Source organism: Rhamphochromis sp. 'chilingali' (genome assembly GCF_963969265.1).
Source record: "Rhamphochromis sp. 'chilingali' genome assembly, chromosome: 20".
NCBI classification, from domain to species: domain Eukaryota; kingdom Metazoa; phylum Chordata; class Actinopteri; order Cichliformes; family Cichlidae; genus Rhamphochromis; species Rhamphochromis sp. 'chilingali'.
Genome location: NC_137947.1, coordinates 9,792,068 through 10,080,425, shown reverse-complemented (window position 1 = coordinate 10,080,425; position 288,358 = coordinate 9,792,068). Strand labels below are relative to the sequence as shown.

Sequence of the window (288,358 nt, the reverse complement as noted above, 5' to 3'; positions counted from 1 at the left end):
GCCTCCTCAGAATCTTTGATTGGCCTGCCCTCCACCACCAACACCGCCGCCGCCGCATCTCACCTTCGCCCCCTTTCACTACTAGTTAAATCCACTCGCTTCTCAGGTATTTGAATATGGATGCCATCTTTCACGGTGTTATTGGCCTGCTTCTCCCTTCCCCGTCCTTCATTTTACAAATGATCTCTCAGCAGTAATGAGTACACGTCTAAAAATACCCTCCTTGTCCAGAGAGCTGGATGTGTCGTCGTGCGTACTGGGCTTTAACAGATGTTAATGGTTATAGAACATCAGAGCGGTGTAATGAATAGAGGCGCAGCTACTGCGACTTCATTTAGAGCGAATATTTTAAGATTCAACACGCATCCTCACCCACCCATTGAAATTCCTCAACCATGGATTCAGTTTAGTCACCCCCTCCCTCACAACCCCTCCTGGCTACCTTTTTAACACACCGGTGGTGTTCCCCATTGCTATGGTAACACTGCGTGACCTTTACCGGGGAGGTCGAGCTCATGTCAGTGTGTTGCTGAAAGATTTCATTCCAGCTCTCCACTCATTTGTGGTCCTTGCAGTTGGAAATGTGGTGCGATTTGACGGATGAGGGAAGTTTTCTTATTGGACTTGATGTTCGGGGTGTAGGGGGGAAGGTAAGGTGATGGATGAAGCCATCACCTCCCTCTTCTAATTAACTGACAGGGTCCCCTCACTGTCCACATTAGGTTCAAATGGCTCAATTTGTGGAGAAATGTGGAGTTTGCTTGTGCAGCTTGTTTGCTTTACCCAACATTTGCCAAACAGGTAAAAAACAAAGCAAACTTAGATCAAGTTTATCTTTGCGACCTTCTTTGAGGCCACTCAGCAGTCAATATTGGAGAGGTGACCAGCTAGACTACTGTCAATGGCAAGCGGCTACTGTAAGCTATGGATTTGGCCATGAATTTGCAAATAAAAGTGCTATATACGTGTCTGAATAGGCTAGACTCTCCTCACAGTCTCAAAACCCGTCAGCTAGTGTGCTGGCTCTCTTTTGTTTGGACCTCTGGATATCTGAATAATGGATATGTGGTTCATGACTTCCTGCTCCATGTGGCAATCATCATTTATGAAAGCAGAACCTGAAGGTATAATTAATACAAGCTATAATCAAAAGCTAAACCTCTGTGAGGATGGCTGATGGCTGGGAGATATCAAACGTGATTGGTCAACAGAACTTAAACTACAAGAAAAGCTTGTGGAGCCAAAAAACCTGATCCTTAACTTATGGATTCTGCATTTTCATATGCAAATAATTGACATATTGCCATAACAATGTATTGGAATTTACTAATAATTTAAATAACTGTCTAATTAGTCTTTTTTGCAGTTCTTAATTTGCACCATGAACACTCCACAAACTCAGCTATAGATGAATTTTAATGACAGGATTATTGCTTTTTGCTGTTGTTTAATTTTTCTAAAGATAGCACCGTTATCATGAATGGTTTTTGACCACAAACACTAGGAAGTGAAAATCTAATCTCATGATAGTCCCAGCAGATATCTGCTTATAGAGAATACGCTTCTCAGCTGACCAGGCCTTTGCACATGATAACACACTGTACTGTGCTTAATATGTTTAAAGATAGCTGCTAGGTTACATAATAGTTGTAATACTTCCATCACATCATTGGAAATTCACCTTTTCATCCTTTTATTTGGTGACAGAATAAAAAAAATCACATTTCAGTACATCCTGCTGACGTAGCTAATCTATGAGTTTATGCTGAAATTTCCCAGTTCAGTGAAACAGAGCTTATAGTGACATTAAGAGTCGATTAGTTTGCCGCAGCTAAATAAAGGATGAAAAGAAAACAGGGGAAGTCAAAAGTTTAATTGGTGCTTGCAACAGCTACAAAAACTTTTCTCTAGGAAAGCAAACAGAACTACGTCAAGTGGTTAGCACAGTTGGATCACACCAAGAAGGTTTTGGCTTCACCCTAACCTGGATAAGTGGTTAAAAAGATGGATGGATGAATAAGAGTGGTGAGAAGCCTCTAAAAAAAATAGAAGGAAGGAAAAAGCCCCTTGCTTGGTTTTGATTTCTGGAGCAAATATCTGGAGCACTAACATTAACTCTAAGTCTCCTTTCATGATTTAAGTGGTAAAGGATGGTCCTTTTAAACTAGAAATACAAGGCAAAATAATAAGATTGGAACCACATGCCTGTTGGGAACAAACTAGTCATGCTTTCATCTGAATCAGGCTTAGTTGACGAGGCAGTCTGCAGTCAGATAGCAATAATTTGAGTTTACAAACCTGGACTTTACACGGTGATAAATGATGACTGTGTTACCACGTGGGGAAAACACTGGATGATTTCATCGGGCCTCTGAGTTCACTACGACCGGCTTATAAGTGCCAACCCGGCAAAATGTCTGCAGCAGTAGAGTCAGCTGTGAGTGGGACCCCACACCTACCCTTTCTTCTCTCTCTCTCTCTCTCTCTAGGATGGAGACATGGAGACCCCAACCCCCACCACTAGCACCACCTCCGTTTCCTTACCGAGGGTTAGAGTCTAATTCAGACAAGATGTTGAATGTTCAACAGCCTCCTTTTCTCATTTGTGGTACAGACCTAGATGAAAAAGCAGTGAGCAGTAGGAGCAGACCTCTCTGAAAGGGTTTCATTAGATATTACAGTCTAAGCTTCCTCCAAGGTCGAGGCCAAAGATGGCTCCTATTTGCACCTTATTTCATGGCCAGGAAGATAATCAACCCATGCAGAGTCCATCTGGTTCATATGGAGGTCTTCTTTCGGCGTGGCTATCGTAGCACGCAAAGCAAGAACAGCTTGCACACAACCTAAATGAAAGACAAACTATTAGAAGGGAAACAAAGAGAGATTTGTTTGTGATATCAGAAAGTAACTTTGCCGGCGTAACCGGACGACTCGTGGACTCATGCTCGTGTACTGCAGCATGTGACAATCTCACGAGTTTCCGGGCCCCGGCTATCAGTGAGTCTGTTATCTTTGCACAGTCTCGCCGAGCCTCATAATGCCAGTGTAACCTCCCCATGTGTCCTCATGGTCTGCTTAGTGTCCTTCACAGGCGGTAATCAGATACAGTGAACTGATTGTGGAACAAACAACCCGGGGCAGTCCAGCTGCACAGGAGTACCATTTCAACCCTTAAATGATGATGTCACTGCTCCCATGTGACAGAGCTCAGTTTCACTGTCAGATCAATTATTCACAGCGTTTAATTGGATCAGCTGAATCCAGATCGCCCCGGGGATCCATTTCCAGTAACAGCAGCTGCAAATAAATCCCGAGCAAGCACACAAGACATGAGGCTCCAGATCAATATCGCACTTCAGCACACCTCACTGACTTTATAACAACTACCTAAAAGACATGCAAGTTTGCCTCGCTGGAAGGGTTTAATCCATATGTCAAATCATACACTTCCTTTTTTCAAATGAATCTGGGCCACGACGGGAGAGACGGGAGGGGAGGTGATGATCTCAGTGCACTGGGTGAAGGCCAGTATGTGATGATGCTGCATTCATTAATCACACAGTTTGTACAGTGGTGTTCACAGCCCCTTAGTCATCAGATATTCCCCCGGCCTCTGCTCCACTTCTGCCTTCAACTCATTACGAGGCCTCCCAGTCAAAGATGGCCTTTGTGCTGGAGGTGGGGTCAGAGAAGACAGTCTTACTCCCCCCCTGCTAGTCTCAGGATACAGCGTACAGTGCAGGGAGCCTATTCTCAAAGCAGGGGTCAGACCATAAGGCCTGCGTCTCTGTGGAAAAGGGGGGGAAAGAGCAGCACATTCATCTACAGTTGCACATAGTAGGAGTTGGAAAAGTTCCTTTTCCAACTAAACACAGTGGCCTCTGTTTTACACGAAACCCAGTGTTTATCTTGTCTCTTTTTTCACGTGTTTCTCACTTTACAAGCCATGTATTCAGCTTGTGCTCCATTTTTTAAACCTGTCTCTGTCTTATCAATTAGTACACTTGAATGGAAGTACTCACATAGATCATGGAGTGGTCATGCTAGTCACTGAAAGCCCATTAAAAAAGCTTTATGGGGCCTCTGGTTCCCATCATGATGAAATTACCCTGAAAGCATGAATACGGCTCTTTCATGCCTTCTGTGTATGTTGTTATATAACGAATATAGAAGCGGAGCTCACATAGTCCCGGTGTCACTTGGCAGGTTTTCAGACATGTTCTTTGGTAACAAAAATTAGCCTGGCTCGGACTTTAGCGACATTCATGTCATATTTTCTGACTGAAATCATTGAATGACAGATAGAGCTGTTCGATATAACGCTATATATCGGATGACGATATGAAAACCTCTACCGTTTCATATTACGCTATTGTTTGTTTCGTGGTGTCGCAAAATAAACTGTTTACGGCAATATTTTTTTCATCGTTTTAATGGCCACTGTAGTATTAATTTCTTAAAGTTCTCTCTTTCTCTTATATTTAAAATAACCACACTACGGACGGACAAGCGACTGTTTTTATGCGCTGTCGTTAGCAACAACGGAGGTGAAGCCATCACGTGGCTCCACCGTCCGCTTGTTTATTTTCCACATAAACCTTCACAATAAAGCTGAAGATCCTGTTGAGATTTTTCAAAATAAACTCAATCACGTGAAAGAGTACGCAGAGCGTTTACGGATGAGAAGCAAAAAAGAGCCGTTAGGTGAAAAAAATCAACCCACACGTACCCGGGTATTTTTGAAAACGCAGATTTTTCTATGCGTTTGCACCTTTCGTCCACACGTAAACGGCGTTTTCGGTCACTGAAAACGGAGATTTTTAAAAACTCCGGCCAGGGTGGATATTTTTGAAAACTCCGTTTTTGCATTTACGTGTGGACGAGAAAAACGCAGAAAACGCAGCGTCAAAGGTGTGCGCCTTTTTTGACGTCACACTGTGCGCCACGTTATTGTTTCGGTGAAATGAATTTCTACAATACTATTACTGTTAATTGTACTCTCTGTAGTGTTTAAATGCTTACATATACACACACGGTTACTGTCCCTCCACACAGACGACTCGGTTCTGCTTCTATGCCCCATCCTTGTTTACTATTTCCCACCGAGGCTTCTAGACTTCTGGGGCCCGTTCTTCGTACCTCGCTAAGTAGGTTAGCCGGATTAGATTGTTGACGATTTCGCGTGATCCTGGATCAGTCGGTTCCCCGAAGCTCATCCGGGACTTGCTGTCATAGCAACAGAGCCGTAAGCGTAAACCTGCTCGGGAGCAGGTTTACTTTATGTAAACAGGATTAGATCGCGGCCACGCAGGTATGCCCGCGTCATTCATACGAAAGCAACAGCGATATTCCACCACTGTTTCACCATAAATAAATAACATCAATGTAACTAAAGACAATGCAGCACCTGATCCATTTATTGATTTCACACAGATACATACAGGTCATTTCCTAAAAAAGGGAAATGTACTATTAATATTCTATTACATGTATGTGATTATTACAGATGTAATTCATATTTTAGAGTAGTAATAGTAAATTACTTCGTGTAATCAAGATGAGAGACCACGGCTATAAAAGCGAAGGTGGATTTGGGAAGTCTGCCGCAGCCATGTCCTGTCCGTATACGCGACCAACCCATTGCGGAAGGTGCAAGATTGATAAGGAGAGTCCTCAGAATTCAGCGTATATTACGGGACAGACAGGATCCTTTAGCTCAGCGCGACAGTGTGCTCATAGAGAGATATCGATTTTCCCGTGAGGGTATTATTTACTTAACCAACTTGTTGACGAGGGGGTGCAGGACCACCACCTGTCTTTTTTTCCTCTGCCCTTTTCTTGGTTGCTGTTATAAACAAACAGATTATTCCAGGGTCTCTTTCCAAGAGACTAAAAGCAATATAAGTGATAAATATTACCATTCTGTAGGATATTCTTATATTTCACTTTTACCTGTTCCCATGTTCTAGTGGGTCCTGTCGTGGCTCTAATGTGAAAGAGGATAAAATATAACATATTATAATATAATGTAATATAATATTGGATAATATAGTGTAATATAATAAATCTACCCTACCGCCTACTGGTGTTGGCCAGAGGGGCCGATGGCGCGATATGGCAGCCTGGCTTCTGTCAGTCTGCCCCAGGGCAGCTGTGGCTACAACCGTAGCTGCCTCCACCAGTGTGTGAATGTGAGAGTGAATGAATAGTGGCATTGTAAAGCGCTTTGGGTGCCTTGAAAAGCGCTATATCAATCCACTCCATTATTATTGTTATTATTAAATTACTTACGAGTTTAATTTGTCAGCAACTTCCTGCCAGCCCTCGCTCCTTGCTTTTGCAGCCTTTGCAGTGTTCCCTTGCGTTCTGATTAAACTCTGAAACTCCTGAAATCCCTCACTCAAGAGTTCTTGCTCTGCTGCCGAAAAATACCGAGCCGAGCGCGCTCCGTCGACATTTTCGCCGACCAATCAGAGGGTTGCCGATCAATGTTTCTACTATCGATGCGTAGCCCCTTTTACGACACCCAGTGATGTCACATTACTGCGTCCAGCTGTACTAATCGTCAACAGCAGGTGTGTTCGGGGAACCGGATTAGCGAGCTCACGGTTAGCGCGATGATTTGATCTTGGATGTGTCATTTGATCTTGGATGTAGTAAGCGACGTACGAAGAACGGGCCCCTGATTGGCCAACATTTCTACACGGTTAGGAATCTAGCGCCACCTGTTGCTTTGGCATGTGCCTAGCAGCGTTTTCCTTCATTTCTGCGTTTACATGTGGACGGGATTATTTTTTAAAACGAAAACGGAAAATCTCAGTTTTCAAAAATACCCGTGTACGTGTGGACGTAGCCTTAGACTCGAACGTTAGAACAGGCTTTTCCCCACAGCACGCCGTGTAATAAATACTCACAAAGAAAATGTCTAAAAGTGTATAGTTTCATGCATCGGTCAAAAGAACTATCTCCAGGTACACGACCAGCAAAAAAGAAAAACTTCACGCAAATCGAGTTCCCCGAGATTCAGAGAATTTACAGAAAATGTAAAAAGAAATGTGATATATATCGTTGTCGGGACAATAAATGTCTTATATTTATTTTTATATGACTTTGGTCATATCGCACAGATGTGCAGTCAGTTCACACCTCGCCAGTCTCATTTTTTGCAAATATAACCAAAAAATAACAAAACACCTAGCTAGTTGTTAGCCTATCTTTAGGCCTATTTTTCTAATAACTTTTAGTATAGCTGTTTATATTAATACATTAGCATAAGCAGCAGGTAAAGTAGTGAGCCAAACATGATTAATAATCACTGGGGTTTGTGCTGATAAATGTCTCCCAGAGTCTAACTATATTAATCACCATATTAATCATAAGTGCTGAGAGGAGGGTGTTGGTCCACCTCAGTTTGTACACCAACCAGCTCCACAATGACCTTGTGACTGGTGACCCTTCTGTTTCTTTTCAACCTAAGGGGACAGGCTGTGGAGACTCAGCTAATCGGCTTTGTTCCCCACCCAACTGCAGCTCTAATAAGCCTATTGATGTGGATCTGCATTGATCCGATGTAGAGGCTGGAGCCAGGTTGGGTTAGCAGGTCGTATGTGTGTGTATGAATGGTGAGGCGAGATGGGTTTGTAATTGGCATTTGATAATCAATGTGCCTTTCTTTTTTTGGCAGTTGTGTGTGGGTTATTTTTAGGAAATAAAGCATTGTGTTCTGTGAAAATTAGCCTGACTTTAATCTCAGTTAGCTGCTTGAAACACTCTGAAGACTTGACAGTGCCTTTATATTTGTATGAGTTACTGTAGATGTCTCTCTGTACGCAAGAAAGTAGATCCCAGTGATTAACAGCTTACAGTGTAAAGCTTTCATGTTAGTGATGATGCTAGTGATGGTAGGTGTAAGATAGTTTACATATTCAATATGCTGCACGTATATGATGAAAGGGGCATTTTATCAGGTCAACAGAGACACCGCTGTGGAGTTTATTGCCTGGCTGTGCAATAATAATGCAGCATGTGAAGTGCTGCATTTCTCAGTTGCTGCTGTTTATTCATGTTTTGAAATATGTGAGTCAACTTGGTGGTTTAGTCGCTTCAGCATGCACTGTAATGTGAGTAATTCACACCAGGCACTGACTGAAGTTTCTTAAAAGCTACTAGACAGAAATCTGGGAGAGATTCATAGTCATAGAAGAATGAAGCCTACAGAATGTTGAGAAAAAACATATTTCTGTCTGACGCCACCGTGAGGCTGATATTTGTGTTTCAGAGTTAAATGTTTTGCCACAATAAGGATTAGTATTTTTAGTTAGTAGTTTCAGCTTTCAATTAGTTATTATTTTTAGTCCACTTCTTGTGTAATTTAGCTTACCTCAGCCTTTTCCGCTTAAGAAGCCACCCTTCCACTGAAGCCATTTCTGATGAGGCTTCAGTGAACAGGGCTTTTTAAGACAGGCTGCTAGTCACAAAGAGCCTAAAGATCCTATTTATAATTGCTCGTTCTTTGCTAAGTTGTCTGTTGACACAACACTGGTTCATCCTTTTGAGTTTGGAGCCTTTAATTTAACGATTCGTACGTCAGAGTTAGGTGGCTTTAAAAATCATTCTGGTGAAAATGATCGAGTATCAGTGTTGGACTGAAAAGCAGCCAATGTTTAAAAAAATCTTTAAAGAACTTCAGCAAGCCTGAAGAACACTCTTGTAAAACAACAACAACATAAGAAGGTCTGCCTCTTTGGAAGCAAGATAAAAAAGAAATAAGCGGCGTCTCGGGAAGAAATAAAAAAGGGGGCCACATTGAATGGCTGCTTGACGCTGCGCTGACAGAGTCGGTGAACTCATGACTAACGTTAAACATGACAAAATCCGCGGCCTATTTCCGACCTCTTACATAAACATTGTCTGTTGTGCCCTGAGACCTGACAAGTCTATTTCATAGCATCCTGCCAAAAAAGGGCTGTGAGACTGGGCTGCTGTCAGGACTGCACACAAATCCTGGGAGAATCCTCCAAAACAGAATGACTCAGACCGTGATTGGTTAGGAAAACGAGTTGTCTAAAAATCATCTGCACCGAGCCACACCTTGTTTACTCATGGCTCATGCTCTTGACCGGCATTCAAAGAGAATGATTGCTTCCTCACATACTGTAACCCAGCAATCATCATACGTCTGATGTTCACAGCGCTTCCTGGATAAAGGGGAAAAAAAGGAATAAAGTCAACTCTTTTGTAACAAACATAACTTGACAGGAGAAAAGGCTACGATAAGGGAGCGAGGGTAGTCGGAGCTGACACTGGGTTAAATACATTCGAGTTGCAGAAGTGAATTAGGGCAAAAAAAGGGAGCTCAAATGGAACAGACAAGCCTCGCTTCCTCCAGGGCGATTATGAAACTAGTCTTTACAGTGAAATGATTCTCCATTCTGATGTTTTCATGAAACATTTCTATTTCTGGACTGTCCTCCTATCACCCTCTCTAACCAAGCACACAAGCATCAAAACACGCTCGGCACACTGAGCATCACTCTGAGAGTTATTGCGGACGGCAGATGCAGTCATCCAAACATGGAAAGAGTGCAACGGTGAGTCTGCTCCTCCAATTCGAGACGCGCACTTCTATCAGTGGGGGAAAAAAGGGGGGAGAGTATAAAAACTGTACATGTATGCATGCATAGCCTTTTCCTGGTGTTCACAGAAAAAAACAAAAAAATGTAATCAGGGTTGAGTAACATTAGCGTTGCATAATTTGTCTTTGTTTCCTCTGGGACCGATGTGGAAACTGTACTGAACAAAAAGTCTTCTAACATCTATGTCTCGTTCCCTCCCATCTCCCCACAAAGCACAACAAGCTCTTCCCCCCAACCCCCTTTCTGCCGTCTTGGCCCTGTGGCGACAAATACTTCATGTTCGCCTTCCCTTACAGAGTGTAATCACCAGTCACTATGTGTGTGTATGCGTTGCAAATATTCTCAGATCACCCAGCCAAGTCTGCCCTGCCCCCGTCAGACAGCAAAACGCTTGCATGTGTAATTTTTGGCCCAGAGGGTTGATGAACGAAAAGAAACAGTTGGTGTGCATGTGTGTGTTGTCTACTTGTGCCAACATGTTTGTTTTTTTTCCTCTCTCTCTTATTCGTAGATGTGTGCGAGCCTGGAACGCTTTGTGTTTTTGGATCGCAAATCTCTGAGTGGTCTCCGGCCACCACCTCCGAGGAGGGTCAGAGGTCACGCCGCATATTGTCCCAATATGGAAGCCGCTCCTACAGCTCGGCAGCACAAAGGCTGGCCACACTGAGCCCTTTTGTCAGGCCTGCCAAAGACTCCAGTCGGGTCAACAACTCTGCCTTCAAACCAATTAACAAAGCATTTTTTGTTTGTGTCCCAAATACACACATTTAAAAGTGTGTTGCTCTAAAAAAAAGAAAAAGAAAAAACACGCAAAATAGCAGAATCCTTCCCTCTTTAGTCTGTGCATAATCTCTAAAATAGTATCAGAACCATCTGGCTCAGCCCCAGCTGTTATGAGAGGATGGAGAGGAAGAGATGTAGTTGCTAGGAAGAGGATGGGTTAGGGGTGGTGGTGGTGAGCAGTGCATAAAAGGATGGAAATGGAGGGAGAGCCATGAAGGAGGAGGAGGTATCTGCTGTAAAATCCGGTTATGCAACCCTTTTTGTGTGGCTGGCGTATTGCATCTGTTAAAAATGGAGGAGGGGGAGAGGGGAAAAAAAAGGAAAACGGCTTTGCAATTAGCGCTCTGTGTCCTGAGGGTCCCGGTCTCCCCCAATCACATCGCTCTGTCCTACTCTCCCCGGCGTGCATGTTGCTAAGCAGATGATGTGACTCAGGAACACATGTGCTGCCATTCTTATGGTGTCAGCGTGGAGCGGGCACGCTGATCGCAGTGATCTGACGGCGCCTGCGTGCACGGTGATGTTTACTGGAACAGACCGGTCGTGGAAATTAATCCAATCTGGGTCGTTGTTTTTCCTCTGCCCAGAAGTGCTGTGAGAATGGAAGATGTGGATGAAGCCCCATGGGCCCCCCTTTCTTTTCCTCATATTTAAAGGTTTACCGCGACGTTGGGTGTGGTCTCCGATACGCGGGTGCTTCCTCTGTGGTGAGTCGGGTGTTTATGGGTCTGGCCCTGTTTCCTGACTCTCAGATAAGGACCACCCACCGAGTTAGGCTTCATCACTCCAAATCCGTCAGCAGCTAATGATCCTGTGGGAGGCTCCAAGATTCTTATGGCAGAGGAGTGATGCAATTACTCAGCATTTATCAAAATCCCCAGTAACACGACTGCTAAGAAAATCATAAACAGTAATATGTAATAAAGGAAAAGTGTTTCCCTTTCTTTGCACGATGCCTTGTTAACATATCTTTATTTTTAAAAAAATCTGCTGTGGTAACTCCTTTCATAAATACAACATGGAGGCATGTGTCCCCTCAGGCTTCGTTGTTGAAAGGGGCAAAATATGTCAGGTTCAAACAACCTAGCTTCGCCGAGGCCTTTTATCTCCATTGTTGCGCTAATTGTTATAGAGTTCTTTTCAGAGATTAATCCAAGCTGAAACTAGGCGGGTGTGTAATCTGAGCCTGAAAAGATTGGATGTTGAGGTTGTTCAATTAGGTCAGACAGCACTAAAATGATGCCTCGCAGAAACACTCTAGAGGAGGAAAAGTGCTCGCTAGCTGCTTGCATTGTATAAAAAGGAAATAAGATGCTGTATTTCATTGTTGCACACGGCCATGGTTAATGGTCTCCTTCCAGAGTGTGAATGGAAGGTATTTGTGTGAGAGTGTGATGCATTATTTAAGAGTAAACACAGTGGAGACAGGGAGGCCCAGCAGTGCTGGGGTAGTATTGATTGTGACAGGCCAGAGGAGACATGCACACCTCTCTTAAGTGTCTGGGGCTTCTCACAATGCCCCCACAAATCAACTTTTATTGCTCCGGCTTTGGAGTCTCCACAGTCAGCAGCATATCGGGCAAAGCAGCTTAGCAGAGATGGCCTGCGGCAGTCCCACCGTGGGCCTTAACGCTATCAATCGATCATTCTTCACCAGTCCCTAAGAAACAAAAACAAGCAGCCAAAAGACAACCAGGGGAGGGAGGTGGCTGAACTGGACTGTGTCACGCTGCTCCTGGCTGAGTGGAAAAACCCTGTCAGGTTTTATTTGTGAACAGTCCACCGCCTGTTCTGTGCTGCAGAAATTGAAACATTTGAGGGAGGAGAGGGAGAAGAAAAGTAATGAGAAAAACTTTCTGAAAGAGGTCGAATGAAATGTGGCCCCCCGGTGCCCCCACCCACCCGCTCACCCTCGCCTCCCCGCTCTCATCCTCCCTCCTCCAGCCCTCCTGCACATTCCTCTCCCCTCAGCAGATCTGGCATGCCCCACAGGAGGCGGCGGCAGCAGCAGCACAGTAATCTTTTCAAAAGGGCGGATTTGAGCGGCCGCCAGGGCAGCCGGCCAACTATTTCTCATTTGGAGCTGGCCTGGAGATGACCCTCCTGTTGGAGCCCCACTCTCAGGAAAAACAAAAACGCCAGTACCGAGTAAGGGAGCGCCTTGGCAACGCTGGGGAGCCAGGAACAGACTAGCTAAAGGAAAACAGGGAAACCGCAGGCCTGCTCTCAGGAACATCTGCACCGCCTTCCTGTGTAAAAAGAAAAAAAATTAAACCTAATACTGTCTGCATGAGCCCAAGGGACTTAACAAAAACATGGGAGGGCTGTGTTTCATTCTTTGTTTCTTGGAACTCTGTCTGTATGTCTTTTTTTTTCTCCCCTTTTGTCCATTTCCCTCTCTAACAATTTCCCGAGCCCAATAACCCCCCCAGCTTCTCTTCCCTCTCCACAGTCCTCCTCAGAGCCCTGGAACCTTGCACTTTCAATGGAAGCCCACCCTTGGCTGGGGAGGAGTTGGTCTGGGTCCCTGTTATGCTTGCTCAATGATGGATGGACAGGAAAACTAAGAATCCAAGTCCTGCATTCCTGCTTTTACAGTGGGGTGTGCGGGTGGGGAGAATTCCTGCATGCAATCACTATGTTTGACAGCGACTGCCATGACCTCCATCCAAAGCTGCGGTCAACCCTCAGACAAGAGTGCCCAGTAATTATTTGGGTGTTTCTTGCAAAAGTATCTGAAAAATCCAGCTTCCAGAAAAAAAGTGAAAACCAAGAATAAGAAGGACAGGACACGAGGAATTTCTGGAGGCTTAAAGGCTTTGAGTCAGACCTAAGACATTAGATTCCACATGCTGGGTTCAGATATCGTGTCTGTATGCAATGTTTAGTGCCACAGTGAGCCCTTACTTGGCCACTTGGCCAATAAGACACCCCTGTGGCCAGCTTTAGGAGAGAGACGACAACAAAGAAAGCCCTTATGTTTTCCCTCTAAACCCCATCTCCCCTTCCACCCCCCTCGCGCACACATACTCGCCACTAAAAAAAAAAATGCTCCAGTAAAAACTCATCACACATCTGCCAGATCCGCTGAGGCCTGCCTCCAATTATCCGCCCACCACGCTGGAATCCCAGGAAGGCTCTGTCCGGCAGAGCGTTTGATGTTGCCACGCAACATTTGACAGAGAACAGGGCGGCTTTGAAAATCGGAGTGTAAACTTGCCTGCCAAGTTTGACGTGAAGAGAGAGGGGATGGTGATGGTAGCGGGGGGGGGGGGGGGGGGTGCAGCATTGAGGGGGTAGACAAGGAAAATGCCACTAGATGGAAAGCAGCTGCTGACGGCTGGGAAACATTGCTTTAAAAGGGCCCAAATGTTGTGCAGGCTTACCAAACCTCAGCCAAGTGGCCAGCATTTACCCTTCTGAGGCCCTCTGCTGATGTGTACAGAGTTGATTTGTGCCTACTAAAACTATTCACATTCTGGGCCTCAGACAGGCTTAAGCTGAACAGTCTTTGTGTTTAAGTGCAGAAAAACGAAGTGCAGGAAACTGGCGCAAAGGTATTGTTGACTTGCTGTTCTTCCAAATTAATGTTTATGTTATACTTTAGAGTTTTAGCAATGAGCTTCTAATAGTTCCTGTTAGAGCGAAGGTGGACCAGCACTACTTTGTCTATCTTTAGCACTAATTATAGTTTCAGAGCACTGTGACGGATGTAAAGTGAACCCATACCTGGATGCTGTGAACCTCCTGAGGCAAATGAGGTCACTCGAGCTTCAGTTTGTTTGGAGTCTTTCCCCATTACTGTATCAACATGATGATCTGGGAAGGTGACACCTAGGAGGCGTGCCTGTCATAAGAAGGGGTGGCAGCGCTTCACATAATGGCCAGGCCACGCCTCCAACACAAAGGAAAACAAGTACAGTGGAGGAACTGCATTTTTTCCCACGTTTACTGGTGCAACCAGGTAAGGTGAGCCAAATAAGGCGCTGTGCAAATAACCGTCACTGGGCGCACACAAGCTTACACCCACCTCAACTAGTTATCAAAGTTTTTCTTTTGACCGTAATTTTAGGTGTTCTTTAAAAAAAAAAAAAATGCAAAAACTCCCCCTTCGCCACCAAATTTGCATAGAAATACCATTCATTTCCATTTCAAGCTAAACCAAAGTCATACATGGGCACTCCTGTTCCCATGGCTGTTGAAAATGTGCCAGCGATCATGACAGATAATGTGTGAGATTTGAGTTTCACTGGCTTTAAGCCAATTTGTAAACTTCCCAGCTATCAAACAAGCTCAGCAAGATCTTCCTCCTTTGTTTACTGTAATCACCTGGAGTCATTATGTGAAACCATGGTATTCTGGCCGCGACTGACTAGCCCTGAAATAAAGCGCAAGTGAGCCGTGCGACTACGTAACGTTGCTCCCCTGTCAGTTGTAGCATGATATACCCTCATAATAAGCCCGAGTTGGCTCACATGGTGTAAGAATATCATTGATGACTTGCCCATAACAGCAAATGGAAACTGAGCGATGACCCACGCCCACTGTTGTCTCCTGCAGGAGAGCAGCAGAAGTGATACACGACTCTTTATCTCTCTCCGTTTAAGCTACAGATAGTGTTTCACACTCTCTTCCGCACCAGAAAAGATCACATTGTCCTCTTTGACGTGCTGGGCCACACTATCTGCACAAACAGGTCCAGCTCACCGCCGCTCACACAGACATCGGCTTGTTTGACCGACACATAACACACGGAACATGTGACTCACACGGTGACATGCTGAATGCATTAAGACAGAGTGTAACATAAGGAAGAAGGCTAAGAAACTGAGGGCCTCTCTTTTCCAGAGGCAATAAAAGTAGTAATGTTAGCTACAGCGTTCCACAGATAGGGAAATCTTCAAATACGCGGCTGCTTGGGGGAAACTTTGAAACGTCTTTTCACATATGCTTCCATTAAATACACAGAAATTGATTGGAAATGCTTTAATCATTAACAATAAATCACATGATTAACGGAACAGCTATGTAGGTGTTAAAAGGCCCATTTTTCACAAATGACACGGTGTGTGGGATTTGTGGCTTTTGTGGTTAGTATATTTTTAAGTGGTCCTAGTTTCACTATTACTGTAGAATGACAGTTTTCAGATGAACACTATTAGGATGAGTGTTTCCTGCATCATCTCCTCTGTCAAGTTTGTTCATGAATCTGTACTTCTGTATTCCTTTCCTGTTTTACTATGTTCGGTGGCCCCCTGCTGCCTCCCCTGTTTCATTGTTTTGATTGTATACACCTGTGTCTACTTTGCTCCAGCTGTCTCCACTTCCCTAATCATCCCATGTGTATAAATAGTCCTGCCTCGGTCGTCATTCTTGTATTTGTGTGCCTGTTTGAGAGTTTTTTTTCTTTTGTTTTTTGTTTGTCCTTCATGATGTGGACAGTGTTGGACAAATAATCATCTTTTGTTTATTCAGTCTTTCTGCATTGTCCTCACCCCCGCATTCAACACACTGTGACAATAAACCGCTGATTAAACTGAAGGGGGTCAGCTAAATGTCTGAAACAGTCGAATGAAACCTGCCAAAATGTGGAAAGTTTTAATAAAACGTGAGTTCGACCCAGTGCACAACCGAGCAAGCTCCTCTCTGTAGTTTGCGAAAATGTTTCATAGTACCTGACCTGGCTGCTTCGTGAAATGTTGCCTTTCACAATCAGATTATCACACAACAGAGCAAATATATATATATAGCACGGCATGGGAATGGTTGGCAGTTTAATTTTATTTGGGGCTATGGCTGGGAGGCCATGGTGGGACTTTGAGATGCTGCAGTGGGAGCAGGAGTCAGATACAATGTGCCGCAAGCAGACCTCAGACCTCTGGCTGACCTGTGAGTATTGACATAGTATAGCTAAATTTATTGCTTTTTTAACCATTGCAACAGCTTTTCAGCTGTGCCAACAACATGCAGCCTTTTCATCATTAAGCTGCGGTAGGTAGGCTGCTGAAAATGGGCCCACATAAAATGAGTCAGTCAGTATGATCATTGATTACAGTCATTGTCACTTACGTGTCAAGTCAGTTTCATGATATATTAGATAAAAACACCCAGAGTGCTTGTAACACCAAATATTTATATTTATTTTAGTTATATAAAATAAGACTCATATTTAAGAACATGAAAACTATTATATATATATATACATATACTCACTTGTAGAGTCATCTATTATAGCTAATTATATATCTGCATACATAAAAATAACAAATCAAGTAAAGTGTGATGCAAACAGCTGTCTGCCTGCACACGCTCGGTGGACACAAAATGGCGGAGGCAATTTGTGCACCCAGAGAAGGCTCTCTCTTCAGTCGAAAGTGAAAATAAATAAATAAGGAAGCAAATCGTGTTTGAATGGATTTACCCAAAGGGCATCAGCTGACTGTCTACAGCTGCTTTTGGCCCACTGGAGTGGTCTCCATGGCAACAGTCATTCCAAATCTGGCCGCTGCCTGCCTCGCTCCATCACAACAACAAATCCCATTGATGCGTCTCCGGAATGCGTCGGCCCGTTTCTATGGGAGACCCGAGGCCGTTTGTGCAGCTGCTCGGCGCTGAGTGAATGTACAGTTTCGGTGTTGACTTCGCCTCACTCTGCTGAAAGTAAACCACACAGAAAATACAAAAGTGGGCCTCTGGCAGTTTAACTCGCATATTTGCAAAGCTCAGAAAAGTGCATCTTCAAAGATTCTGCTCTGCCTGCTGCCCTTCGGTCCTTAGCTTGTAAATAGGGCCCTTCAAGTTCCTTATGAAAATTCACTGAATACAGACTTCAGTTCCCCCCCACCCCCAACATGAATCACACTCTACAGGATAATGTTTGAAGATGAAAATGTGTATTTAGCCCACACATGTTGTCATATCGGCCTTTTCTCTGGGCTTAAAAGCTATTTAGCACCAATCCAGCTGCATCTCAATCATTTGACACTAAGCTTTTCACTCATTAAGATGTAATTGCTGTTGTCAAGCAACTGGCACATCATTAGTCAAAAATTAATTGCTTCTCTGTGTAAAGCAGCCTCCCAATAATAAGTCGGTGTGTAAATAAAGACTGGAGGGGGCCTTGAAGTCAGACTAGTCAGGGCGAGGTACATACTGCACATCCAGTGAAGGATGAGTGACAAATTATGGAGCCTAATGAGAGAAAACTTACACCAAAGAGCTTCAAAGATGGTTTGTTTGACGACTGCTACACGCAGTAATTTCTGTGTGCAAGATTAATGAAACCTGCTTCAGATCTCTGGGGAAAGCACATTAAACTCCATTGCTCCCCTTTAGTCTAAGCTATGTGATTGCAGCATGAGGTTAAGGTAAATACGTGTCACCAGGATCCGCGTCAGGAGTGATGAAGTCAGCCCATCGTTTAACAGTTTATTCATGGTGTGTGGAGCTTGGCAACGATGAGAGATAGACGGGGAGGGACTGATATGGCTGTTCTAAAAGCATCTCTGGAAACCTAACTCGTAATATTGAGTTACTCTAATCAACTACTTCATGCTATTGATCCCGTTTCCTTCTGTGGCTGTCCAAGCAGTGAATGGATGTGAAGAGAACAGTGTGGTCTTTGTGCAAAGTCCCACCCCGCCCTGCTCAGTCCTCACTCCATCCACAGAGACTAGTAACCCAAGCTTCAAAGTCACGAGCTCCCCCCCCCCCCCCCCCTCCCTCTAAGCAGGTAACAAGACCAGCTGTCGCCATGGTTACAAGCCACAACCAGTCTCGAGACGAAGGGCGAAAGGACGGGAGGCGAGGTTCCAATCACAAGGACGACTCAATCACCCCTCTCCCAGCATCGGCTCTGCTGCACACAGGCAATTTCTTTCTTTGTGCAACATTTCTGCGCACACAAGATTCAATCTTCTTGTTGCCATCCGGCTAAATGACGTTCATCGGGGTGGGGGGAAAGGCAGGAACGCCTCAGAATAGCATGATTAACAGGCTGTAGTGGAGAGCAGAGCCTCAGCAACCAGTTACTGTGAGTCAGCTGTAGAGACACACACAGGCCATCTGCTGCTAACTCACAAATGATGCTTTCAGCCAAAAAGGGAAAATATGTAAAGGGCGTCATGACATGATGAATGCGTAGCAGTTCAACAGGATATTGGCTCATCAGTGTTTTCTGCATTTTTTTTTTCCAAGACTTGCCTCGGGAGTTTCAAATGGGCAGAACTTGAAATCCCCTTATGTAGCATAAATATGATTCATGCTGTTTCATGCAACTGTAAATATGTTTTGAATAGTATGATATAAAGCACTTCCCAGCTGTTTCAGTAACATGTAATGTTGTCCATGACGACACAAATAAGGCAAAACAATGGCCGGTAGACGCCACAGGAAGTCCTGATCCAGATATTTACTAGCTAGACTGGAAGAATTGGCCATTGGATTCCAGTGTATCTCAGTGGATTTCAAGGCCAGTATTGCAGATTCCGATTTTAATGACCACTAAATCACTTTGATTTTTACATTTCACAATAATTAACACAAAAAAACACACACAGTGCATGTTTGAGGTGTATTTTTTTCACTCTCCACACTTAAAAAAAGTTATTTAACACAATTCAGTGGGCTACACACTGAATTTAGAGGATAGGAAAAAAGCATAGATCCTACATTCTAGTACTGATCCATTCTAGTGTCAATATTTAGATTGATCTGACCACCTCTATCAGTAGCTAACCACAGTGATATCATCATACAGAATGTGACAGCCGATATTTCACCTTCATTTATTTTCCCAAAAGCTAGGACACCTGTCACAGGGATAATTCACACAGGGTGTAATTTAGCTCGGGATTATCATAATGTATAATCATACATCCACACCAGGCAAATAGATGAACTGTTCATAGATCTGTTTGCGCCTTTATCGTGTTTATTTATCATTAATTAAGTGTTTAAATGTAGCTCATGAATGCTAAGTGAAAGGGATTAAACTAAAGTGTAGCATCTGTAGTAAACGCTCTGTCTGTCCACCCATCCATTCATCCAACCCCCAGCTCTGTTAGACTGTTGCTATGGAAACTGAGAGAGGGAGCCAGCTTTGAAATGTGATTCTGCCATAAAATTACAATGAATCCTATTTATATGGATACCTCATCAGCACTACAGCGTGTGATGACAATGCTCATCTACCTGCAAGGGAGATCTCCATATATATATATACATATATACATATACATATATATATATATATATATATATATATATATATATATATATATATATATATATATATATATATATATATATATACACACACACACACACTGTAATATCAGAGGTGGGAATATGCGAACTCCTATCAGCTACAAATGCAGGTGGAGCATGTTCTACACATCAGCAGCAACCAGTTCGGCCCCAGATGTTAACAACATTTTGATTACAGAAAAAAAAAAATCACAGAGCAAAAACAGATGAGGCATTGTGAAATATTAATCAACTTTAAAAAGCTGCCCGTCTGATAATAATTTATTCAATCACACAATTAGCGCTGGTTAATTAGCATTGATAACATTCTTGCATCAATCCTAATAACAACAATGCCGCCAAGTCTCTTTGAAATGCAAAACCTCTGGAAATGCTTTGTCCCGAACATGAAAGACATTTAGACAGCGAAATAATAAATTCCCCACAATGCTTGTCTCATCAGCATTATCATTATTCTTGTGAATAAGGATCTCTTGCAGACGTCTGTGAGGGATGAATCACTTCCATTCCCAACCCACGTTTCCTCATGCAGAAATTCTCATTTGTTTCTGTATTAGGGTCATTCTGCAGTAATTGTTTGTTTTACTTCTGATGATTGAATAACAACCTCGCGGCAGTGCCATGCTGTGTTTACCACATGTTGCTATGGTTCATGTGCTCCTTTAATTGGATTTTGTTGTTTCCTGGGAAACAAGGTAACCCACTGTATTGCTCAGCAACCTCACCAATTTACCTCGCGTGTGTTTGAGATGCACGCTGACGGGTTCGAGTTTGGCGTTCATCTTAGTTGAGACTAAATATAACTAAATGAGGCACCGGAGTGCAAGACTCAGGGGGGAAATGGAGCACGCTATTTTACGGCAATGCTGAGATGCGAATACAACGCCACATCCTTGCATTTAAATTCAGCAGGGCTGCTGGTGAACTCACGCAGGAGCATGGAGAGAGCGCTTGTGCGCGGGGGAGACAGGAGAGTGCTGTGTTCATGTGAACTGATGGGTGAATCATTACGAAGATAGCACACAAGCTGTTGGCTTTTAACTGGTGATGGTCAGGGCAGAGAGAGAAAGCACTGTGACAAGTGGCTTGTAATTACCACGGCTCGCTGCCCGACTCGGCCCCCAGGAGCTGGGCACCTCTCATGCAGTCTTTCCCCATAAACAAGTGAAACAACAAAAAAAAGCAACAACAACACTAAAACGTCCTTGAGTTTGTCACTTGGGCTGCAAGCGGTCCTCTATCAGGAGCTTCCAGACTCTCGGTCCACTCAATGTCTGAGTGACTAATCGCTTAGTGGACAGGGAACAGGCTAAGCCCAGGGGCAGGGAGGAAAACTACTGCTTTTTTTCCATGTGTGTGGAGGGGAAAACTGCAGGAAAGTGTGGAGCATGAGTGACACAGAGGAGTGGTGGGAGGATGGTGGAGGATGAGTAGGATATGAAAGGAGGGACTGCCAGCAGCATATCAACACCCTTCAGTCTGCACAAAGTGATATCTGCCCATCTAGGTGCTCACAACCTCCATGTTTTTTTCCCCTAACAGTATTCTGAACAGGGTGATCCGAAGGGCCAGCTCTGTTCTAGGATGCCCTCTGGACCCAGTGGAGGTGGTGAGTGACAGGAGAACGGCGGCTAAGCTGTCATCCCTGTTGGACAACGTCTCCCACCCCATGCAGCAGACTGTGACAGCACTGAGCAGCTCCTTCAGTGGGAGACTGCGGCACCCACGGTGTGGGACGGAGAGATTTCGCAGGTCTTTCCTCCCCACTGCTGTCAGACTCCACAACAAAGACTTTAACTGAACAAACACACACATCCACACATGTGCAATAACACTAAGTGCAATAATCTTTTCTGGCATCGTTGTATTTTTACTCAGTTGTATATAGCATTCGTATTCTATTTTTATCTTATTGTATATTTTTATTCTATTTTATTCTACTGTATATAGTATATTATTTTATTCTATTCTGTACAGCTGTGTACTGTATTTATTCTTATTGTATTCTAATTTTTGCGTCATAACTTTTGCACTGTCCACTTCCTGCTGTGACAAAACAAATTTCCCACGTGTGGGACTAATAAAGGTTATCTTATCTTATCTTATCTTATCTTATCTTATCTTATCTTATCTTATCTTATTCAGGTGCCTTAGTTTTAGAGTGGTAAATTCTTTTAAGGAAAAAAGAGTATGTGCATTTGATAAATCATGCAGGATGAACGCTATGCAGTATTGATGTAGATGCCTGCAAACGCCACAATTATATAAGCTTGCCTGCATGTATGAATCTGTCTGCAGTGCTTTGTTTACAGCTCTATGTGTATGCGTGGATGTCTCACAGCCCTGCACAGCTGGTGTTTTGAGAGATGAAGAGGAGTCTGCCCCCCCTTTATCTGATATAGGAGATGATTGGAATATTAATGGAGTACGCAGAGCAAAGCACAAGCAATGCCCAGGCTGATTTATTCAGCAATCAGGAGAATGAATGCAAAATAAGACAAACACTGTCAAACATTCACCGTCACGTGGATGTTTTCTTCAGTGTCAAAACATTAGAAGTAAAGGACAAAATGAGAAATCCTACCTATGTTTTTGTTAGAGTGCTACCTTTTTTTTCCTCTTTGGCCTCAACACAAAAAAACGAAAAGTAAATAATGAAACACTGAGGTAAGAAACTGTTTCTCTTCAAAGGCCTCGTTTCATCACCCATTCGTTTATCATTCGCCACCTCTATCATCTCGCGGCGCCTCACGCTCGCTGTACCAGAGCCTCGAGCTCGCCGGCATCAATCAATCCACCTTCCCACACTCCGCTCATCCCTGTGAACCCACCCTGCACGGAAACTCGGGGACGGGAGCGCTGCTGTCATAACGGGCGAGATTAAAATTAAGGGGGGGGGGGAATAAAACCTTCAAAGGAAACGATGCGGACGAGCCGGGCAAATAACGCTCCCGACACAAATGTATTTCATTTGTTACCTCGAAACAGCACGGCGTGATGCTGCTGATGACTAAACACACAGCATATTGTTAAAATGTCACCTGCTATTTTTACCACTGGGTTCACCATGACAGCGATCTCCTCAGCCCCCAGATGCATCGGCGCATTCAGGTGGCCACAAATGACGAGAGCCAAAAAAAAACAAACCCCAGAATGTATTCGGGTCAATTTCTCCGGGGATTTTTTGGGGGGCGAAAATATTTTTCATGCCATGTCAGCCAGTTCCATATTCACAGTCCAGACTTTATCAAGTTAGCATTTGAAGTGTACTTGTCCAATTTCATAGCACCAATCTATGCAGCAATCAGCTCATATTACTTGACAAGTTCAGCTTCGCATTTGACACCAATTAGTGAGCTCTTGTCAGGGATATTTTTAGCAGTGACAGACAGTGACCGCTTTGGAACATTAACAGCTGTGAAATGATCCTGAATGGCAGCATTTAACCATAACGCAGCATTAAGCTGCAGACAGACTGCAGAGCGTTGCTCTTTGAGAGCAAGTGTGTGTATGCAAGTGGTGCAGAGGGAGCCGGCTTCGGAGATGGTAGCCACTGCTCTTTGCTGGAGCCAGGCCAATGTCATTTCACAGCGCTAAGCCTTGTAAGATAAGATGGGGGACATCAGACCCTGACCAGCTCAAATGAATGGGATGTCACTTCTGCTTAGGAGCACGAGCCTTGTCCTCTACACCGGTGAATGCGTGTGTGTGTAGACTCTAAACAGAGAGGACACATCCAATCCCAAGGAAAGGGTTCCACTGTCCCTACCCCGCGTGGTCAGGTGTAATAAGATTTCCCCACCGTGCTGGGAGAAAGAGGCAGGACATCTGCTCAATGATAGTTGATTTTTAATCTGGCCCGGGTAATTGCCCCGAAACGATGGTACTGCCTGAGTCCTGGAGGATTTTCACTGAAGCCTCAGGCAGGTTTGAACAGGTGGGTCTGCTCCTTTGCCTTCAGAAGCTGAACACTTCTAATTTTAATTTTACACAAACAGATATTTGCACATAAAAACAGGTACAACGTGAATCTGGCAGAGGTCTAATTAGTCATGTCGGTGGTGCCAGCGCAATCTCAGACTGGCCACAGATCATCTAAAGGTTACCCTCCTCAGATGAGGTTGAAAGGTTGTTTATTTCAGACTGTGGGCTGGGGGTGTTGCTGTGGCAACCCTTTTCATGGGTCTGGCACCAGCGAGCACCAGGGCGGAGCTTGGCGTCGGCCTGGGAGGCAGCAGGCACACAGGTGCCCCGGTCCGAGCAGCTGCCTCCCCCGTCAGATAAAGAGCGGCTTGTTGTTTTCTCCCTTTTCCCCCCAACGTACACATCAATCTCCCTCGCCCTTTTCACTTCTCCGTCTCTTCTCTCTTCTCTTCCCCTTTTTTCTTCTTGGCCTTTGATCAGGGATTGGATTTGCTGGTAGAATGACAGAGGCAGGAAGTGCTCGGAGGCACAGGAGGGGCTGGGGGGGCCCCAGGGCCGGGGCCAGTGCTGTCCACAGTGCTCTCTGTTTCCCAAGCCTGCGTCATTCCTGGCCTGGCCTGGCCTGGCCCTGTAGTCACAGAGCCTGGCTTTCAGCCTTGACTCTCATCACAGTCTATCTGTCAGAGTGGCCCAGTCACAACAGCTCAGGCCCACGGATCACAAAGAAAGGGGGGTAGGGGGGTGGATACTAAGGATAAAGCCAAAAGCACAAGAGCATCATGTATAAATCCACAAATAACAAAGGTAGCTCCTCTGTGTCCCCAGGCTGGATTATGGCCTCTGACCCACCCATTCTGTACAGCGTTTGGCTTTTCAAATACTCGGGTAACTTACAATTTAGCAGCTGCCACCTCAAAAGCAACAATAAAAAGGAGATGCCAAAAAAAAAGTCACAACACCAGCAATTAAAATCTATTACTAAAGCTTAGGGCAAAAAATTATCTTGAAATGAGTTCAACTGGAGCCCAGTGCCCTCGGTCCCCTTATTATTTCAGCTGAACTGTGTACAAGAATCTGAAAGTGGGCACATGATCATCACATGTTGCTGTTTTAAGCTATCTAAAGTGCACTGTATGTACAAGCAACAGCGAAAAGGAAAAATATAGTTACAGCATAACTCAAAGTGTGCAGTAGAGTGCTGTTAAAACAGCAGGAGACACTCAAGCTTTTGGTTTATCAGTAAAAAACCCGTTATGTATTTTACCAAGGATAATAAACTTTCTTATCTAGAGTTAGCATGCCTAGCTTAGCATAAAGACTGTAAACAACGAGCGACTGCTAGCCTGTAGCTCTCTCTAAAGTAAACGTAAAAATAAAATGCCTACCAGCAAATTTTAAGCTAATGACTCAACGTGTTAGAATTAATTTGGTTAAACAAAAAATGAACTCTGATGTACACCAAGTAGAAAAAAGCCTTTTTCCACACACATGTGATATCTACAGGAACCTTCATTACGTCAGTGCACTGTAAACTGCCCCCCACCCCTTTGCAGCTGTAACAGTGTGTGTGGATGTTTTTTTCGCTCATTCATCCAGAAGTGCATTTGCAAGCTCAGACACTGTCATTAGACGCTTGCAATCCCTGCTCTAGTTCATCCCAGAGGTGTTTGATGGGGTTGAGGTCAGGGCTCTGTGCGGACCACTCAAATTCTTCTACACCAAACTCATCCAACCACGTCTTTATGGACATGCTTTCTCTTCCAGAACAGTCATGCTGGAACAGAAAAAAGGCCTTCCCAAAACTGTTCCCACAAAGTTGGAAAAATAAAATTGTCCAGAATGTCTCGGTGAGTTGAAGCAATACGATTTCTCTTCACAGGCCAAAGCTGAGAAAAACAATAATTAAGAAGGTGCGGTCAAATACTTTTGTCTATATAGTGTATTTGTCAGTAGAGCTGGGCTGGAGGCTTTTCTCTTTTGTAGTTATTGGTTATAAGTTATGATAACTGCCCTCTGACTGCGTGATATCATTATGATGTACCAGTGACTTAAAGTTGCATTTTTTTCAAATGGCCAGCAGGAAGGACGACTCCCCTGTTTGCGAGACGGCATTCGGTCATATGAGAAGACGACCCTCTGCTCCCGTGTCGCTGACCTCAGTAAACACTTTCCTGATGCGTTTATGGGCTCAATTGTGAGGCTAAAGTCTCATTTTAAGCAAAAAAAACCAACCCAAAAACAATATATACAGGTATGCTTTATGGGGGCAAGCTTGCAGAATTCTTTGTTTTTGGGTTGTTGTTTTTTAGTTGGGTCCAAACCTCATTAACACCCAGTTTCAAATATAGAGCAAAAAAAGGATGAGGGTTAACTAACACGTGAAACTTCCTGAAAGCCTTCTACCGTCCTCAGTCTTATTCGTGCAATACAGTTTTAAGCAACATAATGTGATATAATGTGTGGTTTTGTCCATTTTGCGGGGGGCTCATGCGTAAGTGCGTGTGAAAGGCTAGCACCGTGCGTCTTCTTGACCTTGTGTACATTACAGTACATGTGCTGGAGCACTTGCTGACAGCAGGGCGGCAGACCTGCACAAACACTGCCGTCCACGAGAGATCTGCCCTCCCTCCACTGTTTACTGTCCGGCTTATCCCGTTTATTTTTTTCAGCTGCAAAACACTACTCTGTGAGCGATCTGTTTAACATCAGAATCAGAATCAGAATCAGAATACTTTATTGATCCCTGGGGGAAATTATTTATGGCCCGCAGCCAGGAAAAAAAGGAGGAAAAAAAGTGTTCCCAGTGATTTCAAGAAACCTGCCATAGTGGTCATGGAGGCCATGATGATGACATGTCAGCGCAAGGCTAACACAGCACAGACCCTACAGTCACAACTCAGCACAAACCGTAGCCTTGACAGTTTGCACAAGCTGTACCCGCGTGTGCTTTCATTGATTCAAGTCAATAAGAGATAAGTGGCAGAGCAGAGCTGCTGGATTAGGATGAAACACTTAAATAAATGAGTGACCCGCAGGATTGTAATGTATGACTGCATAGTTGCACTTTGTCTAATTCCAAATTTATTTGAGCCTCACAGATTTTGGCAGGAACAGTCTTTTTCTTTTTTTTCCTTGCCTTCCTCTGAGAGAGGGTAAAGTTCAGTTGATCTCCCTTCAAATCGCTGCAAATATCTTTTGGAGCCAATTCAAAATAAGCACGAAGCATTCCTGCTCCAACATTGTAAAAATCCAAGGCAGCTGTTTTTTGCTTTTAAAGCTTATCTTCCCCATGTAAAGACATCTCAGGGCTCCTAGCAAGCACAATAGCCAGCGGTGGCCAAGTTGAGATAAACAAAAAAAAAGAGAGAAAAAAAGCCACATTTTAAACTCACGAAATTATTTCCCTGTCCCCCTGAAAAAATTCTCTCAGACAGAGTGAGGAGTGAACACTTTAGTTTATACAAATGTAACACTATAACTGTGCAGTAATTTCTTTGGCAGCCGCCCGAGCTGGCGTGTTTTTGAGAGTCATCTAGCTGCTGAGGGATTACAAGCTGTTCAAAGGCTCCGAAGGTATGTGGGTTTGGACGGCTGATGTTTTTCCACAGCAGTAAATGGTATTGCAGTTAATTTTGTATTTTGGCATCGATCTGCAGCTGGGAAACAACCTCTCAGTGCCAGAAGCTGTTTATTATTGCAGAGAGCTTTTACCCAAAATGGCCATTCAGCTACTGTGGTGTCCGTGTTGTTCTGACCTGGTTGCATAGTAACCAAGCAAGAACGTGGCAGACTGGAAGATAAACATGAGCATGAGCGCAAGCTCACATATGCGCCCACATATGCGCGCAGTGTTGTTTGCACAGTGTACAAACACAGCAGGCCCTATGTATTTAAGAGAGTGTGAAAGTTCACAATAGAAATAAAGGAGGGAGAGTCTGGCTTTATCTTCAGCAAGACACTGATGCAGCACTTTTTCCAGAGTAGTCACACATGCATGAATATCCCAAGCTGCACATTAAGTAGTTATCATACTCAACCATGGTGAAATCCCCCCCCCCACCACCCCACCCGTCGTTCCCATATTGTATTTGGAGCAGCTGAGATTTGTCTGTATTTTTAGCTGAATCCTTTACGCAGGCTATTTTCCCCCCCACTCTGTGCTAGAACGGAACAAATGTATATCCGGATATAGTTACAAGCCATCATCAGAGCAGGAAAACGACACGGAGAGAAAAATAGCAGGAATTGCATGCGGCAAGCAGAGCAGGCATGGGTTAACAGCGGACTCTGAGCTTTCATTTCCTCTTCTGTTCCATCTGAACAAACAAGGCGGGTGACCTGACAGAGCGCGCAGGGGTGGGGCAGGGTGGGGTGGAGGGGGGGTGGTGGGTGGAGGTTGGGGTGGGGTGAGGGGTAGCGGGTGAGGGGGGGTGCACCGTGACTGGAATATAACCAAAGAGAGAGGAGAAGAAGAAGGGGAGGGAGAGGACAAGCGCACCACGTGACGGTGAAAAGCCTGCAGGCTGCTGTGCTGGGAAAGGCAGAGACATCCCCCCATATTGACGCGGCCGTTTCACCACAACAACAGTTCTGGGAAATGGCCGCCGTCTGTACTGTAGCTGCTATTTACATGGGACTGATTCAGCCCGGCTTATCGCTTTCATCACCAGCTACAGCGGCTGGCTGGTCTGACCTTTCCCTCCTCCCGCTTTTTTTTCTTAATGCCCTCTGTAAAGGTTTATGTTGCATGAATGAAAAATAGAAAAACAGGGGGAAAAAACCCAATGAAAATAAGAAAAACAAGACAAATATAAAGCAAGTTAGAGTTAGGGATGGTCAGAGATTAGATTGGGGTAGGGGAGGGGGAGGAGGAAGAGGACGGGGGGGTGGAGTGCTCAGTCTGAAACAGAAGCACTGGAGACATGAGTCATGGCAAGCAGTCTCCCAGGGGGCTTGTTGGTGCAGTCTATAAATGGAAATAGCAGAAAAACAGCGGCTTCCCTCGCCCACCCAGGACCAGGTTATGCCTTATTAGAATTTGATGGCTTATGACAGCAGCTGCTTAGTTTAGCCGCAGCTTGAACTTCACTTCTTTTTTAAACCAAGAAAAATGTATGTAAATAAACATATACGCATTAAGCTGCTTACTGTCAGAAACATCATCCTGGGATGCGAGAATTTGTTACCGAATTCAGCTCTGAAAAGCTCGTTGTTGTTTTTTCCTTTGCCACAGTAAGTGCAACCTATGTCTGTTAAAATAAGTTGATGAGTGACGTGAACTACTTAACTTGGCTCCTTGGTTTCCCCTTGGCTTACCAGGCTGTGGAGCTGGCCTACATCAAACATCGCAGGATATCTGGGACAACCTCTAAAAAAAATTTAAAAAGGCTGTCTCGTAAAAGTGACCGATGGGGAAGGACAGCCTTAGCAAAGGCTTCTAAATAAAAAACAAAATCATGTGATGTGATGACTATAGTGCTATATTTACATCCAGTTTTCAGCTGCTTTACTTAAACTTCTCTTCTGCTTTAATGCAAACATAACAGATAAACTAATGAATGCAATACATTAACAACTGAATCAATTCCAACACTATGACTTGTGTCTGTTGGGCCCTCCTAGCTGTATTTTCCTACCCTTTAGATTTATCTTATGACCTTCGGAAACTACCAGTATAAATAACTTACAGATGTAATATATATATATATATATATATATATATATATATATATATATATATATATATATATATATATATATATATATATATATATATAGATGGATATAGATATATATATATATATAGTAAAAGTAGCTTCAGGTTGGACAATAGTATGTCTAGGATAAGTAATCTTACTTAAGTACATCTTGCTGATTTACCTCTATACCTTCCCAGACGCAAGACTACTGATGAAAATTTAAAAATGAGGTATATATGCTCTGCCTTTGTCTCTCCTGGCCACACTACCTGCCAGCATGATGCTATCAGAGGCAGCGTCACGTCATGTCGTTGCTCGTGGCTGCTGGGCTGCCGCCAGTAGCGCCGCACCACCTGCTCCCACCCCTCCCTCTCCTTCCTTCCTACCTCTGGGTGCAATCTGCCCACCTGCTTCCATGGTAAGCAGACACACCCTGCCCCACAGTTCCTCCCTCCTAGCCTGCGGCTAAAGGGGAGCTAGTCTGCACAGGAGCGCAGATGCAAACAGAGCTCCAGCATGCCTGGCCACCATACCAGAGGAGGGAGGGATCACCGTAGCTGTGGGCCTTTTGTTTAGCTTTTAAAAAAGAAAAACTCCCTGCCAGGTCGTGTTTGCTCTTGTTTTGTTTTTTTCTTTTTTCACCTGTCGTCACACTGCTCTCTTTCATCTGCTGGGTTCATCCTCGAGATCATCCCCTCGAGGCAGTGAAGACATTATCTCAGTGGAGTAAAAAGCTAGAGGTAAAGTGACAGAGCTAGTTTTAAGTGCCTCTCTGAAAACACCACAGAAGCCCTTTGGCTGTTTCTGTCTCTGTCTCTTTTTAAAAAAAATTTAAGCACAGCAAAGCTTTCAGATTGGATTAAAATGAACAGAAGGTGTTTGCAAGTGAGGAGTCGTGGCTCCCTGCTGAAGGCTAGCCCCGTGTTTGTTGTTGGCGTTGTTGTTATAGTCATAATATTGTGCGTTTATCTGGAGATGATGCTGACGTTCCCGTGGTGACTGATACTAGACAGCTCTGCTGTTTCATCAGATGCCGGTGTAATCTTTTGGGCAGAAAATGAATAAATGTCTGGAACAATTTGCCAATTCAGTGTGTGGTTGTGTGCTTTTTTTTTTATCCCATTTTATTTCAGAGCATTTATAAGTGAAAGCATCTTCTCTCATGCATATATTCACATTTGCTATGGTGCTCTATGATTGGCCTTAAAGCTAACATATTACAGGATGTTATTATTAACAGCAAATGGTAATTTCATCTGAGAAACAACAAAACAGCTCCCTTGATTTCCATAAAAGCTTAAACAACAACGATTTCCAATACATGGCCTCATTCTCAATAGAAAGCTTCCACTTCACGGCCTATTTTGTCCTGTCAGACTGCAAACACCCTTGATGCAAAAAAGATCTGTAGTTTGTTTAGTATATGATGCAACCCAACAGCAACTCCGTAATAATACAGCAGAGCAGCAGTAATAATGTGTTTTTAGTTTCAGTTTATAGGCTTTATTTGTTTTTCCTCCAGCTAGATGAGAGCAATGCTGCTTCAGCATGGTGTAAACAGCCCACAGGGGCTCATTCTTAAACATAGTCCTCCTCCATAAACTGATTCCACCGCAGGGCTTTGGCTCTCCGTCCCAGCAGCCCTCTGGCCCACATGACAACAGGCGGCCTGTTTTTCACTGCAACATAGCAACACTGCCCTGAGCTAACGTTGACCCTTGACAGTCAAAACATATTATTGGGCCAGGTGACTGTCGCATTTCACTAAGCAACAGAAAATACTCAGGGGGGGGAGGGTTCTGTAGGTGTTCACACCGGGTGTTGAACTTCAAAGGTGAGATTTGAATAAACAAGGTGAGCAGACGCCACGTATTTGCTTTATTAAACAGCAATTTTCCAAAGAGGAATTGTAAACAAAATAGCTCAGAGTGTGAGCTCAGGGTCATGGGAAGAGCTGGAGAAGCCAGAATCGAGTCTGGAAGTTCAAAGCCGTTGAGGCAGCCTAGGCCTCTACTGTAAGTCTGATTCATCTTTGCAAGGTTAAAGACTCGGGAAGACAAATGCACGGCCCCTCACGGCCGAGCCTTATCCAGCCAATCTCTACCCGCAGGAAGACAGAGTTGATCTTTTCCATTATCACCACAGGGGCTTGAGTCATTGCAGAAGACTCGTCGCCCGCTGCGGCGCTGCAGCACCAGCATAAGTCTCAAAGAGACAGAAAGAAAGCAGGAGAGATAATTCACCAGCGCGTCCTTACGCCCCCTTCAACAGTCTGTTGTTTGTCCTCAAAGACGATGTGTGTGTGTTTATATGCCCTCATACATATCAATTACTTACAACTTGGACAGTGTCATTCTCAAGGTGCCTGAAAATTAGGTTTCAATGTCAGCTGGGAGGCGCGTTCCTGACAAAAATAAGGGAGCTTTCACCTCCAGGCTGTTGAGCCTCCCTGCCGGGACGCAGCGAGTGAGCCCAAAACCCTCCCACCTAAACAGCAGTGAAATCCAGGCTTACACAAGCAACGTATTCCTCTTGCATCAGCAAATGAGCGTCTTTCGACATAACCGTTGAGCTGTCAGCAACTATGTAGAGAGTTTTAAGGGGAAGTGAAACCTCTATGTGCCTTGTTGTTGCTAGAGCACATGGAGGATTGGATTCCTGAACACTCGGACAGCAAATATGGCGTCACCCTCTCTCTGAGTCAGAGACACAGTGTGCCCTGGATGAACTTCCTGTTTCAGACTGCCACAGATATAGGGTTTCTCCAGCCCAGCCACACACAGGAAGTGAGTCATACTTATTCACCAGTTGTCTACTGGCTGCAGACTCTTCAAGCCCCAGAGTGACAGGCCGTGGAGGGGACCAAATTAGCTTCTGAAACTTTAATCTCCTACAACTCAATTATTTAATATCTGAGCCACCCACTTCAAAGGAATACCTCGGCTCCCTCCTCTCCAACTGCCTTGATGGAGGCTTTCAATCCCGTCTCCTGGAGGACTCACCCATTTTATATCTCTACCCTGCGGTTTGAATGACGCTCGGCTGAAATCTTACAGTGCTCCCTGAAATCCGAGATATACTGCGCTAATAAACCACAGTGCATTAAGAGCTGTGGGAGCTGGAGGTGAAATTATAGTATAAAAGTTCACTTCTGTCACTATGTATTTACCCCATTCTAATTTTGGATTACCGGCCAATTGTAAAACAAAATCATTTGCAGCTGCCAAGCGTAATCTCTTCACACTCAAAACAGCAAGAGGAGGAAGCAATTACCGTGATTTGGAATGGAGCACAAATACAAAAGCCTAATGGAAATATGAAAAAAACTTATGTAATAAATAGGAGATTTAATGCCAGCAGCAGTGAGAAACTTAGAAATACACTGGATGACTGAATTTGTGAGTCAAAGTAAGAGTTTCCGTACAACTAAAAACATTTCCAAAGTGCAAACGAGGTCCCTGCTTGTGTTAATATTCATAATGGGGATGAGGTCAGTGAAATGAGTGGGCAGCAAAGGTAAAGATCAAAAATAACCTTGAGACCAGGGTCATAAATTATTTTGAAACTGACCTTGATTTTTGTCTCACGCAGCCACACAACACATTTCCAGACCTGCATAGCTATTGGCTCTGTGGAAAAGTGGATCAGAGAAGTGGAAAGTTAATCCCCAAGACCCTGAGACAAGAAGAGGAGGGGGGGGGGGGGGGGGGGGGGGGGGCTGGCAACTGCCAAAAAGGCATGGGGGCTTTCTGTCTCTGCAGATTCACATGCAGACACGCATGTCCTGCTGCAGTGACTACGAAAAAAAGCCACACAACTGAGATTAAAATGACCACGCTCGGTTGGACGTTTGAAACCCACTTTGTATTTTTATGAAAATATAAAATCTTTATCATGCATAAATGGCGCGCTCAAATAAACTGCCACATGTAGTTTGAATTTTACTTCATAATTTCATGATTTGCATGCTTTCGGCCATGTACCTGATATTACGTGATCCAGTGGTGGTGGTGTTCCTGTCGCAACATAGTAATGTTGGTCCGGGATCAACATTGCAACAACATTGTTGTTGTGATGTCATAGCCTTGCAATGTGGAGGAAAAGGGAAGAACACTGTCTTTGTTTATATAAAACTGTCTCCTGAAACAAATGGTAAGCATTTCAAGTGTTTTCTTTATCAACTTATGCAATATAACAAATCTATTATTACGTTAGGTTTGCTGTTAGCCAAATTTAGGTCACTCATGTTGGTTGGCTTGTGATAGCTTTTAAGTAACATTAGCCAATTTCTTGGCTAATGCTAATGTAATCGGTTAGTTGTAAAGTTTATCCTGGACCAACATTGTTCTGATGCTGTAGGAACACCACCAATATTGGGATATTAGATTGTTACAGACTTTTTAAATAACATTACAGTAAAGTTAGTAGAAAGAGAGAACCCACTTACCTCTTGGTCTTTCTCAGATGACGTCATGGATACACTGCTTAACGGTTTTCTGCAATATCGGACTTGATGCAGTACCATTCAATCAATTTCCAGTTTGTGGCGCACTTTTACAGTTTCATGAGAAACCACAGAGTGACTGGTGAGTGTTGGGAGACAAGTCACATGCAACTGAAGCAATCACAAGGAGTTTAGCGCCAACCAGCTCGGGATTACCCCTTTATTACCCAGTGACCAGTGGTCTCCTGGCCTGTCTGACTGTGGCCTTATGAACTTGTTCTTACGTTGTCATTCATCCAAAATGGTAGCCAAAACAAGGTCATGTGGTGACATGTGTGGTTGTTACAGTCATGTGACTGTAAAACTTCAAAAGGCTAACTTTCGCTAGCATCATAGACTGCATGTTCCTTTTTTTTACATTTCCAAAACAGCTGAAAATTAATTTAGTGATAAAGAAGAAAACTAACAACAAAGCCTACCATATGCTCCTTAGCTAACGTATTGCTAAGCTTTAAACATTCAGTTAGCAGTTTGAGTTTATTTTTTTGACTAGCTAAGCGCTATCCTTAACCTAATTAACTTTATATACCTGCTATGCCATGTTAGCCAGCAAGTTGAAGAAATATTTATCTTTTTTCCAAATTCTTTGCTATTTGTTGTGTTTGTTATGAAATTGTTTGAATTTTCTTAGTGAAAACACAAACAAACTTGAAGCAAGTAAACAGCTAATAAGTATTTCTTGTCTTGAATATTTATTGAGAACCAGTATGTCAATGCTAATACTTAGCCCAACATAAATCCCATAAAAAAAAGCAATATTTAGACTTTTGTTTTCTATATGCATTTAATAAAGTACTATTTATTGATTGATGAGATTTGACAGGTTATGTTAAGTGGGATTTTTTTTTTTATTTGGTCCCTTGGCAGAATAGCTGTTTCCAGTCTTTACCCTAAGCTAGCTAGCTAACAGGTATTTTGGGGGGAAATTGTCTTTGAAAATGCTAAACTATTCTAATGTAAAAGTTGCCTTTTCTGCATAAATATAATATTAAATCTTCATCTGGCAAAAAAAAAAGAAGAAGCTTTTTTTCAGAATAGGCATGAACCTTTTAAAGACTGGATTTTTAAGTCTATTGTCTAGCCTTACTACGCAGCCATCTTTCATAATAGTAAACAGGAACAACCAAGTCTGCCAGCATCGCATCATATCTGGCACCATCCGCCTGGAACAGATGGTTTTTCAGGCAGACTATATTAAATGTACCTAATGAGCCAGAGCACGCATGATCTCATGCTAGCCTACTTCCATTCTTAATCTCCCTATATTGTGTGCATGAGAATGGTCCCGCCAATATCTGTGCACTAATTCAGAGGGTGCGTGCATACAAATGCAGATGTGTCTGTATGGGTGCAGGATGCTAGATATTCTCCACTCTCTTAAAAGCCTTTTCAAAGTGGAATGACTCTATCAGGGGAACAATGAGCCCTGCAATGTGACAAAGGTTCACACTGACACGCTTTCCTAAATTAGGCTGTTCATGCGCAGGAGGGAAGTGAGCCCTGCTCCTATTCTTCTCCTCTTCTCGAGGGTCATTGTGTAGACAGGAAAGGCCACAGAGACATATGACTTGACATGCTCTCTAAAGTAGGTTGAGGGCACTCTAATTGCATATACGGGAAATGCAGAGGGACACTTTTTAAGCCGTGCATCATAGGAGAAATGACTTATAATAATAGTAATAGTAATAGCTAATAGTTTCTTTATTATCATAGGTGACATCATTCCCAAAGGAGTGTAGATGAAGCCCTTATTTACTGATGCACTAATGATTCTTCAGTTATCAACAACACAGTCACCTTAAAGTACACATCTCTCAGAGACAGCTGGAAAAGCAAACAGCCCCACCTCCACTTCACCTTTCGCCCCCAAACAACCCAGGGACCTTTAGCATGTGAAAATTATGACCTTAACTGATTGGTGTCATCATGAGATAACCGGCATTACATCAAATCCTGTTGCTCTGCACCGTGTGTTCTGCATTCACGTAAACACAGGCCGGTCGCAAAATGTTGCAACACTGTGGCAGGGAGCTGCAGATGTGAGCGGAGAGGCCTTTGAAGGATCACAGCCGGGCCCTTCTTGATTGCAGCGTCTTGCCCTCCCCCCCTCCAAAGCGCTAACTCACACCGCACAAGCCTGCTTCCAGGAAACCAGCTGTTGGACTGGGGAGAAGGGAGGAGGTGATATTCTATATCAGGGCTGTGAATCACAGTTCCATGCTCTGTGTTTTTCCTATGGCGGTTTGGCTGACTGGCTGGCTAAGTGGCTGGCAGGGCGTTTGAGGAGGAATGTGTTGTGGACCGGGGCCCCAGCACTGAGGGACAGACTAGGAGACTAGAACAGGGGGTAGCTGGGTTATTACATGGCCTCGGGGGTGCTTATTTAAACCAAAGTCCTGTCTGGACTATTGGAGTCAAACACTGTTATTGTACTGCAGCTGCATGAGACACAAAGACAGAGAGCTAGAAATACAGAGGAAAAATAAGAGAGAGAGACAGAAAGAGAGAGTTATTACAAGAGGGAGGGGGGCAGAAAGGAAAGAGGAGGCCTGGACAATGTCCTCCATCCTTCGCAGGAAATGGCACAAACAATATGGGAAAAAAAAGAAATGAGAGAGCTCAGCGGAGCAGAAAAGGGAACAGCGCAGGGACAAGCCATAATTAGACACCGGATAACACAGGGCCCAGTGTTGTGTAGAGTTAAAACTGGAACAAGAAGGCTATCTTCAAACTGTAGGTAAAACGCTCCACGTTTGAATATACACATTTAGGCGCAGATACTGATCTCGAGTGGAGCGTTTATCGTTCAGATGCGGTGCAAAGATCAGCAGCTCGGCACAAATTTTCAAGGTAGCAGATGAATCTGTTTCAGGGAAATTTGCACATCGTGCAAGACCGGGAGCTGCGAGCCTCGGAGGATATCTGATCCAGGAGGGTTCGTGAGAAGTGAGAGGAAAAGTCGAAGAGCCAGGCCTGTGATGTGGAATGGCGGAAATCCTGGTCTGATTGCGCAGCAGCGGTGTTTGCTTGTGCTCAGACAGCTCCTAGGAAAGGAATGTGTGGCCTACATTTTCTCCCCCCTCCCCTCCTTTCACACACACACACACCTCCTCGTCTCCCAACACCAACTCCAGCATACCAAAAATAATAATAATAAAGGACGGAAGTATTCAAAGCGCAGTGCTCTGATTTACTGCCATTTTTCAGAAGGTGACAGTGATTCAGAGGATTTTAAAAAAATCCAACAACAATAACACATGACACGGCTTCCTCTGAGGGTTTAAAAGCGCTCTCGTGCTACCATTTAAGTCAGACACAGGAGGCAGGAATGGGTTAAGTCTGGTGCGAAGGAGAGAGAAAGAGGAGTGGAGGTATGGGGAGACAGAAGGGGTAGGGATGGGGTTGGGGGGGTCGGCGCTGCATTCAGATGAAATTAAACGGAGGCTAAAGTGCTGACTCATTGTGTTCAGGCCCTTTATTACCTGCTCCGTCACACAGGCTTTATAGGGTGGACTGCCAGAGTAAAGCAGGCGGGCGGGTGGGCAGACAGCCCTCATTTACAGAAACCCTTCTGGAGGCAATAATGCTGCAGTCACCCAGCCAGCCAGCCCTGCAGCTCACCTGCACTCTGCAAAAGCACCCTTCAGGGCACTCCCACCCCCTACCCCAACAAAGAACACACACAACCCCCTACCCCTCACATTTTTTATTTATTTTTTGGGCCTGAACAGGAGGAAACCTGCTTGTGCTGCTAATGAGACATCAAGGGGAGTTGGGGACTCTGGGCCTGGTAGGCCGGCCTGTCGTGCTGTTTGTGTGCGAGTAAACAGCATGTGCTCTTGTTCCTTTTGTGACGGAGTATATTTATGGTTTTTTTACCCCAAAGCGCCACACGTTCATACATTCATCTGGCCTATCTAGAAAAACATGTTTCGAACAAGGAAAGTTGGCAGCGAGTGAAACTTGCTCGTGCCCCGAGCGTTCGAGAGGTGTCACGGCAAGGCTTGCGATGCAGCTGGCATTGACGTAGCGAGGTGACAGAGTTGGTAGCAGTGTGAAACCATAAGTGAAGTGAAGTGGGTGTGTGTTTTTGGGGGGGTTGGGACAAGCAGGCAACAATTACTTGTTTTGTGGTCTAAAAGGCCGTAACATTGACGTTTCAATATTAATATATCGCATTCGACTGTCAGCTTGTGTGTGTCTGCGTGCGATGGTTGCAGTCACAGTGGATCCCTGATGTTGATGCTAGACAAACAAACATAATTTGAGTGGTTACCCAATGCGTTTGATGAACGGGCTGCACCCAGCCCGGAGCGCTCGCTGGCTGTGGAAAGCGCTTATTGCTGCTGATCAGACGAAATGGACTCCGGCACTGTGTCAGGCTCCAGTTTGTCTCAAATGGTCTGGGCAATCAGAGCATACAGCCAATAAATGGATGCATTCTCTCTGTCCTGGCGCTGCTTCTCCATCTCCCTCATTACTCTCATTACTCTGCAGCTTGTGGGTTATCTAATGCTCTCCCCATGGCTTACGGTTTGGCTGGGGATTAGACTCATTTTTCCAAGGGCATTTTATAAACAACCCTGTGTGCCTCCCTTTCTCATGGCCTGAGCTGATGTAGCAGCAGAATTTATGACCTCGGAGGCCTTGTGGCCTCACTCCCGTTGCAATACATTATTCAAATTCATTCTCTCTAACACACAGCGCAGAGGGCAATTATTTGAATATCCACAGGAGTGCAGCTGGAGTGCCGCAGCTCATCTTCAGCAGCAAAGATGGTGAAATTGCCTCACTCCGGCAGATCAAGGTTGGAGGCAATGAAACACTATAATTTATGACACAGTTTGATATTTCGGTGAAGTCATTGATTCCCTTGTGTCAGACCTTGGCAAGGGCGGCTCCAGAATTCACAGAGTGTAATTCCAGTTCTGCCTCGATGAGGTTTTCCCCCCCTTCTTTTTAACAGCACTAATTGGACACTTGGCTGGGTGCATATGTTGTAAAACGGATTTTCCCCTGAATCAACAGAAACATCGTGCCACTGCCCCGCAAATTACTCGCGAGGCTTCTTGCACCGAGCTCGCCGAAGAGGAGGTTAGCTCAAAAACAAAATTTGTGTTCGCGGACCGACACCACATATGCATTAAGTTACTGAAACTGTCCCACTTTCAGCAGTGAACAGATGCAGTGTCCTCATTTCTAAGTGTAGCCAGGCTCCTCTCTGTCACACACCTACGTCATGATGCAAGTGTTGTTCACGCCACAACAACACATGCGTTTGTGTCATTCACAGATTCCTTTACAGTGTCTCACCAAGACAGACTAGATGTCACACTGGATTACGCACACCCCTCTCCTGAATGACTGTACTGTACTCTGAATGCAAGAAAAGTGAAAGGAAGTGCTGCAGCACTTTTCTGTGGAAAAACAGGGCTGGCCTTCCCAAACCTAGTTTCCTCCCAGAGGTTCTGTTGAGAGGCCATACTATAACCCTTTGCCCCCCACAATATTTATTCATCCTTATTCAGCATTTTCTCTTTATATCCATGTGTGAAGGGCGCAAAAAAAGAAAGCTGCAACAATACATGCTGTTGCAGAGATATGTCAAAAAGTCTCTAGTTGTGACATTAAAAGCGGCATCCACATTAATTATGGTCCAATCATTTCATGCATATGATCCCAAAAAGGTCTGTTTTGCTCTTACTTAAATAGAATTGTGAGTTTTTACATAAAAACTTGTTTCGCCACATTGCAAAAAAACAAAAACAAACAGTTTAGTGCCAGTCTTGACATAAATTCAGGGTTGCATCAGCATGGAAAGTTGTTATCAGCTGTTTGTTTATGCCTCTAGTATCCATGGAAAGGTCCAATGTATAGTTCTGCTTTAGCATCCGGTATCTTCTAATGGGGAAATTATTTGGCTCTGTATATTTGCTGATACCAACCTACCAGAAGTGAAGTGAAGCCAGGGAGGAGCTGCCATGAACCAGCTTTCTTTTGCAAAAACAGCTGTGGTTGCAAAAACACTTCCAGTGCTGTAGGATTCTATGGAAAAACAGCCTTTGGCCCTGACCTAAGAAAATACTTTCCTGATGAGCTTATGGACACAGTCACTCCTTTTGGGTTGTACTAAATAAAACTTTAAGTTCATTGTGTAAATTCTGGTCAATCCTATTGTCAACACAGAGAATTATTCTCTTTGGTTTCATCACTACAAGCAGCTGCTTTTAGCTGAAGTAAATAACACCTATTATCTCTTCACCTGTGGGGGGGATATATTAGGGAGCAAGTAAACATTTTGTCTGTAAGGATTTTAGCTAGTTTGACAAAGGCCAAATTGTAATGGCCAAGCCTCATAGATGCACGTGTGATTGAATCCAACAGCCCTGTATATCAATTTATCGAAAAATCTAATGCTGGTTCTGATGTCAAAAAGATGTCAGAATACACAGTGCAGTTTTATGCAATACACATTGCATAAAATTAGGCAGGCGGTCTTAATGTTATGCCTGATCCATGTATATATTTGAGCTATTATTTTTGCAAATACACCAGTAAAGCTCAGTAGTTTCCTGAAGTAAAGGAAGGACCTTCTGATCCCATAAAAGTCCAGAAAAGGAATTAATGTTGATAGAAATAAAATTGAGGTGACTCTTGCTTCTTATCTTACCAGTGCAAAGAAATGGTTTCATGAGAAATCTTTTATAACCTCAAGCGCTTACGCAGTATCTAATCTGCATTTGGCCTTTTTCCTTCCTCACCTGTCAGCGGTATCAAAACACATTAGGTTCAAAGGTCAAGTTTAACACAGGAAGTGATATACTGTCTCGCAGTTGAGTCTTTGTTCATTGAGCTCTGACATTCCTTTTCTTTGTTAGCCATGTGTGTGTGTGTGTGTGTGTGTGTGTGTGTGCGCGTCTTTGTATGTGTTAGGGAAGAGGGATAACGTTTCCAGTAGCACATCTGCCTCAGAAAAGCTCCTGTCGCTGTATCCATTTCCCGTCACTGATACCATGAAAGCAATCGCAGAGATAACAAAAACCTCATTCAAACACTAAAAGAGGGACAAGGACAGGTAAGGACCTGTTCGCTGTCTTTCCCACAAGTGCAGGTTTTTATAGCCCTTTGGGTGTGTCTTTGGTGTTAACTGATGAAAAACCACTGTGATGCAACTGGGGCTTTATCCATGACAGTACACACAGTGGGAGGGTTTAGCTGTGAGCGCCTCCGGCTTCGTAAATAAATCATCCAAAGTCACTGAAGAGAAAAAGCTCCAACAATAAAAGATTTTTCTTCCCCGACGGGTGAGTCACCGTTTAAAGGGAAAAGAGGCCCAGATTCTCGGCTGTCGAGCATTCAGGCATCAATTTCACTAGTGTGAAAAGCCAGCTGACAATGGAGCTAATTGATGAGGATTATCCAGCAGAAAAGGAGGAAGCCTTGTGACGTGACTCATCGTGGCCATCTGTGCGAGTATACTGTATTTTCACAACCCATGCTTTGAGAGCAGAATAACTTCCTCTTTGGCACAAAGCCCCAGCAAACATCATCCTACCCTGACTGGTTCTGCTACTGCCTGGATAATACTTTCACTTGCACCTGTGTTTTAAACCGCCCTCACTGTCTGACTAGCTGTTGCTGAGGGAAGGCAAGTACACCCACTGAGCGCAATATACTGAGGGAAATGTGAGTCATACTGAGCATCAAAACACTTACCACAAAATGCTGAGACCTGAAATCACACATTCACACACACACAGACGCACACATACACACTCTGTGAAATTCCCAGTGAGTCGACTGGCTAATGACATTTCTCCATTACCAGCTAATCCAGACACAAAGGCATAAAAGAGGGCTCACAGGAAGCTTCCTTTTTTTTAATCATTAGAAAGTGTCTCAGCCTCACTATTAAAACTTCACAACTTTATAATCATTTCAGCGCCGGAGAAGCCAGACATCTTAAATATCAGTGACATATCAGTGGAGAGGGCAGAGCCGTGTGCAGCCTTCCACCAGACGCCCTTAATGAAAGCCGGACTGAATAACGAGTGTGCGGTCAAGATCCGCAGCTGAGCTTTAATCACATCTTTTGCCTCAGCGGCTCGATGTCCTCGTTCTTACATCGTCGGCTTTGTTTTCGTGCATTTTCCCTTTCTTTTTTTTTTGCCTTCATTCTCTCTCCGGGCTGTACACACGATCCTCATCATGACACGTCACCACAAACTGGTAGTGTCTGTGTCACTGCGGTTAAATAATTTGCCTTGTGAGAGTGATGCATCTCAGTTTCACAAACATAAGGCCACTGGTGCTATTAGATATGCGTCTGAAGGGTGTATGTAGTTGCTGAATGTGCCACAGCTGGCTTTCCTCACAAGGGGAAATTACAGTCTTCAGTAGGTTATTTTCTGAGACAGTCAAAATGAAACTACCCTTTAACATCAAAGTCACCTTACAGGAAGCTCAAATTGAAACACTGGAGGCGGACCTTGTGCGTTTGAGCACATAGACGCGATGGGTATATGAGTGTTTGTGTTTATCTGTGTGAATAAGGGAGAGTGATGAAATAAAATGCAGAAAAAGCTGCCCTGGCCTTCCCCGTGCACACGCATATACACCGCCCTTCCCCCCTCAGCTGCTTCCCTTCTGACTCATGGGGGATTACTCGTCTGATCACTTTGATCTGCTTGTCGTTGCCAAAGCTATTTTCTCCATCCAGCCCACAGACAGGCGAGGCACATTCAGGTTAAATGTGCCTACCGACACCCAGACTGCACCTACTAAAACCCATGCTGCACAGCTAACAGGAGGCAGAGCCAATTTCAGTTAGGACTGGCAAGAACGGTATCTGGTTATTGGAGGATGTTGCACAACGCAGATGAATAATAGTTGCTTCTAACCACAAGACAGTTTGCTCCTGACGCAACAGGATCTTACACATGATACGGGCTCCGATATGAAAGGAGGGTCAAGAAGCTGACACACACGGGGCTTAAACTAAAACTAAAACTACAGGTCATGTCGCTGGCGCCACATGATTGCAGTGCATGAGTCCTGAATGCAAAGCAAAGGAGGGAAGTGTTCTGACTCTTTGACACTTATCTGTTTGAAGAAGTAGATAAAAGAGTGCAGCAGATAGGGGTGCATGAAGCTCTCTCTCACTTTAAAATTTCTCTCAGGCTACTTGTGCAGTCAAGGCACACAAAAAAATTCGATGACACTTTTTTCATGACACATGAATCAACGCGAGAGATGCGAAGCATGCCAGCCAGGCCGATGTGGCTGTGAGCCGTTTCTGCTACGCCTCATCTGGTTCACGATGTTCCTGTCACTGCCTGCTTTTGGTGCCAGGTAAACCACTCCAGCCGGGAAAAAAGATGCAGTTACATGATTCCGTTTCTGTGGGAAATGGCTGTCTTTCTCTTTGTCCGTAATATTTTTCTCTGCAACCTCCACCACCACCCGTCCACCCACCCACCCACCCATCCATCCTCCATCTCGGAGACTCGGAGGAGCCGGCGCTATCAGCGGGTGTCATTTCATGAGAGCCATCATCAAAGGCGGCTGCCTGGTTTCCATGGAAACAGCCCACTTCAGGGGAGAAGATCGGAGGAGGCATGTGTTATAATGCTGCGGGTTACCATGGAGACTGGAGCGACAGCTTACATAAGTATTCATTGTGCGTCTGTTGCGCCGAGCCACATTCCTCCATATAATTAATGCTCAGAGTGTTTGCTCGCTGCTGTCAAAAATTACAGCAATGTCATTTCAAGTGGCAGGCAGCGGCAGCTCATCGGCCGCCGCCGCCACAGTCAAGGTCAGGCTAATTTCCCCGCCAATTAAGCCCAGCTTGTGCATGGAACAGCTGTCAACTGCCATCTCCAAGGTGACACATCAAATTGTATTTTTTCCCTTCCAAAAAGCCTTTCAACGCTTTGCTCACAGTCCCAAATGCTCACTTTAAAGACCAAAAGCCTCACAGAAGACACCCGCGCTCGTGCGGAAATAGGAAGTGTTCCCCGAAATGTAATGGGGTGGTGGAGGCAAGAAAGCATGGTGTAAAGGTGGACGTCAGTGTGTTTTATCGGTCCTCAGCTATTCTGCCAATAACTAATGGAGCTCTTTTGAAGAGAAAAAACACTGCAGTCAAATTGCCTCGAGTGCTCGGACTCCAAATGAAAGCAGACAAATGACGTCCATTTTATCTGAACTATGCATAATGCATTTTCTCTATCTCTGATTTATGCACTCATCACATCATATATTCCACCATCTCCTCCGAGCTGCAGCCTTTTAAGTCCTGATTGCAATTAGGTGCTGTATATATGCTTCACTTTCATCTCGGCTGTATGGAGCTAACCAATATTCTGCTGCAGCAGTTGTAACACACCCAACAAAAAAAATTTATTTGCACGGTGAGGGATTGCACCATAAATAAAAATAACTCCATGCCTTTACAAGTGAAACGAAGTGAAGCCTACACTGGCCTCATGCAAACTGCAGTGCAGTTCCTTGGTAGTCTGCATGGCATAAAATGAACACTTGTCTATATCGGTTTCATTTTCATTTATCTATTATCATCAGAGCATGCTATATTCAGAAAATAATGATAGTGTGGTAATTGAATCTCACCTTTACCCACTTCCTGTGAGTCACATAACAGCAATCACATGAGCTTGCAAGCATCTGAAGATGCACGAGAACCACATTTGTGTGACCGCATTTTAAAACCCAGCGTAAAAATTTGCAGGATTTTCGTACTTTTCACCCTGTTTGTGCTCGTGATTTGGCCTTGAAGGCGCTGTGCAAACAGGCTCGGGGGTGGGGGAACTAGGATACAGCCTGTTGTAACCAAAACCATGTGCTGTGTGCAGCATACCATGTGGTGCCTTCTCGACATCTTCAGACTGTTGGAAGGCAGGAGGGTGGGGGTTGGGGAGGGGAGCTGGTTAGGAAACCACAACATGACAAATGTACTAATAACGCTGTCACACCGACCAGTGCCAGTTTGGGGAAGACTGTTGGGTAGTCGTTTGACACATAAACGACTATATAAGGAGTTCCTCTTTGTGCATTCTAGTACTTTAACTTGGGCAAGGAGGGCTGCAGCTTGTTACTGTCGCCTCAGTGTCAACAAGACCCATTAACCGTTTGAGAGTTGCAGAAGTGAACTCATGTGACCTGTGATGCGTTTTAAATGCGGAAGATTCCAGGTTACTTGCATTTTCCTGCGCAAATATTTAGTGCAGTAATGAAGCATGTTTTGGCCACACGAATTTGCCCTTAATTAGTCCCATACATCCAGCATTCAGACTTCAGCGTGACATAGTTAAGCACATAGCAGCACGTCTTATAAAAGCAAGGCAATCTGAATAACTACTGCATGCTACTATAATACCAGAGACAGATGGCAGGAGAGGAATGCCGTCTGACTACCGCAACCCGGAGTGTGACAGGGACATGCTCTACTAAGTGAGAAGAATGCATTGTGACACTCCTCCGGGGCACCTTGTGAACAGCGTGACAGTGGCATGAAAGCGTCAACATGCCAGTTTTCACAGCACACCCCTCTCTCTTTGCAGGACTGCCAAGACTAGCGACACTTCAGTTCAACTTCCACACCAAAGGAGAGACTTGCAGCCGACTGATCCCGCTGCTCTACCGTTTTGCCATCAGGAAGTTGATCCGTTTCGCCCAGCTTTGGAACAAAAAAATAAAAAAATATGACTCTGTGCGCAGCAGGATGGTAGATGAGCTCAACCGTTGCCCGAGGCTGCTATTGTCACTGATGGCTGCAAATAGATTTTATATAACTCAATCAACACCACCTTGGCTGCACAGTGAGCTCACTCTCCGCCTTTCATAAACAGCTGTTGCACCGGATCATATTCTGGCGTTACACAAAGACCTCGGCAACGCTGTGACTACCGTACAATGGTATTTTTATGTTGCGCACCAACAAAACAAAGATGACTCTGTTGGGTTTGCCCAAAAGCACAGATACACAGTAACTGGTGTCTTTCCAAGCCCAGCCCTCGGGAGTTTTGTGCTGCTTGTTTTGGCAGACAGAGAGTATTTTGGCAGACAATGACAAACCTCCTCAACTGTAATCAAACCAAAAGAACGCCAACACCCTCTTTCAAGTATCAGTATCTGTGTCCCTTTTTATCTATCACTGTATGTTTGTCTGTTCTTTACAGTAAGTGCACAAACCAGATCCAGCTTCACCCAGTAATCAGTCCAGCACCGTCTAATTTAAGTAGGGAAACAAAATTACCATTAATGTCTTTACCAAATAGGGAGACTAGTAATTTCCTTGTCTTTACGTCAAGGGAAATGGCTCAAAAAATAGGTTGCATTCTCTCAGGATGAATTATTACCATTCATTCTGATGCCCTGCGGGCAGCTAACGCATCATACGGACCCATATTTCTTGGCAGCAAACATATTAGAGTTTGAACCCCTGTCATGACTACTCTGCAACCTTGCTGATACCCTGTAACCACCTCCAGTCGTAATCAGAATGTCAGACTGGAGGAGGGAGGGTGAATAATTGATGCTGTGTCTTTTGGGTTTGCTCATTTCACCAAGCAAAAAAAAAAGAAGTTTCTTGCCTTCATGGCCTGCAGCAAAACACTTAGCTTGCCTGGCACAGCGTTCAGCTTCTAAAGGGATGATGCATTGCTCAGAGAGCGCTTTTTGTGCCAAACCATCACATAAGATTCGACACAGGAAAAACAAACTTGTAGAGGAATAAAACTCCGGATGAACTCCTATAGCGCTGAAAACGAGAGGGAGACATCAAAGCAATTTTTACGACACGCACAAACGCTCATATCCACGAGGCTAAATCATGTCATTAGTGCATGAGATGACATCTTCCTGTAAGTAGAACACATAGTTTAGTAGGTGGAGGTGGCTGTGAGGCTGAAGGGTGTTGGCAGAGTCTTCCACTTCTGCCGTGACAGCCAGACATCAGACAAACAGAGAGCCGACAGAGACTTAGAGCTGAGAATAGCAGAGGTGCCCTTTTGTTTCCGTGCAGCCAGGAAACATTGAACTGTCCTGCAGTCTATCACATCCCACTTTGGGGGGGAAAAAAGCAGGATTTGCACACAAACTAACTCTAACAACATTAAAACAGGACCTGAGTCAAGACCATGTCGTCCCTGATAATGGCTGTCTTTCAACTGGTCATTTGCTAAATCCTGGATTCTGTTGTTTGGTGTGCTTTCTGTTCACACGTGGTACCAATACAGTTTCAATTACTGCTACCTATTACACAATTACAGCATGATAAAAAAAAAAACACTGCTGGGTTTGAAAGATAAAACATAACACATTACAGTGAGGTGTAGAAGTCCACCCATAAAAATCAAAGATTTAAACTTCAGGGTAGTCTCCTTGGGCGGCGCTGCATTTCTTTTAGTGCACTTTTTGGAAGTCCTGTTTAGATTCAAGCTGGACTTTCACCGTGGACCCCAAACCTGAACAGAAAGCAAGCATCAGCCTCTGAAGACTTCTGAAACAGTCTAACTAACATTTGGTGATATGAACTGGGTCTCTGGCCATATCCTGGTGACTTACAAGCACTGTAGTAATCTCTAGTATCCAAGGCCAAAGGACACACAAGATGTGAGGATCAGTTTTGCACTGGAGAATTTGGGGTTTGTTTCAGAAGAAACAACCTGCTCTGGAGTGCTTGTGATTTTGCCATTGTGCCGCGCACAGTGAAAACGGAGAAACAGAGTTTCTGGTGATCCCAAGAAAGTCTTTGCTAACAACCCACCCAAAGATTTGGCTCCTAACAACTTCGCCCTCTTCATTAAAATGAATATTATCTGCAGGTAATAAAATTCCATAATGAAACATGTATGTCACTTGCATTGCACGTGTTCTTCAAATAAATGCACAGTTAAAATCGGGTTTTAGAAAGGTATCAACTACCTAACAAAAAATACCATGCATACAACTTCAACAAGTACAGTAATCCAAAGCTCAGCAGACCTCCTGACCCTAGTTACTAAGCCAGGATAAGCTATTACAATTGCTGTTTGGGGGAGGACTTGAGCAAATTGCCAAATATAAGTGTTTTTCCAACATTTTACCTCCAGTCTAAAGCTGACATAAATCCAGAAAGGATTTGTTTTAGAAATCACTCCCATCTCCACGGCCAATGTGCCAAAGCCACCTGCAATCACAGCTTTTCTCATCTCATGTCAGATGCTAAAGTTAGCTTCTATGGCCTTATCTACAAACAGCACTAAACCCAACTGTCTTTAGCTAGTGTTATCTCCCCGTCTAAGTGATATACAGCACCTGCTGCCTGTCACAGATAGACTTAGCCCACACTAAATCCAGCCAGGATGTCCACATTAACGCAAACACGCCACAAAGTTCACCTGCATTACATGTTTTGGCAGAGAAATCAATGATAAATCTCAGTCTTCATAATGAAAAATGTTCAGGGAAGTACTTATTGCCAAGCAATAATCCCAAGGATGGGTTATTGTATTTTCTCTATTGATCCTTCAGATTTATGCACCCACACTTGGATTTGTTGCCTGTTGCTGTAAAGAAATAAAATGTATCTAGCATAGTGAGAGACACATTTCCACACAAAAAAACCCTCTTTAGTTCTTGGCAGGCTCGATATTAGCTCTTAAAATCAACCATTAATCCAGAGACATCTTGTCACTGTCAATCAGACAGGCGGATCCATGTGTTTGTCTGTGTTTGTCTCACAGTCGCTAGTCAACATAAAAAAACAACCTTGGCATCAATTTGTCAGCTTGTCTGGATGGGTCTTAAAATCAGGTCATTATCGCAGCAGGCACAAATCCGCTCTTAGATTGCTTGAGGTAGCGATTCTTACATAAGGCCACCCAACAACTTCCAAAACCATAAACTTATGAGAAACATCCAACAGGTTCAGACTGCATATCGTTCAGGGTGAGCTCTTGTTTGTACTGACCAGTAATCTGAACCTTTTCCATGTCGAGGTTAACAAGTTGCTTCTAAATTGGCAGATGAAGCTCATGTGCAGATGCACCCACTGGGTTTCTGATGCAACATGTTAAATAATGAGAATCGGAGTGGTACTGCTTTCTGCAGCCAACAAATAACTGAAGGGAAGTCGGGTTTGAACCCCAGTGGGATTTTTAAAGCTGCAACTTAGCACAGACGGGAAAAAAATTACAAAAGTGATATGTTTTATGGGCTTTCTCTTGATTGGCTGTCACCGAGCTAAGAAAATACTGCTCGGCTGTATCCTCCAGAGTGTCACTGCTCCAGTAGCAACAGGAAATTTATGGCAGTCCAAGCTCTCATAAGGTCTCTGGAAAAAAAAAAGAAATAAGATGGAGTCACTGGAAACAGCACACACTGTACTTTATTCTGTAATTCCTCCTTTTACACAACTAATTACGATTCAGTCAGCTTGGTGTCACAAGACTTGTCATCTGTTTGGAGATGACGCCAGCTGCAAGTTGTTCAAAACACAAACTGAGTCATGAGCCCAAAGCATCCAAAATCAGAGTTTGGTTTTGATCCTCGACAGAGAGTTTCCTTTAAAAAATGTTCTGGCAAAATCAAACATTTTATTTACAGTCAACAAAGGATTTTCACTCTCATTTTCAAAGTGAAAGTTCACCTTTCTGAACCGCTCACCACAACGTATACCATTCATTAAGTATATTTTTGACTCATCCTCACCAGAGCGCGCCTGCTTTTCTGGAGGGCACTGCATGGTTCAAGACCAGGGTAGGGCGTGTACCTTCGAGTTTATGTGTGTGTGGGTGGCTGGTTTAGTGTCTGAATGAAACAGCATGGGAGAAGAGGGAGAGGAAGAGGGGGGGAATGAATAACGTGTCAGGCTTTTTAGTTGAGAGACTTCTTGTGTTGATGAATAATTGAGCTGTAGTCAGGCAGAGAGCTATTTCATGAGCTCCTCTGTCTCCTAGATAAAATTAGACCCTTCTCTCTGTGTAGACAGTCTCTTTGAACTGCTACTGTCTCAGAGCATCACTCGGCTCTCTCTACAGCCCGCTTGTGCCTTTTTGAGCAATAAGTCTCAGTAGATATGAGGAGTGAGACAAACATGCTCGGTGGACGAGGGGAAATCTGTGTTATACAAGCCAGGAAGCAGAAAAATTGTACTTTACCGGGCTCTGTTGTAGGTGAATTTCGTGTGTGTGTGTGTTAAACGTATTAGAATAAAAGCACTAGTATTATTCTTGTGTTGATTTGGGGCCCTAATTTGATATTCAGAGCTCCCCTCTGCAGAAGCTGTAATGAAGTTCTGTCTCTCCTCCGTCTACCTGTCATACCAAGATCCCCCAGGCTTTCCTGTCTTTGCCCGGCCTCTGAATACCCACAGCCCATCTCAATCTGTCACTCCTGTCAGACCCACAACGCCACCAAAGAACCCAGAAAGTAGGACACTGAGAACTCATAGCACACACACACACACACACACACACACACACACACTGAGAGAAATGTTTCATAAATTGTAGTGAAAAATACACATTTTGCGACAGAGGCCTCAGAGTCCGTCAACGTAATATCTGGTGTTATCTGTGGACAGCCAGCTCTAAATGGGGCATTCAGTGACTCTTCAAAGCCCCCGTTTCTGCGGGGCAACTCGGGCTGCATTGTTACTGTTTTAATTAGAACTGCTTCTCGCCTGCTCCCTGAGATCCACCCAGCCTCAACATCAAAGCGCTGCTCTGAATAATGATGTACCCCTCCATGCCTCAGGTACAGCCTGAATCCCCACCACCCCAACCCACCTCTTCTCCTTATATCCCTACACCCCTCCCTCCACACCTCTTTGTACCTCTCTGCTTCCCAATTTACTGCTGTTTCTCTGCGTGCTGACATAACACTATTTTGTCATGTTCAGGGCAGCGAGTTGACGGCGGGCTTTCCGTGCGTTCGTGTTCAATGAGGCTATGGTAGTCTGGCGCTTACAGTCTCGAGAGTCAATTTCTTTCCATCTGTCCTCTACGTACTGGGTTTAAATCTAACTTCGGTTCTTTCTATGTGGAATTTGCATGTTTTCTACAGGTACTCTAACCCCTTCCCAGAATCCTCAGCCTATGCAAGTGATCTTAACAGGAGATTCTAAATTGGCCGAAGCAGTAAATGTGAGTTTGCTTATCTGTCTCCATGTGTAACCCGTAGAGTGACTGATGACCTGATAAAGGTGTAAACCTCCCATCGCTCTAGATCCACCACCCAACCCCTGACCGTGCACTGGATAATCCAAAGAAAATTGATATAGATTTAATTTAGTCACATATCTAATTTTTCTGAACAAAAATCATTACAGTCCTTTATCAAAAGTCCAGAAAGCACAACATACAGTAAATGTATGACCTAATTTTACAGATCACATTTACAGAGAGAGATGAAGTCGATTTCATGGCGGAGGTCCCTTTATATCACAACAGAAGAAGAGAAAAAGGAAGTTTGATGTGTTACTTTCGCTCAGCAAACTAAAAGCCTCACAGTTCAGTCTTTGCAATGGAAATGCCAGCTGAACTCAAGGTCAAGCTTTTTGTTTTTTTCCAGCAGCTTTCGACTGTTCGAAATGATCTTCACCTGCATCAGTTACGAGCTGCCTCATCGAACACAGATTAAATTAATGTTGCGTAGCTCAAGATTAGCATTATAAGGGACAAACTCATTTATGGCTGCGTAATGAAATTCATCAGACTGCTAGTGAGGGCATTAACAGGCTCTTTAAATGCTTATTTGTACAAAAGCAATTATTTGTCACTGATTTACAATACATAAGAAGTAGACACACTTAAATGTTGCAAATAAAGAAAGCTACCCTCTTAACAATCAAACAAAGCTATAATAACAAGAGAAAGTAATCCATTGAGAATCTTTCTGCCCATGCTGGGCTCAAGCTTAGCTCTTTCCTTTAAAAACATCACCTCATATAATCCATCCTCTGTCTCATATTGGCTTTCACTGGCGTTCCTCTGTGCTGACTCAGAGCTGCATTCCTCATACACTCCTGTAAACACACACAAGAATGAGGCAACACCAACAAAGTCTCATGAAATATAAAGGTTATGCAATCTCTTGAATCACTGTGCACTCAGCTGATTATTCACTAGGCATGACACCCATTAAGGCAGATCATATTTTAATGAGTTTAAAACATAGTAGCATCTAGGAACCTAGGAAGCAATGCACAATTATGTAACTCTTAACCTTCTCTTGAATTGCATTGTGTATTGTATTCAAAGCAGGTCACGGATCATCCTCCAGTCAGATGGCGGCATAATTGTGGGGGCATAATTTAATAATCTGATTTACATAAAACTGGAAGGGGTGTTTAAAATTGCAAGGAAATCTTCACCATGTGTGACTTTTCAAAGTCGTACAATGTTTCGGCTGAAGTATCAAAACTTTGCTAAAGTAAAGGTTATTTTAGCTCATCTATTCCCCTTTCCTGTAAACGGAAACAAAACATTTTCATTATAAATATAAAATCACCAGAACTTCTTTTAGGAGTTTGTCATATAATATTTCAATATTTAGCAATAATGTAACACAACAAATATATACACTCTAGTGTTCTCTAGTACAAAGTTCATGTAATATAACCTTGTGAGAATAGTGCAACTAATTATTTCCTAAATTCACAGCTAGTTGGTGTCATTTTTAAACCAAACATATTTCCAGTATTTCCACTAGTGCTACATGCTAGGCTAATTATAGCTAAACATAATTCTTACAAGTAAAACTGCCTTAATATAGCAAATTTGTCTTAAGAGGCATAAATGAAAGAATAGTTTTGACATTTTTAGAAAAGACATTTGAAAAAATAGTTATTCAATAATGAAATAAACAGAACTACTGGTAAACATGGCGCAGTAGCCAGGAGACAGCTAACTCAGCTTAGCATAGCAAATGAAAACAGAAGGTATGGTTAGCTTTCTATGTCCAAAATAGAGATATACTTACAAAAGTCACAAGAAAGTCCCTCAAAAGACATGCAGAAAGCCCCCACTACAACTTTTTCCATTCCCTATTTGTGAAATGTTGTCAGTGACTAAGGATTTTTCTGAATAACTGTTGCTATTCTTAGTCTTTAAGCTAATCTAAACACTTCCTGACCTGCCTCTTTCAATGTATTCTTCAATGCATTAGCCAAATGTTTAACTAATCCTTTAAGAGCAGCAGTGCTAGTTTCAGGCTGTACATGTGATGTACAAACCATGTTTCAGCCCAGAAATGATGTAAATTAAGACTCCCTGCTACAGTAATAAGGTCAACTGAAGAAAAACACATGTTCTTGTATAAATCACATTAGCAAGCATTGCAGAAGGGATTGAAAATACATAATTTTTCCAACCTTTATATTCCACCCCTTCTTTTGTTACAGCAAGCTTAGCACAGTAATCCTACTTTGAGCGTGCTGCATTTGAATTTTTAATCTTAGGTAAAGGCGGTGTGCCGCTTTGCTTGTTAGGACGAGAATAGCAGTGCTACAGCAAAATTACCATGTGGCCTCCGACATCTTCATCAGGCAACAAAGTGCCTATTTTTGTTTGTTGTCTGGATAAAGGCCTGTCAGCTGGCTACAAGGCCGGGATTAATTGCCGTGGTTGAGGTGATGTAGTGTTTTCTTTGGTCATGTATTGATGGGGGTTGCTTTGGCCCGTTTAACCTGTGAGGCCTTTAGGGAGTAGAACATTGAGAGCAACCTAAGGCCAAAGTCTGACGCATCTATCATGAGGATTACATCACTTACACCATCAAAGGTCAGTCACATTAGGTGTTCACAGTTTCCTCTGTGAAAGAGTTGCAGCAGTTTAAAGTGTTGCAGTGCGTTAGCTGTAAAATGTCAACATGTTTCTTTGCAATTTAATCATTTTGTGTGGCGTCGGCTTCTCTTCTGCCTCAGTTAATGATGGTACTCAGACAAATAGATGGAGTTTTCTAGAGTAAGTCTTTCTACTGCAGCTTCCCGCTGGGAAAACGACCGTACTGAGAGAACAGTGAACTCACTGTACTCTATTTTTGTGTTATTGGATGAATACATGCATGTTTGTGTTTGTGCGATGGGGCGGGGTGGGAGCAGGGGGGTTGTGTTAGCGTGGGCGAGCCAGTGAAACAAAAATCAATGCTGTAATTGGCGCGCACCTCCTGATGAAGCTATTTGAGAATCGCAGCCCCAGAGGTCACGGAGAGGATGACCCATGACGATGACATCAGAGCCCAGAGCACAACAACAAACGCGGTCTTGTTGCAGCAAAAACAAAGGATGTTTGTTTGCCGGGTCCTTTTTTCTCTTTCAAGATCCATCCTGTGAGTTGAGAATGTGACGACGCAGTACACTGACCTTTGTTTCTCTGGTAACAGACTCTCTCTGTCGGTCTTCAAAGTACTGAAGGGGGCGAGGGGGTGGGGCTCAGAGTAGCCTTTGGTGTTGAGTGCTGATCACATGAGAAGCTGAAATAACAAAGCAGCCTGATCTACACACAGTCATGTGAGTCAGATCTCTAAATACCTGGACTAACACTGATTCCTGATCAAGTAAATAAGCATAAAGGAGAAAATGAGCCTAAGAAATGCATATTAAAATGGATCTATAAATCCTATACAGCCCTACTGTGGAAGTACATTGAAATAGTATCATGACTTTCATTTCCCAGCCTCCTCAATGTCCCAGACACTGAAGATAACAACACCAGTGCAATGAGTCAGCACAGTCATCCATCCTTCTAAGGTTATTGGCAAGCCCCTCTGAGGATAACATGACATGACAGTGGAGCTGCTAAAGTCTTCTGTCTCCTGCCTCTTCACAGAGGTGTACGCAGTTATGAGGGGAACAAGATGCAAATTGCAAATGTTAGACCAAGCATGAAAATGCGAGGGAAAGTGATTTATGGTGCAATCTGTGAGTATCCCTCTTAATTAATATCGTGTCATATTGTCCATGGACGAGGTTTCTCTGATGAAGCACGGGAACGAGAAGACACTGGAAATCCTGGACGGCTTTCAGTAAAGGGGCACCGAGATAAATCAAAGATAGTTTTTGAAGTACGAGCCATAAGGGACGTGTGATTAAGTAAATGACACGGCGTCTTTCTCGCACACGGCAGGCCAAACGTGGCTGTAATATTACTGCCACGTGTGAGATGAATGGAAATGGGAACGTTGTGTCATTTACAGCCAGCAGAGAGTGTTAATGGCAGTGTGATGGCTGACATTAACATTTCAGGCATGTAACAAGCTGCCGGCATGGAGCAGCTACCTGCGATTCGTGCACATTATCACCAACGTGATAAGCCAAAGTCTGTGTTACAGATTGCTGCACAATTGTGTTATGTGTTTATATACCACCTTGCATTTAATCGTGAAATATTATTACGCTTTATTAATCCTCAGGTTTCTTCCTGTTAAAAGGGGGTTTTTCTTTCCCGCTGTCACCAAGTGCTTGCTCAAAGAGGGTCATCTGATTGTTGGGCATTTCTCTCTATTTATGTAGGGTCTTTACTTTATTATATAAAGTGCCTTGAGGTAACTGCTGTTGTGATTTGGCGCTATATAAATAAAACTGACTTGAAATTGGTTCTCACATATTTGTATACCACTGAAAAATGCAAAGCACGGGATAATAATGAGAACTACTGTAAGGATGTTTTTAATTAAATGAAAGGAGTCTGCACAAGTGTAATAAAATAGCAGCTTCAATACTTACCCGATGAAAGAAATACAAATCACTTTTTTTCTTCAATTAAATTGTAGTTAAACTTAGCAGTTGTGGTTATTGAGTGAATGATAAATGATGCGTCTGGTATTTCTATATCATTTATGTTATGCAACAGGAATGCAATGTTTTTATGTGAGATGACAATAAAGCTCTTACAAAACTCTTGAATATGATAATCGTAATGATTGTGAAAGTAAAATCAGATATCATAGTATAAAATTATGCAAGGTTACATCAGGGTTTCTCTGATTCTGTTGCTCTTTCTATTCTGATGCCATATAGGGAAATATATAACAGATATACTGAATTGTTGGATTTGTCATTACAAATGACATTACTTACGTGGGACAAGTTGAATCATTTCATATAAGTCTCACAGGTAAAAAGTGCTTGATAAAATAATTTAACCTTAATTTCCATTTGGTAGCTGTTTAGAAGCGACCTGGATTTTTGGAGTTCAAACTCCATCTGCTGATGACAATTGTGTTGCTAATGGACAACCAAATGGGCTTTTACATTTGTTGTGGATGTCAGGAGTGAGCTCTGAAACTCTAGATGAAATGTAGTTTGGATCAAACGCTGCATAAAACTTTGATTGTGACAGGCTATCAGCAGCCCCTCCCTTCATGTATGAAAGGCAGCCAGAAATACTGCCAATCATCGGAGATAGAGAGCGCATCCAGTCTTTGTGCTCACGTCTGTGCCCGTCGCTCAGCCTGGTACTGTCAGCAGTTCCGCACCCCCTCAGGATTCCCGCAGCGCCATGTGGCAACGAGGGTCACATTGCATTCTGGGAGAAACTCTCCTATGATCCCCCTCTGGGCACAAACCCCCACCTCTCCGCTAACAATCTTGCCCGGTCTCCTCCAAAAATTCCTCTGCCCCCCAGGGCACTGCACAGCCCAAAATAACAGGACACATCAGCACTTTCATCTGCACCCCTGAGCAAGCTCAGACACTGCAGCAGCAGCTGTTAGACCACTCGCAGGCACGGATAGTTCTGAAAAGTACTAAGGCACTATAGTTGGCACACCCCTTTCCCCCTCTAGTGATACGAGCACAGACTGAGCCAGACTTGGATAAGAGTGCCAAGCTAGGTGGGGCTGACAGAGTTGTCCTTTAGCCGTCCTTCAGAGAAAGACACTGTAAGATGAACACACTGCATAAACACCAGTTTGCCGCTATGGTATCCTATTAAGGCTAAGTCGGGGTATTAGATGGTAAGGTAATCAGTGACATGTAAGGGCTTATTGTCAAAATTTATACCACGTATGGCCACAAGATACATTCTTAAACTCCTCTGGCCTTCCTAAATTTCCCTGGCTATTTGATGAAAGCCACAATACAGACAGAGCAGAGAGAGTACTGAGATAAAGGAGGATTTCTTCCTGGGATACAAACTATACACTTCAAACAAAGCACAATACAGGCTGTTCCACAGATAAATATATTTATCGCTGTAAAATAAAAAAAATAATGGTATCAGCAGAGTAGCAGAAAAAGTTACTTAGATAAAGGTCACAGAGGCCGGTTAGGTTACTGTGTCACTTTGTAGATCAACACAATAAAACACATGACCTCTGTTGAAAGTTGCGACTTTGCAACAGAGAAGCCTGATGTATCTGAAGAGATTGTTTCGCAACACCTGATGGAGGAGTATAGACCTGCCGGTAATAACTCACAGTCAAGCTGTTTGCTGCAGGGTACAAACATCAACCTTATGTGCAAAGGAGGAAACAGAAATATGTACTGTAGTGTAGGAAGGATACAAAAACCTCAGTACTTTGAAGATAAAATGATTTAGATATTAAAATATTTTTTTCAAAAGCATTATATTTTGTTGTAAAGGATTTCTTTACTTTTAAAGGAATGTGACACTCTAATTATCCATGAACATTAAGATTAACGTTGAGCTAACCAAGCTGCAAAACATGAAGACATGAAGCTGGCTCTCATAGACGGTATAAAACATTTTTCCAGGTTGGAAAAATAAAGACAGCATTGATCTGCATTGATCTGCATTCCGGCGGCTACCAGATGGCAATACCTGTGGTTGCTAAAAGACTTCCAATCCCATAGATGTCTGTTGGCTTCTGTCTCTACCTCTGTTAACGCATTCCTGCTGGACTTATAGCCTCATTCACTCATTTTGGGTCATATTAAATTAAAAAAGGTTGTGTTTTGTAAAGCTTGTTCATACCATGTTTCAAAATGAAGAATCTGTGATATCAAACCTCAAAAGACAGTCAGCTGTCAATAACAGGAAATTACCCAGTGAGCATGTAGTCTAATATTAAAACCCGCCCTTCTACTTTTGTGACATCAAGATGACAGAAAGGCTCAGCTCAACACTTCAAAACAAGATTTCACAAACCAACAAATTACGTAAAAGTAGGTCACAGTCATTATAGCTAAGTTGTCTTTTTTAATGTGTTATGGCTCCAAGAGGGACTCAGTCCTTATACACTTTTCATAAAGTTAAATAATAGATAGAAATACTTTTTTATACAACCTGCTAATTTAGCACTGACTGGAAAATGTTAATATCTAAACATTTCTTTACCAAGACTATTGCAACTTTGTGTGACTGGCTGCTTTCAATACATGTAGCGTTAGCTGCTAGCTTTTAACTTCACTTTAGCTCTGCTAATTGGCATCAGAGAGCTCGACTCAAATTGACTGTGGTTAACATACAAACCATCGAAGAAGGCTATACTCCAGCGCTGGTGAGTGATGCTCTCTTATTTTATAGGTATGCTACTTAATTAGCAGCTAGCTGTACGTTAGCCAAGCTAGCTAGTCGCTTTTATCATGTAATGCTAAAATCCAGGTGAAGGTAGCTTCACTTCTCATGTTTTATTCCCAGATGCCACATTTTATAAAAAAATATAAAAAAAACTTTCTTTTTTTGAGTTTTTCTAATTTAAGTTAAATTTAATTACAAATCCCATGAACTGTTTCTTCAAGGCACTTTATAAACGTTTAATGGTGTGTTGCTAAATAAGTCACAAGCCTGCATTTCCAAGTTCCTAGTTGGAATTTGATTCTGGAACTCCCCCTCAACTCACATTTACCACTCAGAAAGTTGAAGCAAAGTCGAACCAACCCAAACGTAACATTGCAAGATGGCAACACATAACGTAAACAGCAGTAAAACTGTAAACTTTTAATCCCTTGCACTGATCAGGCTCTACCCATGAATGTGTTTTTAAGGGCACAAACTAGTATTATGCTGTACTACTAGTGAAACCAACCAAAACGAATCCTGTTTTTCCTCAAATTTTCTGGGACATGCTAACTCAGAAGTGACATCACTCCCAAGTTACAACATCCGAGTTCTGAGGTATCTGGAGCGAAGCAAAAGATTAACCATGAGAAAACCCCAACAGCCATTTGCTGAGACTGGTTGGGGGTAAAGGTTGAATGACCCAAATGAAGTGCTGACACTTTTTAAACCAGACCAGCAAATTTTACTGCAGCAAAGATATTTGGTCCCTGATCACATTTACTTAATAAACACAACTGACCATGTTCAAGGGTGGGAAGCCAGTTAGGGATGATGCCCTTCCAGCAGCTCTTGGTGGTTGGCTAAGTCCATGGGGGTTCATCATAACCCCCCTTTAGTAATGCTCTTCCCTAGCCTGGAGAGTAATACAGCTTCATTGAGCATTTTTGAGCTGGAGTTTAAAAAGAGGAAGAAGAGTGTAAAGTGTAGCAATAAGGTTTTCTATGGACTGTGTGTGCTCTCGCTGTTTCCCTGGCAACGGACATATTGACATGCTGCAGTGCTGCTGCTGGAAGTTGGCGGGCAGCCAGGAAGTACCCTGCCTGCACACAATCTCACATTCAGTTCTTTGCCAGCACTATCACTCCAGCTTCACGCAATTCCCATCTCACTTTTGTTCCCCATGTTGGTGGGTTTCTGAGACCAGCTGAACGCCAGTCTGAAGACTAATGACTTGGGTGGATTGTGCAGCGTGTGTTTGTTGGGTGTTGTTAGGCAGAGAGAGGAAAAAGAAAGACAGCACGATGGGGGGAGGGAGAGCGAGTAAGAGCCAGAGAAAAACATGGAGGTAGGAGGGAGGGGTGAAGTCTGTGCCATGCGGTGCTTGCATGTTAAGATGAATAGAGGGAAAGGAGAGGCTTGTGTTATGTTACAGGAACATAGTAGAGGCTCGGGGGGTTGGGCTCTACATCAACAGATGGATAAACCCGAGAGAAGAATGCGTGCCAAGCGCCAAATGTATCAGCGGCTTGCTGGGGCATGAAAATGTCAGGTGTCAGCGGCGAGCCACGCGGTCGCTGCTATTTATACAATCCACCATGTGCTGAATGTACACATAAGGCCTTGTGAACGAGGATGACGGGGGCTAAGGGTAGGAGTATTGCCATGCAGAGGAGGAGGAGAACTGGATAGATGAGTGGCTGACTCACCTCTTTATCTGCCATGGATACAGACAGCCTGAGAGGAGCCTCTGTGGCCCTATGTGTTCACTTGGGTTGGGCACGGAAATGTCAACACTACAGAGGGTTGCACATATCTAACAACCTCATAGAGGGATAAGGGCTAGCATTATCTCATCACTGCTGGGAAAGCTGTACTTAGATCTGGGGCAAGTGTTGACTGGTCATGTTAGGAACACACAAAACACACACTAGCTACCACATTTCATGCTTTCTTTTTCTGCCACCGTCTTCGAGGGGCAACAAAATGACACATGCAGCTCGGAAAGGAAATTCGCCACAGCTCCATGCTGACTGAAAGCAATTTAGTGGGTTCTTACTCTCCAATTAGTGACCGGCTGGTGAACGAGTAACCCCATCAAAACACATCAGTTGGCATTTTGTTGCACGGCCTTTTTGCAAAGCCCTCGGGCTCTATGTCAACTGCGTCCTTGTCCAGACAAAGCCTCCTAAACCCGGGATTTCATTTCCACATTGTGCCCCGGTGTCCCCTTCATTGTTGATTTTTCCACTATGTGCAAGGCCAGGGCATTTGTACCAGTCTGTTAGGCCCACGTCAAAAGGAAAAGTATCTGCTGTTGATGGCTGGGCCATTCTTGTTATTCATGTCATGCCTGGTGGTTTAGTAGGGCAGGGTGCAGAATTTTCCAGAAGCAGCTGTGTGCTAGTGAAACTGACAGCGTGCCAGCCCGAAAGGGTTTCTATCTCTCTCCTCTCTCTCTCTCTCCAAAAGCCTCCCGCCCCTCCCTTCCCCTCCATCGGCATGCTTGGCTCGACGCCCGGACTTACTCAAACTCACACTCAACCAGAAATATCCGCTCTCTCCCCCCTCCTCCCTCCCTTGAACATATCCCTCTGGCTGAACAGAGAAGCTTCCATCACTGCGGATGACATTGGATCATTTTTCTCCCCCTGCACATTCCAGCCAAAGAGGAGGACAAGGGAGGGGAGCGGCTGCTGTTCCTGCTCTGTGATTATATCATTACAGAGCAGCAGACATGTATACAGTATATCAAGCGCAACCTGTCATTAGCATACTTTATTTCGTGATGGCTAAATACAAGTGCGCTTTTGTTGGATTCAAATAGATGGATGGATCGCCTTTGTGCCCGCACGGCAGAGTTAAATCTGCAAATGCTTTCCTCCGAGCACTCTGAATTTCACTCCATCAACCTTGAGCTATAAAAACCCTTCTGTTATTTACTGTACCATTATCCGCCACCCCCAACCCCAGACACCTGTTGTGACATAGCTCTGCCCGAGCTATCAGATACTCCAAAACGGCTCTGCTTGCGATCTAAATAAACCTGCCCGAGCGACGCAGGTTGTGTAACGCACTCGAAGTCACCGGCTCTAATAATAGACCACACCTGTCAAGCACAGGCCCTGCTTGTTCTCTGTGCTGACCTGACCTCCTCTCGCTCCTTAACGCCAACTCAAATGTTCCGCTGCTGGGAAGATAACCTAAACAGTTCCCGAGAAAATTAGTTCAAACAAACACAGAAAACAATAGGAGCAGAGGGGGAACGAGAGGTGGAGGTGAAATCAAGAGAATAGAGCACTTGATTGGCAAGGGAGACCAAACAAAGGCGATAAAAGCTTTATTCTGCCTCTGTAGAGATTGTGCTATGGCTGCCACTATAAGCCTTGATTGACAACAACATTAGCACTCGGTGAAGAAATGGCTCCCACTCACTGTTATGTAACATAAAAAAAATACAGCGAATTTGTGGACGGGTGTTCGTACGTGTGTGTGTTTGTGTGTGTGGGCATGTACGCATGACGTATTCCCAGATAAAAACAAAAGTGACAGGATATCTAAGAGTGTTGTTCTTATCTTCTGACAACTGTATGCCTTTAAGGAGATGAAAGGCGATGTACAACACACTGAAGATCTCTCAGGAATCCTGGATTTATGCAGCACATAAAAGTTGTCTCAGACATTTTGTGTGTGTGTGTGTGTGTGGTGCTTTGTTGTTTGGCAACACGACAGTGAAAGTTTAATTGCGTGTTTGCGGCGGAGGCAGCTGATCTCGTTGCACGCAGACACGGAGTGCTGTGTCCCGGCTTGAACTGGCCATAATTGCCCCCCTCCCTCTCTCGTCCCCTGGCCATAACCCTAGAGAGGAGCAGGCAAGGAGCAGAAAGGGACGGCAGGAAATGAGCAACCCGTAATACATCACCACAGATCTGCTGACACACCCCAGGGACCAAGCGATTCATCAGACCACCAGCCCGCCCTCTCATCAGGACATTCAGATACAGACCAGCAGTGCAAAGAAGGCTGCAATCAGAAGGACGGCTAAAACATTTTTTTTGCTGCATCATATCACTGCAGTGTTTCCTTTTTTTGTCTCAACATGAATCATGATTATTAGAAATGATCTGTTTAACCTCTGTACTGTGACCGGGGCACACTCGACTCTCCGTACATAGGCTTGGCATCATTATTCAAGCTTTAAAGGCAGATGGCCCTCAGAAGCCATCGCATCCATGAAATCCAGGCTCTCAGCTGACTAAACAAGCATCTTGGGGGTGCAGAGAGACAGACAGTCACCTGAACACCCCCCCCCCCCCCCCCCACACACACACACACACACACACCCCCACACACACCCACACACACACACACACAGACACGCAAACACAAGCTTGCACACTGTAACCACCACAAGCTGACAGCTCAACCAAAGCTTCATTCACCAAACACACAGGGGAAAAGACAGCACTTTTTTGAGCAACACTCCACCAGACAGTCAATCACTATGATTGCATCTGAGTTTCTGAAAAGGTCTGGCTCCCAGTCCTTCTGTATATATAGTGCATTTTCATGAACTCTAGTTCATTTTGGATCTTTCCCAAAAAAACCTCAAAGCACTGAAAATCCACAGCAGGGCGGCAGGCTGAGGATCCTTCTAGATCAAAGTGTTGCTCGCTGCTCCCGTATTTACTTTTAGCATGGCTCTTATTGCCAGCTAAATCTAACTTTAGTTTGGCATGTCAAAGGCAGCAGCAAGCATCTTACTACCCTGACTGGCACGCACCTCCCAAAGGCCCAAAATACTGTGTCCGGAAGGTAAAGAAGTCGTGGCTTCTATTAAACACGACTGCATTTCTGTCATTATTAAAACTCTGCAGGGGTGTGTTTATGTTACAAATGTCTCCAGTGGAGCAAATTTAGACCTCCTTGTGGCCTATTTTCTCCAGCCATGTTGTTATGTACCAAAAATTCTCGATTGCACGCGATAACAGTCCCCTCACACGCCTCCTGTTTTTCATTTGGCATAGTAGCACCACGCCATCTTATCAGCTGATCCTGAGCCAGAAGCTAGGAGTAGTTGCTCAGCAGAAAGAGGAGGGATTGTGCTGGGCTCGGCTATAATATGAGAGAAAGCCCAAATGCTCTTGGATCAGTCCCATGCTTTGTCCTCATCCCTCATGTTGCCTCTCTCCCTCGTTCATTTTTCATCCTCTCTCCTTTCATCTTTTTCTCCTACGCTTCTCTCCTTCCTCTGCATCCTGCTCACTCTCTTCTTCCACCTCTCTCTCTCTGCTCCACTTATAAGATTTGGCAGCACTCCAAGATCTGAGAAAAACATTGGAGGCATAGCCTCGTTCTGATGTCTGGAAAGAGGGGGAGACTGAGAGAGTGAGAGAGCGCCAGAGTCCTCATTTCCATTTCACAGACTCCATTCACTGCAACACCAGAGCAAAAAGGGAGAATACAGGAATACGGAGAGATTGAGTCAGAGAGAAATGGATGGATGGAAAGATAAGGCAGGAAGCGATCGCAAGGAAGAAAAATGGAAAATTAGGTTCCCAAACCGCAGCGATAAAGCTAATAAAGAAATCCAGAGACAAACATGAAGCATGAAGTGAGGGAAAGGTGTCCCCATACTATCTTTTAAACAAAAAAACAAACAAAAAAGCTGTGTGTGCCCTCTTAAAGACACTGTTTTTGTGTATGTTCAGTTCCACTGCCATCCAAAACTACATTTAAACACATGTAATTACAGCAGAGAAAACACTGAACAATTCATGGTGCTCTTGCAGTAAACAAGCCTCATACCAGTTTGAGGGGAAAAACACACATACACACACATTTGGCACTCAGCATTGTAATCATCTTAACTTTGCTGGCCTTCATGGTAAACAGGCCAGTCAGATGTAACACCCCCCGGCCCCTCTCCCCACTCTGCGGACCAAGCCAAGAATCAGAAGGGAAATTTTACACATCCTGCGGATCCTCCTAATTGCTGGTTGAAGCCCCAGCTTCTCCCCCGGTGCTGAGGAGAGAAACCGTCATTACCAGTCTCGCAGGAGCCCGAGCCCAGCACCAAAGGGAAACTTTGATTGATGAAGAGAAAAAGAAGCAGATCTGAGCGTGTCCTCGATACAACATTTGCTGTGACCTTGTTTTCCCTGACAGGTCTAAAATTAACCAAGCGGCTCAGTTATACTGGGAGTGGAGAAATGTAGACCAGATTCTCCTTTTGGCGCGTCCCCGTCTCTGCTTCGCTTTCAGGGGATTACAGCAGCACGAGCACGCCTTTTGATTTATTGTGCTAAACATGGATTCATTAGTGAAACAGCTGGCTACATTGAGTGCTTTAGTGTCTCCCACACAGGCCTTCGCTCCCTCCACCCACCCACTGGACCATATTCAACATTTTTTGATGTAAAATAAATGCCTAAGGATTAGAATTTGTAGTTGTGTTTTTCAATGAACACGCTGTCAGCATTGGCGTCACGCTTGGCTGATGTTTCGAACAAAACGAACGTCAACAAATACGATTATCTTTTTTAAAAACGGTGTCATTTTTTGAGTATTTTTCCATACGTGAAGGAGAAACGCTTATCTGTGCGGTCAAGTGCTAGAATAAACTCATCTAGTGCTGTAAAGACAACAAATATGAACTCTGAGTTTTACTATCGCGCCGACATCTTTGCGTAATGCCCGAGTTAATCATTACCAGGAGAGGCAGCCAAGCAGCACACACTGGCTGCGTCACCTGTCTGTTATTGCCTTTCACTTAGCTTGATTAACTGGATTGTGTCGAGTCAATATCGATCAAACAGTCAGTGAAGGATTTTATGACCATTGATTGGACCCGCGGCCGCCTGATGAAAGATCGCCGGATTTCAGGGATATTTCAAACACTTGACTGTAGCCCAGCAAAAGCCCCAAGTTGCTATCCGGAAGCAGTGGGAAGAGAAGGAATCGAATTAAACTTTACCCAAGGTTGGACTTGGATTTCACCCGGTCAGGTTTTCTATAAATCATTTGAGGGTAAAAACACATCAAAGTCAGGAGCGTTCGCCTCACAAGCAGGGCTTAGATATTAAAAATCCCTGAAGGTTCGTGTAAGTAAACATAATAAAAACGTGAGTCGTTAACCACAAATGGTTCCTGCGTGATCGTACCGAAAGCAGGAGAGATGATTCACTTTTTTTTTTTTCTAAAAAAGAAAAGATGTATAATCAGAAAAATTAAATCCGAACTTCATGCTATCAGCTCTGTGCGGCCCTGATCCTCACATGCAGGCTGTTTACAGAAAAGCTCCCTCCCTGCATATTAACCAACAGCCTGCACTAGAGCATCTGCCGTGCACCGATTTCACCGGTAACCACGCAACACCAGAGTGCTGTGTTATGACAGAGCCACTTCCAGGGACACAGTATCACTGTATTAGATATGGCGCAAGCTATTTCAGTCACCACTGGACAAACAGGTACTGCGTCTGCTGTCATATATCTTTACGAGCACAGAGGAAAGCGAGAGAAGGAGACGTGTTCATTTACGTCTCATTGCATCATCTTTCCAGGTTATAAAAACCTGGCTCTCAACTCTGATATTCTCAGATGTGGCAATTTTAATTTGGTTGGCAGTATAGTGTGATAAGGAACAAGTAGGTCAACGAGTCAACTGATTAACAAAAAAAATTTAATAAAATCTCTGAGAACACCACGTAAGGTGGAATAAGGGCGTGTTGTTGATGAGCACAGTAAAGTGCTGTCCTTTATCAATGTGGGCTGCATTTCTCGTTTTAAAGTCCAACTGATAAGATAGCTTTCCAAAGAACGGAAAAAGGGTGTATAAACAAACAGCTGCCTGGAAAACGCGCACTCATGAAAAACACGTTTCAAGCTTTAAATCATACTGTAAAAGCGTACGCGTGCTCTGAAGTTACCTTTAGAGTTTCCTTTATCCTTTGCAGCCCTTCCAGTCTTCTCGGTTAGGGGACAATAATTATACCTGCTATTCTTAGTCGGCTAAATGGGCGAGTGCAAAGGCTGTGTTTTCATTCAACATCATGAATCAATCAGTTAATCGGGGACACCATGCAGCCTGTTAAAGAAGCGGGTAATCACAGCTTTCAGGTGCCTTCCAAAAATACCATCTTAAACATGTCTGCCAGAGCAAGAAGGTCAGTAAATCCCCGGCTGAATAGCAGATTCATGGGCACCACGGTGAACAGTAAAGCAACAATGTCAGAGCAGTTTGTGGGCCTTTAATGAAGAAGAAGAAAAAAAACAATCTGCTTTTGGATTGTGTGCTCTGTTTGAAAAATCAGGGAGCTAGCAAGAAGCAGATTACGTCTGAAAATAATTACGCAACTGCCTGCTAACACCAAGCCCTCCTTTCTGCTAGATATCATCCTCCATGTCTGGGTCTGTGTGGTCAGCTACTCGGGAGCTCTTTGTCTGAGAGAGAGCAAAAATAGTCTCAGGATTGCTTTTCATCTAGACATACAGTAGCTGCAGTTTGTCACTTAATGGCCCACTGTAAGCTCCTCAATGCTTGTAGAGACCAGTAAGGGCTGCCATTAGCGATACAAGAGTTTGTAGGGGGTTTTGTGCACGTTTGTGTGTGACTCCACTGTCAAAGAAATTGCAGCAGCAGTTGCATTTACATTTGAAGGCATACAGAGCGAGGCTGGCATGTAAGGCAGCGTGGATGTTTACTCCGTTCTCAGCGTGGGGAAGGGTGCTGCATTATGAGTGCATGTTCAGTGTGACACAAAAGGCTAAAACCGAAAGCAAACAGTGTGTTGCTGCAGTGCTAATTGTACCTAACGTATGCTTGGAGTTGGTTTGTGAAGCTGATTTTATTCATTATCTGGAGTTTGTCAAATGCAGACTAAACCAAAAGTATGTTTTTTAATAAAAAAATTCTCTCTCCTTACACATATATATATATAGGGAGAGAGAGAGAGATAAGTTATATGTGTAATAAAACAAAAAAAGCCAAACACCTTTGTGACGTCAGACACAATCTGCATACAAGCTTGGAAAATACACGTCACCAGAAAAAAACCCCAAGGGTGGTTATTTTCAGGAAAAGTCCAAATTTGCGGTCACACGGCGTGGTTTGTACTATTGTATCATGTTGACATTCATGCACGTTTTCATTACTGACTCGACAGATTCCAGCTGACTGAACATGACTTGGCACCTAGTTCTGCAATCAGTTACAGCGATGCACAAAAGTCGAGGACAGTGTGTCTTGTAGTTTTTTTCTTTTTTCTTGTTTTTTTCCCAGCCAAGCTTCTCCATGAATCACATAAGACATGTGTGCATAAAGAGAGACAGAAAAAAAAAGGCTCTTCCGTCCTGCAGCTTGAAACAGTAGCCTGCTCATGTTGTGCTGTGTTGTGTTGTGTGCAGCGTAAATCAAGTCTCCTGAGCCGTCACAACAACAAGCCTGCATGTCAGAGCCGAGAGCGCTATCTCGTCATCTGTCCACAGCCCCTTGTGTCACTTATTCACTCAAAATGAAGCAAGCTCAGACAATATGTTCATACAAGATCAGAAATTGTATTTGGCAATTTTTAAACAAGTGCATACAAGTACAGCTAAAAGCATTTTTAGTTTTGCCAAGTGCTCGTAGAGTAGCATTAGTCACATTCTACGTTAAACAGGAACTGCCACCAGACCTAGAAGTACATCAAGAATTTTTTGTTAAACATCAACAAAGAGGAACGTAGTTCATTATAATGAGTACATACCTTTATCTTCAAAAATATAGAAACACAATGTATTCAAAAATCAAAAATTATACAACCATGTTTTACGAAGTATACTCTTCCCTTGGGTCCAATATGTACAAGTCCGTTAGTTTGTTTGAATGGTATGTATGTGATATTTATATATTTATACTCATATTTTTTTGCTTCCCCTCCCCAAAGAAGTGTTCAGACAAAAAAAAAGAAAAAAATCAAGGGTCCCTCTCCTTTTTTACTTTGACATCTCCTGCAAGGATGGTGGCGATTTCTCCTTGCATGAAAGCCCATGGTACGTTCGAGCCAACCAGGGGGCATTTCTCTCCACTTGGACAGTACACTTCACCCGTGGCGCCTTGCTGCTTTATGCTTTCCCTTGAGCATGGGAAGCAGAACTTGTGAGAGGGCACAGACGGGCACTGAACAAAGTGTGTGTCCTCCAAACGCTCGTGGCACAGCGTGCAGCACAGAGGTATGCTGCTGGGTACAGAGGAGTCCGGAATGCTTTGTGGGGGGTGCACTTGGTCCATGCCTGGCACATGGGGGGTGCCTGCACTCGGCGCCTCTCTCTGCGCCAGCCTCCTCTGATTAATGGAGGACGGCGACAGGGGACTGCTGCTGTTCCTCCGGGTGGTGGAGTGGACTTGGTTGGCGTCCTTGGGAGAGCTGTTCCCACCTGCGTTGTCTGCAGCCATGATGAGCGCCGCCATGGGGGACTGACCATTCTGAGCTGCCTCCGGTGGGGTGGTGCGGGAGTGAGGGGATATTGTGGAAGGGGGAGAGGCGAAGCTTGGCGGGGGAACTGGAGGCATTTTCAGTCCGTCAGTAGGTGGTGGTAACCACTGCTGTCCCTCTCCGTTGAGCTTGGCAGCTGTCGCCTCTCCCTCCGGTTCAGGTGATGCTTTTCTCTTGTTGCTCCCCCGGGGATGTTTTCCTCTGTCTGGAGGTAGGAAAGGGTTAAACAGAGCAGTTGAGTTGCACAGCTCATACAAGGATCAACAATTAGCCTGAAAGGGAGATGTGAATTTTGCCAATTCGTGCTGCACCACAGGCTACAAAACAATAACAAACACAGCAAAGGATTCAAAAAATTTATTTATAGCCCTTATAATATTAGGGCATGGCTTTATAAATACCATTTTTACCATCTTGACACATTCCTGGGTGGAAAATTAATAAATCGGTAATAAAAATTACAATTTTAAAAATGCACAGTATAGATAAAATATTCCTGCCTTTTAATGCTCACCTGACTTGGAAAGAGTGGGGCCGGGCTCATAGACCATAGCTCTTTGTGGCATGGGCACATGGTCCTTCTTGTACCTGGTCTCGAACGTGGTGTGCAGAGCCATCAGGTCCCTCACCGTTTTGCCTTTGCCCATCCAGTCCGGGTCTGCCCTGTTTTTGTGGCTCTCCGAGATCTCCGGCGTGAGACTGTCGGGTCTGTGCTTCTCCTTCAGCTCTCTGTCGTGCTCGGTGCTGGAGACCGAGGCGGGTCTCTTGCCCATGTCGGCGGGACTACCGCCCGCCAGAGTGGAGGAAAGCCCGATCGGGTTCCTGCCGTTGACGGCATGCCCCGGGGTCAAGCCCCCGTTAGGCAAAGGCACTAAATTCGGGGGCACCGTGTTATTCCTGCGCGGGTTGGGGCTCTGGCGGTTCAGCTCTGGTGGCTCGTCAGGCTTAGGAAATCCATTAGGGAGCTGGATGCCGTTTGTCTGCCCTCTAGGCTGATACTCTGGACCCAGCCTGGGCGGGCGGTCGGACAGAGGGTAGCGGTCCAGAGGCTGCGGCGGCCGGGAGCCCGGATCTCCCCCCGCAGCGTGGTTGATCGCCTGGATCTCCTTCCCGGAGAGCTGCGACTTCCCCGGCCCGGGAGACCTGCCCTCCTGAAAACCGTGAGCCCTTTTAAGCTGTCGGGCCGTCTCGATGACAAACTCAATGCGGTCTGCTCCTTCGTAGTTGACACATCCCCTGCAGACGGGCTCGGTAAAATCCCAGATCATGGCCCAAGGCATGCGGGGCAAGTCGCATAAATAACACGACTGCCTCCTGGAAGAAGCAGCGACCGCCGCGGACGACATAGCGCTCGTCGTCGACCCCCCGAAAAGAAACCCAAAATGTTGCCTTCTTCCCCCGCTCTCTCTTGTTTTTTTTCCTTCCTCCCGAACTCCCCCGCAAAAAGAAAGCGAATAAAGAGCAATTTCCGTTAGTCGAACAACAACAAAAAAATGTAATCTCGTCCTCTCTCCGACTTCTAGAGCAACAAGGTTGAAGTTTTAGAGGGAGAAGTTCATGACGGTGTGTACTTTACTACGGCGCTCCTCTATCTATCTCCACTGACTCTCCTCTACTACTGGCTCAATGTAGAAAGTGACGTCACAGCACTAAGCGCCTACATCCACTTCAGTTTCTATTGACTTGATTTCTTCGACAGACCCCTCCACCCCCCCTCCACCACCATCACTACCACCACCACCACCTCTCCCCCCACTTTACTGCAGCCTCTTGTCACTCACCACTTTTCTCTCTCTCTCCCTTTTTTAATATTTTAACTTAATCACCTGAGCTTCTGCCAACAAAAAAGGCACCCAGTTCAGCTTCAGACTCCGGAATAACCCACGCTACTGTTATTATTATCATCAAACCTGCAAAAAAAATAGGTCCACCGGTACCAGCCTGCACGCTGCTAAAAGAAATATGGCTGTAGGTTAGCAACAGACCGCCAGGGGATAATAAAAAAAAAAGCGACTTTCAAGCTCCTCCGGTTGCTGCTTTGTCCTAAATTCAGAGCATTATCCGGTTCAGGCTGCAGCTTGTTTTTCTCAATGCACCGCGCCTCGACGCAGTGAGCTGCTGCTACTACTACTGTGCACTGAATGAGGTGGGTCGACCCTGAGAAAAACAGCAATTGTAATCCAATGGCAGATCTTATATTTATACAGAGGGTCTCAAAAATGTGTTATTGTAGCACATGGGCACAATTTACAGGCTTATTGGAGCGACTTTACAGCCCGCATTTTCTCTCTTTTATTTGTGCCAGCTCACCAGGGTGAATTCAGGATGTACACTGTTAGCCTTTTAGTTATGATTAGATAATATTTTCCTGGCTTGTTAATGTTTAAAGAAAAGAATGAGAGAGGGAGAGGAGAAGAAGAAGAAAAAAAGGCGCCTCCACCAGCCAGTAACCAGGAAGCTCAGTCATGAGGTGGGGATTTCCAGCCAGTGTGTTGTGAACTTGAATGGATTGGGGTTACAGCATGAATATAGCCTGCTGTAGCTGTGCCCACATATATATATATATATATATATATTTTTTTTTAATATTCTTGTGCACGGAGCAGTCCAAATCTGCCACTGCTGAAATGAAATGAAATGGCACTGGAGTGAATTAGCGATTCAGACTCATTTCAAGCGACTTTAGCAGTCAAAGCAGCTCAACAGATATTAGTATGAAAGATTTAACAAGATTAATGACTCCACTCTAGTGTGGCATGTTTTACAGAAAGGCAAAAAGAAAGAAATGTTATTAGAAACAGGTCATGTGGCATAACCTCAGCCAAAATCCCCTGAAGTAAAAGTGGAGAGGCTTTTTGAAGTGGAGGAGTTGTCCCAGTAGTTCATTCCTCCCTCTCATCTGGTCTCATTCCAACTCATTGCAGCTTAGCCTCAGGCTTTGGGTGAGGCAATGCGTCTGAAACCTGCAGACACAAAGCAGGATATGTTTGTGCAAGTCCATGTGACGTTGGAAAAGAGGAAGCAAGATGTTTAGTCACGTACCCTCATCTGCCTCACCCTTCGACAGAACATCAGGCTATTCTGGCTCCCTGCCTGCCACCGTGATCCTGCGCTGTGGCGTTTTCTTCAAAGGATTACCAGAAACAAAACAAGACACGTATGCTCATGTGTTACCGCCAAGTACGTTGCCATATTGTTTTGTTATTCCCGTAAAGCTGCCGCTATGTGAATGGGGACATTTTGCAGTGAAAGAGGATATTTAAAGAAAGTTTAACCCCCCCCCCCCCCTCCACCCCACCTTCTCTGTTAACACTGCATTGTCCCACTGCTTCCCATCGCCGCTTTCTCTCAAAACTCAGTCCCATTTTGGATGGACAACACTAGGAAGTGTTGTTCGGCTTTATGACATAGTTAGGAAACGGCTGTTGTGAGGGACAAACTAAACAAATTCTTTCCTTTCTTCAGATTGGTGGGAAAATTGTTGCCTAATGCTTTGATCCTTTGGTTTCAACTCAGTCGATGTTTGTGCAAGCAAATAGCTGCACGGCCAAATAGCTATTATGCAAGACAGAGGCATGCTGTGATTCAATTAAATCCTAAATGACCTGATTCTATAATAAGTAGATCTACTGATTTGAAAAATAAAATGCTGCAGTGTGCTATGAAGCAAAGGCAGAGCTGTACTGAACAGAGGCAGCAAAGGTCTGAGAGGAAGCCAGACATGCACAGATTGTTCTGACTGGCCAATATGAATCGTGTACATACAGTGAAAATCACCACAGTGTCACCTGGGCAGTGGCAGGGTGTATAAAGCTGTATAAAGCAGTTTTGAACCTTTTTTTTTTTTCACGAGTATGTAAATTGAGACGTGAGGAGGCTAAATAAAGAGTGCGAGGTAGGTGACGGCCAGGGGAATACCCAGCATGTGACAGCATCGCGGGGCTGGTGAGATGATGATATTTGCGTCTCATCGCTCTCCGAGACTGTCAAATTTTATATTGGAGATCTTTTATTTATGCCAGCGAAACATTACAGATTCTCTGTGAAGTCTTCTGCCTAAGCAGAGCGCAAGCACTGGATTTTTTTTTCCTCTTGTGTCGTCCTCACTGCCAACATTTTATGTTATATAACCTTTTTAGAAGAACTGCTGAGGCGAGCATCAAACAAAACTGTAACATGTTGCACCGACACAAAGGGAGGTTACAACAGGATAGTGCGAGTTAAGCAGCTGTGGTCGTGACCCTGTCTTGAAGATTTAACTGGCAAAAGCTGCTAAGTATAAAGAGTCAATGTAAGGACTTTAACGTGCATGCTCTGCAGAGCTCCTGGAGCTTGGAAGAGGAAGAGGTAACCATAGAGATTATCACAGTAGGCTACCCCCAGCTACCATATATATCCTGTTTACGGTGCTATTTTTAGCCACACTTTTGCACAGCAAGGATTAAAGGGCTGATTATTTTAAAAAAAAGGAAAAAGATCTGCAGAGCTCTGAAAGCTAATGAGCATCCATCTGCCGCCTCACCTCCCTTATTAGCGTTAGTTTGAGTATGTTTTGATTTTTTTTTTTCCGTGCAGATTCGTTCCTCATCGTGTTCGCTTGTGTTTAGAGCGGAGAAGCCGTGTGTGCGGCACATGGCAATTACAAACAAACAAATTATGGGATTTTTAAAGTCAGGTATAAAATGGTGGAATTCAAATAAAATGGAGGGTCGAAAGGGGGAAAAAATGTGCTGGGCGGCTGGAATCTGGGGGCTGGAGGCTGCAGAGGTGATGTCATTGGGCCGGAGCAAGAAGCGAGTGAAAAACAAGTCTCTCTCTTTATTCTGATCCTCTTTGCAGTCCTAGCAAGGGGAGGGGAGGAGAGGGGAGGGGGGGCTGGCAGTCAGCCAAGGCAAGGGCTGCTGGGAAATGGCAGAGGATGCCAAGCAGGCCCCACCGCCAACATTAGAAGCTCACATCTTTGTTCTCAGAAACCTGGTGTGCTGCCAAAGGCCTCATTTCAGCTCCATGGCATGATTACACTGGATGTAGGCCAACTACTGAGAGCTACTCTCCCTCTCTCGCTCTATCTCTAGCTCTCCCTTTATGCTCCCTCTCTCTCTTTTTCCACTGCCTTCAAAAGCTTTCTGCCAAACATGCAGCAGTTGCCATGGCTGCAGAGAATGGGACATAAAAAAAAGTGAGTAATGAGTCAGGCTTGGACCCAGATGTGCCACATGTGTATCCATTTAGAAAAAAAACTCAAGATGGTAACATATCCTCTTAATCTGCCGGGCTTTTTGGGACTCAGACAGCTTGGTTAAAACAAAAAACAAAAAAAAAAAACCCCACTGTGCTGAGATGGGAAAGTGGAAGAATTAAAAAAAACAACAAAACAAGAAAAAATCCCCACAGAAAAATGTAAATGAACAGCATTGTTTTCACATCCATTTTTTTCAACAGAAGGTAGTTTCAGTGGCCTGCAGTACAGATTCGGTTTGGGCAACCAGGAACAGAAAGAGCTGAACTTTGCTTCTGTAATGCCGCGCTTAAGCGAGCTTGCATGCATGGCTGGCTGACGACATCATTTCCTGTCCAGTGGAAACCCCCGTGTATTTTCAGTCATAACCAGACGTTAATGTAAACAACCTTTCTCTTATTTTTTGTTTTGTTTTGTTTTGTTTTTGTAGCTAAATCAGCACATGGCGTGACCTCAATGAATCACAATGCAGCTTCAGCCTCTTTTCATTATCTGAGGTTCAATTCAAAAGCCACTATTAGCCGCATTCCTTGCACAAGTCAATGCTGTCTTATTTATTGGCCTTAAAAGGCAGTTTCAAACCTGACTCACGGTTGTTATGTTTAGCATACTGAAGTGATCTGCGGAGTCATTTCAGCTCTCTGTGGCTTACTCAGACAAAATGTTAAAAATGTCAACACAGACACATTTATAATTTCCAGAAGGACAACATCGCCCACGGCCACTCCTACAGCAGCAATGCAGTGGTTTCTGTGCACCTGGTTTGTTCTTGACAGATCACCCTGCAAACTCCAAAGACATCACTCTGTAGAGCTCTGTAGTGTGTCTGAGCACATGTGCCTGTGTTAGATGGAAGTATAAATTTGGACACATAGCTTCTTTTTTTAAAAATAGAGAAGCATGAAGAGTATTTCATGTGTTATGTAACCTCTTTCTCTGAGCATGAGTCAAAATATAACTTTTCCAAAGTAGGCTTATTTATTACTGCAGCTCCTGTCCATTTATTTGCTAGAAATGGACTCTGATGTTCCCGGAGAAAGCAGTTGGCACGGCACAGCTCAGGCTCGCAGATTCTTGCTGTCCTTTCCAGTTATTAGTTCGAAAACACAACTGATTTGTTTCATTCTTTCAACTGAAGTTGTGTGTAAATCCTTGGCAAATAATCCCTAAAAGAACGTATGCACATGCATATTTATAACTCCTTTATTTAGAAGCTGTTTCAGCGTGTCTATTGGAAGAAGATCAAAGCTGCTCCTTTTCTAGTAACGTTTGCCTTGAGAGCAAATGGATGTATTATCCCTCTGATGTACAGAATACAAATAACACGACTGTGAGCGTCACCAAGAATAGCAATCTGACCTAATTGGAAAACCTCAAGTCTTCTCATTTTGGAGGAAGTTCTTCATAAATAGCATGTGGCTTGTTCAGCTCAGGAAAGCAAGGAAGATCATGGATAATGCGACTGTGGTTTATCATTTACAGATGCCGTGGTTGCATTGGGAAAGTTGTATTTCTTCTTTGGTTACCTCTAAACACGTTCACTTGGAAACAAACCTTTTCCAGTAGTGCCCATAAATCAGCGGAGGTTCCCGTCACAGATTCCACAGATGCTTATCTGCCCTCGCTTTGATTGTCTGGTTTATGGGGGACGTCCCATCATACGCTGTGAGCACAAGTGTCCTTCCTCCCCTTTCCATAAAAGTGCAAGTTGTCACGATGGTGTGGCATTCATTATCCGCCTGTGGTTTCGCAGGCCTGGCCCCTGCGCAGCTGGGGTGCGCTGGTTGTCAAAATCACTCTTCTGCCGCGGTGAAAGATAGAAGGGCAAGAGCTGAGTGCTGTCCCCCTTGTCTGCGTGATAAAGACCCCTTAACCACAGCGGCTGGGCAGCTGGGCGCACGGTGTCTCACCTCCCTCATCCACTTCAAAGCCTTGTCTCAGGAAACGGCTCACTGTGAAGAGCTGAAATAGAAAATAGAGTCCTGATGACAAGGACAAGCGTGTGAATGTGTACTGAAGGACAGTTTTTATAGTGTGGAACATTGTAGTCACAAATGTAATTGCATGTTATGATAATACCATAGATAGATAGATAGATACCTTATTGATCCCAAAAGATAAATTGTTGTGTTACAGGAGCATGATAAAGACTGAAAAGTAGTACAAATGAAAAACAGACAGTGCCACAGATGCCTGGTAAGGGCCGTATACTATGAGCAGAAATCTGTAAACACAACAGTGATTTAAAAAGAGAAAGAAAGAAGAGTAAAAATGAGGTTAGGTAGAAAAAACCAGTATGTGCATATATATGCTCCCAGGAGGCACCTTTTAAGGCTTCCTGCAATTGTTTCACCAACTGCAAGCCGCTTTGTAACCCACCTCCACCAAAATCCTCCTCTTTTTTCTGTAAGCTAACATAATTAATGTAACAGTTGTTGTCACTGACTTTCCTGCTACACACTGTGGAGTCTTTGCTGCTCCCCCTGCCTTAGATAGAGACAATTTATTATTACACAGGAAAACCCAGATAAATAGATGTTGTCCAGACTTGGCTGTCTGACCTGCTTTGTGCCCTTTTGCCCTAAAAAATAAAGAAGGCTGTTGTTGGCTTTTCTGAGGCAAAATGGGGAAAACTAGTAAGCGTCGCAAAATCTGTAATTCTGAAGACAAACCATCTGAGCAAAAGTGTAATGAATGAGCTTATTTTCAACACCATAGATTTTCTGACTGTTTAAATAAAACTACTTGCACAGCTAATTATATTACTTATATACTCAAAACTAAATTAGTTCTTGCTGTTATTTTTCCCCAGAAAAGTGAAAACTCCAGTGAATAAATTGCTAAAGATACTGGTAGGAATTAAGCCCAACAGTGAAAATGTATTTGAGGCTTTATTGTTATTATTTAAACTGAAACAAAAGTGCTGATGGTCTTGGGAACTTATGATCACATTTCCCAGCATTGTAATTGTCTATGACAAACTAGTTTTGCAACACAGCCACTGGCAGACGCTGGCTTACATACAGTCAGTCCTTACTAAGACATAGTGGATGGTTTAGTCACCACAACGAGCTCAGCTGAAGAGGTACAGTAAGAGTGTGGGAAGCACATGGAATGACTGTTAAACTCTTATAGCAACAGTTGAGGTCCCAGAGGAACGCAGGCGGGACAGAGCAGAGCACTGTGGGAAAGTTTGGTGCCCTTGAAGGAGCCTGATAAGGCAAAGGTGATATTAACCCGCATGTTTGTGTTGTGCAAATTCGTAACGACTACAAGCACGCCGCTGATACTGAGCCGTCTTACGCCATGTGTTTGCAAAAACCTGCCTGCCTGTCCAAAGGGCATGTGGAGCTGGGTGTGGTGCAACCTTTGTGATATCAGTGTGTGTGATGTAGGCTAACCCTTGTTTTGAGTGTGTGCGTGGAGGGCGGGCTTGGAGTCGTCCTACAGGTTTGGGCAGAGGCTGTTTTCCGTATAAAAGGTTGTGATTACATCTCCCTGTTTTTCTGTTAAGTGCTGGGATTCTCATTGTGCAGTAGGTGCACAGTGTGCAACCTGATCCTGCTCCATGCAAATGACTTGAAAGCTGTGTCTCTCACCAAACAGGGATAAAGTTCACCCACCCTGCATTGCCACACAATAGGGAGGGGGGAGGAGGAGCCAGACAGCCTTGAAGAGGAAACGCTCTCACACCGACTGTCAAGTCTAGCTGCACCCAGGGTTGCCCTGAAGGACAACGCACCAACCACCTCCTCCCCCTCCCTCCTTTCTCCACTTTTATTTTCACATGCGCGTATCTGCTTTGTTCATCGAGAAAACATCTTTGCAGACAGCTCAATTCTGTCTTCCTTCCTGAGGCAGTGTGACGTGCTCCGCTCTCTCGCTTTCTCTCCTCACGATAAAATCGCTCTGATCAGAAATGTCATTGCCTAACAGCAAGGCGAGTAAAGTTCAACCCCCCACCCCTCCCCCATGCAATAAAAAAAAAAAAGCTTACTAGCGCTCACATGATTCTTGCCAAGTTAACCATTTACAGCCAGGAGGAAGTGAGAGAAAGAGGCTTTTGCTGGGTAAACAGAGTGCTGTTTGCTGTCTTGAACTAGTTAACCCAGCTATTCACAGCCTCACCTCTGCGCTCATTAACGCCCAACGTGCAGGAACACGAAACTCGTCATGCCACACGAGTCACTCTGCACCGGCACACAAAGCTTCTTCCAAAAGCCGCAAAACAATGAATGCGGGCGATCAGAGCACAGCTCCTGTTATGAAACCGCTCTGTCACAAGACAAGCGCCTCACAGGAATGCTGTTGTGACACATGTGTGGTGTTGACACAAGGGTTAAATATTTACCCGCTTGCTCACTCACTCACACACTCACACACACGCACACTTTGACTGCCAAAAAAGGGCGGGAGGTTTAACCGCTGCACCACCAGTTTGTATTTATCTTTCCCCTTTGGCTGGCTGCGTCCTCCGCCACCTCCCAACAGACGTCAAGTTTATCAAAATCCTCTCTGCTCTCTAAATGCAGCCAGGTGCAGCACAGCGTAATGATTCACCCAGCAGACGCAGCACTCCACAGCAGACTGCCTCGTATGTTTGGAGCTCTGCAGAGGTCACAGGGTGCGCATGTGTGTGTTGGATGTCATGTGGTGCAGCTCTCTGGCTTGGTGCTGGTGCAGAGAGTTCAGCAGGAGTTCAGCACTGATTCATAATTCGTGTGTTTCTGTGCACCAAACGATGGCACGGCGAAGAGGTTTCTCTCTGACAACGCTCAAATGCTGTTCCCCCTGTTTTCACTCAGTTAGTTGTTGTTTTTTTCTTTTTTTCCCTTTTGTGTCAGCTTTCTCGTGTTTAGACGTGACCACGTGCCAAGCGCGGGGAGCCAGTCGATGCCCTCGGTTTAATGTGTATTGGCTTTTCTTTGAAAAATCCCTGCTTAACAATTCGAGGAAAGCCGAGCCACCTGGAAATCTCATGACTTCCTGAATCTAATTCCAGGCTGAGCGATCAGACTGTCTGACTAGCAGCTTTCATTGAGGGGTGTAAACACTGAATGTCAGGCATGTTTCCCAGAGCCAGAGTTGAATCAGGCATTAGTGCTCATGTACTGCCTGTAGTGAACTCAAATGCCCCAGCAAAGCCCTGATTATATTTTCTCCCTGCCTAACAGATTTATTGTACACTGTGAACTCCCAAGAGAAAGCTGCGACTGGCTGGACTCGTGAACAGGTCCTTGCACACTCTTGCAAAAGTCTATTCTTGCTGTCTTCAAATGCAGTCTGCACTTTACTCCAACCATATAATAACAGAGGAGGCTGGCAGTTTTGATAACCAGCAATTGCAGTCTGAAACTGCAGCACTGAGGAAAAACAAGGCAGTAGAAGAAGACAAAGGGCAAAGGTATGACACCACCGAGGGAGAATCCAGGATAAAATCCCCTCTCATATCACGCCGTCCTGTGTTGGCGGACTGTGACCTCATGCGCAGTTAGCATGCAGCCGCCTCGGGCTGCTTTGTTATCTACAAACCAGCACATTCCAGCCCTCAACGGCAACAAAGAAAAAAAAATGTCATCACGTCGCTGTTCCTGCTGCTCTGTGACAAACTCAAGCAAATGTAGTGGAGCACATTTGATAAGGTAAAACTGTGCCGGCCCACGCATGCACAGTTTAAAGCAGAGGGGTTTACATGTATGTAGGTCAGCTGTGGAGTGATTTGAAGCTTTGCATGTGTGCTTACTCAGCAGCCTGCACCCAAGCTCAGCTCGCTTTCAGTCTTTCTCTTTTTTTTTTTACGCAGACCACAGGGTAGTAAATAGCTACGAGGAGGATCAGAGCCTTCACAGCTGATTGGCTTGATGCTCGCCTGACATAAACAGGAACCCGGTCGTGCAACTCAGAGAGAGGAACGAGCAAAGACGGAAGGACAAGAGACAAGCAGAATGTGGTGGCAAAACAAAGAGGGAATGTGTGGAAGCCTGAGGGATTTAGTTTTGAGTGAGAGAGAGAGAGTGGAAAAAAAAGTAACACGCTATGTGACTCATGGAGGAATTCAAGCCTGAGATTCTCTGCATTGTCAGCAGGCGGTTTGCAGCAATAATGATGATGTGTAAAGTATGGTTTGATTGTGTTGGCAACAGCAGAGCAGGAAACCAAAAAAAAGATGATACTGTCGCTCTATAAGTGCACCATGTGATTCATGAGGTCATTCTGGGCCTGCAGTATATTTAAATATAGAAGTGTGAATGAGATATGCGAGCAGTGCTGCAAATATGAGACTGCGTGCATTTACACCTTTTTTTTTTCTTTCGAAAGGAATTACACCTCCAGCACTGCACTTTGCATTTTGGAGCACATGTGTGAGTCTTCACCAAAAGTGATTTCAATTAATACCAGCTTGTATTTTTGTCAGGTTGCACAACTTGTGGGTTACGTAAGCGAGCCACACAGTGACTAAAATGATTTCACTTCCTTGTTATTAACCCTTCTGAGCAAGTTCCCTTTTGACATCAGCTCACAATCAAGGAAACTGACATTTGAGGGAATCATCATCAGCTGTTAGTTTCTTGTACTGATAAGAAACAGGAGGTAATAGTAGCTAATGTTGGTGACAGATCACGTTAAGATAGGTTATCTCTGTTGTTCAGCTATTGTGTTCCAGCCTCTGCTGGCTCTGCGTGCAAGGCGCCGGTTTGTTCCACGTCCCTCCGAGGGCTATGACGGAGCAAAAGCACTGAGTGGAAATAATGAGTGACATATCAGCCCTGCTACCCAGAGAGCTTTTAGAAAAACAGCCCTCCTCCCTTCCCTGTCAACCTACTGTCCTCGTGCATGGCTTTTGAAGGTCAGATGAGAAACAGGAGAAAGGACTGCCACCGCCACCTCCAACTGACTGGTTCAAACAGGCCCCGAGAGCAGAAGGAGGAGGAGGAGGAGGGTGTGTGGTGGTGTTGCGTGAGACGTGAGGCGTGGCCCCTCTGAGCATGCCCAGTGGAGGAGGAATGCTGTGTGATGGCAACACAGCGGGCTCTCCCATCTGCTGATGCACTGTGCACTTCTCGCCCCGGGCCCTTTTCCATCCAGTCTACTGAGCAGCCAGATCAATTTACTGTGGAATGAACACAAAGTCAGCGGCTGATGCACGCACACACATATTCACACATTCTTAATGTGCGACGCAGAGATCTGCACTGCGCCGCGCTGCACTGCAGCAGGCCATGAACAGATAAGCACGCACAGGAATTTACTCATGCATACAAAAAGAAGAAAAAAATGGTAGGGATCGAGCCGAACGGCTGATATATTATTCAAGAAAAGTCCTCCTGCTTCATTTTCTAACCTTGCTGCACACAACCCCCGGATAACAAGATGTTCTACTACTTTCCTCCTCTCCGAACTCAGGCAGATAGTGCTGACTCATCATCATGGCTGTCATGAGCGTTTTTAAGGATTCGGTGGCACTGCCTGACATTGCCATCACCCTGTTTGGCTAAAAATACCAGAACAAGAAGAAGAATTTCTGCAAAGTGCTATCATTGTTCTCCAGACACACACAAACACATGCAAAGTGAGCCCATATGTGTGTGCGCGTTCTTTTCTGTGAATAATTGAGGAGCCCTGCCTAGCGCAGCTGAGCAGCTGCTGACTAAGGCATCCAGGGTGATACGCTTAACTACTGTGACAAAAATGACGTGGCTTGAAAAGTGACGTTTAAGGCGGACTGATGCTGAGGCGTATTGTCAGCCTACTTTACCTGCCCGTGTGCTGCAGAGCAGGCAAACACCAGCGACTCAAGTGCTTCCAAAGTGGAAGCCCGGACGAGAGCTCGATAAATGTTAATTACCTTGGCTGAATGCAAATAGGGCTGTGACTCGGTTCTCTCCACTCACCCTCGTATTGTATGAATAATTGAAACATATTGCGGGGGGGATCTAATGTGTTCTTTTATTTGCAGAGTCACGCCTGTGCTTTCAGATATGCTAATGAGTGTATCCTTAAGTAATTGAGCCGTGCTTTAGAAAATCAGCCCGGGCCTAATGGGGTATTGTCTGGAGGATGATCAAAGGAGCAGCAGAGATGGGGAAGAGATGTTTTGCAATGATCCACAGATGACACTGGTAATGAGCCACTTGTGGAGGTGTGACGGACACTGCGGCCGTTTGAGTCACGAGCACGCCAAAAAAGGCAATCGAAATTCATTTTCAGAGTCGCCTCAAAAGGCGAGACGTCCTTCGGAGCTTCATCCTTCGTCTCCCTCCCCCTCCCCCGTCTCTTTGACCCTCAACCCCAAACCATTAAAGCCCACTCCAGACTGAGCACCGCAGCCTCTTTTCGCCACCCCACCTCTCTCCTCATCTCTGCTTCTTGCTTGAGGGTTTCTAAATTGGGAACATCTGACATGGCCGCCACCTACTCATGTGTCTCTCTGCAGCTCTATCTGACCTTGATCCACCCTCTCCACATGCGAATACTGTACGCACTAATCTTCCTATGATGTTTTATATCTGCCTCACATTCAAAACACAACCAGCGACCACATTTCCACACAAATAATGCCAAGAGCAGACAGACAGCTGCAGTTCAAAGCTTAGCAGCAGCTGTGTTCCATTGTCTAACCGGGAATTCGGTGACATTTGAAGCCAGCGATGGCTGCCTTTAAATGCATCTATTCTTTCCCTCTCCTCTCTGATTGGCTCCCTCCATCCGTCTCTGCCAGAAACAATTCTCATTCCTGTGATGTTTTGGGGATCGCTGTGGTCTGCCTAGATACCGCAGCAACTCGGATTGTCACATAGTAACCGGGGGAAGAACAGAATATGCTTCTCATTTGCTTCCTGCAGAAGGCAGACAGTCAATCCAACCTCTTCACTGTCAAAAAGGCGACGCAGATATACTTGGCGAGCGGTGTTCTGCACCCCTCCCTCGGTTTTTGCTTTCCCAGTTTGTGTGTAAATGTATGTATGTATCTTTTGAGCCCTTCATTTCCCAGAAAGGAGCCTGGGATTTGTGAGTGCATGAGCTGCCGCGAGCGACATCTCCAGAGAAGGGATGAGTGTTTCCTGCAAACAGTTGGGAGGGGAGGCGAGGAAGGTACTGCTGTGTGTGTGTGTGGGGGGTGGACAGCTCCCATAGAAACACTATCCAGTAACACTTGAAGAAAGTCATTAAGAGGAGGTGTGTGCGTGTGTGTTTGTAGGCAAGTAGGCGTCTTTCTGAGAAAAAGCCCATGAGGTTGGGGGATCTGTGATTGACAGTTAACTCTGCTGATTACTGCCCCTTGAGGACAGACTCCTGACAGCAGCTGCTGCCGCTGCTTCGAACCTGAACCCTGAACTATTGCTTCAGGTTCAACTTCAAGTTCACCAAATATGTCCAAACCTGAGGTGTCAGCTTAAACGTAGTATCTAAATCCATCTCTTTGTTTCCAGGAACGCTCTGCAGAAACCCGAGACGAGAGGATTGCACATTGCCCAACAATCCCGCTGAAGTGGCATGTATTTGCAAAGTAACCGAGCCCGTCATCATCACTCTCTCTTTATCCTCCGCCATTGGGTGCGGACGTGAGGAGTAACAGTGACTTCATGGTGAGTTGTGTAAGAGCGTGGGGCGAGGCTTGAAAGCCGAGCCATGTGAGACAAATGAAAGTGCTGATGTGCTGAAAAGAGAGCCAGTGTTTCTGGAGGCATGCAGATACAGAAACCCCCGGCAGAAGTCAGATGTCAGAGAGGACAGATCGAGGGGGGAGGGTCATCTATTCCAATGGAAAGAGAAAGGTCGCAGTGTAAACTGATAAAGGTAGGAGGCAGAGCTTGGGGCTGCTTCCAGGCCAGCTAGTCAGCTGACGCTTGCAGCTGTGTTTGGAACATCAATATGAGCCTTGTTCAGCCTCCCCCCTCCGCAACACCTCCCCTCCTTTCCTCTAAAACTCTTTTCCCTCCCTCCCCTCGCTAGCTCACTCGGCATCCCCTCTCACCACTCGCCCCTCCTCCTCCTCCACTCCCCATCACGCTGTTTCCTTTTTTTCCAGCTCTGATTTATGAAAGTAGGGCATGTGCCCATAACTGCTGCATCAAGGCACATGGCTGAGCCTCCAGAGGCACTGAGGCTCTGTTTACATCAGCCCAGACAACTGCACCGCATTGCACAATCGCCACAGGCGAGCTCTGTTATATAAAGTGCTGGACCATGTTGGCTCCATTGTTTTTGTTGTTCTGGCTTACCCTTTTTTCCACCTGCAATTTCTCCACCGCACAAATCTGCCTTCTGATCTCTAAGCGGCGAACTTAATGAACCCCTCAGCCAAGGACTAAATGTGTCAGTCAACCACACTTCAGCGTCAAATGTGGAAAATTAGTCAAGCATATTTGGATCAGTTGGCCAGGGAGCAGCTCCGGGAACCTGAATAGCTGCTTTGCTTTGCAGAGTTTGTTGTTTTTAGCTGTTTAACTCGCTCTTCCACAGGATTTTGCAGGGCTTGTTTCAGAGGTTTATTGTTGAGAAGTACTGGAGCACAAGGATATTACAACAAAGAGAGCGAGAAATGCTGTGATTTCAGTTGCTAATGTGAGTCTGAGAGCATGCATGTTTGTTTGGGGAGGACAATTAGTCTCAAATGAAGCACAGAGGCATTTCAGGATCAGTTTCCATGACAACAAATCAGACTGCTCAGCCAGTTTCTTCTTAATGACCATGAAGGGAAGCATTTGAGCCAGAAGCCTGCAACAAATACTGATATGACAGGGGAACTGCATAATCATGCCCTGAGCATGAGGACAGACTCTGAGTCTTTGAGGTCGGATGATTCATGTGTGTGAACGAGCAGGTCAGAGGAGTGGATGGAGAGTAAAAACATACCGTCATCCTTTGCTATTAATCATCTGACACACAGATGGAGTTTAATGGGTGTAACCCGTCTTTGAAACAATTTAATGGAAGCTGAAAAACTCGACCGGCTGTTGCTATCACAAACCATTACATATTCATGTAATTTGCTGAAGTGCAGACCACATTTTTGTTGTTGTTGGTGTTCACTAAACCAGTGCTGACCACACTGTATATTGAAAATGGACTTAGCCACAATGATGTCAGCCATTGGTTTGTGAAGTCCCATTTTTAAGCTTTAGTTTGAGTAATCAGCTAAAGCAAACTACTGAATCCATAGATAGTGTTGAGGCTTTGCAGTTATGTGACAGCTAACCACGTGAGGTTAACCTGTCTGTCATTTTGGAAGTGTGACAATGTAAAGACTGGTTCGCAAACATCTGGCAACAACCAGTCGCTAATGAAAAATGTGTTTTCCCCCAACCAGTTGGTGAAAACCTCCACGCAACTGCTTTGGATGCTAGGAGATGCCATGATTTGCCCGTAATTTTTTGGAACGTGCTGAAGTGTCTGCAGACACTTGCTAACTACTAGCCAAGCGGTACTGAAAGTGATAAAATTGCAACACAAACCAGAAACAGAGACCAAATGTCTTCAAGGTTGTGCCTTTTGAAACTTGATGATTTCAGCGGTGAGGCACAACTCTTACTTTGAAGAAGATGGATCTTTGTTTCCATTTTTAGCCAAGTTTTAGCACTACTTGGCTACTAGTTAGCGAGTGTTTACAGAAAGGTCGGCATCTTCTATTCAAACTGCAATCTGCTAGCAACAAAAGCAATCATGGCGAGGTTTTTGCTGCACCTAGCAACAACCAGCAACCACTTATGAACTAGTCAGGGAATAGACATTTTTTCCTAGCAACAGCTGTCAAGGGGTGTAGATGCTAATAAGTGCTACATAATAGACACATAAAATGCTAAGATTTACTAGCCTAAATTGAGCACAGCCCTTCTGGACAGTTAGTTAGAGCAGCTAAATACACAGGAAGCTATGTTGTTTGTTAGGTAATTATATAAAAAAAGGTCTGGACAGCACCAACACTACAAACACAATGAAATAGTCCAGTTTAGTGACTAAAACTAGCAGCAACGTTCCTAATAATAAAAATCTTTAAGACTTCATTTTAAGTTGTAAGATGCTAAAAAAGTTTTTTAAAAAGGTTGTGTATAGCAGCGGTCCCCAACCTTTTTTTGCGCCACGGACCAGTTTATGTCCGACACTATTTTCATGGACCAGCCTTTAAGGTTTTGCGGATAAATACAAGAAAATAAAACCAGTACCAGTACCAAAATAAGAAGATTTATTCATAACACAGGAAAAGACCCAAGGAAGCAGAGTTAACGATAAAAAAAATAATGCTAAAAACCAATAAAAACCCTGAATACCATAAATTTCACACCCAAGCCTCAACTCTCGTGACCAGTGTTGGTCAAGTTACTTGAAAAAAGTAACTTGACCAACACTTTAAAAACACGATTTACAACTTGAATAGGTAATAAAGTGATAGATCTTTCAGCCCAATTCTACTTTTTCTGCATAATCCATCATACAAAATGTAATCAAATGGAAAAGTCTCTTTTTTTTTAACTTGTTTTATCAGTTTTAATCTTTTAACTTTATGCATCAAGTAAAAATTTAATTATATGCACCATTCTCTGACTTGAAGAAATTAGTTTAATATTTAAACCTATTTTCTGCACATTCCAGCACATAAAATAAAATATTTTTTGTGTTTACACTCAGTCTTTCAAATAGATGCATGTAAAACACAGCAAAAAATAAATAACATCAAAGACTAGCGGTCCTGTTGCTCTATTTTCACCTGTAAAGCAGGACTGGGGGTAGGCGGATGTTTACCCTGGTGCAGGTGTGCCGCGGTCAGTTGAAGAATCCACGAGTTTCTCTGTGAATTTCACATTACGTCGTTGCGCACTCGGTGCTTGATTAGGGTTTTTTTTTTCGCTGTAAAAAGAAGTTTTCTTCCCACGCACAACGGACGCTAATGTTTTTGTCACTTTTTATGGAATCAAACTCAAAGTAAGGTCAGTACTTCCACGCTTTAAACGCTGCACGCTCATACTCTCTCCTGCACTCGATATATGATCCATTGTTGATCTGCACACAGCTGTTGTCACGAACGTCGCACTTGCTTACATCACTGTCATGAGACATTCTCGCAAAAAAATCACGGTTTTAGTAACGCAGTAACGCAGCGTTCCTACAGGAAAGTAACGGTAATCTAATTACCGTTTTTGCGATAGTAATCCCTTACTTTACTCGTTACTTTAAAAAGTAATCAGATTACAGTAACGCGTTACAAGTAATGCGTTACTGCCCATCTCTGCTCGTGACCCAGTACCAAACGACTCACAGACCGGTACCATTAGTTAGCCAGCTTTGAATGGCCACTGGAGAAACTGCAGTTTTGGCTCTTGAGTGGGTTCATTTTCCTAAAAGCTGCCATTCAGTGCTGACTCAACAACAGGCCTTGTACTGCAGCTCCGCACCTGAGCCTCCTGGACTACAAGGATGCACAGTCATCACCATTTGTAGCTAAAGGCTTGTGTCGGCCTACCTGGAAGTCATTGGAGGCTGGAGGCCATTTGTATTGTCATATTAGAGGCAGGGTCGCACACAGGATTATACTAATTACTTCAACTTTACATACATCAAAGAAATTCTAAAAGTTGCTTTGCTGCTATTTAGCATGGGGCACAACACTTTATGTTGCCAGCGATGAGATGTGTCAAGTATTAATATTCTCTGGCAGAAAGCCGCAGCGAGAGAGAGCGAGCGAGAGATGAAAACCATGTTATTTTTCAATCCATAGCACTACACTAAATAAATGCAAAAAGTTTTTTTTAACCCTCAGAGATATTTTTTCCCTTCATGCTTCCAGTCTTTGTTACTCGCTGCTGTCTTTACAGAAGTCCTCGTATCCTCTGCTCTACCTCCACCCTCTTCCCCCACCACCCCTCCCAACGCCCACGCTCCTCTCCTCCGCTCTCATAACTCAGCTGTTACTTGGCAACGTGGTCCCAGCTGGACCCGGCATCAGCCGCGTTGCCACAGCAACACAACGCACACACGCAGACACGGTAAACATGTTGGTTTTTCAAGAAGCCAGAGCTACACGCACAATAAAACCCACATGTGTATTCAGCTCTGGGTGCTACAGCATCCATCAAAGAGGAACGACGCCTCGATTAATCAAAGCGGAGGTGACCGCCAGTGTAATCCCTTATGCACCTGCAACATCTTTACATCTGTTTTTCACGGTAGAAATCGAGGAAAAAAAGGAAAGATCTGGAGTGATGTGATGGATTGCTGATTCTGTGCGGTAATTCCTCTTCAGAGAATCTGGCCGCATTAATTTACTGCTTAATATTTTCTGCTTTCGTCTTCTTTATGAATCGCATCCAGCGTCACCATACATTTAAAGCCACACACTCGCAGCCTGGAGTTTATGGTTCTGGGAAACCAGCTTCTCTCCTCCACGCTCTGGGTAACACTGCATCTGTCGTCATAGCAACCTGATCCATCATCTGCAGGAGGATCAATTGATTCATTATTGAGTGAGGCGCAGCCCCCTTCTCTGCTTCCAGTTCACGTCTACTCACTCTGCCTCCGAGCATCCATTATTGACGTGTAAGCCTGCCCACTCGCTGGGCTGAAGAACAGAGAGCTGTCAAGTCTCCCTCGTAGAAATATAATTCAGAGTCCACATTTTCAACAGCGTGACTGTTGACCGATGTGAAACGGCGCAGGGTCGCGACGTGAGGCAGGTAGCAAAATGCGGTCTGTACAAAATGTTCTCCTGGTTCTGTCACGCAAAACAAAACCAGGTCAGATCACACTTTGCAAAACAGGATAAACTCGGGTAGCTAACCTAAAATCATGCAGAGGTCATTTCCACAGGAGGGCGGGAATTAACAAGTACTAAAAAAAAGAGGTGGAGGTGAGAGAATTGTAGGGCGTGTGGTGTCTTTGTTGTGCAGACAAGATGAATTAGCATCTGCTGAAGCTTGGAAAAAGAAAAAAAAGAAGAAGAGCTAAATGTAACGTGACACACATACCCTGTTCAAAAATACTGCTTTCTGGAGCAGGGCATTTATAGCTGCAGGGGAATACATGCTTTGATTCCAGCCTGTCCTCCACTGTGTGGCTGCACACCTAAGTGGAGCCTGGAGGTACTGGGATGGGTGGGGAGCTCTGTTCCTAGGAAGAAAAAGCTGAGGGATGGGAGGGTGGAAATGGAAGACAAATGTATGCTATAGGAAAATCTGTGCTAAATGGATGATGTCAGCTGCAGCACTTTGACATTTTAATGTCATCTCTCAGGGAATTACATCATTAGCTCTCTTTCCTGGCCTGGCTCGGTGCTGGGAAACCTCCTAATGGATGTCAACAAGCCATCCCTCTGGAAGAATGGAGCAGCAGGGGTCGGGAGGGGAGATGGGGGTGTGGATGGTGAGGTGGCGGTGCCGGTGGGAGGGGGCTTTCACTAAGCTTTTCACTAGAGCTACATCCACACTAACATGTTTTCAGGACAGAGGCCTCTCACTGAGCGTCATCTGGACTAAAAGCCTTCCGTGCATTTCTCGCTACAAGATTAACTCAATCCGCGTTACCATCCTTATCAGACAAAGTGCAATCATCGGCGAGCTCCACTTTCCACCAACCCTTCCAGCTGACCCCGAATGACCCGGTGTGTAAGTGGAGTTGTTTGTTAATTATTTCATGCATTTATAATTATAGGAGCGCATTGAGCTGGCAGCTGGCAAGACTCCACAACGACTTTGCTCCTTTCAATTTGAAAAGCTGTCAGCTTTGCCTCTGCAGCCACCCAGAGATCAGATGATGTATCCAGTAATTGATTCATTAATCATCTACAAGTCCATTAAATTCAAATCAAGTCCAGGAATGTGGGCTTTCTGCGTGAAACAAAATAGTAAAGAGCTTATCTGGCTGATGGGCAGCCTCGTTTGTGGAATAATTTATGGGGAGAAGCACCTCAAATGAGATAAGGATATTTCCCCCCCAAAAACAAGCCTTTTATATGTTAATGAAACCAGGTTTGGAAACTAACAAGTTGCTAGGCAGCAATATCAAATCCTCACAGTAGCTGCCAAACAAACAAGAGGGGAAAACGAGGTTTTAGCTAAAATGGGTCAAATGGGGATATTCATGTGCTCTACGTGACATCATGCAAAAATAAATGAACCTTGTTTGCTGGAGAGGAACTAAATCTGAGAATCAGTCAAAAGGTGGAAAAGTAAGTGAACCGTCCAGTCATTTACGTGCCATGTGATGATTTGCAGGGTTGAAAGATGGGAAACAGCGGTGTGGCTCTGCGGCTCGGGTTCACCGAATAATTCTGAGGCTGACCGGGAAATAAGTCTTATTTCCAGATGGGTGAGAGAGCGAGCTTCGGTGGCACCGTGGGAATGAAATGTTACGTGTCTGTATTCTCCACAGCATCCTCTTGAGGACTTTCATTTGAGAGTCAAAGCCGTCATTATCTCACCGACTATGAGCCCGTAATCTCCCTCCCCAGTCCATTGAGAAAAGAAGATTCGATGTGACAAATCCGAGGCCCCAGATGACAAATAAGTCAGGAATTTGCTGTGATAAGTACCACTCACTTTACGGTGCGGCTCCGTTGACTGGAATTGGGCGGAAATCTGTTTTACTTTGCTTCCCTTTCCCTTGGGTTTAAATGTGAGTTGACTTCAAAGTGTGCCCTAAAAGTACCCACGACTGCGTCCTCTGTGACAGATTTCACGCTAAACTAAGTGGCATCCTTTTGGGCTAAAATTTTCATTTCATTTTCATTTCATTTTTATTTATTTCACACTTGGTACTACAAATCAAACAAAACAACCACATCTTCTATCAACAAAACACAACAACCATGTGTGAAAAGGAGCAGGAAGAAGAAAATATTCTTATTAAACCCTGCCCCCTATCTACCATCGAACTTATATCACCGATGGGCACCAAAAATCAGGAACAAACTAATATTGACATTTCTCTCCGGTCGAATCCCAAACCAACATCACATTCATTCGCATTCTTCATACTGAGTTATCGTTTTAAACATATAACACTTTTTAAAACATTGTAGATTTATACAATTCTTTAAATTATAATGAAGTGAATTCCACAGTCTTATACCCCTAACCGTTGTGCTCATTAATCTTTGTGTAGTCCTGGCTAACTGATGTTTAAAATAAAATTTCCTTCTATTCTCTTCTCCCCTTGAACACATCAAAAATACTCTTTGTAACTTAAAAGGCAAAATATTATTTTTAGCCTTAAACATAATTAATAATGTCCGTAATTTCACTAAATCTCCTAATTTTAATAATTTTGATTCTATAAATAATTTGTTTGTATGTTCTCTATATTTAACATTATGAATTATTCGTATAACTTTCTTCTGTAATAGGTTTAAAGGTTTTATGGTATTCTCATATGTATTCCCCCAAACTTCAACACAATAGTTGATATATGAAAAAAACAAAGAAAAATATAAAATACGCATTGTTTTATAATTTAATAAATCTCTTATACTACCCAAAATATAAATACTTTTGACCATTTTCTTTCTAATATGTTCAATATGAGATTTCCATGTCAAATTCTCATCCACTATTACACCCAAAAAACGAAATTCAGTAACTCTTTCAATCAATTCTTCCTCTATAAACATAATGACTTTATCCTCCTTTACACGATTGCCAAATATCATATATTTCGTTTTTGTCAGATTCAAAGATAATTTATTTACATCAAACCATTTTTTTATTCTTAACATCTCAGAAGTCATAATTTCAACCAAGTCTTTCAAATTCTCTCCAGAGCAATAAAAATTTGTGTCATCTGCAAATAAAATCGAATTTAACCTTTTAGATACGTCACAAATATCATTAATATATAAATTAAAGAGTTTAGGTCCCAAAATAGAACCTTGAGGAACACCACATACAATCTTCAGTCTTTCAGAAGTATTGCCAAAATAATAAACATATTGCAACCTATTCTCTAAATAACTCATTAACCAATTCAATGCTACTCCTCTCACTCCATGGTTATACAATTTAGAAATCAAAATAGAATGTTGTATCGTATCAAAAGCTTTTTTTAAATCAACAAATACTCCCACTGTGTATTTATTATTATGTGTTGCAGATGAAATATCTTCAATAAAAGTCAACAACGCTAATGCCGTTGACCTATTTTTACGAAATCCAAATTGGTTTTCATGTATTAGTTGATATTTTTCAATAAAACTATCAAGTCTTTGTGCAAAGAGTTTTTCTAGCAATTTTGAAAACTGTGATAAAAGAGACACTGGCCTATAATTGTTAAAACTATGCTTATCTCCTGATTTATATAATGGTATTACTTTTGCCACTTTCATTCTGTCAGGGAATACTCCTGACTGTAGCGAAAGATTAAAAATATAACAAAGAGGAGTACTTATACAATCTATTGTCTTTTTAATTATGACCATGTCTATACCTTCACAATCAGTAGATTTTTTATTTTTACAATTTTTTATCAAACTGCAGTTCCCCAAATGGCCACTGGAGCCTTCTTAAAAAAGTGAGTCAATGCCCATAAACTCCCATGTAAACAGCCAACCTGATAACATAACATGGTTTTTCATAATTCATATGTTAATTATTCCTTTCCTAGCTTGGTAGCATTAGCTGATGACGCCAACCTCTCATCTGAAGGTGGTTATTTCTGGTGCTGGAAAACAATATGACCGCCGCTAAGATGCTAACACCGAGACCTCAAAACAAGGCTTTACAAACCAACGTGTCAGCTTGTGTCGACTCTTTTGCATAAACTCTGTGAGCAAAACATTAGGACCTTTAATGTATGAAGTGCTCCTTTGTTTGATGCATTCAACAAAATGAAACCAGTTGTTTCCCTCATGCAAAGTTAATAAGTTGCCGTACCGCCACGTCTAAGCATTGGCCCTTCCACACACACGATGCTTACATAAATGTCGAAAAAATGTAAATTAGTTCTGCATGCACAGCATGTCATAAATATAGTGCGCATGAATGAATAATATTAAATGAGTGGGGCAGATAAGCTACCCCCTTATGCGCTTGCCTCAGATTCAGATTTAGCTTTGCGTAGGGAATTGATAAGACACAGAGCTCAAAGCCAAAGTCTTCAAAGACCGCGGTTACACAAGATGCAAGGCGTCAAACCCACTTTGTAGTTCTCGGGTGAACGAGTGGGTTGTATCTGCCGAGCTGCACAGGGTGATACAGCAACAGAGCTGTGTGAGCCCAAGAAAAGATAATAAAATACAAAAGTTACACCAAGGTTACATCGTGTGTAAAGGAGAGCAGAAGTGACTTGTAGTTTTTTTCTTCTTCTTTTGTTATTGTACTCGGAGTTGCTCTATCATCTTTCAAGGTTGAGGTCCCTTTTATTGTTGCCACCGAACATGGCAGGTGTGAGAGAGATACAGGGGAGAGGGAACGCCGAGGGAGAGTGAGGGAAGAATGAGAAGGAGAGAAATAAAGAGGCGCTGGTAGTGGAACAGAGGGGTTTTTTGTAAAATACATTCAATTGTGTTCATGCAAAGACCAACACTGCTCTCATGTACGCCATTTAAGCTGCTATAGCCTCCGGCTTATGCCAAAGTCCAACTAGGGTAAACAGTGGTTTGAGACTGCGGCACGACCAAAAGTAATGCCACTGTGTGCAATGAACTTGCAATCTCTTTGTCTTTGAAATGATAGCTTTGAAGAGAGTTTGCGGCTGCGCAGTCGGCTGTCATCTTCAAAGTAACGCTGCCGCATCAAGATGGCGACAAAACGGCAATGAATGGCATCAGTCTGCAATCCATTTGTGACTGAATGGGGTCAAGTTGGCAATTACATGCAACGATTTAGTTATGGTTGCCTGCTAACACGGAAAGATAGAGATAGATCTGAAAAAAAAAAGCTGAAATTTCTCCACAAATAGGAATGCGGGCAATTGAAGTGCGAAATAACACAGGCCCTCAGCAGCGTTTTTATATATAAATATAACCGGAAAACTGGAAAGACACACATCGCAATGCAGTCACCGTGCAACCTGTGATTTTTCGTAATCACAGGTAGCTTAGCTTAGCTTAGCACACGTTAGACCAAGGTGGAAAACACACAATACTAGAGACAGTCCAGCACACATCCCCCATAATAATGGTTATTCGTCATTTTTACACTTCTTTAAATAAGGTATGATGAGGCTAGCTAGCATGCAGGCTTTAAAAAATAAAAATGTATGTATGTAAACAATCACTCAGTGCCTGCATGAGTAGTTTAAAGCTAATGCCTGTGAAGTTGGTGTTATTTGGACGTAAACATGAATGATAAAAGGTTAGGGGAAAAAAAACAGCAACTGCCTTTAAGTCACTTTGCAGGTTTAGCTTATTTTTGGCTGTTGACGTGTTTGTGTATCTATTTTTGAAAAATGACACCACAGCTCAGTGCTCTGCAAAAATGTGTCAGACGTGGCTTGTGCCATTTAATGCAGTTTCTTGGAAGTGTAAAAGAAAACCTGCAAACTTGTCTGTTTTAACAGTTTAGAGATACTTGTGCATGCTTTGTACAGTTAGGCTGCATGATTCTGTGTTTTCTGTCTTTGTGGCGAGCTTGTAAGCATGAAATGCAAAATGTGTCCCTTGCCTCACCTTTCAAATCTTTTTTTAAATTTGAATTTTAGCATGCGTGCTTTGTAGAAGGTCGGCCGGTGTCATTTTGCAATCGTTGCTCTTAGTGAGAAAGTCCTACCAGCTGTAAGATTACGCCTACATTATTCTTAACTTTGCATCATTAGCGGCAGTCTGCAGCAGCAAACTGTTTGTCTTGCTAAAAGTGAGAAAGCAGAGCGGAAGTAGAGGATTGCCACATTCTTGCGGAGGCCCCATATTCCCCAGAGCACCACCACAGCAACATTGTTGTTGTAGCTCGTACAGTTCCTCCTCTGCTCCCCCCTCCACCTCCACCTCCCCTTCTTCCAACCCCCTTGCTTCCTGTGCAGCAGAATGGCCGCTCAACCCTTCCTTCCCTCCCCCTCCACCCGCTCTAAGCTCGGTCAAGCTCCATCTCCCTCTACCCCGCCGCTCCAAATACATTATTTACACTGTCCTCCCCTCCCTACAGCTCAGCTCCAAAAATCAGGGCAGAGGGAAATAACACCACTGTATAACCCCCTCCCCCCTCCTTCTCACACACACAAGCTGCACACACCCCACCACCACCACCTCCCCACCTGCTCACTCTTTTCTCACTCTGCGGGATGAAAATACAGTGCGGGCACAGCCACGACAATGGGAAACTCTGTGAGGCCCCGGCCCTCCCATTAATCCCCTCTGACGTGCCTCCCAAGGGCAAGGATTTGCTACAAGTCAATGCAGGAGACTTACAGTATGCAAAACAAGCCTGTCTGACTCTCATGATGTTCAAAGCCTCTGCATTGCACTGCTTGTGAGACAGGAAGGCAGATCACAGGGAGGAGGGGGAGGAGAGAAAAAACTGTGCACACAGTCTGCTTAGTTAACCCTTTCTTCACCCTCCAGTTCAGCTTGTGTGTGTGTATGTGCGTCTTTCCCCCCCTTGCAGCTTAACTGCATGCCTAGATTGTGCAGATAACGCCAATGACAGGGTGAGAACTGATGCTGAGTGACACGTTCTTTTGATATTCTCCCCTTTTGTTCCACTTCATCACAAAATTTCAGCCCTCGCGTTATCAGACCAGAAATATGAAAACCGCTCAGTGTAAACAGGAATTCACAGGTCATGTGACGCACTCACTTCTCTCAGGCAACAGCCGCGCTATTGAATTTCAGCCTTATCAGAGATTTAGTGATCGGGAGATAGGTTGGAGGCTGGAGGCAGGGTGGGGGCTGACATTAGCAAAGAGAGAGAGAGGGAGAGAGGCAGTCAGTATGGTTGAGTGGTTGGTAGTGGGGGAGAGAAAAGGGGGGCACCCACACCCTTTGGCTCCCACTCACGGGGAATGTAAACAACAGAGCTCAATAGGCAGGCCTACACATGGAGGACAAAACCTGCCTGGCAGCAGCTAGCAGCAACAGCAGCAGCACAAGTTCAGTTACTAGCAGCAGAGTAATGGAAAAACAGATGACAGCAAGGCATTACCCCACAGAGAAAGAGAAATCTGCCAGGATTTGTAGCCTCCTTTAGATTCACGTGATTGGCTCCACTCTTGCCTCCCCATCCCACCCTCCTCTTTTTCCTTTCCAACCATCCTCAGACCCTTTGAGATGGAAAAATGGGTCATCTGTGTGGAAGTTAATACTCTGAGCACAGACAGTGCTGCTTTATTTTTAGGACGTGCCTTGGAAATTTTTTTCTCCGTCTTCTTTTCCCCTCGCTGGTGACTGACAAAGAGAAGAAAAAAAGGTGGCGGGTATTTAATATACCGTGTTGGTGCTGCGCGCACAAAGTGAGGGCACTGGGCTTTGTAATAGCTGGGACATTTCTTATCTCCCCCCCCCCCCCAGCACCACAGCCATGGCTTCAGCAGCAGCAGGACACAGACACCGATCAGCAAGCTACAGGCAGCAAATACCCCCCTCGCTGCTCAGAAGCCAACACTCAGAGGGTCTCAAATGCAGACCGGTTCAACCGAGAGTCTACGTGAAGCTGCCATAGCAACCACACACAACCGAGTTATTTCTGGCTGCCTTAAAATCCCAAACACAGCTGCTCCTACATAACCAGACATCTCCACCGGTCAGATAGCACTTGGTACACAGAAGCAGTAATCAGGCTTTGACATTCAAACTCACACACTCCAATAACACACAGCAAAGGTCATTAGCGATGCGGATAATTTGTTGACAGGATTTCCACTAATGAGTTGCAGAGTTCAGATTATTGTACTGATTATAATATTCCCAGTTCAACACTTCCAGCAAATTACAATGGCAGTCAGGCTGCTTTGAGCATTCCCTGTGCCATGATCGTGGGGTTATTTTCTCTACCTGTGGTGGAGCGATGTTTATGTGTCACCGTGCACACATTAGTAAAGCAAAACAACAACAACAAAAGGATTTTTAAAAATTACAGGGTATCTGTGCTGCAGGCACAGACATTGTTATTGCTGTCAACTGGAACTGTTGTGCTCTCAGCTTCTGTCCATTCAGTCGTCCTCAAACTGTGAATCTGTCTGCGGCTCAGTGTAACGCCACAGAGGTGTCCAAATACAGCCTGGAGCAACAGTGCCCCCTACTGCAAAACAACAGGGAGTTTCTTCATTTTTCTTCTTCCCGCTGCCAGCTTCATCAGATACAAAGAGCTGACTCATAACCCATTCATACAGACTGAAAATAGAGCAGCAAGGCAATTAAAAGAATGATGTTATATTAAAAGTATTACAGTGAGCACTCCATTCATTAGATTATTATCCAACTCTTCACTCGGGTGTGGTTTCTGCCCTGAAACTGGATTTGCTGTGTCATCCTTAAATCAAACAGCGTCTGTCCTCGTGTCAGGGCCTGTTTCAATGGGTTTATTTTGTGCTGGCACGCTTTCAGAGAAGGAGGGGCCTATCTGGCATCCTTCAGTGACCCCTGAGCTCCTTCCAGTCTGCAGGGGACAGAGCACGAGGCCAGCAGCAGTGTTTATTTACAGGAGAGGCAGGCCAGTGTTACGCTCCGTGGAGAAGTCTGAACCTGCTTCTAGCCTCGATCTGCCAGCAGCAGACCACAGATTTCAGCTTGACCTCCAACACAGTCTGTTATTTTTCTTCTCCGCCTCCCCGAAGGATAGATTAACAACGAGTCACTTCTTCTGCACACACACACCTAGCGCCAGTGGACTCTGCAGGCCCCTGACAGGCTTCTCCATTTCCACCAAGTGGCTAAACACCAGGAGTGGTGGAGAAAAGACTGAAGAGTGATCACATGAGTTCATGGAAAATGGAACACTGTCTACCATTTAGTCTGCACTCGACATTTCTGGGCCGCTGTTCATTTTTTCATTCCTAATGTTGAAAAACTATTTTCCCCCCTACTCTTGTTTCCTGGCAAAACTTGAGGCCTGGGCTGCTCTGGCCAGAGCCCTTAAAAAGAAAGAAAAAAACAGCTGCAGAGAGGGATAAAAATAATTACAGCTCTATTTGTCTTCCAAGAGACACACATCCAAGCAGACCCACTCCCTTCCCCTACAAGCTGCTCCAGTTTTATATTCCTGCACACACAATAAAGACATTGTGGTTCATTGGACTCGTACAAGATGAGGTTTCAGCATTCTGGCTGGAAACAAATACTCTCACGATAGCAATTTAACCCCATTTCAGCAGCATGTTTTATTACTAATGTCAGCAATTCACAGATCTTTGTTTTGCACCTACATGGATGGGATAAGTACAATAGGTTGGCTCACTCCCCTCCATGTTCATTAATATTTATTGATACAAACATACTTGTCCCCAATTCCTGCACACCCTTTATTTGAGGGGAAAGTGAAAGTGCCCTTGCTCCATATTTCAGAACTAAATGCTTCAGGTTTTCCTGTGCATTGCTACTGCCATCTACTGGCAAGTGGACAATCAAAAAAGTCAACACATGTTATCATGTTTTATTGTAGTATTACACAGACACAAAAAACAAAAACCCAGGTGAAAGACTGGAATGCCTTTGTTTTTTGTTTTTTAAAAAAGTACATATTAATTAACCTGCAAAATCATTTATATAAACATTACACCACAAGCAAGTGTTCTGTAGACAGACTCACTTCAGTCCAAGTCACAAACAGAACAAACCATCTACATTCCTGTTTACATACTTAGGTTGCACTTTAAATACAAACAAATGGCTACATAATAACCGATATGTTGGAAAGGAGGAATGCATTTCGATAAATGTAACCTGGCAGACGTTCATCCACCTCAAAGTGCTGTGATGGAGGGAAATTCATCTCAACCGATGGCCAGTGAAGCTCAGAATTCGCAAGCAACTGAACCGTGCAGCAGTGATAGTGTCTAAAACCCCCCTTCCCTCATAGATTTCCATCTCATTCACACACATACGTTCATTCGACGTCATCTTCTGCTAAAGACTGAGTGCCGATGAGTCGCTGAAAGAGAGGAAGAAAATATCTTTCAGAGATTACCCATTACAGAAAGGCAAATCAGTTACACGGGCCGTTAAGTATTTTTGTCTTAGAGGTGAAATAACCGAGAGCTACTGACACACAGCTCTCAGCTTTGGATGATTCTAAGGTTTATTCTTGCACCCTTTCTTGTCCCAGAAATCACAAATAGCAACTGGGGGGTTTTCAAGGATGCTAAACAAAAAAACAAAACAAGGAGATGCAGGTAACTCTCACCTGGCTGATGCTGGGTAGTCTGGTGAGCAACATTTGGAAGACTGGAGCAGGCAGCGTCTGCTGAAGCACCTGAAGTAGCTGCTGAGGTTGACCACATACTGCAATGGCATTGGTCAGGTGGTCTACACCTTTGTCAAATTCACCTGGGTTAGGGAAGAAACAGGTTTACAGACCACATAAAAAACAAGCATTAAAAATGTATCAGGGCTTAAAACTTTGTAGAGAGTCACTACACCAGTGTAGCCACAGTTACAGTGATATGAGTGGTGTGCGTCTTGCGCATGCTGCAAGCTTCCATGTGTTTTCTGTGAATGAACATGTGGCTGACCTTGTGCTAGGAGCTCCTCTGCCAGCTGGATTTCCTCCAAGAAGAATTTCTGGACAGCTTCTTCGTCCTTCAAGTTCGGCAGCTTCAAAGTCAAGTTAATAAACAAAAAACAAATTTAAGCTCCAACTAAACAAAATGAGAGAAGAATCGATTATTTTCTACATGTCCTACCTTTGTAAGCCCAGTCTTCTCACTGGAAACCTTTTGCTTTCGTCGACCTGTGAGAGAGAAGTGGGTTTTTAAGACCATGCTGCATGTTTAGTTTGCTGTTGTACAACACGGAAAACACGAGGGAATAAGTTTGCTAGCTGTTGCTTGTAGCATGCTTTTTCTTCTTCTGCAGCTGAGGGAAATAATATTAGAGCAAATGTTACCATAGTCGGAGCTTACAAGGCTACAGAAAATACGCAGTCTTGATTAGTTTCCAGAAGCTTTAAGTGTTTTTTTTAACGTCCTCGTGGTCACATGGAGGCTAACGTGCTACGATGCTAAGTTTACGCCGTTGACATGCACACTTACGCTCACGTAACTTTTCCTTGAAACGGGGGTCACTCCGCCGCTTCCTGTCAAAGTAAACACAGTATGCGATGAAAAGAGCACCACACACCCCGGCGACCAGCGCGCTCGTCCTGCCGCTTAACATTTCTCAAACTACTTATGAACAGCCACGCTCGCCGCTGACTAGCAGCTAGCACGCTGCTGAGGAAGTGTGCCAGGAAGTACGTAAGTGATGACGTAGACCAAGGCGGGAAATGTGACCCAAATTACCCCAAAACATCTGAGTTAGCAACAAACAAGCTCAAACTAAGGAAATAAAACATCCACTAATAACCATAGACTGTATAGTATTTTATATACTGCCTGTGCTAATTAGCAAAGGCAAATATAAATAACGCACAAAGATTAGTTGCTTTTAACCATCATTAATCTGGTTAATAATCTGTACTTTACCAAAATTAATGTATAATGTAGTTAAATTACCAATAATAATCTGTCGAATAATTTGTTTGGCCACATTTCGCCCCTTAGCACTTTTACCCAGCCATGCTTTAAATTAAAATCAAAATGATGAAGAATAATATTTAAGATATAAATATTATAAATACATAATATAATAATAATATTAATATAAATTGATAAAAAGTTAAAATGCTGCATTTAAAAAAAATAATTATGTACAAACTAACAAAAACAAGTATTTAAATTTATGGTTTAAAATGTAGTCTTTCAGTTCTAAGGTTTTACGTCTTAGATAATAAAAAAAAAGTTTTTATTTCTTATTTATTTAACAAAAATTAGACCAAGAGGAAAAACTAAGCACACCCCTATAACAGAACCACCTCGCTGTGACCTTATCAGTTTCTCACATCTTTGTGGAGGAATTTCCACTTACTCTTTTTTATAAAGTTGCTTCAGATGGTTGAGGTTTGCCGGCATTGATTTATGCACAAATCTCTTATCTCACCGCAGCATTCCACTGCAGCACCTTCATCATTTTGTTTTTGTTTTTTTAAGCTATTCTGTTGTAGATTTGCTTCTGTGTTTGGGATCATTGTCCTGTTGCATGAACAAATTTTGGCCAAGCTTTAGCTGTCGGACAGATGGCCTCACATTTGGCTCTAGAATACTTTGGTATACAGAGGTCTTTGTGGTCGACTAACTGCAACATGCCCACGTCCTGTAGCTGCAAAACAAGCCCTAATCATCACCCCTCCACCAGCCACCATGCTTGACAATTAGTATGAGGGGGTTTGTGCTGATGTGTAGTTTGGTTTATAACAAACATGGTGCTGGGTATTATGGTCTGATGTATCTACTTTGGTCTTGTCTGCTCTGAGGGTATTGTTCCAGAAGTCTTGTGGTTTGTTCAGATGCACATTTTTAAACCAACACTGCTGCCATGTTCTTTTTGGGGAGGAAAGACTTTCTCTGGAGACAAAACACATGATACTTGTCCAGTCTTTTTCTAATTGTGCTGTCATAAACCTGGGGTGAATTTCCTGGGATGCCCACTCTAGTAGTTTTTGTCTTTCTCGCTGTAGAGCGATTGGCTTCATATTGTTTGGACGCTGCCTTAAAAGCCTTTCCAAATTGACGGGCAGGTTCCCCAAGATGATTGCTGGTGTCTTTCCTCGTTGCCGTTATGCTAACACACCGCTGAATGCTGCAGACTGGCAAACTGCCAAAACCTCTGCTTTGATAGAAGTGATTACAGTTGCTGGTCATCACTGAATTATATAATAACAGAGACGTGTCTGAGTAAAGTGCTTCAAAGACTTGACTAAAGTTACTTTCCACCACTGATGCAAGAGACACACCGAGTACTTCACAAACTATGGCATTTATTTCAAACAGAGGCTTCTGCTTTGCTTACATTTTTACAATAAATTACACAATGACCATCCTCAGATGAGCCTAATAAATACTATTGAGCATTTTTCAATAAGCTCCGTTACTTTCTGTTGATCTATGACACAGACTTTTTCCTGTATACAAGTTCATACAGCTTTAGCTTTAGGCCATGTACAGGTTGGAAAATAGTTCAGCCACATCCAAAAACCACCATTCTTCTCTCACAAGCACAAGCTATAGAAAAACAAAAGACACAAAGAAAAACTGGATAAAAACTAAAGCAAACATGAAATTAGATAAAGACTCAAAACTGATGAGAAAGGGAGAACAGAACAACATTAAATGAGCTCAAATAAACAGAACAAGAAAGAGGACAAAAAAACAAAAACGGAACATGCTGCAACCCTCAGTTATTTACACTCAAACTACAGTTAAAACCATAAAACTGTCTGTACAGAAAAGTACATGTTATTAACAGTGCAAGATATTAAATAGCTCGACTCAAAACACTTCTCAATATACAAATTTATAACAAAAGCATACAGTTACATACAAGTGCCGAACAAAATGTAACTTCCGGATATCATACAGTAGGGGGGTCTATACAAAGGAAACACTGGAGATGTCTTCAGAAATGTATACATGTACGTCACCTTATCATATAAATGCACATTTACAATATCTCTACCTTTATTCTGGTCATAGTACAAGAAACAGAGTCAAACTTCTTTTTTTTTCTTTTCTTTTGGTAGGGATGAGTGTGAGAAGCAGGCATGTCATGCCAATAAAGTGTGCATCATTTCGATGAAGTGAAAATGTACTTAATTAAATAAATTCATGTAGGTGGAAACACTGAAAACGTGGAGTTCGGCTTTGATTGTGTGTGTTCTGACTTTTGACTCGATCCGGTTGCAGATATGCAACATTAACATCAGTGAAGCTGATGCAACTGAAGTGGGGGGATTGAAAAAAAATGGAGGATGGAAACATAATGAAAAAAAGCAGATGGGCTTTTAAAAAGGCTGATGAACTGATTTAATGCATCCATTGCATTCGCCAACCTCCATCATTGCACATTTTAGACTGTTATCTCAACAGTAATCTGTGGATGAGTATTCAGTAGTACGTAGATTTGCAGGTGATCCAACACAGGAGCTCTGCTTTTACAATTACCGTAATAATCCTAATACACTGATAACATCCCGTCGTTACCTGCCAAGACTTAGCCCTTCACTGCCCGCTCACTCGCTCACTCACAGCGTTCTGCAGTCTTTTATATGGGACACGTTGTTCCAGCTAACGCTCTGATCTGAGAGGAGGATCAGGAAAAGAAAGTACTGTCCTTTTCTCAAAGTGCCCCCGCGGAGAACAACAACAACAAGAAAAAAGAAAAAAAAAGGCACTACAGTATCATTCCTTATGATCCACTGAGGCCATCAGCGGACATACGATGGTGCTGAAACCTTATCCATCACCACCTACTTGATTCAGACCATGTACAGGAGCGATTGCCTGTACATGGGGAGGGCAACCCCATCCACATGAAGGTCCTTTTTATTTTTCTTTGTGTTTTTTTTAATGAAACAGAGAGAAACATAGCAAAGTTACCTTTCCTATGCCCTTAATGCCAATGTGGCAGCGTCTCTCCTCCAGATTTCCAGAAATAACATGGCGAGCGCCATGTTGGGCTACGAGGACAGATGACAGATGGTCTTCACTGGAAATCATCCCTTTGCAATACAACTTTATCAAATGGAAACAATTATTGCTTGCAAAAACAATTCTTTTAAATGTTCAATTAAGTAAAGCACAAAAGTCAAATCTGTATATATGTTGGGTTTGGTTTTTTTGGACAAATTTCACCCGCCCCACCCCTACACAATCGTCATAAAAGTGCACTTAAGTGCCATTAGCTTGCCGAGAAAACAGTTGTCAGTAAAAAATAGTGCTTGTTTCTTCTCTTTTGTTTTGTTTTTTCGTGGTTTTTTTGTCTCTGGTCTGGTTTTTGTGCCCCGTAGTTACAGTATGTGGGTCGACTTTTTCATCCTGTTGAAAGGGAATCGGGGCGCTGACCCCAGGGTGCTGGTTAAGTGCTTCGTGCGGTGTGGCTCCTTGCTGGGTCGTCCTGTCACCTGCACTCCACTGAAACCCCAGAGTTCTGAGATGAGGACGATGAGGATGATACCGGAGGGTCTGCCAGCGTCAGCATGACTGCCGCTGTGAGCGAGCTGGAGGACGGTGAGGAGGAGGAGGATGATGAGGAGGAAGCGGCCACTGTGCCTGCAGAGCAGAAGCAGTGATTGGTTAAGCTGATTAAAAAAAGAAGAAGATGCGACAGTGACTTCCTGTTTTACTCCTCTTGCTTTAATGGTGAACCAAATTTAGTAAATAACATGCTAGTTATTATTCCAGGCAATAAAGAGCTGACTCACTTTCTCGTTCCTTCTTCTTCATGCGTTTTCGTCGTCTGTCGATAGAGGCGACCTCAGACTTGAGGGAGAGGTAGTGATTCCTGATGTCCTGAAGTTTCTCCTGAAGAAACGAGATCCTCTCCAGGCTGGTCATCTTCTCCAGATCAGCTGAGAGGACCCAAAATGAAAGGATAGGTTCACAAGAAGCACTAAAGAGCTGACAAGCATAAACCAAATGGGTTGGATACGCACACATCTGGAAACTCCACTTGTACACCCGCGGCGATCTTCCGTGGTTATCCCGGTGCTGTGCGTGGTCTGCATCACCCTGCTTGTGGTATTTATGGCTCGAAGGGGGAGATCGCCCGTGACATTTGGGCGAAGTGGCAGCCTTCAGCTCCGATGGGTTGTTTTTAGAGGCAGTTGATTTGGCAGTGCCCTCAACAACAGACTGGTCCTCGCTGTCACTGCTGTTGGCTGAAGAAAAAGAGGAAAAAGAAAGAAAATGCAGTGAACAGGAAACGCCTCAAATCCTCTCCTACCTGGCATCTGTTACATGATGCCTGCAAACGGGTTAATAAATGAAACGGAGACACATGAAAGCAGTGCTGGCGCTGAAAATGAGAACGTTAGCGGGTGTCATCATTTCTACCCACAGCTCTTCTTACCTGTTTTCCTATTCTTTTTGGGAGGCACACCGAGGCTCTTGCGGTTTGGCTTGTGTTTCTTTGTTGCGCCGCCAGTCTGTGATTCTTTCTGCCGCTTCTGACTCGCAGACGCTACAAAAGAAAAGAGTGAGAAGACGGTGAGGGAATAGGCGGACTGTGAAATGAGTAGTCAGCCTCTGTTTCTTTAGTATTCCATCCTGAAGAAAAATGAGTTGTGTCACTGAAAAATAAACCTGTTAAAATAGATTTTTGCTGCCACTCGTACCTTTGGACTTCTGTTCGCTCTCCTGCTGGCTGCTGTTGCTCAGCTCGAGGCTGCAGCTGCTGCTGCTGTTGCACGAGAGGCTGACGTCGAACACCTTCGAGGGGGAACTCGCCCCTTCGTCCTGCAGCTCTCCTCCTAGACTCTCCACCTCCACTGTGCTGCTATCTGTCTCGCTGCGCCCGCCCGTCACCTCCTCCTGTACTGGCCCTGTGGGAAGAGCGTCCGAAACCGGCTCTGAGGGCAAGGCAGCGGGTATGGATGGGGCCGGGGAGGAAGGCTGCGCTTGACCAGACTCTTCCACGGCGCTGCCTCCTCCTCCCGATGGGGACTCCGGCGTCGTCGGTGGCGTGTTGAGTACAGAGTTGCTCCCGCTGCTCGGGAACTCCCGGAGCTTCTCGGTCTCCATCTGCTCCTGCGAGGTGTCGTCCTCGCCTCTCGCGTCCTGCTCGACGCTCGGCTCTTCCATACACGAGGACACCGGTGGGGGAGGAGAGTTTGCGGCCTCCGTGTCCGAGTCAGAGAATAACTCCTTGAGAGTCTTCTTTGGCCACTGGGCCTGGATGCTGGACCACACGTCTTTTTGTCCTTTTGGGCGAACGGCGGGCCTTTCCTCTACATTCCCAGAAACTTTGGCTCTCTTTTCGGGAATCTCCCAGAAGCCTCCTTGTCGGCTGGTTTTGCTTTTCTCCTTCATTCCGTTGTACTTCTTGGTCGGTGACCCCTTGGTTTTGGGGCGGGTTCGCTCACTTTCCTCAGGCTGAGCCTCGGCCACAGCTGCACCCTCATCATCTGAACTGCTGCTAGATGAGGCCCCCCTCTCCTCTCCAGGAGCGGCTGCTCTCTCCTCCCCTCTCATCGGAGAACCCGCAGGTAGCCAGTCAGCACTCCTGGTGTTCCTGGTCTTAGCTTTGGATTGACCTTTTGGAGTCCTCTCTGCTGCGCTGTCAGCTTTCCTCTTCCTCGTACTTGCCTCTCCCTCCGACTCTGGTTGGCTTCTGCGCTTTCCGGCATCTGGGCTCTCCACACTGACGGTGTCCTGGGCCTTTCCCGTGACAGGACAGGGTTTGGACCCTTCGGACGGGGCTCCGCCCTCCCAGCGCTCTGGAATTTGCGGTGGCTCTGGTTGGCCTTTTCTGAGACGGCTCCCTGGCTGATCCTCTTCGTTATGCTCTCCCTCCTCAGCTTCATGCTCGCTTTCATCCGTGGACACCTCGGAGGCTGAAGCAAACAGAACAAAGCTTTATTAGGTTGTTAAAAAAACAAAACAACAACACACATCAGAGTGACGCGGTCCTAATCTGCTGCAAGTGTGCATGACCACTACAGGCTAATGAGTGTTGCTACCTTGCAGGCCATTGAGGATAGAAGTAATTTCTATAGCCTTGACTGGAGACTGCTGAGGCCCTTTGTCCTCACCCTCGTCCATCTTGGAAAAGACGTCCTGGCTCAGGCCACACTTGGAGCGCGGGACACGGTTAGCGTTGGACGAAGGGCCGAGGACCTCCCTGTCATCGAGCCTCTCCAAATTGTCTTGCATTTTCTGCCAGAAGTCAACATAAGTCAGTCAGCCTTTCACTTCACGACACCAAACCGGGATTTTAAGACTTAATAAAAGTCACCGGCTCTCCAAAGTCATACCTTAATTTTTTTACGGTGCTTTATTTTTGGTACATTCTTATTGGCGGGTCGCACAATCTTGTCTGCTTTGATCCACTCATCATATCTATAAAAAAAAAAAAAAGAAAAAAAGAAAGAAAGAAAGAAAGAAGAAAAAAAAGGAAAAAAAATCAAGTACAAAGACGAGAAAGAGTTTCATCATTTAGGACTTTGAAGAAGGAGCTGTGAAATATTCTCTCACACCACCCACCACCACACAGACGCTTCTACTGTCTGACCCCGACATATTGCTGTGACACAGTAAGCCTCAACAGCAAGAGAAGAAATCCCATGGTGTTATGTGGAAAAAAAGACACAACCTTTTTACGATGAAGAAAGAAACAAGATAGAACACCGACCACCACACAAATCATATTCAGTAGAATTCACACAATACCGAGGAAGTGGGTCGTATGAGGAGGAGGGGAGGGGGGGATGGAAGAAAAAAGTTTCACAACATCACACACAACAGACACAATGCAGAGAACATCCCACTGTCTTTTATAGAGTGCTAGAGGACCACACAACAACATTGAGACGATGAAATGCCGATTGCACTAGTTAACCTCTGTGTCATGGTACCCTAACACTCTACTCAACACTGCGTTTAACCCTGACCCGCTGGGGAGGGGGGAGAGGGTTGAGAGGTAGAGGTGAGTGTAGCAGCACTTAGGTTGGCCATTCAGTGTTAGCTCACATTCAAATATCACATTGTAGGATTGGAAGTTTTGTTTGATTGTTAAAAGACTTCAAATTGGTTAAAAAAAAGAAATAAATAAAAAAATCAGGCTGTCTGTAGATCTGTTTGAGAGACAGACAGCTGGGGGACAGACAGACAGGGGATTTTGGTCAAAACTGAGAGAGAGGAAGCTGAGGAGTGAATCCGCATCAACCCGATACTCAGTTGTGTTTCTGCCACTAGATGGCCCAGTGCTCTCCATAATCAGAGTGCTGACCATGGCACTGGTTCACACGAAGCAGAATTGCGAGGAAGGGTTACTGCTGCGGGGACACCCACGTAGGCGGTGATCCCATGAGTTAAGAGATGGATTTTTAAAAATTTGTTTTTTTGGTCTGTTTTCTTTTGAATTAGGGTGAAAATAGACGTTTAGGTGATTTCTCCCCAGGTCCTGTCTTACCTGACGTTCCAGCCACAGTAGTGCACCAGGTAGAGCACCTCTCCCCCCTCCACGTCTGCCTCTTTCACAGTGGCCTCGTACGTCTTCAGATTGCGGCCTCGCCCATACCTCACCTGCACCTTCATCCCCGGGGGGTAACACTCAAACTCCTCCCCTTCCTCCCCCTCCTGACTGCTGTCATCCCTGCAAGAAAAACAGTTCAGCACTTCCTGGCCCTAGGCTATAACACCACAAAAACCACCACCCTCACCCATCCACCCCCAACTCGCTGCCTGCTGCTATAACAAGCCTGTTTTCTAGTCTATTTGCTCCACCCTTGCCTTTCCCTGTCTCATTACAACACTACACCTTCACCTGCACAGAAACATAAGCTGCCTTAGCTCTAGTCCAGCTGCATCATTAATAGAAAAGCCAGTCAAAGAACAGTACATGAAGTGTTTCAGCAAAAAAACAAACAAAACACATCATTCTTTATTCTTTCATAGTAAAAATTAATGATAAGAAATCACACTACTGTTATGCTGTCTAACCCCACACACACACACACAGGGGATTCTCATTCACCCTCGTACGCACGCTGTAAAGAAACAAAGCAGCCACAAGAAGGAGCTAGAGGGAAACAATCAGGAGATATAGGGGTGGTGCAGGGGTGTCAGTAAGTGTTTTAGGCGCCAGGGGGCCTCGTGGGGTGGGTTAAGCATGGCAAAGCGCAACGGGACAGGCAACGCAGCAACTTAAAGCGAGGCTACAGCACTGAGAGGAAGCACGGCTGCGAGGTCCTAGTCGGCCCGCTGCGACGAACAACATCTACAGCACAACACGCCTCACAGTCCCTCCCAAACTTAGCTCCTCAGAACGTGCAGACGGGCTTATTTCCAGGAGCCGACTGATTTTTAAAAACATTTCCACCCCTGATTGAAAAATAAATAAAACACACAAATATCACGTAGATTAAGACTCGGCTTGCTCAAAATGAGCACAATTCAACTGCAGTGCTCATCATTATGAGTAAAAGCCAAAAGGTCAACAGTCCAAGTGAACTTTCCAGCAAAGCCGTTGAGAAGGCTTCATCGTAAAAATAAGCACCTGTCCAGCAAGAACTCAACAATAACTCATCGATGTCTCCTACTAATGCATCGCCTTCTCGTTTAAGCTCACAGTAAGCTAGTTTCAGTGGCTACACGCCGTCTGTGCTGATGCTGGAATGAAAACATGACCCTGACACAACACCCGTCTGTTCCAGTTTACAGCCTGTAAACATCAAACAGGTTTGATATGATCAGAAAAGCTCAGATCAGATCAGCCTGCGGCTTGTCCACTGAGTGCATCCGTAAACTCGTAATCTGCAAGGACGTTGATCCCGACAAAGCCGAAGGATCAAGGAGACTTCTGACTGTCATAGAGGTCACAAGTGGTCTTCTATCAGCAGGTATCTGTGGCCACGGTTGGTGTAAACTACAGATAACCTCCTCATAACGTGCAGGAATTTTGCAGTCCTTCAGTCAGACACAGAGACTCAGTAAACCAAGAACCTGTTTTCTAGCTTTCAGCAGTCCAAACAACACAACTGTACATCTGTCACTGTGGACGTTGAACAAACAGGTCTGAGCTGGACAGACGGCGCTAATCACAGGAGGCAACAGGGAAAATGCAACTGCTGAGGCCAAACTGTACAACAATCCATTTACCAACACTCAGAGTTTTCCTCTAAAAGCATCTCAAGCACTGTATATATAAATATATATACATATCTCACAACTGGAGGGTTAATGCATCTATGACAACATTCACACACATGGAACATTTAAATAAAGCGAACACTGAAAGCCAAAAAGATGAGAGAAAAGACAGGAAGAGGGTGGCAGAGAGAGAGATCAGGAAAGGGCAGGAATCAAGAAGAGCACAGCCATGTTGTGCACTGAGTGAGAGAGGCTCGGCATGGTCAAACAATCCCAGCGAGCGAGAGACAGCGAGAAAGCACAGCATGACATGCCAGGTGAAAGGTAGCAGTCAGGCTTTGGTGCTCTAAGATGTCTCTGCCAGCCGATGTCGACTAAGCAACAAGGAATAATAATAGCACAAAGGGCAGTGGATAAGAGCTTAGTTAGAGGAGAGAGAGGAGAGCGTGCCTCTCTCTGGTTAGCAGGTAAGAGTATACGGCGTATTAGTACTTTTAAGGTCAGAAGGATCACTGCTCCTCATCTGCTAATGGTGTTCTAGCATCGTGCTGCCACCAAGGAAAGCAAATACCTCGAGTCCTTTTGCATTCTTATTTTGCTTTCACATGGAATAGTTTTACCATGCAGGAGCTCATGTTTGTGCCCTGACCATACGTTTTGTTTTTTAAGCAACTGTGGAGGAGGGAGCATCCCCTTCAGTGAACCTACCCAGAGTTGTCCTTGCTCTCCTGCTCCTCATCGTGCTCCTCCTTCATGTTGTCGGCTCCGAGGCGAGCCGTCGACGAGCCCTCGTCGGCGTCGGCTTTGTGCGGACCGTCCTCTTCTTCGTCATCGCCATCGTTTCCGCCCTCTTTCCCCTCGCTTTTCGATGTTTCGGATTCCGTTTTACTCGGGGTCGAATCAGGTTTCTCGTCCTGTGAGAGAAGGACGCTTTATTATTGTGAAGGTTATAGACTGAGAACCTTCACAGACATGACGCTTTATTATGAGAAACATGGGAGGTGTGCAGAAATTCATCTAAAATAACAGACAGCACTCGGGATAATGCACCTTGCAGATAACGGGCTGTGTGCTACAAGGTTCTCCGTCCACTTGGGCTTTCGGCTCTTCGGCAACTGATGACGTAGGAGCCGTTTTCCCTGCCTCCCCCTCAGGTTTCCCCTCCCCCTTGGTCCCCTGCTTCAAAGGGAGGTCCATTTTGAATGTGATGGCAGTGGAGGTGCAGTATTCCTCAAATCCGTATAAGTACCTGCGTGATGAGACATTCAACACATCCAATAAGATTTTCCAAAGTTTAATCTTACTGCTCCAAAGCGTGCGCACGCCGACACACCTGCGTCGCTCAGAGTTAATCACACAAAGATGAAAAGCAAGTCGACTGGAGGATTTTGCATTTTGAAAGCTTTCGAGCTGTGGAGTGTCTGTACGTACTTGCGGTAAGCACATTTGACGTTGTAGCCAGCAGCTGAGTTGAGCACGGGGATTCCCAAATCCTGATAGACTTGCTTCCAAACAGAACCGCTCTCAATCTGCTCAACAAGGGAGACAAAATTCAGAGAGGGTCGACACCAAACGAAACGAGAGCGACATCAAACTGCTCTCAGGGGCGGGCAGTAGCACTCACATTGTCAAAACCTCCCAGTTTGTGCACCAGCCTGTAGAGCTTGAACAGGTTGAGGTTCCTGTAGCCCAGAACCGGCCGCTTGTTAATGGGAGTCCCTGAAGAGGAGAAGCAGAAGGCATAGGTGGATGTGGTAAGAAAAGCAGCACAACATGTTTGTCTGCTGGAGAAAATTATGATTTTTCTTTTTAATAGGGAAAAAAAAAAAGAAGACAAAATTCACAACCTGTCTCACAAATGAAAATAAACCTCAAACATCACACTGGTCCCTGCCCTGCTCTCACCTCTGTCTTCCATGAACTTGTAGAGTTGCTGCAGAAAGTTCTCCCTCTCCTCGGGGAACGGCTCCACCTCCTCCTGCAGACAGGAAACAAGACAGTTTGGCATCTCTCTTTTTTTCTTTTTTTAAATCTGGGAGGTTGTAGGATAAGAGGATAAGTGCGCTCTGCTGTCTCTACCTCCTCCTCTTCACCACTCGCATCCTCCTCCTGCTCCTCCTCTTCGTCGTCATCATCCTCTTCGCTGCTGGAACTTTCCTCCTTCACTTCTGTCTTCCAGATGCTGGGCACGACCAGCTGCCTCTGGAACTCCAGGGCTGCGTCCAGCGCTGAAAGAGCGGATTAATCGAACCTCCTAAACACTTCTTGGAGCTGTGCGTGCATCACTGCATGCTCAAACGACACACTTATACCTTTAAAAATGTGTTCTACACTATATACAACAATAACAATAATACGCCCACATAAAAGCTACAGTATAAAAAAGACCAGGAACTCTGGAAGCATGAAAACCTGCCAGTGTTTGCACAGTGACGCACAGCAGCTGAAGCATCCAGCCACAGTGTCACAGGTGGGTTTTAGCAGTATCTAACCACCTCGGCAGATGCTTGTTTTACACTTTTGTAACGTGGAAAATATCACAGTTGTGAGTCAACCACCTGTGAATATCAAGACGGGGACAATACAAAGCTGTTTGCTAAGTGCAATTACGAGAGTACGAGCTCAGCGGTGGAAAAAAATTTGAATAAAATGAAAAATAATGTAGCACTTTTATAAAAAAAAGTTTAGTGAGGACTTTAAAAATAGACTGCAGAGTGACAGGAGCTCTCCACCGCTGCGTTCTCTCCAGAACATAAACAAAACTTCTCTGGTCTTCCACTCTGCGAGTGTTTTCTGCCAAGTGTGTCAGCGTACAGAGCTGCCCGCAGACGGCTGATAAAAGGTATGCTCTGCTGCGCACCACTTCTGTAGCACCGACTTCAAACTCACCGGGTTTGAGGCTCGCGTCAGCTTTTGGAGGGCAGCTGCTGTCGAACTCACGGACGTCCTTCTGTAGCACCATGTAACTGCAAAAAATAAATAAAAATATAGCAACTCTGATTAGAAAGTGTGGAGTAGAAAAAAAAAAGTTTTCTTAAAACAACAAAGTCTAAACAGCTCAGAGCTCTACCGTATAGTCTTATTCATTAAAACAACCTTACAGCTGTGCGCCAATCAAAGCCTCCAAAAACCTGAGCGGTCACAGACTACTTTCTTACAGCACCCCTAAAGCGGCTGGGCACAGTCAGCTGCTGGCGATTTGGCAGACACACGGATCAGTGAAGCTTGTAAGCTGAAAGCAGTCAGAGGTTTGGCTGGTGAGCAATGTGAGGCGATTTGCTGTGGTATCTGTAGGCAGCTGAGCAGATCCAATGACTAGATTTGTCATGGAGTGAAATTTTAAAGAAACAAGTGTATAAAAGCTAAACGACCTCACACTGAGAGAACGGCTCGGTTTCCTGGCATTTCCTTAGATAATCACTACAAACACGGCACTGACAAGGACACCTGTCTGTAACTCGGAGAAACCACGTGCAGGTTTGTTTAGCTGAGGTTTAAAACCCACTCACGCTCATTACACTGTCTTTTTCCGTTGCAGGTTAAAAAACACAGACAAGTTTGCAAGCTGGCTAAATGGGAGAAAAAAAGTGGAAACAGGAAAGACTTGTCAGATCTGGTTACTGTAGTAACAGTGGAAACAGTAAGACCACTTCCTGACAACTCCTGCCTCACCCCTGGATCTGACCTTCCTTTCCCTCAAAATGTTTTCCAAGCCATTGTTTTTTTTTTTGAAAGACATATTCACTGGTTATTAGTAACAATATACAACTCTCCTGAGGAAAGCGAACACACTGACCCCGGGTGCTGTGCGGGAGAGGTCACGTGGCCTATGGATGTAAACCCCTTGTTCAAAAAACAAACCACACCAGCCTGATAATAGCTGAGAAGAGGTTGTCAGAAAAGATAAAAAGTGGAATAATAAACAGTGACAAGTGTGTGCAGAAGAATGGAAAGGCACTTGAAAGCAGTAAAAGGGCTAAAGGAAATCACACAGCACTGCAGCGACAGAGAGGATGCACACTCAGCAATCAAATGTGCTTAAAATGTGTTTTCTTATGTCTCGCTACTACACTCTAAAAATGCTATGCGTAACAATAATGATACACATGTTGGAAATTTTGCTTAATGCATATGAGAGCAAACCGATTGGAGACGGAAACAAACTGAAAACAATCATATAGATTTTTTCCTCCTCCTTTCATTTGCTGTTTTTTGCAATCTCACCTGGATGCACAGTAGCGCTTTCAGCGACTTAAATCAAATAGCTGCAGAGCAGAAAGAAAAAGTACTCCAATGCGATTCCACTTGCAAACAAGACAAAAAAAAACACCACACAGGTTTTTCACAGGGTGCCCTCGGTCAGAGAGGAAATACTTCACAGCCGTACAACTTCCAGCTGGTCTCCGATTTATCATTCTTTATCTTATCCCTTTCATCAGCTCTACCTTTAACCGAGTGATAAGACTTCCTGTGCTGCATATTTGTCTTCAGCCGCAGATTAAGGAGGTCACGCCGGCGACTCGCTCAAGATTCCTTTTAAAGCAAGTGTATTTAGTCATTGCGGGAATTCAAACAGACAGGAAAGTAGTCTTTGGAGCGGGCGAACAAGCGCCAGATTAATTTATGCTGAGTGTGGGCTATGTTTCTACCCACATGAAGAAAGGCTGCAGTAACACAACCGCCAGCTGAGCTCTTGACAGGACTTATTTCTTTCTTTACCACAGACAAAACAATCTGGCTGTGTGGTTCTATGCCGAGGGCAGGCTGCAGGGAAGCTACACTACCTCTCCACACCAGTAACTCACAGCCTCAGGACAAATAAAATAACAATAGGCGATGCTGCAGAGGAAGGCTGTGTGCTTGAGGCCTATATGAGCCTATATTCCTCTAATCAATGGAGATTTGAATTCATTCACCAAACACACGCACAATTACTTAGTCAAGAAATACAAATGTTATCTGACAGAGCCACAATGGCCGTACTTTACATTAGTATTAAATGGTTAGTGTGCAAATTGACTTACAAACAAAAATGAATCAAGAACAACTTATATAAATGATCAAGGGCCAGCGCAAAGCATCTGCACGCCACAGCTTTACTACCTCTTAGTTTTGTGGCCGACAAGCGGCCCAAGTTCCCTCTGTCTCACTTTTCATTGATTGCATCATAAATTATGCTGGATAAGCTACTAATAATGATTAGTGCAGAAGCAGCTTAACACAACAGAATGTAAATGTCGCTTTGGGCGAATTATTAATGACTCACAATTTTCCATCCTTGAACGAGCGCACAAAGACGTTGTCCTTCTTCACGGTCATGTCTTCGTGGCAGTCGGGGGAGATGACCTTGTTGCACAGAAACAAGAGAAAGTCAGAAAAAGGTCACGTGAGGTGGTGCTGAGGCAATAAAAAGAAGAAGAATAGGGGAGGGGTGGGGGTGTATCAGAGAATGACTTAATGACTAAAGCGGTTTCAGCAAAAGGGCACACTGATTGATTACAAAATGTGCTGCCTATGATACAAAATCAAACTAGCAGGAGAGATGAAGAGCGAGAGATGACGAGGGGTGGGCACCCGCCAGCATCATTAGCAGCTGGAGCTGAGGAGGAGAACTAACGTGAGGGCTGCTACTCCTGCCGGGGTCTAACCCAAAGGAAGCAGCGCATTTCCAGCAGACCTGCGTACACTCGGGCTCACGGGATTGGATGCTTTCACTTCAGGTCCATGACTCACGCCTGCTGTGTGATTTCGAGCTCTGTCACATACGCTCACACGTGCACGCTCGTGTCTTAGAACTTTTACATAACAAGGCCACCCAAAAGAGCCCCTGTCTATCACAGCCGCGCATCATCTGTTGCACGAGACAGCTGCCAGTGTACCTACTCCACCCCTCTGCCATATGGTTGCAGTGTAAACAATGACAGGCTACTGTGCAGTGCACTTCTCTCAACTGTCACAAGGAGGCAGCATGGAGCTCAGTCAGTAGCAAGCCAAGAACAACAAATCCTGGAGGCGGGGCCCCTGCTGACTACACAGTAAAAGGGACAGCTTTCCCCACCCTCTCCTATTCTCCCAGTTCTACTTGTAACACTTACACAAACAAACAAGGCCTGTCACTATTTCATTGTGCGCTAACGGTGACTGAGAGTTACAGCTGGGTGGATGGAAATGGATAGGCAAAGACTGAAGACATCAAACTGATGTCTGTCTGACATTTCGCACACATCATGGAAAACAAGACGGGGGTTTTTTCTTCTGCAAAATAAGACTCGAGCTCTTTTTCGTCCTTCAAGTCGGAACATGAAGTCTGTCTGGATATGAAATGTTATTACATGCATATTACAGCATTTGATGGAAGGCAAATTCTAGCACAATAACATAATCCTGCTGAGTGCTAAGGTTACATAAGCAGGCATTTTGATGAAACTGCATAATGCCGTGACTTCACTGGAAGCCCGGCAGCAGCAGCAGCCCCCGTTCCTCCACAGCGATGCTGCAGAGAGCAGCAAAGGAAGGAAAGCTTATCAGCTCACCAGAGCAGGATACCACGTAGTCTTCTTTTTGTCCCCGGTGGGAACCCCTTCCACGCAGACCACCTTGCCGAACAGGTCTTCATTCTGCCGCTGATCGCTCTCCTCCTCTTCACTGGAGGATGAGGACAACTCCTCCTCTTGACTGTGGGAGGAAGGGAGACTTTGCTCAATGGACAGAACGGCACAGCGAGCATTCATATATTACACCATTTACACCATTTTACCTTCATTACACGAATTCAAGTATACCACGTGAGAGCTGCTGTTGATTTTAAAAGCCACTTAGCAAAAATGCCAAACATTCCTAAGTAATGAATCTGATTCTGAGTATTTGCTGCTTTTCTCTGTGTTATGCAATATAATATAATAAAGAGGCGCCGTGAATGGTCGTATTCCATTTATATTTCAGTTACAGAAAACTGCGTGTCTCAATTTAAAAAAGGGAAAAAAGGGGGAGGCAGATGATTTCTGATAACCAAGTCATCATTTAACTGCTCCTCAGATTAAAAACAACACCTCCACCAGTCTCCACCTAACAATCCATCATTGTCTTATCATGTAGCACAGTGAGACATAAGGTTGCCTCTACTGATGAGCTCACTCATTAGGATCGGTGGGTAAAAAGGAGCCGGCTCGCTGTGTGCCGTCTGACAGTCTTCCTGATGCTCGGGCAGAGCCCTGACAGATAGCCTCGTCTCTGAGTGATCATGCAGGAAGCACCGAGAGGCAAACAGACCCTGCTTTTCTCTTTTTATGGCTCACGGGGCTCTGAGCACAGCTCTATGTACATATAAACACACGCAGCATTTGGCACCACTCAAGAGCTGTAAATCAGCCAGGCTGCTACTATTACAACAACAACAACAACTAAGCTGTGAATCAAAGTCACAAAGAAAACACTAACTCTTCAATGAGGCACAGACTATTATTCATTTAGGGGAAAAAAAAGAAACGTTTTCTCCACTTGTAAAGACTGATGTTGCAGGGATTGCTTTACAGTTGTCGTTGCTTTTAAAGGCAGCAATTTAAATAAACACATTCTGAGATACACTCGCTTTTTCTTGTTGGAGGAGACGATTGATGGCACTCTTACCACCAAACAACACGGGTAACAGCTCTCCTTATGCTCCTTAAAAAACAAAGTAAAATAAGCCTTAAAGCAACCTAAAAATATCATTAATTAACAGCTCGTCTATTTCTTGGCATGGTCAGTGACTCCTTCTCTGTCGTCTGGCAAACTCACAGCTACATAAACTTATTTCCTCTGTTTCCTGTGTTTATGTTAATGCATATTTCTCCTCTCATTTAACTCAGGAGGGCAAATTAGCATGTTTTCCAACAAGTCAAACTATACACCCCCCACCCCCCCTTTTTTAAACAACAACTTAAAAGCAGGCCTTGTGGCTGCTATCTTTACAGAGCAGCCAATCCCTGCAGTTCAAAAGCTGAAACACTATTAGTGCACGCTAAAGAAACAAAAGGTCCGAGGTGCTAATGTGCAGCTGGGACCGCTCCGAGTCAATATTGCATCAATGCTTAGAGTAATATTGGCTTCTCTGGGCCCCATTAGCAAGAGAATAAGATTATCTAGCCAAGTGTCCTCTTTATACCAGAGAGGAGCTACGAATATACCCAGCACCAAAAAAAAAAAAAAGAAGACCCTCAGCAGTTCTTATTCCCTCGATGAAAACTGTGCCGTCTCCCAGGAGCTAAAACACTCACTGCAACATTAGACTCAAAGCAGGGAAAATTAAATAAATAATTTAAAAAAAAAGAGATAACGTTCAGCAGGACTGTGCCACGCTCATTCTGCCTCTCCAGCATGCATGCGCACACACTCAGGGAGCCCGCTATGATTAAGGAGCTGGAGGAGGCGAGCAGGCTCTCTCTCCTTCCAGGCCTCGGGGGCTCTTTATGAGGGGATGGAGATGAGAGTAAATCTTTCATTTCAACTGCTGTCAGCACACTTAGAGCAGGGCGAGTCTGTTTCTGATGGCGGAGGATCGGAACAGAAAATACCTTCCCACTGGCATCACAGGCCTCTGATAAAATGAAGCTAAATATGAGCGCTGCGGGATTGAGCACAGAGACCAGTGGATGATACTCACATCGGGTTTGATCGCCGACCGCGGTTCCCCTTCTTGCCGATGACGGGTGTGCCGAAGTGCTCGGGGTTGGTGAGAGGGAGTCGGTCAAGTGTCTGCGGTGGAGAGAACACAACCGGACAAAAAGGTTTACCCTCTATTCGCACACTTATAAATGGATTTATACACAAAATGAGCTTCATTTCCCCAGAAAGCAGAGATGAGGCTGTTATGGGACTGAGGGGCAGTGAGATACTTGCCTCGCTCTCCGCAAAGTGACGCGCTCCTTTCAGGCAGAGGGAGGAACGCCTCAGGGTCTTCTCATCGCCGTCATCAAACACTGCGGAGATAAAAGACCAACTATCAGACTGCGAGCCCACCGGTACCCCCGCGCCCACACAAAAACAAACTCAAGCACAGACAGGCTCCTGCCTCAGTTGCAAAATGCCATCGCGCCTCAGATATACTGCAAACAAATGATGCTCGTCTTTTAAGGCTCATACGTTCTCCAGCAGGCAGCCACGGTTACTTTCAGCTCACAGATTTACTCGAGCTTCAAGGACCCTCTGCTACACAGAGCTGAGTAAACAGCAAAATAAAGACGTGAGGAGAAGCGTCTCAATTTAATTCATATCTCTCTGATATTTTATCCATAAATGAGCAGCCATTTGTAAAATGCGCTCACATGTGAAAGAGCACTAAATCTAACATTAAATTTAATAATAATGACCTCAAGGACTCTTAAAACAGTCTCTTGGATCGCAAAGACAAACCCTGGGTTGTTCATTGTTCAAACGTACTTGTAGACAACAATGAGGGGAACACTTGAGGTAACTTCAACAGTGAGTTATGTTTTTGTTTTCCCCACCAGCGAATGAAAAGAATGAAAATGTGCCGAGATGAGTGTTTTCAAGGCGCAGAAAACCCCCACGGGTGCTCTTAAGTGACGAGCAGCTGCCGAGAGACTGGAAAGCTTTGCAGCAAGTCTATATGCTGTGTACTCTGGATTATCCAACAATGTAACTGCGTGCTCTTGACAGACTCGCAATTACAAACTGTGGGCACAAAAAAAAACCAAAAACAAACCCCAACACCAAATCTGTTCAGTTAGAAGCTAAAACTTGGGGTTTTTGAGGTTCTCACCACCCTGTCATATTTATTTTGAACTTTTTATAGAGCAAATGATTGATATCACACTTCATCCCCCTACATGTAGCATCACCAGCATTTCTCACTTGCTATCTTGTGTTATATTACAGTGATTCCCGTCTTTTTGGCCCACAGTGTTCTTCTGGTTGTTCTTTCTGGTGTTAAGATTAGTTTAAACTTCATGTATTCATACATAGATACTCTAAATTATTCATTGTTTTAGCTAACTATATACTAATTGCTAATAAGACACTTTTGGTTTCCGCTATTTAGCCAAATACACCTACTGGCCACTTCATCATCTGTTAAAGTGCTCATTAATGCTAGTACGTAATCAGGCAATAACATGACAGCAGGTGATTTAAGTGACTGGTATTTTCCCATATAACCATCTCTAAGGCTTACAGAGAACGATCTGAAAAAGAGAAAAGATCCCAGGAGGCACAGTTCTCTGGGGGAAAGTGTCTTGTTGATGTCAGAGGTCAGAGGAGAATGGTCAGACTGCTTCAAGCTGATAGCAAGGCAACCAAGGGACATCAAACCCTGAAGCAGATTTGCTACAGCAGCAGAAGACCACACCGGGTGTCACTCCTGCCAACTAAGAACAGGAAACTAAGCCTACAGTTCACACAGGGTCACCAACCAGTGTAAACAACATGAAACCATGGGGAAATGGAGAATCATGGATGTGCAGCTGACGCCATCATTTAAATATGGACCAAAATCTCTAAGCGATGTTTCCAAAAACTTGTTGAATTAAGGCAGTTCAGAAAGCAAAAGTAGGTCCAGCCTAGTATTTGTCCTGTGGTTTCTTAGGCTGTGTTCACACTGCAGGCGAAAGCGCATCAAATCAGATTTTTTTGACCCTATGCGACCCATATCCGATCATGGTATGACAGTGTGAACGGCACAAATCCGATATTTTCAAATCCGATCTGGGTCACTTTCGTATGTGGTACTGAATCCGATACATATCCGATGTTTTAGAAAGCGACTGTTGTTTGAACAGTCATGTCGCATTAAATCCGTCTTTTACGTCACTGACACAAGACAGACACCAATTATCAGCGCCCGAGAAGACATCGCAAACGCTTCCTGGCCAATAAGTGTAGATGTTAGTGAAACTGTTGGGAAGACAACGTTGGGGAAACATGAACATTTTATTTTCACGTATATTTTATTTGTACTGTATAATCTGCAGATTCTGACAGAAATCTGCAACTATCCTTTGAAGCACCGCTCCTCTAAAACAGCAATAAGGATAATTATTAGGTTATCTACATTGTTATGTAAATAACAAAACTTAAAGCAAAAATTGGGAAACGTAAAGTCCGAAGTCTTTATATTAAGGCCCATCAGTCAAACAATATCGTTTGCTCTGGGTGTACAGAGCGCGTTGTGTGTGACGTCTTCTTTTGCGCATGCGGGCCGCTTTGAGCATTCACACTAGAGCGCGTTTGCTGTCGCATTTTATTTGTAGTGTGAACAAGCAGACAAAAAAAATCGGATTTGACCATTGAGACCTGCAGTGTGAACGTAGCCTTAGAGTAGTGGTTTACACACTGGCCTAATGGTCCCAGCAGGAGACTCAAATCCCACTGGGGATGAGTCAGGGAGGGCATAAGGTGTAAAATAAATAAATAGTTTTCAACTGAAATATGTGGAGCTACCTGCTGAGGTGAATAAGAGAGCAGCCAAAAGTATCAGCACAGTTAATCTTTCCATGCACTAGGGCTGCCACGATTAGTCGACTAGTCACGATTACGTCGACTATCAAAATCGTCGACGACTGATCTAATAGTCGACGCGTTGTTTGAAGCTTTGTAAGCTCACAAAAGCTGCAGGAATAACTAGCAGGATTTAAGAGTGTAATAACGGACTGAAACAGAAGATGGCAGCACTGCATGTACAAGGATGCCAGCTGCCGTTAAACCCCGAAGAAGAAGAAGTAGCTGTGTCCCAGAATTCATAGCGCAAGCCAGCTCAGTTTCCAACAATGGCGGCAGCTAGTTAGTTTTAATATTACTCTTATTATTCTTTCTGGGTCACAAAATAAACGTTTAACATATTTTCAGGCGAGAATGTAGCTGTGTAAACCTCAAATATCGGATCAGTTTATCAAGACACCACATATTTTCAAAAGCACTCCGACGTTTTCGGAGACGTCTGTTACCCACTAGCTCGATAGCTAGCCGGGGGCAAGGCTCACTAGAGCCGTGAGAACACCGGACTCCCAGCAAATCGTTTTCAAACCCACCGCCGTCTTTCGCTACTCAGGTTAAACATATATATAAGTCACTTAGATAACTTAAAAATGTTATTGTTTGGCTTTTTTTTGTAGTATTTTATTTGTTCCTGAGTAAATCAGTTTGGCTGAGATTAAAGTTATAGTTTTTACACAGCTGAATAAACGTCAAGCAGACAGCTGATTATCAGAAGTGTGAGATGCTCGAGAATTTACTCTGGTGTCCCGTTATGTTTTAGATAGCAAGGAGTTTATTCAACTTCAACGAAATTTAACAAACTATCATCTTGTCTTTATTTTTAGTTAGCACATACCTTAAACACTTAAAGCTGTAAGCTAATGATAGTTATATAAGAGCAGATGCTGCTGGTGCAATAAGCTGTACGCTTTACGTCAAATGGATGCATGATCTGATTAGTCGACTAATCGTAAAAATAATCGGTGACTAGTCGACTATCAAAATAATCATTTGTGGCAGCCCTACCATGCACACATTCAAAACTGCAGAGGCACCACTGGTTGACGTTCCCCTTATTTAATATGTTGACTAAAATTCTCAAAGTTGTAGCAACTTCGCAGTCCAAGAAACACAAATCAGCATGCAGGATTTTCTGTCAGTGCAAACATGTTTTTTATGAGGTAGTGGTAGAGTAAAGAAGAGTGTGAGAGGAAGGAGGCAAGGCAGACAGCTTGTTATTGACTTACCAACTGTATATATACTAGCATCGGTCAGCTTATTGATTGTGGCTTCTTGGTAAACTCCATCCTGATTCTTCACCTCCACAACAGCACCCACCTGTGGGACGGATACACTGCTGTTATTCTGCCAGTCAGTGCACTAATTATTATTATATTGTGGTGATAAATCTAAATGATGTATTTTCAAGTAATGAGAAGATGATACTGCTGCTACATAAACCCTTAATGTAATGAAATTAAATTGCAAAGCTAATGCTTTGCTGCCCCGTGCGCTTTTATGCAAAGGGAGGGTGAAGTGTAGCTTAGATACAAACAGGAGTGAAGCTAAAAATAAATAAATAAAATAAAATAAGGAGTCTTAAATTCAGACAGGAGGGATTCATGACTAATACTGAATAATAATAATAATAATAATAATAATAATAATAATAATAATAATAATAATAATAGGTCTCCATCTTTCCTGCCTTACCTTTAGAGGTCCTTTGATGTTTTCATCGTGAACCTCAGCTGTGGTCAGATCTGTTTTAAAGGTCACCTGGGGAAGGTGGGAGGCAACAGTAGAGTAGAATCAGTAACAGCATAAACAAAACAATTACCTAAAGATCTGACCGGATCACACCAATCATCCTGCTTACACAGGCAGCAAGTCTCTCCTAATACTGCAGGACTTTTACACAATGACTGAACCCTCAGTTGATGCCGAACATCTGACCATCCCCCGCTCTCTACATCTGCAACGTCCACCCCCTAAGTGAGCCACGGCAGATCATAATCTGATCACGCTGTGGTAATCTTGTATCTGCATGGCAACCTGGCATTACTGTGAGACAGAAAAGGCCACAAGGCAGGCACACACGCACTTAAGAGCCATCTACTGCCACGTCTTTTCCAGAGAGCATGTGCAAAAGTTTGAAAGCAGCCAGAAGTGCAGGATCTTTTTAGTAGATGTGGGCAGATGGATCCAAATATCAACAGTATCGATACCAACACTAGTATTGGTATCAGATCGATATTAATGTGATAGCATCAATACTTGAAAGTGATCTATTTAACAATGAATAGTTTTAAATGGATCACTTTTGGACAACTGGCATCACTTTTATTGAGAGCATATGCACACAAAAAAATTGTAACATAATTATAATGGAAAACTGGCATCACTTTTATTGACTGTGATTCAGTTTAGAATAAGGTGCTGTACAGAGGAGAGAACGGGGGCTAAAAAAAAAAAGTTAAGCACCTCATCCCAGAAAACAAGCCTGCGGGTAACAAATTCAGACAATGCTCGAGTCAGTTTCAAATATAACAACAGCAGAAGCAGCAATCAAGGTCTCGCTGTGAATGCACAATCAAGACAATGAATGAAAGAAATGCATACTGTAAGATTGTCAGGTAATAAAATAGGGGGGGAAATAAAAAGCTTCCTCGGGTAGCATTTCATCAGTTATGGAGATAATAACATTCCCGATTGGGGGAATAAAGGAATCCCTTTCTTCTCTGGGGATGGCAAGAAGCTCGACTCCCCCCAGACTTTAGGTAGGGTGACTCCCGCTGTCCGAGGCCTTGGCTTCAATAACGGCAGAGCGCTCTGACGACTTCCTAACTGCGAGCCGTACACACGGCACAGCCACTTAGGCTTGATAACAAATATTGGAATAAGATATGAAACCATATTTCTGATACAACAGAGCCTCGGCGCAGCAATTTTATGCTGTGAACAGATTTATGAGGAGCCAGTAGTCCTTCATGCTCCGTTTTCTCTCAGCAGGAAACGAGAGCTGTGAGAAGTGACTGCTTTATTCAAGCAAAGGTGGATTCTGTGGCCATAAACAGCTAAAAGGATTTGACACAGTAATAAAGCCCTCCACTGTTCTGATTTTTATATGTTGTTTTTTTCAACATTTATTATTTATGCTGAAAAAGATATGTTTCGGGAGTACACACCTTCACCATTTGTGCCTTTATAAATCTGCTTTTCTTCACCTCACATGTTCGCATCTATTTAATCGACTTTCCCTCCATTACAACTGCCTCGAAGTATCGCTTCGTGCCACACAGCAGGAGCACAGATTAACAGGACAATGACATCAATATTTACCTCCAAAAGTTAAACACCTGGCTGTTTAAATAAGGAAAACCCACATAAATATTTAATCTACAGTAACCTAATCTGAAGCCTAGAAATAGTGTCATTTAAAATGGGGGGGGGGGGGGGGGGGGGGGGGGGGGGGGGGATAAATAGATAAAAGAGCAATGGTGAAGCTTTCTGGTGCCTTTTTTGCTAAAGCGACATAACCACAAGGATAAAACTGCAGACTTTGTGAGGCACCTCAAATGCACAGAAGTGGAATTTTAATCAGTTTTAGGAAGGTTAGGTTACATCATGAGTGGCATTCACACGACTGAGTTAGTCAGCACTTGTTTGAGCGTGACATTTCTGAAACAGCACCATCCTAAAGAGGAGTGGGCTTTCTCTCAGTGTGGTCTGCAAGTGCTCAAAGAACCGGGAAATGTGTTTAAGAGAAGGAGCTGGTGTTCATCTGTTCTCCACGAGTACTTCAAAGCTGTTAGTACGTGCAGCTTCATCCATTTACTCTTTAAATGAGTCAGAAGAACCTCACAACGAGATTTCACAATTGCTTCATCTGAGACACTCTTTTGTTTGCATGCATATAAAAATACTACAAAGACTTATATATAAATACTCAGCATTAGTCCTAACTGCAGTGATTGATACTAACATGGTGTTAATCGGTGTCTTACGTGTTCTCTAGCGCAGCTCAATCTTAACCACGTGTTTGTTTTTTTCCTCCACTAAGCCTTAAAAATCACTCAAAAGACACCGGCGCTGTACGCTGCAAACATCGACTTTGATAAACAAGCAGACAGAGATTAATGAACCAAAGAGCTACGAAGAAATTCATTACAGCGGAATATTCAGACTCACAACGACCACGGAATAATTGCCATGTTTCAACATTTGTGTAACCGAGCTCCACATTCACATCGCAGCTACCCGGGAAAAAACAACAAACCCTACTCTCATCTAATTAGTATGGTAATTAATTCATGAGCTGAGACTGTCCTATTAGATTCATTTCAGCCGGCATCATTTAAACTAAGAACATTGCGTGGTCTACTTTGTCATGGTGTTTGTCCCCCGTCTATGAGACAAAAAGAGGACGTTATTTGATGAGTTCAGCTGGTGTGCTGGAATAGCAGAGCATCTCTGCTCTTTTGTCTCTACAGGGGGAACTACAGTGCACTGACACAGTGAAAAAGCCAGCATCCAGTCTTTGTTCCTCCCACACACTCCAGCAGAATGAGAGACAAGCGATCTGTCTCTATTGTATTATCCAGATGCTCCAGCCCCACTGGGAAATGAGATACCGTATTACGTGTATCATGCAAAACCTTCATCAGGAGGGCTGAAAACCAATGGGGAGGCGGCAATCGCTCTCGAGGCCGTGACAAAGCAGAGAAGCTCCGGGTGAGAGGTGCGCTCGAGGATGCAACGGGTACCGGGTGATCTCGCATCTGCCGCAGCTGGGCTCCTGATCGGCCTCTGACTGACGGCGTAAACCAGGTGGCGGGCCTCCAGCGTGTGAGCAGCACAGCTGGATTTCTGGCAACACTGGAAATAAGAAACTAATCCTGGTTTGACTGTGGCAGACTCTATTATCTAATAGAAGGATCTTTATCCAATTATCCCAGGCTAACCCGGGCTCTGAAGGAACGTTTTGGATAATGTGTCTGTGTCCAAACCAACAGCTCTGGATGCACAATAAAGCAGTGCTGTGTGATGTTGATTGTAGCCGCTTCACACAAAGACAAGAGCACCCCCCCGGCCCGGCTGCTATCCACTTCATACACAACACAGACAGATAATTAAATATTAATGTTGGATCATAAGCACTTTGAAATATGACTTACCTTGGCCTTGACTAGCCTCTTGGCAGTCTTAATCTTGGCTTCACAGAAAGCCCCTCGGTACTTGGCGCTCACATCCGTCCCTACTGTCAGGTAGGGGGGCTCCTCTAGAGTCTGAAGAAATAAAAAAATGACACAGAGTTCAAACCCTTTTTAATACAATACAACTTAATGACACAGGTGTATTCACAAAGCTAAAGCAGGAGGACGCACACATACAGGCATAACAGAGTCCAGGGCAACGACGCAAAAAACCCACCCGGCTCAGTGATTCATCCATGGAATACACATACCATCTGCTCTGGGTTTTGGAAAACAAGCCTCTGAGGGAGCAAACAAAAAGGCCACTTCACTACAGCTTTGATGCCTACAAAGAAGAAGCTATCCGAAACACACAGCACCATCTTGTGTCATCAATGGTTCAACACCCCCCTCCCCAGCTTCCTCCAAGAACAGATTTGCAGAGGGTAGAGTACACAGAGAAAGCAGACCTTCTGTCTATAGATGGGGGCAGATGATGTTTGTGCTTCATACAGTGTGAAGATGAATTTACTGAGGTTGTTTCAGTTAGACTGGAGGAAAAAAGCCCAGCCTAACAGCGGTATATTTAGACATCTTTCTAGAATAAGAACCAAAGTGGGCCACACTTCCTGCTACTCCTGAAAGCAAGGAAAGCAGCTCAAACACATGTAGCACTTCTGCAGTACACTGAAAAAGAAGAAGACCTCTCATCTTGTCTGAATGAAATCAGTGAATGAGCGCCAGATGGAATGGAGATGCTCAAAAAGTAACAAGAACAATCAATTTCAAATGAAGTTATTCACAGCAGGAAGTTGGTTCTGCTCATTACTCATTACCATATAAAACCATTTTCCCTTGCAAATTGTACCTGTTCAATTTCACACGACAAGATGATAACTTGTAAGACTTGGTGAGATGCACACCTCTCCTTTTTTTTTTCCCTTTTATTGCGACATTTTCATTTTCTACGCTTTAAGAGATTCAAACCACATAATTTGTGGGGGCTGTTCATAACAGTTGTTCATTGTTCCCACGAGGAGAGCAAAGAGTGCACAGGTTGTCATTCCAGCTAAAAACTACACCAGCGGTTAGCTGTACTTGAAGCAGTGAAGAGGAACTAATTGCTAACGCCAGCTGCATGCAGTCCACCATGGCACATACTTGTGTCATGACCGAACCACTTTTTCAGGCCTGATATGCTCCAAAGTCCTAATCCTGTCAGGATGCTTGGTAATTTGTGAGCTTTACAAATCTCAATCCTAATTAGAACCTTAGCTTATTGTAACCTATCGAGCTCAGAAATGCCTAAAATGACCTGCTTCCATGGAGTGACATGGAAATGGGGGAAAAAACTAAACTCAGAGGACTTCCGCATTGATGGAGTGCACAGAAGAAGCGAGCACAGCGGCTCTGGGAGAAGCAGCTGCTACTTCAACGTTCTGCAGGTGCACGGCGCCTTGTGCTGTTGGCTGCATCTCGCCTTTGAAACGTGTGTGATTTGTTTAAGCAAAAACAAGTGACAGACTGACAACTTCCTGCTACCATATCACACAAACTAGGCAGAACAGTGAAGACATTATAAACACAGAAAACACTCATACTGCTCTAACTATCAGTAATTAGTGGTCAAACATGTAACTGCCTGCACTTTAATGGGTTTTTATTGCTATTAGATGTAGGCCTGCATTAGAATTGCCTGTAGAGCTGTCTTCAGGACATGGTGTTAATTAGTTTGTCCCGTAGAGTTAAAATCCTCCTTCTTCTTCTTTTGGCTGCAGCCTTTAGGGGTCGTCACAGCGGATCATCTGCCCCCATCCCACACTAACCCTCTGCATGTCCTCATTCACTACATCTACTACGTATTTTTCTTGTGCCTGGGAGCTCCATCTTCCACATCTTTTGTCCAAAATATCCACTATCCTCCTCTGCACATTTCCAAAGCATCTCAACCATGCCTGCCTAACTTTGTCTTCAAACCACTCAAACTGAGTTAAACACTGAAAAGATTATTTTCACAATGGTTGATTATTTACAAATGGTTGGATATATGGCCCCCAAAATCCCTCCAGAATTCTCTAACCCAAATTACCATGAGGGGGTAGAAACAGTATATGTGAGCGGTGTCAAACATGCAGCCCGCAGGCCAGTGTGGGCCTGCCACAGGGTCTAATCTGGCCCACTTGTAGTGTAAAATTTACAGTCATAGCTTTAATATCTTAACTTTACTACACAGGCTCGCATTACAAATAATTTCTTGATTTCAGCCTGACAGATATGATTTTTTTTTTTAAATCCAATACCGATATTTGGAGATTTAAAAATCTGATATTCCAAGTGGATTATATTTATTTATTTTTCCTTTCAGAAACACAAAACATTAAACAGATTTCCCCGTTTATACTCTTGATTGTTGTGTCTGTGGCGTTCAAACCCCATGTGCTGCCTACAGGAAATCTGCAGGCTGCCCTCTAGTGGACAAGCTATGCAACATCAGTACTTGTAACATCGTAGAGTGTTTCTTCAGTCTCTTTAAAAAAAAAAGATTTACCAACCGCTATAAATGCAGAACGATCAACAAATAGCTAAATAATAAAGCTGATAATATCGGTCTGCCGATAAATCGGTCCTAATAAGACGTGTTGTTGAAACTGCACTTATTCTAATTATTCTAATTCTGAATGTTTATATCTTTACTTGAAAAGAAAGACAGGTTATTATACAATCATTTCACTCTTGCAGCTCATTTTAGCCATATGTGGCCTATTAGCTAAAGCGAGTCTGCCATCCCTTGTATACCGTATATAAATATTATGCTAATATGTAACAACAGAAGGTGATATTTCAAATAATCATCAGAAATAATCACTCTCCTGGAAACTTTACAAAAATAACTGAAGCTTGCAGCTTAGCAAATTTGCATCTTTTATGTGAAATGCTGGTAAGCTTTTCTAGTCAAACCAGAACAGGCGGCCTCGTCTCCACACTCTCTGGGATTCTGACAGATGGGATTCGGGGGCAGAGTCCAGCGCCCTCCAGCCTCTCTACCTCTCCGATAAACACCTCATAAGTCTGTAGCAGTCTGGCCTGAGCACCAGCGGCCCTAGCCAACTATGGGTTTACATGACGCAGCAGCCATTTCCACTGTCTCACCAACTCTCTTGTCAGTCACGGCTGTGCCACAAAGCTGTACCACTACAGTCTTCAGACCAGTGTTCAGCCTCCTCTTTCATACTATTACAGGTCTCCTTTTGTCCTCTACGCACTAACCCATTTCCTTTCTTTTTTCTTTTTTTTAAAAGGAGAAGTCATACTAGGGGACTCAGAAAGGGCAGTTTGGGTTATCTCAACAGCTGCGCTAGCCAAATATGCACAACCTAACCAGACAGGGCTAACAACACACTACTGAGGCCTGAATTACATTTGTCATGCTCACATTCCAACACAAACAGAGGAGAGTTTGTTGTTTCCACCGATAATGCCCTGCCGCCCTGCACTGAACCACAACTATGAAAAGAAAACTCCATTCCTCGGATTAGATTGCTATTTGGCCTACAGCTGTCTGGAGAAAAAACACTGACTACTTTTATTTATTTTATTTTCATTGCTTCTGCCAGTGCTGAATGATCTTGTGTTGTTTCCCCCGCTCAGAAGATCAACCAGTCAAGATGACTAAACTCAAAGAAGTGGAATTCCTATGCCTTTGGGATGTGAAACATCCTCTCGTCAACTCATAACAACATCATGCACCTAATGAGAACGGCTCTTTCCCAAGATTCTGTCATAAAAAAAAAGACAAAAAAAAGGACTGAACAGTATTTATGATAAGCCTTAAGCGCCACTTCAGCCACTACATGCAGAAAGTCAGCATGATGATAGCAGCAGCACTACAATCAAGACCAGCTCTCTGGCTATTCACCTAGCGCTACTGATGTGGAAAATACTCTCCAGGCACATGTGCTTGATTAAACACATACAAATGTGAGTTGGCATGGGGTGACAAAACGCACCTGCGGCTACCTTTCATAGAAATACGCACCAACTCCTCCAAAAGCTGCACTCTGGCTTCGAGAGGGAAAATAATGATGTCCAAGTTGTAATTATTAGTATGCTCTACTTGGCTATCAGTCAAACATGCACACCCAGGATAATAGCCTTATGTGTAATCATGCCTTAAAAGCTTTTTTTCCCTCCACAATGAGCCATCTAAAAGAAATACCAGAGGTGAAGGTGCACCACTGTTATTGGTCATAAAGTACTTCTGTCTCGGATAGAGTACGAGTGCTTCACTGATTACTGATCATCCAAAAACCTATTCGACGTTTAAGCTGTTCTGGTCGGAAAACAAAAGATATCGGTACATTAAGACAGAGCTTTGAAATCATCGCCGCTTTAACCAAAAATAAAGCAGTCTGGAGTGACACTGACAGCGGCAGAATGAGATCAGTTTCTACTCAATAAAGACTCGGGTCATGAAAAATTTAACAGCCGGCTCCATGGTTGAAAATAAGCTGCTGCTTATGGCGCATTTCTTAGACAGCCTTAGTGACTATAGCATTTTCGTTCTACAACTCAGTAAAAATAAAATAAAATTAAAATCCTGGCAGCTATCAAAAGGTTAAAGCTCCAGTGCTGATGGTATGGTGGGAGGTAATGCATACATAGGGCCTCACTTTATAGGGACACTGGTAAGTCTCCATGGATTTCTTAAAAGCCCACAGACTCTGGACACACGCAGTCTTCTGTATATCACTCTCTACTAGGGCTGCACGATTAATCGTTAGAAAATCGCAATCTCGATTCACACTTATGTGCGATCTCATTTCCAAATAACAATGATTTAAAAAAAGAAAAAGAAAAAGAAAAAAAAAGACAACGACGACTGTACCGCATTTTGATCCGGGACGTAATCTGCATGAAAACAAGCCTCACTCTTCCTGCTCAACAAATGACAAGGGCGGAGCCTTATACCACGTGATACAGAAGCTGTGCCGCGTGATGCTAAAATTAGCAGGGGAAAAAACAACGGAGAGCACGTCAGGGATGACGAGAAAGTGACAGGAGAAAATCCGTCCCGGTCAACCACCCAAACATCAACAACGGGAACCTTATACAGCGCTTCCCTATACACGTCGAACTCCCGCAGGCACAAAGAAATTACGGAGGCTATCACTTATCACCTGACCAAAGATATGGCTCCCATCAACACTGTGCAAAACGAGGGATTTAGGAAAATGATCAACACCCTAGACAAACGCTACACAGTGCCGTCCCACAACTATTTTTCTATTGTTGCACTACCTGCTCTATACATGCAGTGTCGAGCAACGGTGGAGACGGAATTTCAAGCAGTACAACGTTTTGCGGCAACAACAAAACGTGAGACATTTGTTGTTTTTATGTTTATTTATTGTTTTTATGTTCAGTCTCAACTGTTACGAAGTTGATGTGCAGTTAATAAGTGCAATAAATATTTATACTGGAAAAGAAAATCGTGAGAGAATCGTGATCTCAATTCTAAGCCAAAAAATCGTGATTCTCATTTTATGCAAAATCGTGCTCTCTACCATTGATTCTTCTCATGGAAAAGCAACCCAGAGATACGGAAAGGTGGGTCAGTGTAGCACTATACCAACCACACTGCATACTGTGCAGCACAGACTGAACAGCAGACCTGTGTAGGTACATTTAGTTCATCAGTGCAGACACTGCAGCAGATGAAAAAGAGGAAGAGGACCCAGGAAGTTTCCTTTCCACTTCCAACATGGAGAGCGTAAGGTAGCCTATAACAGCAGAAGCATGGTTAATCTTGCTCTCACAAAGCCATGAATGATTTATTTGTTTAAAAAAAATAATGCCCAAATACTGCCAGACAATAAAAGGTTATCTAGTATTTAGTTTAATAAGATATTATTCATCTACCAAGGGTGCACCAATGACTCCGTGTCATTTATTCTTCTTGACCACAAATTCAGTCACACAAATTCAAAATACAACAAGACACATCGCATGACAGATTATTTCTGCACCAAAAAAAGACTTTTTCAAAAAAAATAAAATAAATAAAAAATCACCAACTGTGAAATTCTGGGCTGATATTAATGTTTAAAAAACAATTTGGCCAAAAGATGATACCAGTGTTTTTGTTATGTAATTCCCTTTTGTGCCAAGACAACAGAGAAATTAAAAAATAAAATAAAATAAATTGACAAATAACAATGCTTTTTAAAGTCTTTCAGCTCTTTGTCTCACTGTCTTTGAACATTTAACTAGCCACAAATTGCAACAAAAGAAATAAAGACGGTGACAAAAAAAAGTTGCAAATGAAACACTACTACACACAGATATTTGCAATTATTTGAGCTGATTCAACTTGCAGTCGAATATATATATGTGATTAACTTATAATTGACGATGCAATATATTGCATTATCTTATTATGTGTAATCTAATTAAAAAAGATATACGAGTTAAAGTAGCATTAAAAATGTAAATTTAACTAAAGGAGCATTCTCCTGAACAATCATTGACATACAGGACACTTTCCTGACATGACTTCATGGTAAATGGTAAATGGCCTGTATTTATATAGCGCTTTTCTAGTCCCTAAGGACCCCAAAGCGCTTTACATATCCAGTCATCCACCCATTCACACACACATTCACACACTGGTGATGGCAAGCTACATTGTAGCCACAGCCACCCTGAGGCGCACTGACAGAGGCGAGGCTGCCGGACACTGGCGCCACCGGGCCCTCTGACCACCACCAGTAGGCAACGGGTGAAGTGTTTTGCCCAAGGACACAACGACCGAGACTGTCCAAGCCGGGGCTCGAACCGGCAACCTTCCGATTACAAGGCGAACGCCCAACTCTTGAGCCACGATCGCCCCTTCATTTCCAAGAGTCACATGATTTGTCTCTTGTCTTTCCTGTAGCTAACAAGGCCTTCTCCTCATCATCGCCACCTTTAGGTCAACGCATTGGGGCTTTTGTCATTTGAATACGTTTTTATTCCCTTTTAGGGTTGACCTGCAACTGTTAACTTAGCTAACGTAACAGCCTACTGTTACCAGTAACCATTCTAAACACATATAAAAATAACAGGTTGTTTTTTAAGGCATGGCCTGAACAATGCAGCTACACTGTGTGGTTGAGCGAACAGAAGAGCAGATACTGTCTGATGAAAATCTCACAGTGATGCGACTAAAAATCATTTAGGTCCCATCCAAAAAGAATTTAAGACAATTCATACCATTTGAAAAATATAATAGAGCGTATTGTCAATCAAACAGTTTATAGATGCCCACACTGTCCTCTAAGAAGAAGAGCTCTAATTAGGCACTTTAAGTGAAAACACCTGTGCCGGCTGTGCGTGCGTGTGGGCGACACTTTAAGACTTCAAATCCACAACAAATTCAAACTATGAAACAGTAATACTGATTAACCTGGCAAAGATATTGTGAATACTTTCTAATTTACTTACATACTTTTATATATTTAAAACATGACTTATGTAGAGCTGTTCTCATTGAAATACAGTATCAGAATATTAAAAACCACTGTTAATTAGCCGAACTCTGATGATGTGAACCCAGATCAGATTTAAAATTGAAACGACAGGAAGCTGCTTGCTGTTCAGATCTCAGAGTCTCTTTCTTTTTTCCACTTCACACCATCACAGAAACTCACACACTTTGTATTTGTGAGACATAAAAAATTAATAAATAAAGAAACTGTTGCCATTTCCCAGAGTACTGTGAATCAATACTGCGGATGTGTGAAATGTAAAATGACACACATGCTAGTTTGAATGTGGTTTGATTTAGTTTAGGTTTATTTTATTTTAGGCTGTATAGGATGACATAAAACACAAATGTCTCAGTCTATTAAGATTACTGGCACATCTAAATCTAAAATCTATTATATTTATCCAAGAGAATTACAATGCTTTAATGACTGTAGCATCTCTGAAATATTATAAACAATAGTTTTACACCCATTATACTGTACTGTGGTGCTCACAGGCCAAACAAAGGAACATGCAAGAGGCACGCAGGAAAGAATTAAGCACCCTCCCAGCCTAGCTCACACGTACAATAATCCTGCTGTGAATCACCTCTTTGTCCAAACCAGAGTCGCCACAATTCCAGTGACTGGTGCTTCAGCAGGAGCTGCCCTGGCAATGCCATGGCAGCTCTGAACTAGAAAAAAAAATTGCAATCTTAATACTTTTTGTTTACGCACTCACTCCCCCACATTTAGGGCATTCACCATATTCACGCTTCCTGTGCGATCAGCAGCAGTTTAATCTACTTCGAGAATTTCAGTGCTTCTGAATTTTTTTTTTATATTTAAAAAAAATTAAACAAGTCTTTATCAGACACCCTTTTTCTAATAAAGCATATGGACAGACCCTTGATGATAAAACACTGATCAACAGGTACAATTCAACATCAGATTAACAGACTGGAAAACTTTTCTTCTCGACTAAAACTGTACAGTTTACAGCTCTATGGGTAAACTTATCTACATACTAGGGCTGCACGATTTTGCATAAAATGAGAATCACGATTTTTTGGCTTAGAATTGAGATCACGATTCTCTCACGATTTTCTTTTCCAGTATAAATATTTATTGCACTTATTAACTGCACATCAACTTCGTAACAGTTGAGACTGAACATAAAAACAACAAATGTCTCACGTTTTGTTGTTGCCGCAAAATGTTGTACTGCTTGAAATTCCGTCTCCACCGTTGCTCGACACTGCATGTATAGAGCAGGTAGTGCAACAATAGAAAAATAGTTGCGGGACGGCACTGTGTAGCGTTTGTCTAGGGTGTTGATCATTTTCCTAAATCCCTCGTTTTGCACAGTGTTGATGGGAGCCATATCTTTGGTCAGGTGATAAGTGATAGCCTCTAATTTCTTTGTGCCTGCGGGAGTTCGAGGGGTATAGGGAAGCGCTGTATAAGGTTCCCGTTATTGATGTTTGGGTGGTTGTCCGGGACGGATTTTCTCCTGTCACTTTCTCGTCATCCCTGACGTGCTCTCCGTTGTTTTTTTTCTGCTAATTTTAGCATCACACCACGGCTTCTGTATCACGTGGTATAAGGCTCCGCCCTTGTCATTTGTTGAGCAGGAAGAGTGAGGCTTGTTTTCATGCAGATTACGTCCCGGATCAAAATGCGGTACAATCGTCGTTGTCTTTTTTTTTTTTTTTTTTTTTTTTTTTTTTTAAATCGTTGTCATTTGGAAATGAGATCGCACATAAGTATGAATCGAGATCGCGATTTTCTAACGATTAATCGTGCAGCCCTACTACATACTAGCAAGTATTCCTAACAGAGTATTAACTGAAAATCTCTCAGCAATGTTGAATGAAAGGTACACTGAAACTGAGTTACAAATCAAGCTAAGTGAGTGTAAATGTAAAAAAGTATAATCAGTATAATTGGTTACATTCACAGCTACTTGCGCTATTATTTTTTAAGTGTCGCTACTGAGACCAGGACCCAAGTGAAGTAATATAAACAGTTGAGTGAATGTCACTTAAAGATACAACGTTGAAATTTAAGTACAGCTAAAAATCATGAATGAACAGGCTGACTTTACTTTTACTTTATGCATTTTTTAAACATATAAAAATGTAAGTACTGTATTTTTACAAAGAATGACTATATTGTTTGTATCCAGATCTACGTAATACTAACCAAAAGTGAACCATAGCTTTTAAATGTGATCATGAGGTGTACTTTTCAAAGCACATTAGACAGCCTACTGTACCTGACCTCCTGAGTCCATCTTCTCAAATGCAAAAATAGGAACCAAATGACTGCACTGCATACAGTTTACGGCCACAGAAATAACTAATTTCACTGTAACAGCAAAATCTGCATACTCACTGCTTTGACACAACAGAGCAACTCTGGACTAGAACTGCAGTTCAAGTTTATAAAGGACAGATTTAAAAGGGGATGGTCAAACTTAAAAGCCGAGCTCTCCTGATATTCCTAAAATGTAACTCAAAAACATCTTTCATCAGACCTCCCCTGCCTCATTCTTACACACCCAGCACCTCCAGTTTGCAAGCCATGCTTTTTTTTATTATTGATTTTCCAGTTTTATGACCATGTAATAAAAACACTGACAAAGTTGTTTGGAAAAATATGGAAAACTTCCTCTTTATAAGATCAAACTGTGATGAAAATAAAGTCGGAAAAGTACTTTTCCTGTAGTGTTGTTTTGTCGTATAGAATATATAGAAAATCAACGTTTTCACTGTTGTGTGAGTTTAAGCTTTACACAATTACACTCACACACAATCAAACCCTTTTGTTGTTATTAACAAAAGCGACGAATGTCCTTAATATTACTGACTGTGGTTGAATTTAGAGTGGTCCGCTGCTATTGATACTACTACATAAAAGGAGAAGCTTAATGTATTCCACTTCTTTTATAACAAATTTATTAAGGATTTAAACAAACATCCAACACTTCTAACTTCTTATAATGGGTCTAATCTGTACAGCATTTCATCTTACACACTGTATTACAGCAGTGTGTGTGTGTGCGCGCGCAGCTGGTGAAGAAAGCCTGCAGACCATGAGCCTAAGTGACATATAACGCTAAGTGAACATAATGAAAAGTTGTCCTACTTACAGAGCAATTTACAGTTTAGGCATTGAGCAGATGCTCATACACACAGCGGTAAAATGAGTGAGCACTCCTCTAGCATCAATAGAGCCACACAAACTCAGAGCGCTGTGAAAACAACAAATGCTACAACATTAAACAGAAAATGTCAGTGTGGGAACATCACTGCTTTCAGCTGACGCGTGGATGTGAACATTTAAGCATAATAATCATCTACTAGAGGCCTACTGCAACCCATGTGGAAACAACAATAACTGCAAAATGGTCACAGTTACTAATAGCACCATGTTTCATGAGTTTTTATATGTTTAGCTTTATTCAAAGAGACGTCGGGGAAATTAAGCAGCAAAAGGCCAACATAACATGCGAGTCAGGCGGTATCTGCTAAAGTCACGTTTTTCCTCAGTGTGCATCTCGGCTTATTGAAGTGCATTTCCAGTATTGGCAATCAAAACTCCTCTCGCCACACAAATAGGTCATTATATAATCGCAGACCACCAAAAAATAAAATAAATAATCGCAGACCACCCAGTAGCTTAAGTTAGCGTTACCACTAGGACAACCAACAGAAAGAGTTTGGATGTAGACAAACATATCAAAGTGGCATCTATCTTTGTATCCCCCTGCTCTTTCTGCTTGCACTTTAATAACTGGATAATTTGGCTGAAGGTGACATGTTTATTAGTGGGTGGCGGTTTAGTCCGATTAACCACAACAAGCATAACAAAGTAGCTAATCATTACCAGAGCTGCTTGTAATGTGGCCACTATCAACTCTCCGATCACAAAGCCTGGCAACTTCTTGTTCTACTTGGTTTATGTTCCTCACACATCACTATTACCTTACATGAGTCAGGAAACAAAAACAAACAAACACAAAAAACTCATGTGCGTTATACTAATTGCTCTGCAGGTTACGAGGCAGCATAATGACTCATGTGGCAACAAATGATAAGTTAGGACACTGCCTGCAGTCATAACTGCAGCTATAACACGAGAATAAATAGCTCAAATCACTGAGAGAGACAGCTGTGTTTTTTCAGGCTAAATAAGGCTGAAGAAAACAATGTCATGACCAAGTTTTTCTTAAATCTCATCATGAAGTTCACAAGCCACACCTTTGGTATAAATTTAGAGCCACATACACATACATCACTTCACATCCACGCCCTCTCGTCTTATAATTCAATGCCAACACATAACAAAGCACAACATTAATATTACAATTTTCAATTTGCATTTGCAAAGCAAGCTGAAGACACTAGAAACTCAACATCGGGGACATCAAACAATTGTATTAGTCTGGCCTTTATCCAGGACGCTGTGTTTACATTTACATTTAATAGGAAGATCCAACCGTTTAATTCCTCTGGTTAAGTCGTGTTTACATAAGAGCTGAATGAAACTGAGCTGCAGAAGTAGTAGAGCTAATGGGAGCTTCCCCGTGCTACTGAGCACATGCAAGATAAAAAAAAAAAAATGAATGAACATACCTTCATCTCTCTATGAGTCCTCTAGGTGACCAGTTTAACGGATCCCAAGCTGGAAAAACAAAAAGGTAGGAGAAGCTGTTAGAAATTTCAGAGAGTGCCAACTTATGTCTGCCACAACAAGACACGATTATGTTATGATGACATCACTTCTTCTGCTACACTGCTGGATGCAATGAAGAAAAAGCTGGGCGGTAGATGCTCACTTTAAACGGCTTGGGGAAAAAACATCGACGACTGCACACGAAACATCTTTCTTTTCTTTACATCCTGCAACACATCTGCTCGAGAAAGAGACAGACAAGGGTGTGTGTATGTGTGTGTACGGGAGCTTTCCAGTCCAATAATATGTGTTGCAAAGTACACCGTGGCAGGCTGATCGCTCATTCGCAGAGCCTTTAAAGCCGTTTATGTAATGCCCAGCGCACACTGTTGTAAGTCAGTCAGTCAGCGCTAGTCAGCCAGACTTGGCTTGTGACTAAGAACGGCGAGCACAAACAAAGTAACTAGTCGCTACTCGAAGCAAAGGCTTCCTCTGTGTGTGTGTCTGTTTGTGTGCACAGATGGATAATATTGTAGCTGTTTAATGGAGTGATGGACAGTGTTAACAGCCGCACGGCGCTCGTTTCTCCGAGTACACGGCAGCGTGGTGTGCCTGCTGTCTGCACTGCACTGACTATACCAACGCTACAGCAGAGGATGACGCCATTTCTGTAGCTGACAGTAAGCTAGAAAAGGAGAACAGTTGAGCAGGCAAACACTGGGAAAATCCAGGGAACCGCGGTCGCAAGTCACCTGCCCGTGTCACGGCCATTTCTCTCATCGGAGACTGGGATAACGCTGTGTTTTTTGTTACAGGAAAACTGCACCGAGACCATCCATTTTCGTTTTCGCTTCTCTCTCTCCCTCGGTGTCGGTGCACTGCTCTCTGCGGAGAGTGCGCTCGACGGCAATAAATAAATAAATAAATAAAATATATATAAATGTAGAGCGAGGGAGCGAGATAATAACACAGTAGCTAGACCCCAAAAATCTTTACAGATATGTCATATCACCGCCCTGGTAGTACAAAACACGTCAAGTTGAGCCCCCCCGAAAAAAGAAAAAAAGTGAAGCTCGGCCGTGCAGACCGATTGGAAGTCACTTTCTGAACGGAATGCTCTACTGTGGCATTTCGCTGAACGTTCACGGAGCAGCGATGAGTGGAGATTTGCTCCCGACAAAGAAACAAGTCGACGAAACGGTTCGCAACAAGGTCAAGCTCGAAGACTTGCAACGCAGCAACATCGCGTTAACCCCCCCCCCCCCCCCCCAAAATCACCACCACCACACAATTTTATTGTTGTAACACAAGCCAAGGTCGCAGTCCTCCTTTGGTTTAGTTCACGGAGGATACAATGTCATCCGCCCCAGACAATTTGCTAGACCGAGCCGATGCGAGTGAGTGGACTGACCACCACTGCTAGCACCATTCCCAACAACGTTAACACACTCGTACAAGCTTCGAGACTCGGTAGTCTTTTCTCCTGTTCTAAAAGCTGCTACAGTGATTAACTAGAGCGTCGAGCTCATTTAAACCTCTCCACTAGTGATTCACGTCCAAGCAGTTTGTTACTTAACATACGTAACATAATAATAACCACAAAAAAAATACTGGTCAAGCACCCACAACACCGAGAATAACAAGTCATCACTAGCAGTAGGTGGGGAAATATGGATAACCTTTGAGCTGATTTTTATCCCCACAACTGATCAAATGGGCGAGTTCCTTGATACACGGTAGCTCCAACCTACATTGGACAAGTCAGTCGTGAGGAGCCAGACGTTACTGGTGGCACAAAAGGAAAGCCTGACAATGCATTTTACCTCCGTTTAACTATATCGTCCGCCCGCTGCTCGACAGATCTCGTCACGCTAATAAGAACTCACCGATTGTTTCGGGTAATATCACTTTTTTTGTTTAAATGGCTATTCGCGAGCACCGTGGCAGGCGCTACTCGACGACAGCGTCCCCGAGGATTCCTCCGCTCAACAACACAACACTCCGGAGCCTGTCCAGCACACTTGAAACTATTCAGCCACGGAGTAGCATAACCTTTCACTGCGCTCATCCGCCTAATTTGGCTGGCTACGGCTTAACTTTGTTATCGAACTGAACAAGTTTTTTTTTCCTTTTCTTTTTTTAATCTGCAGGTTTCTACTGCCCTGTCGCCAAATTCATTCATTCCTCTAAACCACCCTCCCTAAACACAACACAGCATTAGTTAACAAGTTAGCTAACGTCAAGGTTGGCTTGATAGCAGCAGGGAAGCAAGCTAGTAAAATGTTCTAAATAGCAACGGCTCTGCCGAACAAAAGCAGGCTCACCTATGCTGTCAAGTTGAAAAACACCTCTGGTTTTCGACGAAAGTGGATTAGTAATCCATAGGAACATTTATGAGAAAAATGCGACAGATTTAAACGTCGTCCACCGATTGATGTTGGATGCGGATGGGTAAAAGTCGTTTTCGCAGAGCTGCTGTTTGCCTTGTTGAGTAGCTCCTCTAGCCTAGCTCTTTCTGTGATCCTTCCCCCTCCTCCTGAGAATGATTGACGGGTATACTAATCCCGCCTTTTCAAAAATAAACCCCTCCAATTGGATGGCAGCGACAAAGAAAACGCCTTAGTAACACATGATTGGTCAACCGTGGAGAAAAAATAACCATGGTAAAGTGTCCGATGTAGCCTACTGGGTGGTTGTTGACACAATACCGGAGACAAAAATGTTGAAAAACTACAACACCCAGTCTTAGAGTACTGGTGTGTTAGGTATGTATGACAGAGTAGCCCGACAGTCGAAGTAAGGTTTTTCTTGGTAACTTACATGTAAGGGATATTGTACCGGGCAATGTAGAGATATAAATGCAACGGAGATTAATGCGCTGCACCTATCTGACGTTGCCTAGCTACTTCGCGCCTGCTCTGTAACGTAGACGAAACATATATATGTAGCTCATCAACACTAGCTGGAGAAGTACAAGGCTTGTAGCGTGCTCTATTGTAACGGCGCTAGCTTAGCATAGCACCAGATGAAGTAGCCGACAGCACACCGGTTTAAAATGATATGAAGGTCTGGATATAACAGTTATATTTTGTGCCTTACTCGACCAGCGTGGAAGTGGATGATTTTATCTTGAGAAAGAAAGACATACTGAATGGTGATACACCATTGTGTTAGCCTGCTAACGCTAGCCCAATAGCAGTGTGGCTAACCGGAATTCAGCACCGGCTAGTTAGCGGACTGAGTCTGCTAAGGTGGGTGGAGTTAAAGTTTCGGTATGTGTTAAGATTCCACGGTAGCATTGTATTTTAAAAGTGGTGTTTTCTGCTCTGCCGGGCATGTTTCATTTCAAATTAATCACTACTGTATGTTCTTAATTTAAAGGGAGCCAGCAAGACGCGAAAACATGGTGCAGAAATGTTTCGTAGTTTTTCAGTGTGAGCGTGAAGAAAAATGCAGCTGTACACTGGTTACAATGTGGCTGAAAGTGGCGTAAACGAGGCAAACTTCCTAAATTGCGATGAATTCAGTTAACCTTTCGGTGCATAAAAGTTCAAAACGACAAAAAATACTGCAAAACTAGTGATACATGCAGTTACAATGTACACACATCAAACATCTGATCAAATATAGTTCCATAGTTTTATTTTTGGTGTCTTTATCACAGACTTTTCTGATCTAGTAGTCACAAATCCAAAACAGCCGCACTTTTTTTTTTAAATTAAGCCGATCTTTGGGAGTTTTAAGTGCCTCACAGGTGAAGTAGTTGTTTTAAGTTATCCAGTGGCTCATGTGACAGTTTTGTCACCACTACAAGGGGAGTTTATAGTTCTGTTGCCCAGTTCTGCGTAAACAGGTCAAAGTGTAACCCATGGTTACACTTTGTTCGTATGAGTAAAATGTGCTATGTGTCTGATTTCAGCTACACTTAAATGGCCTTGAGTCTCACATTCTTCTTGTCATGTCAGCACTCTATTTCCTGTAAAAAGATTCTGTCTTCAGAAAACTTGTTGCCCAATCTGTTATTTAAGAGCTTGGTCGAAGTTTGACGGTGACAAATGACAGATACAAGTAACCTCACTAATAGTATACTTCTTTTTACTCCAGTGTTAGGTGTGTCAAATCTTCGTTTTCTAGAGCTCAGTAGTGTCAACATTAATTCCACCATATTACTTTAGGGTCATTCATCGATTAAATTTAACTGTTTTCTGTTGTGATGTGAGTTAATGTGCTTTTAGTTAATGTCTGCATTTAAAATGTTCCTTTTTAGCATTTGTTAGATTTAAAACTAAATCTGAAGAGCAACTTTTGGTATTTTCTTCTGGTGAGTAAAATTTTAAAGCAAGAGCAAGTGTTACCAGATCACCCCGGGAGTGAGTTGCTGCCCCAAGTGGAGTAGTTAAAGTATGTAGTACAGGGGTGGGGACCTCCAGGCCTCAAGGGCCAGTGTCCTGCAGGTTTTAGATATCACCCTGGGTCAACACATCTGAATCAAGCGATTAGTTCATTACCAGGCCTCTGGAGAATGTTGAGACATGTTGAGGAGGTAAATTAGCCATTTGAATCAGCTGTGTTGGATCAAGGACACATCTGAAACCTGGAGGACACCTGCCCTTGAGTCCTGGAGATCCCCCACCCCTGATATAGTAGTGAGGGATGACGGGAGCAGAAGATCATATTTGAGCATCATCTGCAGTGTGGTGCTTGTGGTACCAGTTGGTCGTAGTGACAAGAGTCCTGAGCATTAAAGTTAAACTGTCAGTTTAACAGTCTCTGTTCCTGTCCCCAGCTATGGTCATGCAAACAGCTTAAATGAGCTTTTCAGGCAATTCCAGTGTTTTGGGCACTTGACTAGGATTCTTCCTTGACACACCTTAGGTGTAGTGTTTCAGGCAGGTTTCACCAGGAGGACACCCGGAGTAGACCAGGATACACTGGAGAGATCTCTCTACTAGTTTGATAATGTCTTGGTGTACCCCTGGAAAGGGCTGATGCGGATGGTTAGTTATTCCACATTCCAGATATTTCGTAACTTGGATGTCAGAACTTGGGAGTGACGTTACTCTTATAATATTTTTTTCCCCTTAAAAACCTGCTGCAAATCATTCATGGATGGAGCCATGAATGTCTTAGACTTTACTAGTGTTTATGCTCAGTGCAGACATCTTGGATTGTTAGCTCTGGGATTGTGGGGCTGCGCTGATGTTCCAAGTAGAAAATCCAAGTTGAGGGGGCATTCCAGATTCAAATTTCAACCGGGAACTTGGAAATTCTGACTTATTTAGGAATACACTGTGTCTCTACTAGAATGCTGCCCCTGTAACCTGGACCAGGAGAAGCAGCAGAAAATCAGTCGACATTTAGAGTATATAAGTCTGTCATTGTACATTAGATGTATTTAACTATTCTGTTTAATGCAAAACGGTTCTAGCACTTAAAAATAAATAAATAAGGCTTTGAAAAATAATGAACCCTGAAAGAAGATGCAGACATTCACACTTTTAGGACATGACTGGGCTTGAAGGCATAATGTTCATTAATGAATTCAAAATTCACATTCCACACGTCAAGCAATAAAAATAACAAATCCAAACAGGAATTTATTTTGTATGTAATAGTTAAAATGGCGTTTTGAATTCATCAGAACTTCAGTGTTCAAAACAAAGTTGCACCCATAGTGGGGTATTTTTATTTTTATTATTATTATTTTTTATGGTTTGTTCTTTGTTCTAGTGACGTTGTTATGAGGCCAAATGACACAGTGCATGCATTCGCTCAAAAACCAAATTTTTCTTTTAATAAATTGCTTTTTGTGTTCTTTATTTTCCATTATAGATATATTGTATAAAGTTGAAGCAATGGACCATGGCACGGAGGCTGCTGCTGACCGAATCTTGCTGGAACCATATAAATACTTGTTACAACTGCCAGGTGAGTCTCTTTGTCTCTCAGTGACCACAGGGGCAGGAAGGAGATGTAGATAAACAAGCAGCTTTAATGTCTTAAGTTTTTAAGTCAGTGCCTACTCAAATCGACCTGGCATGGTTCTCCATGGTTTTCAGGGTTTTCCACTAGGCCATAGTACCTGGTACCAGGTACTTTTTTTTTTTTTAGTACCTGCTCGCCCCGGGTTCAAAGCGATCTGAGTAAAATACTAAAATGCCATCAATACTAAAATACTAAAATGCCATCGATTGGCTGGTCAGTAGTGTCACTCGATGAGTCATAAGAGCGTCTCATTCGGGAAAATTAAACCGCCATTTTTGAAACCCAGCAACGAGGGAGATGATTACAAAAATCAACGCTGTGATCCCCGAGTCTGACAAAAAGCCACAGACTCAGTAGCAGGTATATTCATGCGGCAACATCCACCTTTTTTGTAGCATTCGCGTCATATGTTAATTACGTCGCAGGATGCTTGGATGCGTTGCTATGACGACAACCATGCACATTATGTAGTACTGGATTGTAATTGAAAACCAGTCGAGTTGTGGTGATCCGTGGCGAGTCGATCCAAGTAGGTACTAATGGAAAAGGGGCTTTACATATAGCTGATGAGTACTTTAGCTACACTGACCTGAGCTGCTTGCTTCCTTTTTAGTATTTGTGGAACAGAGCATGAGGACAATATCTTGGATACTGAACACGATAAAAGGCTCCAGTTCAGACACAGTCGGCACAATAAAGATTGGCAGATGTTGGTCTTTTTATAAACACCGTATGATGCTGCAGTACTGGCATATTAGGTGTTAAACTAAAGAATGTCACACAAGCAGTATTTGTTTCTAGTAATCAGGTTTGAAAACGTGGGGTTTGTCTAATTTATGATAACTGGAATAGTCTCATGATGTCCTCACTGCAGGAGTAAACATCTGTCAGACAGTCAAGAACTGTGGGTTTCACAGACGATGAGCTCAGAAACACTCAAATGCTAACTGTGAGAGCAAATGATTCTGACTTCTTCGGGAGTCTGATAAGGGAGTGTGTGCGCAAGTCTGTGACTAATAGACAAGATACACAGATATGGGTTTGGATGTTAGCATATTTCATATTTTATGAGGGGAAAAGGTTCATTGAGGATTCCAGTCTTCTTAAATTATTGGTGTCTGAGGGGAAACTTTGCCAAAAGGATGAGTGTAAAAGAATTATGGTTATACATTGGAAAAGGGATTGTCTTATAATCAGTTGAGCATAATCATAAGTTATAGCTTACAGATTTCAGCTTTTAACAAAGTATTTCAAGTAATTTTGGTGTTTGGCGCATTCGCTCTAATGTCTTTGAAATAAAACCACACTAACTGACTGATATTTGCTATTACATTATAATATGTAGTTTTACAGCAGTATATTGCTTTCTTTTTGTTGAGGGTATTATTTTTTTTTCTAAGCTTTAAAGTTACATGCTTTTTATTTCAATGTTCACCACAGACTGGCTTGACAATAATTTGAGCATAAACCAATTTGCTGTATTTGTAATCTCTTTGATTCGAGTATGAGGCTGTAATTCACAGAATAATGACTTCTAATATTAATAAAATGGAACAGCTGTAGAAATGAGACAATGAAACCCTGAAATGAGCAAGCTGTGCACATCTCTGTGCATGTTTAAGTGTTTTCTTTAGTGTGGATTCTCATTCCTAGCAGCTGTTTTTGAGATTTAATTATTGCTTCAGTTTTGATTGGTCACTTCTCGTCAGTAGAGAAAAGCCTGACCTAACACCAGACGTTAATTTGGATAAATGAGACATGTGCCTGGTATTTGTTAGTAGGGTTGTTTCTCTGCTAGAAGTTGCACCCTTTTTCCTTCCTGGCTCTGTGTTTCACAAATTACATTTTAAATAGGGCTGAACGATATATCGCATTTGCGATAATATCGCGACATGATCAAGTGCAATTTTCTAACCGCAAAGGCTGCGATTATACTGCGATTATATTATACAATTCATGGGCTGCATCCTCCTGAGGCCGCATTTGTAGACCGATTACGTCACAGCGACGCGCCGAAGGCTGTCCAAATTACTACCATATCCCAGAATTCATAGCGCGGCCCAGCCAAACTCCAGTTTCCAGCAATGGCGGCCGCTACTAAGTTTTAAAATTACTCATACTAATCTTTCTGGGTCACAAAATAAACTTTTAACATATTTTCAGGCGAGAAAGTAGTTGTGTAAACATCAAATATCTGCTCGGTTTATCAAGATATCCCATATTTGCAAAAGTGCTTCGACGTTTTCAGAGGCGTCTGCTACCCACCAGCTCGACAGGTAGCCGGGAGCTCGAGGGTTACTGATGCGGCCGAGAACGGCACAACTCCCGGCACATCATTTTCAGATCACCGCGGAGTTTCGCTGCTCGGGTTAAACGTAATATATAAGTCACTTAGACAACCTAAAAATGTTATTGTTGGGCTTTTTTCAGTGTTTTGTTTGTTCGTGAGTAAATCGGTTTGGCTGAGATTAAAGTTATTAGATTAGATAAAATAAAACTTTATTAATCCCCCGGGTGGGTTCCTCCTTGGTTTTCACACAGCTGACTAAACGTCAAACAGAAAACTTATTAAACAGAAGTATGAGACAGTCGAGAATTTACACCAGTGTCTGGTTATATTTTAGATAGCAAGAAGCAGACGGCCGAGTTTATTAAACTCCACCGAGACAGCGGTGACGCTAATCAGAACTAGACCGTCCAATTTCACGCCTTTAAACTTTAAAGGCGTGTTTGTGTGTGTGTTTATACAATTGCTATTATGTTTGCACTTTATGTGTAATGTTACTGACTGCAGAGATCAGTAAGATGTGTGTATTTTTTATTTATTAGTTTTATTTATTTAATATTATTTTTTAATTGAATGACAGTCTAGTAGTTCACAGATGTCAAAAAACTGAGTGTGGTAAAGCCACTGATTTTTTTTTAATGTATATTTCTGCAATCTGCACATTGTACTGACTTTCATTTTAATGTTTACACCAGGGTTCCTTGTCAGCACTTTATGCTCAGATGTTTGTAAGCTAAAAATAAACTATTGTGTATGTTCAAATATACTGTTGTGATTGAAGAAGTTAAATAAAAATGTCAGTCATCAATTCATGCATCACCTCATGTCATCATAACAGAGGTCTGTCTTCCAGGAAAGAACAGTTTAAAATTAATGTAATATAGTATTGGCCATGCTATATGATGTATTGCTTGTCTTTGTTTAATAATACAGAAGACAAAGACCTTAAAAAATAATCGCATATCGCATCGCAATCGCAATATTGGGGCAAAAAATCGCAATTAGATTATTTTCCATAATCGTTCAGCCCTAATTTTAAATGGAACAAAGGATGGCGCCAGGTCTCTATTTTAAGTTGAGGCGATGTTGGTTAATATTGAAAGAACTGCATTTGGAATATACTCGAGACCTTTTAAGGCATAGTGTCTCAATTGTAAGATAGACATATCATTATACTCCTAATGGTTTAGACTATGGCTTTGAGCACTCGGTGAAAACTGCTTTACAGCACAGTTCAATAGGATGAAGGAGGAAAAGATGCCTTAAATGTTGTCTTTGAAGATAAAAATATCTGTTAATCCTGCCTGTGTTTCCAGCTTTTTAGTGTTTTAGTCAGGTAGGAGCTCAGCGGGAGCTGATCAACTAATGGTTTAAATGTTCACCCTCACTTAATCTTCAACTGTGTTTTGTATAAGTGGAGTTAAAATGTGTTTTATCTGTGTGAGACTGGTGTTTATTTAGCCTCATTGCACACTAAATGCAAAAGCCATTTCTTTGAGAACACTCTGTACCTGCAACTCTATAATTAAAGCTTTGGTCCATACGTTTTCGTAAAGTGACAAAATTTTTGTGATTTTTACCCCTGTGCAGCACAACAGTGGATTTTTCACTCCAACAATTAAGATGTGAACAGACTTCATGCTTAAATTCAAAGGGTTTAACAAAAGTATTGCATTAACTGTTTAGGAATTATAGCCATTTTTATACACAGTCCCCGATTTACAGAGGCTCAAAAGTAAATGGCCAAGTCAGTTACAAGCAGTCAGATCTGTTTTCCTTCATTATTTCATGACATATCAGAACTCTTAGTTGGTGGAGTAGTCATTTACTACGACTACTGGGGCCTCCACCAGAGCCCAGCATGTGATAAATGAAGATTATTTTAGATTGGAAATCAAGGAAATTGACTGTAATAGAGTGAAGGAATGAAAAAAGGAAGGTTTAAATGACCATAATGGGTCCATTTGGGGGTGGGACAACCCCGAAATTGTCCACATGAAGTCTTTGTGTGAAGTAATACCACTGTAGATGCCACGTCCTTTTAGGATAAAACAATTGATCTTTTACTTTTTTTTTTCTTTTTTTTTTTTGTTCTGCTCTTTCGGTAGGAAAACAAGTGAGAACAAAACTCGCCCAAGCATTTAACCACTGGCTCAATGTTCCCGAGGACAAACTGCAGGTGAGAAAAATCATCCGTTTTGCTGCCAGAGCTGTCTGGTGTTAATTGTTGCTGACAGATTTAGGAAGGTGAAATGAAACTGTGCTCGTTCAGAACAGGTAGTTTATTTTTGCAATGCGACCATTTTGCATTTTATCAGCAGAGTTGTTCCTAAGTGTAAAGCTTGTGAGAAGAGCTTAGAGCGCACATGATTTATTAAAGGAGATTGTTAATGCAGCTGAGGATTAAGTGGAACGAGATGGTGGGGAAAAAAACGATGCAAAGCTTTTAAAAACTGTTCAGTTTCTCTGCATTTTAAACCCTTGTTTCTCCAGTTTTAATGAATTTCTAAGATTGAATGCATTGTTTACCTTTGGTGTGTTATATTTGTTCATGTTGCTGGAGCATTAGAGATGCACACTTGGGTAACACAGTGACTTGCATATACTTTGTATGTCGCCATTGTGATTCAAACACTGGTTTTCAACTCCGCGGTGCAAGTTTTGTCCATGGCTGTGCTAGTTTGTGGTGCCAGAAGTTGCCTTATTTGGACTAGAGTGTAGTGCCAAGTTATCAGCTAAAGCTAGATATTTTGGTTAACAAAATTAATTCATGGTTCAACAGCGACAGATCTGCTAATTATTACAAAGTAACATACTAATAAACTACAGTTACACTCGCCAAGACTGAAGCACAAACATCTGTGATGAACTGTACCACACATGTACAGTCAATCGGCTTAAAACATGCACGCAGAATGAAGAGGTCCAGTTTAATAAGGTAAAGCCTAGTAGACTATGAAGTTGGGCATCTTTAACGAGTGTCTATGGGGATTGGTTCTGTTTTTGACGCTGGTCTCAAGTGGCCACCACAGGAATTTCCAGTTTTATCACTTCCTTGTTGGCTTCCTTTTTCAGCCTGCTGCTGGTTAAAGGTACACTGTGTAAAATGTCACTGCTAGATGTCGGTGGATTGCAGATTTCATTCAGCTGAACTTTGTTTTCTTACCCCTCCCAATTCAAGTGATGGTGGCTGCTGTAAGACAAACAACTCTGGCCAGCTGTAGTGAGTCAGTTTAGCTCAGCTGTCAATGCCTCCACATCGGTTTATTTTCGAGAAGGCTTTATAACTTTGTAAAAGGAGTTCAATATGAATTGATGAGTCAGTGAAGCTCATTTCTGTCTGATGACAGTGATACTGAAATTAGTTGTTGAGGACTTTTCTTTCTGTAAGTGCTGCCGTTTTTGCTGCTGTTAGCGGTTTTAGTGTGACTGATCTAACATTGTTGAACCTGTTTTTTTTTTGTTTTGTTTTGTTTTGTTTTGTTTTGTTTTTAAAGGACAGCCAAGCTTAACATTAACTGGCATAATGTTAGCTTTTAATCAGCTGTGGTTGATTAGCTGGCTCGTTGTCAGCAGTTTGGAGGCTAATTTCCTGATGATATGTAATTGTAACAATATTGGGAATAAATAAGTTTGTTTATGCATGTTTTTGTGTGTTAGAGCCCTGACTTCAGCTTAGGAGATGGAATTGGGTCGGCAACTGTATTCAAGATGGGAGGGCAACATGGTAGCTTCCAAAAACCAGTGCCCGTCTGTCTTTGTAATGGATTAATTCTAACTTGATAGGAATGCATCTCTGTGTGTTGGCGATGCCGTAATTGTTGCATTACGTAATTGCATACCAATCGCTGTGCGCTTAGAAGTAAATTCTCTTTTTTATAAAATAACCTCAAAATGACTGACTGTACCTTTTTAATGAATTGTCATTTTATAACTGCTAGTGACCTTGTTTACATTACATGTAGCCAGCTGACTGCTTTAAGAGAGGAGTGTGAGGTGTGACAGCTACAAGGCATGATTCCTTATCCCATCTGTACATCTCTAAATTGACGGCCACATTATTACACGTTTAGAGGGCCGATTCAAAAAGACCTCATGTTGCTCTGATGACTGGTCATTGAGCTAGTTAGAGGCACAAGGTTCATTCATCATCCAGCTTTGTGGCTTGAAGCTAAATTTGATGCAACTAACAACACCAAGCTGTGTCAGATCAGGGCATGTTGTGTAGACATTTTTATTTATTTATTTATTTATTTTTTAAATCTATTTTTATGACACTGATTTCCATCCCCTGAATGCCACAGAAGCTCCCAGTAAACTCCACTAAGGAATGGTCTACATAGAAATGCAGAGAAGAACAAATGAAATATGTCAAACAATCCCTTTTATTGGCTACACTATATAAAGACATTAAATGCAATACATCAGAAAAACAAGATAACTCCATGCCTAGAGGTATGCTAAACACTGTAAAAATGTATGTGGTGATACATGTTTTACTTCCAATAGTACGTGTTTGTGGCTTTACTCACTGAATTCAGTTCAGTGTATATTTGTTCATACAAGTTTCACTGCTTACACTCTTTTTTTATGAGTTTGTGTGCATGCTGGGCATCACATCACCCTTTCACTAGAAGACTGGGATGGAAATTTCATAATGATTGCAGAACTTCTCAATTGTCTTCTTTTGTTTCATTTTCTCTGAAGCTGGATGGACAAATGAAAGCAAATGTGGATTAACAGCAGTTTCAGTATGATGTGGCAGCTGCTGTTTATATTGGGATGTTTCAAGATGAAAAGCATTTAAAACTTGGATGATCTTTTAAAGAAAGTTATGCTTAGTTGTAGGTTTTTTTTTTGTTTAGTTTTTTATAAAAGTGGGTAGGCCATAGTCGCTATAGATTATTTTATACAATATATTCCAGATGTTAGTAAATCGTAAAGTAGGGCTGGGCCATATCATACCATTCACGGTAATACCGGTATAATGTTGGGCAACGATATGAGTAAAACGCGCATGCGCAGTGCCGTCGGTATTACCGTGGTTTGTTTGTTTGTTTTTTTTGTTTTTTGTTTTTTTGGGGTGGGGGGGAGGATACGGCAAAATCGACAGTGCCCTGTATAATCCCGTGGGCCTTATGTATGAATTCTGGTTGTGTTTACTGACCTTTATGTCGTACACGGCGCTCGAAAATCTGTCAAATGTTTTAGTACGACTTTGCAAAGCTACGAAGCCGCACCGCTTGATGGATTGTCGGAGCATTACGGCTATCGTAGGCAGGAGCCTCGCGGAGTGATACGTACTGTGCTTCAACATAATATTACCGTATTGTGTGTGTGTGTGTGTGTGTGTGTATAACCTCTTTTAAGTTTTGTGGATATTATACATGGTTATGCTGAGGATATGTCGGCCAATTTCCACTGGAAATGTTTATGTATTTAAGATGTACTGTACTTGCGTTAATCTCCAGTGAAAGGCTACTTCTTTTTCAGCTTCTTGTGCTCTGATCACCTTTGTGAGACGGGGATTAGTGGATTCAAGTCACGGACTGCTTCCAGAGTAAAAACCTACAGTTCCACTCATCCATTAGATTGTTGTAGCATGTTCTTGGCTGCCTGATTAGAGTGCTACAGACACATTGAAATACAGACCGCAGGCAGATTGAAATTTCTTGAATTCCTCCCTTTTTCTCTGTCAAATGAATTTCAGATTAGCCATTCTGGATTTATTGGTTTTATTGAGCAGGGCCCTTGCCTTTGTCTCCTTAGGGCGATCAGGCTATTGATCCTATTATACTGATAGCATTAGCATTGTACTGACTCAATACTGTTCTTGTTTGCATTGACAAAGCTACCTAATCTGTGTTTTCTGAATCTGCATGCCTTTTTATGGTGGAAAATGCAGAAGTGCTGAGCCTGTCGGGTCTCATTACAGTTGCTGTTCAACAGGTCTGTTTGTCCTGAATGTTTTATAAACCCCTCACAAATAGAGGAATCTTAGCTCTGCAGTAAAGTGAGGTCTCTCACGGTTGTCTCCTGTATAGTCTCCCGTAGTTTCCAAAGAGGAGTCCAGTCTTATTTTTGATGACCATTTTCAGGCATCTATTTAACAAAAACTAAGTACACGGATACAGTTTGTGGGGGAAAGTAATAAAGTTGTCATCAGTGCGGTCATGTCAGCGGTTCCCATGAGACACTGTTTACCTCAGTCTTTAATCACATTCTGCAGCTTTTACAGCAGATTGAAATAAACTCAGATTGCAAAAAGAATAACCTAAACAGTTTAGCCTGCAGTGTCATGTTTGATTATTTTCACACTGTATGTAGGTCAAATTTATTAAAGCTGAGAAAACACTTTATGAATCCTTAGTTTTGAGTTTGGTTGAGTCTGCGATGTTGTTGACAGGGTGTATGACGTGCATTCATAAGCAAGCTGTGTGAACATCTACTCGCGTTCTCCTGATAATTCCACTTTAGTGGATACTTCCCTGTTACGGTGCAGCAGTTGGTTTAAATCTACTTCAGATACAACAGCCCTGTCTCTTCCACGCATCTCCCTCCGTCTCTGTAGAAGCCCCATAAACTCCTGCTGAACCCACAATGCAGATTGAGAGCGCGCTCCTCGTCATCATCAGTGTACTGCCAAGAAGTCATCGTTGCCGCCGCCATGGAAACAACCATGGCTTCAGATAGATGGAGGCAGTGACAGCGGTACTCTCTCTCGTTCACTTGGCAGTGCATTTTTTATCAAGCCCCATATGTGCTTCTGTACTGCGTATGACAGCACAGGTGGTGGAGGCTTGGGGAAATTCCCCGTGTTCATCATTTTCCTTGTGACCTTTAGCTGATGGCTTTCCTTTTGTTTTCTCTGACACTGATGCTATATTTTTTTATATACAGTCTTTTACTTTAGATGATGTTCATGAGTGCTCGCAACCTCAGGCCAAGAGCTTCTCATGTTTTTGTGACAGAGTGGGACAACAGGGGAGGAAAAAAAAGACTTGGAATCAATGTCAGGTTCTCATGAAATGTGGATAAAAATGTAACTACTGGAATAATGAAGGCATGCTTAAAGTATTTCCGATGCACGGGCTGGCATTTGAACTTGTAATATCTGACGAGGTTATTATTACATGCAGCGGATGACCTGCAGACAATCACATCACAGTAAAAGCTGGACCAGGTTAGATAGTCAGCAGCATCAGTATCATACGTTATAACAGGAAATTTTCAAAACCATGCATTTTGGTAAAATAAGGTTAAAATACCGATACTTCTCTGTTTTGAAAACTGATATGAAGATGTCAAGCTCAGTAAGTTGTGCAGAATAGTGAAGAAAAGTCTTTGCCGTGTATGGGAGTATTTTAGCTTTAATCAAGGTGAATTAGTTTGTACGACTTGGTCTCAAAATGGCTTAAAATGGTAATTCTTTGAACCGCCTCTCTGTTCAGTCCATTAATGTGACGTTATCAGCCAAGACAACAAATGTCAACTGGTTCTTCAGCAATAATCTATGGAAGACGTTAGGTGAGTGTCTATTAACTAATTTGCTATGCATTTAAATGGAAATTTGGACAAACTAGTCTGAGATTTGGAAAGTTTTACTCTTAAAACATGGGCAGCACTGTGGCGCTGTGGTTCGCATTGCTACTGGGTTTGTTTGTGTGGGTTCTTGCTGGGTACTCTGGCTTCTTCCCACAATCCACAGGTCCCTGCAACCCTGAATTGGATACGTGGAAGAGAATGGATTGATATTCCCAAACGTTTCTAACTTTTTTTATTTTATTTTATTTTTTTATTTTTTTACAAAGAATCATTTAGGAGATGCGAAACACATCTGAGCCCATAGTGACCATTACTAATGAGTATAAAATAATATAAATTATTTTATGCCACATGTCTGCTCTGCAGTAGGTTATTACTGATTTATTTATTTAACTAACAGAACAGTTGTGAAACACGGAGGGGATTTTAGCATGTTGAGGCCTGCTTTGAAACAGTAGCTATAAAGCCTATGCAGGTCGCTTTGACTCAATCCTCAGATCCAGAATACCAGCAAGCCAGCAGCATTGACAGTGAAAGCAAACAAATCTGTTCACACACTGTTAAACCCTGTTTACCTCTGACTTTTTGTTTTGACTTGGATTCCATAGCTGAGGACTAGTCATTCATGTGTATGTGTTCATGCAAGCACCACTATTGATGTTCAGCAAAAGGGGGATGCGGTGCCAGGGGACAGATGTAGGACATGACCCACATAATAGCTAAAAATACAACATTAAAACGTAATTTTTTTTCTGTGTATAGGGTTCACATTTTCTAACGTCATAACTCTGATCTAGTTATTACCAGAGACACTGGTTGTAGTACAAACCATTTCTACCATCTTCACCTTCACTTCACGTATTGACCCCAACCAGTTAACCAGCATTGGTTTAAGCAGCTATTTATGGGCTCACTATTTGTTACCTAGTCCTCACATTTATTGCTACGGTGACTAACATCACTATCGCTGTGTGCCCAGAAGAGGTGTCAGGTTAGAAATGTGGATAACTATTTGTAATAAACCTGTATTACAGGATTTCTCTCACAGTAGTCAGTTATTTAATTAGTTCAGAGCTCACTTATCCACATAGTTGAAATTTCTCTGGCTTCACTGCACTGCTTAAAAATGATACGCTTCTGTTTGCTCTTATTAAAACAAGAGCATGTGAAGGCAAAATATGGGAACTCGGCATAAATACTAACATGATTATTTATTTTTAAATGAATCCCAGATAACAGCTGTGGATTTTTCAACATTGGCAGAATATCTATAAATCCATAAATCATTTGGACACTAAAACACTAAAATGGATGAATGAAGCTATTTTTTTGTGAATGACACAATCCAGTAGGCATGGTGTGAGTGACCAGTGCTGCAGCCTGCTTCAGGTATAAATGTGATCACCTGCTGTAATCTCGCCAAGTGTGACGGTTTTATGGCAGAACATAACTGGCTTGTTGTTTTCATTTACCTCCTGTCATCATGTCAGACTCGGTATGCTTGTTTTTTGTGAATGTGTCTCTGCATTTTTAATAGATTACTGATTATAGCTTTAGCAAACTGAGTTTCTGCGTCACTAACCTCTTGTGATAATCAATATAGACTTGCGGAGTAGTGGCACTCGGGGCTCAAACAGCATTATGCAGTGACAGCCTGACTCATTAAATTCCTTGGAGAATGGAGACACTTAAAAGTCCAAAACCTGAAAATTGTTTGTGCTTGTGTTCGGGTTTGATTGCTGCTGCTGTTATCTGAAGCGCTCTAGCTGAATTTCAAGTTGATTGAGCCATTGTTTCTTTTTTGTTTTTTCCCTGATGGTGCATTGTAATTTGCAGTGAACCTTTTTAAATACTTCAGGTTGTTGTTGTTGTTGTTGTTGTGGTGTTTGTTGTTTCCATCTAAATAATACATTTTCATGTTCATGCATGCATTTATTGTAGCTTTATCCACGTCCCCTGCTTTGTAAGTGGCTCACTGAGGTTTCAGGGTGAGCAAGTGTTTGGGACCCTGCCGAAGGAAAGGTTGTGTTTGGCTGATAAACTGCTCAACTGGCCTAGCCTTGGCCATCTGCCTGACCCACTGAGTCACTCTTTGTGCTCTCAGGCCTCATACAAACAGCTTTCATTACCAGGCCACCCCACTTGTCTTTTAAATCAGCAGGGCACTCGAGCAGGCTGTAAGGCCAGCTCAGGACAGCAGACACCTGATGGCCACTGTGACTGTTGTGAGTCGACGTGGGCCGTTTTTGGGTTAACGGGGTGTGTGTGTGTATGTGTGGGGCTCGGTTTTCCACTGATAAATGAATACTATTATTTGGCATTGGTTCGTGAAGCACAGCATAAACAGTATGTGGTACATGTGTGCTGCCACATAGTGGTGAAGATCAGGATAGAATATATCTACAGTGCCCTTGACTCACCACAGCAGTGCTCTGTATGTTGAGGCTGGTAGGTCATATTGTATTAAAAAGCTTGTCAGTACACTCATTGTAATGACTAAGGTTAAGCATTCAGCCTTCCTCATCGTCTCTGTGGAGGAGGTTAAAGTGCACCAAGCCCAGCAATGACGCCTCTAATTGCTCAACCATGCATTTCCTATAACCTCGTCAAAGCTCTGTGTCTCTCCTGACAGCTGCTCCGTCACAGTGTGAGTCTGCTCCGGGCCAGAGTGCATCTTTGCTGAGCTCTTCATGCTCAGACTGACTGCTTAGCTTGTTTCAGCACCAACTGTTTTGTTTACTGATGAAGACTTTGACTTGTGGAGCAGTGCAGACAAGAGTGTAGACATGGCACCCTCTGCTGTATACAAGTTGTAATGCATAATTTACACAGAGCCTCTGACAACCTGTTGGAGTCGGTTTGAGCTGGAGGAGAGACTGTTTGTTTCTTTAAAAATATTTCCTCTGCACTGGAAGCTCTCGTAAAGATAAAACATTAACAACTGTACAAGAAGGTATTTTACTTCCGGATACATTTTTATATGAATTAACACAAACACACTTGTTCTTATGTCCAGGTGATCATTGAGGTGACTGAGATGCTACACAATGCCAGCCTGCTGATAGATGACATTGAGGATAGCTCCAAGCTGCGTCGAGGCTTCCCTGTGGCACACAGCATCTATGGCGTTCCTTCTGTTATCAACTCGGCCAACTACGTGTACTTCCTGGGGTTGGAGAAGGTGCTGATCCTGGAGCACCCTGAGGCGGTGCGAGTGTTTACCCGTCAGCTTCTTGAGTTGCATCGCGGTCAGGGCCTCGACATCCACTGGAGAGACACCTACACCTGTCCCACCGAGCAGGAGTACCGCAAAATGGTGCTGCAGAAGACAGGAGGGCTGTTCGGCCTCGCTGTAGGCCTGATGCAGCTCTTCTCAGACTGGAAGCAGGACCTGAAACCCCTCTTGGACACATTGGGCCTTTTTTTCCAGATCCGTGACGATTACGCCAACTTGAGTTCCCGCGAGTACAGCGAGAACAAGAGTTTCTGCGAGGACCTGACCGAGGGCAAGTTCTCCTTCCCCACCATTCATGCCATATGGTCACGTCCGGAGAGCACTCAGGTGCAGAACATCCTGAGGCAGCGCACGGAGAACATGGACATCAAACGATACTGCGTGGACTACCTGGAAAAGGTGGGCTCATTTGCTTACACCCGCCAGACTCTGCGGGAACTGGAGATTGAGGCCTACCGGCTCATTAGGGAGTTTGGGGGAAACCCTCAGCTGGAAAGCCTGGTCAAACATCTTAGCCAGATGCATCACGAGGCCGAGGCCACAGCAGAGTCTAGCTGTGAGCCGCCCTCCAGCCAAAACCACTGACCGGATATTTACCTTAAATGCTGCGTGACTCCCATGCACTCCAGCACACAGATCCTTAGCTGATGCACTGATACAGACACGCACATTCCTGAAAACCTCAGTACATACCAGAACATCTCCTTCACACACTATGCTGAGTCTTCATCACTGAATTCAGAAAGCAGACCAGTCCCAAATGTTGCCTTTTGGTTTTGTGTTCATGAAGGCATCCTGCAAGAGTTGCTTTATTGTACACATAACTAACTTTTGTATCAAAGTGTAACAGTTCAATCAGCGGAAGACATGAATTGAAATTAACTTTGTTTGGTTTTTTTCCATTTTTTCTGAAAATGAAAACTACCAAGATGGCAAAAAAGCTTTTACGCCTTTTGATGTGCACAACAGTGCATAAATGTATTTCTCCCCTCCTTGTAAGCAAATGTAAATTGTTTATCTAAGAGCAAGTCTCTTCCCCCCCCCCTCTCATGTTTAAAAATAGGATGTGGATGTCTTGGGCTTATATGTGGTTTGGAGCTCCTTAATCATCAAACCACCAGAGTGCCAAGCTTATAGGAAAGACCTCCACCACTGTACTGTCTCCTTGTTACGTAACACACTGGTTTTACATGCAAAGTAGTGTTCCTGTTGCTCATGCTCTCAGTATTTGAATACTATGTTTTTGTTTCAACAGAGGTCTTTACACCTCGAACACTTCATTAGTGTCATACTGGTATTTATTAGGAAACAACTCTGTGCAGTAACACCTTGTTTGTACTTATTTAATAAAAAAAGTTCTTTAAAGATCACCTGTGGAAAGCAGTTCCTGGCATTAGTGCCAGTTTGATCTTTTGAATCTATTACAGTAACTAATCTGAGGACAGATGTGCAAATGACAGAAGCTGTTCATGGAGATTCTTCAGCACTGGAGTAGTGCTAGTAATAAAAATTACAATTGCAAAAATATATTATATAATGAATTGAGTCACTATAAAAGCAGGGGTTGTTATAATCTGGATGTATAAATTTAATTGACTAATTTTAATGAATTGCACTGATAACATTGATGTTACTGAAATTTCTTTTTTTTTAAATAAGCTTAATAAATGGAAAGCTGAAGTGAAACTGGAAAGTCTAAGTTATAAAAATGTGGGTTTTTTTTTTTGTTTTTTTTAGATAAAATCCATGAATGTTATGTCAATTTAAAAGATGAAATACTGATAACATTTTAAAATTTATGAAAGTCGCACTTCACAAAGAATCTGTTCTTTTTTGAAACTGAAATAGCTTTTTGCCACAAAACACACCTTTAAAAAATATATATATTTACAACATATCTTAAAGTTTTAAATATTTCAGATATTCTGATTCTTTTCATACAATGACATTTCTGCCCTTTAGTGTCACCTAATGTCCTCTGTGTGTGGTTAACCCCCCGAAACAGCTGTGTATTATGTCAGGAGATGCAGTTAATAATTTCCAACAATTTTGAAGGACAAAGTTTTGCTCACATATACAGTAGCAGTCCAACATAAGAAATGACAATTACAACTTTTTACAGGCCAACCTGACATGTAGCTACATTTCTCCAGAGCTACACATCAGGTTACGTATGTTTCCCGGTGAAGAAACAGTTTAATGTTGCTAATTCAATCTGTTTGCTGCTGCCCTCTTGGCCATGTCTCCTTTGTTTTTAAAGGGAAAAAAAAGATCTTGGCTCCTGGTGGGAGTAACCTGGTTAAATAAAGGTTAAAGAAATAAATAAAGTTTGAGCTTTTTGACGTGACTTCCTGGCGACAGTCATCAACAATACTCAGACTGTGCTGTTTAAACAGTGTTCAGTTGGTACTAAGGGGTCTGAATAGGAAACTGAAAGCGTTCGACCCCTTACATTTATCACGCTATATTTGTCACACTTACATGTTTCAGATCATCAAGCAAATTTTAACATTGGACAAAGCTAACCTGAGTAAATACTAAATGCAGCTTTCAAATGATAATTTCGGTGATTAAGGGAGAAAAGTTGTCCAAACCTACCAGTGTGTGTCTCTCATTTATCCTGCACGCACACAACCACAACACATGGGCCCATCATTACAGAACACAGAGGCACCATTATCTGTAGTGTATGTAATCATAAGCTGTCTCCTGTTACAGCAGATGTGTATTTAGTTTTCAAGGTTATCGGTGCTTTTACATCTGCATGCTGAACAGTACGGCCTCTGAGATTATTACAGAATTGCCTGCTTTGATTTGAGGAAGCTTGACTGAATACATGCATACAGAGCCTGGCTCCTCTGGATGCGGTTGGTGCTTGGTCTGAAAAAACAAGACAACAAAACCAAACTGGGCGCCGCTCATCTAAATCCTGCGTTAGCTTCTGTTAATACTGTGGTGAGTTTTTCCTGAGCTGCTGAAAGACGGGCAGAGCTGCGGAGGGCGGCTATCTGTTCTCAACAGCTCTGTTCACTCAGTGAAGCCCCAGATCTTGACAGCTGCAATTCAATTAATTACGTGTCCTTAAGATTGAATTATGGTTTCACTAAAAAAAAAAAAAAAAAAAAGCATCTATTAATCAAAATGTCCATTTTTTTATAAATCTGTGGGACCGGCGCCTCTGCTAATTTGCCTTCCAAGCAGCCGCAAGTGCAGGAAAATGTGATGCAAATGCATTTCTGATTTGATAAATAGTGGAGATGTATGAAGTGGCTTTCGCAGAGCTGACTTAAGTCCATCACAATAATCAAAGCCTCTCACGGTTCTCATTTCTTCTCCCCCTCGCTCTCTCGCGCTCTCTAGGTTGACTAGATTGATTTTCCTCACCCACGGTGTCTGAATTCTGTTTGAGAGCAAAACAGAATAGCTTTTGTGCTCGCTCACTGTCTCCTTCATCCTCTGCAAGCTTTGGATTATTTATCACTGGGCCGTGCTTTACACATCTGTGTTGCTTGGTAGCACTCTGATGGATATTTCATAAATATTCTTGTGACAACAAGAGAAAAAAAAATTGAAAACCTTGTTTCTGAAAATGTAAATATCGGGCACCGTGTGTACTCCACTGCCTTTCTGGTGATTCTGTTGAATTGAATCATACCATTAGCTTCTATATTCTTCTTGTTGCTCAACTATGTGGGTAAGTTTTCACGCGATCGCTGGAGGTTTCACCTTGCACACATTTGCACCTCTGAGCTGGCAGAACCACTGCAGTCCTTCACTGAAGCACCTGGCAGGATATTAAAATTTTCCACAGTAGACTCCGAAGAAAACCACCCACATGACCGCTCAGTGGCTTCTGTGACATGTCTGTGACATGGTGAACACAGTCATAAAATCCCCTGAAATGACCAAAAATCTACAATGTTCGCCCTCCCGAAACTACTACCACTGTGTTCAGCGTTTTTGTTTTGTTTTTGCTTTAACTTCTCACTGTGTGATAAATGTTCACGGCCCAGTGGCTACAGAATAATCAACCATCAGCATTTACCGTAGATTGGTTCTCTGTAAGCCTCTTTCATGCAGCTGTGTCTGCACTTGTAGAAAACTTCCCAGAAAAATGAAGCCTTGATTCTGCAACTACAAGTAGCTTTCCTCAGGTGCCTGAACTAGTGGTTACTAGAAGCTCTGTGATGGAATAAAAAAAACAAAAGACGAGAGCCATCCTGACAGAGGAAGTTAAAAACATGGAAAAGAAACCAAACATTAAACAGCAGTTAACCTCAGACAGGCGTTCATATGATTGTAGAGAGCTGAGACTTGGGAGGATCCAAATGAGATATTCGGTTTAATCAGTAAGTGGACAAACCTGCTTACTTAACAGTAAGCAGGTTTGCCCAAGAGAAAATGATCCAATCTTTGCAAAGCGAGCAGAGGGAGGGAAAAGTTGTCCGTTGACACTTTGAAAAACTGGTCTTTCATTCTCTGAAAAGCCTGAAAAACTATTAAAACTCCTGGCCAATTGTTGGGGACCACCATCGACTGCAGATTTGGTGTGCAGTCAATAGCTCCAGGCTGGGCTGACACAAAAGAAACCACAGTCTCAGACTTCATAGTAATGAAAAGAAAACATGTCACCCTGGTGGCACGCTGATATTTTGGCAATAACCTTTGGACAACAGTGGAAGAATAACCCACACTTGGTTTTAGTTTTACAGACACTTCCTGTTAGCAGGGTCAATTTGATGTGGATGTAAAGTTGGGCTTTCTTTGTAGATGTTTTTAAAACCACTTGATTCATGGATTTCATAAAAAGCTTCCTTCATTTTATAATATTCATGTCACCGATCCCAGAACAACATGTTCTTATGCATAATTCTGCCAGCACTCAGTCGCTTGCAAAAAAACCCCCAAAAAAAAACAACCCTCACTGCGTCTTGATGTCTTATCGGGGATAAAGAGGAGCAACAAAGTGCTCACTTGTTTCCGCATGCAATCACTGTAGCTTATATAAATCTGTCTTCTGAGCTCGACATGGCCATGTGCAGATACGGCGCTGTCTGAAGGGAACAGAGACACCGGGGTCATTTCTGCTTTGATTTGAAGATTACACATAACGACAGATATCCAGTCTTACAAACTGGGGCAAGAGGTGGGGTTTAAAAATAAATGTAGCGTTCATCAGGTAGGTGAAGTCTACAAACATGCTTTTGAGCTACATTACATGACTCGCAGGGAGCAAAAGTCATCCTCTAAAGCGCAGAGTTTCTTTTAGAAATCCATCAAGTGCAATCCTAAACAGAAGGAGAGCCCATTTAATGCTGAACTGAGGGGGAGAAACTATTCACTGAGCTGACATCGTGGCATTTCTTGCACACATGGCGTCACATCAGGTTACATTAAATGACTGAGTGGTTTCCAAGAATCTCATCATCATCAGACCAATGAGCTAATTCACGATCCTCTTAAGACAGAATGACTGTCAGTAATGGTTCAGTAATGGCTCTACTAATTATCTCTCACAAACACTATCACGGTAAATCTGCCGCGTTACTGCAGCAGGGGTCAAGTGGGCTTATGAAACTCGCGATTCACTCGGCATTTCCACGGCTTTATCAATGTAATGGATTAGCTGGACGACGCCCTCCACCCGATGTGTCACACACGTCTCACAGCTGCGCTCTGCAAATGTTTGGAAAAAGAAGAGAGAAAAAAAAAGGTGGGGGGGCAGTCATAACCTCGCCAGGCTGAGACGCTGTAGAAGCCATGGAAATCAGAGAGAGACGTGAGCGCGGTTTCAAATTGGGAATGAAACCGTTGCCCCATTAGGACATAGTTGTGCATCTAATAATATCTCCTCATTCCTGCGAATCAGAGTCGGGCAGAAATGCTGGTTTTGGAATGCCGGGTGTCATGAATAAATGATTTCCCCCTCGTTTTAGTGCACAGAGAGGAGGAAGAGGAGGCTGATTGACAGAAATGTGTAATGCTTTGCGAGGAAAGTCTAAGAATCTGGAGATGTTTGAATAAGTATGCAGATGCATGGCTCTCAGCACAGTGTAAGCTCCTGAGATCTGAGACAGCTGTGCCTCATCTGAATCCAGGCGAGTTCAGTTTAAAACAACAGGTAGGTTTTAATATAGTCTCTAATGTAGGTAAAATCAGATACACTGCTACATGATTCCAAATCTGTCTGCTTAAAGGGTCATTTTGTTATTTTGGATGTGACAAAGTGTAATTAGCTGTACTTGCAGGTTCTCAGTCATCCAGGTCAAGGTGGTCTAAAGAGCTTTAAAAAAAAAAAAAAAAAAAAAAAGAGACAACTGGACTTCTTGAAGTTTGTTTTATCCAACGGGCTCCTTTAACTCCAATAGCAAATGTTGAAGGGTCATGAATATTGAACCCACAGACCCACTGATCATGTGATGTGAGTAATCACACGAGCCAAGGTGTGAAAAACAAAAGGCACTGGTTATTACTGTCACCGGGGATTAATGTTGGAATGAATTGTAATTACTTACCATTTCAAATTCCATATCAACATCTTTTATTTTTGCCTTTTGTTCATGGCCTCACAGTTTGGAGTAAAATCTTTTTCAAATTAAAACACATTTGCTGATGATGAGATCAACCCAGATACCCACTGCACTCATGGTGTCACCAAATGTAGCATTTAAATGCTAATGTTACACCTCAATATTTCTGCTTTTGCAGGTGATACTCCACAAACTACTGCTGTTGCTGACCATGCCCAACCCTTTATGAGCACAGTGCACCCATCTTCTGATGGCTGCTTTCATCATGGATCACTCCATGTCACAAATATTCTCAGACTGGTTTCAGATGGCCTCCAGAGTAATAAGATCTCAATCCAATAGAGCACCTCTGGGATGTGGTGGAACAGGACAGGTGAAGCTGTCAAATATGCAGCAAATGGGTGATGTTATAAAGTCGATATGGACCAACATTTATTAGAATGTTTCCAGAACCTAGCTGGATCTGCCATGAAGAATTAAAGCAATTCCGAAAGCAGGGTGCAGCTTTGTACTCGTAAAGCTCCAATGATGTACATGGAGACTGTAGATAATAGAAACATGTATAGCTGAAATAAATTAAAATAGGCAGATACATTAAAAGGAAAATAATCAGCAGTTAGTTTGGATAAAAGTAATCAATGAAATGACTGAAAGTAGCAGGTCAAGAGTTGAAATAGCCAAAAATAATGAACCAACATTAAAATTCTGACCTGCTGAAGCATCAGTATCAAGAGTCCAAATATACCCAAAGCAACATAAAAACTTCTGTAACTGTGTGAAATTGTAGGTATAAACTCAGACTGGCCTGTGTGGGTTTCCTCAGAGGGGGAAAAAAAGAAATCTTTAAATTGCTCAAGCAAAAATTAAGTGTCTGCCAAACCCATCCCGAAAATGAGACTCAGATTTGTAATGTCAACACATTCTCGTATTCACTCTGCACCACGAGAAGATGAGTTTTTGGAAGAGGTGAGACTAACGATGAAAAGGATTTTATAAATACAATTAACTCCAGCGCCCAACTTCCTTCTATTTTCTCTGAGCAGCGCTTGTCACAGTCTAAACGGATGATTGCACTTTCATGGCAAAATATTAATAGAGTGAAAGAAGTCAGTAGTTCAGGGAATTGTACTCTTGTCGTCACTTAGAAAAGATTACATACACGCTTGAGGGCATAGAACAATTCAGAACGTGTGGGGTCTATTAATATCAAACGTATGAATGAATCACAGATTCTGGGTCAGTTAGATGAGCTGAGATCTTTTCGTTCCGCTCGTTTTACTGCTGTGGCACTTTTACACTTTGGCTTCTTTAGCCTTTAAGCGTCCAGCCTTGAGAGCGTATATGTTCACAAGTATTGATCGCTCAGAAAAACAAGGAATTCTTAAGTAGTGTTCCCCCTAGACGACATCACTTTGTACCTTCTATCTCTTGCTTAAGCCCAAACAGGAGCTCATCTTCCCTCCAAATATGAGGAAGTTCATAATTACACGTTATTCTGAAAACTAACAGTGGCAAACGTAACGGAAGAAAACACTCAGGAAATACGGCCGAGCTGTTAAATTATTATAATAATAGAAAAGCCTGAGGAGATTTAAAGTGTAATACATAACTGCAATCTGACAGTAAACACGGAACAATTTGTTTCACACGATGACAGATTCTGGTGAGGACAGGACTCGAATAAAAGGATTCAGAGGAGATGAAGAATATCTCTAGAGCTAATAATTTAAACATTTTGCATGAGTATCCCTCCAGCGCTCATCAAAGTTTAGACAAATTTAATAACTTCTTCCCCTAAAGAATCATCGGCACGGAAAGCAGAAGTGACCTTTTTTTCCCCTCCCGTCAGTGTGTCATTTCCACGCTTCTCCCAGTTCACAATGAAGGGCTTCGATGTGAATCAGCGAGAAAGGCTGATGGGGCGGAAAACGCCGCGCTTATCTATGCTGGAGAGTGGAACAGATGCGGATATGACTTTGTTATCATGCTGCTCAGTGAAAGAGAGGAGGCGAAAGGATACGATGGGAGGGAGGAGGAGGAGGGTGGTTAGGAGAAGAAGAGGAATGCCTGCTCGAATGTCAAGTTAAGTGCAGGAACAGATTTCTTGGCAGGTGGGACGGGCCTAAATAAAACAAACGACTCAAACTGTCCTCCATTAATAAAACATTCAGCATCATCTTTCATTATTTACCCCAAAAAATAAATTAATTTAAAAAAAAAAGAAAATATACAGGGAGGAAATCTAATTGTGGGGACTCAGCATCAATCACATGGCTAAACAAACAGATCCCCCTAAAAGAAGCATGTGTCCAAAGAAGCCTTGGTCTTATCGATTACATGAAAACACTGATCAGTTTGGTGCCAACACATCCTCTGCTTCAAAACTCCAGCGCTGTTACTCTCTTAGGAGAAGAATAGGATTCCTGTTCCTTTTTAAGTGGGGAAAAAAAGGACCTGTGTGGTCCGTATCCAGTGTGGACTGAGCACAGCAGCATCAGCAGCGCCCCCAAGTTTACTGCGTTCATCGTTCCCAAAATAAACAACAAGTGAGCCATTAATCTCTCTTAAATGTTCTTTATTACCTTTGAGGAGGCTTTCATAAAACCGTGTTAAACGAGTGAGTCTATTCCACAGTCGCTCCAACTGCTTTGTCAAGTTCCCCAAAAAAATCTGTTAATATCACAAGTGTTAACATAGGTACAGTATGACGCCTAACAAATACAGTAAGGCCACATCACTATCTGCACAATAACAATTACAGTACAAACTGTGTGTGCGTCTGTGAGAAAGCCCATCATAAACCTACAAACAGTAAAGAAGATGAAAAGCTTCAGACAATAAATTTACAAAACATAGCAATGCAGAGGAATCATCGTTAAAACGCCATCAAATATCTGCATTAAACCAAAAAAAGGTTCAGCTCTGTCTCCAGAGTACCAACAATTAGAATAAAGTACTCAGTCTCACAGCAATCACCCTGAACATGATGACCTTCACACGCTGGTATTGCACATGGTTCTTGTACCATCCCTGACAGTTACATTAATAAAGCATCTTTTCATCTGCAGTCTTCCCACATTTTGACATTTTCAAATTTAATAACCGACTTCATGATACAAATACCGGCAGGATGCTACAGCTAAAGGTGAGGTCTTTTTTTCTTTAAGCTGCAAATGGTTTATGTTGTTAATATTACGAACCTGCAAAGTTTGACATTATTTTCCCTACAGAGTGTCCCACATTTCCAAATCTAAGTGTTTTTTTTTTATAATATAATAATCATAATTCTAGTAACTGACAATGGCTCAGTTTAGTGTTTTAAGAAAAAAATATTACAGAAAATGACCTGACAGCTAGTGTCGAGTGCATTTTACCCACAGTGTCACGTAGTGAGTGTAGTGTGAACCACATTCAGTGGTCCCAGGGGCATCCACAGGGGTCTCCACAGGCTCTTTTCCTATCCCACAGAACATGCAGCTCCTTGGCCGTGTGCTGGGGGGACGACAGCATGTCCAGGTAGCACTCCTTCTCGCACAGCCAGCCGGGATCCTGGCAACAGGAAGGGGAATAAAATTTATTTAATTATGAGACGGACGCTGGGTCACATTTCTCTCGGGTTAAATTGGCAGTATTTTATTTTGATATGCTCCAGGTTACAAACATTAAACCAGTTAACACAATTACGCCTTTAAACTGCGACTCCACTAGCAAAGCTTTTTTGACGCATGCTCGTAATAAAAATGTTAAGCTGTAAAGCAAACCGCATATTGAATTACTGGTAAGAGAAAAACAATCATAAATGTTCATGCCTCTTTGCTGCACTTTTTTTCTCCACAGAAATCAAATTGTACGTGCTTAGCAGACTAAAAAACTCAAGGGTGAGAGGGGGTTTTATCATTTCAGTTCACATTTTTATTTCACGTTGTGTCTTTTGCTTGCAGAGCCTATTAGTGAGATGCTAAAGTTTGGCTAATGAAGCTCAGAGGACCAATAGTGAGTACAAAAGAGTGCAGTTTTCTTTTTGTTACGCAGTATGTAGCTTGCCTCCACCAGTGTGTGAATGTGAGAGTGAATGAATAGTGGCATTGTAAAGCGCTTTGGGTGCCTTGAAAAGCGCTATATAAATCCAATCCATTATTATTATTTGTTTTTCTCTTTGTCTGACATTGTTTAACAGCTCTAAGTCATATAAAAAAACAAAACAATGTGTTAATACACAGTATCTTATCAATATTGCTGTAAATTTAAGTACCATTTATATTTACAGCTTGAATTCAGCTGCCATTTATATTCTAAGAAAAATGTACACATTAAACACATTCATATCTGTACCTTTCTAACATTTCTTAATGCCAGACGCTGACCTTTATCAGTCTGACGTTGATAAGGGAAAGTGAAAGCACTGGGCTAAGTTGTATTTTATGCCAGTGTTAGACTGATAATAAAGCAAAACAAATCATTTATGTTTTACTAAAGCTGGCAGTTCATACCATTCAGCTTCTCACCTGATATTTCTGAGGCCCAACAGCTGCCATCCATATCCCCATGCTCACATCCTCTCCCTGCAACGAGACATCCAGGATGGGCTGCTCACGTTATGATCATGAACGTCGGACGCTCTTATTTAGCATTCGTACTCTACCTGGTAGGCCCTCAGTTTCTCTGCATTGTTGGCAAGCCACTGGACCAGGTCACGAGAGACCACATAGCCAGAGCCGCAGGCAAACGCCGGGTAGGCTGGACTCGCGTACTCCAGCTCCTGCCACTTCCCAATGCGATCCACTGCCCAGCTCTGCCTGAAACTGGGTCAGGATGGCAGAGACATCATCATCAAATACAGTCTCCATTTCAGGTGACCTATCAGCTTTTTAACCGTGCACAGCGTTCCCGTTTCTTCGCTCCAAAACTCAGCTGACAGCACACTGAAGTTAAACTGTAAGCACAAGTGGACACAAAGTATACGCTGTCAACAGTACCGGACGCCGAACTGTACTTACTTCCCCCACCAGAAATTGCTGCGTTTGAGACCCTTGTGGTCAATCTTCATTAATACAGAGTCCACGTCGATGTAACAATCATCATCCGTCTTCAGCAGTAGATTAAAGTCAGCGTTTCCCACAGACCTGCCGGAGAGGGAATATGCAGCCTTAATTAAAGCCCACCCTCTGATTTTATACAATATCCCAGAGTGGATTTACTTTCAAATACCAGCGAGCATGAAGGGCAGGAGGTCTGCAAATAAGTATAACACTTATCACATCACAGCTTAAGACCACTCTGTGTATTTTGCTTTATCTGATGACTCAGAACTCTACTTCTTGACTGAGCGACTGCAGTCGTGATTTTAACAGTGAGACATTTTGAGGCGTCGGCACACTTTCATTTCAGGTTGCTGATTTCCTCAGAGGGCCCAGGCAATTTGGAGACAGAGAATCGAGTCATTAGCACTTGGCATACCATTTATAGAACTGAAGCAGTTTGGAAGGCACGTTCCTGTAGGTGTCTAACACATCTACGAACACCATGTCGCCATGCCTGAGGCTTTCCTCCTGCAAAGTGGCATCCTCCTCCCTCAGCCTGGAGGCATGGCGCTCCATCCTGGCTGGGCGGCCCCGCAGGAGCTCTGACAGACCGTCTCCATCTGACGCAGAGTGAGGAAAACATTCGGGGTAATCAGAGAAAAAGTTGTAATAGTTTTTGTGCAAATATTATATTTATTCAGCCCAAATTTTTTAATAACCTAAGGTGCTTGAGGTATAATAACTTTAATTACCATCGAGTAAAACGATATGAAAAAATGATAACGTTTGGCACAATGGACCATTAGTTCGGTTCTTCAGAGATGCTGAATGATGGATTTAATTTTGTTTTGCACAGATTTACACCAAATCTGCTCTTAAGATTCAAAATGCAAACACATGTAGGTAAAATCAATACTGGAACAGCCGGGTGTTGAGGCTATGAAAATGCTATTTTCTATTTGGAACATATACAAAAAGCCTGCAGCACGGTGAGCGGTGTTTTTCGAGCTCTTACATCTGGTCTGTTTTTAAAAATGTGGCTTTGATCACACAATTATCATATAAAAAAAGTGCAAAGTTTATTCTGCTGCAGGACTAACCATAGATAGTAAATGTGAAGCCTCCAGCCAAACCAGGAAATCCAAGAGCACTTCTATGAGGCAATATCCCCTCTGCAATCTGCAACTCCAAGAAAAAGAGCAAAAAAAAAAAAGTTTTAAGTTATTGGAAACTTGAAAGAGGAATGAGAGTGCGTTATTCATATATCTCCTTCTAAATACTGTGTGCGAACACATACAGAAGAGATCTTTAGGACGCCTCCTCCATCACTGAGCTGCACGGAGGAGGAGTTGACTGTGGTCAGTGCGGCAGAGTCGAGACTCTCCCAGACGAGCGTCCCCTCAAACCCCTGGAATAAAGACAGATTTATGGGTGTGCTGTCCAACGCCATCTCATCTGAATGATGTAATTAGCTACCATCAAGGACACTGCAGACTTGGAAACTTTAGAGTGGATTACATTATGCTTCGCTACAATGTTAATGAAAGATTAATTTAACATCCCCTGAACCTAGCCTCTGCTGCAGCGATGTACCGGTGTACTCTTGTACCCCTGACATCACCGCCAGGCGTACGTGCAGACACGGGGACGGCTTTCGCTTGGCGGTGCGTGTTAAAGCCAGGACATCGTGAGCATCAAACATTTTTTTATGCACTGATGTGTTGCTTTTCTGCATCAGTTCAGGTTGGGGATGTTTACTTATTCAAAGGTAAACATCAAATTCAGCGCGAGGTCACCGTTATATAAATATAAGAGGACAAAATGAAGCGAGGCTCTCCAAAATTTGGCTCTCCAAACAGATACTTATTCTATTTAACATCAACCTCAGTGAGTGAGCTCATACACATGAATGCCTTCATGTGTCCTCCTCTGATTTGGGGGGTTAACCTCTTTAAATCTGCATGTGGCACCCATTCACATTAATGATAAATCCCTTCTGTTAAATAAATTTATAAACTCCTGAACTTCCATAAGTCTCGTGTGTTTCTCTCTTTTCGTCTCCTCCACAGTTATCAACCCGAGCAGAGCTAATGAAAACAACCCAAAGATCCCTAGTTTGATTCCAGGAGGAGACACAAATCCCTTTGTGGCTGCATCAAGAAAATCCAGGTTAAAAAATAAATTAAAACAAATCTGTCAAATCAAATATGCAGAGCTACCTGCTGTAGTGACCCGTTGTGAATAAGAGCAGCTGAAAGTAGCTTTCTAGTACTTAAAAAAAATAGAATAAACTAAAACAGCTTCTGAAGACTTATATTCCCGACTGGAGGACTTTTACTCCATTTTTCTTTAGTCGTGGCTACAGCTCAGAGGATCAGCGACAAACTGACCTTCGGCAGGATGAACTGCTCCACTGGTTTGTACCACATCCAGTTCACCAAGGTCCCCGTGCTAATGGAGCTGAAGCGAGCAGTAACCACAGCCTCCTGAAGAAGAAAGTGCAAAAAAAGAAATATTCAAACTTTTTATCCATAAAGAATTCACAGAGATGCCGTCCTCCATACTGAACACAGCCACACACTGCTCTGTCAACAGCAGGACTCTAAAATGAGCTGAAGTTTGTTCAACAAACAGCAGCAGCACAGAGTCCTCCAGCTCCACAGAAACGCAGCATACGCGATGCATTATGCTCACAGGCCAAAGCCACGTTACCTCCTGGTCCAGCTGGAGAAGCTTCACCGTCACGTTGCTCTGAAGCTCGGCTCGGGTCCCGCTGGGAAACACCCCTAGCCGGGTTATCACCACCGGGTGGAGCACCTTGAAGTCCAGGGCGATGGCAGACACGTCGGAGGGGGCGAGCAGCGAGGGATCAGACACCGTCACAATCTCCATCTCTCCGTCCCGGCCTGCCGCTGGGACACAGAGAGGGCAGCGAGTCACTGCACAAGCACACATGAAATTTATTACAATCCCAACATGCTGACTATCTTTCTTTTTTTCTCCTAGTGATGAAGAGACGAGAGAAAGCATTCGGAAAAAGCGGCGGACTCTGGGAAAGCTACACCATCAGCACTTTGAGGAGCCGCTTCTTCAGGACGGCTGTCTTCAAAGCGAGCCCCTGCTTGTGAGCGTGCTCTCTTAATTACAAAAGAGCAGTTTATTACCCGAGAGATCAATGAAAAGATCGAGGCTGTTAAAGCGAAGCTGCGAAGCCCCCCCCCACCCCTGCCCCGCTTTCACTTTATGTGCAGTCTACACAACTTCTACAGCTCCTTCCAAAATAAAGACAATTAGAGGCGAAGAGGAGCAGAGGTTTTATCACGCCAAACGCTTCTCACGTTAGCTGAATGGGACTGAGCCGCAGGATTGTGCTACCACTAAGAGACAATAGACAAATCATTTTGATCGATGCTTTATTCCCTGGAAACATGACAAAAATGTGATTATCAAACTATCATACATTTTTATCATTACATTTCTGTCGCTAAGGGTGTTTATGGGCAATTACTTCAATATCAAGCACCAACTATAGGCTGCATTGGGCATGGCTCATTAAATAGATCATAAATCAAACCATTATTTTTATTACTGGCTAGTGGATGAACATTCAGTCTAAAAAAAAGAATAAGTACATAAATAAATAACACACACAAAAAAAAGAACTCAGTGTCTTTAAAGTGCTTGTTTTCTGTAATAGTTCAGAATTCAAAGGCAAAGACAAAAATCTTTAATTACATGTCAATCAGTCCATTCATCTCATGCTGTAGTGTTTATATCAGCTCTGAAATCTCAAAACCTTCAAACATCATTAAATATCTCACTATTTCTCCTGGATTCAAAGCGCGCGTACACACACACACACACACACACACACACACACACACACACACACACACACCTTCTGCCGGCAGCAGGATTACTGCTCTGAGAAGCTAATTAGCATTCACCTTATTGTAGTCCAAAAAAAAAAAAATCGCTGTGATGAACGCAGAGCAAACAAACACATTTCAGCGCCACAATTAATTGTCCACTTAACGCGCGCTTTGACCTGAATCCTGCGTCAGGTACCCCGACTGTGCTTAAAAAGCTGCCACTGCCTCTTTCTCTTCCAATCACACGGAGCATCACGCGCACCCAAAGCCTGCCTGCCATTCTGAAGCAAATCACGTCAACAACCAACAGCCATTAACGCAGTGGAGGGCAAGAGAAAGGGCTGGGGAACAAAAAAAGAAATAAATAAATATATATGTAACGCATTGCCATGACCCCAAAGGCCACTGTGTGAAAAGCCCATTCTGATGAGCTGTAATTATGTTTCCATGAAGGCAGCTTAACGCCAGTAAAAGTGGAGAAAGCCGGCTCAAGTGGACGGGCTCGGCGAAGGCGACAGACGTTAACAATTACTGCCAATGTTCAAAACTGACTGCGAGGGAGTTAAATTATTTCATATAGTGTCTGCTCTTTGTGCAGCTCTACTTTTCTAAGTGTTAAGCAGTTCTAGTTACCCCACCTCCTCTTCCCTCAGCCCTGCAGCAGTGAGCATTTCTGCTTTGGCCTTAGATATACAAAAGGAAGAGAAAGTTGTCCTTGAGCTGTGGGAACACATGAATAAAAAGGTGTTTCACTCTTTTTCTCAACAGCCATTCTTCTCATTCTCTCGACTCCTCTGCTGTTATCCTGCCTCCGCTCCCCTTTGACGACCGTGCACGCAAGCAACAGATTGCCGAGAGAATTAGAGCTGCAGTCAGATGCCTCTCCCCTCTTTTGCTTTTCTATTTTCCCCCTCTTTTACCTGGCTCGGTGAAGTTCAGGAGGGAGCAGGAGTAAGGATCTTCTCGGTCATCCTCTGGTATAGGACACCCATGTTCCCCCACGATAAACTTCACCCCCACTCTGGATGAGAGAAAACAACAAAAAAATATGTAACAACACCACAAACACTGTGACATATCCCCCCGTTTGTGCAATATTCAGCTACAAGATTTCTAAAGCTTGTCCATCTATCCACCCTGCGTTGCCATGGTTACCGGGGGGTTGCTTAAAGGCCATCACACCTTATCTGTGCTCGGATCGCTCAATGAGAAGGAAATGGACAAAGAGGAAGAATGAAAGAGAACAATATTGGCCGCTGGTCAGGTAAAGATAAAAGGCTTGATGGGGCTGTCAGTTATTTGCTGCCAGCTGCTGCTGGCTTCACCCCCCCTCCCTTTCTCTCTACTATATGAATTTGACATGGTGAGAAAAAGAAAGGCAAGACAAATCAAAACAAACAGAAAAGCTGTGAAGTTGAAGGTCCAGCCTGCTGACCTGTGCTGGAAGTGGGGGTGGTGTCTGAGGTATCCCAGCCAGGTCTCTCTTATCGCCTGTCGCAGTTCATAATGATGTCTTGCTGACAGCACCCCCACCAAAACTTCATAGAAAGGTAATGGCTCATCTGCATTGGAGACAGACATTTCACTGAAGATGACCTCACACAACAGCAGAGTACTCAAAATGTAAGGGCAGATGTAACATGTGGATAAAAAAAAGAAATCTAACCAGACCTGTTTTCCTCTCATACTCAGTTTGCGGTGACTTACTGCGATGCACCCCGTGAAGATTAATGTCCTCGTGCATTAAAAGGTAGTTAGTCTACACTGATCTGATGGTGAAGCCGCTTCACACAGCCAGCGTGAGGGCTGATAATGAGTGATAACCCGCTTCAAGCAGCCACGGAGCACAGTAGTTGCACTGTAACACGGCGAGGGACTATCCCAGCAACGCCCCGCACTATTCAAATGTTACATTCACCTCTTTTTCCTCCGTAAAACACACATTAGAAAACACTCATTACAGTCACTGCCGTTAACTACCTGTCCACACACACACACTAACTAGCAAACTACCACACCGGGGCGGTAAAGGCAAAGTTAACCAGCCGCTCGAAAGGAAAAAAAGTTGCGAAGCTGAGGAGGTAAAAGCCCGGGGTAGTGGCTAAAAAAGTACCCGAGTATGTGTTGTTGTCCAGCGGGGCGGAGGAGGGTCGTTGTGCCAACCACAAGTGCACCAGGACGGCGACAGCACAGGGAAGCAGAAAGAGCGCTAGCCTCCGCATGGACGGAGCCCTTCATTCAGCCGGAGCAGCCTTCAGCTTTAGCGGCGCGGAGCCTGCCTACCTTCCTCGAGCCGCACGGTGCTGCGCGGTGTGAGCTGCTCCGTGTGTGCGCTTCATTTAAGCTCCGCAGCTCTCCGCCGGGCTTTCACCACTGCCTCATGTCTGCCTCCGCTGCTCGATGAGCGAGACCAATGGGAGACGAGGAGCCCTACCGCGGTGCACTCTGGGAGGTGAAGTTCAACCCTGTAGCCAATCGAACGAGCCTTAAACTTGATATAGCAGTTCTCTAGGTTAATAATAAAAATAATAAATCATACAAATGTATGTTCTGGTCCTTTCTCAGCTTAATAAAATTACTTTTATTCTTTTGACATAGCTTCATTATTATCAATATTATTATTTGTAGGATTAATAGTAATAGTATTTAAAAAATATTAAGTATTACATTACTTTTTAAAACTCTAGCTAGTGAAATAAAACTATAAAGTACATGTATCTAGTACATTTACTTAGCTAGACTAGCATGGAAAAAAAGATGCAAATTAGAGTGACAAATACTGGATATTTAGGGCCAAAAAAAAAAAAAAAAAAGTTTTTATGTGATACAGTGGTCCGGTTCCCTTTCCTCCATCATACTGTGTACAAAGATAAATGTGTTGACAACAGCAGGCAACACTTTCTAGCATTTAATGTGTCTCCATTAAAAATAAATCAGCCTCGTGCTGTTTTATTTTCCACTCAAATCATATTAAAGTCAAGAGTATGTTAATTTAAGTATGTTCACTAAATATTTTATCCCATGTCCCTAAAACAAATGAAACGCTAAAACACTAAAGGTGCGTCCCATCCCATGATTATCACATAAAGACATGTCAGTTTGGTAGGTTTGTTTTCCTTTACTCCACACAGTAAAGTGAGGAAAACACTGTAAGCAAAGACAAAAAGTAACATATGAATCATTTCATCCTCTCTAAACCCAGGTGATGTGTTCTAGCATTAAGAGCGCAACTTTATCAAAAGCTGTTCCCCTGTGCTGCACATAAATCATTTAAATGGAATCTTTTGTGCATGGAGACGAACGCTTGAGGAGGATTTCTTTTGACTCGGAGAGCACCAGTGTTTTCCCGGAGGAGGAGGAATGGATCACCCCACTAAAGAAAAAAAAACAAACAAGCCCTCTATAGTGCTTGTAAACATTTTATTTGTATTGATTTTAATGGAATTCCAGCATTTCACAAGTGCCATTTCAGAGACCTTACTGCCCCTCGGAGTGAAAAAATAATGTGACGGGGAAACACTGCAATGTGCTGCATGTCAGTGCCCTGAGCAGAATTCATTGAGAAGCTGCTGCAGAACACCATGCTGTGCCTGTAGATGAATAATCTTATCAGGAATTATTACTATTCTGGTAGACTTTGGGGGCCTCACTGCTCAATTTGGAAAATTGCTCCAGTGCAGATATCCAATATTAGATAACCCTCTGCCCCAGGGATAATTACTTTCCTGTGCATTATATAATTCTTTTTGGACTCTTATTCATAGATCTACTCATTAGGATGATTTAGTTCTCTCCCTGCAACACATTATTCATTTGAAAGGAAAAGGCTATTCATAGCATGTTCAGGGGTCCTTGAAACCCATCCAAACATCCCGCAATGCTGTGGCTTCTCCAGCCCTCGTCTATCAGAGTCTGCTTATTTATATGTGGAGTTCATACTCTATTTATACTATTCCAACTTGTGTTTCTCATCTTTTCCCACTCAGGAATCACTGTACTTTCCCTCCACATCTATAAAAGTTTCTTTTTATCCAGTCAGGTCCCACATGGGAACAATGTGCCTGCAATGATGCAGGGACCTAATTTTAGGGGTTTTTTTTTTTGGGTACACCATTTGTCTTCTCAATAGCGCATATCGTTTCCACAAGCAAAAGGATTTTTCTTAACTTTGATGTAGCCATGACCAACAACTAAATTTAAGCAATATAATTGCCAAGAGATTTAAGGTGTAGATTGACAGAGATCAAGATTATTCAGATTGTGGAAAAACAAAAGCGTTTCAACTTTAGAAACCAGAAGCGTATTCATGGAGGAGCCCATCATTCACTGTAAGATGCTGACTGAGAAACTTTGCCTCTCACTGGGGTTTAAATGTGAAATAAATGTAGATAATCCACAGCACAGCTGGTCCCAAGCCTTAAAAAAAAAAAAAAAAAAAAAAAAAAACAGAAAGAAAAGAAAAACTATAACACTGACTACTTCTTAATTACATCCTAGCCCTTTGGGATCAACCGGGCGAAGAAAAAAAAAAAAAAAAAAAAATCAATAAGAGATACCAGTATTCACCTTCTCAGTGTCATTCATCAAAACTGTCAGTGCTGTGCATTAAATCATAACTGCTGTCTCTCATAATATCAACACGCAAGAGTTGATTTCCTTGTTTGTCCAAAAAAAAAAAAAAAAAAAAAAAAAAAAAAACCAATTCTGCCTCTGACCCGATCATCAGACCATGAAGTGCAGTGAAAAGTGGCTAAAAATAAAATAACCACTATCAACTAAATTAGGTGGAAAGTTGTAATTTTGGCCTATTCCCCCAGTGAGGATGTAAATGGATGCATGGATGGAGACATGAAGGAGCAACAGCAGACAATGTGAATGCTGATGTCAGCCGCTGATACCTCGAATCATAAAAATCGAGGCCGTTCTTCGTGCAAACTGTGCTGTCACCCAGCACATGTAATGCCCTCCCGCTTTAGATTTGCAGAATAGAAGGCAAACTGGCCAAGGCTGAACTGAATCGTAATCCTTTTCTTTTTTTAAAAAACACAAGAGTGCATCCAGATGGCCCATGGTTCAGCTCAGCCACAGGAGGTCTCCAATACACACCGAAACACGATGTTCCTCTGCGAGACCCAGAACGATTTGCAGCATGTTGTCGGTGTGATCAGACAGATGCCAGAAAGAGAGAAAAATACTGAAGACACAGCACACTGTGGGTTGCCGTTTTCTTTTAATTAATTTGATCCGTCAAAGGATTTTTACAAAGTCTGCTATGTAAATGCTATTTATTCCCCCCCCCAAAAAAAACAATAATACCATTCATGAATACAGCTGCACGTTGTTGACATATCCGGACTCCAGGGAGATTATTATGTGCAGAGTAGCACCCAGAAAAGTCAATGAACAGGCAATATTTCATATCATAATAGTTCTGTTATAAATAGAAATAAATCCATGCAATATTCATCTCTAGCCGTCGTATTTCTTTTCAGATTTTGGCACCATCCTTGAGATGAGGTCAGCGAGAGTGTCCTGAGGTCAGCTCAGGTTTTCAGATAGGAAATAAAGTCGATAATTATCCTGAAGACAATTGAGTCTGCGTTTGTTACGGTCCAGTATCAGAGACTGATTCCTAATGCAATGGCTATTCAAGTACCAAAAAGGAAGTCCCCACTCACCCTCCCCTTCGATGATAGAAACCTTGATGCAAAAAGCCTGAACCTCCAAATAAAAGAAAGAAAAGAAGAAAAAAGGGACCCCATTATGTAAACGACCCTCAGCGCTGTTTTTAAAAAATACTCACGATAGTATCAATAATTGCATGATTTATAAACGTTCTTTTTCCTCTACGTATCATACAGGCTTAGGAGCACTGCACGTCATGTAGCTGTCAGTGCTGTGCAACAGATATTCGTTAATACTACTGATAACAATATTAATAACGATCAGAACAAGTCATCATAAAAATCAGCAAATGCTATTCAACTACCATGTAAAGGAAATGTTTCGACAGTGTGCTTTTTTTCTTCCAAAAGAGAAAAAACCCAGAACAGAAAAAGAAAAGGCTCCGGGAAGCACAGTGTGAAGATCACACCGCTCCCACAGAAGTTGGCACCGTAACATACTGTACACTCGAAGAGACTGACGGTCCCTCGGAAACAGAGGAGGCTGTCAAAAAGGAGCAGAGAAACATGCAGGCCTCCAGTTTGGTATTAATGTCAAAGGCCTCGCCATTCACTCTAGGACAGGCAAAAAGGAAGAAGAAAAGAAGGAAAAGAATCAGGCTCAGGAAACATGCCCAGAAATTAAGAGAGACTGCTGAAGGGAACAAGATGTCCTGCAAAAAAATAAAATAATAATGATATTTTATATCTATTCCTGCAGAGAGCTGCAGGATTAACTGATGCTTTTTCAGATTCGAAAGAAGAGCAAATCAAACCAAGAAGCAAAGTTAGAATGCATTAGAGTGGGCAGAAGGTGGCAGATTCATAAATAATTCTTGACTTAAGGGCTTGTTTGCACAGTGATAACCCCGAAGAACTCATCTGGCTGTTGAAACATTAGCTCTGCACCTTTCAAAAAAACAGTCCACTCATTTCTTTGCAGCAGAACGCGACGTGCGGCCGCCTCATTCTTACTGAGAGTGCAGCGGAAATTATTCACTGTGAGATACGGTTTCCGTTTCTGGGCTTTAATCTGAATCAGATTGTGCTAAAGCGAGTGGGTTAATTGTCGATGCTGAAACTGAAACCACTGCTGAGGAAAGTCGTCGAATTTTTAGTGGTGCTTTAAGTGTTGCTACTAATAGTTACATCTGTGCATTGAGAGCCATTTAAAAAAAACGAAAAAAAAAACCCACTAACACAAGTCATGATTGAGTTTATACAAAGACCTACACATTTTTATTCAGAAAGAAAAAGGGGAAATAAATGTTTTTTAAAAAAAGTCAAACACTGGGCAAAGTTGTTTCCTGAGGCAAGTTCAAATCTAGCACAGAAAAAGAAAAAACCAAAACATCTCTCATCTCTTTGAGCACTAAGCAAGGCTGTTTCTCTAATAACAAAGCAATAACAAACCTATTTAACAAGACATTATACGCCCACTGGGTTGCCAGTTTGGTAGCTGACTCCCCCAAAACCTTCAGCCACCAGGGGCAGAGCTGACCAACAACAGAGTGTCCCCGCCTTGGCAAAACTCAGCTCAATGCCTATGGCCAGTAGCTTCAGGTGTGGTGAAGACAGAGAAGCCAGGCAACGCCATGCCTGCACAGCTCTACCAGCAGCTCATCAGAGGATGGTGCAGAAGAACTTCTTCTCCCGGAAGGGGTTCTCGGAGGCGGGCACGGGCACGATGAGGGGGTCCTCGCGTATGTGCGCCTCGCAGTATGCCATCAGGTCTGCGGCGGCTTTGGATACCTGAAATATTCAGAAGAAATTTTTTGATCAGACATTTCAGATTTATTCTTTAAACTGTGTGATGATGTTTCCAAGGCCGTTTTTTGGGGGTGCTACCAGAAACACGCAGTCCTGCATTTCAGATTTTCAATCAATGTTCATGTTGTTAAAGTTGCTTCCAGTGTTCTCTTACTAAAGTTCAGTAGTCATGGCTTCAAAGTTCAAACTCATCCTGGGGCCATAGCTGCATCTCATTTCTGATCTCTGCACTTTAGCTGCAAAGCAGCATAAAGGACCCCCAGAAAATAGCGAATAACATCGTATTACACAATTTATACCAGATGATTAGTTTTTCCCCAGAATCAATTAAATGCTGGCTTTCTTTGTATCTTTGTTAAGAGATAAGACAAAGATCGGTTGTGAGAAGCTTCCCTAGTTGGTGCTTAAAAGCTAAAGAGGTTGAAACGGTCACTGCAGCTCATGAAATTCATGCAGTCACATGAAATCCAGTGTGAAGGAGCTCAGTGTTCAGAAGTTGCAGGGTAACCCTTCTCTGGGCATGAAGTGAAAAAACAGTCCTGTTATGAAATATCTTGGAAATCAACGACTCCTGAGCTGAAGAGGACCGAAACCTTTCACCTTGCTGTCAGCGCAGAGTGTGGAGACCCCATCAGTGCTCAAGTCCAGCTCAAGTACAGGTTTGAGTAACTCGCAGACGTCGGACCGTACGCACACATCAAAGTATTCATGGTAAAGTTTTCAAACTAGTGACCCATCAATATTTCAGTAACCGAATTAATTCGTATTGTACAATCAAATTCAGACTATGGGCACCAACTGATGAACTGTGTAAACATTTACCAATATTCCTCTCATCTATCAGTCCCGGGCATCATCGCTTGGAGATGATTTTTTTGCGACTATAATAGTAATGCTGGAGAATTATGTTTTTATTCATTTTTAATGGGAAACACTGGTTTGCTCTTCAGACCCCACTGCGTTAGTGTCTTCTGTCAGACTCCTCTTTCTCATCCCCCCACACAGAAACATGTTCCCTTACATAGGAAAATAAAGTTGTGGCAGTATGCAGATAGCACGTTTCATGTTGCCAACAGTAATGCTTCGCACAAACTTTTTTTGCGCAGGGTAAAAACATTTTAGTGCAAATATTAGTGGACGAGGCCCAAACGTCTTTTCTTGAGAGCAAGGTGAATAAGCTCACACATCTCTGCAGCTCACCATTTATTCATTCTCAGAGCAGATGTTTCTGAAGTTAAACTCACACCAGATGAGACCTGGGCAAATTGCTGTAAGGCTCTTTCAACTTGCATATTGCCGATGTTCCCGATTTGTCAGCGCCTGTAGCGACTGCACCGATGACCGTTACCCGACCCTCAGGAACCAGGGCGAGAAAGCTCGTCGAGGTAACTCACGGGTCTTAAGGTGGGACTTCAACAAGCATGTGACATCTTCCAAGGCAAATGAAAAGAAAAAAAAAAGTCGAACGGTGACCATAAATTTTATAGTACAGTCAGACTGTATGTGAATGCAGGTTTTCAACTGCGAATTGAGTGGGAGGTTACGGGAGGGGAGGCGGCAAATGGAGAGCAGAGGAGCAGCTGCATCAGAGGGCTGGCGAGGGCTCAGGGATCTATGTGGAGGACAGAGCCATCTGATCTCCTGCCTGCCACTTCACCTCACCCACTGCTGCTCTCACAAGAGAATAGCACAGCTTTGGTCCTCAGCATGGATTGTTACATTACCGTTTCGACCATCTTGCAGCCTGAAATGGAGCCGTTTCAACTCAAAATCCCACAAAAAGAGAAGAAATGGCAGAAAACCAGGATGTGTTATTCAGTTTCTTAATTTCAACATCCCTACCAAGCACTTAGCCACAAGGACACCCATATCTATTTAAAAAAAAAAAAAAAAAAAATCTATTAAACATGTTCTCTTCCCTCTCTCCCCACAAACAGCCTTTACTGCCTGCTTTGCTTTCACATCAGGCAACCACAACAATTTGACAATACGCTCACAGGTCACACAGTCTGGCAAACACTGAGGTACATCATGCTGTGCCAGTAAATCGGAAAACAAGAATAAAAGTCTGTAGCCATCTCAACAACTCAGTTTTGAGCCAAACGCCAATGTCAGCGAGCCGACTTTAAGAAGCTTTATCGTGTTTACAGTATCAACCATATTTACCATATTAGCATTATGCTGTTTGCTAAATGCCACAAAAACAAACAGTCCAGGCGATATTATCCATTAAATGAAATATTGGCCACATTAAAAAAAATGTGACATTATTAAAAGGTCAGGGATCACCAGTGTCCCCACAGACCATCCTGAAAGGAGCAGTGAAGCCTTTGATTTTGTTCCACATGGTTGGACTGCTGAGAGGAATGGCAGACTCTCTAATCGTAATTCATTCTCACTGGAAAGTTAGCTTTTGCCCAAATTTTTAAAACCCAAGAACAGTTTAGATATACTCATGGCCACTTTATTAGGTACATCTGCTCATTAATGCAAAAATAATTTCTAATCAGCCAAATGCATGATGGTAGCTCGGTGTAGCTTGACACGTCATCATGCTCAAACTGAGCAGAGTGAGGGAGAAAGGCGATTTAAAGGATTTTCAAGGTTGAGCATTTCAGAAACTGGTGATTTACTGAGATGGTCACCATTTGGGGTTTACAGAGAATGGTCTAAAGGACAAAATACTGAGTGAGCAGCAGTTCTGTGAGTGAAAATGCCTTGTTGATGTCAGAGGGGAATAACCAAACTTGATTTGAGATTATAGGAAGGCAACACGAAGTCAAATCACCACTTGTTGCAACCAAGCTGTGCAGAAGAGCATCTCTGAATGCACAACCCGTCACAACTTGGAGCAGATGGGCTACAGCAGCGGAAGACCACACCGAGGACAACAGAAGACTGGATGATGTTTGGTCTCATGAGTCGATTTTTGCTGCAACACTCACATGGAAGGGCAGCATATGGTTTAAACACGAGAGCATAGACAAATCCTACCTTGTATCAATGCTTCAGGGGTGCTGGCAGTGTAATGGTGCAGGGAATATTTTCTTGGCACACTTAGTACCAACTGTGTATCATTTTAAGACCCCATCATATCGTATTTTTACTGAATGTCCATCCTTTTATGACCATGGTGCACAGATCTCTTGATGACCGCTTACAGTACGGTGTTGTTGCACGTCAAGGTGCTCAAATCTGTCTCAGACTGATTTCTTAAACATGACGGTGACTTCACTGTACTCAAATGGCCTCCAGTGTCACCAAACCCGTTTTTGCATGCAACTGAACAGGAGATTGTTAGCAACTGTACTGCATTCATGTCAGCATCGACCAAAACATGAGGAATGTTTAAAGCACCTTCTTGATGCCATTAAAAAAGGCAAAACTGTGCTCTAACCCAGTACAAGCAAAGTGTAACTATAGAAGATGGACAGCGAGTGCATCTCTCATTTTGAACTACTTTTAAAAACGACCCCATGAAAGTACGACATCCTGTTCAAACTACAAATGCACAGCGGAGTCATTTTCCCCCCACTGCTGCTTTCATTTCCATCGAGCACCTCTTTCAGCAAAATCCAACCCAAAGTTAAGTTTAGTTATAAGCTGTGCAATGCATGAAACTTAAAAAGGAAAGCCAAGCATACTGACACAGCAGTGTTACCACGCATGGCTACCTCTCTGCATCATTCTGTCAGCTTTCTGCTCCAGCCACGGTACTGTCGCCACCTTCTTCCAGCTAATGCGTTTCTATTATTTATGTCTGCACCTACATCATGGATCCCCTTTTGCAGTTCCTCTGTTGCTGATAAAAGCTGTTAAGTCACCTAATACTCAATACACCACACGGTGATATTTCAGAACAGAGGTGTCTGTGCTGAAACTAAAAAAAAAAGACTCAACGCCACACTTTAGTTGGCAGAATTGTAACACTGCATTCATGAGAGGATCAATCGTCATCAGTGACTGTACGCTTACAGACCCACCAGTGATCTGAATATTTGGAATAATGTGACTAATGCGTTGATTAACAGAGAACTTTAATTAGCTGAAATAAAAATTAGTCGCTCAGACACAATGTACCCCAAATGGCTACCTAAAAACTAAAAAAAAGACCAAACTCAGGCACTAATTAGAGAATCCAAGCTCGCATGAAGTGTGAACACTAACAAAGCAAACAGTTTAATTATTTTCATAATCAAAGTAAATGCAGTCATTATATTATTATGCAACTGCAGCCAAATGCTCCTGCTCTGAACAGGAGGCTCACAGGACAGAGAGTGGTACTGCTCAGTGTGTGTCGTCAGGCCCAGACTGATTGTAATTACACCGCAGCCCCATGATGGAAGGAGAGTCCTCCTAATTAGCACAGATCACATTCCTTTGGCTGATTGAGCAATTAATGAGAGTGTGGTGATCCCTCAATCAGCAGCACAGAGACCGCTCTTGTCACACTCTCCCTCGTCAGATCCCTTAATTAAATTTAAGGGATCGCCAGGCGTGGCCAAGTCTCCTTTTCCCTCTGCTTTTATATCCATGCACATTCGAGTTCTTTTATGAAGTATTATTTGGATCGCCACATCTGATGCACTATGCGGTTATTAAATACTAGCAGCTGTCTCGCTTTCGTTGAGCAACCACCGAGAAAATGATACAGATGTGAATCATGCTGCAACTGAAGCTGCTGTTTTGCAGAGCAACAAGATCCCCCCCCTTAATTTGGAAATTTAAACAAAGCTTAAAATATGTTTCCTGAAAATGTCTGAACACCATTACAGCTAAGCTAACGCTTCATATAAAAAGAGGAAAAAAGCAGATGATCCTCAATACTTAACATCAGTGTAACACCTGCATGAAAACCAAAGTTAGGAGGATTTGGCTAAAGAATAGAGTTGTTATTAAAGCAGTTTTTTCTATAAAATCCTAAATTGACAGTAAAACTTTAATTCTCATCTTAAGACAAGAGACTCATTATATATTGCAATAAACCATTTATAACTCCATGCTGCTGAAATGCGTGTAGAGACGTGGGTCACAAGACAATAATTTATGAATCAAACAATATTTTTTCAGCTGCCTTGCTGTCGTTCTGGCACCATCCTGTGAATCCACTCGAGAACTGGCTGCAGGCCTGAACATAATGTGCAAAAAAAACAAGGAAACTGTCCATTTTTCTGATGCTGGGTTTTCTTTCTGCATAGACAGTCTGATAAGACTGCCATCCAAAACCTGAAAGTTCTTCTACGCGGTTGCATACGGGGGAGGAAACCTCGCGTTTTGATTCGGGAACACTGATGCTCTACGTCAGAATGGCTACTTACAGTCATGTGAGGGGACACACCTACCTACACTCATGATTCAGTAGCTTTAAAACCACCTTTGGCAGCAACAAATTGGACTATCAATCTCTCACATCTTGTGAAGAAATTTTGGACCACTCTTTCTAAATTTGTAGAGTTTGAACAAATTTAGAATGGTTTTAGAGCCTAAATCTCCCAAAAAACATTGATTTCTTGGCATTATCCTATAGATGCTGGAGAATTTGGATTTTTATTTTCCCATCCACTGCAGTGAGTTTCCCCATCTCAGGTTGGCAGATCACGTGCCGTTTTGTCCTTCCTCATTTCCTTCTAGTCTTAGTTTTTCAATCATCTCTGCTTCACTCTAAGGTAAAGACGTCTCCTTACATAGAGTACTTACTAGTCAGTGCGCCATTATTCTTACAAGTTTGCAAACTTAAGTTGTGCTGCATGATCTTCTGACAACTCTTCCAAAGAAGTCAGACTTGTTCAGTCATTTTCTAAATGTACTCATGAACTTTAACATGCTAACTGATGCCTGCAGAGAGGAAGCTCTTGGCTGTCAGAGCACTGCACCGTCTGACCTTTGGGGTGAAACTGCTGGGACGTCTGCTCCCGGGACAGATTGCGTTAACACACCTGAATGCTCCAGACACGCAAACTGCCAAAACGGCTGCGTTCATAGAGGTGCTCACACCTGCTGATGATCAGTTAATGAAGTGCATTTGATTGTCAGCATCCTGGCTGAGCGGCTCGGTGCCTGTGGAAGCAGTGCGAGGATACTGCATGGAGTCCTGTTAAAAACACTTTTCACAGACTCCACAATGATCTCACAAAAAGTAGCCAAAGTGCATCAGATTTATTAATATAATAAAGATATTGCTATTAACAGGCTTCAAAACCAGAGGAAGAATTGCTCTTTAATAATGGGTTTGAACTCAATCTGCTGGTTTGTGTTGAAAAATTAAAAAAAATTCAACATTTTCAGCAATTTTCCAATGAAAATTTGGCATTTTAGAGTTTGTATTGTCTACAAAAATGCTGCAGTCCCATTGCACACATGCTGTGTTAAAAACCAAGTAATGGTTTTGCTGTTCGGTACACTTAATATCTTTAAAACGCATGAGGTCTTATTTTGATGAGCTACCTGAAAGAAGCCCAAATTGATACCTAATCTTCTTAAAACTGATTGCAGTTTCGGGCGGATCACTTTACTTTTTAAGACTATGAGGTTTGCTTGTAAGCAGCCTTTGTGCTGTGCCGAGTAGGAATGAAGGTGTTTGGCCGGCTTCCATGCTTAGCTATATTGCTGAGTGAACAGCCTCTGATCTGCAGGGCAATCATTCCCCAAACACACGAGGAGCCTACTGAATGAGATGACATTAAGTTGCATAAGAAGTCATTCATAAAAGAAAGTGTTCAGAATTGCCCCAACATGCCAGATACATGAACAGAAAACAGGAAGTAAACATACCGAGAAAATGATGCCTGGAATGGACGGAAGCACCAAACTGATGTCTAATTGCAGCAACAGCCTCGAGGTGATCGACCACAAAGAGTGCACAGGGAGCAAAAGTCAATATTTAACCAGGTGTTGTTTAATGAGGAAACAATACTGTTTCACAATAATGTGTGTGGTGGAGAAGTAATCCTGCAGCCACACTGACCTAAATTGGTGGAAAGTTACTGTCAGAGCTGGTTAGCAGCCACCATAGCCCACCTTTCCTACGGGTTCATCCCTCACATTTAACACGCTGGTCTGCTTGGAATTCCAAGCTGTGCACAGCGGAGGCGATGATAAGGTGAACCGAGACTTTGTGCAATGCCTGTCAGAAGACATCGGACTAAAGTTATTTAAAAAAAAAAAAAAAAAGACCCACGTGCATTTTATTGGCATGTCACAGTCTGCTGTGGAAGTCAGTGGTGGGAAATGCAACGGTTGTAGTTTGAGGGTTTATGTGACAGGGAACTAGGCCAAATCTGATAATGTTGACTCAAGCGATATCACTAAGGCTCAGAAAAATGTGAGGATGCAGATTGGGGGAGTTAAAAAGAAGTGATCCCACTTAGCGGATCAGACAGCAGTGGTCGGAGACTACAGCACAACCAGAATTATTGTGCAATGAACTTGCAGTCTCTTTGCCTTTGAAATGGCCGCTTCAAAGATTGAGACCTGATTTTGAGAACTCATGTGATCAACTTTGGTCCTCAATTTGGCATTGAAACACCAATAAGGCAGAGTCCATCTGCCATCAGTTTACAGCTTAATGTAATCATGCTGGCTATTTAATCTAATTTAAATAGTACCATATCACAGCTGTCACTTCAAGGTGCTTTTAAGTAGATCCCCTAAAATAATACAGAAATCCCAACAGTCAGAGGAGCCCTAATGAGCAAGTTCTTGGCGACAGTGAGAAGGAAAAACTCTCTTTTAACAGGAAGAAACCTCGAGCAGAACCAGGCTCAGAGAGGTGCAGCCATCTGCTGTGACCGGCTGGGGGTGAAATTACAATAAGTTTGAAATTCTTCCACATAGTGTGACATGGTTGCTGCAGGAATGCAATTTAACTACAAAATGACAAAGTGGCTTGGCAACTTTGCTTTTCATGTGAGAGAAACAAGAATAGAACCAGTTGAGTCGAGTCTCCTGCTGCAAGAAGTCATCACAGATGAGTTGAGCCCATCAGCGTAAATCTCAGAGTGATTAAGATGTGCTGGAAATCTGTCCGCGCTTTTAAATTAGAGGGCAGTTACTTGTAGAACGTCGCTAATTTGAGTGATTGCAGTCAGAGCCATAAATCAAGAACTCAAACCTCACTAACAAACACCAAACATCATCAAACGTCAATTACTTGCCAACTAGCTAGCGCTGACGAACGTTCCCTCCCTTCTAATTGCTATAAATTGGTTGTTGATCCCTTCCACTACATAACCAAGATTGTGTTTAAAATGCATTTAACAGGTTAAAATAAAGAGGTAGTTTAGGGTCATTTATTTTTCCCCTCCCCACATATGCAACTGACACACGCAATCCACAACCATGTCCATGAACGTCAGAGTAGGGCTGCTCAATTAATCGAATTTTAATCACGATTACGATCTGGGCTTTCAACGATCATTAAAAATGACTGAGCCGATTATTAGCCCCTCCCTCATTTATCCGCGACACCTTAAAGGCCGGTCCGTGAAAATATTGTCGGGCATAAACCGTCCGTGGCGCAAAAAAGGGTGGAGACCGCTGATTAAGAGGACCCGAGGGAAGCTCGGAAAGCTAAGCAGAAGTTATTTGGAGAGGAGAGTGACTGCCGTTGGTTGAAAAGAGAGGTTAAAAAAAAAAAAAAAAAAAAAAAAAAAAAAAACTTCAGTGGTGTTGCACACTATTTTATATTATTTTTTAAAGTCATTATTCAATACATTGTTATTGTTAACCCTTTAAAGCCGGTCAGAGGTGCACGCTCAGTTTTGTGTAACTATTTTTAAATCCCTGAAGAACCCTGAGCCCTGTAAGCTAGCACAATAATTTTTTTTTGCATATGAAACCAGAGGAGTTGTACTTACATCTTATGACATCAGCTTGTCCTCGGTCACGGTTTCCTTCCACATAAAGCTTTGCAAAAATTGCATAAAAAGCGCTTGCAGGAACAAAAACATAATATTCCAGAAACAGGCTTTGCCGATCCGATCAGCTGTTCCTAACACTTCCCACAGTGAAACAGACCTCAGTGCGAATTATCGCGCATGTCCGCCATTTCCTGCCCAAAACCAGAAGTGACGTCATTTTCGCGGAAAATGTAGTTTTTTACTTGTAGGCCTTAAAAGCCTATACTGGTGTTTTATAAGTCATGTTTGACTTTTCTGAATAGTTGCTGGGATGCTTAGAACTCGAATTGCACTGCTGGAAATAGTTTATTTTGATGCACCTGCTGTTTTCTTTGCAAATTTGCATCATAGGATTGTTTTTTCGTTTTTCCTGCAGTATATAAAAATTGGTGTATCTCCAAAATAAAACTATAAAGACACTCAAAATAAATTTCGTGTGGTGGGAAACTATTTTTTGCAACTTTTTTGTATTTAAAGTTTTGAGGGATAAACCTCTTAAATTTCTCCAAGTAGAAATATATGTAAAAAAACAAAACAAAAATGATTTAATTTTTTTGTAGTTTATTGCACTTTTTTGCAATTAATGTAGTTACTATGGACTTAACGCATACATATTATTAAAATATGGGCTATAATAGTTGTATAGCAACTTGAAATGCTCCCACAAATGGCACTACAACATGTAAAAAATAATAATATAAGCTCTGGCGGACTTGGTTCTATAGTAGGTCGTAAGGGTTAAATAAATATCGTCAAATAATCAAGATCTCAATTTCAGTGAAAATAATCGTGATTATCATTTTTGCCATAATCGAGCAGCCCTACGTCAGAGGTACTCCTTCAGAACATCAAGAGGCCCTGCTGATGTCATAGTGACCACAGTTACCTTTTATATACACAATCTATAGAAGTGCCCAACATTCCTCATTCAACTTTACACAATCCAGGGACTCAAAATAACAAATATGCAAGTTTGTAATTACACTGAACTGTCACAGAGTCGAGTTGCAAGGTGGGAAAAAGTGCGCCAAGCATCCATCACGAGTCTGGCAAAAATGCCAGCACTGCAATACTCAAAACTGTGGCGCGCTTCTCTAAAGAAAAGAAATCCAAGAAAGACGAGGGAAGATAATAGCAGTGATTTACTCCAACTGGACCAGGCCATCTAATAATTGGGTTAAAGCTTTTATAATGGACTGAGACAAAGAGTGCACAGTAATAGCGGACCCAGGATTCAACACATGGATGTTATCTTGAATGTTTTATGAGTGCAGAGTTATTACACTGTGCTTCTAAATCAAGAAAACATAATAGGCTGGAGTAACAGAAAAGTGGACCATGTCACAGGGATGAAGGTTTAAACAGGACTAGTGATACATTGTTTCCATGCCTATGTACAGCGTGTGTCTTGGTCTCTAAATATACCTAAACCTGCCTAAAGAAATTTGTGGAAATACAGTCACACTGGCACCGCCTCCTCATGATGTGTCCCATTCTTCAACCAGCATTTGTCATAAGTCAGTGTAATTGAACAGCACGCTCAAGTTGATCAAACAAGTATTCAGTGGGGTTGATGTCATTACTGCCGGCATGCCACACCATCCACTCCACTCCCAAATTCTGGATGGAGTCTCTGATTTGCAGGGGCAAGCACAAGCAGGATCTGGACTCATGGTTGAACATGGTGTTCCTCCACATGTTCAGGTTTCAGTGCACGTATTGGTGACACCAGTGCAAACATGCCTGATGGTGAAGGGCTCGGGACAGGCCGCCACAAAACCGGAGATTGCATGGAGCCTGTTCTAGATCATCTGGGTAGAGAGCCGTTGTCATCCTGCAAATCTGTAGAAGACTGCTAACAGTTCTTAAGTGCTGACAAGGGAGGAAAACAGTCTTCTTGGGACGCCAACTTCACCGCCTTTCTCTGACATCCTCCATTATCGGAATCTTCGTCTTCAATTTGGAGATTGTACTAGAGCTCACTCCAAATAATGCTGCATCTTGGTTCTGCAGCTTGACGTTGTCCTACAGCGCAAGCACCAAATCAGTCAAACGTGGCATGTTTGGATTAGACACCAACTGACCGCTGCAGCAGGGTCCATTAGCTTGCCAAGTTGGCAAGTTTTTCATGGGCGGAACAAATGCACTTTCCTTACAAGTGGTACCATTTAAGGAAAAATAAACAAGATTTCCAACTGTATAATATTTATTCCCAAGAGGCTTTTTGTTACAACAAAAAGAAATTGACCAAAGACAAATTTCCTTACTTTTTGTGCCAGGTTTATTTTGATCTACCTCAATACGTCTGACAGCAAGCCAATTCAACCCCACTGTGGAAATGAGGATTCATTTAAAAATTAAATAAATAACGTTCAAACAGCTGGGCACTGTAGTGTTTACCAACGGTGATTCAAACAGGAGTAATTAGTGCATTAATAAAGGATGCAGATTTAGTGCACGAGTGAGTATTTTAAACACGAGGAAAAGCCAATGCAGTGTGGCTAATTGATGCATTTTTCCCAGTTTTTGGACGACGGCACCATCATCTCGGCCATTTCTTCTTTTAAACAGTGTTACTGTGTGCAAATATGAAGCCATGAGAGCCAAGCGTGATAATGTTGCCAATTGTAAGCCAGCAAAGTTAATTTTGTGCTTTATTCAGACAAAAATGAGCAAAAATGAAATGCTTGCTGAGAACTGTCACTCATCGAGACGCGCCTATTGAACTGCTCCAAAATCCCAGCCGATGTTAGAGGCACACAAAGCTTTCAGTTCCATGATAAGTGGAGGTACGGTTTTTGAGTAATTGCATACTTGGTAACAGAAGCGATGTGAAAATATTTGTTCACGTGCGCAGACAATAACAATAATAAAGCTTTGTACCTTTATCCTATCCATGCAGGCCTCCATCTTCAGTTGCTCCACAGCTTTCCTGGCTTGGGAGATGCTGGCCGTGCTGTTGTTGGCGATGCCGTCCTTCATGGTGCTCCTGTGACGCCAAACAGATGCAAGGGAGGGGGGGAGACTCAGTGAACGTCACATTAAATCAGCACCCCCCTGGCGACAGCTCTACCCTGATGGAGCAGCTACTCTACTACAACCTCACCCCCACCCGTTCCTTTTTACACAGTGAAACTTGGAAGGACCCATTTTGTTTGTCCATTTGTTATCTGAAGAAGCTGCTCTGTGGGCATCAGCTGGACAGCGGTTTGTCATTTTTCAGCCAGCGCTCATGCATGATTGCTTTTCTTCCTTTGTCACGTTATTATTTAGACCAACTGGCGGGGGGGGGGGGGGGGGGGAGGTTAGCAAGGAGTGGAGGGCTGGGAGGGATTAAGAGAGACACACACACACACACACACACACACCCCTAGTATTTTGCTCAAGTGCTCTTCAGCAGGAGTTTATGCTGGTACACCTAGAAAAGCAAAGCACCTGCAGCTTCTCCCCAGTTCCTCCCAGGATCTGCAGATCTTTCCACTGCTGGCCTTCCTCCTCTCAACTTTCACCTCAAGAGTACATCAGCTGCAGCTCTGCAGATCAATTCTCGCAATCACTACATCTTACTCCCATTTTAGCCTCCTTGAGCCACCCCCACCCACCCACTCACCACTGAAATGTCCCAGTTTGGCAGCCACGGCAAAGATGTGCCCACAGATGTGTTTTCTGGAGGTGAGGGGTTGCTGAATCAATCCCCCTTTCTATGATAATATGCATTATTATTATTGCGCATCTATTCTTTGTAAAAAAAAAAAAATCACACAAAAAATGTATTTATCTTAAAGCAGACTGTCGAAGACGACAAATTCTTCTGCCATCCCTCCAGCCTCCACAGCTCTACGGCCAATTTATAGCTTTTAAATCACACCCTCGTAGGAAGCCATCGGGCCTTCTCCGTTTAGGTTTGCTTTGGATGCATCCATCCTGAGGGTTGCTCGGCTGTATTCGCCCCTGTGCAGTTTTATCCAAATGCAACGATGCTGCTAATTGCTGATGCAGATCTGTGAAAACGCGTGCGACTATTTATTTCTAAGAGGAGATTAATCTGTGGACACACAGCGAGCTGCGGCCCTGGTTAGAGCAGAAAACAGCAAACCATGCATCATGTGGGGGGGAGGAAAGGAGCAGCAATGATTTTTGCACTGATGATAAACATTTTGAAATAAATCCCTGCATTGGTCGGATACGCGCTCATTAATGTAGCCTGCAGCCGCCGACCTACCTGAAATGTGCCAGTGGTTTTCCAATTTGGGAGAATTCCGGGTTGACTCCACCCAACACACACAGACACACACACGCGCGCACACACAAAGATCTGTCAAATATGAAACGATAAGAGGAAATCCCAGCCTCGCTTCGGTCTGGACTGAACCCGAGGAGCCAAAAATCTCGGCGTCTTTAAATGTCGCCTCGGCGGCTCGCTCAGTGCGTATTCCGTGTAGGAAGATGAGCTCCAAGCGGTGAGGTCTTGGTGAGCACCACGGCTGGACTTGGAGAGATGTTACGCAGCAGCAGCAGGGGGGGAAACCTCTGTATGACGATCAGATACAGGCTGTGGGGCGGGGAGCACTCGATCAGTGGACCAGGAGCAGCAGCAGCAGGGAGCCGGGATGAGCTTCAGCTGTCCAGAGTGGCCGTAAACGCACCGACGCTGCCTGTTAGTCAAATTAGGAGCGGCTGATTCTAATTAGCTTGATTGCTGCAAAAGGCAGCGCAGGTCTGCAGGCTTTCCCCGTATCGTTTATTATTTTATTTTCTATCAGCTTTGACATCACCGTGTCCCCCTGATGGCCTCACCCTTAACGACTGCACGCGCTCTTAAGCGTGGCTTGCATCCTGATAACTTTTAAAATTTTAATTTGTTTTTCCTGTTCGTGCTTCCGATCTGATTTGTGCAGTACGACACGAGTTTCTGCTTACATTATGTCCCTGAACGCAACCCCTCCCCCAACACACGCACACAAAGAAATGGACACAATCAACACGACGATAATATTTCTTCAAATATTTATAGATTTTTATATATTTATAATATGCTTATCACTTGGTTCATTCAAACACGTACACGCATACAAACAAAACTAAACATTAGGAACCTTCAAGATGCCAAAAATGCAAAGGAAAAAAACTGAAAACTAGCAGGAGGGGCCAAAATACAACTTAAGCAACCTAAAACGATGATCTTAAATTATGCATAGCTTTAAGTCATTAACAGAAATATAATATTTCCTTCCGTCAGAAAATCTGTCACATTTTCTACCTTTTACATTAAAAAAAAACAAAACAAAAAATACATACAAACACACATTTGGGTTGAGAGGTTGTGGTTCACATAAAGTTTTTCATACATTTCATAGAGAAAATCAGTAAACAAACACAGTAACATCATGTCCACGTAGGATCAGGAAGAAAAATAAATCAGGTCGAAGCGAAAAGGAATGAGTTAACAAGAAATAATCCCTTTCTCAAGTAAGTGTAAGACATTAGTCGTCACCGGGTGCTGCAGTCACCACAAAAGGGAATAAAAACTAATTGTTTCACAGCTGTCTTAGAAAAAGAAACGAAATGCACCCTGGTTTCTTCCCACATGAAACAAGGTACCAAAAACATGACCTATTGCATGTCTGTGTCTGATATTGCTTTCTGGATTTGATTTATTAGTGGAATTAAATCAAGCTCAGTTTGTGTTAAGGCCACAGATCATTGGCTCTACTTAAACTGAAGTAGCTGAGGGGGGGAAAAAAAGTGCTTCTGATTCTCGTTTAAGAAACCGTGAAGTGCAGTAACGTAAGTGGGAATGTAAAGAAAGGCTACATGGATCCTGGAGTGGGTTAAGAAAAAGAAACAGCTGCTCGGCCATTTCCCAGACCGATGTGTGTAGTGTATATGATATCAGCCGACGCGACGCTCTTTACTAAACCCTCCCACACCCACTGCACCCTTTTAGTAATGCTGCACAGGTGCTAAGTAAGTGTGGGAGATCAGTGAGGATCACGGAGCATTCAGGAAATCACTCTCTCCTCCGCCTTCTTCCTCCTCCGACTGCAAGCATCTAACAGTTTGTTAATTGCTTTCTCAAAAAAATAAATAAATCAGCCCTGTAAAGTAGTGAAAAGTGGTTCTTGTGCATTTAAGCGACGGGCAAGACAGAGATGAGCCTCCATGGTGTTTTTAAAGAGCAAATGGGCTGGTTTAACTAAGGGAAGCCTTAAAACAAGGAGCATTGCAGCAAATGTTACATCCACATTCACACAGTCAAGGGCAGCATCGTCCTAGCATGCAAAAGCAGGACAGAACAACAGGCACCCACAAGGTCCCCTCGGTCCGTCAACTGAGCTCAGACACAAAGTGAAGCAGGTCTGTGACTCTAGCGTTCAGATCTGAGTGGAGCAGACAGCGCGGCGGAGGGACGTCTCACTCCCGCAGAGCGGGACCTCTCCTGGCGACAGACGCGAGGAGGGGGCTCCCTTCCCTTGCAGTCACTGCAGCGTCAGCAGGACGCGTTCACTGAGCTGGGGCGGCGATCTGTCAGACCGCACGCTGCAGGAGACGTGAGCGATGTCGAGGTGAAACACGAGGGTCTTCACACTTTGAGTCTGGCTTTGTCCAGACCATAGCAGCTTACCAGGAAACGGCTAAATCAACACCAGCCAACAAAAACACATCAGCAGGAATTAAAGACTCGACAAATGAAACACTCTCAGAAATACATCTTGTATAAAGTGTCTGATGCAGCCTCAGCCAAATACTCAACCATTCCTGCAAGAGTCCATTTTAATGTATTTATAAATATATACTTATGTACATATAATACTATTTTCATAATCATTTCTTGATGCTGGGAGTGGCGGCGGTACAGTTTGCTCTGCTGGGGATGGCTTTATTTAAAAGTCAGGGAGGGTTCAGAGAGTTTGAGGACATGCTGACATGTCCTCCTCTCTGTCAGTGCAGACAAGAGGAGGAGGAGGAGGAGGGGAGGTCCTCTTGCTGAGAAGTGGACAGGCGCAAACATCACACAAACACTCATCCTGCAGCATAGCTGCTCAGGAAGGAGTAGAACATGGGCAGCTTCATGCGCTGCTGGTCCCGTCGACACCACGCCATCACCGTGCCCTCGCTGTTGGCCGTGTAGAGGTGGTGGCCATCACACGAGTACGTCAGGCTGAAGCAGACACGAGAGGAGACTGTTAGACTTAAAATGCTGACGAGCATACAGGCGTGGCATAAAAGTACAAAGAGAACAGCGCGCAGTAAACAAACCTGATGATGGGCTTGCTAGACTTGGGAAATGTGATCTCTCTCACTGGTTTCAAATCCCAGGTGCTCCATAACCTGAAAACATATCAGAGATTAAAAAAATAAAAAATAAACAGTACAGGGAGCGGGATGTCAAACTCATTTTACATCGTGGGCCACATGCAAGCCCAGTGGGCCGGACAAGTGAAGCTCCTGTCAATCCAAAGACATTTAACTACACATTTAATTCATGGGATCTCTTAATATGAGAAAACCAGCAGTGCAGTTTCAACAGGACATCTGGGATTTTCTACATGACAGAAATTCTGCTGCAGTAAAACAAATCTGTCAGCACGACTCCTTGGGCTTAAATTATAAGAAATAAATGTGTAAAATTACAATGTTCTGGTAGCTCTTTGCTCAGACTGCACTCCAAGTATAAACGTTTTTGGTCATTCACAGACAATTTCCTATTTTATTCTCCTTTTTTAAAAAACTTCTGAGCTATTGTAAAATAAATAAATTCTATAGCAGAGAGTGAAAAACAGGAACTTTCTGTCATGCAATATTTACTTATTTACAGTTAGATCCATAAATACTTGGACAGACAACTTTATTCTAATTTTGGTTTGTAACATCACCACAATGATTTTTAAATGAAACAACTCAGATGAAGTTGAAGTGCAGACTTTCAGCTTTAATTCAGCGGGTTGAACAAAAAAATTGGATAAAAATGTGAAGAACTAAAGTATTTTGAACACAATCCCTTCATTTCAGGATCTCAAAAGTAATTGGACAAATTAAATAACTGAAAATACAATGTTCGTTCTTATAACTATATAAACTTCTATGACTATATTTAAAATATGTTTGAGTAAACATGTAAAAAACCAAGCTTGTGTCAGTGTCCATATTTATATGGACCTAACTGTATTAATTACTTTGGTGAGTGGCCATGGAGTGGATCTATATGAGAAGGAAAAGCTGAAGTCGAAAAAGTATTCCCTCCTCCAAAATTTCCAAAGCCGTCTAGTGGAACAGGACACAAACGTAACGGCAAAAGAAAAGTTTTGCCTACCTGACGACGCCATTCTCCAGCCCACCAGCGATGACGTTGACAGACACGCCCTCCGGCTGGTTGGAGAAAGCCAGAGAACAGATGATCTCTCTGCAGTGGACATGCCCAATCAGGTCCCCGTTCACCGTCCACAGGCGAAGGTCGCTGCCTCCTCCCTCTGGAAACAAAAGAGGAGGAGCCATAACTCACACCAAGGACCAGAAGACACTTCAATAACCAGAAGATGAGACGCGATAAACACTCTGGTTATAAAAGAAGACGCCCGCCCCCTCATACCTGAGTCACACACTGTTGCGATGTCCCCTGTGGTCTCGCTGGCAGACACAGCCATCACCGGGCTTTTGTGGCCTGTGAGACTCTGTACATAACAGAGTCTGGAAAACACAGAAGTACTCAGAAACCACACAAACACTGCATAATGCAGTTTCTTCTTCTTTAAAAAAAACAAAACATAAAAACCTTTCACACACACTGACCTGTTCAGGTCCCAGAGGATGCAGGTGCCATCATTGCTCACACTGATGAGGATGCTGTAAGGTTTGCAGACAAACAGGCTGGTGACTTCGCCCGTGTGCCCGTACAGGTGAACCTGAGATTCCACCTCCATCTCTGATGGCTGTGGAGGGAAATACATGTTAGAGACCACACACAGAAGAAATACAGATCTAAATGTATCCGTGACTCTTATATATTGTGTCTTGCTTTTTCCTAAAAATCTCTATTAATTAAAGTCAAATTGCCTCTCGGTAGTTGCTGGAAGTCCAGAAAAATGGCAAATCCACATGTCTACTGGTGGGGACTGACGAGGTCTGAAAGCTTCTCTGATGACTGAACTCTGAGACCTCTAATCCCACTTATGGGCTCGGTGGAAATGTGTTTCAAGGGCAGCTGTGATGTGACTAATGAAGCTGAGCGTTTGAGCATGGTGAGGCTGCCTAAAGAAGAGGACGGGGGGGTGGGGGGGTGTAATCAGCGGTGGGTGGGCGGTTTGGGTGTTCGTGTGCAGGCGGAAGGTTAGAGGGGGACATTGCCATGGAAACGCACCGTGGTGCTGGTGAAGCGGTTGCTGTAGGCGGTGATGACTCCACACTTGCTACCCGTAAATAGCTGGCAGCCATCGGGCACCCAGGCGCAGCTGGTCACCTGGAGGAGAGGGAGACGGACGGTTGGATGGAGGAGCGCACACCAAAAGCCAGATAACTCTTATATAACAGGTGGTCAGGATTTGTCGAAGCATAAACTGATGCGTACCTGGTGAAGCTGTGAACACTGAATGAAGTTGATAGGTGGCTCGCTCTGCTTGCTCTTCAGCCTCAATATGTTGTCCGCGTAGCCCCAGCTTAAGATGGCTGACCACTGGATGTCTGTGCTGTGCATGCTCCGCACACCTGCAGAGCAGAGAAGAAAAATTTAATGCGAGTCAGCGGGGCACTTGTGCAATACTTTCTGGAATGAGTCTTTGGGCTTCCTACCCTGCTCCTTGCTGTAAATCATCATGAGGCAGAACTTGCTGGAGAGGCCGCAGATGGCTCGCGTCGGCAGAGCCAGCAGGGATCCGAACCTCTCCCCGTGCGGCTGACTGAAACACACCACTGGGTCCGGAGCGGAAGGTGAGCCCACATACTCGCCCCACTTCAGACCTTTGATCCACGGCAGCGGACTCTGGGGAGAGGAAGAGAAAATTGCTAGGTGAGGAGCAGATCATTTCACGGGTGGTGAATTAAGTCATGTCTTGCTCAGCGAACAGCAGGCTGCCAGAGTCACAAACACCACAGAGTTGATTACCGGGCAGACTATTTCCTTGGCTGGTTCTCTGCTTTCTCTGAAGGCCAGCTGGACCAGGAGGCCCATGGCTGCTGGCAGCTCCCCCTCCATGAGTTTGGTGCTTGTCCTGCTGATGTGAGAGGTGTTAAAGAGCTGCCTGGGCGTCTGTCCGTATGTCTTGATCATCGTCTCCAGGGCCCGTCGCTGAACAGGGTCTTCTACAGCCGAAACATCCATGCCAAAATAGGTCTGTAAAGAGTGACATGAAACTGGTGTCTGAGCGACAAAGGTTTATTATTTATTTTTTTACACTAACGTCGAGGAAATGCGAGAGTCAGCAGCTACGTACAGCTGGGTGGAAGACATTGATGGCCTGGACTGCTGCTTTGCCTTTCTGCTTGAGCCCGAACACCAGATCGATCCACTGACACAGCGTCTGGGAGACCTGATCAGACTCTAGTGCTTGTCGGTGGATGAGGATGAACAGACGTGGGTCGTTGCGAGCCCACGGCGGTAAATTCACATGATTCACCCTCTCGCCATTCTGACGAACCCCGAAATCAAAACCTATCCAGGCAAAGAAAAAACAAAAAAAAAAGAGGAAATTCTGAGAAGATGAAAGATGAACGCACAAAAGCTAAAAATAGGAAAGGAAAACTAATTACCTTCTCTGTTAACCAGGAATTCTGGGAGGTAGAAAAACTCTGGGATGAGCTCTTTGACGTCAGTCATTGACTCGTAAGAGGACAGACGCCACGTAGTGTTCATGGAGTGAAACGTCCGGTCCGGGATATCAAAGCTCTGGTCTGATTAAGGCCGGAGACAGTCTAATTACAAATTCGACTCACTGATTGAAAACATCTTTCATGACCTTAAACACCACGGTCGCTGAATACGTTTACAAATCACATAAAAAGATGCCTCGGAGGATCAGATGAATGCAAAATAAATTAAAGAGAAAGAAGCGAGGAAGGGGAAGGGTGAGGAGCTGATCAGAGAAGAGTGTAAAGATGAAGCAGGCTTTCATGAAGCAATAACACAGACACTGCAATCCTATGTTAGATCTGAGAGCACCGTGCCAGATTCAGGCTTCACATAAAAAAAACAAAACATACTGTTTGGTCAGTATAAGTATAGCATCATTCATTTATTAGAGGCCCAAAACAATTAACCATAACCATAAGATTTTCTTCTTGTATTCTGAAGGAGGCTTAATGTTGCGACTTACCCTGATAGGCGAGAAACATCTTTGTGAAAGGAGGCATTCGAACCAGGAAGTGCAGCACAGTGCCGCTGTTGGAGTAGTGGGAGCCGTAGTGGTAAGGCTGGACGGGAGGCATGGGGTCGTCCTCACGGATGCCCTTCTTGTACTCCTCCTCCAGGTACTGCACGAGGAACACGTCAGTGTGTTTTTATTTATGGAATACGCAAAATGCTCGAGTAGCACGTGTTGAAACAGACACGAGGACTTACCCTGTAATTATCCACGTAGCGATCCTCTTTCTCTTTGGACTGGACGGCGATGGGTTTGCTCAAGTTCCTGCGTTAAAATACGAAAGCAAAAAATTGTTGAGCGATGACATCATCAGCGACAGAAGCGTTGACTTCAAACAGACGCCAGTTCCCTTTCACTTTTTCTCAAAAAATATAACAACAGTTCAATGTTTGCCTGGATTCATAATACTTTAATAGAAAAGCTTTAAACGGGAGGCTTTAAATTAGCTTTTGTGTCAATGTCAACTCGGGAAAAGATTCGTCATCCAGCACGGACCTGTAGATGTTTGGGTCCTGCAGGTCGAGAGTCTCGTTGGTGTAATCTCGCAGGATAAAGGGGAACACCGGGTACTGCATGAGGTCGTTGAAGGAGCGGCCGGCGTGCTTGTTGAGATGCGTGAGGTACTCGAAGTTGGAGATCTGACCCGAGCCCCAAAGCTGCGTGAGCGCCGTGATGTTTCCGTGCTCCAGCAGGTTGGGAAGATCAGAGGTCAGTATGTTGTGGTAGACGTCATCTCGGAACTGAGGCCAGAGCAGAGACACCACGAGATCATTTCCAGAGGTAGTTTAGAGACTTGACTGAAACATGGTGCTAACTTGCAAATGTAACATGAAAGATGAACTTTAATTTAAAAATATTTAATGGCTAATCCACATAAAACAATTAAATTACTCTTTAGTTTTAGTTTCATTCATTCTAAAGCTTCTCCAGCAAACCGAGCCTCAGATTCTGCAACAACTATGATAGAACATAACGATCTTTACAATTAAAAAGCTTCAAACCATTAGTAGCTCTGTGAGGCTTATATTATCGTAATGATGTTGAATTACGATGATCTCCCGACTATAATCCCGATCCACTGACATCACATTAGGTCAAGCATGCAAACATTTACACTTTAAAAATTCCATATCCTTCTGAACTTGAAATAAATACAAAGGAGAAATGGAAAACTTTTCTTCCTGCCTTATTGACAGAAAGGTTTTCAGAAGTCTGCAAACATTATCTGTTTGGCTTTCGTGTGCTCAGTAGGTCGGCACGCCCTTTGATTTTTCTGAATTAAAAGCATGAGCAATAAGCCATCTGTCTGACCATATTGTAACTTTCTCTCAGTGTATCACTTTAAGCCACTGCAAAATAACGATATATTTTCACAGCAGAGTGCGATGCTACTGAATCTTATTATCATGGCTTATTGTCAAGATCGATTTCTCGCACGGAGCACTACAGAGCCAGAGGTTTCAAGAGCAGAATACCAAAAAGGCAATTCAACAATTAACTCCCACAGCATTTATTTTTTCTTCTTCTGAAACTGTGATTTTGTCCAATCTTTCTCTTTGACCATCACTATGCTTCTTTGTTTTATCATTTTTAATCACAGTCCATCCTGTGCGGTTACATTTTATACTCAGATAAAACACAGACTGGAATATTTCCTCCTGTAATCTGCTGGGTAGTCTAGTCCAGTCAGCGCTCTGCAATAGTTATGTTGAACAGCTAAAGTAAACAACTTACAAGATCTACTGTTTATTAATCATGAGCATTAACCAAACCTTCCACAAACGATCCGGTGTCTTTTATTTAAAAGCCCCTCTGACTCCACTCACCTTGGAGTTGTCAAAGGCCAACAGCAGCGTCCTGCCGTTGGTGAGGAATATCTCCACAGCGTTGTCTCTTAGCTGCCACCATCGCTTGTGCACCTCCTTGATCTCCTCGTACGTCCAGGAGAAAGAAGGTGCCTCGGTCTCCCCGTGCAGGCTCTGCTCAGACACACAAACATGTTCGGTGTTGAGTAGCCAGGCGGAAATTATTGCAGAAATTATTGTCATTCCTCTGGCAGGGAACACGCCTGAACGGTGCTCTGGCTTTACCTGGTTGTCATGAGCGTCAGCAGCGTTGTCCTCCACAAAGTACATCCCACACTTTCCTGTGAGACAGCACAGGGTGAGAGTGAGATTTGAACGCAAGACAAACAAACGCTTCCTTTACTGAATAAATAGCAAATGCTTGTGTGTGATGGAGGAGCAATACTCCGCGGTGCCTCAGAGAGAGCAGATTATGGAGCTCTGTGTAAACAGTGGCCGGTGTCTTACCCAGAAGAAGCTCCCCTGCTGTTTCTCTGGAAGGGGCAACGCTGATGCAACGTCTGGTGAACCTAAGGACAAAAGAATGACGTTTTTCTTACAACCTGACATGACATGTTCACTTAAAGGGTTACAGGAAGAAAGAAGCAGGATGTTATACCTGATGGATTCACTGGTGGCTTTGTCTTTAACAGTGGAGGAGAAGGAGGAGTGAGTCTTATCCTCAAACAGGAAGGACAGCGGTGGCTTCACAGTTTCTATTAAAAAAAAAAAAAAAAAAAAAAAAGAAATATGAGATTTGGGAGACACCAGTGCGACACAAAATTTAGCCAAAGAGCATTTTTTCCTCCCACCTTCAGGCTTGCGTCTGTCTTTGAGCAGGTATTTGTTTGGGATGGTGAGGTAGCATCTCTGTAGCCGCCGTCGCTCACGGTTCGGCCCTTCGGTGGGGTCCAGCTGCCAGGAAGTTGGGTAGGATGTGGGATCATACCAAACCGCACTGGAGGAAAAAAAATAAAGAAAAAGAAACTAAAAAAGCACACTCAAAACCTTACATCAGTACAAAAGAAAGCTTTGCAGGTCTGAAAGGGAAGTATTTGATTTGTTTTATTCGCACTTTAACCAAAACCAACAAACAAGCAGCCACAGCGAGGATGACATGAGCAGTAATGTAGATCATGAACAACTCCTACCGGTCGTGTGTGAGCTGCTGCACCAGCTCCTGCCAGTGGCGGCTGGCACTCAGGTCGGTCTTGTAGAGGCCCCTGATGTGCTGGATGACTTTCTTTCTCTCCATGCCTTGCCGGAGGGACACAGTCTGAGTGATATCGGCTGCAATCTTGGATATATCCTTTGACTTTCCATCCAGCCTCTGGATAAGACTGCAGAGGAAAAATAAAAAGAGTGAGCGAACGAAATAAAACAAACTAACATATGATTCTGTCTGTTAACAATAGAAAAAAGAAAGAAAAGAATTATACTCACTTCCTCTGAGCATTTGCCATTTTCTTTTCCCATGCCACTTTACTTGTTTTCTCTTCTGCTTCATACTTGAATTTTTCCTGTTGCAGGTAAACAAATTTATCTGAATAATAAGAAAAATGCTAAGCACAGCCTGTCAGGTTATCAAAGACAGACTTTTGCTTGCACTAAAGTTAATATATTTCATACAGCTGAAGGGAACAGGTGAATTAGGTCAGACTAAAGCAGCCTGGAAGCTGGTGCCCTTTCCTTTAACAATGACTCTTTGACAATGACCGTGTAGGACGTACCTCTTTTATGGCCTTGAGCAAGTCTTGTTTGTGTGGAGCATTGGGTGGGATGCAGCGATGACCGCAAAGCTTGAGAGAGGTCATGAATACACCCACGGCGCTCTGCTCTTCTTTGGTGAGGTTATCCTTGTGATCGTGCAGCATCTCGTACAGGTACAGCGACAACTTTGGTCCGTGCTGAGAGCGGCGAGAGAAAAGAAAGTGCAGACTTTAGTTTATTTGTGTCTGAAGTAAGTCACAGACACTGGCTATTGGAGCCGAGCTTCATCTAGCTTTCAGTAAAGTCTGGCAGGGGGATGAACAGGGAAAGACACCAATTTTTGAACTTTTAAAGCTAAAGAGTTTTTTTCTGTACCTAATCCGCAATTTCTCTCATTATATAGATTAAAATGAACATAAATATCTCACTTTAGGGTCTAATTCATGGGAGTTAACATGACAAATCACATTCACCTCTAGTCCAGGGCTGAGACTCTCCTTGAGGATATCCAAATGTTTGGGATCAAACACAAACTGAAGTGCCTCCTTCCTGTCTGATAGAGGAAGTGCAGGGCTGAGTGTGTGCACCAGCAAACGGCCAATTTGGACCCGAAAAGTGTCCCGACAGGACCACAGGATCCTTCGCCACTGCTGATGCGGGGCTCCGCCACGACCTGTGCTCCCCTACGGATACACAGTAGCAACACTAGGTTAGCCATCAAACGCTACAACGCTCAGAGTAGAGGTTTACAAATAAGAGCTTCTAAAGCATGAAAAAGCTTCAACTGGACTGCTGTCGTACCAGGCTGACTTTGATCCCGTCCATCATGAGCTGGAGGATGTCCTTCTGGAAGCTCTTCTTGCTCGCAGGAGGTAGAGTGAAGGGAGTTGGAGAGTGCGGGACAGAAGCGGAGCCACCATCTTCGTGCGGTTGATCAGCTGGATCTGGTGTGAAAAGCTGTTGGTCTGTGCACTCTGGGATATTCAGCAGATCAAATAAATCTTGACTCACATCTAAAATAAGGAAAACAAAAAAACAGAAGCAGGATTAGCGTGCAGTGTTCATAAAGGGTTTAGACCAGATCATTCAAAGAAACACCAGGCTGTGTACCGTGGTAAATGAGTCTGTTGACGGCAAGAACCACAAGCCTCTGCAGCCGCTGGACAAACTCGGTCTCACTGGCACGGATGGGGTTTTCCTGGCTCATCCTCCTCTGCATCATTTGGTTGAGCTCGTCACTGGCTACAGAGCGCATTCGCATCAGCAGAGAGTCAGTCTGGGCCAGAGAGAACCGGCGCCGACCTACAAGAACAATCTTGATAAGTGCTCGAATGTGGTTATAAAATTGGTAGTCTGGGATAATTAGCCAGTTTTCAGAAAGGATAAGCACACGTGTTTTTGGTAAAGAGAAAATTATTAGGATTCACTAATCAAATAGTCATCTGTGCTGGAATGCTTAACACTGACGAAGTTAAGCATTTGATCTCTCACACACTCACATGCACACAGAGAAGGCACCAGTAACACACTGGGGTACTGGGCAAATTAACCCCCAAGGTGAGGTCCTGGGGACAGGGTGAGTTCACTGCATGAGAGGGAAACATGCCCCTTGACAGGGAGGATGTTTTCCGCTGTGGACCGCAGTCCCAGCTACCTGCGTCACAGTGGAGCATGTACGATGGAGCTCCAGTGGGGGAAGGGAGGGGGGAGTCCTGGGACAGGAAGCTGAATGGAGGGGACAAGGGGATCTGGCCATAGGAGCAGTAGTGCTGCCTGGGGATGCGGGGGATAATGGAGTCTTTGATGGCAATGGAACCTTCAGATCGGGATGAAGAGACGATCAATAAACAGACACATTTCTACCTCCAGCAGCACAGAAGCAGACTGCAGCTTTCTACAGTGCCAGAGCCAGTTTGAGACACTCACCGGCGATGCTCTTGCGTTTCTGATAGATGGCGTGATGCGGAGAGCTTGGAGCGTTAACAGAAGTGCTCAGTTTCTGAGGTTCCTGGTTGGCGGTCGTTTTTATAAACTCAATCGCCGACTGAAGGACACGGAACTGCAAAGCCACAGCCATCTCTGGGAAAAGAAAGATTTGTGTCATGTTAGAGCCAACCTGCTTCTGATGAGTGACTCAAGGTCACGCTCTTCATGCTACAGTCAACTGACAGGTTAGTCAATTTTACAATTAATTACTGCTCTTTGATACTGACAACACTAAAATTAATGACAACAGGACTTGCAGACAGAGCAGCACAGGTAGCCTCATGCGGCATTTAATGGTGTTGATTACACTAGTGATGAACACACACGCCTCACTAACAAGGACACAGTCATTAAGTTGAAATAAGCAAACTGCAAAGTGCTGTACAATTAAGACTTAGAATAATTATGAGAAGTTGAGAACAACAATACAAAATGTTTTTTTGCACAGAGCCCCATAATGTTAATAATACATCTGAACATTTGAATATAATATCTGAAATGAAAAACAACCAAAAATAAAAAGATACACACTCATAATGCCATTCTAATGCTTCTGTGATCACAGAATGATAATATCAGATCATAAATATAGCGAGGAAATAAGTGCTAATGGGGAAGAGGAGGGAGAGATATTTTTCAGAGAGCAAATAAAAGGGAAAAATGAGAGAAAACCATTTGGTGGGAAGATGAAAATGGGAGATATTTCTCAAATGAGTTTCCACTCTGCAGATGGAGATAATAAAGTGACAGCCCTATTTGTTTCTGTAGCCAAGCTTGACAGCTTAATATCATCCACGATTGCAGAGCATGGGAGGTGACAAGACTGATGTGTTTTGCATGTGTATCGAAATACGGTTCTCACCTTGTGTGCGACGCATCTTGCTGGTCTGCATGAAACCCAGTAAGGTAATGAGGTCTTCGATGATGCGGAAGTACTGGGACCCAGAGGAGCTGCAGGAGTGAATAGTAACAGCTACAAGCATCTGCTGGATGTCACACACCAGGAGTTTGTAGTCATTCAGGGGAATACTACAGAGGGAGGACAAGGAAAACAAGAAAATATGAAGCACAGGAAGTCAGTCTACCACTCACATGTGCCAGATCAACCAACAATAAGAGGATTAATGATTTAATTCTTGGCTCAAAGGTTCAACACAAACGTGCTATGAACCCGTGGAGATGTCTGAATGAATCATTCCCTGTTCTGGCAGTCGTACCCGTTCTCCATGCCATTGAGGGTAGACAGGGTGTTAAAGAGCACGTAGAGCAGTCCGTGGTCTAGCAGGATGTCTGCCAGCTTGGGGCAGGCATTGATGAGCTGCAGGAGCATACACAGGATGTTGTGCACCAAAGAGTTCTCATACAGAGAGTTCTCAATAAGACCCAACACTGGGATGATACAGCGCTTTCTGAAGGGTGAGAGATTTTCCATTTCCTCCAGGTCCAGACTAAAGAGAAACACGAGAAAGAACAATGTGGCACAACATGAAGAATATGTTTGCATCCAACATTATTCATACGGCAGACAATTCTATACATATTAATGTGCAATCATGCGCCTGTGGTGCAGTGGATGTTATGTACTCACTCTTCCTCCAGGCCCACCGGCCGTCCAAACAGCATCTCCAAGAAGCATTCAAGGAGCCCCTGGCTGCCTTGGTGGATGTATAGTTGGTTGGCCAGCAGTGAGAAACCGTGATTCTTCAGAAACTTCTCCTTTTGCTCCTTAAGAGCTCTGGTGAAATAGGCGTCCAGCAGCTGGGTGGGAGAAGCAGAATAAATTACGCCTGTCAGTACAGAGGAGTACAGCGCCAGTGTTATCCCTCAGCCTCATAGAGGCATCCGTGGTATTACGACAATCCTCCTGTTTGTTTTATTAACAGCTGTTGCACCCTTTCACCTCTGACAATTGGGTTGTAGCACTGCCCCTATGCTCCACAGGAACCACATGTGTGTTGGCATTTAGGAGGGATATGCACAAAAAAATTTGGATTAATTGTTGGAAAATATAGTGGGCTGAATGCAAGGTTTTTCCCAAAGAGCCACTATTTACAAGTAATTTATGATTAACAAAAGAAAATGTGTAGTGAAGTTTCAGTGTGCAAACCTTTTAGCTGCAATAACCACCTAGTTTATAAAATTCTTAAAAATACACAAAAGTAAAACAAAAGGCTATTCAGTGACACATTTGTGATTTGGAGTTTTGATGGGATTTGAAAGCATTAAGGAAAAAAGTAGTGTTCAGCCTGTCCAAGCTGTTCCCAGCTTTCTAAAAGCTCAGTGTGAGGTATCTCGGGGGAAAAAGTGCTTGCTGCAAAGCATAAAATACAAAACTAATGTGTAACTACAGCTTGTTGGAATGGCAATGAGCTCACACATCCTACAGCCCGTAACAGTATTTTGCAGAAGATACTGGGATGAAAATGAACTCCTGGTGCAGAATCAGACCCCCCTCTGCTTTACAGTACATCAGACTCTCTAAGGAGAAACCAACCTTCATGACTCCTTGCTGGATGAGCGGTGATGAGTGATTGACCAGGACGATGAGGGCCTCTGTCTGGATGAGTTTGTCCATCACCTCCTCAAGCATGAGGTCAGGCAACAGCAGCAAGATGCCCCTCAGAAGATCATAGAGCCCACAGCAGATCAGCACCAGGCAATCCTCTGTGCTGGACCTAAGAAACACACCAAGACGAATGTTACTGCACATGAACGGCTACACCAACCAAATAACACTAAGTCAAGTACAGACAGAGTGTTGAATTTAATATAACAAGGAGGAATAAGCTGAATCTATCACGGAAGTACAAATCGTTGTCATAGTTGGCTGGGGATTATTACTCTGAGCACATGCTTTATGAAGATTATGCAAATCCCGACTCTGGTCATTATCAGATGCGAGACGTTTCTGGTGATACATTCAGAGCTAAACCCACGTGCACGTGGATTTAGATAAACTGTTGCTCACTGCAGCTTGGCCACAGTTTGTTATGGGCTGCATAATAGGGCTGCCACGATTAGTCGACTAGTCACGATTATGTCGACTATTAAAATCGTCGACGACTAATTTAATAGTCGACGCATCGTTTGAAGCTTTGTAAGAACACAAAGGACGCAGGAATGAGTAGTAGGATTTAAGGGTGTAATAACGGACTGAAACAGAAGATGGCAGCACTGCATGTACAAGGATGCCAGCTGCCGTTAAACCCCGAAGAAGAAGAAGCTGTGTCCCAGAATTCATAGCGCAGCCCAGCGCAGTTGTCAACAATGGCGGCAGCTAGTTAGTTTTAACTTTACTCCTATTATTCTTTCTGGGTCACAAAATAAACGTTTAACATATTTTCAGGCGAGAATGTAGCTGTGTAAACCTCAAATATCTGCTCAGTTTATCAAGACACCACATATTTTCAAAAGCTCTCCGACGTTTTCGGAGACGTCTGTTACCCACTAGCTCGTTAGCTAGGCGGGGGCAAGGCTAACTAGAGCCGTGAGAACACCGGACTCCCGGCAAATCGTTTTCAAACCCACCACTGTCTTTCGCTACTCAGGTTAAACATGATATATAAGTCACTTAGATAACTTAAAATGTTATTGTTTGGCTTTCTTTAGTATTTTATTTGTTCCTGAGTAAATCGGTTTGGCTAAGATTAAAGTTATAGTTTTTGCACAGCTAAATAAACTTCAAGCAGACAGCTGATCATCAGAAGTTTGAGACACTGGATAATATACTCCGGTGTCCTGTTATATTTTAGAAAGCAAGGAGTTTATTAAACTTCACCGAAACAATCTGCAAATTTCATTAAAAATTAATAAACTACCATCTTGTCTTTATTTTTAGTTAGCACAAACACTTCAAGCTGTAAGCTAATGATAGTTATATAAGACCAGATGCTGCTGGTGCAATAAGCTGTACGCTGTACGTCCAATGGATGATGATCTGATTAGTCGACTAATCACAAAAATAATCGGTGACTAGTCGACTATCAAAATAATCGTTTGTGGCAGCCCTACTGCATAAACATAATTACTTATGATAATGAGCGCTTAAAACATCCCGAGTGTTTTTTTATTTATTTATTCATTCACAGTATATCAAGCTGCCATGTTAAAGAGAACTACATACCTGTCATTGGACTCAGTCTTGCTGTGAGCCCTCTCATAGCCAGGAGAGTAGGTGTAACTTTCCCAGTCTTCAGGTATGGAGCTCCGGTCAGCAGCTGTGGGCCACCGGCTGATTGTCAGCGAGCCATTTGTAGCTGGGAAGGCCAGACCCAGACTAGCAAGATTGCTGTGGCTCCTCTGGAAGGATGGGATGCCTTTCAGGCTGTCAGGTCGGCGTGGCGCCTCGTCCATGACCCACTCGAACCTGTCCTCGGACTCTGCCACCCCAACGCTCCCGTCTGCCAGGCTGTCGACCTCTGCTGCCTCATCCCGCTCCTCCTCCACACTGATGGATGGTGTGCGCGGGGTTGCTCCCTCGCCCGCGTCTTTGTCCTCACATATCGTCTTGGCAGACTCACAGCTGCTGAGGAGCTGCTCATCACCTCCGCCCTTTTTGAGCGTCTCTGTGCTTCCGAGAGCCTGATGAGTGGCGAGGGACGCCCCGTCACCTTCGGCTGCCTCGTTTGAGCTACTGCGTCCGAGCCGAGGCGTCAGCAGAGGCGAAGAGTACGGAGACGGCCCCAGACTAGGGGCACGTAATGACTGATCATCACCTCCATGATCAAGGGAAGAAGCATGGAGATGGCCTGGAAAACACAAGAGACTCATTGAGTATTTGCAAATGCTTCAATTAAAGGCTGCAGAGCACCTTATTTGTATGCACGCATAGTATACAACACTTAAAGTGCAAATACAAATACTCAGAGACCAGCGGGCTGCGGCGAACAACATAATGCGTCCTTGTTTAAACAGGACTAGGAAATTAAATCTATCCCCTTATAGCTGAGTTGATCACAAAGTATTGTAGGAATTACTCATGTGCTTGCTAAAGTTTAACTAAAATAAAATATAAATCAAAAAGAAACACCGTGATTGCAAAATGGGGCTCTTAAAGTAAAACCAGGAATAATAAATGCTCAGTCAAAAGAGGTAAAACGATAGAGTAATTAGATATGTTGAATTTATATCACAAAGTATTACAAAGAGAGGCTCTAATAGACTTACATCAAGCTGAGGTTATTTCAAGTCTTTTTAAAAGCTAAAAGCAGAGGAGGATGGGAGGGAGAGTTATAATGACCTAATGCTCATGCATCAGCTTTTTCCCACAAGTAATGATGTTTACATTAAGTTCTTAAAATAAAACTTTTGAGACCAATTCATCACAGAGTGAGGGGGAAAAACCCAACGTAATCAGGCTGATACAGCACTAAACATGTTAAACAAATTTCCTTTGTTAGAGGCACATACTCTCATAAAAGCACTGCTGAGCTTTCGATTTATAATATCATTCAAAGCAACAACCTGAGGTCTGTATTTAATTATCTGCTGTGTTAGGGTACTGGGAGTGCATTAAGGTTGGTGTTTAGTTGGAGCAGCTGTACCGTCATGAGGAGCATCGGCAAAAGCAGTCGGGGAGAGCGACACCACAGAGCTGCTGGCAGACTTTCCTCCGCTGTTGGAGTGTCTTAGGTACATAATGGACTGCACCTTCTCCTGGTACAGCTTCCCATCTGACATCAAAGGAACATGGCACATTAGCTTAATGGATCTTTGATATGGAGCCGGTGCGCTCAGCTGTAACCGCTTCCTCACCTATATGCAGTGAGAAGTAGAAGGTGGATGGAGTGTGGCAGACGTAGGTGTTGGTAGGTGGGTGCACTGCCATCAGGAAGTTATAGATCAGTTTTAGCAGATCCATGTCAGGAGGAGACCCGAGTACTTCCTGGATGATTTTGATGAATGACAAAGACACCTCCTGTGGGATCGCCGTGAGATGCTCATCCCGATGTTCCTTAAAACAAACACGATATTTAAAATAAAAAGGAAGGAAGAGGGAAGGGAATGTGAAGCAGCTCTGTGGCAGCGACCTACCTGTAATACCTGACAGGTGAGCAGGAAGCGATGCACTACTTCAGCCTTGAGGAACTGACGGATGTTAAAGACCTGATGAGGGTGGTGAACCCTGATGAGGATCTCTAAGGCAGCGAGCAGCGTCTCCCACACTCCGCACTGACACAAACAGTAAATGACACCATATGACGGCTGAGACAGTAAAACAGTTCTGGAAAGAATCCTCACGGACTCTTTGATTTTAAAAAATGTCGTCTGCAGCACAAAAACTGCAGGAATAACCACTAACTGATGCTTTCTCCGAAAACATTTGATTCACCAGAAGATAAAACCTTAAAGCGCTTCAGAGGCCGCGGGGATTTTGTGGGAGAACTAAAATCAGTGACTATGGCCACTAGAGTTAATGTATGAATTTCTAAGAAGCTCATCATTTAGCTGATAATGTTTTAAGCTTTCTGTCTGTTCAGGAGAGGATATCAATAACAATAAATAAATAAATAAATGAACAGACCCTGAAAAAACCAGAAACGCTGAGATTCACAAAAGTCATTCAGAAAAAAAGACAACTTTCCTTCTTTTCTTTACAACTGTACCTTCAGGTGTGATGAGAAAATGAATGATTAGATCTTGAACAAACTGCATTAGAAATGCAGCTCATTTGAAGTATCCTCACAGTAATGAATGTGTGATTGCTCATCTTCACCTGCTTAGTTTTTCATGTTTTGTCTGCCTTTGTTAGACACAGTGTCCTTCAAAAACATCATACATTATTTATTTATGCTCTACTTATTTCCACCGAGGAGAGTGGAGATGATGAGTTGTTATTAAGGAGGAGAGAGGCTTTCTGGATGTTTACATTACAGATATCCTCGCACGAAGGGCGATGGACTTTAACTTGATGTAATGTTACAGTTTCTTTTTGATGTAAATGATAAATGATAAAAACTGTTCTTAAGAAAATATATGTGTGCAAATACATGGATGTTGCTTTTGGACGTGATGGACCTGACCAAAACGATGTAATTGAATTAGACGGTGTGCCATAGTTACATTTAATTGTAATGCAGTCTTTACCTCCGCCTTGGCCCAGATCTTCCAATCCAACAGAATGTCTGAGAGAAGCCTTAAATCCTGAACCACGGCCACAGACTCCGCGTCCAAATGGAACTGACCGTCTTCTCCGAGGATGAGGATGGGTCCACTGCAACACCCATCGAGTAAAGTCTAGGAAGAAAAATCGTGGCCGTCAGAAACGCAACGACTTCTGTAGAGTTTCTGTGATAATAACTCACAGGGCGCCGTTCACTCTCATCAGAAACACACCTCAACATATTGATAATCTCTAGTTCTGAATCTCAAGCAGGAAGAAAATCAATACATTCTCCATGAAATATTTGGAGTGCTTATCACTCAGTCAACTCAGTCAAAACTAATTCCATTTACTCCACGAGCAGCCCTGTCTGTATCGATCAAAGAGTATCATTTGTGACCAGATTCACTGCAGTGGTCATAAATCTTGCAGTCCTTTATGTCTCTGGTACATTTTGTTACTTGAAGACAGAAGCTTGCAGCCTTGCACTCAGTTAAAACATTAAGATGCAGGTTAACAATGTAACTACCCCAGTTTAAGAAAGGTACCAGAATTAGATTTCTTTTACAGCATGAAGTGAAAGGTACAAATGGAAACTATCAACAACTGTAGCACAGCGTGTTCCTTTTATATAGGAATGATCATGGGAATTTAATGCCACTAATCAGTGCAGTTCTATGCTATACAATACAGGATGAGAAAGCCTAAAGTGACAAATGCAATCAGAGTTGCTGTGTTACTCTGCAGGAGCTCAGTGTTTCATCAAGTCAGACACAATGCATTTCAGCCAGAGCCATTACACAGCTCAATTACAGACACAGCCAGAGGGTCAAGTAACAGCAGGGTCACCAACACCGGCTCAGAGAGGAACCAGTGTGTCGGGCCAGATCAGATTCATGGCCCCCCAAAAATCAAATAAATAGAGGATATATTTTACTGTGCAGATCAGCTGAGGCTGCAGGGACAGAAGACAAGAGTTCAAGGTGTGACTCACTTTCAACATGTGATATCCTACGATGCATTTGGGCTTGATGAGGACCTGATGGATCATGGAGTAACCATGGTAACAGTCCATTTCGTGGATGCGGTGTTGGTTAAATTTGGACAGCGACAGCAGCACTTGCAGGGCCAGAGCCTGGGTCTTCTCACAGTCACTGAGCTCCACTGTCTGGACACAACGGTGCCAGAGGAGGCGAAGGGGGGAAAAACAAAACAGAGTGAACATGAGGGCCTGCTGTGGCCACTGAGATCTCACAGAAGCACAAAATAATGTCAAATGCTTTCTTTATGAATGAAACTGAACTAATGGGCACCTCATCAGTTGGCCTGGAATATAATTAATCAAATACAAAAATTCTCCAAAGTCATTCAAGAACCTTCTTTCTCCTACATACTGCAATCAAATTGCATACATATTATATATAGGCTTTGCCCTTCACATTTAACCCTTTACTTATTTTGGGTCTCTTTAAATAATCATAACTCTGTTACAGTTTGTGTCAGAAAGAAACCCCAACTGGTTTCGGAAAGAAGAGAAGATGAGCTTTATGGAGATATTTGGTGTATAACGGTAGCACAAAGCATTCACGAGATACTGCTGTGTGCACACAGACAGAAAAATCAGGTTCTAGATTTTACCATATGTGCCTCACATTACTGTAACTCCTCAACTATTTTGGGCTAGAGAGAAAATTCAAATAGTTCTTGAAAGCTGAGAATTATGTAGCAATTTTAAAGCCAAAATTACAAAATAAGTCCAGGCAGCCTGTATGACACTTGGGTGAGAAAGGGTTAAATCATCCCACCTGTGCAAAGAGGAAGACAAAAGTTCCAGTTCCTCCGATCTTGTGCAGGACACTCTGCAGGCCGTGGGTTTCGGTGGGGAGCAGAGCTCTGAGAGCACCGGACTCCAGGGAAACACTTTGCACCTCTTTGGAGCTGAAGGGCCGCTGGGTAACCACAGTCTTTGCTTGACCTTTCAGTCTGATTACAGGCTCATAAATTGTGTAGACTCTCGGACTGCTGGGGGCGTACACGACCGCCAGGCTCTCCTGTGCAGAAACCAACGCACACAATTATCTTTTTTGGGAAAAAAGTAATATCTTAAGATAAGATAACCTTTATTAGTCCCACACGTGGGAAATTTGTTGATACTTGATTTAGGATATTAGATATAAAGTAATTTTAAAAATAAATAAATAAGGAGCCAAAATGTCCTCAAATAGGGTACAAATGTACACCAGGGCAAGGGTTGTTAGATTTAACAGTAAGTTACAAAAAAATGGCCAAACATTTATTCTTATCATCTTGGCTTTTCTTTTTTTAGCTATTAGCTAAAAATGAGCTATTATCAACAAAGCAATTCCCACTTAAGAGAAAAACTATTTTCAGTCTGACTAAAATAACTGCAGCTTAACTATAATAGTTGTTTTTCCCCATTTGGGACAAATTACTTCCTACCATGCAGTATCATTAATGACAGCTAATTGGAACAGCACATAACTCATACACCGTGAAATGAAACAATAAATGAGACATAGGGGGGATTTGCCACGCTAACAGAGCACTTGAATCACCCTGCATAAGTAGAGGGGTCGGCGGCGGGCATTGCAGGAATTGAGTGAGAGATGAACAAACACGGCAACATTTTTTTTTCTGGCTTCATTTCATAATTACACTTTTTGTGACACGGCTGATGTTTTAATGCCTCGTGTTAAAAAAAAAGAAGAGAAAAAAAAAAGAGACTTACGACCAAAGTTGTTGTGTCTACATCCTTGCTCTTCATTAAAATCTCTCTCACGTGCTCACACTTCAGACCTTCCTGGGTGACAAACTTGGAGAATGTTACACTGGGTTTGCCATACTTGCAGGGCATGATCGAGGTGAGATCTGGTCCACTCGTGTACAGGTAGAAGGCCTCCTCAGATCCTATTCTAGACCCTGAGAAGAGGCATGCAAACATCTATTATTATTTGACTTAGGAAAAGGGAATATCCTCTCTCTTAAGGAATATCTTTGTGTGTTTGTGCAATCCAGAAGCTGTAAAATTGATTTGTGAGAAATCCAAACTAAAGCCTGAATGAACTCAAAGAGTTAATGATTTATATGATTCCACTAATACGCTGCAAATTAATAACACATGAGCTGATGCAATGCAAGACTCCCGAGGTGTCCTGGTCAACTTTTTTTTCTTGATACTTTCAGTCCTGCTTTTCAAAGAAGAACCTGCTACACACAATGAATTCCAACCACAGCGGAGAGGCCAAGCTTGTCTAAACACATCAGTTGGGCTCATAGGTCGAGAGCGCCTAGATGCAAGGCTTTCACAGCCAATTAGAGGTAACCAGAGAAGTATTCAGTAAGCCTCCCGAGAGAATGCTGAGAATCCACAGCACGCCACACATCACACCACGCGCAGCCTTCTACAGCTGCATACGCTTTTAAAATACAAATGCATCACAAAGCATTTCTACAGTTTCTACTGCTTTGTAAAAGTGAAGGTGATAATCAATGTGCCACCAGAGAGCAGCACTGAGGGCAGTTAAACAATTAAAACGGACTGCAGTGCGCATGTCTAAGTATGATATTACAGACACTATCTTCAGTTCAGTTTAACAGGAGCCCTACCGTTGAAGAGTAGCACAGTGCCCATGTTCCAGCGTGTTCCCATCTCCTCTGAGGATGGCACACAGTGGCCCAACATGCAGAAGGTTTTGTTGCTGTCAGATGATAAACTGGACTTTCTGGGTAGGGTGTAATCCAAAGAAACTTCACACTTCCTACAGAAAATGGCAGTTTGGACTGAATTTTAATTATTTATCAAACCATGCGAGCCAAACGACAGCTTACATTTCGGTCAGTTTTCCTCACCAGATGCCAGACACCCAGACGACCACGCGGCCGTGGACGTTCTTCTTTCCCTCCGGCTGCTGGCTGTAAGTGAGGGCAAGGTGTTGCCACTGGCCCCCACTGAACAGGCCCTCAGCTGAGTCTGCTTGTGCCAACAGGCCTGCTTTTATCTCATCGTTGGGGTCTATACAAATCCTGAGGAAAAGAAATATATTAGAATACTTAAAGTCCAAGAAAATCTGAATACTTAAAAAACAGCACTTCATTCTTTTGACACTACTTTGAGACTGCACTCCTTGGAGCTCACCTAAAAGTGAGAGAGCCTGTAGAGAAGTCTGCCCACACTTGAAGCATCAGTGCCTTGGAGCCCATGGATAGAATATGAATGAGTCCTTCCTCTAGCAATCTTGTCCCTGCCTGAGATGACGCATGGTGCAACTCAGCTGCAGGAGGGTTACTTTCTTCTGGAAAACAATAATCAGAGAATGTCAAAAACGATTCGTGTTCATGGGCATCATGCACAAAGGATTCTTAGTAAAGGAGTTCTGCCTCACCCCTGTTTTTGTCCCCGTCCTTCGCTCCCTGCTCGGCCACCCTCAGCCATATAGAGGTACTGAAGCCGCTGGCCATATGGGGCCAGCAGTTCTGTCCAACTAAGGGCAGGTGGAGAGGGGCGATGTGCCAGGGAGAGGTGCGCAGGTGGCTCGGTTGGTACTCAGCTTCTCCCTCCCTACGGCCTGGAGACAGCTTGCTCTTCCAGGGCAAACCAACACTTTTCCCTCCGGCGGCACAGTTCTGTCTGGAGCTGGGGGAAAACACTCCCGGAGTCGAAGCCCCAAGGATTATCGGAAAACTCAGAAAGTGTAGAGGTTCGATGTTCATGTTGGCTTCGACAATTTGTAAGATGCCCTTCAGTAAAATCTCCTGGGAGGTAACAAAGTAAATGTGAAGTTAGGGGAACTGTTTTAAATTTGATGCAAAAACACTTAAATCTGGGCTTTTTTGTAACCCTAAACTTAAAGCTGTTTTCAGCTGCTCTCTTATTCACAAGGGGTTGCCACAATGGGTAGCCCCACATATTTGATCGTGCCGATTTTCACAGCGGGTGTCCTGACACACCCAATAAAGAGATATGTCCCCTTTAAAAAAACAAAACAAAACCAAGCCCCCCCATAAAAGCTAATACACTAAGAAATGTAACTGATTTATCTGTGATCCATAATAAACCTGCAGAATATTGATAAAGAACCAGCAAACAAACCATGAAGAATGCAGATGAATACAGCTAAGCACAAAGAGTTGTGTGTTATCCGCACAGATGACAAAATTAACTTGCCTTGCAAGTTGTTAAAAATAAATCCTTCCTGTCTGCTCTCATAGACGTCTGAATTCCAATTAAATGCAGACGTGTGTTAATAAGTACTAGTATTACATCTGTTCTGCACACTTTGGTGTTAATTGTATACAGAATGAAGCTACCTAAGGGAGCATTATGTGTTGATACATTTTAAAGCGGCAAGAAGTGAGAAGAGAGGCTGACAGCACGGTGTGTTAAAAATAGATTCTTGTTCCTGCTTTAAAACAAGCAAAAGCATGCAGGCACTGAGAACAAGAAGACATCAGTGTCAGGCATCACGAGTGCAAGCAAACAGCACACTGTTGAGTGACTGATAGGAGATGGCTATTTACAGTAGGTGGGGTCTTCTCCAGGAAGAGGCGACTCAATAGAGCAAGTTCCTCAGCTGTGATCCTCTGGCTCACCATGGCAACCAGCAGCTCCACAAGCACAGTCTGGCAATCTGAATGTAGACCAATGAAGAGCAGATTACATAAAGAGTTATCATCGCATTTTGGCAAGCATCAGAATAATTTCTTACCACAGAAAATAGATGATTTTTCTTAAGCTTTCTCAATAATTGTGAATGTAATCTATGTTGTATTTGAACTTTTAGCCATTAGAAATTGGCTGACAAAATATCCCAAGGACAAAAATCCTCCCCAACACCACAGAGAGCAAACACTTATCTTGTTTTTCCTTTAGATTTTGGACATCATGATATTATAATGTTAAATAAGATCAACTTAAGTTCCAAAGAAGCCCACCGGGTAAGACTGACTAAGAACTACTAAAGGTACCTATGATAAAACATGACACTGAGCCCAGGGGACCCAGCTGAAATGTCAGAAGCAGAAAAAATCTCAGGAAAACAGCAAACTGAGAGGGCTCCCCTCCTCCTGAGACGTCACACATGAAAAATATGTGTTTAGATCAGATAAGACAGAAAAAAAATAAAGCAGGATGAAGAACAAACCTGTGAACGAGTGGTTTGTTTGACTGAGAATGTTGTGAAAGCCAGACAGGATAGTTTTGACTCCTCCCTGTGAAAACAGGAACAAAGCAGTCAGTCATTTTCTTCAGACCACAGCTGAGTAGTAAAGTAAGACAAATACGGGAGGTGGTTAAGTGTAGCACAAAGAGGAAACTGTGGTTGGCGGGACCTGGTCATAGAGGAGAGCAGCATTGTGGTGATTGGCGTGTACTGCACTGAGCAGGCTGTGAAACACATGACTCAGAACCTCCAGGTCTGGGGAGCCAGAGGCAAGTAGCTGCAACTCCATCGTACAGATCTCTGGGAACAGGAGCGCGCCTCGCCCGGGCCTGTCTGCCACTGCTACAAACTCATGCAATGCGGCTGGCTCCACCTTCAAACCTAAGAAACCCAACAGAAGAAGATCAGAGACACAAACAAGAGATTGGCACTGCCTGCCTGCCTTGCTAAAGCACAGGCACAATATGCCACCCTCTGCTCCTTGAACAGCACCATGATTCAAAGGCATTCCCTCTCTTGGGTTCTTGGAGGTAGAGCATAAAAATGAATTTGCCTCAGTTCTGTGCTCAGCTGCAGAGCTGCCTCGTGTTTTCAAGGAAAGCAGTCCAGCAGGCTCTCACACGGCTCCTAGAAACTCCTTTTAATTAAAGAAGCTTGGTTGTCTTCCTGTGCACCGCTACACGCTTTGTTACAATCTACCACACACACATCCAGTCACATATTGCTAGCAGTAAATATAAACTAAAAGCCACGTACCAACTGTCATACCCGTCTGCCTTGATAGTGCATTATACTGATGCTTGTGTTTGGTCTGTGGTTAAATTTAATTGCAGGAAGTCTACAGTATGCATTTCACGTCACTTTTCGCTATGTTTATGGTCTTTATCCTTTCAATTAACCTCAAACTAATAAACACAAGGATCTGGAGCAGTGTAAACGCCGCTAAGAGACCAGGAAATGTGAGGAGGCAGCAGCTACAGGAGCCAATTTGGACAAAACGAGAACAGCCTGAGGAGAGAAATTCTGGAATAAACATTTTTATTATTAAATATTAGAAATAATTTTGAATTGCTGTAATGCTAGATTAAAAAAAATACAGGAAAAAGGATCAAGTTTTAATTGAGTGTGAAAAAAGGAACAGTCATTGGTGCTTGTGCTCAGTTACCTAAGTTGAGCTATGTACCATTGAAAAAGGATTTTCAGTGGAAATAAGTGGTTTGATTTTACAGAAACACGAGATAAGGCTAATTACCAAATAAATAGCACTGCATTGTGAAGTTGAAGTTGGTTTGCTCAATATGACTCAAGGTTAAAGATTCTGTTTCTCATGACATAAGAGTTTTCCAGGAAGCTAAAATTTCCATCTGATGAAGACTTTAAGTCACAGGATCTAGCTCATGAGGCCAAAAGAATTTAGTTGCCTGCAGTTGTAAAACGTAAAACAATGACTTTATTCTGAGGAGATGAAGCAAAAATAGTGTAATCGGGCCGTGTCTTTAACCTGCAAGCGGTGAAACAGAGCTGACACAAGAGGTTAAACGCATTTTCTGCCTTGTCATATGCATGAATTAAAAACTAGCCACCGTTTATTGCTTCACATCCTTCACAGCACACCAAAGGAGGATGTTGTTTTTTTCTTTATTATAGAAGTAACTGTCTGTATGTGCATTTGCACTGAAAAAAAGAGCATCCAGTGAATGCACAGAACTCCAGAAAGGACTAATCATTCAGCAAAAAGACCGATTAAACAGTTAACAGTGTGAGAAACAAGGTTTCCCAAGACTCAAAACAAGCAGGTTTAGAGGTTATAACGGTCCCATGACCTCTCAATCCAGCGAGGTTAGTCTGTTGTTGTTATAGCCAATAAAAACAAGATGCAGAGAAGACAAACATCTGAAGTAAAAATGATTTATAGCGTTCAGAAAATAAACTGAAAAATGAATAGGCAGTGAAAAGTAATAAGACTCATATAAGTGTGAACTGCAACCAGCCTCAGTAACAATATCTGAAGTGGTTTGGTATGTGCAGCAGCTATGGATCCTTGAGGAGGAGTAAGTGAGAATAAAAGCATGCGTGTGTGTGGTAGTGTGGCAGTAAGTGTGGACCTACCCTCTTCCTGCTTGGCCATGTCCTCTGGGTTGCTTTCGCTGTCAGCGTCGTAGCCCTCCTCCTCCCCTGGGGGCTTGCCGCCGCAGCTCTGCACCTCGTCCACCTCCTCAGACAGATCGCCCGCTGGGGCCGCCCCCTCCGCCAACACCTGGAGCTTCTGGCAAGAAGAGAGTGAAAGAGCAAGTGAGGCAGAAGAGGAGGTAGGAATAAGAAGAAGAAAAAAAAAAAATCATGAATTTCAATCCCATACACTCCAAGTTCAACGGCTGGTTAACTTTCAAGCACTTAAGATAAGATTGCTTTCATAAGAGCTTACCCAATGCTGCTTTAAAAAAAAAAAAAATTAAAAAAAAAAAATTCCTCGATCGAGTATTTTTAGGGTAAAATGTAAAAGGCATGACATGGAGTGTCATGCCTGATGCGGCGAATCGACTGCCCTCAAAACGGGGGAAAAAGAAAGTACAAGATTTTTAGTCATAAGACAAATATCAGCTGACCTGCAAGGCGCTCACACAGCCCCAGTTCCTCGACATGAACAGTCATCATATGTGCATGTAGGCAAACACACACACACGTAAACTGACAAACTAAACCATTTCCTGGTTCAAAGAGGCTTTTTGCATCACACACCTCTATTCCTTCGAAACTAATATGAGGCTGTTTTTATATTTAATTGTGGGTGAACATTTTAAAAGACTGGTCTAAATCAGTGGACAAACTTTGCGGTGGAAGACTAATCTCGGTGCTTCAAGCACATACTTGTAATGGTTAAGCGAACATCACAGTCTGCCAGTGCTCACTGAGAAAGAACTAAGCTCTTAGGAAATAGGTAAATCTATTATATAAAAAGCCAAATCCTCCTGTGTTGGAACAGGCTTAGTCAGACAGGCATTTTAAGACTTGAAGAAAACACGGCTGAGAGACATGAGACAGTTACTTTCAGTCATGTAAGTGCGGACGGCTTCTTTTCGTTTGTGTTTGCCTTATTTATGGAATAAATGAAAAAACAGATTCATGTCTCTTGCGAATCTTAAATAACGCTTTACAAAGCCTGCACTGATAGTGGCACTGCTAAGGAGGTGAGAGTTTGTAGAGGCCCATCTGTACTGAGCAAATGAGAAACTGTCAACATGTGTGAAGATAACTGATTGAATTAAAAAATGTTTTCAATATGTTAATTAAACTAAGTCTGTCTGAAGAGCTGACAGCAGAGTGTAAAATCCACTAAAACAAAGAAACATCAGCAGCATGCTGGGTTTTAAAATGAGGCTGCATCCGCTGCTGGCTCCACACAAAGGCTACAATTATTTACGTTCACTGTTTCTGTTGTTGTACATCAGGCTGATAACAGCTGCTTAGCAACATAGTGCGAGTGGCCTTACACGGCAGTACTGATGCTTGATAACACTTGGGTGGAAAATGGTTTTCCTCTCATTGTACGCTTGCCTCTTAAATAAACACCACTGCTCATTATATTTTACCACGGTGCTCAAACACACGCTGTAGATGCACAGATACTTCACTCTGCAGACAAAAGAGGCAGCAAAAAGAAACATACAATTTTCACTCGTGTTTGCACTGCATGTTATTGTCCGTCTGACTGGTTAATAGTGGCTGCTGGTGGGAGATGATGAGTTAATAACATGGGGTCACACACAAGAAAATGCAGTTGTTTCTGATCACACAGGCTCTCAACTCTCTCTCTAGTTCTCAGCCCTGCCTGAAACCTTTGAAGGCATTTGCCCTTTTGTTTTGCCCTTCTGCCAAGTTGCTGAAATCAGTAGGAATTATCTCTGGAATTTGTTAAAAGAGTGAGAAAAACAGTAACATAAAAGACAGAGAAGTAAAAAACAGGCAGGAAAGTATGCCTGTTGTTTTTAGAGTCAACAGGACAGATATGGGCAATAAAGGCCTCCAAGATACTAACTGCTCAACAAAAGGTCAATAAATCAACCTATAGCAGCTTTCATTTAGTGCAATAATATAGTCATTTGAAATATTTATTTCATGAATGACTTTTTAGTAGTGTGAAAACAGGCACATATTGTGCAAACGAAAACAAATGGTTTTAAAAAGAGATTTAAAAAAGATTAATTTTAATGAGTAAATGGAATTCAGCCGAACAAATAATGGAGAGACATTTTGCCAAAAGCTTTATAGAGTGATTAGATGTGATCAACAATGACGGCACCTCATGTCTCTTTATACATGAGTGTTTCATGAAAGTGGAGAATATTTATTGTCTCACAGGTTCTCCCAAGGCAGGACTCACCCTCTCTGGCTTCTCCTCAGGGGGATCGGGACAGGATGACACCTCAGCCAAGGCCACTCTCAGGAGAGAGTCAAACAGGGGTATGGCAAGGTCAGAGTTCACCACTCCAGACCGAGAGAGCTGGTCTCTCACTTCTAACAAGGTATCCTCCACTGAATGGAGCTATAATCGAGAGGACATGACACTTTAAGTTAAGCCAAAGTATTTTTTTGCGTATTTGGCCTGTTTAGGGGTTAGTTAATTAAACACATTGCTCAACATACCTGATAAGAAAGCTCAGGCTCTATCCTCTGCAGGGCTGAGTTAGCACTGTGTAGGCAAATAGCCAGCAAAGCCTCAAGGAGACGAATACTTTGAAGTTGCCATTCTTCCTCAAGTTTCTTTGATGGATCTTTGGTCTTTCCTTCAGCTGGACTGGTGCTGCTGGTTTCAGATGCATCATGAGAAGTCTCCTCCAGTCCCAGTGAAGTGGCTGTGGAATCGGGGCTGCCTTTACCTTTGCCGTCTCTCTTCTTCTTTGCTTTTCCATCCTTCGTTTTACAGGAGAGCTTTTGAATGACCATTGCCATAAGGCGCAAACAGACATCCAGTCCACCCAGCCTGAAGAACTGTCTCTGGAACAAAGGGCTGGCCAGGTAGATCCACCGACACACTGACCAAACATCAGCGGCGCGTCGTAGCTGCTCTTTAGAGGGCAGGGCTACACTGTCTGGGGACAGATATGGCAGCCGTCCACCCAGAGGTTCACTCGCTGTACTGTCATAACCCGAAGTGTCTTCGGAGTCATTGGCTGAGTCCCGGTCAGAATCTGCCTCCTTGCTGACGCAGAGGAAGGCCACACATAGAAAAAGATTGATAACATGAAGGTGGATCTCTGTTCGGCTGCGCCCCGGTCCACGAGCCTGGCCGCTACGGCTCTTATGTCGTGGATAAGCCTCCTTCAGGCCTTCATAGAACTTGCTGAGACTCTGTGCGCCCTCTCCGATGCCTCTGGACCCCAGTTCCTCAGCCAGGCCTAAGACAGCCTCCCTTTCTTCAGCATCAGCACTCTCCAGCTCCTGAAGCACCCCCTCAGCCTGCTGCTTTCCACTGCCTATTATCAGAGTCTCAAACACCTTCAAAGCTAAAGAGCGTGTCTGGTCCAAGTAGACAAGCTCTGTCACCTGGTTGAGTCCATTACAGCTAATAAAAAGGTCTCTGATCACCCTATAATACAAAAGATGAGAAACTAAGTTAAACAAAAAGGACATTTTAATAAGTTGTTTTTCACATTAAAATGCACTGTGTCATTTATTACCCCCCTCATAAAGAATGGGTATATATATAAACCCAACACCAAAAAAGATGAGAAGCTATGTAAAATGTAAATAAAAACAGAATGCCATGAATTATTATTAATGACAACAGAACATATAAAACATAAAATATTTGTACTTAGAAAATGTACCAAGTCTTTCTGAAAACTATGGACATCACACCCTCTGGACTAAAGAGGAGAGGGAATATCTGACTTGTTATCAGCGTTCAGTTTAAAAGCCTGTCTGATGGTATGGGGGTGCCTCAGTGCCTATGGTACTGCACATCTGGAAAAGCCCCATCACTGCTGAAATGCATATCCGGGTTTTAGAGCAACATATGCTCCTATCCAGACAATGCCTTTTTAGGGAAGGTCTAAACTGCATACTACATCTACTACAACAGCATGGCTCCATAGTAGAAGAATCCAGGTGCTGAGGACATTTCACCAATTGAAAACATTTAGTGTATCATGAAATGGAAAGAGTGACGAAGATCCAGGACTGTTGAGCAGCTAGAATCCTGTATCAGATAAGAATGGGACAACATTTCTCTCCAGCAGCTCATTTCACAGATGTTTATGGACTGTTATTAAAAGAAGAGGAGATGCTACGTGATTGTGAACATGACCCTGTTCCAACTTTTTCAAGCCGTGTCGCTGCCATCAAATTAAAAATAACCTTTTTCTTGAAATGGTATGTTTTCTCAGTTTAAACATACGTTTTCTATCTTCTGCTGCAAATTTAATATGGGCTTATGAAATCTGCACATCATTGCATTCTGTTATTTGCATTTTCCAGAGCATCCCAACTTTTTTTTGGAACTGGAGTTGTACTTCTTATTAGCCAGCAAAATAAACAACATGCTGACAACTCGGGTAGATGTGTAGAGTGCACACAAATACCTCCTACCGCAGCGCTCCCTTATTAAAATAAAAAGCACCGCTCAGTTCAATCAGACAAGTGCTGTAACCAGCCAGTGACAGAAAAAAAAAAACTCATCACGCAGGAGCCTTCACACGCCAACTCCATTTGTTCTCTTCAGGTTGCAGAAATAATTCTCTCTCCAGCACAACACCTTTACATAAATAAGTCATCATCTACAATAATGCACACGGACACACCTGCTAGTCTTTATTTACTGCGTTTTCTTTGTTCTCCAATGTCTTTTCTGCTTCATGTTTATTCTATTGAGCAACATGAAAGACAAATTCACGACTTGTTATCTTAAGGCAAATCATATATTTACTGGGAAAACACAGCTGACACCTTACCCTTTTAAATTTGTTTACTGGTGATATACACACACTACTGAGGCTGTGATGAATAATAAATGACGCTATCAAAGCACAAGGTAAATTATGGTGAAAGAATAAAGCATCACCTCTGAGTGAAATCAACATTTGGTGTGGAAAAACAACTTGAGAGAAGTGCTAACATTACAAACGGACTGAAATCCCACAAAAAAAAACAAAAAACAACCACTTTAATCTCAGCATGGAGTTTTCTCTGCAGTGTGCGGTGACACAGATGTTCAGTTAGAGCTTTGAGGATGGGAGCGTGAAACACAAAACAAATTTAACAGATTATTAACTTGTTGATTTCTTTTCACCAATTTAAACCCATTTTCTCCAGTCTTCCTCTAAATAAATGTAGCGTTGATTAAATCTGCTTCTTCACAACATTTCCTCCTTTCATTAGTGGTCTGAAACTCCATCAGAATGGCTATTCATTAGTAGGGATGGGTATCGAAAACCGGTTCTTGTTGAGAACCGGTTCCCACTGTTTCAATTCCTTGGAATCGTTTGCCACTTTTAAAAACGATTCCCTTATCGATTCCAGTCGCCCCGAATGACGTCATCACGTTGAGTAGCGTCTTTTACCCAGTAGGAAACACGGCGCCTGAGCGGCACAAACGCTCAAAAGTTTGGTTACACTTTATGAGAAAGGATGACAACAGGGCAACGTGCAATACTTGCAAAGTAGAGATTTCATCAAAGGGAGGAAACACTACGAATATGCAAAAGCATTTGCTCAAAAAACACGCGATTGCTTTCAACGAATGTCGTGTTTTTGATCCGCTCCGGACTAGCGAAGCTCAACCCAGCAGCAGCGGTAGCGTTTCCACGTCCTCTCCCGTTAATACTGCAGGTAACTAATCAATTAGCATTGCATATTATGTTAGCGCGATTTACCTTATTACAAAACCTGCTATTACTGTGCGTTGCATTTAGATAACCATGATGAGAGAGACAGAGTCTGGCTGGCTCAGATGCTGGCAGTTCTCGCTGCAGTCTACCGGTAGCGTCTCCTTTCAGGCCAGGATAGACGAATGTCACCCAGCAGTGTCTAAGTTTGTGGTCAAAGGCTTGCACCCATTTGCCACAGCAGATGCCCCCGATTTCACTTTGGTAAGTGAATGTGTTTAATTGTAGGCAGGACATTACTGGATATTCTTGTGTAATTGCTACAAAATAATTTATGTTAAACTTTGTTATTGCTACAGGAGAATATTTATTTTATTATTTTACATATACGTTTTTTTTCCTGGGGACCCTGTGACACCCCATTGAAGAGCCGTAGGCTGTGGATCTCTTAAGATCCCACTGTTGGGTTTGTAAGGCCATGTTACTCCTAAATTTCTATCTTGTTCAAAGAGAAGATATAAAACAAAGTTCTAAGCTAATCGAACTTAGTGTTCTCCTTTTTTAAAAATAAGAATCGATAAGAGAATCGAATCGTTAAACAGAATCGAAAATGGAATCGGAATCGTTAAAATCTTATCAATACCCATCCCTATTCATTAGTCTGCATATTTAATGCTCACTTCTGAAAAATATGATTCCTGTTTCGCAGAAACCGAAACGAGAGCAGGAGATGATGCAGTGGCGGGCAATGCATCAGATGATGTCCAACTTTGAAGAAAAGCTGCTCGTCTTTCAGGTTATCTTTCGATAACTTTTCCTGCATGAGCAGACTGCATAAGAAGGGGATGTAAAAACCACTTAAGTAGAATTGGTTTTGCCCATCCACGTGAAGGATGATCACACAAATATTAAAATTCAGTCCTCATCGATTCAATCGCTCGGTTTGTGAGATCACGAAAGACAGAAAAATCTGACACATGTCGCTCAAACCTTTTCCCGCAGTACTGAAGGCTCTGAAGCTCCAATTTGTGTAACTCATACATGAATGTGCCCCAAATCAAATGATCTGTGGATCCTATTTCGCCTAATTTCCATCTGTCTGCCAACCTAAACAACACAAGTTAATCACCGCTTTGCAGCCAGCTAACTTTGCAGCTATATTTGGAACAAATATGTATATAGCCCAGTAGATGGAGCTGTATAGTCTAACCTAGCGAGAGTGACCATGTGCAAAGATGTGAGGTCTGACCATATGCAACTGCAAATTCAGTACCAATGAAGACTTTTTAATTTGGAGCTTGTCATGGAGTAATGCTGCAGACTTCATGGGGAAATGTGGTCGTTCAATTTCATCCTTGAGACCAGTACAGATATAACATCTTAGTAAGCCACGCACCAACTATCCTGTGTTCTGTGAGCTGAGGTTATAATAAAACAGACCAATACAACTAGATCTACAACTACATCCATTGCATACCAAACAACTGAATATGGCACAAAAACCTTAAAGTTGCTGCAGAAAACATAAAAGAGAGTTTTAATTGTAAATGTTATACCCCTTAATTTGGGCTTTGAGGATAAGTGAAAACTTGTTTATATAAACTTATAGATCTACATTTATAGTCTATTAATTAAACTAAAAGTCTCGACACAAGCTGAGAATTTTGATTCCTGCTTTTCTGAATCTAAAAGTAAATTGTTGTGCATTTTGTCTAAAAAAAAATTAACATAATGAAAAAATAGCAGCAGAGTTAAACTGATTAGCTATTGGGCTATTAATGTTTTTTCTTGTTAAAACACATGTGGACTTTTTATCAATAAATATTTTATCAGACACCTCATTGATATGAGCAGTTTATTGTTATGCTCTAAAGAGTTGTAAAATGTAATTCAGAGGATTGGTTAAAAGAGAAAAAAAACCCAAACCCATCACAGATGTCAGTCAAACTTGTAGAGAGCAGAGAACTCTCTGAATTTTAACAAGGAAATCTATCAGCCTACTGCTGACAAAACATCTCAAAGCATCCAGCCATCTATTTTTTAACACTCCCGATCTTGCTGAGGGTCGCAAGAACATGCAACCAATCACAGCATGTGTAGAGCGGCCGCTGAGATGTAATCTAAGCAGGTCACCTGGGTTAACACACAGGCACAGACCTCTGCACGTCCCATTCTATGGGCGTTTCAGAGTTTACTTAACCTGTATGTCTCTGGATTGTCTCAACATCTCAGAATTCTACAGACAACTGAGAATATCCACACCAAAAACCAAAAATACAGTTTTACACAACTTCACATTTGCCAGCATTTTGATAAAAGCACACGAACAAACATTATCTGCCTCTGCTATGTTATGCTACTGTACTCACGACACTCTTACATAAACTGTCAATAATCCTCTCCATCTCGCTGAGTTCACAAAGCAGTGCTAAATTATTGATTAGCATTAATTAGCAATGACCTGGAGGGATAGATCTAATGACAAAGAAATTCCAAGTAGATTAGGTATCCTCCTTTGAACTGGCGGATTATATTTGCTTTAGGTCATTGTATCAAAAGGACAGGAATCCATTTCATAAGAAAGAAATATGCAATATCTATCGAAATAAACATCTATATCACTTGTCTTTCAGAAGAAATTTATAAAATAAATTGCTAATGCTTCTGAAAATATTCATAACCAAAGAACGTGCTGCTTTTTTTCAGGAGGTTTTGACATCTAACAACAACACACACACACACACACACACACACACACACACACACACACACACACACACACACACACACACACACACACACACACACACACACACACACACACACACACACAAAGAGGGAAAACTGAGAATTATATTTTAAACTAACTAAACCTGTGAACCAGCTCACCTTGATTTGAGAAGCGATGGTAACGTTTGTAGGTAAACAAGTAGTACCTCCACAGGCAGGCACTGCGTGTGATAGCTGCAGACCTGAGTACAGACAGTAGAAACTCCCAGTTGCTGGGCGTGGTGGGCTAGCTCTACCCCTCTCTGCAGCACAGGGTTGAAGATGTGTGTGTAGAGCTGCCACTGCACTATAGCATTGCCCCTCTGAGTTAGGTGGCACACATGGCCAGCTATCTGCTGACTAAGCTGCCAGTCCTCACCAAACACTAGCTCTTGGTAGGCCTCCAGAGCATTCCACTTCCACAGCATATCCTCAGTGCCCCCTCCACTTGGCAGAATACCCTGGGAGCGGTAACACAGGCTGGTAGAAATAGCTGAAGGTTCCCCGTGCTGCAATGTCTCCTCCAGGCCTGGCAGCTGGCTGCTATCCAGAGTGCAGATGTTACATGAGGCCAGCTTGGCTTTTTCTGAAGGCTGTCCCCCACCAAGCTGGTCTAAGATCAGTCTCCCCAGGACACTAAGAACATGAGACTGGTAACTACGCAGCCGTGGAGCTTTAAAGGCATCGAGTAAAGGTCCTACGACTGAACGGGGGTCCATACAACAGCAGATTCCAACAGCCTGCACCCCAGCCAATACCTGCAACACACCTGGCCCGCTGGGGGACAGGCGCTGTAGGAGCCGCAGGCACTGGTGGGCACAGGCAGCCAAGCAGCAGCAGCGCTCAGGATAACGTACTGCTTCACCCTCCATCTCTCCTCCGCCTTCTCCATCCTCTTCAAAGGGGTTGCGCCTAGCAGCTTGCTTGAAAGCAGAGACGGGCAAACCTGACAAGTCTCTGTGATGATGCAGGAAGTGGGAATATTCACAGCGACGATGGCGCCTTCGGGCACACACAGACTGATGCAGCTGCTCTGACTTTGCCTTCTTTACAGCACTGACAATCTTGAAGACCCCTGCAATGAGGCCTCGTAGCCTCTCTGAGGCTTCACCTCCAACTTTAGAATCTCTGGCTCTGCCAAGTCCCTCCAGTCGAAGCACTGTAGTCTCAAAGAGCTCCAGGCCACGGTGCTGAACAAACTCATGGATGAGCTCTAGAGCCTGACTAAAGAAAAAAGGGTTGGGAGTGGAAGCCTGCAGGCAACCCAGCAGCACTTGCAGTACTCCTTCTAAAAGTTCTGGAAGCAGTAGCGCTCTGTGGCGATAACGAGAGAATGAGAAGTCATCCTGTACTTCCTGTAGAGTCTTCTTGGGCCGAGGAGCAAAAGGGTTACTCTGTCTGTCCAAGCAGCTCCGGATTTTGAGAGTGGCTCGCAGCAGGTCTGTTAGACTACGTCTCAGGCTGTCTGGAAGGCTGTCATTCTGACTCACATCCACAGACATCAGGTGCAAGATGGTTCGTAGTAGCATTCTCTGAACTAGTGCAATTGGCTCCTCTGTCCAGCCTCCAGCAAGCTCCTCTGGTCCTGCTCCTCCTCCACCCCCTGGACCACAACAATCTCCAAATTCAGTAAGGATCTCTGTGAGAGTAGGTACAACGCTGACAGCCAGGCCAGGGTTGTGGTTGATGCTCATGTCAAATTTACACACTTTCTCCAACAAGGAAAGCAACACATGGCAGAGATCAAAAGGCGAGTTTTCCATTCGATTGAATATTGATATTGCAGCTGGGTCTGTTAGGGTTTCGCTGTCAGCCATCTGGGATCCAGGGGCTCTGGGATGTGGGTATGGGGCACTCATGGTTTCTGTGGTGGTGCCGGTGGACGTGAACTGCGAGGCGTCTGATCGATGATGCTGACAGCTTACCTGGATGGTGGAGCCATGTGATCTTCGGCTCCGTGCACTACCTGGGCCAGTTTTGTCTTCAGAGTTGGCTTCTGAATCTGAGGTAGAAACCTGAGACTTGCGAGCATCTTTCACAGAGTATCTCTGCGCTGTCCGCCGGGACCTCCGTGACTTCCAGGTACTGCTGGCAACACGGGATCTCTTCCCAGAGGTCTGCTCATCTGTTGCAGCCTTCAGCCCTGTTCTGAGAGGGATGGCCTTCACCTCCCGGTTCAGGAATACCTCCAGCAGGGACGGCAGGGTGAAATCTGTCAATACATAGAATACATATCTATCATACTTGTTCTAGGTGCATGCAAATCGCAAAAAAGTAAGAAAATCCCACAAAGTGAGAGTATTGTTTTTTTTGTTTTAATATTTAGACAAGCACTTGATCCTGGTGTCTACAGATAAAGGTGACATACTTAAACAAGACCAAAATAAACCTTTTCAACAAAAATATCAATAGATGTGAAATGCTTGTGTGGATAAAATATAGTAACCTTTCAAACTACTATGGCACCCTGTATAAGAAAAAAAAAATCTTATACAGGGTTTCCCCAGCAAATCTAAATGGAATGGAATAGAAAGTCTTTTTCTTTATGACCAAGCCATTCAACACCACCTCATTTTTTTTGTTTTTGTACCATTCCTTGGTTGATTTCTTTGAGTCCTTAGAAGCATTATCCTATTAAATGGTCCTACATTATTTAGACATTCACAAATAGCTTACATCATCATCAACAAGTAAGCTTTGATAGTGAAAAATGAAAGTTAAAGCCCTGCCAACAAGCTGCCAAATCCCTGAGGCAGAGGAGCAACCTCAAGCCGTACCATTTTCACCACCATGCTTCACAGTTTGAATGGGGTTATTTTCATCAAAAGCTGTCTTTGGCCTGTGCTCTGCATCCTATCATTACTGTGACCACACAATATTCCAAAAGGTAAGCTCTTTGCCCATATGTTCACTGGCAAGCTGCAGCTTTAATGTTGTTTTTGGATAGAAAAGACTTGTATTGGCCCTGCACCCATGCAAGTTAAAATTGCTTTCTGATTGTAAATACATGCACTTTGTCACCGATAGTTGAAATAGTTACCTGCAGATCCCGAGATAAAATCTGGGAGGGTTCATTGGGCCTTTTATTATTCATTTCTTTTTACGCATCAAGTGATCTTGATCTGAACTTGCTGGAGCCAATCATTGTTATGTGTACTATGACTAAATGGTAAATGGTAAATGGCCTGTATTTATATAGCGCTTTACTAGTCCCTAAGGACCCCAAAGCGCTTTACATATCCAGTCATCCACCCATTCACACACACATTCACACACTGGTGATGGCAAGCTACATTGTAACCACAGCCACCCTGGGGCGCACTGACAGAGGCGAGGCTGCCTGACACTGGCGCCACCGGGCCCTCTGACCACCACCAGTAGGCAACGGGTGAAGTGTCTTGCCCAAGGACACAACGACCGAGGCTGTCCAAGCCGGGGCTCGAACCAGTAACCTTCCGATTACAAGGCGACCTCCCAACTCTTGAGCCACGATCACCCTGACTAACTCGTAGGTATCCCCTCAGGTTTTCTCTTAAAACCTGACTGCGACTGGAGTGATTATACCACAAACTCCCACAGAAAGGAAAAAACCCACCCTAGATCTCACAAACGCTGGATTCCATTTATGTGGATCTGATAGTGTTACATATGTACAGGTGTATTTTGTTGCAAGTGTCTGATATTTATTTACTGATTTAATATAGGCAAATGTTTAATGCAGTCAAGTTGTTACATTTTGGGTTTAAATACACTTGTATTAATTGGTATTGCTTCAAAGAGTACAAAATGTTATCTGTACAAATACCAAAAAGGCAACATTTTTCATGGGACTACCTATAGACAGCTGCTGAGTATACTTGTAGACGTATACTCAGCAGCTGTAAATGTCACATTTTAGTATTTGACACGTAATGTTAGACACCAGCCTGACAAATATTTATTTTTAAATATCAAAAATATTACTTCCTAAGTGTAATGCTCAGCTGCATCTCAGCAGCCGTACCTTGTTTGCTCAAACTCTCAGTAAGCAAGAATTAATTAAAGTAAAAATGTCTAGGGTGCATGTTAGAAAGGATCGGCAGCCCTGTACTAAATGCCAGTGTCATCTGGAGGTCACAGGACTCTGTAATCACTGCTCTTCTCCCATTCTGTGGCTGCTTGTGCTTGCAATACTAACATCATTCACAATGTCGTAAATGGTTAAAATTGATTAATCCGTTGTGAAACAAGTACAGTAGAAAGTTTGTGTTGTGCAAGTACAGCCCTGAGATAAAAATAAGTAATTCAATAAGGACATTAGAGACGCAATTTAAAGTCAAAACCAATTTCAGTGTCTTCACATACAGTAGTGTGCAAAACTCTTGAGCTTCCCCCCAATTTTTATCGGTTTCCAAGGAGACAAAGTTTTGTAATTTTTTTTAAAGTGGTCTTGACCAGCAGTTCTCCAGAGTTTATGGGCTTTGTGGGCTGTATTTCAGTCAGTGGTGTTAGGGATCTTTTCAAAATAGATTTAATTATCAATTAGGGCTGCCACAAACGATTATTTTGATAGTCGACTAGTCACCGATTATTTTTGTGATTAGTCGACTAATCAGATCATCATCCATTGGACGTACAGCGTACAGCTTATTGCACCAGCAGCATCTGGTCTTATATAACTATCATTAGCTTACAGCTTGAAGTGTTTGTGCTAACTAAAAATAAAGACAAGATGGTAGTTTATTAATTTTTAATGAAATTTGCAGATTGTTTCGGTGAAGTTTAATAAACTCCTTGCTTTCTAAAATATAACAGGACACCGGAGTATATTATCCAGCGTCTCAAACTTCTGATGATCAGCTGTCTGCTTGAAGTTTATTTAGCTGTGCAAAAACTATAACTTTAATCTTAGCCAAACCGATTTACTCAGGAACAAATAAAATACTAAAGAAAGCCAAACAATAACATTTTAAGTTATCTAAGTGACTTATATATCATGTTTAACCTGAGTAGCGAAAGACAGTGGTGGGTTTGAAAACGATTTGCCGGGAGTCCGGTGTTCTCACGGCTCTAGTTAGCCTTGCCCCCGCCTAGCTAACGAGCTAGTGGGTAACAGACGTCTCCGAAAACGTCGGAGAGCTTTTGAAAATATGTGGTGTCTTGATAAACTGAGCAGATATTTGAGGTTTACACAGCTACATTCTCGCCTGAAAATATGTTAAACGTTTATTTTGTGACCCAGAAAGAATAATAGGAGTAAAGTTAAAACTAACTAGCTGCCGCCATTGTTGACAGCTGCGCTATGAATTCTGGGACACAGCTTCTTCTTCTTCGGGGTTTAACGGCAGCTGGCATCCTTGTACATGCAGTGCTGCCATCTTCTGTTTCAGTCCGTTATTACACCCTTAAATCCTACTACTCATTCCTGCGTCCTTTGTGTTCTTACAAAGCTTCAAACGATGCGTCGACTATTAAATTAGTCGTCGACGATTTTAATAGTCGACATAATCGTGACTAGTCGACTAATCGTGGCAGCCCTATTATCAATGCAAAAACTATGGTAATGGCTTCATTTTTCAGCTTGAAAATGATCCCAAACACACTGCCAGAGCAGTAAAAGCATAAGCATGGATAGAAAAACACAGCTGAAGACTATTGGTCAAGGACCTCGACATTATTGAAGGAGTGTGGGATTGTCTTAACAGAGAACAGAATAAAAGGCAGCAAACATCCAAAGAAACTGGAGAACTATTCCTGAAGGCTACTTAAAGAAATTACAAAGAAGCTCAACTAAAGCTGTGCAAAAGAATAAAGGTGAAAACTTTTAATGTTCACTTATATATGTTATTTCCATGTGTGTCTGCACATGTTTCCTTAAATCCTTGCATTCATTTCCCCATTCGCCAATGAAAATATAAAGAAATGAACAATGGGTAAAGACTCTTGCATATTACTGATAAACCCACCAAACCTGATGCTGGAAGACTGCTTGATAGTCTTGATGCATGCTCAATCATCCAGGTAAGTAAATCCCAGAAAGCTGATTGTGTTCATCTGAACGTAGCACTTTCAGTGGGAGAAACGTTTCGTCATTCATTCAAGTGACTTCTTCGGTCTCTTTTCTCCCATAATCAACTTTTTGGGATTGCTTGATAGTAATAATTTTTTAAGAATAATGTAAACGCTAGAACACGAAACAGAGTAACTATAATGGTTAGCTAATTTTATACTTATGAATTGGACACATTTAAAGGAAACTTTTTAGGTAATGTTACATTACACGTCATGTGTGGGCACTGACCTGGGGCTTTTTCCTCCTGCACAGGAATCTTCCAGACCAATGGGAGTAAAGACAGCAGCAGAGTGAGCAGTTCCTCGCGACAGGTCAGCTCCTGAGAGGGCAGCAAAGCACACTGAGTTTACCTAGAAAGCCTCTCTTTGCTTTTCCCTGTGGTCACACTCCAATGTCACACCAAGACACACCCACCACACTTGGTTTGCACTACTTTCAACAGTTAGAATGAATAGATTATTGCCAGACACAATAATCTGCCTTGCATCTAAATGTAACAAACTTAAAAAACTTCCTTCAGCTGGAAATAACGCATTTATTTTTTTTATAAGCACTTTTATTGAATTAGTTATTTAATCTCCAATGCAAGTGCGTCGAGGAGCAATGTAGCAGCTACATGACAGACTTACTTCTGAGACCTCGGGGAGCTCATGTCTATCCAGGGGATTCCTCCTCCAGGTGTTAATTAAAAATGATAAACCTACTCTTTCATGTGTGAATTAAACAGCTTTCTGATTTAGCAAAAACATACAGGATGTTTAGTTTATAGCGCACGCCGACTTAGACTGCATTAAAAAAAGAAAAAGTGCAATCCATTTCATTCCAGGATCATTTTGAGCATTTCAAAGTATTATATTCAGCTACTACTTTTTACAAATATGCATCTCCATTTATTGCAAAAGGTACATTTTGGATAATGAAGGGAGAAAATAAGCTGTTCTTCTCTTAACGATTCATAATAGAAGAGTATGAACACAACACCAAACACCTTTGCTGTGGAAATGCCCAAAGGAGAGTAATAATAGCATCCTTGGCAGAGGATGAAGTCCCACTCCTTCTGTGTTTCTAATTGGTGCTTCTCTTAGGTTTTTTCTGGTCCAGGGGTAAGTGAACATTATAGCCACAACTGTTTTCAGTTCTTTTTTGTCTCAAGTGTACTTGTTATTGAAATGTGAATACAGGGTAAGAGATATGGCCAACGTGCCTATTTGCCTTGGCTCAAAACATCGGTGCTCCAGCGCAACCTTTGATGGTTCTGTTCTTTAGGACATCTCCAATGGGTGTGTCAACGTTAACTGTTTGCAGACAGAAATGACTCACACCGACATTCAGTAAGTAAATGCAAGTCACATATCCAGTAGTATCTTCACTAGATATTCTGTTAGTATTACTCTGGAATTTTTCAAATACTTTTACTACCATTTATTGATGACTTCTGTAATACATTTTTTTCTAGCTGTAGTATATGTAGTAATCATTTGAAAGGTAAACCATTAAGGTGAAATCAAAGAGCCGACACAAGCCTGACGCTTAACACATCAACACACAACCTTAATTTAAAAGGGAACAAAAAATAATTTAATAAAACCCTCAAATCAATAGGATGTTACATGGTTGACTACAGGACTCCTGTTCTGCTAATGTAAAGACTAATAACACTTCTACTGTTAAAGAGAATTTTACAGAGTAGATCTGAATCATCTAAACCAACAGAGTGAAGGTGACACAGTCTGGGAGGACATAACAACTGTGTGGAATAAACACTACTCAAAATACATTTTCTCACACACTAGGTCTATGATTTAAAACCTGATTTGTTCGAAAAGTTTAAGTTCTTCATAATGTGTCTCTGAAGGCTTTATTCCACTTGGGATGCTGCTGATGCACACAGCTGCACATGGATGCTTTACACTGAAGGCTTGGACAAAAATAGAAAATTTACTTCAAATTAGCTAAAAGATATGAATAACATGAGGCAGTGGGGACACTGACAAACAGTTCTTTTTTTTTCAAGAAAACACTTGATATAGACAGGTCATTTTTCCCGAAATCTTTTTCTCACACAAACTATCAAGGGGAAGCGCTCCAGCAGTCATGTGAAAGCTGCAAAAACCAACCATAAATAAACAAATAAACAAATGAAAAATCTCCTAAACTCTTTCTTGACACAAAAAACACTCACAGACCAAATCAATATATAAGAAACACACAGTGCGCTCCAGTGTGAGCTCCAAGGTGAAGTTGAAGACTGGTACACAAGTGTGTAGGCAGAAAAAACCCTGCACTCTGTCATAGCCTGGTGCCAGTTAACAGAGGAAACAAAAACTGTGTCTAAAAGAGGCACATCCTATTTAACAGGAGCACCACAAAAAAGGCCTCAACTTACCCTCATAGACAGTGGGTAGGAAACTTTGGCCTTCATTTATTTCTATGTACTAATATTGTTCAGACCACATCACAAAGAATTTTCCGAGGAATTGTCTTTTATGATCTATTATAAAAATGCACACACACAGTCTAGCTATCTTTGTGAGGACCAAAATCTGCATTCTACTATACTTACCATCACTTGTGAGGACACACAAACGGGTCCTCACAAATTTGATGGTATTTAAAGGCATTTTGAGGCTCAAAATGTGGTTTTAGTGTCAGGGTTACAATTAGGTTATGTTTAGGTTCAGGGTTAGGCATTCATTTTTAATGGTTAGGGTAAGCAGCTAGGGAAAGCATGATGTCAATCAAGGTCCTCACTAAGATAGCTGAGTGTGTGTGTGTGTGTGTGTGTGTGTGTGTGTGTGTGTGTGTGTGTGTGTGTGTGTGTGTGTGTGTATTTTTAAGTGCAACTCAAATATTCTATAAAGACTTGCATCAATAATTTGCATATAGCAGAAGCAGAAAGACCGTCTCTCAGCAATCATTCATGTCATCAACAGCGTGTGGGCATCGCCAGTTTCCTCTTATGATAAAACCGTCTTGTAAGTTGTGCAAACACCAGAAGCAGATGTATTGTAGGAGCCTAAATTGCCTTTGAACAAACAGAAAATACTGGCTCTGTGGTAGTAAAAGAATTGGCTATAATGCCTGGAAGTCCCCTAATGTGAATAAAGGTTCTAGAAGCATAGAAAAGCAGTCAATTCAATCCAGCGTTATTTATATATCACCACATCACAACAGTAGTCACCTCCAGGCACTTAAAAAAAAGCATAGAGAAAGTTACTGACAACCATCAAACTCCAGGAAATTTTCAAATATACAGCATGCTCAACTAAATCCCATCTTGTTCACTCTTAAAATGTTATCGCGTCTTATAAATGCATAATGGTCATTAAATATCTCCATTCTCTCATTTCTGTCATGTGCTTTAACTATATTGCATCTCTCTACTGCAAAGTCTATCTGCAGTTTCTCCTTGATCAAGAGATTAGATGCTGCAAGAGGCGGCAAGTGAAGAGAAATTTGAATCTGATACGCTGGTGTTGGCAAAGCTGCATAAATGATAAATGTTTGTGGGTTCTCTGTAACTACAGCACAGAAAGGTTAACTTTTTGGGGAATTAAATACATAATGGATTTTTTTTTCTATAATCAAAGTCAGGATGGGTGCACTTGACTTCTCCTTACCTGGTCAATGATCGAGTCCAGGGTACTGAGCAGCAGGAAGCCTCGTCCCCTGACCAGGTACTCGCCCAGAGCCACCATGTGACTTTCCTCCTCATCTTCCTCCCGTGCCTCCGATCTCTGGGCTACCGCACTGCAGAGCTGATGCACATCAGTCAAGAACTCCCGTGCCAGTGTGTTACTGGCCCCACTCATGTCTGAGCTACAACAGAAGACAAACATCAAAACACTCATAAATATTTCGGATTGTAGCATTATAATACTGAAAAACTCTGGTTTCCTTCTTCACAAGCATTAGTGGACAAACAGTAAAAATACACCTTGCTATTAGTGTGTTTGTAACTTAACTCGCTCAGACGAACGATAGTAAATTTCTCTCAAGTAAAAGAAAACACATGAATCACGTGAATATCCGATTTTAGCAAAAGCACTCACTTACGTCTAAAAAAGGACAAAAAACACTCCAAAAACAAACAAACAAATAATCCTTTTGCCATAATATGTTGAGATGGCTGTGAAGCTCTAACTAATGAGACAAAACAAGGATGTAATCACATTAGTTCAGCCTTTGTTTTGTAAAACTGCATTCCCTTTACAATCCACTGGTGACGTCAGATCTACGACACAAAACCATGGGATGAATGAAAAACCGCCAAACCCAACCCCCCTGAAACAGCCAGACTATACAAGGCATTGTATAAATGAGCAAAACAAATCAATGCTCCAATTACGCTCATTATGATCAAACATGAAACTGTTGATTCGTACTGATACCAAATCAAACAGGAAACTGTGCTTATTCTACTAAGAAAGCCATTTAGAGCGGCTCCAGGCTTGTATGTGCATGCCTGCCGCAACCACGTGCAGCATAAGCTGTAAACCACACACCTCCTTCAATCACCGTTTCAGAACAATTTCTGTAACACAGCACAACGCGAATTCAAGACACGGCCTCAGGACTGAGACCTGATTAATTCCATCAGACAGATCCAATAACTCAGTGTTCACACTTGGATGTTTACATTTCACCTCTAATCCAAACCTGCGTACAATACAATAATCTACACACAGGAGGGCTTGGTTAATAAAATCTTCAACATGTACTTAATTTAAAAGAATAAAAAACACCCATTTCTGACACAAACCTCTGCAACACGCACAGTCCTTCTTATCTTACCAAATGTTACTGGGCCAAATAGTTTCCTTCCAGTCATCTTTTGTGTGCTGAAAGCTTGACTGCAGCTCTGCTGGCTGTATCTGCATACCATCTCACATGACTACTGACTGAATTTTCTGTTCTGCAGCACAAATTCCATTAAATTGGAATTTCAAATGGAAGCTTTCCAGATTCGCAGCAGATCAGCGTATCACATGAAAGCATGTGATGTCACATGGCGATGGGAGTGGCCCTCTGAGCTGATCAGCCTCCAGTGCCCCATACGAGACCTCAACCATCATTCATTGTAACTGCCTTTGTATCCTCCACTACAACAGCTGAGAGGTTTTCTTTAATGCACACAGAGCCCTGCAGAGGATACGCAGAGAAGGTGCCATAAGGGAAACTTTACACACAAAAAAAAAAGATATTTCTCAAACTTTTTGCTGCTTTCATCTTTACAAATTAACCTTGCACGGTGATGAATTTGAAATGCAAATTTTAATTACATTTTTCCCCAACTATTTCTAATTATACTTTTCCAATCAGTAAACACCATTTCCGTAAGATATTAAGTGTAAAAAACATGTTTATTTTTTAATTTATTGCAGTTCCAATATTGGTTCTAATTAAGGCCATGAGGTTTACACAATAAATAAATATTAAAAAATAAAAAAATAGCACTGTCGGAAAGAGGAGTGGGCTGCAGATATTCACTGCCGGCTAGACTCAGAAAAAGATAAGGTCACAAGAAGAAAGTAGATGAAGTGAACTGGCTAAAGAAAATAGAAAAGAGAGCGGCACATTTTAGAAAATCCAGCTGCAACACCTGGTTTTGTGAGCCAGGTCTAAAATTTTGCCTTTGTATAGATCTGCCTCTGCTTACAGAAGCTTTCTAACTGTCTCTGAGGACGCTTAACCTTTCCCAAGAAGCCTTCGCTACATTTGAGGTTGCCCACATTGAGCTGCTTTTATTTTCCCATCCTTTAATTTTCAAACGCTTTCAATAACTTGTAAACAAGTTGGGATTTCAACCTGAAATTCTAGAGACTTCCAGAAGTCTGATGTAATAAAGCGAATTGTGCTTCACTAATAGGTGGCACCACAACCTGAAAGCATTTTTATCTCATAACTGGCTGCATGAATTTGCATGTAATTTGGCTTGCATAATGCAGTTGCAACAAATCTAAATTTTTATAAATCTCAAATTGAACCTTTGGTACATGACTAAATATATCAGCTCGTTGACTAAATTTGCTGAATTTGCCAAAAATTGTTTCACAGTTACCTAATTCAAGCCACTCAATTTGCCAAACAACCTTTGGATCTCACATTTTTCAAACACGTCTTACTGTAATTAGTAGTGTGTGTACACAGCATTTTTCATTTCCCTTAATATTTTAACAAAGTTCAAAGCACAGAATATTTTTTAAAAGAAGTAGATAAATTGGTGTACAGTGTTTCAGAAAAATACTACACCACCACCCAGTGTAAGGTTTACGCCACAGTTCCCCTAAATTAAAAGGTACAGTACTGGTAAAACAGTAGTGACAATATCATTTTGTTATGTTTCTGGTGATGTATTACTATTAATTACTGTTTTTAATCCTTGAATTTTCATATTGACTGTTTAAAACAAAACAAAACAAAACAAATTTGGGATGTTTGATAGAGGTGGGAATCACCATACATCCCACGATACGATATTATCACAATACTTAATGCATGATACGATATTATTGCAATTTTTTAAAAATATTTTGCGATATTCAGATTCTGTACATAAAGGTAAACTTTATCAATATTCATTTTGTCTAATATCAAAGTCTCACACTCAGTCTCTCATTTCAGTCAGTTTTATTGTTGACAAACTTAAACGGTTTGTATTACAGTCTAGTCCAACTTAACTGAGTGCAACCATCTGGTACAATTATAGCTATTCTGAACTATGCAATTTATGAAAACTATGCAGCCCCTTCAGCAACTGAAGAATTTGAAAGTAAATTAAAACAAAATATAATTTTATATTACATAAAAAAAGCTTTAAACTTAAAATAAAACATGTCTTAAATTAAAATAAGTAAACTGTCATGTTTATTGCTGCCAAAAAAAAAAGTTAAACACATTTGGACAGTGAAGGAATGTCAGGATTCTTGCTCAGAAAAAGGATCAACATGCTCTGAAGTCAGAGCACAAAAACCTTTTTTGTAACAAAATATCAATTTCTGCTGTCCCTGTATCGATACATTATTAGCAAACAAAATATCACGATACTACACAGTATCGATTCCCCCCCCCCTAATGTTTGATTAAGACACCAAATTACATCTCTGAACAGAACATTTTCTTTTACTGGCTGAATTTTATGCTTGATTAATTTCTGAGAAATCCAGTGCCCGACTCAAATTTGGGTATAAAAATGTGAATTTGCTTTATTATTTGCCTAATAAACAATGTAAATTTGAAGCTTTAAACAAGTGTTTGGCAGGTTGCTAAAATATTTCTTTTTTATGACAGTTGGTTTAACAAATTCTTGAAAAAACTGCATGCACCATTTTCTTCCACTGTTATTAGAGATCAAAAATGCTAACAGCTCAAAATCATCACCATGATCAATGTGACAGCTCTGCAAATACACCATCAGTTTACAGCCACCATGTTTAAGAGAGTTTAGTGACAGCTCAGAAAGTTCTTTGTCGTCAATATCTGATCCAATTCACCCGCTTTGTCCTGCTACCACGAGACCTTAAATCGAAATTCAGTACTTCAAAACGATTTCCATGAAAGCTTCCCACTCCAGATGTCAAATTTTAGGTTTACCCCCAGGCCAAAAACTGTGACGTTCTTCACTCAAACCCAGTTATCATTACAGTGGATGCTTTGTTCAGCTTTGTCATTTGAGTCATGCATTGGATAATATTCAAATACAGCTCCCCTCATCTATGAATAAAAACCTCAGTGTCATTGAAAGGATTCCTGTGTGGCATGCACTGTTAACAGACTGTCAGCACTGTTTATCTCCTGCATCTGTAGTTCTGGTTCTACTACAAACAACATGAGATTAGATAATTAATGCAAATTTAATGCAAAAAAAAAAGTGTAATGAATTTAAATCTGTCAATTAAGACTTAAGTGAGTTTTCATGGCTGCTTGTAAACAACAACCGGGACAGTGGACTCCGGGCTTATATGTTTGACACAGATTTACACAGAAAACAACAGAAGTCAGTACATCCAGAGTAGTATTACACACTTCATTACTCTATTGTCCAGTTTTCTGGATTTTTAATGGCACATTAAATCCTCTTCGGTGAGGAGGGTCTAAGCATTGCACAGATTTTTGAACAGATGCCCCGCTATCTTTAAGGCACTGTTTTTTTGTGAGGGTTGTTTTGCGCGATCGTTCTCGTTTGTATTCTCCATAGGCATTCTACTGGATCAGGTAAGATAGTAAGGTCTTCCATTTTTATCTTGTTTAGAAGCTCTGTGATTTTATCATTGTTATCATTGTGTTCCCTTTTCAGAAGACTAGGAGTCACCTTGTCATCCAGCACCACAGGCATTCGTGGTGTCGTCTCAACAGCACTTAGTGATGTGGCCACTTCACTAACAGGAGTATGCTAGCCTGTCTAAAACATGCTGGACTCCTTCTGACTGAACAAATAATTTTTGGTAATAGTACCGAAGCGCTTCCTGAAATTCAACCTGATTCAATTTAACGTGGACAAAAAAAAAAAAAGAGCACCACATTTTAATCAGAGTACAGCATGAAGTCAATTAATCTTCTGGGATATTGATCTGATCAGTTCAGTAGTAGACAAGGTTGTTAATCAGTTTCTACTTTGGTGTTAATCAAATTAACAACAGGTGCACTAGAGGGGCAACAGTGAGACAAGCCCCAAAACAGGAATAGTTTTACACGTGGAAGGCACGGACATTTTTCACTGTTTTTTTCACTAGGTTTGCATTTGGCTAGGGTCAGAGTCACTACTGGTAGCACGAGGGGATACAGGGACCCTACAGAGTTGCACAGGTAGTTCAACTCCTCCAGGAAGGCGGGGACATGCGCCATTGCTAGGAGGTTTCCTGTCTCTCCCAGCACAGTCTCAAGAACATGGAGGAGATTCCAGGAAACAGACAGTTAGTCAAGGAGAGCTGGAAATTGCTGTAAAAGGTCCTTAACTAATCAGCAGGACCGATATCTGCTCCTTTGTTCAAAGAAGAACAAGATGAGCACTGCCAGAGCTACAAATGACTCACTGGGGATGGTCTGAGGGCGTGATGTCCTCTAGAGGGCCCTGTGCTCACTGCCTGTCACCGTGGAGCAGATTAGCATTTGCTGTAGAAAACCAGAATTGGCAGGTCCACCACTGGAGCCCTGTGCTTTTCACAGATGAGAACAGGTGCACGACCAGTTTGGTGGTTACCCAGTCCATATCAATATAGATATCCAGCATGATTTCTTTTTGAGATCTAATGTGTTTTTAAAAGAGCTCCTTTAATTTTTTTTTAAGCAGGGTAGAAATCAGGGAACTCCAATGCACTCTAGTTTAGTAAATTAGTTTTAATAGAAGTTGAAATGTTTTCATTGACCTAAAGGAGCACCTATATATCTTAGGTTAACCACGCAGCTAGAATACATTCATTTCTTGACCATTATCAATACAGACTGACACTGTAATCTTGTCTGTCTGATCATTATCTAAGTCACAGAAATCCAGACCATCACCGATACTCCTGTGACATCTCTTTTTCATATTTAGACCGTGAACATTGTCACTGTGATTGGAGGATTAGCGGTACTATGGTCACTAATCTTCCTGTATCATTTCAGAACTTTGTAAAGGCTTACAGTCAAATTTTTCAATTCCTCTCTCAGTTCTAGTTTTGCAACAAAAAAAAAGAAACAACACTTCTACTCACGTTTGCTCAAACAATTTCAAGTAAAAGGAGTTTATTTCAAAATGCAATCCAAGTGTTTTCCTTGAATTTCTTTTTTAAACTATATGTATACTGGATGTTGCCTCTTCAAATAATCCCGACAAACATGCTTTTTTTTTTTTTTTTTTTAAAGGTTTGGCACAACTCTTTGTTCACATGTAAGCATGTAGGCAGTATAGGTATTACTTTAATCTGTGATCATGCTCCTCTAACAATATTACTTATAAACGTGTAAGCGTCTGATGGTTTAAAACAAACCACAGTAACAGCACACAAGTAAAAATCTACAACCTAGTCCAATGTAAGAAGTTGTACAGCATGAGGTCTTGTTTCTACAACATCTGTTAGCCAACTGCTTCATTTTCACATAAAAAAAGCTCTGTTAATTAAGCAAATTAGTGTTCAGTAATTGATCTCACAGAGCAAAACATCAAAACGCCTCAAGCTCGTCTTTACACAAGGACATTATTTTTGGTATTTTAACAATGATTTTTCAGCTGAAGGAACATGTGGATTGTAAATGCTAATGCATCCACTTAATTCTAGGCAGACTGCGTGTGTGTGTGTGTGTGTGTGTGTGTGTGTGTGTGTGTGTGTGTGTGTGTGTGTGTGTGTGTGAGACCGACTTACCCACACTCAACAGAATACAAACAAGAGGTACTCGAGGTTCCTAAAGTCCCACAATTTTCCTCATCAGTATGTAAATCTATGCAGTAAGGTACTCCAAACGCCAATGCACCATGATTACATAATTCCTCAAACCTCTACTATAGAGGCAGGACATAAAAGGATATAAATGTGTCATTTCTGCCGTTCTTTTGCCAAAACAGAGAAAAAGAGGACTAAAATAACTGCACTTCCTGCATGTTTGCACTGCATCCAATCTACGACACACTGGTTCCATTGTATTATTGTAGGGCCTTTATGTTAAAATATAAAGCGCCTTGTGGTGACCGCTGTTGTGATTGGGCGCTATATTAATAAAACTGAACTGAATTGAATATATACATTAAGTTGCATGTGGCCTTGTTTATTCTCTTAAATTTGATTGTTTGATTTTGACAACATAGTTTGAGACACAACTATAGTGATTGTATTATTAGCCTACAATAATGCTAATAAATATGTCTTTATGATTCCACTGTTGCACCAGATTTTCGAAAGCTCATTTCATACATAGGCTTTATCCCGGCAAAGTGACACAAATGTCTTATAATGAGGTGTTAAGACACTGACAGAGTGATGAGACCTTACCAGAATTTCAGTGCATCTTTGCTGCTGTGCTTGCAGTGGTGCTGCACGTAGTGGAAGAGACAAAGGAAATTCTCCAGACTCTGAAGGCTGACCTGATAACACACACAGAGACACACAAATGAGACACAAGAGTAGCAACATAAATTAAACCCAGGTTATTATGTACATGTGCTAAAACAAAGAGGACCTGAAAGCATTTTCTTTTAAAGTGACAGCTACTGTAACATTTTTAGGTTTTACAATCATTCGAAATGGTAGCAGAGTCCATTCAATAGTGATGTAAAAGCCTCCAATGTCATTATGTGAGCGTATTGCTCCAATATAGATTTTTCAGGTCAGATAAAGTGCTGGGAGCCAGTATATTTTCTCTCTCCTCTCTAACCTCCTACTATAAAAGCACCGATTTAAAACACATTCAAAGAGAAAAATAAGTTACCAAAATTACAAGTCCTGTAGTTATAATATTTCTGATGCCATTTTGATGAAAATAACCACATTTTCTTTTAGCATCTTTCTAATATAATCTTTGCCCCAACTCCATAAACTTATTAGCAAAGTGAAAAATTAACACTTTGAACAAAAGGTCTGCCCTACTGGAGAGCACTATGAAAGTTCACAATTAACAATATTAGCAATAAAAGTAGTAAGCTTAATAGTACTGAGGCATCTATCAGTGTAGGGAAACAAAGACCATATAATGATGAATCTGTTTTGTCACAGTGCAGCGGTCAGAGCCTGACCGCCAAGCACAAATCTGTCATTAGAGCTGGAAGGCAACAGGAACTTTCTTACCGGTAAGACATGCCATCTGACCACTTTTAACTGCATTACTTTTCTAGGATAGTGTGTTAATACCTTGCCAACAGACGGGTGAACCACTAAGCCAGCATACTGCTGTCTCCTATGCTACACAGGAGCTAGCTTTACGCCTCCGCTAATCTGATACCGCTGACTGGATTCATTCAGGCAACACTGATCCCTGACTGATGCGGCTGCCCCGAGTGTCTGCGTCACAAAGCCAAAGAACAGACACCACATACTACATTACACAACAAGATCTACAAGCTTAGGGTGATCCCTACACTGCTTTTTGGAAGGTATGGTTATTAAATGACAATCCCCACAGCTGGTCCATTAAAAATAATATAAAGATGCATTTAAATCCTTCAAATAAAAGATAAATCACATGCATGGAATATATCAACATAGACCTGAAGGAAAAACCGCGCATTTTGGAAAGAAAAAGCAGAAAATAAGCACACTTGTTTTTGATTTGTCTTCATTTTTGTCACGAGCCCAGTATTAGCCCTTAAATCCCCCAACCCCATCAAAACAACGATAGTTTGAAAAGATCTTTATCTTTGGATAAAAGATTATGTCAAGCACCTTGAACAGATTCATTGCAAAACAGTCTTTTATCATTACACAACTTACAGTACGACATGACAAAACAATAAAGCCAAGTGATGTAAAGCATCACTTTAACAAGTAAACTTGGCGACAGTTAGAGTGAAAGTGTGATTTTCTCACACGCTATGATTGAAACACAACGGGGGAAAGGTTTCACATCGGTTATTCAGGTGCTGAAGTTCTATTACACCTCAGCTTTTGACGCCAAGCATCACGTTTAGCACAAGGACTGAGGCTATTTTCTGGCATCACTTCTCTGCTACCCTACATTTAGGCGAGAAGTCAACTTCCTTCCTGTGTCATAACTGTCAAAAGGAGGTTATTTACTCTGTTAGCTTATGTATGGTATGAAACAGATTTTACATGTGTGTCATATGGTCAAAAGCATGTAGACATTTAAGGCAGGTGTCTTACACTGTGAGGTACCAGATGATGAAGGTGCAAAGTTGACCACACTCACCAGGGTCAGGGAGGGTCAGGGAGGGTGATACTTCAACACCTGAGGCAACAACCCACCTAAGCACTGATGTGATGGGTGGATGGGGGAGGGGTCACTGCACATCAGGGGGCTGGACAACATCATACAGAGCAGACGGGAAAGGGAAGAAAAAGAAATGCATGGAGCATGAGAGAGACAGGAAAGGACAAGGGGGGGAAAAAACATGAGAGTGGACAAGAGCGTAAAGGTGAAAGAAATAAATGCAGCAACAGATGAGAGCAAAGATAAACAGAGGAGGTGACTGGCAGGAGATCAAAGCTTCAAGCTCGCAAAAACTGTTATTAGTTTGATAAATAAGCCCTGAAGCAATGCTGGAGCTGTGCACGCCGTCTATTAAATTAATCTTCCGAAATGAGGATCTAAAATGACTGTGTTTGTCCTCGTGTTATCTTGTGTACCTGTGTTCTGGTTGTATTCCTCATATGGGAAAGGGAAACTGAATGGTTCGAGATAACATCTCCCAGCAAAGGTTTGTTTTTTCCTCCGAGGCTCTAATCCAATATTACAATGCACTCAGCACCAAGCAGCCAGCGTGATTTGATAATGGAGAGACTGCCAATAGCGATTAATGCAGCTTAGAAGGGAAATCAGCAGTTCACAAAGCTCACTGAACACATCTCTGTAAACAAAAGGAAAGTTCTGACCTTTCCTCTGCACCGACTTCTTTATTCGCTCATTTGTCATGTAGACGTGGGCAGGCTATCCAGGTCGGTTGACACTTGCCGCTACAGATTTCCATTACTATCGCTTATTTAAGGTGTTACTTTCTGTTTTATAGCTTGCGACAGTAGAATACATTAACATAATTTAACCACAGGTAACTTTGGTTATGTCGACCTTTCCTTTCATCTTCTCTCGTGGACTGCCACTGCACACGTGTAAGATTAATTTGCTTAAAGTAACACACATTTAAGTAAAAATAACAGATTCAAATCAGACTTCCCTTCTCTACTACATGGGAGGTATACATGATTCCAGCTGAGACTCTGACTTTCCATAATTGCTTTGATACAGTTGCTGTGACTTGTGTCTTTATCCAATTGGTGATCATGGGAGACCTAGTCATGGGAGTGTGATGGGTGAGTCACCCATGCTTGTACAGACTTTTCCTCTCAAGCTCTGCTTGGATAATTGGGCAGTCTACAACTTGGCAGAGGCGCGGAAAGCGATGTGATCCTGTCCTCATGAGAGAGGACGTGTAGCGTTAGTTATGCAATCTTGTTTGTTTTTTTTAGTTTGAGATCTCAGCTGATTTAATTTGACATTTGGGTGATGAGCATCATGAGAAGCCCCTAACGTTACACATTTCCGCTATGAGTCAGAGAGCAGAATCCTTTCACACAAGATCATAAATAACATAATAAAATGCTCCCCCAACCCCGTCCAATAAGACACAGGCAAAATATCAGGTAGCCACAATTTAAAAAAAGGTAGCATGTTGGTGTTTTTGCTACTCTCAGATCTTCGCTGTCACAAACAGTGACCTTTGTTTGAGCATAGCCACTGTGCAGGAAATGAAAATCTGTTACTGTCTGCTTCATTGTTTTCATGACAGGGAAATAGCACGCAAGCTGGTGTTAAGTCAAAATTACAAACCAAGCAACCTGCTCTGGCCTTTCTCTTCCCCTGTGGCCTGAGACACTGTGTTTTTTGAGGAGGAATCTGACTTAATAACAAGCCACCGGGTGGAAAAAGCTGAGGCATAGCAATGGCTGGGATCTGACTCAACCCCAAACCAGAGAGATGAATAATTCATCCATTCAGCCAGTGGTTTGGAACAGCCCCGGAGACCAGAGCGAGCAGGAGTCAGGCTGAAGCTAAAGGGCAGAACAATGAAAGCAGATGTGAAACAAGTGTATGGTCAGTCAGCAAGCCCAACAAAGCAACTTCACTAAAATTGCGATGATAAACAATGCCAACAGCAGCCTGTCAAAGTGTGATGATCACAAGACAGCACGATCAGATCCGGCATGATCTGTAGCACTTGAATTAAAATTCAGTGGTGAATCACTAAACAGTGAAGTATCGGCAAATCACTGAGGATCAAATGATTTATCTACTGTGTTGACAGATGTTAGAAATGAGTAATCCTAAAACTTCTATTGTTTATTCAGCACTGAAGGACAGAAATGGTGCACTGGAAAAAGCATTTTGTTAGATAAACTTGTTCAACTGCTCATTAAAGTAAATCCTCCAATCACGTCATCAGCTCAGTGAATTCAGGCATGCAGACGTGGTGAAGATGAGCTGCTGGAGATTAAACTGGGCATCAGAATGGGGAAGAAAGGAGATTTCAGTTACTTTGATCACAACATGAGTGTCTGTGCTAGACATGCCCATTTAAATATTTCAGAAACTGCTGAGCTACCGAGATTTTACCACACAACCACAAAAACAGAAAATATCCAGTGAGCAGGAATTCTCTTTGCAAAAAATGCCTCGTTGATTCCCGAAGTCAGAGGAAAACTCCCAGACTGCTTTGAGCTGACAGAAAGGCAACAGCTACTCAAATAACCATTCCTTACAACTGAAGTATGCAGAAGAGCATCTCTTAATGCACAGCACATCAAATCTAGCTGCAGACGGGCTAAAACAGCAGAAGACCACACTGCCATTCCTGTCAGCTAAGAATGGGAAACTGAGGTTATAAAATCCCACAGACTCATCAAAATTTGAAAAACAGTGTCCCAGCTGATGAGTGTCGATTTCTGCTTTTGCATGGTAGTGTTAAAATTTGGCATAAACAGAGCACAAATCCATCCTGTCTTGTATCGACAGCTACATGTGGTCAGTCCATTAGTGTCAACTAGCCATCTTTTAAACACCGCAGTGTTGCTGCTGATCTTTTTCACCACAGTTTACCCATCTTCTGATGGCTGTTTCCAGAAGGATAACGTGCCATGTCACAAAGCTCAAATCACCTAAAACTGGTTTCTTCACAATAGGTTCTTTGAAGTCAAATGGCCTCCATAGTGGAACGGGAGATTTGCATCATGCATGTGCAAACCTACAGCAGCTACGTGATGCCACCACGTTGATATGGACTTAAATCTCAGCAAGTTACACAAAAAATAAAGGTAGTTCTGAAGGTAAAAAGACATCCAATTCAGTATTAACAAGGCATAACAAATAAAGGGCCTATGAAAAAGTAAAATCAAGTTTTTAGGCGTTTCTCTAAATGTAATATTACTGTTACCGGTCTGTTTTGATGGGCTTGCAAAAAAGCTCTGGAGTGTCCTACTTCCATCAGTGACGCTGAAGATGCGTCTACATCTTGACTGAAGTCCACCTCTGCCTAATAAATTAATTCACTGGACCTCAGTGATCTGATTTATTTGTGGGATAAGTCTAAAACAAGAAAAAAGAAAAGACCTTGAAGTGGTCTCTAAATGCATTACATCTTATTGGTCCACGTGATTCTGACACATTAGGTATGACAGGACAACCTCCGAGAAGCTCCCCCACCACCCGAGGTTAGGAATTACTAACACTGAAAGCATAAAGATCGAGAACTCTCCAGCATAAACTTAGTGGTTGTCATTTTTCAGTTACTCACATAAATTTCAAAATCACTAATCTAAATTATGGTAAGAAAGAACTGAACATTCGTTTCTGACTACTATGAAGATGAATGAGATACACCGATAAGAACTTACATTGCACAAATAGATACACACAGTTCAAAAATTACCACCAAATATTCTTTAGTGAATAACTTAGGGTTAAACTAAATATAGCATTGCAGATATATGCCTTATAGACCATTTAGTGTACTTCACCCTAAAATGAAAAGAAAACACTATAATTGGGCAACCGTGGCTCAGGGGGTTGGGAATCGCATCTGTAACCGGAAGGTCGCCGGTTCGATCCCCGGGCTCTCTGTCCTGGTCGTTGTGTCCTTGGGCAAGACACTTTACCCTACTGCCTACTGGTGTTGGCCAGAGGGGCCGATGGCGCGATATGGCAGCCTCGCTTCTGTCAGTCTGCCCCAGGGCAGCTGTGGCTACAACTGTAGCTGCCTCCACCAGTGCATGATTGTGAGAGTGAATGAATAGTGGTATTGTAAAGCGCTTTGGGTGCCTTGAAAAGCGCTATATAAATCCAATCCATTATTATTAATTCATTATTTTTCCATTTTTACTGCTACAATTACATTTCCTGTACTGCTATGAGTTCAATCGTTTGCAAGACAAACAGCACAGCATAAGGTCTCAGTTAATACAATCACAGAAATAACATTGACAGCACAGCCTTTAACCAAAATATTCTAAAAATACGAGGATGGCACAGTTTTTTCCCCTCACTGTTCAGTCCTGACAAGCCAAATAACAAACCCTGGGGATGAAAGTAAAGCAGCACTGCCATCTTTACTCTCCTTTTAGTATTCACCACATTTTTGCCTCATGCTTTGCTCGACAAGTTTAATCTTCTTTAGACAAGGATTCAGTGCTTTACCACAGCATGAATGAGATGCACAGAACAGAACTCGGAGAAGTAATAACAAGTGATGTGGGTGGAATGTGTGGCTGTCCTTATTTAAAACAAATAATTAATAAAAACAATTAAAACAAAACAAACATACCATTTTATCAGCTTTAAACAAAAGTATCTGCTGTCACATATTAATTGACACCTCACAGACAGTGTAATTAACACTACAGCCCATAATTTGTAAACTGCCAAAACCATAACTCACAAGATGTGTTCATCCACCGTGCAGGAAAAGACTGGTTATCCACATTTATGCAAAAAAGCTAAAGCCAAGCGGACCTTACATGAATTCAAGACCAACTGGTTCAGTTAATGGAATTTTAAGTAGTTCAGGAGTCATACAGAGCAAGCAAAGAGATCACTTAGCTGAACCCCCTTTGTGCCAAAAAGCAAGAAAAAGAGAAGTGCTACAAACACCTCACTTTGGTGTTTTGAAACATCCTGTTAGCTCATAATGAAACTTAACTATCAACAGGCAACCTGTTTTCTTGCCTGGCTCCTCGCCAGGCAGCCATTCTGCTAAATGGACTCTGCTCATCAAGATTCAGAGAGACTGGACTGAATGAAAAGTATCCTTTCGGATCCTTCGAAATATCCTCTTTGTAGCAGATCACACTAATTCAGTAGCTTTGGCTCCATTAGAATGAATGCATAGAAAAGCTTAATGTCAGTAATCCTGTTATACTGAAGCTATGATACATGCGCACACCCTTGGTAAATACCACCAATTCAGCACAAGAAGTGGCTGTGGTTATGCCATATTGCTGTCATCTAAATGGTAATATAATGTGCAAACTAGGAGAAACTAAGTGACAAGGGGCAAAAAGAGGCAGCAGTATCAATCCAAACGTTCTACTCTAACCAGTTTTGATTTTTTTTTAGTAACTGCCTATCTCAGCTGTCATAGGGTTTGAGATGGGGTGCACCCTGGACAGGTCACAGTCCCACTGTGAGGCTAAATCCTACAAAGAAGCAAGATATTTGTTGAGTGCATAACTCTGAGACACTAAAAGCTAACACCCACATTAAGAACGCTCAAGTTACCAGTGATAAGTATGCAAATTTCAGTGGCCACATCTAAGGTCGTCCTTGTGGCATTTAAAATAAATAAATAAATAAATAAATAAATAAATAATATAAATCATAGAGAAATTGTATGTCTTTTGTCTTTGCAGCTTCATAAAAATCTGTGATTACGTGGAGCATAAACAAACTCGCACTGTCTGCTTTCTCAGAAGAGAGTGACGATCGAGCCACAAGAGGAAACAGAAAGAGGAACACATCGGTCAGGGTTAGCCCACCCAGCACTTATGTTAATGACCACGGTGATTGCGCTGTGAACAAATGATGGAAATACAGGGTGTGAAATTAGTCCTGAAACACCTTAAGAAGAAAAGCAGAGAGAGGCATGAATAAAAGATGATAAAAGTGAGGAGCTGCTGCAACACCGGTATATTTCACACCTTTTTTTGTGCTCTCTTATTGATTGCAGCAGGAGAAGCTGTGTTTTCCCTCCCCTCTTCTCTAGAAGGTGTGATCACAGAAATGGATGCAGAGCAGCACAACAGAGGCTTGCTTCTGTCAACGGTTGGACATTTCCCATGATCGCTTTGTTGTGTTTACCTGTAGACTGACTGCCATGAACAGAAGATGTCACTTTGGGTGAAAAGGATGGAAAGTAGACGCTCTTGCACTGACGGGGTTGGCGGAATGAGCTGCATCTGTGTGCTGCAGGCTCAATCAGGAGGACAAGCTACAGGATCATAACACAGGACAGGACAGCTGTGCTCACCTAACCATCTCTCTACACACAGACTTGCATGGCACTTTGATCACTGGGAAGCTGACAGGTGGAGGAGCGCACACAGTTGTCCCATGAGATTCGTCACAAGTGACAAAAGTTACCAGTAATAGAAAGGCTGAGCCTGCCTGGCACACTCCAAGTGTTGCAACAACTGAGAAAAAGCCAGCACCATTCCTCCTGCTGATATCCTAATGCAGACTAATGTGATTAACAAAGCAATGAAGCATTCTACACCAGCAAAGACATGATGACTATGGAGGAAGGAAGTCATTATTTCCAAGAGAGAATAAACCCTCAAGGCTTTCTAAACACTAATTAGCTTTAAAAATGATAGTAGGTCTGTCTTTAAAAGGACAAATCACACATGATTAATCAAAAGTAATGGGGTACATTATGAGTGAGTGTGCCTCTGTGTGCGCGCGAGTGTGTACTCTTAGATCCGCAGTCTGAACCTAATCCAAGTCTCGTGATCTGGATGCCGTTCATTCCCTGACAGAAAGAGGGGGATGAAAGAGCTGCAGAGATCTGACAGTTTTCAGAACCGCTACCACATATGCACAGGATACAATGAGATAGAAAGCAAAGCACCTTTATGCAGCGCCAACAGTGAATAATCTGTGGTTTACACCTGCCTCCACCTCTGTGCAGTGACTTAATGCTGGGCCTACGCAGGCCTCTGGTGTGCACCAGCCAGATTTCTGGCCACTTAAGTGATATCTGGGGACCGCCAAGGTAAACCAGAGGGTTTAAGGTATATGCAAAAACACATCGGAAGTCATTTTCTTTGATAGTCAGTGACTCTTCCCCTTACCCACTTTTCATATGCACATGTATAATTCTGCACAAAATTCATACTGGAGCATTTTGCCTAAACGTGTTAGTGAACACTGACCTCGGCACAGCGAGGGCAAAAATGAGAAGCAAAGTATTTCTGGATAAGATTACCTTATTCATGAGTTTATCTAGGTTAAAAGCGTTCATATAGCACCTGTCACAGAACAAACTCTTGCTATTCAAGCATAGAAAGCACACTAACTTCGTATCGACTCAGCCCTTTGAATGAAATCCTGGAGAGAACCGGTTTTGCAACTGTATCGTGATTGAAAACAAATAATTTGTCTCTATCAGAATAAACAAGATACATGGCTGTCTTCAGACCTTTTCCCAAGTACAATGACATCATCTTTTTTAAGGACCTGCTCCTGTAAAAAGTAAGCAGCACCACCACCCAAAGAATGATCTCTGACGTTACACTCCTGCCAGAAGCGCCATACCTGGAGATCGGCTCCTTGCAGTCTACAGTCCATATACTTTTCCCACGCATAGCACAGATCCGTCTCCTGTGGACTGGCCATATCGTCCACACTTCCAGATACAACACCAAGTCTGGTTGAAGAAGTTAGGAATCAGAAAGGTCTCCTCTGGGGTTCTTTCTCAATCCTCCAGGTGGCTGGAAGTGCCCCGGGATAACCCGAACGAAGCCCCAAATCTTCTTCGGAGTCTTTCATAGCATATTCACTGCATCGCTCTGCCACTTTTAAACTGGGCTTCTGCTGAAAAATACAAAGTCTGATGGGTTAGCAAAGCAGAATTAGCTGGCAATGCCGCATTCACTTTTGTCAACAAACGCAGATACACTAACAGTTAAAAAAAACAACAAAAAACCCCGCACTTGAACCATAAACTTCGCCCAAGCGAGTTTGACACGCTAGGGCATTACCAAAACAAAACGGACACTAGCCATACAGACAGCTAGCTAGCTAGGTATCTGACAGAACTGCGTGAAGTCTTTAGGCAGCGACACACATCCCATTTCCGGCGACAAATTGTGTTTTCAAAATAAATGCACCCACATTTATATTGCAGTAAAAGAACATCGATAATCCGAATCGCAAATAAACTGAAAATAAAATATCCAATTTGGATGCTTGCTGTATTCAGTCAGTATTAAACGGTTAAATTACACTCAAATGTAATTTGTATGTTTATATTTAAAATTTCGTTTCAAGTGTGTTATGGAAATATTCAAATGCAGAGACATCTAGGTTTCATACTGAGATAAAATAAATATATAAATTGCAAGTGGTAACTCTGTAATGTGGCTATTCCCCTCCTTGGAACTGGGCTTTACTTAAAATACATATACTTTACATCGCACGAACGAGTTAGGTATATTTTGAAAGTTCATCTCCGTTAGCGTGTTTATAGTTGTGGCTAGCTTGACCGAAAAAGAAACAACCCAGCAGCTTCAGTAACTTTAAAAAAATGTCCAAATAAATGCCATATTCTCCGGAGATACGCATTACCGACTGACTTTATGAGCGTTTTTTAACGAATAAAGTAGCTATTCCGGAGTTCTTGGCTCTTTAGCCAGCAGCCGTGACGTTAGCGGCTCTGCTGATTGTTGCATCGCACCGTCCTGTGTACGGCAGCTGTCAAAACTGTATCACAGAGCGACCAACACATCTTCAAGAACATCCAAAACAAGCAGGTGCTATGGGTATAGCCACGTATCTCTTACATGTATGATATTTACCTGTAATAAGAAGAATTAATTTTATGACATACCTTCGTTTTCCCCCAAATTAACCCAGCTAAAGCTAGCATCCATCCAGCACTAAAGATAATGGGTCGTTAAGCCCTCAGCTCTGACTGCAAGACAACTCCCTCTACAATACAGCCCATTTAGTTGGCTGCGAAGAACCTCCTAGAATCCAAAGAGAAGTCATAGCAAATGTTTTGTAATAACACCCAAACAGGTACACTAATTTCGCGATTTATTTCCTTGGAAACTATTAATATGATCTAAGACTTAATATGGCTGTGCGTAATGCATAATGCATGTTTAGCCCTTGAAAGCCAAATAGTTAGCTTAAGTTTTCTATGCGCTGATCAGCTTTTTTCCTCAAAGACTTGTCTGAGGGTGCAAATGACCATTTTGTTATTAAGCGCTAACGGTCTGTGGAGTGCCCACTGACTGCTGTTCTGCTCCCAATTGGATAACACGCAAATCATTTTCCAATCAATCAAAGCTTTTAGCCCAGGGAATGGTGGTGCGTTTGGGGAAGCTCTGTAGATGGCAGAACAGACTGGCAAGCTAATTCATTTTTTCCCCTAAAGTGTAATTTGCTTGTTTGTGCATATCAAAGTGAGAAGCCGCCACACTCGAGACAATTGTCTAAAAATCCCGGCGTTAGGTTATCTTTCTTGCAGATTAGGGTTATTACGAGTATGAAAATGTAGTTGAACTACTTATAAAGTTAAACGAATCGACTGAGGTAATTTTTGCGTAATGACGAATGATTGATGTGTTTAGTGAAAAAAAAGAACAAGGATTTGCTGCTTTTATTTATTTTATGGTGACATTACTGTGGGCTTCAGGACACTGAATTCCCCCCCTTATTCATACATTTTAATGGACAGCTGGTAATCAGTGAAGCAAGACAAGCACATCTGTCACAGTTATGAAAAACAGAATTAGCTACTTGGTTCTGGTCACAATCTCCCCTGCTGTTCCTTACCCGTGGCGGACTGAACCAATAGTATCGATTCCAACGCTGGTATTGGTATCAGATCAATAGTAGCACGATAGAATCGATACTTTTTTTTCTATCAAACATGCACTTTGAAAAATATCTGAACCTTTTTGATCGTCAGGTCTTTTTTAATTTATAGTAAATAACACACACACACACACACACACACACACACACACACACACACACACACACACACACACACACACACACACACACACAGCCTCAGATTCAAAATATATGAAAAGCTGAAAGGTGTGTTTGTTGTGTTAAAGTATTGTGGAAAGTAAAAGACCACAGTGATTCCATGATCATTAAAATGTATTCAGAATTTGCAAAGTGATGATGATTTCTCTAATAAATCCTGACACAATGATCTCCCCAACTTAAGCTGTCTTTATAGATTAAAAGTATCAGCATATTTAAAATACTGTCTCAATATTTACTTTGTGTCTGATCAATACCAAATTTTGCAGTCTTGCACAGGACTAATGGTCAGACTTTTTTATTGTTAGACAATGACAGTCACTGATAATTTGGATAGAAAAGGACAGAATTTTATTTTGTTTTCCAGTTATGGTCATAGCATTGTTTTGTGAGATCGAAATGACGATTTGTCTCAGAGTCATATCAAGATATACCCCTAAGGCGTTGATGTGAATGGGACAAGTCACTGGAGAGAGACAGTAACGACTGCTGCGACTCGAAGCAGGTTTTCAATCAGGTTTCAAGTCTTTATGATAAAAATATTCCGGGTTTATTAAAAGCCCCCTTAATGCACCACTGACGTACGTGTCTCCCCCCTCCAGCACACAGACTGCGTGGGTGGCAGCTTTTCTTGATCCTTTTTGAGAAAGAAGAAGCATCATCCAAGCAGACGCAAAAAATAAGTCATGTGACAAGAAACACACACACACACACACACACACACACACACACACACACACACACACACACACACACACACACACACAGCTTGTTAAAAATAAGCCTGTTGCAAGAAATGGTGTATAATGGCACCTGTGTATAAGTCATCTGCGATAAAAGTCGCGCAGAAATTGTTTAAGAATAAACATTTATTACATTTTCATACATATAAATCTGCAAGACCAGTTATTTATTCAACCATGGCAGGTACTGTATATCACAAGGCATCCCCTTTTTGAGGTTATACAATGGCGACACCTACCGCAACAGCACCAGATATGAATATTTGTAATTCACTTACCTAACACAAGGTGTCGCTGTAAAGCAACAAACTCGGGAGCCCACGGTGTCAGAAAAATTTTTATTCCCTCACATTTCTGCTCAGCATCTAGACTCATCCCACCAGCTTCCCCCCCTACCCTGTTCCACAATAACACTTCCATGAGAAAAAGCCCAGGTTCAGTGTGCAGTAGTGCATGAGATGATGTCATTTACCGCTCTGATAAAGTTCACATTAGAATTACGCATTCCTTCGAGCTTCATTCTCAGTTTTTGTGGACTCAGGAAAAAGGTCACCATGGTAGTGCTTCTACTTACAGTTCATTGTGATTTTATAAATGGGAAATGTAACACACACACACAAAAAATGTAGGTAACAATAACAGTGAGCAGTAGAAAAAAAAAAGGCACAGTAAATTCACCTCTGCTTTTCAGAGGCGGTTCTGGTTCTGCAGCAGTTCGAATTTAGTCATGCTGAGGGGCTCCGGATTTAAAACTTGTCCACTCCGGGAGCGCTGGATGTCTCCTTTCAGTACTCTCTCTCGACGCAGCCCACTTGAGCCGCGTTGTCGGGACACTTGCAGGAACGGCCGTTTGGTGTTGCTAAACACAGGTGGGAGCAGCCACCGTTGTTTCCAGAACAGTAGTTTTGTCCTGACAGACGGAGGGGACAAAGGAAACATTTTACAGCAGGCATCGGTGGGAAATAGCCTTTTCACTGCTTGTTATTAATGCACTAAAAACATCCAAAGGAAGCACGCAGCAATCTCCAGATGTTGGAGGCCCCTTTCCCCTGACTCTGCATTCCCTGGCTTTAGCCTTATCTATAAGAGAGGCTGTTGCCTGGTGCCATTAGTCATTCCTTTGCTTGATAATAAATACAAGCTGGAAGAATTCCCCCAGTTGCTTAAAGATTAAGAACTGTACTCGTGTTTTTTTGTTTGTTTGTTTGTTTTGTTTGCAAAGTGCTCTAAAGGATTCTTTAGAGAGCCTGCAGAGGTCACAACTAGGTCAGCCTGGTCCCAAAAAGGAAAAGGAACGCATAATAAGGTTGGCCTCAAAGGTAGCCCCCAAATATACAAGGGTCAAGCAGTTTCTGCATGCGGCTTTAAAGTGGAGCTGAACATCAGGGTTAGATACCGTGCAAAGATTCGCTTCGAGCATGTGAAGAGGGGGAATTGAAGGGGAATGTGCCATCACAACTTCCTACCTGCAGGACACTGGGCATAGGCTGTGGCGATCCCGTATAACCTGGTCCGCTTCTGAGGCTGGAACTCATCTGACTCCCTGCTGGCATAGCGGTCCACTGCAATCACAGCATCCCTGTTGCAAACACAGTCAGCACAGGAGTTCAGAAATCCAGGACTATCTGAGCTTGCGCAATCATCCGTCCGGCCTCCTTATGTTTCCTACAAAGTCTGTCGAGACTGAGTAAGGCCAAAGAGGGGGATGAGGGTAGGTTTCTTAGCCACAACATGACATAGTTTGTGGTAAACTGTTTAAGTGTGCACCACCCACACCACCTCCTCTCAACCTTTCTGCGGCCCTGGCGAGATCACAGGGAGGCCCTGTGGAGGTCACTCGCAGACGTCTGGGGCTGAGAAATTGCAAGCAGCTGTCACTTTTCAGGACTCCTCCTCACCTCATGTGCACACTAACACACACACATACTCACACATGCACACACACACAAAGCCCTCCCCTTTTTTTTCTGCAGTCGCTCAGGAATAAATAACTTACAGAGCCGGACACATGTGGAGGAAGCTCCACAATTTCGAGTGTGGGAGCGTCTGAGCCCTGCCACAGAGAATGTAAAGGGGGTTGAGTGTGGGCAGCTTTTTGACCTTTAACCTTCCCTCTCTTTCCTCTGCCTTGACACATTGAATCACAGGTAAAAGTAAAAACCCTGTGTCTTCGGTGCTACAACACCAGTGGGTCTCATTTATAAACAAACTCCAGCTGCAAGAAATATTATTATTATTATTATTTTTTCACGATTTAAAAAGGCAGAGTTTGAAAAAACATTCTTAAAATAAAAATCAAACCTTCGCCAGTCGGTGTAATAGATGTTTTTCCCGAAAGCTGTCATTCCAAAAGGATACTGGATCCTCTCCAAAACCGTACTGCGACTACCCCGACCTGGATCCATGCACTCCATTTTTTGCGTGCCTGCAGGCAAGAGACTGTAATTAGTGCTGCTTGCACACAGCAGACACCGTTTCACAGATGAGTCATCCGTCTGAAATCTACCTGCGTCTGCCCAGCAAAGCTGTGAGCTGTGAGGGTCGTAAGTCAAGCCGTTTGGCAGGCCTAGATTGTCTCTAACCAGCACCCGTCTGTTGGATCCATCCATGTAAGATGTCTCAATCTTGGGGGCTTTACGGTTCCAGTCAGCCCAGTATAGGTTACTGTTGGAGGACAGGTGAAGAGTGAGTCTGCTGTGATGTTCAGCAACACTGAATATCAATCTGTTTGTGAATGTTACCTGCTCTTTTAAGTAAATGAGCATCGCAGATTTTCACCAAGAGTGCTGTTTAACTCAAACTATGTTCAATAAACAGGCTGTTAAATCGTAACGCACCCGTTGGAAGGGTCAGCGATGATGGCTCGTGGGTTGACGAGGTCGGTGTTTATGAGGACACGTCGGTTAGACCCGTCCAGAGACGCCACCTCGATGTGATCCTTAGCGGAATCCGTCCAGAACATTGTTCGACCCAAGTGGTCAATCGCAATCCCTTCTGGGCTTTCCAAACCTGTTAAAACAGTGCATTTTTCTGTTTTTTTAAACCTCCTCTTTCAAAATGTAGGGGAACCAGTAGCATGAAGAAAACACTACCTGAACTAATGACAGAAGTGGGCTCTCCCCCCTCGATGTTGGCCTTGCTGATGGAGGGAGACGTGATTTCTGTCCAGTACACCATTTTCTCCACACAGTCGTAGGCTACACCAATGATGACCTTCTCCTGTGGAGCCAAGGAGGGTGTGAGCAAACAACAAACCTTTGAAGTGCAGTTTTCGTCACACAACAACGGTCCAGAACGTGGAGCAGATGTGCTTTTTGGATGGTATCGTCGAGACTTTAAATCCAAACAAACTGAGTCACACAGTGAGGAGCTCAAGCAGCTCAAATCAGTGCAACAAGAAAAGCAGACTGCAACTGTAAAGTTGTCTGACTGATGTTAGCAATTAGCTTGAATGTCACCATGTGCCCCCAGTAAAGTGCAAGCTTTGGATGCGAGAAGCAGATGGGAAAAATCCCAGAGCTGAAGAAAGTTTTAGGACAACAGAGCGCAGTTATTTGTGACTGTTTTCTCATATATTATTTAAATTAAGTAAACAATCCTGACAGGAAATTGTGGCTTTAACTTAAAAATAAGAATAAAACTGCTGCAAAAGCCATATAAAAATTTATGAAATAACTCCTCTCTTAAAGATGAACTTACGGGCAGGTGGAGGACGGGCTTGGCATCGTTCTTTTTCATGTTGTAACCCCCCAGAGGAACGTGCTCTATCCTGCCGCTCTGGGCAAACAGCAGGTGTGTTCCTGGGGTCAGGGCGTCCACATCGGGCCGTGGCCGGGGTCCGACGGGCGGCAGCCCAGTATTGTGGTCGATACCTAATTGAGACGCACACAAATCAGTTCATCAAAACTCCCGAAGTGTTTGTGCTTCCATAGTTTTTGTTTAATGCCACTGTGAGTGACACTGTCACCTCTTTCTGTGATTTACTCACACATTGGTCTGCTGCCAGGCCCGGTGCGAGTCCCCGAGATCTCCTGTCCATTTTGGTCCACGCACCAGCAATGTCCCGTGCTTCCATGGCACTGCATGGGCTCATATTGACCGTTGTTATCACACGTGGGGATGTAAGCGCCAATCGGAGGCTGCGGCCCCCGTGGGCCAGACACACCCAGGACGTTCTCTCTGTGAACCTCACATCGTGTTTTTGGCCTCCCTGAAGAAAAATATGAAAAGAAAGACTCGAAAATTAACAAATACAGCCTGCAACAAACTCCCCGAACTTGTTTCTTTTATCTTTTTGGAGTCTTCTAATTTAAATTTCAGCTACACATAAAATTCACATCCTTCACAAGGCATGACAAATTCCTCGCGCTTTCCAGAAGGGAATGAGAAACAGATTCCAGCTGGCACCAATATACTCTGGCGAGGAATTCATTTTCCAAACACCCCCTCCGGCCTAAACGGCTACAAGGCTGTGAATGAAAATGACCCATTTTGCGAAACAACATCAAACAAAAAACTATTACTCGGCTGTCTGAACTCCAGTGAAGGACCTCCATAACAAACATGTAACTACACAGGCTTTATTTTCAACCCCCAGAATGAATGTGCAGCCAAGCCAGCTAACAAATGTTTAAAGCAGTGCAATTCAGAGAGTTCACCTACCAGGAAGGCACTGGAAACCGTCGCCGCTGTAACCTGGCCTGCACTGGCAGGTAAAGGATCCCTCTGTGTTGTAACACACGGCGTCTGAGTGACACCTGCTTTGCTGACACTCGTCTATGTCTTCAGGCAGATGGATGAGATGATGGTGAGATGGATGGATGGAGGGTGAGAGAGCAGAAAAAAATCAAATATGAACATTTTCTGTGTCATTTTATGAGTGGAGATCCATGCAGAAGAGCTTGGGTGAACCTTTGACTTAAACTTTCCTCAAATAGCAGAAAATCAAGCAAAAATGTGGAAAGAATGGAAGGACCCAGACCAGAGAAACCCCTCCAAAAACCCTACACCCAGACCCGGGACCTCTACACATGAAATTCCCATCTGCTTTTAATGTTTCACTCTTCGGTCTCTGTTGGTGTATTATGCAACCAACCTGACCGCCCACAGTCCCGAGCAGATGGTGTAACAATTCAAATAATTCCTAAGGATGCATTTGGTGAATCAAGTGATTTTGGCCACACTGAACGTAGTCCTTACTTTCAGCAGATTTTTCTTCATGTCCCTCGTTTTTGACCGGTCACACTTAAAGCTGCTTTGATCTTAAGTGCGCCGGACCAGTGAAATTACATGACAAATGTGTAAAATCATTGCCCAGACTGTCCTGTAGTTATAAAATTCAAAGTTTCATTCAGAAAACAAAGCCGTTTTCTGTGAACTCACTGTAAAAAAACAAAACCATAAATTTCTGTGGTAGATAGTAAAAAAAAACCCAGGAAATTTCCATCATGTAATTGTGTATCTATAGATGACTTTGCTGTAGTATAAAGCGGGGTGGGGGGAATCTTTATCAATAGGAAAAGGTGTAAAACTTAAACAAATATAAATAAAGTGAAGTTATAGTGAGTAAAGTTAAAACTGTGTTTCTAAAACTCCGGGGTGGAGTTTTTGCTGGGCCGATTCTGGCCCCTGGGCCTTATGTTTCACACCCCTGCTTTAGAAGCTCCTACTATTTAATTTAATTGTTTAATTTTATTTCATAAATGGAAGGAACAGGGAAAACTGCAAATCCTTACATGCAGCCAACAAACTTTAAGCCTTTTTTTGTCAGTAAAATTACCTAAAAACTCATTTAATAATAGAAAACACGTAACACTGCTTATTGCAGGTTGGTGAACTATGCAAAAAAGAAAACCCACAAACAAACAAACAATGAAAAAAATTCTGAGAGCATTATGTTTGTCTGCAGTACCTTGGCAGCTTCTACCGTCTCCTGTGAACCCTTGTAGGCAGGTGCAGACGTAGGACGAGCCTCCGGCGTAGCTGCACTGAGCATGGGGTGAGCAGGTATGGGTGCCTGCCTCACAGTGGTCCACGGGTCGATCAACCTCTGAGGAGAAGCAGAACAAGTTCTGGGAAATGCTATCAGCGTGAGAAAAATAATGTGTTGACTGGTTTTGGATAGAGCCGCTTAAGTTGGGGAACAGGGTGAAAAATATGGCGTGAAATTAAGACGAATGAATATACTTTAATATTTATTTAACTGAAATTCAAGTTGGATCCTTTTGGGGCATGCCAGAAAATACTTTACAGCCACCGCGCTGAGCAAATCTAATTTGCTGCTGCTGCTACACGTGTTAATAATCACCACAGACTTTTTCATACAATAATGAATTTTATTACAGGTTATGTTTGCACCTCTACCTCCTTAGAACCAGGTAGGGTTTGCCTGATATGGAATAGCACTTTACAGCACACAAAAGCCACTTACTAATGCAGGTTCTCTGGTCACTACCGAACTGATACCCCTCTTCGCACTCGCAGCGGAAGGTCCCGGGCTGGTTGTTGCAGATAGCGTTAGGGCCGCAGCGTTGAGGATCCTCTCTGCACTCATCGTTGTCTGATAAAAAAAGAAAAAGAAAGAAAAGAGTAGTGATGAGATGCTAAACTGATAACATTTTTTTTTCGTCTGTCTACTGTCTTTTGCTTATCTAATTCAGAGTCACAGAAGAGGCTGGAGCGTATCCCAGCTGTCATAGGATGAGAGGCGGGGTACATCCTGGACAGATCGCCTCTCTGTCCAAGTGCCTTTTTCCTGTTTTTATGTATGTAAAATCCTGGGAAACTTTACGTGTGACGTTGAGTCGTGTAAACAAAATGACTTGATTTAAATAGTCTTGGACTGGGTCAGAGTTTGAGAAGTCTGGTTTGCCAGATAAGTTTTTCATTATCAAATGTTTTCGGATCAAAGAAAAGAGCCTGATTAGATTTATAATAATACTTTTATGATAGCATCTGTCTGAAATTCTTCCTTCCTCTTCCTGTTTGGTCTCTAATGCAAAAGATTCGGTTGTATAGAGGTTGAAATAGCTCTGTTAACCTGGTCTCTGAGTCGGAAATGCTTTGTTTATCCTATGGGACTCCCCCTGCTAATTGTATGATTGTGCCGTTCCCTAGTCAGGAAGGAAGGCTTTAGAAAATCTGGGTTGATTTTAATGATGAGTTTGAAAGATATGGAAACAGTTAGATTTTTTCCAAAAGCAGAAAATAAACTCTAACTGCTCTTTGTTACACGATTAAATATGCAGTTCTTACCATAACATGCGCGTCCATCGCCGCTGAAACCAGCAGCACATTGGCAAGTGAACGTTGCTCCCTCTCCGACTTTGCAAACAGCATTCGTGTCACATCCGTGTCTTCCGGTTAAGCATGGGTTCTGCTCCGGCTGCCCTCCTGAAAAGGAAAGGTGAATTTTATTTCTAAACAGGTTTTGTTTTGGGTTTTTGAAGCAAAACATACCTATTTTTACCATTTAACAATAGCAACAAAAAGCCTGTCTGGCAAAAATAATCTCTCTGTCAGGACGTTGTTCCTGAGGAAGGAAGTGAGCTCAAACCAAAGGCAGGAAAACGAATACGTCTTCTCACCATTGATGTCCCCGATCTTGCTGGTCAGGGCGAACCGGATGAGTTGTTGTGCAGGATCGTAAATGGCAAAAATGTGGTCCACGCTTAGCATCTGTGTAGGTTTCATGTCTCTCAAAGTCTCGCTATGATAGCAGCCGTTGAAGGAGATTGTCTCACGCCACTGATATCTCCTGGTTTCCCTGGATCCATCCTGCAGAGTCACTACGTAGTCCCGAGTGGACGACGAGGTGATCACTGAAAGGCAAGATGGACACGTTAGAAACGCTCACCTTTTTTCACTTCTTTTATGTCTCGCTCAAAATCAGAAAAGGTGGTGAAATATTGTTTCTCTGTTCAAGTCATGTCTCACAGTTGTTGTTGTACTGGTAGATCTCAGAATACGGGTCGAGCTTTATGGTGGAGCCAAGAGGCACCTCGGCCACCCGGCCCTCCAGGTTGGTGCTCACAATCAGGTGGTCGTGCTCATCGATGCCTTTAAACTCTTGCCTGATGTTCAGCTTTTCATTCCCTGGCATAAAGGTCACCTCAGCCTGCCGAGTGAACTCCCCCCCTGTGGAGGCCAGAGAGGAGGATGTTAACTCTAATACTGGCCCGGGATGAACTTTGTCTCGTGGCCTTCTGTTACAGCTGAGGTAATGCGAGTGGAATTCAGGGAGACAGTGCAGAAGACTGCAGCTGTATGCAAGCTGTGTTTGCAGCAGCGCAAACAGCTTGTTTACAGAAATTTATGCTTCCCACTAGTTTTTTTTTAAACCCTGTAAAAACTACAAGGCAAGCTACTGAATATCACATCATGAGATATCTTCATTGCAGCGTTGTTCTCACTCACCGATGATGCTGAAGCCGTTCTTGAAGCCTGGGTGCTCCAGAGCAAACGCCCACCCAATCACACCGCTAATTGACACCAGGGGCTCCAGCGAGGGCCCAACAGTCTCCGGGAGGTCACTGATGGCGACGTAGGCTCGACCCTCATTCGCAACAATGTAAGAATGGAGGTCGATGTTGGCGAACTCCACCGGAGAAGGAGACCTGCCCACAAACACTCTTCCGTGTACTTTGCCGTTCACCCTCTGTGGCTTTCCTGCAAAATCCCCCAAAGAAAACAAAACAAAAACACAGCCACCCCACTGAAGTTACTCACCGAGATGTGCAAACCCACTTCCCTTAAAATGAATTTCATCCAAGAACAGCTAAGATTTCTTCTAATGTTTCCACATCAACTAGCTAATAAAAAACGTCATATTTAAACGCTTTTCTGCGTGTACCTTCTGCCACACACTGTATCCCGTTGCCATAGAAGCCAGAGATGCAATGGCAGCAGTATCCGTTGGCATAGTCCCTGCATTCACCAAACTTGGAGCATTTATTTCTGTTGTTTGCACAGCTGCCAAGGTTGTACGAGAACACTGAAAACATGGGGAACGGTAAGAATACCATGACTGGAACAGCTGATAAGACAAGTACAATAAACATTTATATACGACATGCTCTCACTCTCAAAATACACTGTGATAGACAGCATGGCTCAGGAAGCAGAGCTGCAGACAAGCTTGCTACCATCAGCGAGTGTGGGTGAACGGCTCACTAAAAAGCACTCGTTGGATTAAAACATCATAAACTCACCATCTACATTTATAATTGGATCATCCACCTCCACCACCTCCGGGTTCTGTGGTTGGAACTGAACTGGGTGGACTTCAGTCTGTTCCTGCAGATAAGGAGGGTAGGCTACCACCGGTCTGTCAGGGTACAACGGCCTCCTTGCAGCGCTGGACTCCTCATAAGCGTCAACATCTTCTTGTGGTGGAGCCTCAGTGGGCAGCTCAGGGACCTCACCTGGAGCCACGTTGCTAAAAAAGGGAGAAGTCCCAATCTCGTACACCCATACACCCCTCAGGCCAGAGTTCGTCTCCCTGTGGGGGGAAAAGTTTAGATTCTGGGCAGAAAACATGTCTTCAAGAACCGTCATTGTTACCGTCTGACTTACTCTGCTAAAGCTCTAACGGACTGCTCGTCATCAGTGGTGGTGCGGTAGTATGGTCCCTTGATGGAACTGAAGAAACCCCGGACTAAACCCTTACTGAAACCAGCATGCATGATTACATTAGTGTCTCCCACAAGCATGGAGGAAAACTTTATCCCATCCCTTGGATAGAGGACAATAGCGTATGACGTGGTCTCCAGAGATGCAATAACCAGCTGGAAGGTGTTTCTCTGAGAAACAAAACATTATAGACTCTGTCAGTGATCACATCCACTTTAGATTACTTGAATAACTATTTGACACTCACCTTCTTGATGCCGCTGTCTCCTCTGCTCTCAAGTCCATGGGTGGTGACATCAACCCAGGTGACCACCACAGCATGGGTGGGATTGATTTCGTCATCTTCAGGGAAAGCCCTGTTGATGTGCTCAGCAGCGCGGCGTAGAATATCAGGACTGGAGTCCTCTCGGAAGAAAACTTTCCCCACACCATCGCTCGTGTGCAGGTCTCCTTGCAGAGCTGCAATCATGCCAAATTTTGGGGGCATTTTGCCAAGATACGTCAGCTCGCTTTCTGGCTCTTTTGTGGCGACGAACCCATTGGTATTAATCTGAAATGAAAAGCTAAAATCATTAATCCAGAAGACAGAAACTGAAATGAAATCCCTGCGATGTTGTACACAGTTTTATTCTTGACACAACTTGAACTGTTTCACAGGGGATACAATCTGACCCACTTTGATCTTCATTGCAGTAATGATTTGAGTCAGCAGCTATGTCCCACTACTGTGCTAATGAACAAACAAGATGCTATTTAACGCAGTCTTTACACACTTGCAGTGGGAACACATGCAAGGCTCGTAAAAAAGAAAGAAAAAAGCGCTCGTGTGAAGAAAACATGCCCAGACACACACTGGACATGGGGGCTCCTTCACTTCCTGACCAAAGGAAAAAACAAAAGGTTTCCTGTCCTTGCCCCCGATGAGTAGCCCCAGAGAGCCTAAAGATTGCGCACTAAATGTCATTACAGAAACTTCCTGCCAAAATGGAGGGTAGATCTGGGAAAATGATCAGTGATCCTATTTACAGAGGTGCTGCAGATAGAGAGCTCTAAGGTTAGTGGTTAACATGTAAGTGCTCAGTAAAAAATGGATCATACTCATGAAGGGTGAGAAGAATCATCCCCCCCACCCCAGGGCAGAGACAGTTCAGGGCAGACCGTCTCAGAGATGAAAACAAAACTCTTGAGGGCATCTTGACTGCAGCGCAGAAATATGTTTGTGGTGGGTAATGGAAGGTTAACCTGGAGGCAGTCAGCAGACTAATTGGTGAACGCTGCATTCATGTGTTTCATTTAAGCTTCAGACTCATGTGTTAATCACGTTAATCATTGTCTCTGCACGATCTCCTTAAATGGAGATCGTGCAGAGACAGCCTCCACTGGGTTGAGACTGGACAGGCTACTGTGGAATGAATGGCAAGCTTTACTAAAGAAGAAACTTTCATTTTAAGAGCTTGAATGCTTGGTAGAAACATCTTTATGCATAAAACATCAGCAAAGCTTTGACGAATGCATCTGTTAGTGTAATCACTGCGTCATGGCACAGTTTACTCATGCAGCACTGAAACAGAGATGTAGCACTTTTCTTTGAAACCAGAACTGCGGGAATAAAGGGCTGTTTGTCCGTTCCACACAATGGTGCGGCTTTTAAAAACACTACAGGCCAACAGTTAATATTCTAGCAAATCATACAGTTTTACATGATTTACTGCATTTATTCCAGAAACAAACCTCCCAGTGACCACTCTGTAAAGTTCTCTGTCTCATCACTGGGTGTTTTTAGGATGGATTGCAAAATAAGGTTTGGTATTTGGTATCGGCAGTAAAATGATAACCTCGAGGGAAACAAAGAAATGCCTGGGCACATGCTTTCGACATGATACAGTCGCATCTGCATATAAGAAATCCAGTATTTACAAATACTCCACAGACAAGAAAAAAGTCATACGCTGCTGGAACTCCGTTGTCCAACTTCCAGGAACTGTTTAAATTCACTCCATTTCTGGCTAACGCGCAATTGCGCAAGAACTACGGACGTTTGATGACCAGTAAAGCCAACGCAAGTGCATTAATGTTAATAATAATAATCATCAAAATGTTAAGAATTAACTTACAAAGATGCTGAGGAAAGTGCCATCATAAAACAACACCGGTTTGCTCAGATCCAGTCGGTACGTCTGATCATTCCCTGGCTCCAGTAACTGGTCTCTTGCGCTCGGACCAAAAGGAAAAAGCTCGTCTCGACTTATGCTCTTTACCGAGACCACAAATCCGAGAAAACTCAGACAAGCAATCCAGCCTTTCTCCTTCCAACCCATGGTCCGTCTTTCAGAGGGAGCTAAGCAGTCCTGCGTTAAAGGCGCGAGTGATACATCCAACCCAGTAGTTGTAGAAAGAGTTGTGGGCGGTCACTAACTCACAGAGGAGTTTCAGTGAGAGGTAGCCCAAACTTTGCTTTCATTAATGTTCCTGAAACAAATGGTATGGTGCTGTTGTTGTTGTTTTCTTTTTATAATGGCATGCACTTTGACTGAGTCAAATTAAACTCTGAGAAGAGCTAAGGTCATTTGCAGATCCTTTATTTAAAATTCTTCAAACGGATTATTGCAGTGTTGCCAATACAGTAGAAAACAGACAGCTATGTGCAGATTATAAGTGGTTTTAATAGAAGGGCCACTGTCTCTGGAGGGACAACACTGAAGCTGTATTTGCAGGTTTGGACATAGGCCAGCAGGCCATCAGAGCATGGACCAGTAACCGGCAACAGAGCCCCATGCCCGGTTTGACTGAAACATTATGTAAAGGACAATATCACAAAGCACTGTACCATACACTAATCATTTGAGGCATGTGCTGAGGCTATCAGACTCATCTCCAGTTGGGATAATGAGAGTCATGCCGGTACAGTAATATGCTTCAACTTGGAGCTGTTTTTGAGATGCTTAGTGAACCGTCAAACTCTTCGGTCCACAGTGCTTTGACAGTTGGTATTCACGGTCCCCCACAAAGGGTTTTTGCAAATGTTTACCATCACTCCAAAATGCAGACTCATCCACTGCTGTAGCTCTTAAAGTATCTTCAATGACAAATTACCTCCAAGACCTAGAATGATTTCCAAAGTATCTGATATGTTTAGACAATGTTTCTGTGGCTTTCTCATAAATACCACCAGGAGGAGATTTCTTTAAACAAGACAGTGATTTATGAAGCTGCCTAATGTTGTGATAAAACACCCAACATTAACTTCTTTTTCAAACCTGCTGAGACTGTGTAAATGAAATATTTCTTCTGTTCCTCTGAGCTGCAAAATAGTTGCATATTTAATCATCTGGGAATTTACCCAGCTGTATTTATTTATTTAGAAAGAGATCTTGACCCCCCCCCCCCCCCCCCCCCAATGTTCAGCACAAAGTTAGGCCGATGATCAAGCATTAGTAATAACTGGCAATGAGTCTTTTCGAGTATGAACAGCCTGTTTAAGGTCACGTCAAAGCATCTCAATCTGATGTAAGTCCAGACTTTGACTAGGCCACTCAAAAACCTCCCCCTTTTTAAAAATCCAGTCGAAGGTGGACTTGTTGATTTATGAACTCTGAACTTAACTGACACAAGTGAGATCTGCAGTTCTTTAGATGTTGTTCTCTGTGCTTTTGTAACCTCCTGAATGGATCATTAAAGGGTTATTGCAATAATTTTGATAGGCTGGCCTTTCCTGGGAATGTTCAAGATGCCGTTCCAAGGTTTTTCCATTTGTAGATAATGGCTCCTACTGTGCTTCACTGAAGTCCCAAAACCTTAGAAATTATACTTCCAAAGGGATCTCAGATGTTGAGATCTCTTAGTCTACACACACACACACACACACACACACACACACACACACACACACACACACACACACACACACACACATGAAATGTTTAAAAGATGAAATGTTTGATGATCTGAAACATTTAAGTGTAACAAATATGCAAAAAAAGAAGGAATCAGGAAGAGAGCACATACTTTTTCACAGCACCGAACATGCTGTGGTTCCAAAATCAGCAAGTCAGTATCCCCCAATGTCTTTCTATTTTTCTACAGCTAAAAGGCGCCACCTCGTGGTCACTTTGTGGGATTTCCATTTGTGGTTTCTAAATGCCTACCCCACAGATTCATATGGCTTCAAAATTAATCTGCATACACCATATTTAAATAACATAGTGCACTTGTATTTCCTTAACACAGATTTAGATTGTTATATATGGGCTGCAGAGAATGTTATTCATAACAGCACATTGTTTGTAGGAAATAAAATGGATCTCTCTGCGTTTGAATGATGAGACACAATGGACCCTTGTTGGGATATTTACATCAGAGCTGGTGATGCCATTAGGTCTGACTCGTTACTGTCTGAGCGAGTCTGCTTTCTCTTACCAAGTTGCCTAGGAACCAGCAGGCTGGTGTTTGATGTGTCTATAACAGGACGCTGTGGCCTGATAATCAGACTGAAGTGCTATTTCATTATCACTCCAATACTGTTACAGATGAAACCAGAGATGCAGGCAATATGAAGGGCTGCAGGCAGGCTGAAGTAATTCTGAGTGAACAAAGAAACCGATATATACCATGTACAAAGAGGTTTTATGCTATCTGTATAGACTGACAGTACACAGCCACAACAGTGAAACCACTGACTGGTCAGTTTACTGCAATGTTCTGCTGGGAAATGCCTTGAGTCCTGGCATTCATGTGGATGTTACTTTGACACTTACCACCCACCTAAACTTTGGAATGGACTAAGACATCCATCCACACCTCCCACTCCATGTCAGAGCAATGGTATCCCCCAACAGCAGAACAGTTCATCCCAGCACTCTGTACAAACTACACTGACCTGGCCTAATTAAGACATACCGTAATTAAGCCTCTTGTCGAATTATTCATCTTTGAAGTAAAAATCTATGCATTTATGTTCGCATTTACACAGGCCAAACACAAAATCACATATCTCTGATATTGGAGAGTACCAACCTGTGGTTTCACAGCCAAGGCGGAGGTACTGTAGCTGACGGCATCCTGTTTGGTGTCTGGCTGGCACTGTCCCCGTGTGCTAAAAGATTAATGGATCACAGTGACCTCCATCCTTGACATTCTTCGTGTTCACATGCCCTGGTCTTGTGAAACCAAAACCTTGCTGCTAGGATATTTACCATAACAAACAAACGTCCCTTAGATTTCTGTGCACATTGGATAAATAACCGATTGGGTCATAAACTGAATTATGTGACTTGCGGTTGGAATTACAGGGAAATGTTACATTTGATTTCATTTTCATTTTTAAAACACAAAAAGTGTTTTATTTGTGACCAGGTGGACTATTCAATGTATGAAAACTATATGAGGTCTTCTGAAACTCAGGATGTAGTTTAAAATGTGGCAGAAAATAATCCTGATGATGTCATGAAAGCCATGGGACTTACTTTTTTAAATGAAAAAGCTACATCGCAAGATGTATCTGTGAAGTTCTAAAAATGTGGGTGTTTTCCAGGCAGGAAAGGTCAAATGAAGAACCGATCTGCTTCATCAAAGCTGTAGCATTCAGTATTTTTGGATCATGACTCATAACAGGAACTAAAAGTCAGGAAACGATCGCCTCTGTAGGATTAGTTCAAACATTTGTTGACCATTTAAAAGTTTGTCTTTCGCCAAGGTTGGCTGTTTCTTTATGATAATTTAACTGTATAAACAGTGTCTTTATACCATAAAGTCAACCTATCATACTTTTTTCTTATTTTGTGTCATCAACATACTCTTACAGTGCTGCATATTCATATTAAACATGGAAAAAGTCTTCTCAGAGAGTCAAAACCTCAGGTTTCAACTGCTCAGACAGACTTTTCTGCTCTGGGATCTAGATCATGTTCAGTATTACACCCTTTATTTAAACAGGATGTCCCCCTTTGATCAAGAAAGAATGTACATAGAAATAGAAAGACACATTATACATAGTTGAGGAAAAGTATGCATGAGAATGATTTCAGATTCATAAATAGATCATTTTGAAATGTTCTGGTAACATCAGAAAATGTAGCTCCATGTTTATTTATTTCTGTATTTGTTGGAGCTCATTCCAGTTACAGGCAGTAAGGTTTCTAAATCCAGTTTTTTGAAGTTCAGTGTGGATAAGAGGCAAAGCTAATGTTAGAAAGTCCTGTGACCTGACGCATTAAAGTGATGTCCTGAAAGAGGCAAACACCTCTGACTGTGAGCACAGCACCGGCGGTTCAAACCGAAAAAAAAATCATTACTTTATTGACCTCATTCAATTCTTGTGTCCTTTTTGTAAATTCAATTTTTGCCCTGTTTTACGATTGGCTTGTCAGTCATCTGTAAGGACCTTTGGACTGCAATAATCTATTAAATATACAAATTCATTCTGATTAACTGTAATTTGAAATGAGATAACCTCGAAAGTCTGTCTTGTAAAGAGGACAAGTGCCAGACGCTAAATAAAAATAACATTTTCCTCCTTTTTGTATGCAAATGTATCTCATTAAGAATAATTAATTCATCAATTACCGTATAATAAGTCTTTAAACTTCATAAAAATTTTAAACCGTAATGTTGATCTGGGATTTACACGTTCTCGTTCAAAACATGAGGTTATTACAGTAAGTAAAACTAGATGCGAATAAAATAAATAAATAAATCGAGTAAAAAGCTTCAGTTTTAATATTTGTTAATTTGGTTAAATTTATTCTCAGAACTTACCTGATGAGGCTTTGGCGGACATGTTCATTACATTGTTTCAGTATAATACCTTTCCAGATTTTCCTGAATCTTAACCCTGACACATTCTCTCCATACATTAACAGGAATTCAATAAAGGAAACAACTAATACTGAAACTAATAAACCGAAGTAAAAATATTTTTTACGTACTAAAAACTAAACTGAAACTAAAAAATTATAAAACGTCAAAAACTAGTTACTTTCCACTCTGGAAAGGAACTGAAACTAAACTGAGTAAAAAATAAATACATTTCAAAAAGTCAAAATGAAAGAAAAATAAAAACTGATTAAGGATCCTGACTTTTGTCATTAAACTGTGTGAACCGGAAGGGCAGCTCCCCCTGCGTGATTAATTATACTCTTTATTTCACTCATCTTGATGAACTGAAGGTAAACACATGTAAACTCTCCCGGGATCTGCGCTGCGGTGGGAAACCCCTCCGCGGGGTTAAAGGTACGGCGACTTGCGTCAGCTGATGCGTCGCGTAAACGAGTGAGCAGAACGGAGCGGATGGGGGCGCTGGAGGAGGCTGGTCCTCTCTCGGAGCTCCTGCTTGCAACTCTGAGCGGCTTCCTGCTCTCTCTCCCGACAAACGGCTCATTCTCATCGCTGATCACGTGCTTCGCTCTCCGGATCGGCTGCAGGAAGTTGGACTTGCTGCGTTTTTTCCCTCCTCGCTCGTCTTGACAGCCTTGTTTTCTCCCCCCCCTTTCTCCTGTTTTCCCTCTGGCTTCCATCTCTCTCTTCAGCCGGCCGTGAGAGAGAGACAAGAGCCGACAAGCTGGCTCCGTGAAGCCGCAGGAGCTGGCGGTGATCACCCCCCCTCCTTCTCACCCCGGACACAGAGAGCAGGTCATGGAGGCTCTGGCGGAGGAGAAGGGGCTCTGGGCGTCGGACGACTCGCAGCCCCTGCCTACTTTGAGCCCGGCCGTGCCACCCTACGTCACTTTGGGCCTGACGGTGGTCTACACCGTCTTTTACTCTCTCCTCTTCATCTTCATCTACATCCAGCTCTGGCTGGTCCTGCGGTACCGACACAAGCGCTTCAGCTACCAGACCGTGTTCCTGTTTCTGTGCCTGCTGTGGTCGGCGCTGCGCACCGTGCTTTTCTCCTTCTACTTCAAGAACTTTGTCACGGCCAACACTCTGGGACCCTTTCCCTTCTGGCTGCTCTATTGCTTCCCCGTTTGCCTGCAGTTCTTCACGCTCTGCCTCATGAACCTGTACTTTGCGCAGGTGAGTTGCTCAGATGTTATTTTTCTTTTTCGTGTGCCAGCACAGTGTTTGATTAATGAGGGAAGTCTATGTCTGGGCTAAAAAAAATTGTGTCACACCCCAGCTGGTTTATAAACCAGTTAGTCCAACATCCAACTTGCAGTGTGATAATGAACTAGCAAACAAACTAAATGTGGGGCAAAGAGTAGATTTGAGTGGGATAATGTGGAAATGCTGAGAGCTGCTTTAAAACACTGATGTATGTGATTGTTCTGTGTATTCTACTGTCATGGATGGGAGGACGGGGAGAAAGGTGGACCACCTGGTCACTCTAGGTATAGCCTCCAGCCAGTCAAGGCAGATCGCTGCCCCTCTGTGAGCCTGATTCTGTTGGAGGTTTCTTCCTGTTAAAAGGGAGTTCTTCATTCCCACTGTCACCAGGTGCTTGCTCACAGAAGGTCATCTGATTGTTGGGGTTGTCATAGTACTATTGTTGGGACTTTACCTTCCACTCTAAAGCACCTTGAGGAGACTGTTGTTGTGATTTGGTGCTATATAAATAAAATTCATTTGCATTGAACAAGTTGGCCAGTTTAAACACATTTTGATAATATGGTAAATGACCTGTATTTGTATAGCGCTTTACTAGTCCCTAAGGACCCCAAAGCGCTTTACACATCCAGTCATCCACCCATCACACACAGGTGATGGCAAGCTACATTGTAGCCTCAGCCACCCTGGGGCGCACTGACAGAGGCGAGGCTGCCGGACACTGGCGCCACCGGTCCCTCTGACCACCCCTTTCAACGGGTGAAATGTCTTGCCCAAGGACACAACGACCGAGACTGTCCAAGCTGGGCCTCGAACCGGCAACCTTCCGATTACAAGGCGAACTCCCAACTCTTGAGCCACAATTGCCCCCTATGGACCTAATATAGGTCCATAAACCTCATGTCATAATTTTCTTATGCCCACCCACTATGGCTAGATGGATGGCTCTATTTATTTTTTAATTTTTCAGGATTTTGAATTTTAGAGAGGCATTGTCAGGATACAGGCCATGACCCCGGGCTTGACATGCCACTGTAACGGTGATTCATATAGGAAGTAAGTCGTCCACTGAATATTACCTGTTGCTCTCAGTGCAACAGACTCCCATTCACATCAGGTGCAAAAGTGGGATGCAGTGAATCATTCCTTCAACTGCTTACATAATCCAGATACAAAATAATAGCTCCTCTGGCCTCTGCCTGAAGCCTATTTTTAGCGTAAATCCTATTGCGCTTGATGTGAGTCACAGTTGCGAACGAGAAGCGAGGCTCAAAGCTTCTGAGGCCCTGCGCTGTGTGACCATTGCATATCCGAAGTTCAGCTCTAAATCGTTTTACAGCCTGGAGGTTCCTGTTTAATCAGAGTGTCTTGTGCGTTTCGGAGAGCAAGAACAGAGAAGTGAAAGCAGTCTGACACAAGGCCATTGCTCATTTGAATGAAACTGTTTGTTTCCTTTTCACAGGTTATTTTTAAGGCAAAGTCCAAATATGCACCGGAGCTTTTGAAGTACAGGTAAGACCAGCTGGTGGACTTAAATAAAATAAAGAGTCTTATTCTTTTTAATAGTAATTTTTGGGGTTAATAAATCTTTGCCTGTTTTTGTTTCCTCACCACCAGGCTGCCACTGTATCTCACCTTCCTGTTCATCAGCCTGGTGTTTTTAGTTGTCAATCTGGTGTGCGCCCTGCTGGTGAGGATGTCCTCTGCAGAAGCCCACACCATCGTGCTGGTGAGGGTCGCGATCAACGACACGCTCTTCGTCCTGTGCGCCATCTCGCTGGCCTTGTGTCTTTACAAGATCGCCAAGATGTCGCTGGCCAACATTTACCTGGAGTCCAAGGTGAGATGTCCTGCAACTCAAAGTCAGGCAGGATTGGTGCGGTGTAGACTTCCTGAACACTGCCACTTACGACTGATTTAACAGCCGGTGCGTCACTAGCATCAAAAGGTATTGTGCACCCTTGTATGAAGAGTCACTTCTGCACATAATTTGTGCTTGCCACGTAGAGATAGTTCCCTAGCAACTGGGCGTCGTTCTTGTGCGTGACAAATTGTGCTGCGGTGCATACGAAAGCTTAAGGTTCGATACGGTGTGGACATGCTTCTTGTGTTCCAATCACACCTTAATTAAAGATACAGAAATTTCTCCTGTGCATGAAGGAGGTCTGTTTTCCAAGTTTTGAGCATGCTGATGCAAAAAACCCAGCAGCACAGTTTCATGAAACTTAGTGGAGTGGTGAGGCGTGGAAAGGGGAAGCACATAATATTTTTAGTGACGATCTAGAGCACTTTCTTTAAGCCATTTCTTGACGTCTCACCAGTTTGTCTTATTTTCAGCCTAACGTGAATTCACGAGTCATTCTATTTTGTTTTGGTTTTTTTAAACTGAAGGGGACATCAGTGTGCCAGGTGACGATTATAGGAGCCATCGTCATCCTTCTGTACGCATCCAGGGCCTGCTACAATCTGGTGGTGTTGGCACTCTCAAACAAGAGTATTAACTCCTTTGACTATGACTGGTACAACGTTTCAGACCAGGTGAATCACTGGGGGAGGGGGTCACGATGGTTCATGTTAAGTTTGAGTGCATTTGTCCGAAAATGTCATTTGGTTTCCTGTCTAACTGGATAAACTGGATAAGAGGAATGATTGCTCTCTATAGTAAATCGATACCTCACAAAGAGACTGTAGGAAGTGTGGAAACAAGGGGAAGCAGCTATGCTAGCTCAGACCGGCCCATCTAAAGCTTACTTTTTTGTTTCTTTGCTCTGCTGCAAATATGTAACAAAAAGTGGGTTTTAGTGCAAGTTCTAGAGAAATCAGTCTGTTTTCCAGCTCCTTTAAATATTTTATCTCTTATCTCTTAAAAGCCAATTAGCTGTGTTTTGACTGTTCAGACTAGCTGGTCAGAATTTAGCAAGACTTGCATGTGTCCCCTTTTTGCTCTCATGTTATTCTAAAATGCATGCGTCAATTTTTTTCTTTCAGGCAGACCTACAGTCGACTCTGGGCGACACCGGCTACATCGTCTTCGGAGTGATCTTGTTCGTGTGGGAGCTGCTCCCCACATCTCTTGTCGTTTTCTTCTTCAGAGTTCGACAGCCTAAACTGGACAGGGTGAGCCAGCAGTTACCTTAAACCAGTCAGGAACCCTCCTTGAGATCACAGGTTTATAAGGAGGACAGTTACCTTTGAGTGTTTGCGCTGATGCCTTCTGTTTGTCTTGTACCGCAGAGCGGCACTGGGCTTCCTGGTCACATCTTCTCCTCTAGGGCCTATTTCTTTGACAACCCGCGGCGTTACGACAGTGACGATGACCTAGCGTGGAGCATAATGCCCCAAAACATCCAAGCCAGGTAAGCGTGCCACAACCTGTTCCCTGGAAACTGCTGCACAGGAAAAAAATGTTCATGAGATGCTTCAAGTGTTTTGATTTTTGACTTTCTAGTCTCGCCGCCGACAGTTATGAGTGGGGGAGCCAAAGCGGCGGCATCGGCGCCTACATCGGCGATGACAGTTGCAACTTCACTCCTCCAGAGGAGCTCAGCCACTACTGACAGAAGGCCATGATGACTTCCTCGGACCTGTGGCTTTGTTTTTGTTTTTTTAAATTGTAAAGTTTTGCACACTGACTGACCGACCAAGGCACACTGGGATCAAAGTGCCCTTCAGACTACAAACATCCAATTTTCTATTTTGTCTAAAGAACTAATAGACTTTTGTTGCCAGTATGTATACAGACCCAGTAAAGGGACGTGATTTTGCACACACTTTGTACAAAGCCTGATCTGCTTGTAAAGGTTTATATTGAATATTACTTAATATATATCCTGATCTCTGTAATATGTCCTGTATTTCTGTTTTATGTAACATCTATGAACAAGTTTCATTTTTTCCATACAGATTTGTTTCTATAGAGAAGATATTCATTTAGTTCATATTAAAAAACAAAAAAGAAAAATAATGTACAAATGAAGTTTAGTTTTAATATCACACCAGAATAGTTTCTATGTGGATCACGTACAGCTTTGGCAGCTACAGATTCTCATCTTTTTGTACAAAAAATGTGCAGAGACTGTGTGGAGACTTCTGTAGCACCTGGAGTCATCTATGACATTAACACATGAGGAGTATGTCTTTTCCTTTTAGGAATCTAGTAATTCTCAGTACATAAATGTCAGTGCCTTGAGCTAGATAAGCACAAGAAACTAACGGTAAAGATACTTAACTTCAACAGTCTTGCTAGAAAGCAGAAAGAGATGGCTTTCCTCTCCAGCTTCTATTAATGAAACACTCAAAGGAGAACTCACAAGGGTTTGTGGTCACTTAGGAACAGAAAATCAAAAAAACAAGATTAGGTACTGATGACTAAACTCTCTTTAGAGAGTGATCCATTTTCTTTGAACACCTGACAACGAGGACTTGTCCTCTCTGCTATTGGAAGCGTGGAGGGTCATCTTCAAAGATCTGAAGCCTTCTCCAAAGACTAAAGAGTGAATAGAAACTGTGTCTGGCAGGTGATTTAAAAGAACCTCAACATTGTGTCAAATTGTCCTACAGTAAATGAGATTTCAGCGCAGCATCTGCAGATGACTAGAAAAAACTGGATAGCTGAGATAACCACATTGATGAAAACCAAATAGAGCTTGCTAGAAGAATAACCTCATTTCCCCCATGACAAGATGATGGCGCAGATGTTACAGTTTGTGGTTGCTTCACTGCCTCTGAAATTTGGCAGCGTGCAGTTGTGGGTTTCACAATGGAAAAAAAGCCAGTTACTACTATTCAAATCTAATCTATCTGTACTTAATGCGATGGAGCATTTTAATTTCTGTCCTTTTAAACTGCAACTCCAATATCACAAATTTTAGCTGTGTCACCTTTACTCATGGCAAATCTTCAAACCCTACATAACACAAATAGGTTTAGGTGAACCCATGACGACTGTTACATAATGATCATGCTCCGTGACTAATAACAGCTTCTGCAGCCCTGACACATTTTCCCATTGAGCTGTGATGAAAAGGAGAGCACTTCTGAGCACAGACACGTCAGCTCTTCTCTAGAACGTAACTGCGTAAAATAACTAAAAACCAAAAAGAGCACAAAGACAGCATATCAATTGTTGAAACTGAGAAATTTTTATTTTTATTTCCAAAAATAGATGCTCATTTCAATTTGAAGCCAGCAACGCATCTACGGACAAAAAACTTCCAAACAAACAAACAAACAAACAAAAAAAGATGCAGTACAGCAAGTTTCCTGCAGGGAGCAGCACAGATCTTTGTACTGTATATGGTGCAACCAGGACTGCACATAAAAACAGAGTCCTTGTCAAGGATACTGTCTAAGCATGTGTCTTGCAAACTTGATGTTGAGTCCGATAATTCATGTTAAGCCTGAATAATGTGAGGAAAAACTGCATAAGACTGTTTGACATCGGAAGATGACGATTTGCAATAAAACCAAATCTGAAAAGTGCTTTTAGCAACACAGTTCATGCCTTTTTTAAAAAAAGTTTTTTTTTGGGGGGGGGGGGGGGCGCTTGCACCTTGCTTAGAGAGTTCAAATACTGCTTAGTCCAGACATACTGGATTAAAACAAATTAGACACGCTTTAAAAATATTTGCTCATGCAGCGTGTGGAAGGTTGGTATGCGTAAATAAACTGACTCAGAAATCACGTTTCAGGTAGCCTTAAGATGCATTTCTGCGCATATTCACATTGCAACGCTGAAAATACAAATGATCAGTCAGCGCGAGTTCATGTATCCTCCATTAGCATCTACTGCGCTGCAGAAGAACTTAAACTAAGACGTTCTGACGGGAATCTGAATTTTAGATCATTTCTGAAATGACTGCAAACATAAGCACATACAGTAGCTTATTATAACAGCTGATTCATTGTGAAAAGCATAACACATGACAAATTTGCAGAACACTGTACCTTTAAAAAATAAACAGCAAAAAAAAGAAAAAAAAGATGAAGACTTGCTCTGAGCTTAATACCTGTTCAAAGCAAATGGCTGAAAATGTCAGTTGTAACATAAGCTTCCTTCACCAGAGGTGAAAGAAAATAGAGCAAAAACAACATACTATCCCTTTCAGTACAATGTTATGACATTCAAGTTCCGCTGGGTCGCAGAGGTTGGCTGAAAATGAACAGAAATCACCAGATTTTTGTCTGTTTTTTTCTCTCTCCATAAGCACAGATCTTCCACCCACTCATACTAAAGTCTGCTGTATGGCAGTTAAAACACACACTCGCACGCTCACTATAGGCCACATTCTTAGGACAGAGCACTTAATGGCTGTTTGCAGGGGAACTGTGCATCCCACTAGCTGGGATCTGACGATTTGTTGAGATCAACTTTTACTCCTTTATCCCCCGCACCTGCACGCAAGGGAAACAAACACACAAGAGATGACGTAAGACATCACAAAGGGGTTGATACCCAGAAGCAAAGACTGTGCAGTTGATACGCTAAATCCTACCTGTTAAGTACTTTTCTTTAGCTCTGGCTCGCTCGTCTGCGTCAAAATACCACACAGTGATGGCATACCTGTGAAGATGGAACGGGAGCAGTGAGCCTCCCGTAAAAGAGAACGAGACTGTCTGAGCATGTGCAGCGGACACACTTAGACACTGACCTTGTGGCGTAAGCGGGCTGAACCTCGTGAGGGTTCCGTCTGTCCGACCAGAACAAAAGCAGACGGTCAAATTTTGGCTCTATGTCGGCAAACTGGGCCTTTCCCTCTGGGAAGATTCGAAGAAGGCCTCCATGTTCCTGGAAGAGCAGAACACGAATAAACAACCCCATTATGTATACAAATCAGGACAAAGCAATAGCAGGAAGGTAAAGCGAGACCGTAGGAAGCAAACATATGTGAAGCTTCTGCAGTGATCACATCTCTGGACTTAATCTTCATCGCTGACAGGTAACTATTCAGAGACAGGAGGCCCCCACAATAAACACATGTACTACTCATAAAACAGACACTTAAAAGCTTCTTAAGTTATCAACGTGGAACGATAGTGTCGAAGGAAAAGGGCTGTCCAACTCCAAGGGCAAGGAGGAAAGCTCAGGATAGGAAGCAGCAGCGGGGGACGGCTTTCCTGTGGAGGGATAGGAAGAATAACCCACAGGAAAACTGCTGTGGCTGGATAAAGGAGCTGGGGAGTGAAAAAGCAGATTGCTGCAAGCGTGCCGCTTAAACTCTCACACAGCTGATATGATAGCCCTCTCTTCACACGCAAACTGGCACAGTATAAAGGCTCACACCCTAATGTAATGCTATTCCCATGTACAGTGAATGAGGGGGAATGCCAATGGTGTGACCAAACTAAATAAAGCACAATAGCGACAAAGAAGATGAGAGAAATGGTTTTCCCCTGCAATTTGAGTCAACGAGCTCAGGGACCACTCATTTTAACAGCAGTTTAACTCCATGTATGTGATTTTAATTTAATTCTATCTATACAGCGCCAAACCACAGCAACAGTTGCTTCAACGCACTTTATATTCTAAGGTAAAGACCCTACAATAATGGAGAGAAAACCACAACAATCCGTCAACGTCCATGACACCCTAATTGGCGAAAGTGGGAAGGAAAATCTCCAGTTTAACAGGAAGTACTTTCAGAACCAGGCTCAGGGAGGGGCAGCCACCTGGCCTGACCATTATTATGCAGGCCTGCAGATGAGGTTGTATGGATTAACCCAACCAGGATTACCCTTTGCCTAAAGGGCACGACCTCCTGACCCACATGGAGCTGAACTGAACATGCTGAATGCAGCAAATGCTAGCATGGCTATAGACTCTTAGGCTATCCTCAAATACAGAATCAGGGTTGGAGTCCATCCTGTAGTTCAGCCAGTCAGTAAAGTCATGTAAGTAGAAAAAAAGCCCAAGACATGATTGGAATTAATATTCAATAGTTAGCTGTGCTCTGGATCACCAGTGCAACTCTTTATTATTGATTACAGCTAATTACATCAACAGATTGCCACAAACTATTGTCCTTATGCTCAATAGTTCAGATCTGGCGTTTGGAATTATTTTGGTTTTCATGTGACGTATGACCCTGAAGGTAAGCGCGTCATGGACTAAAGTAAAACAGTATGTTGGATGTGCCACGCAATGCTCAATTACATGGGTGGGAACTAGTATGTTAACGCAGTTAGCTCATTAATGTGTTGGCCGTCTAGCCCCACGCACGGAGATTTGCCGTGTTGTGGCGTTAACGTCATTTCAACGAGATTAACGTTGACAGCACTAGTGGGAACACAACGAATATGACTACACGGTTACACCGACATCATCCTAGTGCAAAGACAAGTGGAAGCAGACAAAAACAACAAGCATGCATGCTACAAACTTTACCCGAGTCATTTAGACAGCCGTTAGCACATGATTCTCCTTATGGGGACCTGATATGTTTAATATTGTGGCGAGCTCAGACAAGGTGGAGACGGAGGTGTCGTTTGGTCTTGCTTCCCGTGAGCTAGCCAAGGAGCACAGCCGTTTATTGACATCTGCAGAAAAACACTGCCGCTAGCTAACTGCTCAGCGCGACAACCGCACAGCAACAACAACAACAACACACAGAGCGCCCTCTGACCCCGGAAGGACACACCGTCGCAGCGAGAGGGCGTCACCCGTCACTATGGCAACATAAACAAAACATAACTGTACAAACAGAACCCCGAACAGCCCTGACCCGCTACATAGTCCCCACCTAAGGGGTCAGTCGTCCCCGACGACCCCATTACCCCACACAAAGTCCTGCAAATGTCCGGGTGCCTTCTTTTGGCGCACCGGTCGGTCACGACCGGCGGGGGAAAGTCACTCGGGTCAGAACATGGAGTGCCACCATCATCCCACTTCTGACACCAATGTGGCGAGCTCAGACAACGAGGAGACGGAGGTGTCGTTTGGTCTTGCTTCCCGTGAGCTAGCCAGGGAGCACAGCCGTTTATTGACATCTGCAGAAGAACACTGCCGCTAGATAACTGCTCAGCGCGGCAACCGCACAGCAACAACACCACCACACGGGGCGCCCTCTGACCCCGGAAGGACACACCGTCGCAGCGAGAGGGCGTCACCCGTCACTATGGCAACATAAACAAAATATAACTGTACAAACAGAACCCCGAACAGCCCTGACCCGCTACAATCCGGTTGTTCAGTGATGACGCGACGAATCCTACTTCCGGGTCTAAAGTAGTCTGCGTTTAATATGGCTTTTGTGTTGTTAACATGTTTAATGTTATGTATTTTCTTCTATTTGATCTCAAAAAGCTCCTAAAACAGTCAGTGATCCCTGTTGACCTCCCTCGGCTTTTATTACCACTAATCGTTTATTTAAGCTCAGTTTTTAAAACCGTAGGATGTAACTACAGCCCAGCCCATGCAGCAGTATATGAATGACTAACCTGGTATTATGGATGGATTATCTCAGTTGTTCTCCTGGCTGAAGTTTGGTCCTTTTACAGCATCCTGCCATGCGATTACATTTGTTCCTGACCACCGAGAACACTCACGTTAACTTTTATCGAGTGGAAAAAAAGTTAGCTTGTTTATAGGGCTTTGGAGCGTGATGTCACGGGGGTGGGCGTGGAAAGGATTTTGGCCCGATCCGCCATTTTGGGGGTCTAGCGCAAGTGAAAAGGGAGCACGCACAACAGCCACGGTTCGTATTTGCTGTGTGGTCGGCTGCAATGTTCGATCGCACGACCGGCAAGAGAATAAGGTTGAAAATGGTTTATCTTTTCATTCTTTCCCAACCCGGAAGCAGCTCGTGTATCGATGTTAGCAAACGAAGGCGTCCAGCCTGGATAGCAGCTGTGAGACGAGCTGACGTGCAGTTCTCTTCCATCTCCAAATATCTGTTGGTGCTCCAGACATTTTCATTCCGGTAAGTTCTAAATATGTTCATATCACTCTTTATAGCCTATTAGTTTCATTTTCGATGCGCTCTGAGGTCATAGCAAATTGGAACAAACATCCTACTGAGTGATTTTGCAGAACTACCTTCTATTTATAGAGTTGCTAATTATTTGGCATTATTGCAGCAAACCAGCCTATGAAATGGATGAAACATCGTGACTGAGTTCCAGCGCTACACAAGGGACCTGCTTCAAACATACCACCATGCCAATCAAATTACTTCTTCCATGTGAGGGTGAAGAGGTGACCCTCCTGGATAAGATGGTGAAGGTTTGCTGCGTTTAGTGAACAGTGTGGTAGTAAAACCAGGGAAAAATGAAACCTGCTCCTGTTAAATATTCTTAAGTCTTGTGCTGTTATTTTTTCAAAAGATACAGTAAATAAAGTAACGTTAGTAGTGGGTGATATCATGTAAACACTCATGATTTGGTGTAAACATTTTGTCATTTGTAAACTGTAAATGATATGGATTTTACACTGTTACTGATGTGATGCTCTATAAAGTGGTTTTAATAAAAAAAAAGGCAAAATTATTTTGTTTCTTTATTCAACTTTTGAACAGTGGGACTCAGTCAGTACATATTCAGTAAATGCAAATTATTTACACAGCAGTGCACTACAGGCATAAATCTAGACCCCTAGATAAAACATTATGGGTCATTCCCACAACCCACAGCTTTACCGTGTTCCAGCAAAGTATCCAATAGCAGTGACAACTCCTCCACAGTAGCAGGTGGGATTTCTTTTTTGAGGACGGCTCCTTTTACCTGTCACTACAGATGGTCTGTTTATGTTTTGATCAAGAGCCTTTTTTTGGGCAGCTGAAGGGGAGAAGTCTATCTTATGGCCAACCTCAGGCT

General features: G+C 42.9%; 10 protein-coding genes across 26 annotated transcripts in view; 2 read left to right on the top strand and 8 right to left on the bottom strand.

Annotated features, from left to right (window-relative positions):
* Positions 1 to 67,816: 67,816 nt before the first annotated feature.
* irf2bp2a (interferon regulatory factor 2 binding protein 2a) lies at positions 67,817 to 70,390 on the bottom strand. Its single transcript, XM_080869077.1, has 2 exons — positions 69,271 to 70,390; positions 67,817 to 68,961 (listed from the first exon to the last, which is right to left on the bottom strand). Exons 1-2 carry the CDS (start codon positions 70,100 to 70,102, stop codon positions 68,237 to 68,239), a joined length of 1,557 nt encoding a protein of 518 aa, XP_080725203.1. The 5' UTR covers positions 70,103 to 70,390; the 3' UTR covers positions 67,817 to 68,236.
* Positions 70,391 to 98,485: 28,095 nt separating this feature from the next.
* tomm20a (translocase of outer mitochondrial membrane 20) lies at positions 98,486 to 100,299 on the bottom strand. The gene is made up of 5 exons (XM_080868781.1): positions 100,099 to 100,299; positions 99,751 to 99,797; positions 99,580 to 99,661; positions 99,252 to 99,394; positions 98,486 to 98,999 (listed from the first exon to the last, which is right to left on the bottom strand). Exons 1-5 carry the CDS (start codon positions 100,220 to 100,222, stop codon positions 98,955 to 98,957), a joined length of 441 nt encoding a protein of 146 aa, XP_080724907.1. The 5' UTR covers positions 100,223 to 100,299; the 3' UTR covers positions 98,486 to 98,954.
* Positions 100,300 to 101,901: 1,602 nt separating this feature from the next.
* On the bottom strand, positions 101,902 to 141,137 carry arid4b (AT-rich interaction domain 4B). 2 transcript variants are annotated; one of them, XM_080868832.1, is made up of 24 exons: positions 140,923 to 141,137; positions 138,559 to 138,607; positions 126,396 to 126,506; positions 122,932 to 122,997; positions 122,466 to 122,556; positions 118,627 to 118,706; positions 118,391 to 118,482; positions 116,283 to 116,424; positions 115,016 to 115,095; positions 112,639 to 112,715; positions 111,829 to 111,977; positions 111,655 to 111,727; positions 111,374 to 111,468; positions 111,181 to 111,278; positions 110,800 to 110,998; positions 110,458 to 110,663; positions 108,071 to 108,253; positions 106,914 to 106,998; positions 106,692 to 106,815; positions 105,276 to 106,493; positions 105,011 to 105,121; positions 104,595 to 104,819; positions 104,364 to 104,510; positions 101,902 to 104,211 (listed from the first exon to the last, which is right to left on the bottom strand). In XM_080868832.1, the coding sequence occupies exons 2-24, from the start codon at positions 138,562 to 138,564 to the stop codon at positions 104,060 to 104,062; spliced, it is 3,810 nt and encodes a 1,269-aa protein (XP_080724958.1). In that variant the 5' UTR covers positions 138,565 to 138,607; positions 140,923 to 141,137; the 3' UTR covers positions 101,902 to 104,059. The 2 variants fall into 2 exon arrangements, with proteins under 2 accessions (XP_080724958.1, XP_080724957.1); XM_080868831.1 differs by having other exon boundaries at positions 106,620 to 106,815; positions 140,923 to 141,135.
* Positions 141,138 to 141,341: 204 nt separating this feature from the next.
* ggps1 (geranylgeranyl diphosphate synthase 1) lies at positions 141,342 to 159,394 on the top strand. 6 transcript variants are annotated; one of them, XM_080868835.1, is made up of 4 exons: positions 141,342 to 141,363; positions 144,431 to 144,526; positions 148,979 to 149,049; positions 157,432 to 159,394. In XM_080868835.1, exons 2-4 carry the CDS (start codon positions 144,454 to 144,456, stop codon positions 158,233 to 158,235), a joined length of 948 nt encoding a protein of 315 aa, XP_080724961.1. In that variant the 5' UTR covers positions 141,342 to 141,363; positions 144,431 to 144,453; the 3' UTR covers positions 158,236 to 159,394. The 6 variants fall into 6 exon arrangements, with proteins under 6 accessions (XP_080724961.1, XP_080724964.1, XP_080724959.1 ...); XM_080868833.1 differs by lacking the exon at positions 141,342 to 141,363 and adding an exon at positions 141,370 to 141,849; XM_080868834.1 differs by lacking the exon at positions 141,342 to 141,363 and adding an exon at positions 141,370 to 141,870.
* A 7,350-nt stretch (positions 159,395 to 166,744) lies between these two features.
* On the bottom strand, positions 166,745 to 175,487 carry b3galnt2 (beta-1,3-N-acetylgalactosaminyltransferase 2). 2 transcript variants are annotated; one of them, XM_080868690.1, is made up of 12 exons: positions 175,187 to 175,487; positions 174,509 to 174,635; positions 173,994 to 174,094; positions 171,914 to 172,140; positions 171,592 to 171,687; positions 170,499 to 170,609; positions 170,302 to 170,380; positions 169,638 to 169,821; positions 169,178 to 169,303; positions 168,823 to 168,982; positions 168,686 to 168,742; positions 166,745 to 167,729 (listed from the first exon to the last, which is right to left on the bottom strand). In XM_080868690.1, exons 1-12 carry the CDS (start codon positions 175,293 to 175,295, stop codon positions 167,592 to 167,594), a joined length of 1,515 nt encoding a protein of 504 aa, XP_080724816.1. In that variant the 5' UTR covers positions 175,296 to 175,487; the 3' UTR covers positions 166,745 to 167,591. The 2 variants fall into 2 exon arrangements, with proteins under 2 accessions (XP_080724816.1, XP_080724817.1); XM_080868691.1 differs by having other exon boundaries at positions 171,914 to 172,113; positions 175,187 to 175,486.
* Positions 175,488 to 178,274: 2,787 nt separating this feature from the next.
* On the bottom strand, positions 178,275 to 193,994 carry gng4 (G protein subunit gamma 4). Its single transcript, XM_080869294.1, has 3 exons — positions 193,626 to 193,994; positions 192,287 to 192,392; positions 178,275 to 180,488 (listed from the first exon to the last, which is right to left on the bottom strand). The coding sequence occupies exons 2-3, from the start codon at positions 192,383 to 192,385 to the stop codon at positions 180,360 to 180,362; spliced, it is 228 nt and encodes a 75-aa protein (XP_080725420.1). The 5' UTR covers positions 192,386 to 192,392; positions 193,626 to 193,994; the 3' UTR covers positions 178,275 to 180,359.
* A 404-nt stretch (positions 193,995 to 194,398) lies between these two features.
* Positions 194,399 to 258,032, bottom strand: lyst (lysosomal trafficking regulator). 7 transcript variants are annotated; one of them, XM_080869751.1, is made up of 55 exons: positions 257,962 to 258,032; positions 256,668 to 256,943; positions 247,190 to 247,281; positions 239,843 to 240,041; positions 236,451 to 236,541; positions 230,291 to 232,382; positions 224,223 to 225,165; positions 223,960 to 224,121; positions 221,688 to 221,844; positions 219,748 to 219,959; positions 219,561 to 219,627; positions 218,938 to 219,047; positions 217,803 to 218,172; positions 217,556 to 217,712; positions 217,270 to 217,443; positions 217,027 to 217,178; positions 216,149 to 216,339; positions 215,205 to 215,450; positions 214,394 to 214,567; positions 213,384 to 213,533; positions 212,331 to 212,468; positions 212,052 to 212,250; positions 211,841 to 211,969; positions 210,421 to 211,045; positions 208,792 to 208,972; positions 207,886 to 208,055; positions 207,515 to 207,745; positions 207,160 to 207,326; positions 206,238 to 206,390; positions 205,966 to 206,127; positions 205,422 to 205,613; positions 205,113 to 205,324; positions 204,785 to 204,994; positions 204,332 to 204,508; positions 204,045 to 204,121; positions 203,753 to 203,941; positions 203,414 to 203,559; positions 203,221 to 203,317; positions 203,070 to 203,131; positions 202,848 to 202,903; positions 202,584 to 202,736; positions 201,253 to 201,497; positions 200,955 to 201,021; positions 200,710 to 200,866; positions 200,147 to 200,287; positions 199,831 to 200,048; positions 199,503 to 199,730; positions 199,190 to 199,379; positions 198,969 to 199,105; positions 198,762 to 198,860; positions 198,194 to 198,333; positions 197,994 to 198,091; positions 197,718 to 197,874; positions 196,664 to 196,735; positions 194,399 to 196,565 (listed from the first exon to the last, which is right to left on the bottom strand). In XM_080869751.1, the coding sequence occupies exons 2-55, from the start codon at positions 256,746 to 256,748 to the stop codon at positions 196,427 to 196,429; spliced, it is 11,634 nt and encodes a 3,877-aa protein (XP_080725877.1). In that variant the 5' UTR covers positions 256,749 to 256,943; positions 257,962 to 258,032; the 3' UTR covers positions 194,399 to 196,426. The 7 variants fall into 7 exon arrangements, with proteins under 7 accessions (XP_080725877.1, XP_080725878.1, XP_080725882.1 ...); XM_080869752.1 differs by having other exon boundaries at positions 256,668 to 256,946; positions 257,962 to 257,992; XM_080869756.1 differs by lacking the exon at positions 257,962 to 258,032 and adding an exon at positions 249,060 to 249,168 and having other exon boundaries at positions 256,668 to 257,180.
* A 1,955-nt stretch (positions 258,033 to 259,987) lies between these two features.
* On the bottom strand, positions 259,988 to 271,892 carry nid1a (nidogen 1a). Its single transcript, XM_080869382.1, has 20 exons — positions 271,624 to 271,892; positions 269,757 to 270,059; positions 269,453 to 269,679; positions 269,089 to 269,378; positions 268,731 to 268,871; positions 268,295 to 268,546; positions 267,815 to 268,015; positions 267,466 to 267,699; positions 267,134 to 267,271; positions 266,310 to 266,438; positions 265,791 to 265,928; positions 264,542 to 264,661; positions 263,868 to 264,089; positions 263,579 to 263,751; positions 262,972 to 263,098; positions 262,717 to 262,888; positions 262,386 to 262,543; positions 262,181 to 262,304; positions 261,346 to 261,458; positions 259,988 to 260,789 (listed from the first exon to the last, which is right to left on the bottom strand). The coding sequence occupies exons 1-20, from the start codon at positions 271,825 to 271,827 to the stop codon at positions 260,665 to 260,667; spliced, it is 3,591 nt and encodes a 1,196-aa protein (XP_080725508.1). The 5' UTR covers positions 271,828 to 271,892; the 3' UTR covers positions 259,988 to 260,664.
* Positions 271,893 to 276,295: 4,403 nt separating this feature from the next.
* Positions 276,296 to 281,839, top strand: gpr137ba (G protein-coupled receptor 137Ba). Of its 2 annotated transcripts, none has more exons than XM_080868388.1 (7): positions 276,296 to 277,519; positions 279,012 to 279,061; positions 279,167 to 279,389; positions 279,941 to 280,087; positions 280,538 to 280,666; positions 280,784 to 280,905; positions 281,013 to 281,839. In XM_080868388.1, the coding sequence occupies exons 1-7, from the start codon at positions 277,139 to 277,141 to the stop codon at positions 281,104 to 281,106; spliced, it is 1,146 nt and encodes a 381-aa protein (XP_080724514.1). In that variant the 5' UTR covers positions 276,296 to 277,138; the 3' UTR covers positions 281,107 to 281,839. The 2 variants fall into 2 exon arrangements, with proteins under 2 accessions (XP_080724514.1, XP_080724513.1); XM_080868387.1 differs by having other exon boundaries at positions 276,299 to 277,519; positions 280,998 to 281,835.
* Positions 281,840 to 283,085: 1,246 nt separating this feature from the next.
* Positions 283,086 to 288,358, bottom strand: part of egln1a (egl-9 family hypoxia-inducible factor 1a) — a 40,913-nt gene continuing 35,640 nt past the window's right edge. For 2 of the 3 annotated variants that reach the window (XM_080868829.1, XM_080868828.1), the window contains 3 exons: positions 284,200 to 284,336; positions 284,044 to 284,111; positions 283,086 to 283,942 (listed from right to left, as the gene is read on the bottom strand). In XM_080868829.1, the coding sequence (XP_080724955.1) occupies positions 283,887 to 283,942; positions 284,044 to 284,111; positions 284,200 to 284,336 (261 nt within the window). In that variant the 3' untranslated portion in view covers positions 283,086 to 283,886. Of the gene's footprint in view, positions 283,943 to 284,043; positions 284,112 to 284,199; positions 284,337 to 288,028 lie in introns of those variants that run through there. The other variant, XM_080868827.1, reaches the window with a different exon arrangement.

Excerpts from the sequence above, each read along its gene's own strand:
- b3galnt2 (XM_080868690.1), bottom strand. The coding sequence starts at position 175,295 with ATGCGGAGGCTAGCGCTCTTTCTGCTTCCCTGTGCTGTCGCCGTCCTG. Across the intron at positions 174,095-174,508 it reads CACCCCCACTTCCAGCACAG|AGTGGGGGTGAAGTTTATCG; the intron begins GTCAGCAGGCTG and ends TCTCTCATCCAG. Across the intron at positions 168,983-169,177 it reads AGCAATTTCTGGTGGGGGAA|TTTCAGGCAGAGCTGGGCAG; the intron begins GTAAGTACAGTT and ends ATCCTGACCCAG.
- tomm20a (XM_080868781.1), bottom strand. The coding sequence starts at position 100,222 with ATGTTAAGCGGCAGGACGAGCGCGCTGGTCGCCGGGGTGTGTGGTGCT. Across the intron at positions 99,662-99,750 it reads AGAAGACTGGGCTTACAAAG|CTGCCGAACTTGAAGGACGA; the intron begins GTAGGACATGTA and ends TTGACTTTGAAG. Across the intron at positions 99,000-99,251 it reads GACTACCCAGCATCAGCCAG|CGACTCATCGGCACTCAGTC; the intron begins GTGAGAGTTACC and ends CCTCTCTTTCAG.
- arid4b (XM_080868831.1), bottom strand. Across the intron at positions 110,999-111,180 it reads GTCAAATGTGCTTACCGCAA|GTACTTATACGGATTTGAGG; the intron begins GTACGTACAGAC and ends CTCATCACGCAG. Across the intron at positions 110,664-110,799 it reads CACAGCCCGTTATCTGCAAG|GACGAGAAACCTGATTCGAC; the intron begins GTGCATTATCCC and ends CTTCTCTCACAG.
- irf2bp2a (XM_080869077.1), bottom strand. The coding sequence starts at position 70,102 with ATGTCGTCCGCGGCGGTCGCTGCTTCTTCCAGGAGGCAGTCGTGTTAT. Across the intron at positions 68,962-69,270 it reads CCCCACTCTTTCCAAGTCAG|ACAGAGGAAAACATCCCCGG; the intron begins GTGAGCATTAAA and ends TCCTACCTCCAG.
- gng4 (XM_080869294.1), bottom strand. The coding sequence starts at position 192,385 with ATGAAGGACGGCATCGCCAACAACAGCACGGCCAGCATCTCCCAAGCC. Across the intron at positions 180,489-192,286 it reads CCTGCATGGATAGGATAAAG|GTATCCAAAGCCGCCGCAGA; the intron begins GTACAAAGCTTT and ends TGAATATTTCAG.
- lyst (XM_080869751.1), bottom strand. The coding sequence starts at position 256,748 with ATGGCCAGTCCACAGGAGACGGATCTGTGCTATGCGTGGGAAAAGTAT. Across the intron at positions 225,166-230,290 it reads CCATCGCTTCTCAAATCAAG|GGTGATCAGAGACCTTTTTA; the intron begins GTGAGCTGGTTC and ends TTTGTATTATAG. Across the intron at positions 203,942-204,044 it reads ATGGCAAATGCTCAGAGGAA|TCTTATCCAGAGGCTGGATG; the intron begins GTGAGTATAATT and ends TTTCCTCTGCAG.
- nid1a (XM_080869382.1), bottom strand. The coding sequence starts at position 271,827 with ATGGGTTGGAAGGAGAAAGGCTGGATTGCTTGTCTGAGTTTTCTCGGA. Across the intron at positions 269,379-269,452 it reads TCCGTTAGAGCTTTAGCAGA|GGAGACGAACTCTGGCCTGA; the intron begins GTAAGTCAGACG and ends TTCCCCCCACAG. Across the intron at positions 262,544-262,716 it reads ATCGCTGACCCTTCCAACGG|TAACCTATACTGGGCTGACT; the intron begins GTGCGTTACGAT and ends GTCCTCCAACAG.
- ggps1 (XM_080868835.1), top strand. The coding sequence starts at position 144,454 with ATGGACCATGGCACGGAGGCTGCTGCTGACCGAATCTTGCTGGAACCA. Across the intron at positions 144,527-148,978 it reads ATACTTGTTACAACTGCCAG|GAAAACAAGTGAGAACAAAA; the intron begins GTGAGTCTCTTT and ends CTCTTTCGGTAG. Across the intron at positions 149,050-157,431 it reads TTCCCGAGGACAAACTGCAG|GTGATCATTGAGGTGACTGA; the intron begins GTGAGAAAAATC and ends TCTTATGTCCAG.
- gpr137ba (XM_080868387.1), top strand. The coding sequence starts at position 277,139 with ATGGAGGCTCTGGCGGAGGAGAAGGGGCTCTGGGCGTCGGACGACTCG. Across the intron at positions 277,520-279,011 it reads TGAACCTGTACTTTGCGCAG|GTTATTTTTAAGGCAAAGTC; the intron begins GTGAGTTGCTCA and ends TCCTTTTCACAG. Across the intron at positions 279,390-279,940 it reads ACATTTACCTGGAGTCCAAG|GGGACATCAGTGTGCCAGGT; the intron begins GTGAGATGTCCT and ends TTTAAACTGAAG.